This window comes from Hypanus sabinus, chromosome 29, assembly GCF_030144855.1.
Source record: "Hypanus sabinus isolate sHypSab1 chromosome 29, sHypSab1.hap1, whole genome shotgun sequence".
Classification (NCBI taxonomy): Eukaryota; Metazoa; Chordata; class Chondrichthyes; order Myliobatiformes; family Dasyatidae; genus Hypanus; species Hypanus sabinus.
This window is the reverse complement of record NC_082734.1, coordinates 34,536,911-34,788,211: the sequence shown is the minus strand read 5'-3', so window position 1 is coordinate 34,788,211 and position 251,301 is coordinate 34,536,911. Positions and strand designations below refer to the sequence as shown.

The following is a 251,301-nucleotide window of genomic DNA, read 5'->3' as shown; positions in this document are numbered from 1 at the left end:
ATGATTTGGACTTGGGATTCATGGATTTGCGGCTAAATTTACCGATAATACAAAGATAGGTGGAGGAGCATGTAGTGTTGAGGAAACAGAGAACCTGAAGAGAGACTTGGATAGTTTAGAGGAATGGGTAAATAAGTGGCAAATGAAATACAATGTTGGAAAATGCATGGTCATGTACTTTGGTGGAAGAAATAAATGGGCAGACTATTATTTAGATGGGGAGAGAATTCAAAATGCAGAGAAGCAAAGTCTTGGGAGTCCTTGTGCAGGATACCCTAAAGGTTAACCTCCAAGTTGAGTCGGTTGTGAAGAAGGCAAATGCAATGTTGGCATTCATTTCTAGAGGTATAGAATATAAGAGTAGGGATGAGCGAGACCCGACACAGATTGGGGACCACTTCGTCGAGCACCTCCGCTCCGTCTGCAACAACAGAGAGGATCTCCCGGTTGCCACTCACTTCAACTCTGCTTCACATTCCCATTCAGATATGTCCATACATGGCCTCCTCTACTGCCATGATGAGGCCAAACTCAGGCTGGAGGAGCAACACCTCATATACCGTCTGGGTAGTCTCCAGCCCCTTGGTATGAACATCGAATTCTCCAGCTTCTGATAATTCCCTCCCTCTCTCTTCCACCATCCCACTTTCACTCTGTCTCCTTTTCTAGCTGCCTATCACCTCTCTCATGATTCTGCCTTCTTCTACTACCCATAATGCTTTCCCCTTAGATTCCTTCTTCACCTCTCCTGCCTATCCCCTCCCCCACCCCTTGATCTTTCCTCTGATTGGTTTTCCACCCTCCCCCCACCTTCTTTATACGGCCCCTGCCCCCTCCTTCTTCAGTCCTGACGAAGGGTTTCGGCCCAAAATGTTGACTGCATATTTCAATGGATGCTGCCCGACCTGCTAAGTTCATCCAGCTCTTGTACGTGTTGATTTGACCATAGCATCTGCAGTGTACTTTGTGTTAAGAGCAGGGAGGCTTCATAAGGCACTCGTGAGACTACACAGAGTATTATGTGCCAATTTGGGCTCCTTATTTTAGAAAGGATCTTCTGACAATTAAGGAGGTTCAGAGAAGATTCACGAAAATGATTCCAGGAATGAAAGGGTTACCATATGAGGAACGTCTGGCAGCTCTTGGGTTGTATTCCCTGGGGTTTAGGAGAATGAGGGGGGGGGGAATCTAACATTCCAAATGTTAAAAGGCCTGAACAAGTTGGATATGACAAAGTTATTTCCCATGGTAGGGGAGTCCAGAACAAGAGGGCATGACTTCAGGAGAAATTAATTTAGTCAGAGGGTGCTAAGTCTCCACCAATATAATTACAAGTCAGGACAGTACACATCTTGGTCCTGCCAGTGGTGGTGCTCCCATTTACCTCTTGTCCAGCTAGCTGGTAGTGGCATCAGCGCCAGACTTCAGAGCAAAGAGTTTGAATCCAGCCGGCTCCCTTGCACGCTTTCCATCCGTGCTGGGTTGAGCGTCGAGCTAGCAACTCAGCCTTGTAAAAATAAGAAAGTCTGCTAAAACAAAAAACACCGTAACGACGGCGCCCCGAAGACTCCACTTGGAGTTAAGGGCTTTCTCCTTCTTCAGATTCAGTTTATTGTCATTTAGGAACCACAAATGCAAGGCAGTTAAAAAATAAGACTACGTTCCTCCAGAACGTTATCACAAAAACACATTACAAAACAGACTACACCAGAAAATCTACATAACGTTTGGCAATCCCCAATCCAGAGTCCGGAGAGGCTGCTGCATATTAATATTGCGCTACCATCTTAGCGTGTCCCCCAGAAAGGAGCTCCAATCCCACCAGACAAACAAGACCAAAAACTAAAGCTACAAGACCGCTCAAAACCACATTGTTACAACAGTGCAAACAATAGCATAGTTGATAAAAATAACAGACCATGGGCACAGTAAAAATAGTCCAAAGATGTTAAAAGACTATAAGTTCAAAAGAAACCACCACACAGTTTTCAGAAGTCCTCAGGGTCCCAATAGACTTGTCATCTCACGCCAGTGGCAGAAGGGAATACCCCCGCTATGGACTTCCATGGTGCCGCCCAACTCAGCCTCGCAGACGCAGCACACAATGAAAGCTCCGTCAAACTCAGCCTTGCAGATGCAGCACACACTGAAAGCAACCTGACTGCAGCAGACTCTGAGTCCGTCGAACCTCCGAGCCTCTGACCGTCCCCTCCAGCACAGCTTCTCTGAGCACCATCCTCTGCCGAGCATATTAAGACGGCCCCGCCAACGGCCATCAGCAACGTGACCCCGAGGACTGGGGGCCTGTTCTTCCCAGCAGAGACCTGGACCTCACAGCAGCAGCAGCAATGAAGAAGGCCTTCCTGGAGATTTCCCGATGTTCCTCCGTGCTCCCGTGTCCGTTTTTCATTCGATTATGATTGCGCATGGCACCCCGCTTCACAAATAACCGATAATCAGGTCGGGAGTGGCCGCTGCAAGCTGCGTCGCGCCGCCATCTTGTCCTTCTTGGTGTTAGAGATTGCAGGTTTAGAAGGAGCTCTGGGAAGCAGCCTGGCTGAACAACTGCAGTATGTAACTGCATTTTGCAAGTGGTACACACTGTAGTCATTGTACACCAGTAGAGAAGGAAATGAGAGACTGTTGAAGCTAGGAGTGTTTTTGGAACGGAGAAGGTTATGAGGGAATCTAGAAGACAACTTTAAAGAACATTAAGGAATTGACAGAGTAGATGGAGAGGAACTGTTCCCATTAATGGAGGGATCAAGAACATAAAATGAAGGCACTTGTTGAAAACAAGAAGAGATAAATGGTGTTGCTAAATTTAACTGTGGCATATTAAAAGGTGCTCAGTATGACAGGAAAGAATTGGTGGGGCTTTTTGGTGAAAACAAGGGAGTGTGACTACATGGAGCAGGTTCAGAGTCAGTGGGTGAAGTCCCGCCTTCTATTGTTTCTGTTCTGTGACTCTCATCCTGTTGGGCAGGGAGATCCAGGATTTAGAACAAGTGCTGAATGAAGGGCCATTGTTAAAATTCTAAGTTGGGGCATTGGGACACTTTAAGGAAACCTGCAGATGGTCTTTCCAGGTGATCAAAGGAAAACACAGTAGCATAGTGGTTAGAGCAAAGTTTTACAGCATGTCAGCTGAAAGATCAGAGTTTTTACAATGTAAGGGATTTGTACATTCTTCCAGTGACCATGTGGGTTCCATCTGGGTACTCCTGTTTCCCCCCATTCAAAGATGCAAGGGTTAAAGTTAGTGAGTTGTGGGAATGCAATGTTGGCGCTGGAAGGCTCCCTAAAGGGCTGCCTAGCACAATCCTTTGATGTGATTTTATGCAAATGACACATTTCACATGTTTTGAGATACATATGATAAATAAATCTAAAGCTAATCCTAAAATCTTGAGACCTTGCGGTCAAGATGGCCCAAGCGAACAACGGTTCTCAGGTGACATCTTCCAGATAGCAAATCTCTTAAATTATTTCTTTTTTTCTATGCCTTCTGCTTGTACTTTTTTTGTCTTGTTTGTGTTACAGAAACTGTGGGAGCCTGTGACATGCAGTTTGGCATTCAATTGAATGATCTAGTGCTCTAGTGTGCCCAGAGAACTGCCTCATAGAGATCAGAGACATGGACCCGAAAAGGACCGAGAACACGAGCTGAGTGGTGGAAAAGATCAGAGGTATTACATGGGGTCATGAACGACTCCATCTTGAAGCAGCAAGGAAGATTGAAGCATCAAGGTGAATCGGGAGGGGTCAGCAATTGTTCCCAATGGAGGCCACTGAAGTGAATGCAGAGAACGTCAGCAATTGCTCCCAACAGAAGTTTTCGAACCGGGCGCAAGTTCTGAGTCACGGAAGGGCTGTTTGATGTTCTCGAATTTATGTGATTGGACCGTATTTTGTATTAGTTTCCTTCAGTTTTTCGGTGTTTTCTTTCCTGTGGCCAATTGGTGGGTGAGTGATCTGATAGGTGTAGGTATGTGTGTGCCTACTGTTACTGTTCATTTTTGCGAATGAGGGGGTCAGAGCTTGTTACTGTCGCTCATTTTTCTGTGCAGATGTGGGGGTGGAGATTTGTTGCTATCTTCGCTGTTTTGTTTCTGTGGGGTGGGAGAGTTTGGGGTTTGCAAGTTGTTTTTTTTTCTTTTTCGTGCGGGGTGGGTCAACTGGCCTGGGTTGTCCTGTTGACACATCACACAGTAGTGAGATGCCACTGTCACCAAGAGCAATGTTCACCCATTTCAATTGTGTCTGTCGAACTGCATGCTCAGGTCCGAGGCCTGGTCTGCCACCAGCTGAGCATAGTCCACACCTGAATGGACAGCACCAGTGAAGGACTGGGAAAGGCAGTCAGCCACAAGGTTATGCTTCCCTGCACCATGCAGGATATCTGTGGTGAGCTCTGAAATAAAAGGAAGATGGTGCTGCTGTCAAGCAGACCAAAATTTAGAGACCTTAGCCATGGTGAATGTTAAGGACTTTCGATCCACAAAAGCCGTAAATAGATGGCTTCTAGGAGAAAGCAAAATGTACCAAGTCCAAGTCAAGTCACTTTTATTGTCATTTCGACCATAACCGCTGGTACAGTACATAGTAAAAATGAGACGACGTTTTTCAGGACCATGGTGTTACATGACACAGTACAAAAACTAGACTGAACTACGTAAAAAAAAAACACAGAGAAAGCTACACTAGACTACAGACCTATACAGGACTGTGTAAAGTGCACAAAAACAGTGCAGGCATTACAGTAAATAATAAACAGGACAATAGGGCCAGCCGAGAAGCTTACAGTTGAACATGTTGTATTTGCACTTGCTGGTGGTTAAAAAAGGCCATCGGCTGCCAAACACCATTGACCAACAATGCACCACAATCCAACGCGTCTATGGTAAGAGTGATCAGTACATCTGGGAACACCTTGGACCTGTCCTCCGTCCAGTCCATGGATGCTTTGCTCTTAGGGGCCTTGTAGAAGGGTGGCATGAGCTGAGCCGCTCTGATGACGAAACAGTGATAATAGTTCACCATGCCCAAAACTCCTGCTGGGCTTTAACAGTGACTGGCCTAGGGAAATGCTTAATGGCTTCAACTTTGGTCAGCAGAGGAACTGCTGAGGATCACAGATAGTCAAAACTGGCACTTTGCCAGGCTGTCAATAAGCCCGTGCTGACTAAGGCATTCGAGAAGGATTCTCCAGTGTAGGAGATGTTCATCCCTAGAAGAGCTGGCTACCAAAATGTCGTCTAGGTAAACAAATAGGAATGGCAAATCCCTGAGAACACGTCAATGAGGTGCTGACAGGTCTGGGCCAAATGGCATTTGGAACACAAACTAAACAGTGTAATAACAGCTGTTTTAGGAAGGTCACTTGGGTGGACAAGGACCTGATGATAACCATGAATGAGGTCCAGCTTTGAGAAAATAATTTTCCCTGTGAGGTGGGCAGAGAAATCCTGGATGTGAAGGTTAGAGTTTCGGTCAGGAGCCATGACGTTGTTGAGGCGGCGGTAATCACCACATGGATGCCCCCTGCACAATGTGGAGAGGGGAAGCCCATGGACTTCTAGACCACTTGACGGTGCCCAGGTACTCCATGATATCAAACTCAGCCTTGGCGATGGCTAACTTCTCCACCCCGTTTTTAGAGGTAGAGAAGGTAGGCTTGTCAGTGGTGGAAAGGGCAAAGGACAACTTTGAAGTGCCAGTGGCGCTGAGTGTGCCAGATTGCGAGTAGAAAATCTCTGCGTTGACGAGGCACCGGTTCTGGACATTAACGAGAAGGCTGTTGACACAGAGGAAGTCGGCCCCTGAAAGGAGTATAGTCAGTGCTACCAACACAAAATTCCAGCAGAACTTCTGCCCACTAAAGCACAGCGCCACCTCACACTTAGAGTCCAGATGGCACTGCTGTTCGCAACTTCAAGAGACTGTCCATATTTCCCACTTCATATGTCCAATTAGATGTGGGCAGGATGGTCAGCTGAGTGCACGTGTCACAGAAGAAACAATGCCCAGTAACAGTCTGCAATGGACAACAAACTGCCTGACCTGCCGACCCCCATAGCAGCGAACGAGTGCCAACCGTTCTGTTTCCCAACTCCTTGAACCTTCAGTTGGGCAACACTTGTTAGCTCTTGGCCCAAACCTCGCATGGTAGAAGCACAGGGTAGGAGACCGTTGTTGAATTGCAGCGAGTGTCTCATGTTCAGGTGGCAGCAAAGTCGTCCAGCTGCATGGCTACTCAGGCCCTTGGTGATGGAAAACACCTCGTCAGCCTCTCTCCCCTCAAAGACCTCTGGGCTCTAGCGAGAATCAGCCAGAGCTGACTGCACCTTGCCTGGTAGTTGTTGCAGGAAAAGCTCTCTGAAGATGAAACACAGTTGATATCTGCCAAGGAGGGCCAACATGTGGTCCATCAACTCCAATGGTTTGAAGTCATCTAAGCCGGACAGTGAGAGGAGCTGACAGCCGCGCTCAGACTTGGAAAGTTCTAGGAGGAGTTGCTTAAGAGTCTCATGCCTGCTGACTTCCATGGGGTGCTGTAAGACGCTCGTCGCCCCGCTGACATAGAGCTGTCTAATGCTGCAACGACGTAATATTTTGTGTCATCTTGCAAGATTCCCCACACTGAACTGGGCCTCTGCCTGAGTGAATCAAGTGGCAGCATGTTCCTGCCAGAATTCAGTGAGCTTGAGAGCAACGGTATTTGCAGTCACGATTGTAAGATGAGCAAAATCACTCCGGAATCATCTGGAGGAGCGTCGAAGTCACTAATGTAGGATTGTTGACAAAAATTGACACGAGTGTAATTACTTCTAACGTACATTTTATTCTACCAGCAAACACATGGTGATATCGTAAATATGTAAGAAAAATAGCCCCCCCCCCCCAATGTAATAACATATGACGTAACATGCAACGTACACTGCGAGCTTAACCTTTAACAATTGGGGTGAATTCTGCCTAGTGAAATTGAGTCCCTACATACATTTGGGTGTAGAATTGAATATTTTATTTGTGAAGTTATAAAATTGTAATTGTAAGGCATGATGGAAAGGCTTAAAGAAGGAATTGTACAGCTAACATGTAAACCAGACACAATGGTGTTTCTGTTGACGTTTTGGGCCGAGACCCTTCGTCAGGACTAAGGAGGGTCCTGACGAAGGGTCTCGGCCCGAAACGTCGACAGTGCTTCTCCTTATAGATGCTGCCTGGCCTGCTGTGTTCCATCAGCATTTTGTGTGTGTTGTTTGAATTTCCAGCATCTGTTGGAGCTAACAGGTTACCTTTGATCTGCAATGACAAGGACAATATGCTGGAGAAACTCAGCATCCATGGAAAGGAATAAAGAGTCAACATTTCAATCAAAGACCCTTCATCAGGACTAGAAAGAGGAAAGAAACTAGAATAAGATGGTAGGGGAGGGAGAAGGTGTATATGTGAGAAGGTGATAGGTGAAGCCACGAGGGGGAAAGTAGGTGGGTAGGGAGGAGGGTGAAGTGAGAAGCTGGAGAAGTTAGGTAGAAAGGTAAAGGGCTGAAAAAGGAGGAATCTGATAAGAGAGTAGACAGTGGGAGAAAGGGAAGGTGATCAACACACAGGCTGAAGGACCACAATGAGAAACAGCACAAATAAAAGATGCAGTGTCAGCCAAGACCAAAGTCCAAGACCTGTGAGTTAATTGTCTCTGTAGTTAAACTCTGACCTTTATAGAAAAATCACTGGTTGTGGCTCACTTTGGCTTCACTGTTGTGCTTAACTTGTGTATAATTTATGTTCTGTGTTTTCAGAATCTACGTGATGATGCTGCAATGTTTTTTTAATTGTCCTTGTACTCACCGTACTTGTGTACATGACAATAAACTTGACTTCAAGCTTGACCAGGAATCATTCCAATCTTTGTAGTAATTACCTTACCTACTGGGTGGGTTTTGTGAATCTGGGGAGTTGAATCACAAGTCACTGCTTCCACTGAACGTCCAATGTTGAATAACTGCCAGGCCTTTTCAGCTACTCCGAGCTGAAATCTCCCACAGTCAGGCCCGGACAGGGCTCTAAGCTATCTTCTGGAATGGCCACTTCGAGGAAAATCAGGGTTGGCCTTTCAGTCCTGCTCACACATAGTGATCGAGTTACCAGGCATTAGCCATGGGTAAATTCATTAACCTTTGAAACAAAGGGTTGTGAGTTCAGATCCCACCCTGGAGACTTGAGCATTGAGCCCACAATTTTATGCCAACCTTTTAACCCTTCCTTCCCTCATAACCCTCGATTTTTCTATCATCCATGTGCCTATCTTTTAAGTTTTTTTTAATTAAAAAATGATTTTTATCTGCTTCTAACACCCTCCACTGGCAGGGCATTATTCACACACACTATTCTGTGTAAAGAGCTTACCTGACACCATATCCACTATAGTTTCCTCCAATCACTGTAAAATTATCCCACGTCATTAGCCATTTCCACCCTGGGGGGGGGGGGGGGGGGAGTCTCTGACTGTCCACTTGATCTATGCCTCTTATCATCTTGCCACTCATCATCCTCTTCCTTTCCAAAGGGAAAGCCCTAGCTTGCTCAACCTATCCTCCGAATACATGCTCTCTAGTCCAGGCAGCGTCCTGGTAAATCTCTTCTGCACTTTCTTGAAAGCTTCCACATCCTTCCTATAATGTGACCAGAACTGAACCAAGTGTGATCTAACCAGGGTTTGTCAAGCTGCCCAAGTACCTCACAATTAATGGGATTCTGTGCATTAAATAAAATAATAAGTCTATCTAGCTCTTTCTGGTTAAACCCAACCCTGCAAATATCAATAAATTCCAGTCAATTACCTTATCATTAAATGACTTGTGCTCTGTACTCATGGCAAAGCTGTATTTATGCAAACACTGGTATGCCCTAACACTCATGACTTTCGTCACCAACAATCCACACCCAGACAGCTGTATTTAATCTTCTCCCAGAACACAGATAAGCTTTCCTCACTCATCAACACCTCATCATGTGGCCAACATGATGAGAATGTGGATAAGTAAGGAGAGCTTGATTTTAATTTGACATGCACTTACAGTCAATCCACTCATAGTAAACATTTCCAACACACAAAATTCTAGTTTGAATTTAATTAGTCTGTTCCTTAAACTGCTGGTACCCAAACTCAGGAAATCCGTCCATAAACTTTTTCCCTTCTCTTTCCCCTCCTCCCTCTCCCCCTTTTTCCCCAAAAAAACAGAACCCCCTCAATTTTTTTTATATCACAGCCCTAACCTTTCCTCATGCAGTTCAGCATCATGTTTTATTCAATGACACCTTTTCAAAGATGCTGAACAAGTGTAAATTGTCGGGCCAAACATATTAATATAAAATAGGCACATTAATTTAGCTTGTCATAATCAGACATGGGTTAATATCCAGGGGAGAAGAATGAGACAGAACACAAATGATTTCAGGCAATTGGCATTTTACTTCTGAGTGTCCCCTTACAGATTGCATTGATAACTGCATTACATTTATAAACAAAAACAAACATTAAAAGTGAATTTTTAAAAAGGTAAATAAACACAGTTTAACAAAGACAATATGATTGTAATGAGACTGAAAACAGGCACCAAAAGTAGAGAGACATCCCATTCTCATCAATCACAATGAGCAGTATCAGTAATTTTGTGTGGCTGTTACAAGTCTTGTGCTACTGCAGCTCAGGAAAGACTGGCCATGTGCTCATGGTGTGCTGCTGTAGATCTTGCACTCTCTACAACGTTATGCTTTAACTATATCTGGAATTACAGATCCCATGCCATTCAACTCCTATATGGGAAGCGGCCAGTCAGTAAGTTGACCAGTGAAGGAGTGGAGATTTGAGGCTTTGACTCGAGAGTCAAAGATTTGACTCAAGTGAGGCAAGGCCGGGTAAGTTCCTTTCAAAGGAGAAAGTTTCAAAAGTTGAGGCAAGTATTGGATAGGTCATGGCAGCTGAAATCGGCCCCGTGGTTTGTTCATCCTGCAGCATGTGGGAAACCAGGGATACCTCCAGTGTCCCTAACGACTATGTGTGCAGGAAGTGTGTCCAACTGCAGCTTCTGGCAGACCGCAATGAGCGTCTGGAGTTGCGATTGGATTCATACTGGAGCATCCAAAATGCTGAGAAAGTCATGAATAGCACATTCAGTGAGTTGGCCACACCGAAGGTAAAGGCTACACAGGCAGAAAGGGAAGGGGTGGCCACTAGACAGCGTAACAGTAGGCAGGTAGTGCAGGAGTCCCCTGAGGTCATCTCCCTCCTAAACAGATATACTGTTTCGGATACTGTAGGAGGAGATGTCTCATCAGGGGGAAGGCAGCAGCAGCCGAGTTCATTGCACCATGGGTGGCTCTGTGGCACAGGAGGGAAGGAAAAGGAGTGGGAGGGCTACAGAGATAGGGGATTCGATTCGATAGGCGTTTCTGCTGCCACAAACAAGACTCCAGGATGGTATGTTGCCTCCCTGGTGCAAGGGTCAAGGATGCCTCTGAGCAGCTGCAGGACATTCTGGAATGGGAGGGTGAACAGCCAGTGGTTGTGGTGCACATAGGTACCAACGATATAGGTAAAAAATGGGATGAGGTCCTACAAGGTGAATTTAGGGAGTTAAGGAGATAAACTAAAAAGTAGGACCACAAAGGTAATCTCTGGATTACTACCAGTGTCACGTGCTAGTCAGAGTAGAAATAGGAGGATATTTCAGATGAATACATGGCTTGAAAAATGGTGCAAAGGGGAGGGATTCAAATTTCTGGGGCATTGGAACCAGTTCTGGGGGAGGTGGGACCGGTATAAACAGGACGGTCTGCACCTGGGCTGGACTGGAACCAATGTCCTAGGGGGAGCGTTTGCTACTGCTGTTCAGAGGCTTTAAACTAATGTGGCAGGGGGATGGGAACAAGTGCAGAGAGACAGAGGAATGTAAAATGAGGGTAGAAGCAAAAAGTAGTAAGGTGAAAAGTAAAAGTGGCAGGCAGGCAAATCCAAGGCAAAAAGCAAAAAGAGCCACTTTTCAACATAATTGTATAAGGGCTAAGAGTGTTGTAAAAACAAGCCTGAAGGCTTTGTGTGTTAATGTGAGGAGCATTCGTAACAAGGTGGATGAATTGAATGTGCAGATAGTTATTAATGAATATGATATAGTTGGGATCACAGAGACATGGCTCCAGGGTGACCAAGGATGGGAGCTCAACATCCAGGGATATTCAATATTCAGGAGGAACAGACAGAAAAGAAAAGGAGGTGGGGTAGCATTGCTGGTTAGAGAGGAGATTAACGCAATAGAAAGGAAGGACATTAGCCTGGAGGATGTGGAATCGATATGGGTAGAGTGTGTACAGGCCACCTAACAGTAGTAGTGAGGTTGGGGATGGCATTAAACAGGAAATTAAAAATGCGTGCAATAAAGGAATAGTAGTTATAATGGGTGACTTCAATCTACATATAGATTGGGTGAACCAAATTGGTAAGGGTGCTGAGGAAGAGGATTTCTTGGAATGTATGCGGGATGGTTTTCTGAACCAACATGTCGAGGAACCAACTAGACAGCAGGCCATTCTAGATTGGGTATTGAGCAATGAGGAGGGGTTAGTTAGCAATCTTGTCGGGCGAAGCCCCTTGGGTAAGAGTGACCATAATATGGTGGAATTCTTCATTAGGATGGACAGTGACATAGTTAATTCAGAAACAAAGGTTCTGAACTTAAAGAAGGGTAACTTTGAAGGTATGAGAAGTAAATTAGCTAAGATAGACTGGCAAATGTTACGGTAGATATGCAATGGCAAGCATTTAAAGATCACATGGATGAACTACAACAATTGTTCATCCCAGTTTGGCAAAAGAATAAACCAGGGAAGGTAGTGCACCTGTGGCTGACAAGGGAAATTAGGGATAGTATCAAGTCCAAAGAAGAAACATATAAATTAGCAAAAAAAAAGCAGCACACCTGAGGACTGGGAGAAATTCAGAGACCAGCAGAGGAGGACAAAGGGCTTAATTAGGAAAGGGAAAAGGGATTATGAGAGAAAGCTGGCAGGGAACATAAAAACTGACTGTAAAAGCTTTTATAGATACGTGAAAAGAAAAAGATTGGTCAAGACAAATGTAGGTCCTTTACAGTCAGAAACAGGTGAATTGATCATAGGGAACAAAGACATGGCAGACCAGTTGAATAACTACTTTGGTTCTATCTTCACTAAGAAGGACATAAATAATCTTCCGGGAATAGTAAGGGACCGAGGGTCTAGTGAGATAGAGGAACTGAGGGAAATACATGTTAGTAGGGAAGTGGTGTGAGGTAAATTGAAGGGATTAAAGGCAGATAAATCCCCAGGGCCAGATGGTCTGCATCCCAGAGTGCTTAAGGAAGTAGCCCAAGAAATAGTGGATGCATTAGTGATAATTTTTCAAAACTCCTTAGATTCTGGATTAGTTCCTGAGGATTGGAGGGTGGCTAATGTAACCCCACTTTTTAAAAAAGGAGAGAGAGAGAGAAACCGGGGAATTATAGACCGGTTAGTCTGACATCGGTGGCGGGAAAAATGCTAGAGTCGATTATCAAAGATGTGATAACAGCACATTTGGAAAGAGGTGAGATCATCGGACAAAGTCAGCATGGATTTGTGAAAGGAAAATTATGTCTGACGAATCTTATAGAATTTTTTGAAGATGTAACTAGTAAAGTGGATAGGGGAGAGCCAGTGGATGTGGTATATTTAGATTTTCAAAAGGCTTTTGACAAGGTCCCACACAGGAGGTTAGTGTGCAAACTTAAAGCACACGGTATTAGGGGTATGGTATTGATGTGGATAGAGAATTGGTTGGCAGACAGGAAGCAAAGAGTGGGAGTAAACGGGACCTTTTCAGAATGGCAGGCAGTGACTAGTGGGGTACCACAAGGCTCAGTGCTGGGACCCCAGTTGTTTACAATATATATTAATGATTTAGATGAGGGAATTAAATGCAGCATCTCCAAGTTTGCAGATGACACGAAGCTGGGCGGCGGTGTTAGCTGTGTGGAGGATGCTAAGAGGATGCAGGGTGACTTGGATAGGTTAGGTGAGTGGGCAAATTCATGACAGATGCAATTTAATGTGGATAAATGTGAGGTTATCCACTTTGGTTGCAAGAACAGGAAAACAGATTATTATCTGAACGGTGGCCGATTAGGAAAAGGGGAGATTCATCGAGACCTGGGTGTCATTGTACACCAGTCATTGAAGGTGGGCATGCAGATACAGCAGGTGGTGAAAAAGGCAAATGGTATGTTGGCATTCATAGCAAAAGGATTTGAGTACAGGAGCAGGGAGGTTCTACTGCAGTTGTACAAGGCCTTGGTGAGACCGCACCTAGAGTATTGTGTGAAGTTTTGGATCCCTAATCTGAGGAAAGACATTCTTGCCATAGAGGGAGTACAAAGAAGGTTCACCAGATTGATTCCTGGGATGGCAGGACTTTCATTTGAAGAAAGACTGGATCGACTAGGCTTATACTCACTGGAGTTTAGAAGATTGAGGGGGGATCTTATTGAAACGTATACAATTCTAAAGGGATTGGACAGGCTAGATGCAGGAACCGATGCTGGAGAAGTCCAGAACGAGGGGTCACAGTTTAAGGATAAAGAGGAAGCCTTTTAGGACCGAGATGAGGAAAAACTTCTTCACACAGAGAGTGGTGAATCTGTGGAATTCTCTGCCACAGGAAGCAGTTGAGGCCAGTTCATTGGCTATATTTAAGAGGAAGTTAGATATGGCCCTTGTGGCTAAAGGGATCGGGGGTATGGAGAGAAAGCAGGTACAGGGTTCTGAGTTGGATGATCAGCCATTATACTGAATGGCAGTGTAGGCTCGAAGGGCCGAATGGCCTGCTCCTGCACCTATTTTCTAAGTTTCTATAACATTTGGGAATTCAAATCACAACCGTGACGAGAAACACCCACCCTTGCAGAGGAGCTTGTCAAACCATAAGGACAAAGTTCAGAAAGTTTTAAATCTAATTCATCGGTAATTTATGCATTTCAGATTGTACACAAACTCCCTATTTTTATCTCCTTGTGCTGCAATACACAAGTGCCCAGCTATAGGGACTGGAACTTCCAAACTTTGGAGGAAGTGGTCCCGATCTTCCAAGCAGGCCATTGCCTTTGCCAGAGCTGGGGAGCAGCCAATACCCGCCAAAAGAACACCTGCAGGTATCCTGGCCTCTGAAAGGGACTGGCAGCTGTTGGTGGACCTCGAACGGCAGCTGAAGTTCCCCAACCATCTCGCAGCCATCACCCTGTGACCAGATGTCCTTGTGTCTGAGTCTACCAAGCAAGTGGTGCTGCTGGAGCGGACAGTCCCATGGGAAGATCGCTTGGAAGAGGCCTTCGAAAGGAAGCTCTCCAATTACGCAGGACTGGTCAGCAACTGTCAGCAGGCTGAATGGAGAGCGAGGTGTCTCCCAGTGGACGTTGGATGTAAGGGATTTGCAGCCCATTCTTTAGTCAGAGCCTTCAGCAATTTGGGCATCGAGGGAGAGAGGAAGAGGAGAGCCATCCGCAGTACCAGTGATGCAGCAGACAGGGCCTCAAGGTGGCTGTGGCTCAAAAGAGGGGAGCCATGGAGTCATAAGTAGCTAGCCATATAGGTCCCCTGGAGGAGGGTGTATGATGTTGAAGGACCCGAAACACCCGATGATTCCAGGAACATCACTGAAGATGCGTCCAGAGGCATTAGTAGATGTATATACACAACAGTTTAACTTGCACTAGGTTTTACCCAAAAAAATGTGAGAAGTTGCAAAGGTTTAAAGACAAAGATGATTAAAAACTGAAAGGTAAAAATACCCGTAGTGGACAGTCAGAGTCAAGGGCTTGAAGTACGTCAAAGGTTCAAACCAACAATGATGCTCTGCAATGCTATTTGGAAATGAGTCAAAATCGTTTGTAATTTGTTAAAGCTGTTTCTTACCAGCTCCTGATGCCAGCTATTTAAATTAAGCTCCAGGCAGACCAAACTCTGCCTGGAGCTTAATTTAAATAGTTTTGTTGCAATCAAAAATAAACTGATGGAATTACAATGACACTATATTTGCTTCACCATTGTAGTTGGAACTAATTCTTGTTCATATTTCACCAAATCTTGTGCAATGTACAGTAATGTAGAGAAACGCCTCGACTCTAACTATTCTTTGGTTCCCAACTCAAAGAAATTACAGACAAGTTGGTTCGATAACTTAACTTGAAAAATGAACCCACTGTCCCAGACAATCATTGGTCATGTCAGGATATTGATCAACAGTTAATAGGACTGAAAAATGCCACAACTTACAATAGCTTCCCTCTCACATCCACTAAAGACCTCTGCAATTTGTAATAAGTCAAGGCTCTTCTTAGTGCTGAAACCCCAACTATCTACAGCAGCTGGGTAGTTTGCAGTGAGCAAACTGCCTTTAGTTTCGTCAGCCTACTGAAGTACAAACCAGATGTATGGTGGAAAATTCCTTAACTGCCCAGAGCTTCAATAATTAGGAAGCTCACACGCTAGCCAGAGCAAAGTGGTGATTAACAACATCCTGTTCTCAACTGCAATCACTTACTCCAACACTAGCACATGCTGACTACTGTAAAAAATCAATCCAGGGACTATCCATGGCATCTTAGTCAGCGGCTCCAAAAATAATCAATTATGGTAACAGGCACAGGAAACACGTCTAACCTCCCCTTCAATCTCTCTAAGTCATGATTCTGGAATTAGATTGGCATTCCTTCATATCATTGTGGCAAAACCCTGCAACCTGTGACTGAACAGTACCTTCACCAGCAGTTCAAGGAGATGGCTCACAACTACCTAGAGGGCAATTAAGGTTGGACAAGAAAAGATGGCCTTGGCAATTACCCCTCATCCAACTGAGACAAATAAAAGTTCTATGTTTTCCTTCCACAGCCACGTGATCTCAGTTTACACTGATGCCAAAACCCACAATGATAAATGCCTCTTTACACATGTCATATCAATACTAGAAGGGACTGGCTAAACTTTTCCTCAGTTATTAGTGGTGTGGGTTAAAACAACTGCAGCACCAATGGAACATTGAGCAGCTCCATTGTGTAAACACTGCCTGAGCAGTGCTGAACTGAGGAAGGTGCATTGGGGGCGGGGGGGGGGGGGGGAAGTGAAAGTCAGGGGCTACATTCAGTTTAATGTGTAACGAAGCCAAGTAATAATCTCACACCCTCAACTGTCACAGAAAGAAATTACACAATATGAAATCATTGCACAGGGTGTGGTACATCTTCCTAAAGGTAAAGGAAAATGGATTGAGAAAATAACCATTGCCAAAATAAATCTCCCACATACTTCTTTTTCTCTAGTGAGTACCACAGGGAGATTCCGTTCCAATCCTACTAAGAAACAGGATCTCAACTCTGGTTTTGGTCAACAATAAAGGAGGTTTCTTTGCAAATATTACAATAAATTATAAATGTGATTGTCATTTACTTATAACAAGAATCATCATTTAATTCCACATATATTGAGCTATTTTGCTTATCTAAGGCCTCATGTATTTCTTCTATTTGGTGTCGCTCTCCTGCCAGATAGGCTTAACCTCTCACAGGAATTCCCCATACAGAATTACCAATGTAGTGGAATATATTCAGAAACAGTACAAACTGCATGGTGTTAGAGCCAGCCTCAGACTCCTGGTTAGCCAGTCATTCACTGTCTTTGGTTTCAGCCCAGGACAGAGTAGATCCATGAGAGCAGCAAAGAGTGGTTGCAAAACAAGGCTGGGATTTTAGCATTATTATACAAATGGGTGGTGGAGTAAAGAAAGCTTTTTTTTCCCCAAAAGATGCCATTACAATTTAGATAAAATTAAAGGAAATCTTCCCAAACATATTCAGGACATTAGCTGCATTATGGGTAGAGTTGTGCAATGGACAGGTCATTTCTAGAACTCCACACCATCCAAACTACCGATTTGACTCGATGGTTATTTCCTATTCAATCCAGAACTCCCCAACCCACCCAGATCACAGCTCTGAAAACCGTTTCAACTGGATTCAATCTGTACCAGGTTATTGCAATTAAATGTCCCACAGAAAATATGGGAAGCAAAGACTATCCACATGGAGAAAAGGAATGCTGGCTAACCAGAGGTCCAGTTTAACGCGAACAGGTCAGTTCTAGTTTTAATCATCTGCATTTAAGGCACCAGCTTCATCAGACAGGGCTTGAAATCAACAGCTTATAAAAATCAGACTTTGTGAAAATAATGGCACTACATATTTTATCAATGATAGTAAGAATACAGAAAATTCAAAATACAAATTGAGCTTTATATTTAATGCGTGGGTAAACCACAGAAGTTCTCCTACACTGAAAAAACACCTCAGGAAGGTTCCTCTTCAATTCCCCTTGGGATTATTGCACCTTTCTAATTCTTCTCAGCGTAGTTATCTGCCAAACCATTAAGCTGCTGACCTGCTGTGCACCTTTGGCTAGTAAATAAATTCTCCACCTAAAACTGGACCCCTTACTTAATCCAGATTTTCAGAAGAGAACTCTCACGTTTTTTTTAAAATAGTGATAGCACAGATTGACTGCGCTGAACAAATGTTAGGCATGCTTGCATTCATTGGCCAGGACATTGAGTGTCAACGTCAGGAACTCATGATGCAGGTGTGTAAAACTTTGGTTAGACTGCATTTGGAGTTGTGTGTTCAGTTCTGTTTGCAAAACTACAGGAAGAACATGGTGGCTTTGGAGATGGCACAGAAGAGATTCCTTGGATTCAGGACGTTCCTTGGATTGTTGAGTATTAGCTAGAAGGAGAGGTTAGATAAACTTGGTTTTCTTTGGAGGCTGATCAAAGTATATAAAATTGTGAAGGGCATAGGTAGGGCAGATAGAACCTTTTTCTCAGGGTGGAAACATCAACTACTTGAAGGCATAGTTTTAAGGTGAGGGGAAAAGCTTAAAGAAGATTGGTGAGGCAAACTTATTTTTTGAGTGGTAGGTGGCTGTAACATGCTACCAAAGAAGGTATTAGAAGTAGATACAATGGTAACATCTAAAAGGCATATAGAGAGACATGTGAATATTGTGCCTTGAAAAAGTATTCAGTGCCCAAAACTATTTTCACATTTTACTGTCTCGTTTTCTAAGTTTAAAATATATTGAAGTAAGACTTTTGAACTATTCTACAAAACATTGTGCATCAAAATAAAAATTCCAAGACCTGCCAATGATTTACTAAAAATTATAAACTAAAATTGTGAAGCCATATAAGTATTCATCCCCTTTGTAATTACTATGCTAACTTTCCTCAGGTGCAATACTCTATATTACCTCACCAACTCACACAATTTGTTGATGTAGAAAATTGGAGGATCACCTGAATAAAAATCTTTCTCTGTAAGGACCAACAGCATGGTAGGTTTTTAACAGACCAAACCAAAAAGAGCATTCAAGGAAATGATAATGGACAAGCACAGATCTGGGGAAAGGTACAAGATCATCTTAAAGGCACTGAACATACCTCAGAGTTCAGTGCAGTGTATCATGAAAATGTGGAAAGAATATGAAACTACAGCCACACTGCCTAGGTCAGTGCTCTAAACTTTGTCGCCAGAGAATAATGGCTCTTGTAAGAGAGCCGACTGAGTCACTGAGTGAGCTGCAGAAGTTAATGGCTGCTACTGGAGATGAAATTCATGGCTCCACAATCTCCAAGGCCTTTCACAAAAACAGTATTTATGGTGGAACGGCAAGGAAGAAGTCCTGACCTTAACCCTTTTGAACTTCTCTGGCAAGACCTCTGAGATTACTGTCCACCACTGCTCCCCAGCTAGCCTGGCACAGCTTGAACAAATCTTACTCCATTACATCATGCAAAGCTGATGGACTACTGGCTGTAATAGCTGCAAAAGGTGGTTCAACAAAGTACTGTGCAGTGGGAGATGACTACTTATAAACTGCTGACATTTCAGTTTTTGAATGTTTTGCAATTTACATGCTTTACAATTTTCTCTGTTTTTTGGGCTCTACTGTAAAAAAACATGTGATTCACAAATAAAACTTACATTAAATTGATCCAAACCCTGGTTGTATGACTCATTTCTATGAACAAAAGGTTGCGGCAGAATACTTTTACAAGGCACTATATAGGCAAGGAATGGAGACATACAGACCAAGTTGCAGGCAGATGGAATTAGAATCATGGCCAGCACAGACACGGTGGGTTGAAGTGCCTGTCTCTCTGCTGTACTATATGAATATCTATGAGCAGTTATTTCAAAGTAACAACAGGGATTGAACTTCTCAGTGGTACACAAGTTTTTATTTCAAAGCTGCTACTCTTTTTAAAATTAAGCTACAGTGGATTATACATACCCTCAGCTACAGCCAGGGGGTTAGGAAGCTTGGTACCCCATACATTAAAAAATCTGATCAACTAGATACAAAGTTGGAACAGTAATCCTATCTCTCCATCAAATGAAATACTACTTCCTCAATAATGATCTAAGAAGGGCAAGATGTTCCCAAACCACAAAAAATCTGCAGCAAGTTTTCGTGTTAAAACTCTTCACAGCCAGCCCCACTCACACCTATGCAACATGAACCCTGCAGTAAAGCTCCACTGTTGCAAAATTATTTGCCATTCAACCCTGGGTTCAGTGAATCTTACTCAACTGATTGTTCCCTGATACTGACCCTTTCAATCCCAAGGATAAATGAGGGAAAACTCTCTGCAGTGTTACTGTGTTTCCCGAGTTTAAAGACAGAGGGGTGTGCAGGCTAATTAACACAAAGTCTGCATGTTAACACAAAATAAGTAGAAGGATAACAATAAGCCTGTTTTTTTAAAGTGGGAAAAAAAAGAACTTAACTTTAAGTTCAAACCCAGTCTCTTACACACACCGGAATTCCAACATAAGTCCCTTTCATTTGCATTGTTGTTGCGTTTTGTTCTTTTAATTTAAAAATTAGCCCCATGACACAAACAAATAAATAAAGTTGACACAAAAAACAGTGCATACGCATGCCAGGTCCTTCAGAAGATGGACACTCAAACAATTCGAGATGTGCAAGATCCTCATTGTTTTGTTTTTCTCCCTTTTGCTGTGTCAGGTAGATTTAGGGCTTCTACATTCAGGGCTTTTTCCCATCCAAATTGAAGAGTGCCATGATGTCCAACATTGCTTGGAAGATGTTTCTGCCAAAACGATGAGCATCCTTTCAGAAAGTAAAAGGAGGAAAGAATTAATCAGTATAGTTTTTTAAATCAGATAAACAGCTTATCATTTTTTTTATGTGCATTCATCTTTCCTCTCACAGTCAATATGATTTTCCAGCACCCAAGTCTAATTTACAAAAGATTATGCATTAATGTTCTGTTTGTTTGGATTTACTGACATGTCAGATTGAAATTCATACTTCTTGTTCTTCAAGCTCATCAACTTGGCCTGTGGGCTCCAAAAGAAAATGTTGGAAACACTCAGTGGTAGCAACATAGAAAGAGAACTTGTCAGTATATCACCCTTATCCTCTGGTACATGTAGATGAAGGGTCTGTTTCTGTGCTGTTGTGCTCTATGACTTTCTGATACAGTGGGAGGACCTGCAATCTGTCAAGTCAATAGCATCTCTATATATTGATCAAGCTAGTCCCAACCTTTTGCCAATAGGCTTAATGATACATACCCAGCTCTCAATTGAAAGGATCAATTAAATCTGTCCTCACTTCCTTCCTAACAGATCCTCATCATTTTCCTGGGGGGGGGGGGGAATAATCCTTAAACTTTATCAAAACTCTCTTCAACTTAGTTGGCAGACTTTGGAAGTCCTGATAGCGTTTCATAACCCTAAACTGATGCCTTCAGCTCTTGATCTCCCCAGCACTAAAATCTTCAGATAAATACTATCTCCCTCCGACCACAGGGTAGCATAACTGGTGGAAATGTACATAATTCACAACCACTGATATTTAGTTCGGGTTTCACTTTAAGAGGCTGGACTGACATGCTGACATAATCACAAAAAGGGGTTTTAGTGTGATTTGAGTTCAGTTTTTGGTGTTCAATGAGTTGCTATAGCTTTTCTGAAACATAAAATGCCTCCGCTATTTTATTTGTGAAAACCTACCTTGGTGACCCCAATGCTCTAGGATGACTCCACAGTTGTTGAACACATCAGCCAATGCAGTCGCTTTGAAACTGCCAGAGTTTTGGGAGCAAAATGCTTTTGCTTGGTTCATATAAATAAAGGCTTAATTCACACTTGGAGAAATCTCTGCTGATGACACCAAATATTTCTAAGTAGTAGTGTTGCTCAACAACTCCATGGCTGCGAGTGTATTGGTTTACTAGAATACCCACCTGAACGTGATAAATACTGATGGCTGAAAACTCATTTTTTACAGACCATTGGACTATTGGAGTCTGAGTGTGTCAAACAGTTGCTCTCCTTGCTCAGCCTTGGTGATGGTAAGCCTTCAAAGCTAATGGGACACATGCTCTCTCTCCTGGGATATCACCATCCTTGTTTATTTTTAAAGAACTCTTCATGCAGCAAATGCTTCATCAAATTTGTATAACCCTCTCTAATGCATTTGTGATGGACTATAGGGAGCTTGCTAAAGTAGATGATAGTCTACACTCAGCCAGGTAGCGATGCATCACTCCTCTTCCTTTCTCTACCTCAATTAATCCTGTCAGCAAGGCCCCCTACATAAGGACACCTGCAGTTGCAAAACAGACGATGCTGGGCTTCTGCTTTTAACATGCTCGCTTTGGTAGGAACACGAGGAAGTGTCAACCACCTTGCAGCTTTGACAGTACCAGCACATGGGACATCAGACGTCTGTGAACACCATGGATTTCAACTGCCAGGTCGTCTACTGTTCATTACGGACACCTTTTCAGGGCGACGTTTTTGTGTGACACGGGTGCTCAAGTGAGTTTGCTGCCAGCATCGCCAATTGATGAGAAGGCAAACAGCAGTGAAATGTCACTGGAGACTGCCAATGGCAGCAAATGCAGACTTATGGGACACGATGGGTTAGGTTCTGCTTCAGTGGGTGACATTACACATGGGACTTTGTACTGCCCAAAGTGGCTAGACCTCTGCTCGACTTCCCATGAGCCCAAAGACTTGGACGATCTTAAGAACTGCTGGCTCGTGGATGTCAAGGACTTTGGGTTGTTACCCTGCTCCCCCGTAAGTTCCCCACAAAGATTCTGTCAAGTGCATGCACCACCACATTTTTGTCTACCTGGATGACATACTTGTCCAAATCTGAAAATGTATCCTATCTCTGCACTCTTTTTGAGCACTTAAGCCATAATGGGTTGATTATTAGCCCTGCTAAATGCCATTTTGGGTTGTCATCCATTGATCTTCTTAGCCATCATATCTCTGCAGACGGTGCGAAACCCTTCCCATCAAAAGTAGTCACTATTATGGATTTCCCACTGCCCTTCACTACTGAAAAAACTACAGGAGTTTTTAGGCATGGTGAATTACAATCACCGCTTCATTCCACGAACTGTTGTACTTATGCTCCCCAGTATAATGCGCTTTAAAGGCAATATCCCTAATCAAGTGCCTGACTGGTCAGTGGACATGACCAGGGCATTTGATGATACAAAACAATCTCTTTCTAACGCAACCCTACAGGCACACCTGTTCCCCAACATACCCATAACCATTACTACTGAGGCTTAAGACTATGCTCTGGGAGCTGTGCATGAACAGTTGGTTTGTGGCAGCCACGCCTTCTTCAGCCACCAGCTCTGTCCCCCCAAAAGGAAGTACAGCATGTTTGACCATGAGTGTCTCAGTCTCTATCTGGCTTTCTGCTGTTTTCATTTTCTTCTAGAGGGTTGCCATTTCACAGCATTCGTTGACCATAAACCCCTCATGCACATGATGGCCCAAAATATCAGACCCTTTGGTCTGCCATCTAGCCTACATATCAGAGTTCACAAATGATACACAACATATCAAGGGGAAAAAAATGCCATGGCTGATTGCCTCTCACGGTCAGCCATTGAGGCTGTACACATAGGGGCTGACTACGCCAGCATCACAGCCCACCAAGCTACTGAGACCTACAGGCTTACAGAACAGCAGACTCAGGCCTGCAGTTGGCTGGCATTAAGTTCGGAAAGCTAAGGTTTCTCTCCTGTGTGATATCTCAACTGGTTACCCTCGTCCAATCATGCCCACAAACTGGAGGTGGACTGTTTTTGACTCCATATATGGTTTCTCGCTTCAGGGCCGGAAGCTGCGCTTAAGTTTGTGTGGTATGGCTTTGAAAGGACATGTGTGATTGGACTGTAGTCCATGTGGAGTGCAGGCGGGCAAAAATTAAGTCATGTTCAGGTGCCTCTGGCATCTTTTGAGGTCCATGAGTGATAGTTTAACCACGTCAATGTAGACCTTGTTGATTCTCTTCCCCCACCTCCTTACTATGGTGAACTGTACTACAAGGTTGCCAGAGGTCATCGCCTTAGCATCGATGATGTCCGTAGATGTGGCTCGGGAATTCATCAGCACCTGAGTGGCTGGGTTTACAACCCCATCTGATATTTCCTCTGACCGCGGTCCCCAATTCATACAAAACCTCAGCGTTAGGCTACATCACACCATGGCATACCACCCACAGTCCAATGGACTATGCGAATGGTTTCACCGCTCCTTAAAGGCTGCTCTGAGGGCTTCCTTGACCAATGATTGTTGGCATGGTCGTCTCCCGTGGGTCCTGCTGGGGCTCAGAACAGCTCCACAAGCGGACCTGCAGTTGTCCATGGCTGAGTTGGTATACAGACAACCATTAAGAGGGCCAAGTGATTTAATTCCTGATGCCACGACTGCCTGTTCAGACTCTCAGCAGCATTTTACTCATAGTAAATTCAATTCCTTTCACCTATTCCTACTGGTGCCAAGCTGTATGGGTCCTAATGCCCTTCCCTTGGACAACATTGGTGGCATGGAGAGGGGAGACTTGCAGCTTGGGCAACTGCCAGTCTTCCATTAAAAAAAAGCTTGCCCAGGCTTGCGCCCTGGAAACTTTCCAAGGTGCAAATCCATGGTCTATCGAGACTAACGGAGGCCTACACCAACACCTCCCATCATGGCGTGCAGCACTCTTGGGTTCCTGTTGATTTACATTCTGCCTCATTTGTTTTCGTCCGCCATGAAGCACAGCAACATTCCCTTAGGCCCCCTTACAAAGGGGACAGAGAGAAAAGACTTTTATCATAGATAAAGCGGTAAAACCTGAACTTACTTTGGTAGATCACCTTAAGCTGGCCTCACCAAGATTTGGAGGTTTCTGTTACATGCCCCTGCTATCACAACATGACCACGAGTGTATCAACATACCTCTGAGTGAGCCAGAGGCACCTGCTGTTCTTTCACTCTTGGATCATAGGAGCTGAGCCGGGCAGCTTGTCCCAACTCTAGACAGGCTCACAATGCCAGTTACAGTGCATTCTGGGGTGAGGGGTGTGTAAGGTAACATAATTGATGGAAATGTATGTAATTCACAACCACTGACATCGAGTTGGGCTTTCAATTTAAGTGGTTGCTCTGACATGATGATGTAAAAATGTAAAGTGTTTTTAGTGCACTTTGAGTTCAATTTTTTTGGTGTTCAACAAATGAGTTGCTCCAGCTTTTCTGAAACACAAAACACCTCTATCATTCTATTTGTGAAAACCCACACAGCTCATTCCTTGTCTTTTATGAACAATCTTTATCTAGAGTTAGGATTCATTCCTTCATCTTTTTTTTAAACTACGGAAGCTGGATCATTGGGGTTGTGCTCTTTAGGAAGGAGGGACAGAAGCCTCACCACACTAGGTCAGAAACAACTATTTACCTATAACCATCAGGAAGGTGCATAACCAACCTGCACAACCCTAATCTTACCTCAACAATGGTACAGTACAGATCCAATCTTGCACTATCATTCATTTCTCAATTTTTTAAAACATCATTGTCATGCTTTGCACAGTCTTTCTTCACTGTATTGCATAATTTATGTTCTATGTGTTGTGATACTGCTGCAAATAAGTTTTTCATTGTAAATGTACCTCACACTACTTGCACATATGAGAATAAACCCAACTTGAAATCTGAAATAAAAACAGAAAATGCTGTGATACTCAGCAAGTCAGCCTGTGTCTGTGGAGAGAGAAATATTTAATGCTTCAGGGCATTGGCTCTTCATATGAGTATCACTGAAAGCAAATAACTACATACATCTCAGGAGAAGAACAGTCATTTACACAATGCTGGATAGTTTGGATATAACTGTGGTCACGGATGGAGCTGAAAAGTTATGATGGGATTTTAATTGGAATTCACATTTAATGAATTGGGGTTACAGATAAGAATGGGTAGAGCTAACAAGGATTCATTAAATTTAGTGATAAATGTATTGGAATTTTGTTTGAGGTAGCAACTAGTACATAGGTAAGGGGCAACTAAATGTAGTTTACTACAGGCCTCTAACAAGGTGCTACACAAGAAATTAGTAAACAAAATTTGTACACAATATTGAGGGTTATATAATGGCATAGATTTAGGATTGGTTAAAGGACAAACAACAGAGGGAAGGGTCAAGTTTTCATGTAGGAAGCTGAGACCAGCATTATGCCCTTGGTTTGGTGCTGGCGCCAGTTCTTCACAATCCATGCCAATAATTTGGATGACAGGATTGTCTAGTTTATCAATGTTTGCTCATGATACAAACAGATGGCAGATTCAAACAAATATAACACACACATTAAAGACATTTTCAAAAAAGGAGGCAGAAATGAGCTATTCAAGCCCATCATGTCTCCTCTGCCATTCGATTGTGACTGATTTAATAGGGAACCAGACCAGACAGCCTGACACAAATTGTGGGGATAATGCTAGACTCCACTATTAATTAGGTGGTGACAGGAATAGAACCTGGCAGATTCAATATAGATTTATGAAATGGAAAAGAGAATTTTTGAGTTTGTAACTGGAAGAATCGAAAGAGCAATCTAGGTAGATACAAGATACTGTGGATGCTAGAATCTGGAGCAAAAAAAAAATCAGTCCAGATGAAGGGTCTTGACATGAAAGGTCGACCATCCATCTGCCTCCAGAGATGCTGCTTGATCTGTTGAGTTCAATCAGTATTCCTGCTGCTAGTTACTAGGTCACTGGGTTTACAGAACAGTGTTTTTAAAGTGCCACACAAGGGGATATAAAAACAAGAGCATGTAGGATTTGGCATAACATGCTGGCAAAGATGGAGGATAAGGAAACAGAGAAAATCAAGATACTTTTGGATTTCTATTTATAAATCACTCAGTGATTGAATGATACTGAGGCACAAGTTTTGCGAAAAGCAGAAGAAATTCTTAAAGTAGAGGAAATAACCGTTTAACTCTTCCTTGCCGTATACTAGGCTGCAATTAGATTAGAACTCTGAAATCTTACAGTCAGGAATGGCTTTTTCCCCTGCTGCTATCAGACTTCTGAACCAATCACCTTTTTCACATCACACATTCCAGCAATGCCCAAGATATGCTGACACCCAGGATTTGAAACTGCTGACCCTTTCCACTTCTGATCCCTTGGTAAGGACTGGTAGGTGTTCCCTCAACTTCCCTTACTGAAGTCTATCAATGGACTTACTAACATTCAGTGCAAGGTCTCTTAAATCCAATTGTCTCAGTTATTCCATTATCAATACTCTAGCATTTCTTTTGGTACTACTTTACATTGAACTTTGCACCATTGCTATTTTGCACTCATTGCTGTATTCATTATTATCGTGTTTACTCTGCCCCAATGAATGTAATTGCATCCTGGTGTACATGACAATAAACTAATCTAATTGTTCAGAAACCCTGACCATTCAGCACCTAACCTCATTGTTTCTGAGTGTGAGCCAGGGGTCCAGAGTGCAGTCAGGGTCAGAGCCAGCCCAGTGGGTTGGAGTCATGAACTCCAGGGATAGTTAACATGAGTGGGCTTGTGGCCAGAGCCAGGATCTGGAATGCTTGAATATTTCCAGTTCCTCTTAAAATTTGCCAACAACACAACTATTGCTGGCAGAATTTCAAGTGGTGACAAGGAAGCATACAGGAGTGAGATAGATCAGATGCTTGTGTGGGATGACAGCAACAACCTTGCACTCAATCTCAGTAAGATCAAGGAACTGATCATGAGCTTCAGGGAGGGGGATGTTGAGGGAACACACACACACACACCCCCCCACCCTGTTTGTAATTTCCTCAAAAAATTGCAGTAGGTTAGTCAGGCAGGATTTTCCTTTCAGGAAACCATGCTGGCTTTGCCCTATCTTGTCATGTGCCTCTAGGTACTCCATAATCTCATCCCTAACAATCGATTCCAACAACTTCCCAACCACTGACGTCAGACTAACAGATCTATAGTTTCCTTTCTGCTGCCTCCCACCCTTCTTAAATAGTGGAGTAACATTTGTGATTTTCCAGTCATCCAGTACAATGCCCGAATCTATCAATTCTTAAAAGATCATTGTTAATGCCTCCACAATCTCACTAGCTATTTCCTTCAGAACCCGAGAATGCATTACATCAGGTCCAAGAGATTTATCCACCCTCGGACTATTAAGTTTCCTCAGCACCTACTCAGTCGTAATTTTCACAATGCATACTTCACTTCCAACACTCTTGAATGTCAGGTATACTGCAGATGTCTTCCACTATAAAGACTGATGCAAAATACACATTCAGTTCCTCTGCCATCTCTACATCTCTCATCACAGTATCTCCAGCATATTTTCTATTGGTCCTATATCTGCCCTCAACTCTCTTTTACCCTTTATATACTTAAAAATGCTTCTAGTATCTACCCTAAGGATTCCTTAAGCTCTCTTATCAACTCCAGATCATTGCACAACACCCAATCCAGAACAGCCAATCCCCTAGTGGGCTCAACAACAATCTGTTCTAAAAAGCCATCCCTTAGACATTCCACAAATTTTCTCTCGAGGTTCAGTACTGGCCTGGTTTTCCCAATCCACTTTCATGTTCAAATCCCCAATGATTATCATGACATTGCCCTTCTGACACACTTTTTCTATCTCCTGCTGTAATTTGTAATCCACATCCCGGCTGCTGTTTGGAGGCCTGTATACAACTGCCACTAGGGTCCTTTCACCCTTGTCATTTCTTAACTCAACCCATCGAGATTCTACACTTTCCGATCCTACATCATTCTTTTCTAATGATTTAATATTATTTCTTATACACAGAGCCACATCAACCCCTCTGCCTACTAGCCTATCTTTCTGATACACTATATATCCTTGGACTTTCAGTTCTCAATGGTAGCCATCCCTTAGCCAAGTTTCTGAGATGGGCACAACTTCATACTTGCCAACCTGTAGCTAAATTTCAAGATTGTCCATTTTATTTCTTATACTGCGTGCATTCAAATATAACACTTTCAGTCTAGTATTTGTTGCTTTTTGTTTTAAATGCACCACACCTCTATTGCCCTGTAACTCATCCCACTGGCTGTGATCATACCTCATCTCCTGCCTGTCCTTTCTATCATCACTGTTGCATGTTATCTTTGATTTATTTCTGTTTTCCCCTTCCTCATCTCTATCACTCTGGTTCCTATCCCCCTGCCAAATTAGTTTAAACCCTCCTGAACAGCTCTATTAAATCTGCCTGCTAGGATATTGGACCGCTTTGGGTTCAGGTGTAACCCGTCTTTTTGTACAAGTCGTACCTCCCCCTATAGAGGCCCCAATAATCCAGGAATCCGAAGCCCTGCCCCCTAGTCACCTGATACACTCATAAATTTCTACAAACGTATCATGGAGAGGATTCTGACTGGTTGCATTCTGTCTGGTAAAGAGGTTTTGTAAAGAGCTGCAGAAAGTTATAAGCTCAGCCAGTTCCATCATGGGCACCGACCTCTCCAGCGTCCAGGACACCTTTAAAAGGTGATACCTCAAAAAGGCAGTAGCTATCATTATGGACCCCATTACCACCATCAATGAGGTGGTACAGGAGCCTGAAGACACACACCCTACATTTCAGGAACAGCTTTTTCCCTTCCACCATCAGATTTCTGAATGGATAATGAACCAACTAACACTAACTCTGTATACTTTTTATATAAACACATAGTGCAAAAGTCTTAGGCACCCTAATTTTTTTAATTTTTATATATAGATAGGTAGACATAGATTTTGTTTTAGTTGTTCATTTTTTGTCTTCTGCATTAACATATCAGTCGAAAAAAGCAAATTTTATATTGCTAAACACTGAATTTCAAAAAAAATGTTACAGAGAAATTTATGTATTTTGTTAAAGAAAGCAACATATTAAGTAATAGACCACTTTACAACTGAAAAAGAAACAGGTGTAGAAGAAATCAAACTGGGCAAAGAATAACCAAACTCAAATGTGAGGGTGTGGCAGAGGTGACAGTGAATCTTCAAATGATCAGTTCTTACACCATGGGAAAAGTAAGCATAGCAACAGGACATAAGGTACCAGCAAGATCTCTCCCAAGCCAAAATTTTGCAGCAGACAGGATTGTCAGAATGTGCCATCCAAGCTCTTCTGAAGAAATACAAAGAAATGGGCAAGGTTGGGGACCAAAAACATAGTGGGCAGCCACAGAAACTGAGTGCAGCAGAGGAGATATAAATTAAACTGACGTCCCTTCAAAATTGGAACAAGTCCAACACTGCTATCAACTCTGGACTCACAGAAATCACTGGAACCCAAGTACACCCCTCTACAGCCTGGAAAAGTTTTATCAGAAGTGGCCTTCATGGAAGAATTACTGCCAAAAAGCCATTCCTCCGAAGTGGAAATAAAGGGACTCACCTATGCACAAAAACACAAGGGTGCTGAAAAATGGCAGCAAAATGGCAGAAAAATTTGAAAATTTTGGATCAAACAGCAGGCAGTCTGTCCGGAGAAGAGCAGGGGAAAGTGCAATATGGATGAGTGCCTGCAGCCAACAGTGAAGCATGGTGGAGGCTCCCTACAGACTTGGGGCTGCGTTTTTGCAAATGGAGTAGGTGATCTGGTCACAATTAATGGAATCCTCAATGCTGAGAAGCACAAGCAGATACTCATCCATCACGGAATACCATCAGAAAGGCTCCTGATAGGTCGCAACTTCATTTTGCAGCAGGAGAATGGCCGCAAACACACGACCAAGGTCCTAAATAACTATCGTCTCTGAAAAGAACAAGAAATTCTGCAATCAACGGTAAGGCCTCCACAGAGCACTAATCTCAACATCATCAAGGCTGTCTGGATTACCTGGAGAGACAGAAGCAGGCAAGACAGCCAAAATCTGCAGAAGAACTGCAACCCACCAGCTGATTTTCTTAAATAGCTGCATGAGAGTCTACCTAAGAGAATGCAGTTTTAAAGGCAAAGGGTGGTCACAGCAAATACTGATTTGATTTAGGTTTTCATCATTTACTACATTTATAGCAAGTTTTTATATATTTAGAAACTCTTCATTTTATTATCTTTAAAAGCATCTTCGCGTTACAGAATTATTTTACCAGTGCCTAAGACTTTTGCACAGTACAGTGTGTGTATGTATTTCTTGTATTTATAGTTTTTATTATGTATTGGAATGTACTGAGGCACAAAGCAAATTTTACAATATATGCCAGTGAAAATAAACTTGATTCTGATTCTTACTGAAAAAAATTATTATACTACTGTGTAACATATACAAACCCCATTTCCAGAAAAGTTGCGATATTTTCCAAAATGCAACAAAAATCTGTGATATGTTAATTCACCCGAACCTTTATTTAACTGACAAAAGTACAAAGAAAAGATTTTCAATAGTTTTACTGACCAACTTAATTGTATTTTGTAAATATACACAAATTTAGAATTTGATGGCTGCAACACACTCAACAAAAGTTGGGACAGAGGCATGTTTACCATTGTGTTACATCACCTTTCCTTTTGATAACACATTAATCGTTTTGGAATTGAGGATACTAATTGTAGTAGATTTGCAATTGGAAATTTGGTCCATTCTTGCTTGATATAAGACTTCAGCTGCTCAACAATCCGTGGTCTCCATTGTCTGATTCTCCTCCATACATTTTCAATAGGAGATAGATCTGGACTGGCAGCAGGCCAGTCAAGCACACACACTCAGTGTCTACAAAGCCACACTGTTGTAGTCCTTGCAGAATGTGGTCTGGCATTGTCCTGCTGAAATAAGCATGGATGTCCCGGGAAGAGACGTCGCCTTGTTGGCAACATAGGTCTCTCTAAAATCTTAATATACGCCTCAGAGTCAATGTTACCTTCACATACATGCAACTCACCCATGCTGTAGGCACTGATGCACCCCCATACCATCACAGATCCTGGCTTTTGCACCTTTCGCTGATAACAATCAGGATGGTCATTTTCATCTTTGGCACGCTCGTTTTTTCCGAAAGCTAGCTGAAATGTGGACTCATCTGACCACAGCACACGAGCACAGGTGGCTATAATTGTCACAGTAGCATGACAATTTCTTAGGCAGTGCCACCTGAGGGCTCGAAGATCACGCACATTCAACAGTGGTTTCCGACCTTGCCCTTTACGCACTGAGATATCTCTGAATTCTCTGAATCTTTTCACAATATTATGTACTGTAGATGTTGAAAGACCTAAATTCTGTGCAATCTTGCGTTGGGAAATGTTCCTTTTGAACTGACTAACAATTCTCTCACGAATTTTGGCACAAAGGGGTGAGCCACGACCCATCCTTGCTTGCAAAGACTGAGCCTTTGATGGACGCTACTTTTATACCCAGTCACGATACCTCACCTGCTACCAATTAGCCTGCTTAATGTGGAGTCTTCCAAGCCAGTGTTATTTGAGTATTCTGTGCACTTTTCAATCTTATTTTAATTCTGTCCCAACTTTTGTTGAGTGTGTTGCAGCCATCAAATTCTAAATTTGTGCATATTTACAAAAGTTGGTCAGTAAAACTATTGAAAATCTTTTCTTTGTACTTTTGTCAGTTAAATAAGGGTTCACGTGAATTAACATATCACAGGTTTTTGTTTTTATTGCATTTTGGAAAATATCCCAACTTTTCTGGAAATGGTGTTTGTAAAAATAGCATGCTGTAGTCCCAGCACTAGCATACCAGACTACTGGAGTTTGACTGCAATTTGGAGACTATCTTCCTGATCTGTTGGGCAGAGGATGATACAGTGAAAATGAATGAACCAGAAGAGGGATAAAACAAAAATGAATAAAACACATACAAGTTGTACAATGAATACAACCCTTTAGCCTTTTGTAATGTTAAATAGGCAGAGCAGAAGCAAAAAAAATAATGAAAGCATTATCCTTCTTTCTGCACCAGTAAGTCCAGAGAAAGCAAGGACCGAGTGCTGCAACTTTACCGTCAAGGGGCTAGAGACTTTGCAGGAGATGTGAAAGTTGATGAGGTGGTCTCCAACGATTATGTAAGAAACACCATAACCATCATCTGCAACCTGAAAAGAGAGATAAGGGATTCAGTTTCAAGGTTATTAATCTATATGCACATTATGATAGGCTTATGTTAAATATTTCACCGAGGCAAAAGGGAGAGCGTCACCTCTCCATCTCCTTAATTTACCTTCACAGCTGTTGTACAGTGACTGCCATGGAGTAAGGTTCTTTAAATGCCAACTTACTTCTAAAAATCAGTGCTACAATGACTTGGCAGCCGTAACAACTTTCTGTACTCTAAATTGCACTTGCCATCCCACTCTCCACCTTATTTTCCTCTTTCCTCCCACTCTGATTGAAAGCTAGCAGCATCACAGGACTTGTTTGGAATAAGTTATTCAGGACTCTGTCTCAGTTGCATTATTAGGTATATCTGTACAACTGCTCACTAATGTAAATACCTAATCAGCGGATCATATGGCAGCAATTCAATACAGAAAAGCATACTACATGATCAAGTTGTTCAGACCAAACATCAGAATATGGACGAAATGTGATCTAAGTGACTTTAACAGTGGAATGATTGTTGGTACCAGTCAGTGGTTTGAGTATTGCAGAAACTGCTGATTTCCTATGATAGTCACACACAACAGACTCTAGAGTTTACAGAGAATGGTGTGAAAAACAAAGAGCATCCAGTGGGTGGTAGTTCTGTGGGCAGAAATGCCTTGTTAATCAGAAAGACTGATTCAAGCTGACAAGAAGGTTTTTTAACTCAAGTAATCATGAGTTACAACAGTGATGTTCATAAGAGCATCTCTAAATGCACAACCCATCGAACCTTGAAGCAGATGGTTTACAGAAGATATCTGAAAAAGTGGCCACTGAGTGGCCATATGAAGGATGACCTCAGGTAAGCTAACAGAGATCCTATTGTGGAAATATATTCCAACCTTTGAGATTTTTGTGTATTTAATCTTGTAATGTGACAAAATAGAACCTGTATAATCCCAGAGTGCTTTGCTATAAGCTAAGTATGTATGTGTCAAGAAGCATGTAATGTCCTGATCATTGTTCACTGTGTAACTAATGGGAAATTGATATACTGCTGGCCTTGAGTACTGCAGCTGTACTGCAGTGGAGGAGCTGAATCCAGAACAGACAACAACCAAAGAATAGCCTGAGAATTTGTATAAAAACAAACATTGTAAGCTGTAAATCAGAAGCAGCCTGCCTTCAACTAGGAGTGGAGGGGTTTCTCCTTGCAAGCAATAACCATGTCTTTGAAACAGATCCACTCTATTTTTTGGTTCTTTGTCACAAGACCTATCAAAAGGTACACAACATAATGGAGACATTCTAATAAATAGCTAATGGGAGGGTAGGATTTGATGTGGATAATAAAAAACACAATTTTAACTCTGCATCTCTCTTCAGAGATAGTGACCTACAGAGTATTTCAGCATTCTGATTTTACTTTAGATTTACAGTGTCTGCAGTACATTTTGCTTCTCAATATCTTCATGGCCCCTTTACAAATTCCCTCTGTGCACGGTTTAAAGCATTAGTTTCTTTCAGGTAATACTCCAGAGATTATTCATTTCAATTTGGTGCCCAGCTCCTCGTACTGAATATGAAGAAAATCTTTGTATTTTTTCATTGAAGAAATACATTAATATCTTGTGTTGGAGCAAATAGACCCAAAATACACATTAACAATGTTATTGAAACTAAAATTGTTTAATTTCAACAGGTACAGGAATAACCAAAATACATAATTCTTTACATCTACAAGCCTGGCAACTAAATGGATGAACTGCAATAGAACTGAGAAATAGGTATCTAAGTAACATATTGGGAAATGGGTGTTAGGCAAGTAGGAAAAGAAAATGGGACGAAAAAATTAAATGCGAATATATATCAAAACACTCACTGGGCCAAAACCACCTCCAATGGAGACATATTCCGGATGATTCACAAGGTCGAATAGTTCAATCTGCTGGATGGGTGTTTGACTCGTTGAAAGACACCATGGTTCGGAAAGCACCTAAAAAATGATACAGTTCTAATTTCATATAGGACAACCTACTGGAGTTCATCTTGTAGACATGAAATCATCTATGATATTCCATGATTAAAAGACATATTGCATTCTCATCACATTTGAATCAAGGCACTTCCTACATTTACTATGCTTTCCAATAATCTCAATATGACGTCTTCCCCTCCCGTTTCAATACCAATGACCAAACTTAAACTTAACGAAACTTAACCAAGTTTCTCAATTTATCTTAAGAGTACTTTAATCAATTCAATACATTTTGTTCTATACTCCTGGTCCACCCCTTTAATATTTCAATAACTATATGATGCCTGACACTTTATGAATGAGTTGCATCACATGGCTTTTACCATTGTAGCCTAAGACAGCCTTTTCATTTATTGCAAGTCCCATTATCACCTTCTTTGTCCTGCATCTTTAGTCCTTTTAACTTGATCTTGACCCGAAATGTTAATTCATTTTCACTTTCCAGATGTTTTCAGATTTGCTATTTTACATTGCTGAGATTCCAGATACCCTGCATCTGCAATGGCTTGGTTTTGAATTTTGTCATTTACTCTGTCATCCGCTAATTACAGGTGTCCCGTTTTTCAAACGTTTGCTTTACGACAACTCGCTGTTACAAAGACCTACATTAGTACCTGTTTTCGCTAACCAAAGAGGATTTTCACTTTTACGAAAAAAAGACGCCTGCTTTATATGTGTGTTTACCCTGAGAAAGACAACAATGACCGTGAAACCTTGTGCGGGTAGTTGTTTCCGCATGCATGTACATGCGTACGTATGCGTGTACGTGCTGATTTTTTTTTCTCCAAATCGACTTTGGCTCGTTGTCTTCCCAATTTTGATAAATGAAACAACACCTTACATACAATATTGTTTCTTTATATAGGGTGTATATTTATCATATCATTCCTGCTTTTACTATATGTTAGTGTTATTTTAGGTTTTATGTGTTATTTGGTAGGTTATTTTTTGGGTCTGGGAACACTCAAACTTTTTTCATATAAATTAATGGTAATTGCTTCTTCGCTTTACAACATTTCGGTTTACAAACGTTTTCATAGGAACGCTCTACCTTTGGATTGCAGGGGAAACTTGTATAGAATTTCTCTTGTTCTCACTGTGTCTCTTCCACTGCATCTTGAATACATCTTGAATGAATCTTGAAAACACTGATTCCGTCAGAGCCGAAACAGTTACTTATTTTTCGGACGGTGACATCACTAGCAAAGCTGATATTTATTGTACATCCCTTACTGTTTCAACAAGCTATAGTGAATTTTGTGAATTCTCTACCCCAGAATTTGTGGAGACTAACTCATTAGAAGTACTTAAACTTTCAAAAGATTGAGGAACTGAGAGTGAAGAACTTCTGGTACAGTAGAGAAATGAAGGCTAGTATAGATCAGCCACGAACACTTTAAATGGCATAGCTGTCTTGAGGGGCCAGGGGAACTACTCCTGCTCTTATTTCCTTTAGTTCGTGAATGGAATGGATGTTTTTTGTTTCTCTCTGAACAGAAACCATATTTGATCCTATGTCCCTATTAATTGGATGAGTGATGCGAAGTCAGAATGGCTTGTTTTCTGATTGCTGAATGCTGTCTCCTGCAAGTTCCATGAAGGTTAGGATGATAACTTACCCTGCTAGCAGCAAAATAGATACTAGTCTCAACTTAACTTCTCTTCCATTTTACTACCTAACGTCACAACTGACAAACTTTTACCTCTTGAAGGAAGGGCGAATTGACTCCCAGGTACTTGGACACCACATAGAGGCAGAAGAGATGCCGATCGACACCATATCCAGACATAGCAAGCCTACTGATGTGCTGGTGATTTTTGGCTGCAATACGGAATAGACTCAGGCACTCTTCCCTCTGCAGAGGGAAAGAAATTTAAATATAATGCAACCTTATCAAGACTTCTAAAGAAACAATAAATACTTTTATTAGAACATTATTCAAGAGGCAAAAGAAATTTCATCCCAATTTTCTCTATTCTTCGTGATCTCCTTAATTATCTATTATTGCATTATTCTGATATTGGTTTCACATACCAACTGACAAACATGTTAATAGAATACCAATCTATTTGGCCAGTCTGGGCATGAGCTTACACACCGAGACCCCTAGTGTACAGTAATCCTTCCTCACCGAAAGCTTTTTACTTTCCAGTGCTGTCACAAAATTGCAAGTCTCAACTGTACATGAACGCACAGTTTCAGTCCTCCCCTCACGATACAGCCGAGTCATTGAAGATTCATAGGTTAGACAGAATGAACCTTTGTCCTGCAACAAAGACAGCAAAAGAATCAAATATGGTTAATAAGCTGTCCCCTTACTTACCTAACAAATTCTTTCCAAAAGAAAACATAATAACTTACTGTTGTAAGGTACAAACCCCATTTCCAGAAAAGTTGGGATATTTTCCAAAATGCAATAAAAACAAAAATCTGTGATATGTTAATTCACGTGAACCCTTATTTAACTGACAAAAGAACAAATAAAAGATTTTCAATAGTTTTACTGACCAACTGAATTGTATTTTGTAAATATACATAAATTTAGAATTTGATGGCTGTAACACACTCAAAAAAAGTTGGGACAGAGTTAAAATAAGATTGAGAAGTGCATAGAATATTCAAGTAATGCCGGTTTGGAAGACTCCACATTAAGCAGGCTAATTGGTAGCAGGTGAGGTATCGTGACTGGGTATAAAAGTAGCATCCATCAAAGGCTCAGTCTTTGCAAGCAAGGATGGGTCGTGGCTCACCCCTTTGTGCCAAAATTCATGAGAGAATTGTTAGTCAGTTCAAAAGGAACATATCCCAATGCAAGATTGCACAGAATTTAGGTTTTTCAACATCTACAGTACATAATATTGTGAAAAGATTCAGAGAATTCAGAGATATCTCAGTGCGTAAAGGGCAAGGTCGGAAACCACTGTTGAATGTGCGTGATCTTCGAGCCCTCAGGTGGCACTGCCTAAGAAATCGTCATGCTACTGTGACAATTATAGCCACCTGGGCTCGGGAGTACTTCGGAAAACCATTGTCACTTAACACAGTCTGTCGCTGCATCCAGAATTGCAACTTGAAACTGTATTACGCAAGGAGGAAGCCATATATCAACTCTATACAGAAACGCCAGCGAGTTCTCTGGGCCCGAGCTCATCTCAGATGGACCGAAACACTGTGGAACTGTGTGCTGTGGTCAGATGAGTCCACATTTCAGCTCGCTTTCGGAAAAAACGAGCGTCGAGTTCTTCATGCCAAAGATGAAAATGACCATCCTGATTGTTATCAGCGAAAGGTGCAAAAGCCAGGATCTGTGTTGGTATGGGGGTGCATCAGTGCCCACGGCATGGGTGAGTTGCATGTATGTGAAGGTACCATTGACTCTGAGGCGTATATTAGGATTTTAGAGAGACATATGGTGCCATCAAGGTGACGTCTCTTCCCGGGACGTCCATGCTTATTTCAGCAGGACAATGCCAGACCACATTCTGCATGGGCTACAACAGCATGGCTTTGTAGACACTGAGTGTGTGTGCTTGACTGGCCTGCTGCCAGTCCAGATCTATCTCCTATTGAAAATGTATGGAGGAGAATCAGACAATGGAGACCACGGACTGATGAGCAGCTGAAGTCTTATATCAAGCAAGAATGGACCAAATTTCCAATTGCAAATCTACTACAATTAGTATCCTCAATTCCAAAACGATTAATGTGTTATCAAAAGGAAAGGTGATGTAACACAATGGTAAACATGCCTCTGTCCCAACTTTTGTTGAGTGTGTTGCATCCATCAAATTCTAAATTTGTGTATCTTTACAAAATACAATTAAGTTGGTCGATAAAACTACTGAAAATCTTTTCTTTGTACTTTTGTCAGTTAAATAAGGGTTCTCGTGAATTAACATATCACAGATTTTTGTTTTTATTGCATTTTGGAAAATATCCCAACTTTTCTGGAAATGGGGTTTGCATAATCCAGTACAAAAATCAGAAGAAAATGCAATTTTAAAATGTTAGTTGTGACAGAGAGAAAAGGATTTGGATGACTTACAGATTGAAGACAGTCACATTTAACATAGGCTGAAACCTAACTAAATATTGACACTGAACGACAGAATTAAGAAAGCCATCAAGGAGCTTGAATGGGATATATTTCAAAATCAAGACGGTAAGCTAACATTCATTAACATGGTCAAGAATAGTTCTAATCTTACATCTCTTAAAACACATTTGTCTGCTTTGACTCATACAGGCTTTATTTTACAATACCCCTGATTTAGATACAAAATAGATCATTGCAGACCGAGTGAAGTTGACCCTGAGTGGCACAAGGAATACAGGTATTCAATTACAGAATAATTCACTGTATTACAAGTAAATCAGAGTGCATTTCAGATGGAAGGCATAGTTCACGCTGCAATAGATTAAGCTACAATTGCTCCATTTAGGGGAAAGATTGCTTTTCTTCTTAAGAAAGGCTGTAATCATAATAGTCAGACACAAAACTTAAAAGGCATAGAGTGGTTAAAAAAAGTACATCAGGAGTCAATAATAGGTATCCAAAAGGGATTTGTTACAAATAATTTAAGGCAAAATACAAAGGGAGTCAAGGCAAAAAGGCTGTGAGAATGTAGAAATGGTATGAGAAGGGTCTTTAAAAAGTGAAGTAGAACAATACTGAATAAAGAAAGAAATGTACAAAAGAAAACAAACAGACAGGTAAAAGATGGCTGGGAGAGTGAAACACACAGAATTGTACCAGGCAAATACAGGTTAGGGAGGGAAAATGTATGTCACCAAAGACTCTCGCAGATTTCTAAAGATATACTGTGGAGGGCATGAACCATGGCTATATCACCGTCTGGTATGAAGGGGCCTCTGCACAGGATTGGAAAAAGCTGCAGGAAGTTGCAAACTCTGCCAGTTCCATCATGGGCACGAGCCTCCCCAGCATTGAGAACATCTTCAAAAGGCGATGCCTCAAAAAGCCAGCATCCATCATTAAGGATGCCCATCACCCAGAACATGCCTTCTTCTCACTGCTACTGTCAAGGAGGCGGTACAGGAGCCTGAAGACAACACCCAGTGTTTTAGGAACAACTTTCTTCCCCGCTGCCATCAGATTTCTGAATGGACAATGAATTCATGTAAATTATCTATTTTTTCCTCTTATTTTGCTCTTTTTGCACTATTTAATTTCATATATATTTCTTATTCTATTTTATAGTATTTTTATTATATATTACAATGTACTGCTGCTACAAAATAACGTATTTCATGATTTGAATACAAATTCTGACATTCTGAGACAACCTGAAGGAGAGGAGCACATCAACCAACAGAATACACAGGAGAATTGGGAGAGAAAAATCTGCTGGATAAACTGAAGGGATCAAAACAATATCTGTGGGAGTGAGAAGGGAGAAGCCCATGGCATAAAAAGGTAGGGAACTTGTGATGTAGAGGATAATGAGCATATGAAACAAGCTGCCTAAATAAATGGTTGAACCAGGTACAATAGTATCATTTAAGAAGCACTTGGATAGGTACATGGAGGGGCAGGGCTCAGAGAGACTTGGACTGAATGCAGGGAATTTGGGACAAGCTGTGTGAATGCTGATCAGTGTGGACTTGCTCAACCGAAGGGCCTGTATATGTGCTGTATTGCTCTGTGATTCTAACAGATTAAAATCAGAACAAAATGGGAGAAATTCTGCATAGCCTTGTATGGCTATAAAATAATAGATTTTAGGCTCCCTGCCAAAACTGTACTAGTAAATCACAAATAAGAGAAACTCTGCAGAAGCTGGAAATCCAAGCAACACACACAAAATGCTGGAGGAACTTAACATGCCAGGCAGCATCTATGAAAAACAGTACAGTTGACGTTTCAGGTCAAGATCCTTCATCAGGACTGGAGAAAAAAGATGAGACATCAGGGTTAGAAGGTGTGGGAGGGGAGGAAGGAACAAGGTGATAGGTGAAACTGGGGAGAAGGGTGTAGTAAAGAGCTAGTAAGTTGATTGGTGAAAGAGATACAGGGCTGGAGAAGGGGAATCTAATAAGAAAGGACAGAAGGCCATGGAAAAAAGAATGGGGGAGGAGAACCAAATGGAAATAATGGGCAGGTAAGGAGATAAGGTGAGAGGGGGAAATGGAAATGGTGGGGGGAGGGTGGGGAGAAAGAGTATTACTGGAAGTTTAGACCGAGTTAGGGAATTGGAGCTGTAGCTCAATGACCTTCGCCTGGTCAGGGAGAGTGAGGAGGTGATAGAGAGGAGTTACAGGCAGGTGGTCACTCCGGGGCCATGGGAGGCAGATACGTGGGCCACGATCAGGAAGGGGAAGAGGCAGGTACTAGAGAGTACCCCAGTGGCTGTACCCCTTGACAATAAGTACTCATGTTTGAGTACTGTTGGGGGGGACAGCCTATCTGGAGGAAGTGACAGTGGCCGGGCCTCCAGCACAGAGGACGGCCCTGTAGCTCAGAAGGGTAGGGATAGAAGAAAGAGGACCATAATAATAGGGGACTCGATAGTCAGGGGTTCAGACAGGCGGTTCTGTGGAGGTGATCGGGAGTCCCAGATGGTAGTTTGCCTCCCTGGTGCCAGGGTTCGGGACGTTTCTGATCGCGTCCAAGATATCCTGAAGTGGGAGGGTGAGGAGCCAGAGGTCGTGGTACATGTAGTTACCAATGACATAGGTAGGAAAGGGGAAGAGGTCCTGAAACGAGAGTATAGGGAGTTAGGAAGGCAGTTAAGAAAAAGGACCGCAAAGGTAGTAATCTTGGGATTACTGCCTGTGCCACGCAACAGTGAGAGTAGGAATGGAATTAGGTGGAGGATGAATGCGTGGCTGAGGGATTGGAGCAGGGGGCAGGGATTCAAGTTTCTGGATCATTGGGACCTCTTCTGGGGCAGGCGTGACCTGTTCAAGAAGGACGGGTTACACTTGAATCCTGGGGGGACCAATATCCTAGCGGGGAGGTTTGCTAGGGCTACAGGGCAGACTTTAAACTAGTAAGATGGGGGGGGGGGGCGGGAATCAATTTGAGGAAACTATGGGAGAGGAGGTTAGTTCAGCAGTACAGCAAGTAACTAGACAGTGTGAGAGGGAGGAAAGGCAGGTGATGGAGAAGGGATGCGCTCAGCCCAAAGGTGTAGGGGAGAAGAAAGAAAAGGATAATAAATTTGAATGCATTGTTAGGGATGAAAAGAGAGGAGGAGGTGGAGAGTATCTTAAATGTATCTATTTTAATGCTAGGAGCATTGTAAGAAAGGTGGATGAGCTTAAAGCGTGGATTGATACCTGGAATTATGATGTTGTAGCTATTAGTGAAACATGGTTGCAGGAAGGGTGTGACTGGCAACTAAATATTCCTGGATTTAGTTGCTTCAGGTGTGACAGAGTAGGAGGGGCCAGAGGAGGAGGTGTTGCATTGCTTGTCCGAGAAAATCTTATGGCGGTGCTTTGGAAGGATAGATTAGAGAGCTCCTCTAGGGAGGCTATTTGGGTGGAATTGAGGAATGGGAAAGGTGTAGTAACACTGATAGGAGTGTATTATAGGCCACCTAATGGGGAGCGTGAGTTGGAAGAGCAAATGTATAAGGAGATAGCAGATATTTGTAGTAAACGCAAGGTGGTGATTCTGGGAGATATTACTTTTCCACATGTAGATTGGGAAGCTCATTCTGTAAAAGGACTGGATGGTTTAGAGTTTGTGAAATGTGTGCAGGATAGTTTTTTGCAACAATACATAGGAGTACCGACCAGAGATGGGGCAGTGTTGGATCTCCTGTTAGGGAATGCGATAGGTCAGCTGACAGATGTATGCGTTGGGGAGCACTTCGGGTCCAGTGATCACAATAGCACTAGCTTCAATATAATTATGGAGAAGGACAGGACTGGACCTAGAGTTGAGATTTTTGATTGGAGAAAGGCTAACTTTGAGGAGATGCGAAGGGATTTAGAGAGAGTGGATTGGGTCAAGTTGTTTTATGGAAAGGATGTAATAGAGAAATGGAGGTCATTTAAGGGTGAAATTATGATGGTACAGAATCTTTACGTTCCTGTTAGGTTGAAAGGAAAGGTTAAAGGTTTGAAAGCACCATGGTTTTCAAGGGATATTAGAAACTTGGTTCGGCAAAAGAGGGATGTCTACAATAGATATAGGCAGCATGGAGTGAAGGAATTGCTCGAGGAATATAAAGAATGTAAAAGGAATCTTAAGAAAGAGATTAGAAAAGCTAAAAGAAGATACGAGGTTGGTTTGGCAAATAAGGTGGAAGTAAATCCGGAAGGTTTCTACAGTTATATTAAAAGCAAGAGGATAGTGAGGGATAAAATTGGTCCCTTAGAGAACCAGGATGGTCAGCTATGTGTGGAGCCGAGGGAGATGGGAGAGATTTTGAACGATTTCTTCTCTTCGGTATTCACTAAGGAGAAGGATATTGAATTGTGTAAGGTGTGGGAAATAAGTAAGGAAGTTATGGAACCTATGACAATTAAAGAGGTGGAAGTACTGGCGCTTTTAAGAAATTTAAAAGTGGATAAATCTCCGGGTCCTGACAGGATATTCCCCAGGACCTTGAGGGAAGTTTGTGTAGAGATAGCAGGAGCTCTGACGGAGATCTTTCAGATGTCATTAGAAACGGGGATTGTGCCGGAGGATTGGCGTATTGCTCATGTGGTTCCATTGTTTAAAAAGGGTTCTAGAAGGAAGCCTAGCAATTATAGACCTGTCAGTTTGACATCAGTGGTGGGTAAAATTAATGGAAGGTATTCTTAGAGATAGTATTTATAATTATCTGGATAGACAGGATCTGATTAGGAGTAGCCAGCATGGATTTGTGTGTGGAAGGTCATGTTTGACAAACCTTATTGAACTTTTTGAAGAAGTTACAAGGAATGTTGACGAGGGTAAGGCAGTGGATGTAGTCTATATGGACTTCAGCAAAGCCTTTGACAAAGTTCCACATGGAAGGTTAGTTAAGAAGGTTCAGTCCTTAGGTATTAATGCTGGAGTAATAAAATGGATTCAACAGTGGCTAGATGGGAGATGCCAGAGAGTAGTGGTGGATAATTGTTTATCGGGATGGAGGCCGGTGACTAGCGGGGTGCCTCAGGGATCTGTTTTGGGCCCAATGTTGTTTGTAATATACATAAATGATCTGGATGATGGGGTGGTAAATTGGATTAGTAAGTATGCCGATGATACTAAGGTAGGAGGTGTTGTGGATAATGAGGTGGGTTTTCAAAGCTTGCAGGGAGATTTATGCCGGTTAGAAGAATGGGCTGAACATTGGCAGATGGAGTTTAATGCCGAGAAGTGTGAGGTTCTACATTTTGGCAGGAATAATCCAAATAGAACATACAGGGTAAACGGTAGGGCATTGAGGAATGCAGTGGAACAGAGAGATCTAGGAATAACAGTGCATAGTTCCCTGAAGGTGGAGTCTCATGTAGATAGGGTGGTGAAGAAGGCTTTTGGAACGCTGGCCTTTATAAATCAGAGCATTGAGTACAGAAGTTGGGATGTAATGTTGAAATTGTACAAGGCATTGGTCAGGCCAAATTTAGAATATTGTGTACAGTTCTGGTCACCGAGTTATAGGAAAGATATCAATAAATTAGAGAGAGTGCAGAGACAATTTATTAGGATGTTACCTGGGTTTCAGCACTTAAGTTACTGAGAAAGGTTGAACAAATTAGGTCTCTATTCATTGGAGCATAGAAGGTTGAGGGGGGATTTGATCGAGGTATTTAAAATTTTGAGAGGGATAGATAGAGTTGACGTGAATAGGCTGTTTCCATTGAGAGTAGGGGAGATTCAAACGAGAGGACATGATTTGAGAGTTAGGGGGCAAAAGTTTAGGGGTAACATGAGGGGGAACTTCTTTACTCAGAGAGTGGTAGCTGTGTGGAACGGGCTTCCAGTAGAAGTGGTAGAGGCAGGTTCAATATTATCATTTTTTTTAAAAAATTGGATAGGTATATGGACAGGAAAGGAAAAGAGGCTGAGTGCAGGTCAGTGGGACTAGGTGAGAGTAAGCGTTCGGCACAGACTAGAAGGGCCCAGATGGCTTGTTTCCATGCTGTAATTGTTATATGGTATATATGGTTTGAGAAATCAATGTTTTCCTGACACTAGACCTAACCAGTTCCCCTTCATTACCACTCTTGCAGCTCGTTGACTTCATCAATCTTGCCTCCAACTTGCACCCTGCCCTTAAATTTACTTGGTCCATTTCTGACACCCTCTCCCCTTTCTCGATCTCTGTCTTTACCTTTGTTCACAGCTAATTTACTGATATCTATTATAAACCCACTGACTCTCACAGCTACCTGGACTACACCTCTTTCCACCATTACTTGTAACAATACCATTCTCTTCTCCCAACTCCTCTGTCTCCACTGCATCTACTCTCAGGATGAGGCTTTTCATTCCAGAACAAAGGAGATGTCCTCCTCCTTCAAAGAAAGGGGCTTCCCTTCCTCCAATATCAACACTGCCCTCAACCACACCTCTTCCATTTCATGCATGTCTTCCTTCACCCTATCCTCCCGCCATTCTACCAGGATGGGTTCCTCTTGTCCCACCAGCCTCCACTTCCAGTACATAATTTTCCATAACTTCCACCATCTCCAATGAGATCCCACCACCAAATACATTCCCTCCCCCCACTTTCTGCTTTCCACAGGGACTTTCTACATGACTCCCTTGCCCATTCATCCCTCCCCACTGTTCTCCCTCCTGGCACTTAACAGAAGCAGAACAAGAGCAACAAGCCCCTACACCATTGACACTACAATTCAGATCCCAAACAGTCCTTCCAGGTGAGGTGACGCTTCACCTAAGTCTGTTGGGGGTCATCTACTATACCCAGTGTTCCTGGTGTGGCCACCAGTATGTCAGTGAAATTCAACATTGATTGGGAGACAGCTTCACCGAGCACCTACGCTCCACTGGCCAGAAAAAGGATCTCCCAGTGGCCACCCATTTTAATTCAATTTCCCATTCCCATTCTGGTATGCCAGTCCATGGCCTCCTGTACTGTCACAATGAGGCCAATGGAAGAACAACACCTTATGCTCTATCTGGGTAGCCTCCAAATTGATAGCATGAACATTGATTTCTTGAACTTTTGGTAATGCCCCCCCCCCCCCCACCATTCCTATTTCCCTCTCTCACCTCATCTCCTTACCCATCCATCACGTCCCTCCGGTGCTCCTCCTCCTTTTCTTTCTTCCATGGCGTTCTGTCCTCTCCTATCAGATCCTTTCTTCTCCAGCCCTGTATTTCTTTTACCAATTAACTTCTAATTCAAATCAACAGTTCATTTTCCAAACCAGTGGAGTTTTCCCTTTGGGTCTCATTCTTTCAAGTGTATTTTAGATGACTTAAAAATCTTTCCTGAGTTGCAGCATTTGATAATCGATTCAAGAATAGAAATTTCCCGCAACTTCAGGAAGGCAATTTAAGCAGAAGAAAAAACTTTCCAGCTCTTTACCCTACCCATTCCCCTTCCTGGTTTCACCTATCATCTTATGTTTCTTCCTCACCTCTTCTCCACCACCCCCCCCCCCCACCCCCGCCAACCTTCTACCACTGATTCATCTTTTTTTCTTGATTAAGGCTCTTGGCCCAAAACATCAACTATACTCTTTTCCATAGATGCTGCCTGGCCTGCTGAGTTCCTCCAGCATTTAGTGTGTTGCTAGTAAATCACTACTTGGGTTGAATATTTTTCTGCTATTCTTAACTATCATCACAAACTCATCTCCACTGAGCAAATTGCTGATTCTGTTTTGTTCTTACCCTGTAGTTGGCAAGCTGCAGAGCAATTTGGATGAAGGCATCAGGACTGGTTCTGCATTTCTTAATCATACCTTTGCCAAACCGAGTGAATGGGAATGCATAGAAATCAACGTCGTCAGCTAGTTGCTGTGCCACCTTCAGTGAATGCATGATTACTCCTTGGCACTGAAAAAGGGATGGAAGGGAAAAGAAGCAAAATCAGTTATACTGACGACAACAATTTGCTTGTCACTGAATTTAATCAATCCACAAGGATGTAACATAGTTACCCAAGTAAGTCCAATATGTCTTCAAGTATGATATTAAAATTCAAAATCAAACTAAACTTATTACCAAAGTGTGTATATGTCATCCTGAGATTCATTTTCTTCCAGGCATTCATAGAACAAAGAAATACAATAAAATCAATGAAAACCACACACAAAGACTGACAAACAACCAATGTACAGAAGACGACAAAATGTGCAAATAAATAAATAAATAAACAAACGACGCTGACAACACGAGTTGTAGAGCCTTGAAAGCGAGTCAGTTCAGGTTGTGGAATCAGTTCAGTGTTGAGTTGAGTGAAGTTAACCATGCTGGTTAAAGAGCTAAATTCATTCACAAAATTGTTCTCACATTGGCAATGAAGGATACGACAGGCTTAAAGTACACGGGGAGAATCTGAACAACTAACATCTAAGCGAGCTGTCCACCCAAAAGATTTGCCAAGAGATCCAGTTCATTTTGACGTTAGGCCTCGGTTGACATGGGAATGACTGTCAAGGGTCTCGGGAGAGCCAGGGTACAGGCCATGTGGGTGTAAAGTAGACAAAGTAAGGATCGGTTGCATCTCAGTTTTGTTATGATGAGCTTGAGAAGATTTAATTTCCAGCATTAACATTCTCCATGATGGCAGACCTGTGCTGATGTGCCCAATTTTCCTGCTAAAGTTCCTACTTCCAGCACTAGGACAAGCCAAGGCACTCAGGCTGTGAGGCATGCCTGTAGAGCTGGCTCCAGGTTTAACATGGGAAGTCAAGCAGCATCCATGAAGAGAATATCCCTATGAAAATTAATGTCTGCTGGGACAAACTAGAACTACAGAATACTTTGTTCATGGACACGCTTTAAATTCACAGATGCTGCCTGACTTCCTAGCTATCTCTACTGGGTTGCTCTTTTCATTTCAAATCTTCAGCTTCCTCTGTTTATCATTTCATTTTAAAATGATTGTTCATTATCGTTAGGAAGGATGTCCTTTATTACCCAACAACAGCTGTGCTAGGTAGAGGTTGGACTTTTTTTTATTCCTGAACTACTCAGGTATAGGTAGTGAAGGCAGTCCACTCTGCTGCTTAGCACAGACCCACAATCTTCAATGATGCAAAACTTCTACGTGCCTAGGTCCTGACCAAGTGGGACATGGAATTGCGCTAACATTGTTGAAGCCATTAATTTGTTATCGATGTCTTACTGTGTTTGAGACAGAACTCCCCAAGACAAGATTGAAGAAGCAGAAATTAAAGGTCTCACCTCACTTGGAATGTCCCATTGCAATCTCTGTGGTGGCAACACATTTGGAGCTGGATCACCTTTACTGTTACCATCGTCTTTGTACCCAAGTTGGAAGGTGTCTGTGGCCAAGGCATACTGTGGAACAACAAAGAAGCAGAATATGGGAGCCACAAGAGGAAAAGTAAACTGAAATCAAAATTAAATGAAAAAATGCATGGGGTTGACACCATCAGCCAATCTAAATAACATATTAAATTCATAAAATTATAATTAATAATTAATCACATAGTATGATAGCTTTAATTCCCTATGCCTGATCTGAAACATACACTTTCAAGACTACACATAACTAATTAAGTGGTCCAGTAATTATCCTGCCTCATTTAAAATTGACAGATCCAACTAGGATGACCATCCACACTTGACAAAACCAAAGATCTAATGATGGCTTACTCGATAAATAGAACAGGGGATTATTATGGTCAGAAGGTGCCAGGGTTAGTTTCTGGTATGTGAAATTAGCTGCTTTTTATTATAGGCAGTAAAATGTTATAACTGAGCCATGGGGTGGGAGAAAGATTCAACAGGGTTACAGTTGAAAAATGTGGCAATGCTACTTAAGAACAGAATTGGATATCTGAATTTAATAGACTATCAAGCCTCATTAGGGTGAGTGGACATGAGACAAGACTGCCAGAGATTGTGGCTTTCATACCAAATTATGCTGTTTACCTCTTCCTCAACCATCATCCTGTCAATGCTCCTAACTCTGACTTCCTTATAAAATGTTCTAAGATCTCCGCTTCATTTGAGGCAATTTTGAAATCATTAATTATGCAACCCGTCATGGCAAATCTTTTTCCCCCACCCGAACCTTTGTTCTGCCAGATGCTACCTGAAATTTTCCAGAAATAGCAAAGTTTATTGATTTGTATCAAATGTGCAGTATACCATGACCAGAAAAAATTACTGAAAACTTAAACCAATCATCAGGAAAAGACGTACTTTTAAGTCAAATTTCAATACCAATAACAGGAATTCTATGCCAATGATCTATGTACCACTGGAACATTTACATACTTTATAAATATTATATATGTATGTTGTTTCCATCTTTTCCAATAGAAAAGCTCTTAATTCATTGCTATTCCAAAACAGTAAAAGCAAGCATGCAGCTTTACCAAAAATTTCTCAGTTCTAATTGAGGTTTACTCTAGCTTATAGCTGCAAAATTTAATTCCGCAAGTTACATGCTTGATAGCTCAGTGAATTCCTGATAGCTCAAACTCAAATGAAGGGTAAAGAACACAAAATGGTACCAGAGATATACAATGAAAGAAGTCATGCAGTACAGATATTCCAAAACATATACAGTAGAACTGTCAAAATCACGTAATGCACTAAAAAATACAAATGCAATATGAACAGAATGAATGAAAGACGACACAGAAAAATAAGTTATTATAAAGTTTTATTCAACAACTGATATGAAAATAGAACAAAAGTCATGTTTTTACACTGCAAGGATTTTTTCTGCATATCCACTCGAACATCCTCTCATGGCAAAATTCTTTGAAACCACAATGCTAAGGTTGGAAGTATCATCTGTAGAGAGAGGAGAATACCTTGTTTCATTCAAGCAACTAACAAGTACATGGCAGAAATGTTTAATGTTATAAGGCTGATGTAAAATTAATTGTTTAAGGATATTTGCTAATACAAAAATCCATCACGTTTCAAGGAACTATAATTGCTTTTCTAAAATGAAATATGACTGTCATTAGCAAGAGGGCTATCTATTCCCCATATCTAGTTGCAGTGTGCAGGCAGAAGAGAACTACAAGCAATACCCTAAGGTATTGAACCAATCGAGACAATGAATGGTTGTTTCTGCACCCAAAGCACAGTAAAATAATTTTTATCCCAAAAAGATTATTTTCCTATTTCTCCTAATACTGTCTTTTACTATTTATTTTTATTTAGAAATTACAGCACTGTAACAGGCCTTTCCAGCCATACAAGCTCACGCCACCCAATTATACCCACGTGACCAATTAACCTACTAACCAGTAGTTCTTTGAAATGTGGGAGGAAACTGGAGCACCCGAAAGAAATCCATGCAGTCATGGGAGATCACACAAGCACTTTACAGACAGCATCAGGAATTGAAACCGTCACCAGTACCATAATACTGTTAAGCTACTGCTGCGCTACTGTGTCTTTATGTTATATTATCTATTTGCTAGTTATTATTCCCATTTCCCCTAACTATTCCAATTCTGCTGACTACAAACACATGTTGCATATGAGTGGCAAGCAAGAAAATCTGCAGATGCTGGAAATCCAAGCAACACACACATAATGCTGGAGAAACTCAGCAGGCCAGGTAGCATTTATGGAAAAGAGTACAGTCAACATTTCAGACCAAGACCCTTCATGAATCCTGATGAAGGGTCTTAGCCCAAAACATTGAATGTACTGTTTTTCATAGATGCTTCCTGCCCTGCTAGGTTCCTCCAGCATTTTGTGTCTTGTATACAAGTGGATTTTTTTTATACCTAATTAGAACCACTGTGTCAAAAGAACTTCCAAAATGTTATCCCATAACCCTGAAATCTACAGACAGCTTTACAACAAGATCAGCTTCTGACATAAATTTTGTGTGAAGTATAAGAATCACCAATTTTAAACAAGTTACTAAATTCGCGAGGGAAAACGGATAATTACAACCGGATAAAATTGCTCAAAAGATGCCACACGAACTGATTATTTAGCACTGGGTAATATTGGAAGTATTAGAGGGGGATTCATAAAGAACTTACCAGAAAAATAAGGAGGCAGTTTTTTCCTCACTCAGAGCAGAATATTCTATCAAGCTTCGGTCTTTGATTTTTCATCTTGAATGCTTATTTTTTGTACTGAACTCAGTTAAGACACATCAGTTAGGTCACATCCTGAAAGTTTGGACCAATTTTGTGCAATTTTAGAAATATTGCTAGAATTTCTATGTTACTGGCCATTAATCAGAATTATTAAAATGCTGTTTACTTTGAGAGCTATGAAAATGAATGACTTCATTTTGTTGAATGTTTGCACAGTGGAACAAATATCACTTGCAATAAGTCAAAAGGTTCAATGCTGCTTTGAGCAATCACTTACACATATACAGATACTTGAACTGGCAGTTTCATTTTATTAGACAGAAAACATTTACAGCCACAATTATTTTTCATCTTGGATTTGCATATAATTAACAGCCCACTGTGGAAAGCTCGCCTAAACCATTCACAACTTTTACAATCCTACGTAATGGGCCTTAGCATAGACATTCTTTATGAAACTTTTTTTTTTAACTTTTTTTTATTAAGTTTTCAGATGATTACAGAAAGAAAAAAATAATACCCTTCCCCCCTCCCCTCTAACATCCTTATAGAAAAAAAAGAAAGAAAGAGTGCCTGGATATTGGAAGATCCCCACATGCTCCACTGAGTTCGTAATAACTTTAGTATATATATTTATTTCTTTCCCCAAGTAACCAATTATTTTATCTTCAGAGCACCTATATATTTAATCCTGTCTTTTGTAAATAAGGGCGCCAAATTTTCAAAAATGTTTCGTATTTATCTCTTAAATTGTAGGTAATTTTTTCAAGTGAAATACAGCTGGAAATTTCATTCTTCCAACAATCTATACTTAAATATGCATCCGATTTCCAAGTAACTGCAATAGCCTTTCTGGCTACTGCCAATGCAATTTTTATAAATTCTTTCTGATATTTATTCAATTTGGGTTTCGATTTTATCCCTTCAATTTTGCCTAATAAAAATAATATTGGATTATGTGGAAGTTGTGTTCCAATAATTCGTTCCAATAAAACTCTTAAATTTGTCCAAAAAGGTTGAATTTTAGAACAAGACCAAGTAGCACGTAAAAAAGTACCAATTTCTTGGTTACATCGGAAACACTGATCAGATAAATTTGGATTTAATTTATTTATTTTTTGTGCTGTAATATATAATTGATGTAAAAAATTATATTGCACTAATCTTAACCGGACATTTATTGTATTTGTCATACTATCAAGACATAGTCTTGACCAATTTGTTTCTTCAATTTCAATATTCAAGTCACTTTCCCATTTTTGTCTTGACTTATGGACTCCTTGTTTAGCTGTCTGATTTTTGAATCAAGCTATAGATACAAGAAATAAATTTTTTAGTTTTTCCTTTTTGAATTAAAGTTTCTATTTCACTAGATTTCGGCAATAACATTGTTTGACCTAATTTTTCTCTTAAATAAGCCCTTAATTGGAAGTAACAAAAAAGAGTGTTGTTTGATACTTTATATTTATTCTTTAATTGATCAAATGACATTAATATACCTCCTTCAAAACAATCTCCTATATATCTAATCCCTTTTTGAAACCATTTGTACAAAAGTTGGTTATCCATTGTAAAAGAAATAAGTTTATTTTGAAATAAAGATCTCTTTGCTAATAAAGATTTCTTTATCTCATCATCAATATTTATCTTATTCCATAAATCAATCAAATGTTTTAATATTGGAGATTTTTTCTTTTCCCGTATCCATTTAGATTCCCACTTATATATAAAATCTTCTGGTATATTTTCTCCTATTTTATCTAGTTATATTCTAATCCATGCTGGTTTATCTTCATCAAAAAAAGATGCAATAAATCTAAGTTGATTTGCTTTATAATAATTTTTAAAGTTTGGAAGTTGTAACCCTCCGAGGTCAAATTTCCATGTCAATTTTTCCAATTATCTTGACATTGATATTCTTGACATCTTACCTTTCCAAAGAAACTTCTTCACATATTTATTTAACTCTTGAAATAACTTCTGGGGTAATTGTATTGGTAGTGATTGAAATAAGTATTGTAGTCTAGGGAATATATTCATTTTTACGGTATTTACTCTACCTACTAATGTTAATGGTAATATCATCCATTTGTCAAGATCTTCTTGAATTTTTTTCAATAATGGTAAGTAATTCAATTTGTATAAGTTCTTTATATCATTATCGACTCTTATACCTAAATATTTTATACCATTTGCCGGCCATCTAAATTGAGTTATTAATCGACATTGACTATAATCTCCTTTAGTAAGAGGTAACATTTCACTTTTATCCCAATTTATTTTGTAACCTGATATTTTCCCATATTCTTCTAATCTATAGGATAATTTACACAAAGAGTGCAATGGGTTTGTTAAATAAAGCAGAACATCATCAGCAAATAAGTTAATCTTGTATTCTTCCTGATTAACTCTGAAACCCTTAATATCTGGGTCCATTCTAATTAACTCAGCTAATGGTTCTATCACCAACACAAATAAAGCAGGTGATAATGGACAACCTTGCCTAGTTGACCTTGTTAACTGAAATGATGTTGAAATTTGACTATTTGTCACTACTTTAGTTTCGGGATTAATATTTAAGGTTTTGATCCATTTTATAAAAGATACCCCTGATCCATATTTTTCCAATACCTTAAATAAAAAATCCCATTCCAATCTATCAAATGCTTTTTCTGCATCTAAAGCAACTACCGCACTCATTTCCTCCCTCTTTTGAGCCAAATGAATTATACTAAATAACCGAGTTACATTATCTGCCGATTGTCTATTTTTAATAAATCCCGTTTGATCCATATGTATCAATTTTGGTAAATATTTAGATAGTCTGTTAGATAAGATTTTTGCTATTATTTTATAGTCGGTATTCAACAAAGAAATAGGTCTATATGATGTTGGCTTTAAAAGATCTCTATCTTTTTTTGGCAATACTATTAAAATAGCTGTCGAAAAAGATTCTGGAAGTTTATGCATTCTTTCCACTTGATGTATTAACTCCATAAAAGGAGGAATTAATAAATCTTTAAACTTTTTTATAAAATTCAGGTGGAAAACCATCTTCTCCTGGAGATTTATTACTTTGAAATGATCCTAAAGCTTCTTCAACCTCTTTTAATGTAAAAGGCATATCTAATCTCTTCTGTTCTTCCGTATTTAATTTTGGAAGAGTTATTTGTGATAAAAACCTTTCTACCTTGACATTATCATTTTGTGATTCTGATTTATACAATTCAGAATAAAAATTCTTGAAAGTTTCATTAATTTCTAAAGGTTTATAAGTAATTTTATTTACTCTTGTTCGAATTGCATTTATCGTTTTAGAAGTCTGGTCTGTTTTTAACTGCCATGCAAGGACCTTATGTGATCTTTCACCTAGTTCATAATATCTCTTTTTAGTTCTCATAATTGCTTTTTCTGTTTGATATGTCTGAAGTATACTGTAACTTCTTATTAATAAGTTGTCTTTGTTTTTCTTCTGTCATATATCTTTGAGATTCTTTTTCTAATTTTGTAATCTCTTTTTCCAATTGATCTATTTCGATCATATATTCCTTCTTAATTTTAGAAGTATAACTTATTATCTGACCTCTCAAATATGCCTTCATTGCTTCCCACAATATAAATTTATCATCAACTGAATGTGAATTTGTATCTAAAAAAAACTGAATCTGCTTTTTCATAAAATCACAAAAATCTTAACGTTTTAGTAACATTGAATTAAATCTATTTATAAATTGATTCCTCTTTATCTATCATTATCATTGTCATTATCAAAGGAGAATGATCTGACAATATTCTCGCTTTATATTCCATGTTTTTCACTCTATCTTGCATGTTCGTTGATAATAAGAAAAAAATCTATCCTTGAATATATTTTATGTCTTTGAATAAAATGAATAATCTCTTTCTTTTGGGTTAATTCTTCTCCATATATCAATCAAATTTAAGTCTTTCATCAATGATAGAGTTAATTTTGCTACTTTTGATTTTGTGACAACCTTTGTTGATCTATCTAAAACAGGATCTAAACAAAAGTTAAAATCTCCACCTATTAATATTTTGTCATGTGCATTAGCCAAATTCAAAAAGATCTCTTGTATAAATTTTACATCATTTTCGTTTGGTGCATAAATATTCATAAGTCCATAATTCTGAAAAAATTTGACAATGTATAATTATATATCTCCCTACTGAATCAATTAATACGTTTTGTATTTTAATTGGTAAAATTTTATTAACCAAAACTGCAACTTTTCTCACCTTTGAATTAAATGAAGCTGCAATAACATTTCCAACCCAGTCTCTTTTTAATTTCTGATGTTCTATCTCCGTTAAGTGTGTTTCTTGTAAAAAAGCTATATCTATTTTCTTTTTTTTATGTATGTTAAAATTCTTTTTCTTTTCACCGGTCCATTAAGCCCATTAACATTAAAACTTTAAAAATTCAGTAACTTAGTCATTATTTTCAATTATGTTACTCCAATCTATAATAATAACTAATCTTTCAACTTTCGTGGTATCTTGGGAAATCTTTCTAAAATTCTCCATGTTGCTACGTGTGTCCCCACCAATCATCCAGGCAGAAAGATAGAAGAAAAATAGAGTGTAAAGAAAAAAACAAAATACCCCCTAATGTTGTGGAAAAAAAAACACAACATTACCCCCCCTCTATTGTACGGGTCATGGCGATCGTCATGATTACACACATGAATCCCGCAGTAATCGATCCAAAGCTCCCCAGCCCCCCCACAACATAAAAAGTATATATATAAAAGAAAAAAAATACTATTCTCAATTAGTATATCTGAAATTTTGCTTTTCTCCCCTATGTCATCTTTAAATGTCCATCACTCCCATTCACTGTCTCTATCGTCATCTTTAATCCATTACACTTGGAAACCTCTATGTGTAATTAGAGAGTATTTGGAAGTTTTTGTGCGAACTCCTCCGCTGCTCGATAATCGGTAAAAAATCTTTTTTTTCCCTCCTCCAAAAAAATTATCAGTGTTGCTGGGTGACACATTATAAATTTATAACCCTTTTCCCATAAAACTCTTTTCGCTGGGTTAAATTCCTTCTTTCTCTTCAAAAGGATATAACTTATATCAGGATAGAAAAGAACTGTCTTCCCTGCTATCATCAATGGCCCGTTTCTCTTTTTGGCACATTGGGCAGCTGCCTTCAGGATCTTTTCTTTATCTTGGTATCTTAAACATTTTATCAAAATTGATCGTGGATTTTGGTCAGCTTGAGGTCTTGACCTTAAGGCTCTATGAGCCCTTTCAATTTCAATTAGAGTTTCTCCTTCCATTTCCAATTTTTCAGGAATCCATTTTTGAAAAAAATTTATTGGATCTTCTCCTTCTATATCTTCTTTAAGTCCAACAATTTTAATATTATTTCGTCTACTATAATTTTCAAGCTTATCAACTTTTTCCAAAATTTGTTTTCTTTCTGATGTCCAGGCAGTAATATCATCTTCCATTTTATTCATTCTTTCAACCATGTCTTCCGTTGTAGTTTCCAAATTTATCATTCTCTTTTCCATTTTTTCCTGTCTTTTTGTCATTTTCTCAAACATAATCTCCACATTTATCATTTTTTTGATTACTTTTAATGTGCCTAATTTACGCATTATTTGCATCAAAGTCTTTTCTATATTTCCAGAAGAACTTTTACCTCCATCTTCATCTGATTTTTCCAGAGAATCTGACTCTCCCTCAGATTCACTTTCACTTTGGTTTCAGTCGTAACTGGGATTTGTAGTTCAGGTTGTTCTTGTTTGCGCATGCTCCTTCCTTCACGTTTGCGCAGTTCTTGTTGGTCTTTTTCTTTAGAAATGGTCGATGTTGCCGCAGTTTCCTGTTCTATATCGCTGGTGGTAGAATGTACCTGACCCCGCGGTTCTCTGGCAGAGGTGGGCCTTGATTCTGTTCCAACTTGCGTTGTCTTCACGGTAGTAGTTTTCTTCATCTTCTGTTTATAAGGCATAGCTTGAAACAATCTGGAGTAGTTTATAAGTAACTTTTAGAAAGTATTAACTAACTTTTCTTCACTTAAACATTAATTTACTGATTTTTTACGGGAGGGCTGGGTTCCAGCGTCTCGATCCTACGTCATCACGTGACGTCCCCCCCTCTTTATGAAACTTCTGTCCAGAAGTGCTGTGCCAAGTCACACGTCAATGATCAAGTGTAAAGAAAGAATCTTATTGATAAAATCATATGTCTAGAAAATGAACTCAGTTATGCTTTTTTAATTTACATATAATATCATGTAATATCATGGTTGTGTTTCTTTCCAGGTCAACTAGTAACTACAGTATTGGGAAATTAGTTTAGTCATTTCAATGCAGGATTCATCTTAACTGCTAATTGTTTAGAGTATGTTTTCTCCAAAGCTCACTGGAATTGGAATTTTGTGGAATATCTACAGCCTTCATTATTAACTTGCAAAAAGCCATGTGATGCACACAGCATTTGTTAAATTATTAACAAATGCCCTCCCACACACCAGTAACCACTGGCCTGTTAATTAAACCAGTCCACAGCAATTTGGAGCCACTTGCACATCAGTTATTGATCAGTTCAGTGAACTGTGTAGAGAGACGCTGAGAAACACTGGAGAATAGTATCTCCTGAATACCTCACATTTTCCCTCACTTCTATGTAGGCCTTTTCTCTTGCACCACTGTAGTTACGATGGGAAGAGTTCTTCATTACCTAGTTCTCAACACCAGAGTATACTGTCAAAGAATCATAAAAAAGTACAACACAGAAACAGGCCCTTTGGTCCATCTCGTCCATTTGAACTACTTAAACTGCTTACTCCCATTAACCAACACCCCTACCATCCATATACCTATCCAAACTTCACTTAAGCATTGAAATTGAGGTCACATGCACCACCTGCACTGGCAGCTCATTCCACACTCTCTCCAGAAGTTTCCCCTCATGTTCATCTTAAACTTTTCACCATTCACCCTTAACCCATGACCTTTAGTTGTAGTCCCACCCAAACTCAATGGAAAAAGCCTGCTTGCATTTACTCTATCTACACCCCTCATAATTTTGTATACCTCTATCAAATCTCCCCTCTACATTCTACATCTTCTACATTCTAAGGAATAAAGTCCTAACCTATTCAATCTTTCCTTCTGACTCAGGTCCTCTAGTTCCGAAAGCAACCCTGTAAATTTTCTCTGTACTCTTTTAACTTTATAGAAAACTTTAAAGAAATTCCATCAGGAGTAGCAAAACCCCACTGAATCTCAGGGAGCATCTTCCCAGGTATCCTTGGCTTACCATGGGGGAAGGAGTGTCAGTATTACTTGCAGCAAGCTTTCAGAACATCAAAGGAGGATTAAATCCAACTTCTAAGCAGCCCCAGCTTGTATTGGGAGCCTTTAGGGCACACTTTGCTTTGCTAGACTAGATGCAACGAAGGGAAAATCACCAACAAGGAATCACAGAATAAAGATACAAGACAAGTCATTTAGGACCAAGATATGAATTTTCTTCATCCAAAGAGTAGTCAACTTGTGCAATCCTCTGCTGCAGAATGATAGAGCACGCTTGAAAAATCAAATGGTCAATGACTGCTTTGAATTTCTGTTTCTTTTAAAATTATTTACTCTGTTAAAAATCCTTTGACTGTTTTACATTAAATAAACTGCAAGGAAAACAATCCCAGTTTGCATCATTTTTCAGATAATTCCAAACACAATGGTTAAATTAATCAATAATAAAATTAAATTCTACAGTTCCCATGCAACTGTTGCTTGAATAAAGATGCAGGCCAATGCATTATGGATAGCAGCACTGGTGATGTTGCCAGGACACTTGACTCAGTTTCATCTTATGAAGAAGTAAACAGTTTTTTTACCTCCCACAAGTGTCCTATAATTGGTGCATCAGCCCAGGAATGTTCTGCATTCAATCCCACTTTGCCGTTTGCAAACACAATGAAAGTGAATGACTTATCAAACCACCTAAAAAATAAAATAAAGGGGAATAATTTAATATTGTTAAAATATGTGCATTATAAGTGCTCACATTCTTTCAGTTTATGCTTACACTGTACATATTGCCATTTCTTAACTCAGTATATATCTATGACAATTCTTTTCCACGACAATTTGCCCGAGGGACCGTGGTGAGCCTGCCTTCAGTAATTTTCCAATTTCCCTCAGCTTTGTCCAATACAGACTAGTCATACTGATCATGTGGTTTATTCTGTGGCTGATCACAATTTCAATAGAATGGTATGGAAGAAAACCATTTCATCATTTATCTCAGTGCGAGCAAAGGGAAGCTATGTCATCTAATTCATCTTTTCAACTCTCACTTCATAGCCTTAAAGAGCACATCTGGGATTAAGTTCTCAGCTCTGCAACCTTTCAGAAAATGAGATGGAATTTTTCTCAAGGGATCATGAATGCCTGCTAACATATGCTAGCCAAATCACTGCATGTGTTTAAAGGCAAAAAAGGCAGATTTGTGAAATAGAGACTGGAGGGCAAAAAAAGTTCAAAGTTCACAACCAACCTGTTCTCCAAACCTGGCAACATCCATTTAAATTCCATCTGTGCCTTCACAGATGTTATCAAATTCTTTCATAATTGCACAGTCAGTACGTAAGGTCTTAGTTTAACCTGTCTGCTTTTATGCTATGATTAATAAAGTAAAATATCCCAAATGGCTGCTTAAGTATCTATCTAATGGCCTACTATCTTCTGAGTTGAAGGAATGGAACAAATTCTTCTGTCCCTCCACTTCAAGATTCTTATATTTATTGTATCCTGCTTTGTTTCTTCTTCCCACACTTACTACTTCATAATGCATCAGCATACTTCCAGTCAAGATAGCACCTGCGTACAACTCTCCTTTGGTTGACATCTTCTGGATAGATCATGGAAACTTCTTTTATGTCTTTTACATTTATTTCTTGTATTGAATGTGATTCTGGAACTGTCGTAGACTGTGTTTTGCTGTTTGGTCATCGTCTGTGTGCTTCAGTGTTCTGCAGTCTCCGAGATCCCGAGAGGCAGAGGCAGCATGAGCGTACCTCATAGCGAGAAGACTGTAAGACAGGGCACAAGCCAATGTTTGGCTTCATTTCGCCAATTACAAAGCTTTCACTGTTTGCTGACAAAAGCGACAAGGGTGAATGAAGCACCATAGCAAGTATGAAGGCTGAACACCAGCTGCCTGTCTTTTGGTTGCTCTGTACCAGAGAGCAAAAGGTCTGCCACTGGGCCCAGAGAGTGTTCCCCAGATTTTTCTGTGTTTTGGATATGGACTTGGACAATAAAATATTTTTTTCTGTCTTAGTTTTTGTATTCTGCTTTTTCGCCCAATCTTCTAATTTTTTTGTGTGGGTTGGGGATTTGGGAGTTGATGTGTCTGATCTATTTTGTTCTCTTTTTTTGTGCAGGAGAGATTTGGGGTCATGTACCTGATCCATTTTGCTTGGTTTTTCTGCAGGAAGAGGGATTTGTGGGTTGATGTGCCTGCTCCATTTTTTGTTTATTTTTTCTTATCTGGGATTTGGGGGTTGATGATCGTGCTGCCTTTCTTTTCTTTCTTGGTTTCATGGCTACACAGAGAATTGAATAATTTCAGAGTTGTATACTTAGATAATAAACTGAACCTTTGAACCTTGAACAACCTATTTGCCACTTTTCCATTCAGCCAACTGCAAACTTCTTAAGTGCTAAGAGCATGTCAATGCTTAAACCATTACTGAATGAAAGAAAAACAGGGACACAAAGCAGAATCTGTAGAAGCCTCAATGAAATGGCTATCCTCTCACAATAACTCCCACTTGCTTTCACCATATGCTTAAAGATTAGCTTTCTTTATCACATGTACATTGAAACATACACTGAAGTGCATTATTTGCATCAAATCAAACCACAACTCACTGACCCTAATTATAAGTCTTCTAAGTATATTGTAATTATAAGTATAATGTAGGAGGAAATAGGAGCATCCCGAAGAACCTCTCACTTCAGCAGGCTGAAGTACCCACCTGCTTCAAGCAGGCTTCAATTACACCTGCGCCTAAGTAAACACGATAACATGCCTCAAAGACTATCGTCCAGTAGCACTTACATCCAACATGATGAAGTACTATTTCACAGTCAAAGTCACTTAGATCACATTTCTTCCCTATTCTGATGCTTTAACTAAACAACTGAACCTCTTGACCTGCATGCTTTTATGCACTGAGATGCTGCCACAAAATTGGCTGATATGTGCATTAATGAGCAAGTGTACAGGTGTAGCTAATAAAGTGGCCACTGAGAGTACACACACACAAACAAATACAATCTTCGCCAAACCCTTACTATGTTTCCCTCTACCCATAACTACTGCCCTAATACTTTCTTTGCTTCAGACCTCCCCTGAAACCCTGCGACCCCTATCATATTTGCTTCTCTATATCTCTCTCCTACCTAAACTCCAGCTCATGCATATGGAAGTTCCAGAAGATATCATGGCCAAATATGGTGGTAACTCAACTTGGATAATTGTAATTTGGTTTGAGAAAGAAATGAGGCAAGAGCATTCCTTGACATTGTATGTTATAGAAATTAGCACACTATGCTTCAGTAATTATACTGCCAATGTTGTTAAGGTTTTATGTGCTGTGGATGCATAACTAAAAAAAGAGAAGTAGATAAAGCTGGGTGATGAATGAAAGCAGTAACTCAGACAGAAAGGAACAATGAACTAGAACACATCCCAGAAAAATCTAGGAGGGACAACCTAACTGCAATGGAAAAGTTTAGAGATCAAACTTTACAAGTATAATGTGCAAAATCTTGATATTCAGCTAATTACCTCCAAATCCTGACAATCAAGATCAGTGCATTGAGATCACTTAATGTTTACACTGGACAACAAACTTTTTCAAAACTATTGCTTCTTCAGAATTTTTTTTCTTGTTTATAAGACTGTTTGAAGCTGAACACAAATATAATTTCAGACTACTTGTGTCGCATAGGAATTTGGAAACACAAGAAATTAAATGTTACTGAATATAATGCATTGTATGCAAAACTTCAGTGATAATGTTGCACTTCATGGTTTTGAACGCCTGAAGCATGCAAAACCAGCTGCACATAGTTTGGTGGTCTACAGTTGCCAAGAAAATTTTCATAATCTTTAAATGCCTCCCACGCAGTTTTCTCTGATGCCACAACATTCTTTGACTTGCCTGTCAGTGAAGACCTGTTTGAGTTGTGGACCAACAAAATGGACTTCCTTATTCTTGGCATCAGTTATTCTGACATGAGTTATGAATTGAAATAACAAATATAGGCATTTTTAAAAAATGGAGCATGATAGGGAAATTCCATGGCAATTTTCATGATCAGCAGCCTCAAACCCATAAGATACATCCAAAAGTATCCAGGAAGCAATATCTTCATTGTCCAATGTTATTTGTTATGACTAATCTCTGTTCTTGAGAAATTTCTGACTGAATAGTGTGAAAAGCAGAAATGTAAAAAAGGATTGCTTTTCTAAAAGAGGGAGGCAACACTCCCAGAATAACTGCTCCCCAAAACAGTGGGAAAATTGTAGATATCATACAAGGTCAAGATGAAGTTCAGATGTCATGTTACCCATGCAATGAAAAGTCAGCTCCCTTGTTCAATCCCATTTAATCCAAAGCTTTCTATGAGACTATACATCAGGAGCAAATGCCAGTGGAAGAACTGACAAAAAAAGCACAGCTAATAGAACTGCTGCCTAGAGACCAAGGTTCAATCCTGATCTCCCATGCTGCTTGCAAGGCATTTTCATGTCTTCCCTGTGACCCTGAGAGTTTTCTCCAAGAGCTCCAATCTCCTCCCACATCTCAAAGGTGTGCAAATTTGTAGATTTATTGGTCATTATAAATTACCTAGTGTGTAGGTGAGTCATACAATCCAGGTGGAGATCATGACAAATTTTGTGAAGAACAGAAAATAGGACAATATTAATCTACGATTAGTGTAAGTAGATGGTTGATGGTCATGCTGATTCATTTAATTCAAAGGGCCACTGTGATTTATTTTTCTATAACTTATTTTCTAAGACAAATAAACATGATGACTGTAATTATTTTTGTTGTGTATTTATCTGACAGTTTTCTTTTCATATTGAACATAATGTAGAAGCTTTCATATTTTGCAATAAGTAGGAAAAACACTCGCCTGTCATAGCACTTGCCATGTAGCAGTGACTTGGCATACTCATCCAGTGACTTCACCTGGTTGTCCACAAATAGTTCTGGTTTAGTATCATCCAAAGTGACAAAGAATGCTGCTTTCTCCACACAGTCCAGCGAGTTCCTGTTCTTTCCAGTGCTGAAGTATGATTTCCGTGCCTTAGCCCAAGGAATTCTGCACAGCAACAGAACATATGTAAGTATCTTTCTACCTGTTCTTTCCCCATTCCCAAAGATCTTAAATTACTTCTGATACATAAGTGCAGGCAACTATTCAAACTTAATTTTCTTCTTCTTCCACCCACCCTGCTCAAAGACCATTTGCCCCACTCTCATCAGAAAGGAGGCTATGTAGCATCCACGGTAGGATGACTAGACCCAAAAACTTTACTTAATTACTTTACCCACACAGTAAGACTGATCAATGCCTCCACTACTATTTTATTATTTCCTGTCACTCACCTCATGCACAGCCTAGCATTAGTTTATGGACATACAATCAATGCATACAAGCTCTCTTATGTATTTATATTTATTATTTTTATTATTATTGAGTTCTTTATCTTACTGTGTTTTTTTGTGCTGCATCAGATCCTCAGTAACATTATTTTGTTCTCCTTTACACTTGTGTACAGGAAATGACATTAAACAATCTTAAATCTATGAACAATGTAATCATGGTATGTTATATTGCTGATTATAGACTTTGGCTCCATTCAAGTTCCATACACACTTTAAAACAGGTTTCTGAATTACAATCAGAACCTGGAACCCTAATCTGCTTTTCCCCATTCCCAACACAGAAACTGAAACTATTATTCTACACTAACTGACCAAGACCTTAAAATTCATCAAGCAATGCAAACTCAACATTTCTGATCAATTCATCTGTTATCTGCGTAAATTGTAATTTCCTGCTTTACTTCTCCAGCAATGACAAAAGTAGAGCACACAGTCACTCCATGGCTGAGGACAAAGTTTAAAAAAATAGACAGAACAATACTCAGAACAGATTAGTTTTTCATTCGAATCAGATGTCATGTTATCGTGCAATGAAAAGCCAGCTCCATTTGTTCAAACCCACTTAATGCAAAGCTTCCAATGGGATTTTACATCAGCAGGAACAAGTGCCAGTGGAAGCATGTGGACTGAGTTACATGGTCCTCTTCAATTGAAGATACTGTTCACACATTACACACAATACAGATTTGGAAATATGTTGGATCAATCCCTAGTCAACAATGAGAGAAATTTCACCAGACAAAAATGCAGCTCAGGATGAAAATTAATCTTCTTGGGCAATAAATGAAACCATTGTCAATGATGCACATATTCCAAACAAGAAATAAATAAAAACCTATATGTAGAATGATATACTAGATTGTCCTCAGCAATCAGGCAACCAGATAAAGAATCTCAAAGAAAAGAATCAGAAGCAAAGCTTTAAAGAGGCAAAGCACTTACCGGTTTCCTGCAGTCAGTGCAGCCAGGTACTTCTCACCTGGCTGAGGTGAAGAATCATCATCCAAGATGTACTGAAATTGTTTCTGTAGCTCGCAAGGATTCAGTAGGCGTCCACCCTGATACAACCCCACTTTAAAATAGCGGCCCTTGTGATAGACCGCGATGTGCTTGCTATCCAAGAGGTGCTGCAAATGGTCTGCAAATTCAACATGATTGGTGAATGAAACTAGTATGTTCTATTTTAAATGAAATGAAAGCTTTCAAAGGAGTATAAACTGACAACATACAACTTTCTGAATAAAATACTTCCCCAAAACCAAGTACCTCCTGACTAAAATAATAGACAATTAAGTTCAGGACACCTTCATGGACCACCAAACTAGCAATTTGCATTGTTGGGGTTGCATGTAACAGATCTGCAGAAAGCAGATACATCTTCTCATTAAGAAATAGAGAAGTATTTTGTATAGCAAATACATATCCAGACTGCCTCCAGCCAAGAGGTTACATGTGACATATCCCATAGCAGCTGGAAAAAGCATCAGCAAAGCTAAGAGATTATCAGCTGTACTGAGATAGTTCAAAGCCAATGCCATCACCAGTAACAGTGAGAAGCTCCTGGATCCAGGCATTCTCCAGCCTTTACTAGAGAATACTGCCAACAGGAATGAAAGGCCTCTAAACAGGCTATGACACCAATCCTTATGAAGGAGTCTCAGTCCTGTGGCTCACAAAGTAGTGCATTGGTCCATGGCTACGGACTAATGAATTGAAAGGCTTTCCAGCTTAACAACTCGATTTCAGAGCTCAGTGTAATCTTAGCATTAAGCACATCAGCTAAAATTCTCAGCTCCAGTAAAGAATTGACATCGTACCTGACTCTACACCTGGGATGCGGGATGTATTGAACATATTCTCATATTGATAAGAACACATGGGGACAACACCTCGAATCAATAGCTAAAGAGAGGCAGAAAAACAGGAAAGAATAACACATGGACATGCAAAAGAAACTATAAGCAACACCTATAATACAGCAGAGAAAGAAGGGGAGGAAATCCCACAGCAATTTAGTCTTCCACCTACACAAGCACAAAGGCAATGAAAACAATCACATCTTTGGTTAACTGTAGTTATGCTCAGGAGGCAGACCTGCAAAGAACAATTTGGAGGAACAAAAATTAAAATGGGAAACAAGGAGTATAAAAACAGAGAGGGAACACCCTTCCTCTGTTCTTTTTGTAGCTGTGTGTTAATTCCATGAACAAGTTCAATTTTGTTACCAGTAAAAAAAACTAAAATCTTACCCAAAATCGCTGAGTAAATGGGAGCTTTATATAAAGTGGAGTTGATTCAGGTTTAGACCATCAAGAGTGCAACACAGAATTCCTTCTGTCAATTATGCATCCTTACACTCACTCAGAATCCTTAGAAATCTTAGTTCAAATCACTAAAAAAGACTTATGCAAATTTGTTGAACTTTTCCTGAGTTTTGGGTAAGTTGGTTGGTACTACATATTCTCTAAATCCAAGCAAGAACACCTTTTCTAGTGAGTGAGGGTTAAATGGAGCTTAAATCCCCTTCTATAATTTCCATAATAATTCAAATTAAGATCTCAGAAACGAACCCTAGCATCTGCTGCCCTAGCATCTTCCTTCATAAATGTCAGGTGCCTTCCCTGGATTATGCCATCAATATTAGTGCTAAATGAGGGAGTTGTGTTTACTTATGCTTTCCCAAATGTGGCTAGTGCCAATAATACAACTTTACATAACCCATTTCTGTTCTAACCCAAAACTACCTGTGAGAATAAAGAAAAAAAAATTCAACCTTGGAGAAAACTCCAAGGGAAGTTTTCAAAAATACAAATATACTTTTTTGTTTGAGTGGTCTTGATTTTGCTGTCTTTTTATCTCTCTCTTCACTGCATGCAGGTTTTGTACTGTACCTGTAGCACCACTGTAGCTGTGCATGTGACAACAAACTTGACTTGGAAACAATTTTCAGACGCAAGAAATGTTAGTTGTGTACATACATCTTCAGTGATATTTCTGGAATCATCGGGTGTTTCAGGTCTTTTAACATCATACACCCTCCTCCAGGTGACCCAGCCAGGGCTGATCAGACCCCAGTTGTGTCCAGATGGCTAGCTACTTAGACTCCATGGCTCCCCTCTTTTGAGCCACAGCCATCTTGAGACCCTCTCTGCCGCATCAGTGGTACTGCAGATGGCTCTCCTCTTCCTCTCTCCCTCGTCAGTATAATTACATCAAAAACTATGTGTGGGCCTGGGGTCACATACACACCAGACTCAAGAAAGCAGACTTTTCTCCCTCTAATTAATCATATTTTTTTAAACGCAACTGTTATATGCTTAACTTTATTGATACTGTTTATAGGTACTAATATTTTACTTGAATTTAAATTCCACAACTGCCATAATGGGCTCAAACGTGTAGTTCTGAAATAATGGTCCACAGGATTGTCTGCTAGGCCAGGAACTATTCAGTTACTATCCTCTAAATGTAAACATGCACACAAAAATGACTTAAATTGAGTGGGGGTGTGGGCAAAAGCCGAGTAGCTACTGGCTTAGTAGCACACACAAAAAAAACCCTCAAATTATTCTGGTCAGTTTTCTTTATAAATCACGTTGAAAAGTGGCAGTTTGAGACTCATTGTCACTTCTTAACTGTCTCTAGTGACAATTAAAACGTTAATACCTCAAAAGCAAAGAATTGAGATGCTCTAAATTCGGTCATTAAGAGGAGAAATTCATTCATCCTATGGCGCTTACAACAAGCAAATTTTGGACTGAAAAATTTATATTTTCCAAGTCTGACCAGGTACAGATTTAGATAATTTGAGAATATCTATTGCCCTGATGGATAAATTATCATTTTAGTGGATAGGGAGGGAAAAGAAACACACCTTCATTTTACATGTAAAGCATTTTAAAGACATAACAGAAAATTTCATTAATAAAAGTTAATCAACAAAAATGAAATAAAAGCTGACAGAGAGAACTTTAGGGACAGATTCCACCAAGACAAACAGGGCTTCTAGAGCCATTGGAAATGCTGCTGTGAGAAGCATGAAGAGAGAGCATTAACCACCCAGCCATGACACACAATGCAGGAGTCCAACAGCCACTTCAAAACACTTACAACATATGTCCTAACAATTTTTAAGAGTCTTTCTGATTGGCATTGTAAGGAGTTCCCATCCTGTTAGCTTTCTACAATCTATTTTAATTTGATGTAGCTCCTCCTTCATTAGCTGCAAGTTTTAAGAACAACCAACAAAAGCTCCATCTGCAGCTGACACTAGGGCATAATCTATCATCTTTAAGGATCATCACCAGCAAGTTCAACAAAAGCGCACAAGGAAAGTTTTGATTTGCTTGCCTAACAGGAACATCATATTTACTTCTATCCACTGATTGCTAAAAGTTGCATTAAAAGGATTGGTACTAATTGACCCAAGATGTGCAAGCTCAACCCAACAAGACTAGATAAAATTCCTGCTGTCCAACAAGGAACAAAGAACAGGGTTTAAGATTAGTTGGAGCTAACCAGAATGCTTAATGGGGGGGGGGGGGCAGGAGGAGGAGACTACAGGGGTGCCTCCTTTTCTAATGTTCTTCAAATCTCATTATGAGAATTGTTTCTGTTCTAATCTTCTGCCACCAAATCAATCTTGTGACAATATAATTCCACTAAGCTCAGTCCTAGTTACCAACTATGGTCATAAGTTGCCTGAAACACACAGACTTTTGCTTTCATTCTATACAAAAAAGGCCTGCAAGGCCATAGATGTGCTGCTAGAAAGTGGGGTTAGAGGGGGAACATTGTCTTCAACAACTACAGACACCATGTGTCAACAACCTTAGTCTGTTTCATGATTTCCATAATATGCCAACAGAAATTTAAATAGCTCACAAGTCATTAAATATATGGATGTAATTGTCTTAATCTTTTTCAGCACAGGGCTGTCCACCATTCTGTATCAGATGACTATTCCACGGGCTGAAGAGTCTAAACTCACAATACTATTAAAGCCTAGATACACCCTGTTCCTTGACATAATTTCCCAGCCGATGTCATGCCAAGCCTCATCAGTGACATGAAGAAACATTCTTCTTTAGGATTGTGAAAAGACCCGCCTTAGACAATTTACAATTATCAGCCATTTTAATACTTTACATTTTAAAAATTCACAGCTGCTGTCTGATTTAGTTATTTTTATGATGGTAATAGCAAAGGGACATGTTACTCTGGCTGATGCTGAGCAAAAGATCAATGTAAACTGATGTTTATTCATCTCCAACAAATCGAGTTGTTGGGGTGGGGGGGGGGGAATCAGTTTTACTGATCTTGTTAAGGTCTTCCCTAACATGTACTTTCTTATTTCCACAGAGAGGCAAACTAAAGAGTGGACTGCTCTCTACCTCTGTTTAAATGAAGGGAAGGATCAGAGAGAATAATTAAAATGTACTTGAATTCTTGATGTCACCTACAAATCTTCAAACAACTCTTTTGGTCAGCTAAAGCATGATTCAATAGCCCTTCTTGCTCTGTAATCTTTTTCAAGAATGGAAAGGTGATGGCCACACTACTTTCACATACTATCTTGCAGAGAGCTGACAGTTAAGTGCTGATCTGTAAACAGCATTGCCCTTCCTTGGACATCAGCTACTGAATAATGCATGACCAGAGGCTGAAAGGAAGCAAGTTTCCCCCTTTGCAAAGGAAAAGCCTCCTGTCTGCCAGCATTAAAAATACCTTGTGTATCTACACTAATCCCACTTCCCACTATTTGGCCATAACTATCTATGCTGTAACAATTCAAATGCTCAGCATCCCCACAAGTCAGAGTATTCCAGATTTCAACTGGGTGAATAAAAATGTCCTCAAATCTTCTGAAACTCTTACCCCTGATGATGTTAAGCCTATGCCTTCTGGTTACAGACAACATAAAGGAACAGCTTTTTCACTTGCTGACCTACCTACAATCTTCATAATCTCAGTTAGGTCATCTGCCCTATTGATTCTAAAGCAAATCTAGCTTGCAAACAAGAGGAAATCTGCAGATGCTGGTAATTCAAGCAACACACACAAAATGCTGGTGAAACGCAGCAGGCCAGGCAGCATCTATGGGGAGAAGTGCTGTTGACATCAGGACGAAGGGTCTCGGCCCGAAACGTCGACAGCTCTTCTCCCTATAGATGCTGCCTGGCCTGCTGCATTCCACCAGCATTTTGTGCGCAAATCTAGCTTATTGAGCATCTCATGACTGGAATTCTCCATTTGAGGCAACATCCTGGTGAATCTCCCCAACGTGAGCAGCATCACAGACAGTCCTCCATCTGTGACCTTATCAACAACTTTTATACTGTAGTTGTACTATAACTTCACCTTGTGTTTCTCTCTCCCCTCCCCCAAGTCCTTTTTTTCCCAGTCCTGCTGAAGGGTCTCAGCCAGAATCATCGACTTTTTACTCTCTTCCACAGATGCTGCCTGGCCTGCTCAGTTCCTCCAGCATTTTGTGTGTGTTCTTGTACTATAGCTTCCCTGCCTTTGTAATCAATGCCTTAGCTAATGAAGGCAAGTATCTAATACATCTTACCTAGCTGAGATGCCTTCAGTGAAGCTTTAAAAAAAGTCTCCTGTGTTCCTCAGTTCTTCTTAAAAATTTAAGATTCACTGTATACAGTATATTCTAGCCTTATTATTCTCCCAAAATGGACTGTCTCACATTTTTCAGGAATAATTCTACCTACTTTTCTGTCTATTGTACTTGTAATGTCATCTACAACCAGCAACTAGCTCCCTCAGTGTTAGAAAAGCCGCTAATCTTGATATCATCTACAAACCTGTAAATCATACACTGCCATGTCTACATCTAGATCATAACTGTCTACAACTAGTAGCAAGGGCGCAGTTATGGTTTTAAACTTATTCCAGTCTGCTACTGTAATTCCACAATCAATTGCTGACATAAGAGAGGACAAGATGGATGAGGAGAGATTTTAGGACTGCCTTTCCGAAGAAATATTGCTTATGATTCAGTCATTGCTACTCCATAGTACAGTAATCCAAATGTCTAATTAATTATACCACTACACTCTCTCTAGCTTTTTCCTTTCTTAATTTTCTAACCAGGAATTCATTCATTAGTGTTGGTAAGTGAGCTGTTAAAGTCCTGAATAGTGTGACATGTGGGCAGCATTCCCCACAAGCAGTTACAAGCAGCCCTGAATCCACAGCCTTTCAATCTTACCTGTCTCCTCGCCCGGCAGTCGAGTCGAGTTGAACATTCTTTCCCACTGTGCTGAACACAGAGGTACAGGGAACCCTGGCAGAGTACTCTGCACTCAAACAGAGTGTTGGGCAGTAGTGGGGGTGGGGGACATGCATGACCCATGATATTAGGGTCAGATGTTAGGAGGTGAAAAAGTCATTTCACGTTGCCATAATAGGGCAGGGATTGGAGGGGAAAAAATGTAAAAAAAAAATTACAAATTAGTTTATCCTCTATACTGTGACATAATTTTTTAAATTCAGCATTTTTTACTATAACATGAGTAACTAGTAGTTAAATATGAGTGGATACCAGCTTAACCAATCACCACATTCACTAAAGTTTGAATCCGAAATATCTAGCTTGAAGTTCAGATGGGCAAATGCTGGGTGGAAATAATGAATTGCCCATAACTTTCAGAAGACTACACTTGTTACACCTGGAATCAAAATCTCTACCTGCATCTCAATTTGAAGAACAATTTTTTTCTAATATATTTGCAACATACTTAAAGTTCTAAACACAGTGACACCATCAGGTAGAGGGGGCAAACCAGAAGGTAGATAGCTCTGGCTTTGCTCCAATATGCCCACTATATATAGTAAGTGGAGACAGGAGGGTGATAATATGCAAAGAACCTAAAACAAAATGCAGTTAAAAATGCAAAACAAATAATTTTGAAAATAAGTGATCTTAACATAGATAACTGCAAAGTTTTCCTTATTGGAAAAATGGACAATTATGTGAGGCTATGTAGTGATACTCACTCAAATAATCCACAGATATCCATTTATCAAACAGAATATATAGCACAAAAACAGGTAACTTAATGCAAATTCTCTGTACCAATCTTTATGTTTCCAGTGAGTTTCCCCCATCCCATTCTCCCTTTCCACATCAGCAAAGTCTATCCAGAGCTTAGCCACCGGCTGTACCAAAGGCTTGTTGGTAGCAAAGGAAATGTGTTCATTTAGTGCTGGAGGAGATAAAGACTTGAACTTGAAACTGACAGAATTTTGTTAATCAAATGTGCAGCAACATGAGTGTGAAAATACAAAACAAGATCATTAGTCAGCCATCATCTCACTGAATGGCAGAAAACCTTAGAAGCTAAAAAGCCTCCTCCTCCTTTTCCCTCCTTTTAAATTCAAAGCACCATGCCTGAAAAAGAACAGGTGGGCTATCTGTTCTTAGGCATCCGCTTTATAACTAGTTTTTCAGAGGGATGTGTAAGAAAAAGGCACATTAACATTCTATAGACTTTCCCAACCCTGGATATGTGGCCTTCATTCTTCATTGTTAAGACTACATGCAAATGCTTATTTACTACAGTGAGCTACAGTTTCAAATTTCAGAGCTTTACTACAGTAACAGTTCGAGCAACTTGTGCTGAGTGAACTATCAATGCCTCAGGTAGAGGAAGCAAGTCAGTCTCAAACCTCATGAGATCCACCTACCCAGCAAAAGCTGATTGAGTCCTCCAATGTGTAATGTAAGCAAAAATACAAGACAATACAGTTTATTCACTGCACAGTAACTAAATTAAAAGACATCAAAACGTGAAATTAACATTCTCTGATGACTAAGTTGGTAAAGGGCAGGTCTAATGGAGCTGCAAGTATTAGCATGAAGCTGGCATGTGTCTTTGAACATCAGGCAGAGAGAAAATTGGGCTGGCTTCTGATGCCCTTGATGCTCAAACAGTTTGCTAATATGCTCTGACTAGATTCACAAATTAAGCATGCCCAGAAGTAAACTAGCATCAGTGAAAGCATTGTAAAATGGCAGCTGGCACCATTGCTAGGGAAGGTGGAAAGAGTTGATATGTTATCTTCAGGCCCAGAAGAGGCACCAACATGTACGATGTGCTTTTCAAAATTATTTGTACAATTTCTCATGAATATTGATATGTTGTGAGATAAGAATGTGGGATTTCATGAGCATTTCTGCAATAGGGAAAAATAGTGAAAAAATCCAGTGAAGATAGTTCTTCCTGAACCTTAGATACCCTTGTAACAGTGAAAACATGCACATCTGTCATTAACTGAAGTCTATTACAGAGGTCTGAGAACTTACCGGCTGCAACTCCTCACGAGTAAGTCTCCGTCTGTAAAGAAGCAAAGCGTGGACTAGGTTGCCGGCACGGGCAACCTGACTGGTGGTTGGAGTCACATACAAGAAATCCTGAAGTTGGGAAAAACAATTACTCCTGGTTAAAGAAAACACACAAAAAAATCCTCAAAACTCAACAGTTTAAGGATCAGCATGATCCTGAGCCATAGAACCACAGATAATCCCAGGTACAAAAGGTGGTTTCTGTCAAGTCATGGCAACATAATAAGCTTGTGTAAGAAGGAAAAAAACTCTAAATATTGCCTCTTCTAGCCACCACCCAATGTCACAGCTCAAAGATATGTTAATAGGTAGGAGCAGATAAGTCTCAATTTATCCATCCCCACGATCAATCTAACAACATCTAGCAAAGAATGGCAGTGAATCATACTGGACATGAAGCAATACTGAAATATACTTTGTGAATTAGTACTTACAAAGTAGCATGAGCAAAACACAAGATGATGAGAAACTGTCATTCTTATCATCATACATTATTTAGAACATTATCCACTTGGCTGGCATGTCAATGCTCTAGCCTACATTTTAAGTCACATGCAACCTTTTCCTTCTCCATTATACATATAGTGTTGCAGCCCCTCAGGTTACACATAGTGGATATTCTTCATATTTGTATGAAGTCCTTACCATAGCATAGTAGTTGCTGTTGACCATGATTGGCTCTCGCCCTTGTAGGTAAACATACTGCTCCCACCAGTCGCTCACCTGGAATGACACAATGAGAAAGCCAGCAAATAACACGAGTTATAATCTTTCTACATTTACTGGATCAATCCTCAGTTCAGAAAGTTTGCTTGCCAAAAATCAATTAAAATTTCAACTTCAACTGAGATTGTGCAGCTTAATAACACTGGGCATAATATACTGACCAGCTTATACAAGTACAGATCTTTATCTAATAACGTGACAGAATATTTTGCCATTAAAGGAATCCATTCATCCAGTCATACCTGTGCTGACTCCTAAAACTTTCTAATCAGTTCAAAGTTCAAAATAAACATTTTCAAAGTATGCATATATTACCATATACAACCTTGAAATTCATTTTCTTGCAGCATTTACATGGAAAGTATAATAGTATTTTATGAAAACCTAAAACAATTTTATGAATTAAGTTAATGGAGCCTAATGGTATTAGGACAATAACTTGTTCTGAACCTGGTGGTGTGAATCCAGCATTCCAAGTAAACACATCTCCAATCTTTAAGACCCAGGACTCGGCATTTTCTACTACAACTGGATCCTTGATTCCCTGATCAAAAAACTGCAATAAGGATAGGCAAATACACCACCTCCACGATTATCCTCAACAGGCTGTGTCTCAGTCCCTATTCTATTCCTTCTACATTCACAACTGTGTGGCCAGGTTCTGTTCTAACTCCATCTACCAGCTTGCAGGTAATACCACTGCATCTCAAATAATGACGACAGAGTAAAGCTGACAGCCTAGGGACATGGTCCCATTCCCTTCAGTGTCAGCAAAAGAAATTAACTGGTCATTGACTTCAGGAAAAGTGGGGGGGGGGGGGGCTGTTTACATCAGTGGTGCTGAAGTTGAGAGTACTGAGAGCTTCAAGTTCCTAGGATTGACGCCACAGCCAAGGAAGCTCTTCTTCCTTAGGAGGCTAAAGAAATTTTGTATATGTACCTCACCAATTTTTATTGAGGATCCAAAGGAAATATCATATCCAGAAGCATCAAAATCAATACATATTGGGGAACTGCTTCATTAAGCATCTTCACTCCATCCGTCACAAAAGCCAGGATCTCCCAGTGGCCACCCACTTCAATTCTACTTCCTATTCCCACTCCGACATACCTGTCCAAGGCCTCCTCTTCTGCCAGACGCAGGTTAGAGGAGCAACACCTCATATTTTGTCTTGGTAGTTTCCAAATTGACAACATTAACGTTGATTTCTCATATTTTCTATACCAACTCCGCTGTTTTCCTTGCTTACCCAGCCCACCCTGCACTCATAGGCTGGCCATCACCTCCATCCCTTTGTTGAATGGTCTACTGTCCTCTCCTTTCAGATTCCTTCTTCACTTATCACCTAATTTCTCACATCATTCTTTTTCACCCCTCATCTGGGCTCATCCATTTCCTGTCAGCTGGTGTTCCCCTACCTATCTTTATAGTCCGGTTCTTTTCTCAACTTTTCTAGTCCTGATGAAGATTTTCAGCCCAAAACATTAATTGTTCCGTCCACACATGCCTGATCTGCTGAGATCTTTCAACATTGTGTCTACTATCCAAATGCATCAAAGATTGGCATGGCAAGTCCTCTGCCCATGTCTGCAAGAAACTGCAGAGAATTGTGGGTGATGCATTGCAGTGAGGTGCATCTCAAAACACAAGTTAGAGTACAAGAAGAAGAGAGAGAGCTTAGTGGCATGATGTCATGACAACATGATAGCAGTCCTTCATACCTTTGCTGTCTTCACCACTGGTGCTGCAGTCCTCAGCCTCTGCCTGCAGGCCAAGAGTATAAGTACAGCTAAGTGATCAGACTTGCCAAAGTGTGGACGTGGGTTCGCATGCTAATGATATAACAGCAGTCAAGCATGTTAGCTCCTCTGGTTCCACAGGTAACGTGTTGGGAGTAATTTGTCGGAGACTTCAAGTTGCACAGCATTTTTTACTCATTGGCTTAGATCTGTGACCACAGCTAATTAACCTTACTATCAAATTTTCTTCATTTACTCTGTCAGAGGTTCACAATTTTGAACACCACAGTTTGATATACCGTCTTGAGAATAACAAGTTTCTCTAGTCTTTCCTACCAAATATACAGAATCAATTCTCTGCGCTACTCCAATTGAAAGAGCTCCCAGCCTAGTCAAGAGACAGCCAAGAAACATAGAAAACCTACAGCACAATACAGGCCCTTCAGCCCACAATGCTGTGCTGAACATGTACTTACTTCAGAAATTCCCTAGGGTTACCCATAGACCTCTATGTTTCTAAGCTCCATGTACCTATCTAGGAGGAGTCTCTTAAAGGCCTTATCGTATCTGCCTCCACCACCATTGCCGGCAGCCCATTCCACACACTCACCACTCTCTGAATAAAAAAAAAATTACCCCTGACATCCCTTCTGTACCTTCTTCCAAGCACCTTAAAACTGTGCCCTCTCGTGTTAGCCATTTCAGCCCTGGGAAAAAGCCTCTGATTATCCACACAATCAATGCCTCGTATCAAATCCATACTCACAATTATTTCCAAAGAACAGTACTATAATGTTATAATCTTTATTTGGTAATAATAAAGAAAAATACATTGGCAATTATATAAGAAGGCATTATTTGAGTATGATACATCACAACTTACATAGTTACTAGCCCACCACGATTTGAGTAAGAGATACCACTGGAGCCGAGGAGCCAGGTTCCTTTCAAAATCTTTAGCCAGTGCCTTTGTCCGTCTAAAGTCTTCTTCATTCATCAGTGGCCTCACAGACTCCAAAAACTTGAAAGAGAGGGAGAAAACAGAGGAGAACAGAATTTAAACACTTAAAGGGGATACAATAAATTTCACCATACCTCAGCATGTCAAGTGATGTTAGGTAAAGACTTCTTGTTGTGAACATTTGGGTTACATTCACAGAACAAAAAGAAACAACTGCAGAAGGTAATAAAACAGTTTAATAATCAATTTAAAATAATGCTGAAATAATTCTCTCTCTAATACATTTAATTATTGTGATCCCACATCTTCCTATGTTTGCACTGTGTAATGCATCAATGTGCTCCACAGCACAAATGCATGCTGCTTCCAAAACTACCAGCTAACAAAACAGAATGCAGCTACACTAATCATGTTGTTGAGTGGCTGCATGCCTCAGTGGTTAGCTCCAAATAGCAAAAAGCAGTTAATAGCAGTCATCACAATTGAACACGAGCCTTAAATAGGAAGTATATTGTGGGGTGCAGATTTCATTGAAACTGGCCTTTCAAAATTCTTATGTCCAATTCTTCACTAAGGTTCAGGTTGAAGAACTGAAGCCTAAACAGCCATAGCAGACGTGGCTCCCATTTACACTTTTCTCCTGCTTCAGGTCACCCTCCACCCCTTCTCTAAAGGGATAAGGCATTCCCAAGGAGAATCAAAAGATTTGTAAAGATCCCTTCCAGCATTCAGGAGATAAAGCTTCTAATTCCTATACACTCATACAACCATAAACAGAAATCAAAAAGTAACCTTAAAGTACTTAAAAATAATTGATTAACTGGGGCAGCATGGTAGCATAGCACGACACTTCATCGTACCAGTGACCCGGGTTGAATTCCCACCACTGTAAAGAGTTTGTATGTTTTCCCTGTGACTGCATAGGTTTCCTCCAGGTGCTCCGGTTTCCTCCCACCGTCCAAAGACATACTGGTTGGTAGGTTAACTAGTCATTGTAAATTGATTAGGCTAGGGTTAAAATCAGGGGATTACTGGGCGGTGCAGCTTGAAGGGCCACAAGGGCCAACACTGGTGAAAGCACTTTTTAGGGAAGGGGAGACACCGACACTGAACGTGCTTTTCTGCCCAGTCAGACATTTTAGAGAGGACATTAGTTAGAAATTGAATTTATAAAAAAAAAAATCAGTACCATCAAAAACGTATTACACACTGAGTGCCATCATGATCTGCTTATTTATTGTCCTTCACCAACATATCGTCAATACAGCTCACTCCTTTACACATTTTGAAGCTGAGGTCTCATCTAGTTCAGGCTTTAGACACCAACATCTGATACAAACTTAAATAGTTTACTTTGGCTCAGCTCCTGGCATTTGACTCAGCTCTATTTTGCTACTTAATTCCTTGGTGATTTTTCAACACCTACAAACAAATAATATCCTACTTACTCCCCAGGGGACAATGGTTAAAGGGTGTCAAGTTCATAATCCATAGGTTTCACAATTATACTCACTCATGCCTCTCCAACTCAGTCCTGGCTCTCACACACAGTGTTTAGCTACTGGCATATGTCTAGCTACACTTACAAAAAGTATTCACCCCCTTGGAAGATTTCATGTTTCATTGTTTTAGATTTAATTTGGCTTTTTCTTAAACCCTAATCAACAGAAAAAGACTTGCATCAAAGGGAAAACAGATCTCTACAAACCTATCTAAATTAATTACAAATTTAAAGCAAAAAATAACTGATTGCATAAGTATTCATCTTCTGTGTCTGTACAGATAAGTGTCTATCAGCTTTGCACATCAGGACACTACAATTCTTCTTTACAAAGCTGATCAAGCTCTGTCACACTGTATGGGGATCATGAGTTCAAGCCCAGCCACAAATTCTCAATTGGATTGAGGTCTGGACTCTGACTTCGCCACTCCATGACATTAACTTTGTTGTTTTTAAAACATTTCTGTGTAGCTGTGGCTTTATGCTTGGCGTCATTGTCTTGCTGAAAAACAAATCTTCTCCCAAGTTGCAGTTCTCTTACAGACTACATTAGGCTTTCCTTCAAGAATTCCCTGTATTTTGCTGCATTCATTACCTTCTACCTTCATAAGCCTTCCAGGGCCTGCTGTAGTGAAGCATCGCCACAGCATGTTGCAGCCACCACCATGCTTCACGGTAGGGATGGTGCATTTTTTGGTGATATGTTGTGTTTGGCTTAGGACAAACATAACACTTAGGCTGACAGCCAAACAGCTCAATTTTGGTTTTATCAGACCATAGAACCTTCATCCAGCTGACTTCAGACATTCACACATGACTTCCGGCAAACTCTTGCCAAGTTTTTTCCCCCAATAGTGGCTTTCCCTTTGCCACTCTTTCATAAATCTGTGACCGGTGAAGCAACCAAGCAACAGTTCTTTAATGTGCAGTCTCTCCCATCACAGCCACTGAAGCTTGCAACTCCTCCAGAGTTATCATAGGTCTCTTGGTGGCCTCCCTCATGAGTCCTCTTCTTGCACAGTCACTCAGTTTTTGAGGCTGGCCTGTTCTGGGCAGATATACAGCTGTGCCAAATTCTTTCAATTTCATGATGATTGACTTAACTGTACTCCAAGGGATATTCAGTGACTTGGAAATTTTCTTGTATCCATCTTCTGACTAGTGCTTTTCAATAAGCTTTTCATGGAGTTGCTCTTTTATCTTCATGGTGTAGTATTTGCCAGGATACTGACTCACCAGCAGTTGGACCTTCCAGATACAAGTGTATATTTACTACGATCAATTGAAACACCTTGACTGCACACAGGTCTCCAAAAACAGATCCCCATTTAACTAATTATGTGACTTCTAAAACTAATTAGCTGCATCAGTGAATTGGTGTGTTATATTAAAGGGGCTGAATACTTTTGCGATCAATTAGGAGTTCAGGAGAATGAGGGAGGATCTCATAGAAACATTCTGAATGTTAAAAAGCCCGATCAGATTAGATATGGCAAAGTTATCTCCCACGGTAGGGGAGTCTAAGACAAGAGGGCACAACTTCAGGGTTGAAGGACGTCCATTTAGAACACAGATGCAGGGAAATTACTTTAGTCATAAGGTGGTACATCTGTGGAATTTGTTGCCATGAGCAGCTGAGGAGGCCAAGTCACTGAGTGCATTTAAGGCAGAGATAGATAGGTTCTTGATTAGCCAGGACATCAAAGGGTATGGGGAGAAGGCAGGGAAGTGGGGATGACTGCAAGAATTGGATCAGCCAGTAACTGAATGGGGAAAGCATTCTCAATGGGCCAAATGGCCTACTTCCGCTCCTATACCTTGTGGTCTTATTAACTACTTTGTGTTTTATATTTGTAATTAATTTAGATCATTTTGTAGAGATATGTTTTCACTTTGACATGAATGAGTTTTTGCTGTTGATCAGTGTCAAAAAAACCAAATTAAATCTACTGCAAAACATGACAACTTCCAATTTTGAAAAGACGCTGTAAATTTTGCTTGACTTTTAAGAGTCACCTTACCCTTCGTAGAGTGTCTTTCACAGCTGGAACAGGCAAACGTGGGAGGGAGGTCTGGAAACTGTATAACATTGGTTTACGACCCGAGAAAATCTTCACTAGAGTCTGAAAAAGAAACTCAAATTAAAAATTGCTTGTCAATTTTGTCTCATACTTGAGCGAGGACTAATTCTTTGAGGTGCCTTTCCAATGCAAATGGATTAAACTGAACTGCAAGGTTATTCTCACATCCAAAATAAATTACATAGTGACAGCCAGGTATTCAACTAGCTCGGGGGTCGGCAACCCGCGGCTCCGGAGCCGCATGTGGCTCTTTTACGTCTGTGCTGCGGCTCCCTGTTGCTTTGGGAAATAATTGGTTGTGGCGACCCTTTTCCTGGCACATCCGAACCGACTCACAATTAGATAGCCTACGGGGGTTTGCGAGCACAGAGCTTTGGAGCCTCTGCGCCATGGGGGGCAGGTTGAGGGAGGCTTAAAAGTGAGGCTGAAGATTTCGAATAAAGTTTTTTCCTTCGACTGCAGTTACCGACTCCGTGTCGTAATTTTAGCGCTGCGTGTAGCACACCGCTACATGGTCAGTATTTAATTAAAATGTATTTTATGTTAGTTTGTTAGTTTTTGAAATGTAAATCTAAATTTGAAGATTATGGTGATCTTGTACAATCTAAATAAGACTTTGTGGCGACCCATTTCCTGACACATCCGAACCGGCTCACAATTAGCCAGCGTTCAGGCTAAGGGAGATAGCCTACGGGGGTTTGTGAGTACGTGTCTTTTGCAGCATCCGCGCCCATGGGGGGCGGGTTGAGGGAGGCTTAAAAGCAAGGCTGTTTAGTTCGAATAAAGCTATCTTTGACTGCAGTTTACTGACTGCGTGTAGCAACCGCTACAACGTGTTTTTATCGCTGGCTGTCCAGAGGGGAGGTGCTGAAACGCTTTGTCGCGTGTCTGGAAGAAGTGAAAACTTTCCTGGGCAGCAAAGAGCTCACCTTTCCTGAGCTGGAACAGCCAGAGTGGCTGGAAAAGCTACACTTCATGGTAGACATAACAGCGCACCTGAACACGCTGAACACAGCTCTTCAACGGGGTAAGGACGTACAGCCCTGCACATGTTGGAGGATGTTTTGGCATTCGAGCGCAAGTTGACGTTGCTTGCCAGAGATTTACAGAAAGGCACATTGTCTCACTTCCCCAATTTGAGAGAGTTCAAAAAAGGTCACGACATGATAAATTCGGAGTATTTACATTGGGCAATCATCGCAATGCAAACATCGTTTGGGAAACGCTTCTGCGAGTTCAGAGAGGAAAAAAACACATTATCCTTCCTGGTCACTCCCCTAAGCATCGATCCATCCCTACTGAATACGACTGCATTGTCAGGTGTGAGTCAACCTGAACAAGGATGATAAATATTTTAATTGCCTATTATTTTACGTATATTCATATGCTTTCATTGTTCAGTGAAATAGTCCTTTTATTTTTCAGGTTGACAGCTGGCTGACGTTATTTTTGGTTTGCTGCTGGCGGCAAATTTAAGTTTGGCGTTTTTCATAAATACAAGAAGGACTCAAATAGACGTTGAGTATTTTACTTAAAAGTAACCTTCAACCCAACGTCTTTTTTTCGGAGGTCAACATGTTTTTGTTGCATGCAGAAATGTAATTTCGTTTTCTCTGCAGGAGTTCATCAATTTCATAAATGCAACACATTATAGTTTGTTTATACATAGCATAAAGGCAAAACAAAACGTTGTATGCAGTGTTATTTCATTTTAAATGTCAAACGGGTTTTGCGGCTCCCAGTGTTTTCTTTTCTGTGGGAAACGGGTCCAAGTGGCTCTTTCAGTGGTAAAGGTTGCTGACCCCTGAACTAGCTTACTTGTCTTTGCATGTTAACATAGTAATTGGGAGCACCAACTCTGAAGTCGACATGACCGCCCACACCCCCCACCCCCCCACAGGTTCAGAGGCACTGATGTCACTGTCATACTACCAAATTCTAGCTGCTTGGTCAGACAGAGTCACAAATTGAATTTCCAAATTTCCTCTGGTTAATTCAAAAGCACCTGTTATGGTTATATTTGCCTTTTCTTCTCACTAGATTCTTCCATTTGAATTTGCTATATTTAGAAAATAGCACTTATTGTCTAAATGTAGCTGTGTAAAAATGTTCAGTAATTAAGATGTGCAATCCAAGAAGATCCCAAGTTCAAATGACAGTCCAGCTGATATAGCCACTTGCAGATGCATTTCAAGGGTATTTCAATCAGAATTTACATACTTGATCAGAAAAGAGACAAGTCAGTCTGATGTCTGTGAATCAGCTACTTCTTAGTATATACATCTGTAAGAGGCAAATGAGCACAGTATTGGTCCCAAAGTTGAGTACCTTTGTCAACTTGGGCTTAGGGATAAAATGGGGAGAGGCGATTGTTTTTTCTTGAACTGATTAACGAGAAATTATTTGAGGTGTCAGCACTTACAAACCAGACTTTGGTGGTTGTGGACACTTTGCCATGTTCTTCAAACATCCAGCCATGATAAGACAGAAGGGCTTTGAGGATCTGCCGCATCACAAATATCAGTGCAAGCCACAGCCCTGTTGCAAAGAGCAGAGCACTCACCAGGCTTTGACCATGATGTGACATATATCGCCTATAAAAGACAAACAAGCTCAAAGTACACTTATTAACAAAGTATATATACTACATACAACCTTGACTTTCATGTACTTACGGGCAACCGCAAAAACAAAGAAACCCAATAGAACCTGGTTCTATCACCAAATCGAATTTGGTGAGGGCGAATTGTGTACAGTTCTGGTCACCAAATTATAGGAAAGATGTCAACAAAATAGAGAGAGTACAGAGGAGATTTACTAGAATGTTACCTGGGTTTCAGCAACTAAGTTACAGAGAATGGTTGAACAAGTTAGGTCTTTATTCTTTGGAGCGTAGAAGGTTGAGGGGGGACTTGATAGAGGTATTTAAAATTATGAGGGGGATAAATAGAGTTGATGTGGATAGGCTTTTTCCACTGAGAGTAGGGGAGATTCAAACAAGAGGACATGAGTTGAGTGTTAAGGGGCATAAGTTTAGGGGTAACATGAGGGGGAACTTCTTTACTCAGAGAGTGGTAGCTGTGTGGAATGGGCTTCCAGTAGAAGTGGTAGAGGCAGGTTCAATATTGTCATTTTTTTAAAAAAATTGGATAGGTATATGGACAGGAAAGGAAAGGAGGCTGAGTGCAGGTCAGTGGGACTAGGTGAGAGTAAGCGTTCGGCACAGACTAGAAGGGCCCAGATGGCTTGTTTCCATGCTGTAATTGTTATATGGTTATATAACCTATTAAAGATAGACAGTCAAACACCCAATTTGTGTAAATCATGGAAACGTCAAAAAGTAAACAAATAACACAGAACTAAACTTCACAAAAGTGAGTCTACCGCCACAAAGACAATTCATTACTACAGCCGGTCCAGGAGTCCGTAAGTTCCAGACCATAGGCTCTTCAGCACAAGAGACAAGTAAACCTATTGGAGCAACAAGCTGAACACCATCTTGTCCCTTATCGCTGGTTCTATCACCCTGATTTTTTTCAATCTGGCCCTGCACTTATATCAGCCAAATGTTGGCTTATCCTTGCTCTCAGACCTGGGCCCTGCAGCTTCATTTCTGCCCCAAGTCTGCACCAGTAATGGCCAAATACCAGCTCTTTGAAGACCAATTAAAGAGCAATTTTTCAATTGCAGACACACTGTCGCACTTCACAGCCAAAGAAAAGTTTCATACTATAATTATAGATGGTTTGAAGGCAACAGCTAATTTAATTATGCAACTGACCATGAAGCAATACAGCGCCCCATTCAGTAGAGTTGCTGTCTCACTATTCTAGCGTTCTGGGTTCCATCCTGACCTCAGCTGTTGTGTGTAGAGTTTGCATATTCTCCCTGCAACAATGTAGATTTCCCCATGTTCTCAGCAGCCCCAAAGATGTGCAGTTTAATCTCCCACAGTAAATTGCCCTCAGCGCATAAGTGATAAATGGAAGGTGGGATGAGTTGAAGGGGGTGTGAGCAAGATTTTATGACAGAGTACCATCTTGAACGAATGACGAGAGCAAAAGTTGCATTTTCCACACAACATCTGAACTTTTTAGGGTCCATTAATATCATGGTAAAGTATTGGATGAGCGAATTCAGAGGACTGTACAAATGATCCAAAGAAAGTATGTTTAAGTATTGTTTAATAATCTGGACTGTTTACACAAAAATAAAACAATAATGACAAAAAGAGCCATGAAGTGTGTTCATAAATGGATTTTAGGAAAGGAAAGTTTATGTGGAGATTACAAAAAAAAACAGTGTAAAGTCACCAAATCACTCATAAGAGATGGGTTCAAAAGAACCACTTGGTGTTTATGTGTGTTTATTTTCAATCATTATCGTCTACAACTATTAGCCAATGAAGCATGTTCACCATTTGTGTCAAGATTTAATTAACAAAAAACTTATGCACTGAAAAAGCCCAGTGTTCCATGTCTGAAGACAACTCTCAATATTTACTGTCGTTGTCTTCTATATATTTGGATTTAGCAGATTTTAAAAAAGGAGATAAAATTACACAAGTATGAGCTTACCTTCTTAACAAATTCTACCATTCAGAACATAGAATAAAAGCAGGAGCATGCCTATCAAAACCCCATACTTACTCAATCATCCAATTAAATGTCAACCTTTTAACTCAGCACCACTACCCTCAAACCCTTTGAGTGAAGTCTTTCCTTGCCTCAGATACAAAAGGCTACCCCTCTTGTTTTGAATTTATGACCCTTGACTCTATACAAATCCCTGTCAAATATCATAAGAATTCCTATGTTTCAGTAAGATCACCTTTTATTCTTCTAAGCAGATAATCTAGCTCAGGCTGCTCAATCTCCCCTCACGGAACAATTCCTCCTTTATCCCATAAACCGATCAAATGAACCGGAGAAACCAGACTTAAAGAGAATACACGAGGAGCAGTCTTACTGGGGCTCTACATAATTGCAATAAATGTCCTTACTTTTGTACTTAAATCCTCCTGCAATTAGTCAACATAATGTTTACCATCCCAATTGTTTGGTGTACATGCACATCAATTAAAAAAAAAATCAGGTTTTCCATATTGTTTCTATCAGACTGGATAACCATTTTATAGTCCATGTGCTACATCTCACCTATCCATTTAGCCAGTACATATGTTCCTGAAGCATTTTAGAATCCTCTCCTCAATTCATACTCCTGCCCAGCTCCAAATCACCTGCAAACCTGGATATAACAATTTGTCCCTTTATCCAAATCACTGATTTGTGAAATGTTGAATGTTGAAACTCCAACACCAAACCTTAGGTGTTTATTAGTTATGACCTCCCATTCTTTCAACTAGTATCAATACATGCTAATATAGTATTCCAAATAGAATGTCCTCCATTTTTGCTTAATTATCCTTTGTATAGCACTTTATTGGTCCTTCTGAAAATCTAAACACATTGTATCAAGTATCTTTTCTGCAAGTTAGAATCTTAAAAAAATCTAACAACAGTCAAACATGTTGCCCCTTTATAAGACTGTGTTGACTCTACCCAGTTCTAATATTATTTTAGTGTCCTATCACCACTTCATTAATTATAGGTTCCAGGATTATCCCCACACTCATGTACCTTCTATCTCTCCTTTCTTAAATAGTATGGCTGTGGCGACCCATTTCCTGGCACATCCAAACCGGCTCACAATTAGCCAGCTTTCCGGCTAAGGGAGATAGCCTACGGGGGTTTGCGAGCACAGAGCTTTGGAGCCACTGCGCCACGGGGGGCAGGTTGAGGGAGGCTTAAAAGTGAGGCTGAGGATTTCGAATAAAGTTTTTCCTTCAACTGCAGTTACCGACTCCGTGTCGTAATTTTAGCGCTGCATGTAGCACACCGCTACATGGCTATATTTGCTAAAATTTACAGAAAATCGGTGCATCCATTTTCTTCAACATGATCTCCTTCAAATTTTTGGGTTGCAGATCTTTAGGTCATGGGGATTTATTGGCATTTTAATCCCAATAAGTTTTCTATTACATTCATTTTTCACTTAGACAGATTTCCTTCAGCTCCTCATTCACTCTAAACCCATTGTTCTCCACTACTGACAGCAAGTTTTTTTATATTCCTTTATGAAAACAAGGCACAAAATAATTATAATTTTTTTCCAATGTTATTACTTCTGACTCAAAGGGTGAAAGTTGAGTTTATTGGCATGTGCACAAAGATATCTATGCACAGGTGCAATATGAAAAACTTACTTGCAGAGGCATCATACAACATTCACAAGAAAAACCTAAATTAGACATAATTATATAAGCAATTGGTAATAGCTAAAAAATTAATACTACAAAATGTACTTCTTTAATTGAAATTTTTAGCCATGGATGTTTGATTTCCTTTAGGGTTTCTTTACATTTTAGTACGTATTTGTTGTCTGTTTACTGAGGTGGCATAGTAGTGTAGTGATTAGTGGAATGTTTTACAGCGCCTGTGACCTAGGTTCAATTCCCACTGCTGTCTTTAAGGAGTTTGCATGTTTTCCCTGTAACTGCATGTGTTGCCTCCATATGCTCTGGTTTCCTCCCATACAGGTTAGTAGGTTAATTGGTCATATGCATATAACTGGGTGGTGCAGACTTGTTGGTAAGGAAGGAAAGACCTGTATTTCTAAAATTTAAAAAAGTCTTTTAATGTTCATAACCAAATGTTTCACTTAAAAACTGAATGTGTATTAGCATTTAAAAATCAGGTAATACTAATTCCTCTTGTTAACTCTGAGTTACCATTGACTTCGCCAGTTATTGATAATCACTCACCTTAAAGGGAGGTGTTCTCGAAGCTTCGCTATCATCCCCATCGAGGGATCAATTCTTGTATACATTGTACCTACTACTGTCAGCACTACAAAAAGCCAGCTGGACGGGCTAGCTGGATAAACTCCAGTCATAAAATTGTTCTGCAAAGAGGCAAAGGAAACACAATGTTTAGAAAAGAAACATTCAATACAGGAAAGAACTATTTGTCAGGCAGTGTTACATTTTGCAGTGGAAAACAAAAGCACAATCTAAAATCTTCCAGCAAACTCAAACAGCCATCAAACAAAGTTATTTATTGTCATACATTAAGTTTCAAATAATAAATGTAAATTGACAATTACAAACATAAAGCTTCTTGCAACCCAATACATCAGGAAGTTTCGTAGTCAGTTTAAAATAATTTTCTATGTACATTTTCTCTTCTCTGGTTTCATCAAGAGACAGAGAAATCCACTTTTCACTGGCTACCAAGTTACGGTTTCTTAGAATGAGTTGTATTCTTTCTTGCTGTGAAACTATTTGTAGTTAGTGAAGGGATGGTTGGTGGGGTTGGCTATGGAGGGACATGGAATGGGCCAAAAACTCTTTTGGTTGTTTGTTTTTATTGGCATAGGAACTTCTTCAGTACGTTGATCATCAGTCAAGGCATAAATATATTTCGATCAACAGTAACCATTTTAGAATTAATTCTAAAAATGCACAATTCTCTGGATATATCTGATTTGAATGGAGTGTCCTCACCTTGATTCTGTTACATTTCTTCTTCCAGGCCCTGATACCTGAGAGGTAGATTTCTTTCAATGCATTATGACTGAGTTGGAGGTCGATGCCCTCTGAAGTGACAGTGAACTGAAATGCGACAGCCTGGTGAGCTTCTGCCATGTTCTCACGTTATGCAACAACCTTTAAAACATGAAGGGGAAACCATTATAAGCATTTCTTTTTCCTCCAATATTGGCCTGATATGAAGCAAATGTTTTCTCAAGAAACCATAAACTTTCCCCATATCCACAAATGCAAAATGTCAACAATATAAATAAGGACAATCTTTACTTACTGATAACCAATCTGATTCATGCCAGATTCTAGCAGTGCAATCCAATCCAATTCACTCTCTTCTTAAATACCCAGTAGCTCTGCAACTATCTCTCACACACCCATTGTTTCTTTTGATTCTTCTTTATTATTTACTTACAGTCACCAATTAACCTATCAGCACGACCTTAGAATGTGAGAGAAAGCATGAACATCCAGCAGAAACTCACTAGTCATGGAGAGAGCCTGAACTGCTGCTTTGCCACATTGCTTTAACCATAATCATAACTGGGATTTACAATCCATAAGCATTTCCTCTAAATACCCTATTTGTTTCTCCCTCAATTACTGCAAGTAGCCTTGATCACTTACAATATCTATCTTAGTTTGAAATAAAGACACAGACAACAGGAAAACTTAAGTTGAAACAACGAGGGCTGCACAATGATCTGGTAAGATCCTGAGACTGATAAAAGGGAGAAGTGAGTCTATGCATTTGGAAATGTATGCTTTAGCCTTATTAACACAGTTTCTTACATGTCTGGATTGGAGGACTTCAGTTGTGGGGAGAGGCTGGATAGACTGGGTTTGTTTTTCCCGAAGCAAATGAGGCTAAGGGATAAAACTTGTGTAAGGTAGATTGTTAAAATATTTTCCTTATACTACTGATCAAGGTGATTTACAGCATCACAGCAATATTTAGAGAGGGCTCATTCAGAGACAGACGTTACATGAGCCACATTTTAATAGGACAAAATGACAGGCCACTGAACAGTCTGTGGGAATTAGAGGGAGAAATTTGTAGAGAGATTGCAAAGAGCTACAAGAAACAAAAGGTCGTTATAGTAGGCTATTTTAACTTATTTCCTCATATTGACTGGGACTTCCATACTGTAAAATGACTAGATGGGATAGAGTTTGTCAAATGTATTTAGGAAAGTTTCCTTAATCAGTACGTACAAGTCTCAATGAGCAAGGGCACGATACTAGGCAATGAAACTGGGCAGGTGACAGAAGTTTGTGAAAGGGAACACTTTGTATCTAGTGATCACAATGCCACTGGTTTCAAAGTAAATATGCAAAAAAGATACCTCTGGTCAGCAGTCTGAGATTCTAAATTGCTCTTGAGAAGGTATGAGCTGCCCTTCTTGAACCACTGCAGTCTGAGGTGTAGGTACACCCACAGTGTTGTTAGGGAGGGAATTCCATGATTTTGACCCAGCAACAATGAAGGAATGGCAATATGTTTCCAAGATGGGATGGTGGGTGTCTTGGAAGGGTATTTCCAGGTGGTGGTGTTCCCAGGTATCTACTGATCTCATTCTTCTAGATGGTAGTGGCCGTGAGTCTGGAAGGTGCTGCTTTAGAGATTTGGTATGATGTTGCAGTGCATCTTGTAGATAGTACACACTGCTGTAACTGTTTTTCAATGGTGGAGGTATTGGATGCTCGTGGAAGGGGTACCAATCAAGTGGACTAGCTGGTACTGGATGGTGCCAAACTTCCTGAATGTTGATGGAGGTGAACTCATCCAGGCAAGTGGCATTTCTGACCTGAGCCTTGTAGATAGTGGACAGACTTTGCAGAGTCAGGAGGTGAATTGCACACCATAGGATTCCTAGCCTTTGGCCTGCTCTGGTAGCCAAGATATTTATATGTATAGACCAGTTCAGGTTCCAGTCAATGGTAACTCCCAGGATGCTGATAGTAGGGTGATGCCAATGATGGTGATGCCACTGAATGCCAAGGGACAATGGTTAGAGCCTCTCTTGTTGGAGATGATCATTGCCTGTCTCGAATGTGACTTGTTACTTTTCAGCCCAAGCCTGGAATATTGTCCAGGTCCTTTCTGCGGAGTCATGAATGGTGCAGAACATCGTACAGTCATCTGCAAGCATCCCCACTTCCGACCTTATGACAGAAGGAAGCTCTTTGATGAAGCAGTTGAAGATGATTAGTTCTAGGACACTTCCCTGAGGAACCTCTGCAGTGACATCCAAAGGATTAGATGATGAGACTTCCAATCACCACAATTATCTTCATTTGTGTCAGGTACATTTCCAACCAGCGAAGCATTTTCCTCCTAATTCCCATCAACTTCATTTTAGTTAGGGCACCTTGATGCCATACTCAGTCAAATGCTGTCTTGATGTCGAGGGCTATCACTCTCACCTCTGGTATTTAGCTCTTTGGTCCATGTGGTCAAGAGCTGAGTGGCCTTGATGGGACCTAAACTGGGCAACCGTAAGCAAGTTATTTCCGAGTAGGTGCTGCACGATGGCACTGTGGATGACCGCTTCCATTACTTTGCTGACTATTGAGAGTAGGCTGGTAGGGCAGTAATTGGCTAGGTTGGACTTATCCTGTTTCTTGTGTACAGAATACATCTGGACAATTTTCCACATTGCCGGATAGATGCCAGTGTTGAAGCTGTACTGGAATAGCTTGGCTAGTGACGTGGCAAGTTCTGGAGCATAAGTCTTCTGGATTATTGCCGGGATTTTGTCTGGGTCCATAGCATTCGCAGTATCCAGTGCTTTCAGCCATTTCTTGATACACGTGGAGTGAATCAAATTTGCTGCATACTGACATCTAGGATGCTGGGGACTTCTGGAGGAAGTCAAGCTGCCTCATTTACTCTGCACTTCTGATTGAAGATTGTTGCAAATCTCTCAGCCTTATCTTTTGCACGGGTCTGCTGGGCTCCTCTATCATCAACAATGGAGATATTTGTGGCACTTCCTTCTCCAGTGAGTTGTTATGATGGTATCAGAAATGATCAGGCAACTGTAGATTAGGACAGGCCATTTTCTAGCAAAGGTATACCTGGAAGGCCTTCAAAAGTGAAATTGTGAGAGTACAAAGCTTATAGGCACCTGTAAGAATAAAAGGTAAAGAAAAACAAGTGTAGGGAACCTTGGTTTTCAAGATATACTGAGGCTCCAGTTAAGAAAAAATAAAGAAGGTGCACAGCAGGCACAGGCAAGTAGGAACAAATGAGGTGCTTATGAAATATATGAAATGCAAAAGAACACTTAAGAAATCAGGAGAACTAAAAGAAGGCATGAAGTTGACTGCTAACAAAGCAAAGGAGATTCCTAAGGGATTCTACAGATATGCAAGGGACAAAACTGGTCCCCTGGAAGATCAGAATGGTAATCCATTTGTGGAACCAAAAGGGATGGGAGAGATCTTAAATAAATTTTTTGCATCTGTACTTTCACAGGAGACAAACTCAGAGTCAGACATAGAAGTGAGACAAAGTGGCATCAACTTTATGGACGCTATACAGATTACAGAGGAGGCCCAATTAACCAGAATCTACTGTATATTACAGGGGTGGCCAAACTTATGAGCCACATACGACTAACTTCAGATGTTTGAGAGCCACAAGACATGAACAAAACTTACACACACATTTTTATTGTTACATACACATTTTATTACAAAAATTTTGTATAGATGTTAAGAAATACATGTATGCAATATTTATTCATGCATGTAGCTTTTTAAACAGTTAATTTATATTAGTTTCAGTAATCATAATGTACATATATACCAAATGTTTTCAAAATCTTGACTGATGATTGTTTTAACTATATCGAGCATATTTAACACGGTAATGAACGACAGGAACATCTAAGAAAAATACGCGAATTTGCATTTCAGATTAGACTGCCAAACATAAAATAAAAGGGAAAAAAACTGAGATACTTTTAATGATATTTATTTGTCTAAGACTTAGATTCATCAAGAGCTAAGCTGAATACAAGGAGATTCTTTACATCATTTTGCATTTTGCCTGCAACATCAGCACTGATCTGGGAGATACACCTCTGTAGTGTGGCGTGAAGCTGGTCTATTTAATGATATTAGTCGCTGAAGCTTTATGTTATTTGGATCTAACGCTGCAACAACTTCAGCTATACTCTTCTCAACAAATTCGCAATCAGAATTTGGGCGTTTAGCACAAGCAATATTCTGTGACATAACAAAACTAGCTTCAGACGTTGTATCTGCTTCCTTACTGAACGTTGTCAAGTGTCTGCTGGCTATTTAGAGATGATTTTAACATAGTTAATTTATTTTTCCGTAATTCGGATTTACATGGATAATCAGCTGAAAGCTTTTGTGATTTGTTTCATAGTGGCGTTTCAAATTACTGGCTTTGTAACGACTGATAAGACACAAAGGTTTACCTCCTTTAACAGTTAATGCAAAATCTTCCTCCCACTGTGGCTTAAAATGTCTGTTTTCATCTTCATATTTTTGTTTCTTACAATCTGATGACGCCATCTTCCTTCACAAAATTTTCACAGACACTTGTAAACAAAACTTGTATCCACAGTATACCAACTAGGTCTGCACAATTCAGCGTCCTGTGTTACACTGCATTAATGTACATGACTTGAATGAGGTCGGGTCTAGATTCACTAACACTTTGAACACCAAACGATGTAGATCTACGTCTGCACTACTTTTGCCTTCAGCTCCCAACGACATAGATCTACGTCGTGTAATTTGAAACTCGCGCCTCTGTCTTCAAGCTATCTTCAGCGCCATGTAGCGATTCTCACCAACTCTTGAGCGATGGTATTAAGTCTCAAGGGATTTCCCATGGTTCTATTTATCGCCAAAATGCTTTTCCATTTATTTCTACACAATGGCAGCACATGGTAAAAAGGTCAACCAACATATTTCCATGAGCCGCACACTGAGTGCCAAAGAGTCGCATGTGGCTCGTGAGCCACGGTTTGGCCATCCCTTGGTATATTCCAAATATGAAGGTAATTCAAAGTTCAAAGTAAATTTATTATCAAAATACACATATGTCACCATATATAACCTTGAGACTCATTTTATTGTGGGCATACTCAATAAATCTATAATAGAATAATAACTATAATAAAATAAATGAAAGACCGCACCCAACAGGGTAGATAAACAACCAACGTGCAAAAGACAATAAACTGTGGAAATACAAAAGAGGGAAAAAAATGATAATAATAAATAAGCAATAAATATTGACAACATGAGATGAAGATTCCTGGAAAGTGAGTTAAGAGGTTGAGGAAAGTGAGTGAAGAGGTTGAGAACATTTCATTGATGGAGCAAGTGAAGTCTAGTTCAATAACCTGATGGTTGAGGGGTAATAACTGTTCCAAAGCCTTCTGTATCTTCTTCCTGATCACAGCAGTGACAAGAGAGCATGTCCTGGGTGGTGAGGGTCCCTGATGATGGATACTACTTTCCTGTAACAACACTTCGTGTAGATCTGCTCAATGGTGGGAAAGGCTTACCCCTTGATGGACTTGGCCATATCCACCACTTTTTTGTAAGATTTTCCAGCAAGGGCATTGGTATTTCTATACCAGGCTGTGATGCAAACAATCAATATACTCTCCACTACACATCTATAGAAGTTTGTCAAAGTTTTCAATGTCACGTCAAATCTTCGCCAACTCCTAAAGAAATAGAGGTGATGTAGTGTTTTCTTCATCATTGCACGAGCATACTGGGCCTAGGACAGGTCCTCAGAAATAATAACACTGAGGAATTTGAAGTTGCTGATGTTCTCCATCTCTGATACTCAAATGAAGATATGAATCTCTGGTTTCCTCCTCCTGAAATTAATATTCAGCTCCTTGTTGACATTGAATAAGAGGTTGTTGTTGTAGTACCACTCATCAAATTTTCAATCTCCCTTCGATCTAAAAATTTGCTAACGATACAGCTATTGTTGGCAGAACTTCAGATGATGAGAGGGAGTATAGGAACAAGATTTTGCAGATAATCGGGTAGTGTCTCAGCAACAACCTTGCACTCAATGCTAGTAAAGCTAAAGAACTGATTGTGGACTTCAGAAAGGGTAAGAGGAGGGAACACACACCAGTCTTCAGAGGGATCAGAAGTGGAAAGAGTGAGCAACTTCAAGTTCCTGGGTGTCAATATTACCAAGGACCTATCCTGGACCCAACATATCAATGCAGCTACAAAAAAAGACACAACAGCAGCTATGTTTCATTAACTTTGCCTCCAACTTTCACCCTGCCCTCAAATTTACCTGGTCCATTTCTGACAACTCCCTCCCCTTTCTTGATCTTTCTGTCTCCATCCCTGGAGACGGCCTATCTACTGATAACTACTATAAGCCTACAGACTCTCACAGCTACCTGGACTATTCCTCTTCCCCACCCTGTCTCTTGCAAAAAGTTTATCCCCTTCTCACAATTTCTCCCGTCTCCACCGCATCTGCTCTCAGGATGAGGCTTTTCATTCCAGGACGAAGGAGATGTCTTCCTTTTTTAAACAAAGGAGTTTCCCTTCATCCACCATCAACTCTGCTCTCAAACGCATCTCTCCCATTTCCCGCACATCTGCCCTCACCTCACATGGGATAGGGTTCCCCTTGTCCTTACCTACCACCCCACCAGCCTCCAGGTCCAACGTATAATTCTCCGTAACTTCCGCCACCTCCAACGGGATCCCACTACCAAACACATTCTTCCCTCCCCCTCTTTCTGCATTTCGCAGAGATCGCTCCCTACGCGACTCCCTTGTCCACTTGACCCCCCCCCCCCCCATCCCTTCCCACTGATCTCCCTCCTGGCACTTATCCTTGTAAACGGAACAAGTGCTACACCTGCCCTTATACTTCCTCCCACAGCACCATTCAGGGCCCCAGACAGTCCTTCCAGGTGAGGCGACACTTCACCTGTGAGTCAGCTAGTGTGGTATTCTGCGTCCAGTGCTCCCGTAGTGACCTTTTATATATTGGTGAGACCCAACACAGACTGGGAGACTGTTTCGCTGAACACCTATGCTCGGTCCACCAGAAAAAGCAGGATCTCCCAGTGGCCACACATTTTAATTCCACATCCCATTCCTATTCTGATATGTCTATCCATGGCCTCCTTTATTGTCAAAAAGAATCCAAACTCAGGTTGGAGGAACAACACCTTATATACCGGCTGGGTAGCCTCCAACCTGATGGCATGAACATTGACTTCTCTAACTTCCATTAATGCCCCTCCTCCCCTTCTTACCCCATCCCTGGCATATTTAGTTGTTTGCCTGTTCTCCATCTCCCCCTCTGGTGCTCCCCCCCCCTCCTTTCTTTCTCCTGAGGCCTCCCGTCCCATGATCCTTTCCCTTCTCCAGCTCTGTATCACTTTCGCCAATCACCTTTCCAGCTCTTAGCTTCATCTCACCCCCTCCAGTCTTCTCCTATCATTTCACATTTCCCCCTCCCCCCACTACTTTCAAATTTCTTACTATCTTTCCTTTCGGTTAGTCCTGACGAAGGGTCTTGGCCCGAAACGTCGACAGCGCTTCTCCCTATAGATGCTGCCTGGCCTGCTGTGTTCCACCAGCATTTTGTGTGTGTTGTTGTTAGCTATATTTCATTAGAAGTTTAAGGAGATTTGGTATGTCACCAAAGACACTTACAAATTTCTACAGATATACCATGGAGAGCATTCCAACTGGCTGCATCACCATCTGGTATGGTGAGGGGTGCTACTGCAAGGGATCAAAATCAGTTGCAGAGAGTTGAAAACTTAAAGAGCTCCATCATGGGCACTATCCTCCAAAATATCCAGGATATCTTCAAGAAGTGATGCCCCAAAAAGGTGGCATCCACATTAAGGACACCCATCACCCAGGTCATGCCTTGTTCTCATCACTACCATCTGGAAGGAGGTACAGAAGGCTGATGGCACACACTCAGTGACTCAGCTTCTTTCCCTTTGCAATCTGATCCCTGAAGGAACATTGAACCCATCAATACTACATACACACATATATTTTGGTTTCTACATTACTCATAAGATGTGATCTGATCTTCATCTGTCACTAATAGACAAACAAAACCTGCCTAAACTAATAACACACAAATAATTGTACTTCTTGTACAATTACTGAGTACACTGTTAAACCATCACAGTCTTGGTTCAAAGAAATATGCGAACCTCTGGAGTAATGCCTTCTACAAAAACTATGTGGAGTCAAGTGTTCCAATTAATGAGATAAGATTGGAGGAGTGGGTTGTACAGGTGCCCTGCCCTATAAAAAAAAGACACAGTCAGGTTACCGACAGAGCCTGCTCTTCTCAAGAAAGCTCTGTCTATGTGCACCATGCCGCGATCAAAACAACTTTCAGAGTACTTTAGAATTGTAGAGATGCGTGAACCTGGAAAAGGTTACAAAGCATTTCAAAAGGCCTAAGTGTTCATTAGTCCACCGTAAGAGAAACTGTCTACAAATAGTGGAAATTCAGTACTGTTGCTACTCTCACATCAAGATCTCCCTAGAGATCTGCAAATATCACACCGTGCACAATGTGCAATGCTGAAAGTGGCGGAAAAAGAACCCAAGGGTAACAACAAAAGACCTGCAGAAATCTCTAGAACTTGCTAAGGTCTCTGCTCATGTCTTCACTGTAAGAAAATCACTGAACAAGAGGGTGTTCATGGATGGACACCATGAAGGAAACCACAGCTCTCCAAAAAAAAGACATTGCTGCACGTCTTAAGTTTGCGAAAGACCACCTGGATGGTCCACAATGCTTCTGGGGCAATGTTCTGTTGACAGATGAGACAAAAGTTGAACTTTTTGGCAGAAATGCAGACCATTATGTTTGGAGGAAAAAGGCCACTTACACACCAGCACCAAAACCTCATCCCGACTGTGAAGTATGGTGGAAGGAGCATTATGGTTTGAGGCTGCTTTGCTGCCTCAAAATGACAGCTTGCAATCATTGTGGGAACAATTAATTCAAAACTGTATCAAGATATTTTACAAGAAAATGTCAGGGTAGTGGTCTGTCACCTGAAGCTTAATAGAAGTTGAATGATGCAACAAGACAATGATCCCAAAGACAAGAGTAAATCAACAACAGAATGGTTTAAAAAGAAGAAAATTAGTGTTTTGGAATGACCAGAGTCCAGACTTTCACCCAATTAAGATGCTGTGGCATGAGCTGAAGAGAGCTGTTCATGCAAGGTATCCCAGAAATAATGAACAGGAATGGTTTTATATGGAGGAATGGTCTAAAATTCCTCCATGCCGTTGTGCAAGTTTGATCAGCAGCCACAGGAAACATTTGGGCAAGGTTATTGCTGCTAAAGGAAGGTCTACCAGTTATTAAATAAAAGGCTTTACATAATTTTTCCAGCCTGGTCTATGAATGACTAAACAATGTGTTCAATAAAGACATGAATTGTTTGTGTGTTATTAGATTAGGTAGATTATTTTTGTCTATTATTACGAATTAGATGACGATCAGACCACATTTTATGATTAGTTAATGCAGAAAATTGCAAAGAATTCACAAACTTTTTCTTGCAACTGTACTTACTACACGTTTTTTCTATGTACTGCATTGTACTGCTGCTGCAAAGATAACAAATTTCACAACATATGCCAGTGTCACTAAACATGATTCTATATGCTGATTCATCACCACTATTAGGGAGTAGGCAGGGTCACTCAGAGATGTGGTTTTAGTGCCAAGAGCTAGGGAAATGCATTTAAAAAGGAGAAGGGCATGGAGGGTAGCAAGATAAGGGAGGGGTATGCTGTTATTCTATGGTATGCACTTTACGAGGTCAAACGTAATGAGAAAGTACACGGTAAATGGCAGGATTCCTAGCAGCACTGAAGTACAGATCAATCTTGGGGTGCAAATCCATAGCTTTATGAAAGTGATAAAACAAGTAGATAGGATGTTAAAGGTAGCATGTACATATCATACTTGCCTTTATACTCAACGGTCCAACCATATTGTCACACCAGCAGGCATAAAAGTAGGAGAGTTATGGTACGTTAAGCTCTGGTTCGGCCTCACTTGGAGCAGTACGTGCAGTGCTGGTCTCTGCTACAAGGAGGATGTGGAGGATTTCGGAAAGATGCAGAAAAGGTTCACCAAATTGCTGCCTAGATTAGTGTGTCAACAATAAGGGGTGGGGTTCAGCAAATTTGGGCTTGGAGTGTTAGAGGCTGGGGAGGGGGGCAACCTGATAGAAGTTATGGGAGGTATAGATGGGGCAGATAATAGATCACAAGGAGGTAGCTGGGATTAATTTGGATTGGCATCAAGCTGGGCACAGACAGTCTGGACTATAGGGTTTGCTGTCTCATTCTATGTTCTATGATAGTGGCATCAAAAATAAAAGAGAATATAGGCTTAAGGTGAAAGGAAAGAATTCTAAGGGATTCTGAACATTAAGTTTTTCCCCTGCAACGACTGCACTTGGGAGTTATCTAGAAAGACAACTGGATAGGCAAGGCAATGAAGGATACAGTATTAACCATGGGCAAAGCGAATTAGCACCAAGTGATAAATACAGAGGACATTAACATGGTGAGCTGATGGGCCTTTTTCTATGTTTGACTATGAGAGAAAAGGACCAATAGTTCTGACCTTTCATTGAGTTATTTTTACTGTCACCTTAATTAACAAAAAGTCTTTGGTAAATGTAACAGTCAGCATAGTAATAACTTAGTAGAAAATAAAGTATATTAAGGAGATAGCTCCAACAATTTTAAACTATTAATTACAGCCCATAATAAATAATGTCCAAACCATGCAGTTCTTGCCTGGCAGGACTTTTATTTTAAAAGATGGTCAAATCTTAGAGTAGACATGCACACATTAAATTTCCAAAGTATCAAATTACTGCCATAAACACACGTAGTTTTGGTAAATTGCAATGCCTACATTTAGATCTGAGAATATGATGTGCAGTTATACAATCATAACATATCAAAATTTTGACACTTCTGTATCAAAATTATTTTGGAACATCATTATATTTTTCCTATTACTTAATGAAACTGCTGAGTTGCTACACAGAAACCTCACACACCCTAAAACTGCTTTGCCCTTTGGCCAGTAATGACATAATTTAATCAACAAGAAGATATGAGCTAAGAAACTGTATGCAGTAGCTTTGAAGGAAGACACGGCCAGCCCCATTTATAATACTGAAGTTCAAAGTTCAATGTGAATTTATCAAAGGACATATATGTCACCATATACAACCCTCAAATATGCAGAAATACACTCAGTGGCCATTTTACTTGGTACCTCCTGCATCTAATAAAGTGGCCACCGTATGTATGTCCACAGATGTAAAGTGTGGTTATTTGAGTTACTGTCGCCTTGTCAACTTGAACCAGTCTGTCATTCTCCTCTAACCTCTCTCATTAACAAGGAATTCTCACCCTCAGAACTGCTGTTCTCTGGATTTTTTTTTGTCTTTTGTTCCATTCTCTAATCTCTAGAGACTGTTGTGTGCGACAGCAGTTTCAGAGATACTCAAACCACCCCGTCTGGCAGCAACAATCATTCCACGGTCAAAGTCACCTGAATCACATTTCTTCCCCCATTCTGATATTTGGTCTGAATAACTGATGTCTGCACACTTGTATGCATTGAGTACACAATTGGCTGATTAGATATTCGCATTAACAAACAGAATCTATAGGTGTACCTAATAAAGGTGCACTGAGTTTAAATGTCTTATACACAGCTATCCCATTCAAGAATAATCCAAGACTAAGACTGGAACATAGTTTATATGGCACAGCACACATAGCTGACTCAGAATCAGCCAAATTATCATTAATATAACAAATCTTGGTTGTACCTTTCCCTGTCTGTTTACAATAGTATTCTCAGTTTAATTTTGCTGTTCCATTTTGTCTTCAATATAAAACTTGAGGGGAATCATACACCCATCAAATCACGGAAGGAGTGAATGAGATGGTGGTAATCACAGAACTTCACATTAACAGGGCAAAAGAGTCACAAAAGTATTAAGACTGAAATATCAAGATTATCATCAGCTGAACAACTGTTTCAGTATTTTTCCCTGCTTCATTATAACACTTAATGCAAAATTTGATTGAGTTGTATTTACCACATGTGCTTGCCAACCTGCTGAACCCTTCCAGCAATTTTTCTAATCTTGTACAGAATTAACACTTGCTTTCTCTCCACAGATGCTACTCAAACTACTAAGCACAATGCATTTTCTGTTTTTATTCCAGATTTCCAGAATCCACAATATTTTGCTCAGTCCACAAGCTTAGTGGAGTAAAATAAATCATAAACTGCAACTTAGGACTACTGAAAGTCTCCATTTATAAAAATAGTTCAATTTCAACAAACACCACAGAGAACTATATTTAGATAATGGCTCCAATGTCAGACAAGGTTAAACTGACTGACTGACTGAAAACAAAACGAAGGCTAAGTTTTAAAAAACTGTAACCTAATTATGGATAAATTTAAAACAAGAGAAAATCTGCAGGTGCTGGAAATCTGAACAATACACATAGAATGGAGGCCAGGCACATCTAAGGGAAAAGGGCTTGGGAAATGGTGAAGTGGTGGGGGGGGGGGGGGCTGATGGTGGAAGGAACATTACCAGAAATTTGAGAAATCCATGTTATGATGAGGAACACCTTATATTCCATTTGGGTAGCCTCTAACCTGATGGCATGAACATAGATTTCTCAAACTTCAGGTAATACCCCTCTCCCTCCTCACCTTATCTCCTTTTTCTTTCTTCCATGGCCTCCTGTCTCTTTCACCAACTTCCCAGCTCTTTACTTCATCTCTCCCCATCCAGGTTTCACCTATAACCTGATGTTTCACTTTCCCCTCTCCCCACCTTTTAAACCTACTCCTCAGCTTTTTTCTCCAGTCCTGCCAAAGGGTTTGGGCCCAAAATTTTGACTAGTTTTTTTCATAGATGCTGTTTGGCCTGCTGAGCTCCTCCAGCATTTTGTGTTTGTTGTATGGATAAATTTCACTTTTTGTGCACAGGTATAGATTTTTGTTTTTATTTCACGGAGCATTCTGTCCATCAATAGATAAACAATTTTTCTAAACATGCCACTCATCTCAGTGTAATCGTTCTTGCAGATGCATCAAAAAATCTAGTTCAGGGTCACTGAGTACTTAATTGGTCTTAGAATCTTGAGAACCACTTTGGTCTTGAAGTGTTGCATTGCAAAGCAGTGGCACCTTTATGAGATATTACAAAGAAAACCTTGTTGTTTGATGCACAGAACCTCAAGAAACTATCTGAAGACTTGATGTCCTGACTATTGAATCTCTTTCAAAGATGAAGGTATTTTGTTATACATTTCTGTGTGTAAAGTAGCTACCACATCTCCATCCAAACCAACAAAATAGTTCAACACGGACTAGATTAGCCAAAGCGCCTGTTTCTGTGCTGTAATTTTTTTTAATGACTTTAAAAACTAAACATCAATAACTTGAGATAGGTTGAATAGCATCACAAACTTTTAACATTTAAATCCAATTTTCAAAATACCAACAAAGACACAAACTTCAATTTAGAACACTTTTTCTACATTTAGGTTGTGAGACATGTTTACTGATTTCTGTTATGTAATAACGAGGATACTATCCTGTAAAGTAATTTTGGAACATTATACAAAATGAGTCCCCCCCCCACCCAAAATCACAAAAGATACTTCTTACACTCTTTCATGACTTCAAGATATAGCAAAGCACTTTACCACTGACAGTGTACGTTTAAAGAAAACAGTTTCAGTGGGGAGAAAAGCAATAGCAGTGCCACATAATTTCCAGTATTTTATCCAGCAAATTACTTACAACGGCACTACTCAGGAAAGAAAGTATTATTTTTCTACTGCTTTACTACTTCTGACATGGTAAGTTCTTAATATTGACACAGGAAATTAATTACTAAACCAAGTAATTTGGATTGCTTGGTTTATCATGCTCTTTCAGGTATCTGAAATGTTACTTTTAAGATTAAATGTCATAGTACTTGAAAGTATGAGATAAAACACAATGAAGTCTTCATGGTTTCATTAAGGGGAGATCTTGACTAACAAATCTGTTAGAATTCTTTAAAGGTAACATGCAGGTTAAATAAAGGAGTATCAGTAGATGTTATCTGCTTGGATTTTCTGAAGGCCTTTGACAGGTGGCACATAAGGCTGCTAAATAAGACTAGAAACATGGTGTTAGAGGCAAAAAGCATTAAGTGGATAAACTGGAGTTCTAGTTCAAATTTCCCTTGGCTAGTGGAGTTCCATATGGTTCAGTGTTGGAAATGCAACTTTTCATTTTATACATTCATCATCTAGAATATTTGAAGGATTTGTTTTCAGATGTTCCAAAGATAGTTGGAGGGACATTAGGGCTGTTGAGGCAGGGAGTCTGCAGAATGACTTGGACAGTTGGGAGACTGAACAAAAATATGGCAGGTGGAATACAGTGTAGGAAGACTGTGGCTATGAACTTCATCAGGAAGAACAAAGGGGAGAGAATGCAGAAATCAGAAGGACAAAGCGACATGGGAGTCCTATTTCAAACTTCCCTTGAGGTTATCTTGCAGATTTTTCCCAAATCAATGTTGAGTTTATCGTCAAGTACTTGTATGCAATGAAAATCTTGTTTCCACAGCATCATAAGCACCTAGCATAAGCAGCATAAGAAACATTCATAACAAATGTTGAGTCAATAGTAAAGTAAATGAAATATTATCATTCATTTTGAGAGGACCAGAATATAAAATATAAAAGCAAGGCTTCTATTCAAACTATATTTGGAATATTGCAAGCAACTTTCAGTCCCATACATAAAACCGTGCTGGCCCTGGCAAGTGTTCAAGAGGTTCTCAAGAATAATTCCAGGAATGAAAGGCTTAGAAATGATGAGTGTTTGATGAAGTTTAGAGGTTGAGGAGGGAACTCATTGAAACCTACTGAATTTTGAGAGGTCTCTATAAAAAGGAAGTGGAGAGTCCAAGATCCAAAGGCACAGCCTCAGAATAAAGTGATGTCCTTTAAAAGTGAGATGAAGGACGAATTTCTTCAGCTAGAATGTGGTGAATCAGTGAACTTTTTGCCACAGAAGGCCATGAAGGCCAAGTTTTTGGGTGTGCTTAAAGTATTTTAGGTTGCTAATTAGTTAAGTTGAGGGAAGAAAGGGACAGAATAAAAAAAAATCACCTTTGACTGAAAGATGGAGTAGATTCAACTGACCAAATGGCTTAATTCAGCTCCCATAACATGTTTGTTTTGCATTGACTTATCTAATCCACGATTATTATTCTCCTTTCAACTGGTCTTCTTTTCCAGGGCAGTTACTAATTTATTAGGTGCCACTCCATAAGAGCAATGGCAGAGTAGTATGACAATGAACATTAGAAGGTTATTTAATGTCAGACTTTAACATTCAAACAAATCCAATGGATTATAAATTTTCAATCTTTCAAACAAGGTTCACTGAGGCCCCATTATATGTTTTATCTTTGCGGGCTCATTTGTCCAGATAGACACACCAATTCCTCTAGCTACCACGTCAAGATGTCACTCTGTGAAGCTCATGTGGTAACCGGTGTGCAACTGCTACTCCGTGTTTTTATAAACCACCATACAGATGACTTCCACTTCTCCACAATACAAAGCTCATGCCTTGAAATAATGATGGCATGGATGTTGTTTTACTATCATAGCTTAGGAATTCCGATGCATATACATTGACTTTGAGAGATTATATCTAGAAAATGGCCACTTAAAAAAGCAGAGGCGTTGAACGTTCCATACAACCTGCTGACAGAAATGCCACAATTGTGGCAGCCTTCAAGTTATTCAAGGAATAAGTCATTCTGTAGAAACTATAGAAGTCTCCATGATATCAGCTATGGAATAAGTCATCACCAGTCCTCAACAGCTTTGTTCCAGTGGCTGAATTGCTCCTTGAATCACAGTATGCATCCCATCCATGCATTCCATCGACACAGAGGGAAAATAATCTTTACCATGTGACAGCAATGAGGAGGAAAGAAATGGAAGGAACAGTACTAGCCATCATATTTGGCCTTTTTCCAACATAATCCCATCAGGAGGAACTGAGAAATACCATACCTCCATCCCCAAATCCAGGAAGCTAATCATCAGGTCCACAACAGAACCAATTTTAATGAAAATTAACATCAAACAAGCCTACCTGACTGCCCTAAAGTTTCTTGTGGGTGTGGCTAATCAAAATTAAAGAGAAGCTGTTCAATTTATAACTACAAGGCTATTCAAATGTTATCTATTCCACTTGTAATACGCACATGATAGCTGTGTGTGCACATATTAACAGAACTGAACTACTGGTTCTCTTAATCACGAGAAGATGAGATTTATATTCAACACCTGCAAGATACAGTTCCTCCACCAACTTGCCTGTAATGTGCCATACTACCTGCTAATAATGAAAATTCACAGCAAAACCTTAGTAGACATGGATATTTTCTATACCACTTACGCCAGAAATTCACCAATTCAACAGTAATTTGGTATTTCAAGATGAAGATAACATAAAACTAATGGACTACTACATAGCAGTCATACCTGTCTGATATGCCTGAGAGTCCTGGACAACCTACAGCAGGCACTTCAAGGCTCTGTAAAAACACATCCGATACTGCTTCTTCAAAATCCTCTAAATTCTGGTGCCTTACAGAACCTTTGTTTCACAGAATCCGGGTTAACCCCTTCCATACTGGACAATGCAATTCAAATTGACAGGTTTACTATACACCGTCAATGCTAAGACTGTCGAGTCTCTCAAAAGCAAAGGTGGAGGTGTACGCCTCATAATCAACTCCTCTTGGTGCACAAATATATCATGTTGTCCCAATTCTGCTCACTCAATCTGGAATATTTTCCAATTAAGTGCTGTCCATTTTACCTGCCACGGGTGATTTCTGTGATCATTTTGGTAATGGTGTACATTCCACCTCAGGCCAATGTCAAACAGGGTCCAGATAAAATAAGCAATAGAATCAACATGCACGAAAAGGCCTTCACCATCACTTTGGAGGATTTTAACCAGACCAGCCTGAAAAAAAAATTCACTAAATAATTACCATCAACAAATCACTTGTAGCACCAGAGGAAACAGAACACTGGGCCACTGTTACACCACCAACAAGAATGCTTACCGTGCTATTCGATGCCCTCACTTCGGACTGTCTGATCACCTGACTGTACTTCTACTCCCTGAGTATAGGTAGAGACTAAAGACTGCAACACCAGTATTGAGGACCAAGAAGCACTTACATGACCACTTACAGGATCAGTGAACAGGACTGTATTCAGGGACATCTTCAAATCTGGATGAATATGCTGTAGTTGTAACTGACTTCATTAAAACCTGTGTGGATTAATGTGTGCCTTTGAAAACTTGCTAAACATTCCCAAACCAAAAGCCGTGAGTGAACCAGGAGATATAGCGTCTGCTGAGGGCATCTGTGGCATTTAAGCCTGTTGACCCAGGTCAGTACAAGAAAACCAGGTGTGACTTGCAGAGGGCTATTTCAAGGGCGAAGAAACAATTCTGAGTGAGGTTGGAGGTTACATCAGATGCACAACAACTCTAGCAGGGTTGCAAGATATTACTTCCTACAAAGTGAAACCCAATAGCATGAATGGAAGTGATGCTTCATTACCAGATGGACTCAACATCTTCTTTGTCTGCTTTGAAAAGGAGAATACAATGACAACTGTGAAGATCCCTGCTGCACCCAGTGACCCTGTGATTTATCTTGGAGGCCAATGTTAGGCTTTAAGGCGAGTGAACCTTGCAAGGCAGCAGGCCCTATAGAGTATCTGATAAGGCTCTGAAAATGTGTGCCAACCAACTAGGAGTATTTAAGGACATTTTCAACCTCTCATGCCAGTCGGAAGTTCCCAACTGTTTTAAAAAGGCAATAATTATGCCAGTGCCTAAGAAGAGTAGTGTGAGCTGCCTTAATGACTATTGCCCAGTAGCACTCACATCTATGGTGATGACACGCTTTGACAGATTGATCGTGGCTAGAATGAACTCCTGTCTCAGCAAGGACCTGGACCCACTGCAATTTGCCTAACACTACAATAGGTCTATGGCAGATGCAATCTCAATGACTCTACACATGCCTTAGATCACCTGAACAATACAAACACCTATGTCAAGATGCCGTTTGTTGACTATAGCTCTGCATTTAACATTATCATTCCCACAACCCTGATCAATAAATTTCAGAACCTGGGCCTCTGTATCTCCCTCTTCCTAACTGGAAGACCATAATCTGTGCAGATTGGTGATTATTTCCACCTTGCTGATGATCAACATTGGTACACCTCAGAGGTGTGTCCTTAGCCCACTGCTCTACTCTCTCTCTATACCCATGACTATGTGGCTAGGTATTGCTCAAAAACCATCTATAAATGTGATGACAATACAACCATTGTTGGTAGAATCTCAGATGGAGATGAAGGCATACAGGTGCGAAATATACCAGGTAGTTGACTGCAGTCACAGCAACAACCTTGTCCACAAGGCGAAAGGGCTGAGCATGGATCAGGAAGGGTAAGACAAGGATACATGAACCACTCCTCATAGAGGGACCAAAAGTGGAGAGAGTGTGCATTTTCAAGTTCTTGGATGTCAAGTTCTCTGAGGATCTAACCTAGTCTTAACATATAAATGCATATAAAGAAGATAAGACAGCAGCTATATTTCATAAGGAGTTTGAAGAGATTTGGTTTGTCAACTAAAACACTCAATATCTTCTATAGATGTACCATGGAGAACACTGTGACAGGTTGCATCACTGTCTGATATGGGAAGGGGGAGGGCTACTGCACAGGACTGAAAGCTATAGAAAGTAATAAAATTAGCCAGCTCCATCTTAGGTACCTAGCCTCTATAGTCCCCAATACATCTTCAAGGAGCAGTGCCTCAGAAAGGTAATGTCCATTATTAAAGATCTCCATCACCCAGGGCATGCCCTCTTTTCATTGTTACCTTCAGGAAGGAGGTACAGAAACCTAAAGGAACACCCTCAGCAACTCAGGAACAGCTTCTTCCCCTCTGCCATACTATTCCTAAATGAACATTGATCCCATGAACACTACCTCACTTTTATTATTTGTTTTTGCACTATTTTTAATCTTTTCAGAATACATTATTATACTTTCTGTAACATTTACATATTCATTTTTTCTTTTTCTATTGTCAAGTATTGCATGGAACTGCTGCTGCTAATTAACAAATTTCATGACATGCCAGTGATAACAAAAGATGTCCAATATCAGACTTTATTCTGAACTCTATCATGGGAGCAGATTACTCGACAAACCAAGGAAATATTTAAAGTTGTGTTCACAAGTATTCTAAAAGAAATGCAATATTTGCATTGGCTTCTGGGAATCTCCAGCCCAAGTGCTCAAAGTGGAAATGGTCCGTTTGAGATAGTATATAGAATCTCGAGACCACGCATCAGGTTTACTCAGAAACCCTCACATTACCACCGACTGATGCATTGGACACTGCCTGCCTACCTGTGGAAGAGACTGCAAAGCCACAAAGACCTCATTAGCTACCTTAGGCATCCATAAAACTGAAGTGTAAGAAATCTATCCTTGATCTCAAAAGATTGCCTAAAAAGATTATTGAAACTCACTTTTATAACACAGTCAAGGAATAATTTACAACCTTCCAGCCCAACTAGCTGGCACTAACTACTCTACTGTCAAATGTAAAATCATATTTCAATAACTGGCTTTTTTTCTCTCAGTAAACTGAGTTACATTTTCTATCTATGGCAAGTATCTTTCATAAACAAACTGAATAACTCATTTACAATAGGTGGATCATATATAAATAACAGATTATGCAATTATTTACCATTGAGTCAAAAGGTTATATTAACATACATCCTAAAGACAGTAGATTCTGGTTAATTGGGACACATCAGGATTAATACGTTTTGGCCTAATTAAAAGTTTGCCCCAATTAGCCGAAATTTCATGGAAATAGCTAAATGGTATAAAAGACAAACCACCTTTTAACTGAGTAACAAATTATATATTTAAATGAAATACCAAATAATTTAGAACACTACCAAAATTGTATTAGCTCCCAATAGTTATCCAGAATTCATTTAGTATATGCTGTTGTGTTCTTTTGACTGACTGTAAATGAACAAGATCAGCGCAGACACCGAGTACAAATAATGGACTGCCTTCAAACAGTGCTTTTGACAAAAGCATCCTCTAAATCTTCATTTTCATTGTAACATTCAAGATGATTGTTGATACCTTCAAATTCATCATAGTTCCTAACTTGTTGAAGTAGTGAAATAGTTTCATTTTCACTCCCCACCATTTCTGGCATCTCCAAGCCTGAATGCTTGAAACTGCAGGGAGCAGAACAGTTCTGAATTGTCTTATTACTCACCAATTATCAGTGACAAAATTCACAGCTTTTTGAATACAAGCAAGTGATGCTTTTTAAGAAATGTTCACTCTAAACAGTGTTATGCCTAATGGTCATGCAAGTGCACATGACTGTCACTAGTTAGAAACTGTTCGACAACAGTCTCCTGCCCCAGTTAAGTGATGTAGTGTCCCAAATAAACAAATTGAATCCCATATTAATTGTTGATTTGTTTTTGTTATTTAGTGGTTGGCCCAAATAAGCACTACTCCAATTAACCGATGACCCAATTAACCCGAATCCACTGTATATTTATACTACCAATAAATTCTAAATGCTATACAATAACACTTCATTCCAAATACTGATCAGAAATATTCTAGGATGCTCTGTTAGGTCTGAGAAAATATTATACTATATCCAGGATGTATAAAATGTAAGCATAACCTTGTGTATTCACCACATATTAACACCTCTACGTTTACAAAACATTCAGTAATACAAGAAAGACCCTATTCCTGATCAGTCTAATGAGTCTGGTAAGTAAACACTAGTTACAACAAATTGTGATTTGTTTTTGACCTGCTTTTGACAGCCATAATCATCAAGCAATGAAGAACAAGTCTGTGCCATGTAACCCTAACAAGTGCCAATGCCTTCAAAAGGCAAGATCACTGGATTATATACTATTTTTAAAACATATAATTAAATTTCCATGGAACATCACAAATAACACCTCAGCCAATTGCTTGAGAATTAAGGCATGCAGGGAGATTAGTTAATAAGTGAAATCTTTACCGGTCAGTTTAGAATCATTTGTTAAAGCAATATCAAATCATCGCTGTTCTAAACAACTGATAGTTCATACAAAATGTTCGATACCCATGTAAAGAGCAGTCAATAAAATGTAATTAATTCTAATCACATCATTTCAATCGTACCCATTTTAAAATCGGTATATTTATTAGTAAAAGAAGAATGTTTGTACCTACAAACTTCAACTGCCATTTAGCATGCCGTCTAAGTTAAGCAGCCAATTTACACTACAAACCAAATCTAAAAGTTAGCCTCTACCTGAAATTTAGTCTTGTGCTGCCAGCTTGAACAGATCAAGCAAATGAGCAAATCCCGAGTCAATGCAGCTTGAGGAGGAAGTTGAGCTACACTGATAGGGCATGTGACTCAGAAAGTAGGTGAGAGGTTAAAGCAAGGAGAAAAGAATGCTCTTTATGGGAGGAGAAGTTTAAAATTAACCACAGAGATGTGGAATTATTACTAGGACACAACCATATAAACAAATAGGAAATGTTTAAAACTTGCCAGGAAATATATTAAAAACAAAAAATTGTTTGCAGGATATTACTGGTAAAATTACTACAGATTAAAACCCCAAGCTAAAAGAACTGATACAGTGCTTGCAAAGAGATCACCATAGGATGCAATGCAGACACGAGAAGCAACCATTTTGTGCACAGTACATTTAATTAATAATAGAAAAATGAATTATTTTGCATCTTGTTTTAAACAAAAATTCTGGAACAGAAGAACACTACTCTTTAAGATTAAAATATTTAATTTCACCAACTGAACTAAAGCAATGTTCTACAATTTGTTAAATTTCTCTTAGAATTTGGCAAATGCAAAACATCATGATAAGCAAACTGTCAAGATGTATATAGAAATAAAATAATAAATTCTTCACAACACACACACACACAAATAAAATGCTGGAGGAGCTCAGCAGGTCAGGTAGCATCTATGGAAATGAATAAACAGTTGTCATTTTGGACGAAGACCATTCATCAGGACCGGAAAGGAAGAGGGAAGATGCCAGAATAAAAGGTAGGGGGGAGAGGAAGGAGAGCAAGCTAGAAAGTGGGAAAGTAAAAGGTGAAGCCAGCTGGGTGGGGAAGGTAGAGGGCTGGAGAAGAAGGATTCTGACAGGAGAAGAGAGTGGACCATGGGAGAAGGGGAAGAAGGAGCTGCACCAGGGCAAGGAGAGGGTACAAGAGGCCAGAGTGGAGAATAGAAGAGGAAAGGAAGGGAAAAGAAAAAAATTAAAAATACCAGAGGGAGAAATCAATGTTCATGCCATCAGGCTGAAGGCTACCAAGATGCTGCTCCTCCAGTAGAGGAGGCCATAGACTGATATGTCAGAACAGGAATGGGGATGGGAATTAAAATGGTTGGCCACTGGGGGATTCTGCTTTTGGCAGATGGAGCGAAGGTACTTGACAAAGTGTTTCCCCAATTTACGTTGGATATGTGCTGGGGGAGATTAGTGGGGAGCAACAAATGGACAAGAGAATCACAGAGAAAGTGAACCCTACAGAATTTTTAAATTCTTAACAAACTTGGAAAACTGGTCAGCACTTTACTTGCTTAAAATGCAATTCCTTTACTAAGGAGAGTAAAAATTGAAATTTAAGAAAGACCCAAACTCTACTTAATTTCAATTTTCTTATTAAATTTAATATTAATAAATTGTGATCAATTTGTATCATAAACAAGATCTAACCTCTGTTAGATTTAGAAGAAAATGTTCATTCTTTATTAAGACTGCATTTTCAACTTGATGTATCAATACAATAATACATCAGAAAGAACACTGGCACTTTTCCAAAATCTGGTTGTTGCCAAAATCTCAGTGAAAAATAAAAATCAGCCCACTAAGTATGCAAACTCATTCATCCATGTAAGATTTGATGTATTAAAAATAACTGTGTAAATAATTAGAAGAAAAATATCACTTGCATCACTTTATATGTCACTGCAAGGGATAAAATTGTAAAAAAATTTGTAGCACAATGTCAAGAAAGTTCCAAATACATGAGTTAGCCTCCTTGATCCTGTATTCTGACCTTTTTCCAAGTCTGGACTGGAAAGTTCTGGAAGGCAATGCAGTCATGCGGTGCATCGTAGCCAAATGGTTATCCTTATCCAATTATTAACATCAATACTTTTTCTCGCAAAAATGATCATTCTGGGTGGTTATAACATTCCCACTGCTGGTTCGAACAGATTAGCTAACTTTGAACTAGTCAGGGTATGAAGCCAAGTTTACAGCCTCATTCATAATGGCTGTTCACTCTGTTTGTTCAGACCCAATGATGGAACTCTGTGGTATATTCCAATCAAAGTTCAAAGGTAAATTTGATTATCGAAGTACATTTATGTTACCATATATAACCCTGAGATTCATCTTCTTGTGAGCATATTCAACAAATCTATAAGATAGTAACATATAACAGGATCAATTAAAGACTGCCCAACTAGGATGCTTAACCAGAGTGCAGAAAACAACAAACTGCAAATGCAAATAAACAGCAATAAATAAAGAGAACATGAGATGTGCACTTGAAAATGAGTCCATTGGTTGTGGGAACAGTTCAATCATGGGGCAAGTGAAGTTGAGTGAAGCTATCATCTTTTGTTCAAGAGCTTGATTGTTGAGGGACAGTAACTTTTCTTCAATCTGGCTGTGAGAGTCCAGCGGCTCTTGCAGCTTTTACCTGATGATAGCCGCAGTAGAGAATAAGATCTGGATGGTGGGGATCCCTGGTGATGGATGTTGCTCTCCCACAACAGCTTTCCGTGTAGATGATGTCAATGGTTGGGAGGGCTTTTCCCATGTTGTACTGGACCAAATCCCCTGTCTATAGGATTTTCTGTTCAAAAATTGGTGTTTCCATACCTGCTGTGATGCAGCCAGTCAATATCTCCACTGCACATCAATATAAGTTGTAGATGTCATGCCAAATCTCCACAAACTCCCAAGGAAGTGGGGGGGGGGGGGGCTGCTGGTTTTTCCCCCAATTGCACTTACATACTGGGCCCAGGACAAGTTCCCTGAAATAGTAACACCTAGGAATTTAAAGTTGCTATCCTTCCCAACTCTGCTCTTCCGATGAGGACTGGCTCATAGCCCTCTGGCTTCCCTCTCCTGAAGTCTACAATCAGTTCCTTGGTTTTGCTGATATTGTAAGATTTTTGTCATGACACCACTCAGGCAGATTTTCAATCTTTCTCCTATATGCTGATTCATCACCTCCTGTGATTCAGCCCATGACAGTGGTGTTATAGGCAAACGAATATGGCATTGGAGCTGTGGTTAGCCACACAGCCATTGGTATAAGGTGTAGAACAGATGGCTAAGCACTTAGCCTTGTGGTGGACCTCTGCTATTTGAGATCATGGAGATGTTGCTGCAAGTTGAACTTGAAGCCAGGATCTTGGAACTTATTGATTCATTTTGAAGGGATGATGGCATTGAATGCTGAGCTGTGGTCGATAAAGAGTACCTGATATACACATCTTTGCTGTCCAGATATTCCACAATTAAGAGAAGAGCCAATGAAATAGCATCTGCTGTGGACCTATTGCTCCAGTAGGCAAACTGGAGCAGATCCAAGTCGCCTCTCCGGCAGGAGTTGCTGAGTTTCATCACCAACCTTTCAAAGTATTTCATCACTGTGGATGCAATTGCAACTGGACGAGGGTCATTGAGGCAAGTCAACACACTCTTCTTAGGCAGGCGGGTACCACGCTCTGACAAAGTGAGAGGTTAAAGATCTCAGTGAACACATCCACCAGTTGTTCAGCAGAGGTCTTAAGTATGTGGCCAGGTATCCCATTTGGTCTGGATACTTTTCGTGGGTTCACCCTCAAAGCTGCTCGCATGTCAGCCTCAAACTGAAATCACAGGATCATCAGGGGGTGTGAAAGTTCATTATAGTTCCTCCATATTCTGATGGTCAAATCAGACATAGAAGGTATTGAACCCATCTGGAAGTAAAGCCCTGCTGTCTCCCATGTTGTTTGATTTAACTTTCTAAGAGGTTATAGCATTCAGGCACTGCCACAGCAGTCAAACATCCCTTGCTGATTTAAGTTTGGTCCAGAATTTCCATTTCACCTATGAGATGGCTCTTCAGAGATCGTACCAGGAACCTCTTGTAACTTTCTTGGTCTCCAGACTTAAGTGCCTCTGATCTGGCCCTCAACAGAATAATTGGTCCATGCAGGGCTTCTGATTGGGGAAGACTCTGAATGACTTAGTGGGGACATACTCGTCTACAGTTATTACATTACAATTATGATGTATTCATTCAAATCTCTAGATTGAGTGCTTGAACACAGCCCAGTCCGCTGACTCAAAGTAATCCTATATCCGCTCCTCTGCCTCCCATGACGGTCTGTCTCTTTGTTGTCCCAATCTCTGGAGCTTTGCACTTTAGCCTCTGCATGTATACAGGTAGGTGATGAGCAGCCAACCAACTCAAATTAGCAAAAGGCAGCAAGGCAAAGAGCAGTAGGCATTTCTTATCTTAGTATAACAGTAGTCTAGTATGTTGGGACCTCTGGTGACACAGGTTATATGCTGGTGGTAATTGGCTAGGATTTTCTTTAAACAAGCCTGGTTGAAGTCTCTGACCATGATTTGAAAAGTGTTGAGATAACCTCTTTCTTGTTTGGAGATAACATTGTGCAGTGTTGCAAGCACTTGATTATAGTTGGCCATTGGTGGTATTTAAACTGGGGTCGGGATTGCTGAGGAGAACTCCTTTGGTAAATAGAGCAAACGGTATTTGATTGTTAGGTGTTCAAGGTTGGGAGAACACAAGTTTGGCAAAACTAGCTTGGAATTCCCCCTCCTGCCTTGCTCTTGGCCACGTTAATGAACTTTAAAGGTGTTGTGCCTGTCTGATCCGGGCTCTTCAGTCAAGATATGAAGGTCATTGAGTAGATTTAAAAGTCTATTTCCTGGAGGATAGTAACATGCTGCAGATTGCAGTTTAAGTTTAAGTCATTGAGTAGATTTAAAAGTCTATTTCCTGGAGGATAGTAACATGCTGCAGATTGCAGTTTAATTCAAAGAGATGGTGAAAAGCAATTTGACCAATCAGACAATGGAGTGCATTCACCACCAAAGTGGCTTGATAAAGTGGTATGCTGTAGAATAATAATGGTAAGTGATCAAAGGCAAATACATGATGGATTCATGGTAGTAAATCTCCTGATTGGTAAATTGGTTTATTATGTTCAGATATACTGAGGTATAGTGAGATGATCTGTATGGATTGCTCGTAAATGCTTTTCACTATACCTCAGTATATGTGAACATAATAAACCAATTTACCAATGAGGAGATTTACCAACGAGGTAGATTGTGATGTCAAGAGTCCATCTTATCATAGCAGGTGGACTATTCAATAGATTTCCCAGGGCAGGACAGAAGCTGTACTTGGACCTGATGGGATATACTTTCAGGCTTTTGTACTTTCTGCTCATCGGGAGGGGAGGTGGAGGAGAAGACAGAATGTCTGATAATTCTAATGATTGCAAGAAGCCTTTTAGGTTTGCACCAGCATAAAATAAAATCATGAATGGGAAAATGCCGTCCAAATTGCCTTAGACAGATAACTGACCAATAGCTAATAATATCAGAAAGTCATTACAAGTTGCGCATGTTTACCTCACCTGATACTGAACATTAGTATTTCATAATGGCCTTTTCATCAATCAGTAACTTTTTTTTAATAAAAATTTTTTTTGAATTTTCGAATGGTTACAGAAAGAAAAAAAATTATCAACCCTTCCCCCCTCCCCCTTAACATATTCCTGTAGAAAGAGAAAAAAAGAGGGACAAAAAAGAAAGAAAGAAAGAATGCCTGGATCTCAGAAGATCCCCACATGCACCATGGAGTTCGTAATAGCTTTAGTATATATATTTATTTATTTCCCCAAATAACCAATAAATTTATCTTCGGAGCACCTATATATTTAATCCTATCTTTTGTAAATAAGGGTGCCAAATTTTCAGAAATATTTCATATTTATCTCTTAAATTATAAGTAATTTTTTCAAGTGAAATGCAGCTGAAAGTTTCATTCTTCCAACGATCTATACTTAAGTATTAATCCGATTTCCAAGTAACTGCAATAGCCCTTTTGGCTACTGCCAATGCAATTTTTATGAATTCTTTCTGATATTTATTCAGTTTGGATTTCAGTTTTATCCCTTCAATATCGCCTAGTAAAAATAATATTGGATTATGTGGAAGTTGTGTTCCAATAACTTGTTCCAATAAAACTCTTAAATTTGTCCAAAAAGGTTGAATTTTAAAACAAGACCAAGTAGAGTGTAAAAAAGTACCAATTTCTTGATTACATCAGAAACATTGATCAGATAAGTTTGGGTTTAATTAATTTATTTTTTGTGGTGTAATATATAATTGATGTAAAAAATTATATTGCACTAATCTTAACCGGACATTTGTTGTATTTGTCATACCGTCTTGACCAACTTGTTTCTTCAACTCTAATATTCAAATCAGTTTCCCATTTTTGTCTTAACTTATGAATTCCTTGTTTTATTGCCTGTTTTTGAATCAAACTATACATACAAGAAATAAATTTTTTAATCTTTCCTTTTTGAATTAAATTTTCTATTTCATTAGGTTTCAGCAATAACATTGTTTGACCCAATTTATCTCTTAAATAAGCCCTTAATTGGAAATAACAAAAGATTGTTGTTTGATATTTTGAATTTATTCTTTAATTGATCAAAAGATATTAATATATCTCCTTCAAAACAATCTCCTATATATCTAATCCCTTTTTGAAACCATTTGTATAAAAGTTGGTTGTCCATTGTAAAAGGAATAAGTTTATTTTGAATTAAAGGTCTCTCTGCTGATAAAGATTTCTTTATCTCATCATCAACATTTATCTTATCCCATAAATCAATCAAATGTTTTAGTATAGGAGATTCTTTCTTTTCCCGTATCCATTTAGATTCCCACTTATATATAAAATCTTCCGGTATATTTTCTCCTATTTTATCTAATTCTATTCTAATCCATGCCGGTTTACCTTCATCAAAAAACGATGCAATAAAACTAAGTTGATTTGCTTTATAATAATTTTTAAAGTTTGGAAGTTGTAACCCTCCTAGGTCAAATTTCCATGTCAATTTTTCCAACGATATTCTTGACATCTTGCCTTTCCAAAGGAACTTCCTCACACATTTATCTAACTCTTGAAAAAACTTCTGCGGTAATTATATTGGTAGTGTTTGGAGTAAATATTGTAATCTAGGGAATATATTCATCTTTACAGCATTTACTCTGCCTACTAATGTTATTGGTAATGTAATCCATTTATCAAGATCTTCTTGAATTTTTTTCAATAATGGTAAATAATTTAATTTATATAAATTCTTTATATCATTATCAACTCTTATACATAAATATTTTATACCATTTATCCGCCATCTAAATTGAGTTATTAGTCGACATTGACTATAATCTCCTTTAGTAAGGAGTAGAATTTCACTTTTATCCCAATTTATTTTGTAGCCTGATATTTTCCCATATTCTTCCAATCTAGAAGATAATTTATGCAGTGAATACAATGGGTTTGTTAAATAAAGCAAAACATCGTCAACAAATAAATTAATCTTATATTCCTCCTGGTTAACTCTGAAACCCATATTATCTGGGTCCGTTCTAATTAATTCAGCTAATGGTTCTATCGCCAACAAAAATAAAGCAAGTGATAATGGACAACCTTGTTTAGTTGACCTAGTTAACTGAAATGTTGAAATTTGACCATTTGTCACTACTTTAGCTTTGGGATTCGTATTTAAAGTTTTAATCCATTTTATAAAAGATACTCCTAATCCATATTTTTCCAATACCTTAAATAAAAAATCCCATTCCAATCTATCAAATGCTTCTTCTGCATCTAAGGCAACTGCCACACTCATTTCCTCCCTCTTTTGTGCCAAATGAATTATGCTAAGTAACCGAGTTACATTATCTGCTGACTGTCTATTTTTGATAAATCCTGTTTGATCTATATGTATTAATTTTGGTAAGTATTTAGATAATCTATTAGATAAAATTTTTGCTATTATTTTATAGTCGGTATTCAACAAAGAAATAGGTCTATATGATGTTGGCTTTAAAAGATCTCTATCTTTTTTTGGCAATACTATTAAAATAGCTGTCGAAAAAGATTCTGGAAGTTTATGCGTTCTTTCCGCTTGGTATATTAACTCCATAAAAGGAGGAATTAGGAAATCTTTGAACATTTTTTATAAAATTCAAGCAGAAAACCATCTTCTCCTGGAGATTTATTACTCTGAAGTGATCTTCGAGCTTCTTCGACCTCTTTTAATATAAAAGGCACATCTAATCCCTTCTGTTCTTCCGAATTCAATTTTGGAAGTTATTTGTGATAAAAACCTTTCTACCTCGACATTATCATTTTGTGATTCTGAATGATACAGTTCAGAATAAAAATTCTTAAAAGTTTAATTAATTTCTAAAGGTTTATAAGTAATTTTATTTATACTTGTTCTAATTGCATTTATCGTTTTGGAAATCTAGTCTGTTTTTAACTGCCAAGCAGGAATCTTGTGTGATCTTTCACCTAGTTCGTAATATCTCTGTTTAGTTCTCATAATTGCTTTTTCTGTTTGGTATGTCTGAAGTGTATTATATCCTAACTTCTTATCAACAAGTTGTCTTCGTTTTTCTTCTGTTATATATCTTTGAGATTCTTTTTCTAATTTTGTAATCTCTTTTTCCAATTGATCTATTTCTACCATATATTCCTTCTTAATTTTAGAAGTATAACTTATTATCTGGCCTCTCAAATATGCCTTCATTGCTTCCCATACTATAAATTTATCATCAACTGAATATAAATCTGTATCTAAAAAAAACTGAATCTGCTTTTTCATGAAATCACAAAAATCTTGACGTTTTAATAATATTGAACTAAATCTCCATCTGTATATCAATTCCTCTTTATCCATCATTATCATTGTCAAGGGGGAATGATCTGACAATATTCTTGCTTTATATTCCATATTTTTCACTGTCTTGAATATCCGTTGATAATAGGAAAAAATCTATCCTTGAATAAGTTTTATGTCTATTTGAATAAAATGAGTAATCTCTTTCTTTTGGATTAATTCTTCTCCACCTATCAATCAAATTTAAATCTTTCATCAATGATAAAGTTAATTTTGCTACTTTTGATTTTGTAACAACCTTTGTTGACCTATCTAAAAATGGGTCTGAACAAAAATTAAAATCTTTACCTATTAATATTTTGTCAAGTGCATCAGCCAAATTCAAAAAGGCCTCTTGTATAAATTTTACATCATTTTCATTTGGTGCATAAATATTCATGAGTCTATAGTTCTGAAAAAATTTGACAATGCATAATTACATATCTCCCCGCAGAATCAATTAATACATTTTGTATTTTAATTGGTAAAGTTTTATTAACCAAAATTGCAACTCCCCTCGCCTTTGAATTAAATGAAGCTGCAATAACATTTCCGACCCAATCTCTCTTTAATTTCTGATGTTCTATCTCTGTTAAGTGTGTTTCTTGTTAAAAAAAAAGCTATATCTATTTTCATTTTCTTAATGTATGTTAAAATTCTTTTTCTTTTCACCGGTCCATTAAGCCCATTAACATTAAAACTTTAAAAATTCAGTAAATTAGTCATTATTTTTAACAGGGTTACTCCAGTCTATAGTAATACCTAACTTTTCAACTTTCGTAGTACATTGGGGAATCTTTTTAAAATTCTCCGTGTTGCTATGTGTCTCCCCCCCCCCCCCCGATTGTCCAGGCAAAGAAAGATTAAAGAAAAATAGATTATAAAGAAAAAAATAACAAAATACCTCTCTACTAATGTTGTGAATTAAAAAAAACACATTACCCCCCTCCGTTGTACAGATCATGGCAATCATCATGATTACACACCTGAATCCCGTAGCAATCCATCCGAAGTTCCCCCAGCTTCCCCATAACATAAAAAAAAGAGAAGAAAAAATAATATCACTACTCTCGATTAATATTTCTCAAATGTTTACCTTTCTCCCCCTGTATCATATAATTAAGAATATATTTAAATATTCTTCTGTCCTTAAACATCCATCAACTCCATTCACTGTCCCTGTCTTCATCTTTAATCCGTTTCACTTTTAAATCTTTGGCTGTGGTTAGCAAATATTTGGGAGTTCTTGTACAAATTCTTCCGCATCCCGATAATCAGTAAAACATCTTCTTTTTCCGTCATCCAAAAAAATTATCAGGGTTGCCAGGTGGAGCAATATAAATTTATAACCCTTTTCCCATAAAACTTTTTTCACTGGGTTAAATTCCTTCTTTTTCTTCAAAAAGTCATAACTTATATCAGGATAGAAAAGAACTGTTTTCCCTTCTATCATCAATGGCCCGTTTCTCTTTCTGGCACGTTGGGCAGCCGCCTTCAGGATCTTTTCTTTATCTTGATATCTTAAGCATTTTATCAAGATTGATCGTGGGTTTTGATCAATTTGAGGTCTTAAGGCTCTCTGAGCCCTTTCAATTTCAATTAACTGGGTTCCTTCTTCCACTTCCAAAATTTCTGGAATCCATTTTAGAAAAAAATTTATTGGATCCTCTCCCTCTATGCCTTCTTTAAGTCCACCAATCTTAATATTATTTCGTCTGCTAAAATTTTTAAGTACATCCACTTTTTCCAACAACCGTTTTCTTTCTGATGTCCAGGCAGAAATATTATCTTCCATTTTATTCACTCTATCAATGGTGTCTCCCGTTGTTTCTTCCAAGTTTTTAATTTTCTTGTCCATTTTGACCTGTCTTTTCATCATTTTATCAAACATAATCTTCATATTTTTAATATCTTTTTTTATTACTTTTAATGCTTTTAATTCATGCATTATTTGCACCAAAGATTTTTTTATGTCTCCAATATCACCTCCTGTTGCTCTTCTTTGTTTGTCTCTTCATTTTCATCTGATTTATCCAGAGAATCTGATTCCACCTCATATTCACTTTCAGTTCCGATCATAGCTAGGATTTGTAGTTTGGGTTGTTCATGTTTGCGCATGCCCCTTCCTTCACGCATGCACAATTCCTGTTGCTCTTATTTTCTGGAATGTTGCCACAGTTTCCTGTTCTGTATCGCCGGAGATAAAATGCACTTGAGCCTGAGGCTCTTTCATGGTGGCCGGCCTTGATTCTTTTCCAACTTGTGTTGTCTTCAAAGTAGTAGTTTTCTTCTGCTTCTGTTTAGGAGACATATCTTAAGACAATCCTGAGTAGTTTATAAGTAATTTTTAAAAAGTATTTACTAACTTTTCTTCACTTAAACATTATTTTACTGTTTTTTTTTTACAGGAGAGCTGGATTTCCACGTCTCGATCCTACGTCATCAAGTGACATCCCCCCCCCCAATCAGTAACTATTGAAAATTTTCTGATTCTATGTAATCTCTCATAGATGTATGTTCAGCAGAGGGCATTCACCAAAAGGACACCATAATACTAGTGCAATAACCAGCAAGCCATGACAAAGTCACTCCTTTTATTTACTTCTTCAAAACACAGCCTGTGTGATCATCCATAGCAGGGATTTTTTCTTGTTCCATCCATATTAGTCTACTTTATGAAATAACAATCTCACAAGCAACTGATAGATTCGGGAATTATTTAGGTGGAGGGAACATGAAGTACCATTTGTTCTACTGACATGCCTTCAATGCATTCCACAACAACTGAGATAATCACATGAGAAGTTTGGTGCAATTTTTAAAACACTTTCACCATGATGCAATGTCTATCAGAATTATCTCCCCCCCCCCCCCAAATTGGTGTTCATTTTACACACCAAATATTCTAAAGCAAATTCATCAGATGCCACTGACAAATTTACAAGTTCCTGACACAATACATTGATTCTATTTAAAGAACATCAGGGAGACTAATAAAGCCAGTATTTTTCACCTTTGAACTGAGTAGTTTCTGGGCCATTCAATGGACAGTTACAAGCCATCCACACTGCTGTAGATCTTGAGTCAAGTATAAGACAGGCTAAGTAACATTGGCAGATTTTTTTCCTTCAACCTTATTAGTGAACTGGTTTTTATAAATTAAAATCCAGTGATTTCTTGGTCACCACTAATAACACTAGCATTTTAAATGCAAAACTTACTTAATTAAAAGAATTTAAATTCACCATCTGCCAAGGTATGACTTAACTTCATATCTCTGGATACTTGTCCAGTACAATAACTTTGTTATTGTATCTCAAGTCTTGGAATGAGTTCCCAATTACTGGGATTGTGCAAATGGCAGCCAACAACTGTGAAAGCCAGAAGAATTACAACCAACTGATGCACTTCCTAATCAGAAAAATACTACCTACAAAAAGAAAATCAAAAATTTCAGAAATACATTTTTAAGAGTTACTTAAAAGGAGAGAATGAGCAAACTAGTTAAATTTCAAGATTGTATTTTTATATTTCTATTTTGGTCCATGCCCTTCATCATGTGGCACATTCCTCAAATACACTCATAGAAATCAACTTGGATGTAATGTTACCAGCTGTTTCATTTAATATGAACAAACTTCTCCCCAACACCACTTTCAGTTTCTTAACTAACTTAGTCACTAATTCATTCCCTATCCACCACCGAGATACTTTTTCATTCATATTTTAATTAACTTAAGATTCAATCCATGTGTACGTGTACAGCTAATGTTATATGGGGTACAGGTAGCTTGTTTCTGCAAACATGTTTAAGGCACAAATTAAAAGAGTGATGGGATATTCTTACTTTCTTAGTGGAATACAGCTCCAACACCTACCTGGCTCAGTATACACTGGGATGGTAACAAGGGGGAGGTGTTGCTAAAATCTGCTCAGATTTATCTTCTTGACTTCTCGGCTGGCCGAATGAAATAAACAACTTTGCTGGAAAAAAGGCCATATAAATTGCAGCATGTTTCAGTAGGGGAACAGCAACTGTAACATCACAAGGTTTAAAATAGGAAGAGGGTATAAAGCCCACCAAGATGAAAATAATCACTACATGAGATCAGAATTTCAATAATGTTTGCTGATACAAATTAAACTCCTTTAAGGAGATGTTTCATCTGGGGACTTTGCCATGATGGAGAAGAATAGAGAGTAAATGAGCTTCCCATGTGGCAAGAAAGATAAAGGGTTAAAAAAAACAGAAAAGAAGCACGTATGATAGAGAACACAAGTGGATGACTGTATATAGTTCTGAAGGGAAGTAAAACAAAACAAAGAAAGCAAAAGAAAAAAGTAGCAGCAAACATACAGTGTCTATAAAAAGTACTCATACCCCTTGGAAGTTTTCATGTTTTACAGCATTGAATCACAGTGGATTTAACTTTGCTTTTTTGACATTGATCATCAGAAAAAGACTCCTTTGTGTCAAAGTAAAAACAGATCTCTACAAAGTGATCTAAATTAATTACAAATATAAAACAAAGTAATTGATTGCATAAAGATTCACTCCCTCCTTTAATATGACACACCAAATCATCAATGGAGCAGCAAACTGGTTTGAGAAATCACATAATTACTTAAATTGAGATCTGTTTTTGGAGACCTGTGTCTAGTCAAGGTGTTTCATTGATTGTAATAAATGTACACCTGTATCTGGAAGGTCCAACAGCTGGTGAATCAGTACTCTGGCAAAAATACACCATGAAGACAAAAGAACACTCCAGACAACTCCCGAAAAGATTATTGAAAAGCACAAATAAGGAGATGGATACAAGAAAATTTCCAAGTCACCGAATATCTGTTGGAGTACAGTTAAGTCAATCATCAAAATATTGGAAAGAATATGGCAAAGCTGTAAATCTGCCTAGAGCAGGCCATCCACCAAAACTGAGTGACTATACTAGAAAGCGACTAGTGAGTGAGGTCACCAAAAGACCTAAGACAACTATGGTAGACATACAAGCATCAGTGATGGGAGAGACTGCACCTACAACTACTGCCGAAGGGTTTCCACCAGTCACAGCTTTATGAGAGAGTGGCAACGAGAAAGCCACTGCTGAAAAAACTCACACGAAATCTCGGCTGAAAATTGCCAGAAGGCATGTGGGAATCTCTGAAACCAGCTGGACGAAGGTTCTATGGTCTGATAAATCCAAAATTGAGCTTTTTGGCCATCAGACTGAACACTATATTTGGCATAAGCGAAATATCACACATCATCAAAAACCCACCATCCCTACGAAGCACGGTGGTAGCTGCATCATGCTGTGGGGATGCTTCACTGAAGCAGGCCCTGGAAGTCTTGTGAACGTAGAGGGTAAAACGAACATAGCAAAATACAGGGAAATCTTGGAGGAAAACCTGATGCAGTCTGCAAGAGAACTGCAACTTGAGAGAAGATCTGTTTTCCACTAATGCAATGATGCCAAGCATAAAGCCAAAACTACACAGGAATGGCCTAAAGACAACAGTTATTGCCTGGACTGGCCAAGTCAGAGTGCAGACCTCAATCCAATTGAGAATTTGTGGCTGGACTTGAAAAGGGCTGTTCACTCACGATCCCTGTGTAATCTGACAGAAATTGAACAGCAAAGAAGAATTGCAGTGTCCAGAAGTGCAAAGCTGATAGATACATTGCGATTCAATGTTGTAAAACAATAAACTTGAAAACATCTGGGGAGGTGGGGGGGGTTAATTCTTTTTATAGGCATTGTAAATTAATTCCAAACATATTCCACAGGCAAGTGAGCAGGAAAAAGGTTGCAAGAGTAGACATGGAACCAACTAGAGACCAAATGTGAAATCTACAACAGTTCTAGACACAATAATCAAGAATAAAATTAGAAGTCACTTGTTAACAGGCAAATTGCAAGCAAATTGTTGACTGACTGGATAAAGCTAATGTGCATTTTTTTAAGAGACAAATTGTATGTAACTGAATTTAATAGTGCTTTAATGGAATAATAGCCAATAGAGATGCAGTGAGGAGTCCTACATGCTTCTTGCTAAAGGTGTCCTATACAGTATCATACAATAAGATTGTTAGCAATACTGAAGGCCAAAACATAACAGTATGCAGTAGAAAACATTGAAAATGCAGGAGGATATAGGCAGTATAATCAATGGATCGGTATTATAAGACTTTTGCTTTTTTCAATATATATTAACCATTTGTCTATATAGGGTGTAGTATCAAAATCAGATAATGACACACAATGTGGAAGTATGAGAAAAGAAGTGATAGCTTTCATTTAAACAGGCAAGTGAAATGGGTATGAAATTTAATGTTGGAATATCTTAAGTATTAATCTTTGACAGGAAAAACAAGAAAATCCAGTAAGTAAAAGGGAGACATAAATGTAAAAGAGATACACAAAACAGTTAAGTATACATATGCAGTTTATTAAAATGTAGCAGAGCAGGTTGAGTAGAAAAAAATATACTTGCATTTCATAAACAAAATACACTAGGAAAGGAACTTACAATGAATCGTAAACAATGTTGGTTCAGCCACAGATGGAATACTTTCTCCAGTTCTGAGGACAAACAACAATAACCAATAACATTCTTATACAGAATAGATCATCCTCCCATTCCTCAACATCTCTGCACTTATTCCAAATTCTGTGAAGTGGAAGTCCCATTTCCCCAAACTCCTAACTGCCTATACTCTTGATGATCCTGACACAAACCTTCAATTATTCCTAGCCTCCCCTGATTAATACAATCCCACAAAGCCTTTAAGGCCCAAACTCCAAGCCACAGCTGTGACACTCCATTCTTGACCACTTGTCAATCCAGCTCACATACTATTCTGATCTTCACATCACCTCCAACAGCCATATGAACGGTAGTACAAATGGTACAAAATCATTGCCATCAGAATGCAACAAAATGGAATACTTACCTCATCCAAAAATGTGCACTAATACCTTACCCTCGCAGCTCTACAAACACTGACATGCCTAAATCAAAGTTCAATAACACAAAATTTAAATGTCAAAAATTAACAAACTCTGTAAATCTTTGTTTTGGACAGTACTCCTGTTTGGAATACCTTTTAAACCAAGACAAATATTTTCCACTTACTGACAACTAATGCATCCACTTCTCTCCTCGCTTCATTCAACATCCCAGTAAGTCAAAGTGACATGAAACAAGCCTCTGTACACGTTAGCAAATATGTCTGAATAACACCAAACTTCACTTAAATCTGAAATAAAAATCACCTGTCGCGCTTTGATTTGATCCATGCTTCAGAGTTCTACTTCCTCCTCATTGACTCTTGTATTTTGTATTGCATAAAAACTGAAATTAATCTCTGCATACTGGGGTCAGAATTATTGATATATATTAAAAATGTTCCCAATACTCTCTTCTGGGTTCCATTAGATTGAAAAACAATCAGTTAGTATAGGAAAAGGTTGTTAAAATGCATCTTGTGTAAATTTTACAGAAGATGGGATTTAGAGGATTTTGAATTTCTGAAGATTTATTTTTGGAATAAGTAAGTTACAGAAGGACCCAATAATAAGAATACAGATTCAACAGTAAATCTCAAAATAGAATTTCGGGGATATTTGAAATTTAGAGATATTGCCAAACTGTGTAGAAAGAGAAGAGCAACATTATTGAATAATTTTAAAAGAGCTTTCAGAAGTACAATAAAAACAAATGTCTTTCTTCTGTACAAAGGTAAAGAAATCTTGTGGAGATTTTATTGAGATTATGCTGCAGATGTTATGTAGCACTATTTTCATCCCCAGGAGATGGAAAATACACATCGCATCTGCAGTGCATCAGCAGTGGAATGGTTAATGTACCAGATGGTGCATCTGCAGATATTCTCTTGTTTGGGGTACCAATTAAGCAAGTTGCTTGCCCTACATGCTGTTGGGCTTCTTGAATGAATGTCTTCCTAACAATTTAAGTGTAGCATCTTCCGTCACTCTCCCCATTTGCTTTCTAGATTTGTTAAGTTTTTAGCATGTCAGTAAGTGAGTCATTCATTTCAGGACACCCAGCCTCTGGTCTGCTGATGTAGCCAGAATATGTGTCTTCTCTAGTTGAATCTCTGGTGAATGGCAATTTACCAGAATGTTGATGTTGGGAACTCAGCAGTGGTAATGTTACAAATATGTGATTAGACTGTCTTGTTGGAGATAGATAACAATGCATGAATTTGCATAAGTTCCATCAAAACAATGGAGAGGATGGGAGTTTGGTTATGACTTCTAGAATAGTAGTGCTCAGCAACAGCAAGGTTGGATTTTGCAGGTTTGCTGTATTTTTTCCCTAGGGTCTTCAAATGACTGTTGTAGATGAAACCTGACTACAGGAGGGAGGGGAACACCGTTGCGTGCTAGATCATGTACTTCGTGCAAAGGTTTGTACTAGTTCCCAGCACAACAGCCCAAACAGACTTCTTGCTTAAAGTGTAGCACCTGTGAGTTGCTGGACTAAAGAATAATGAGTATAATTGTAAATCAATGCTCTGGGTCAAATGAGGGAAAAAAGTATATATGCCAAAACTGATTTCTCTTTGCTAGAGAGCACAGAACTAAAGGCTGTTTCAGAATAAGGGACTGTCTATTCAGATGTGATGATAGTTCCTTAGAGAATGTATTTAAAGCCTTTGGAATTCTCTACTTCAAAGGACTCTGGATTCCCAGTTCTTCAATATATATATGGCAGAGATTAACAGGCATGGTAAATCATGTGAAGTTGTCAGCCACAGATGGCAAAGCAAGTTTGAGAGGCCATGTAGACTAACTGGCCTCCATTTTTTTTATGGGTACTTCAAGTTAAAATACATTTTTCATGATATTCAAAACCTGCCCTATTAATTCACTCAATACAAATCCTAGGCCAAAAGGGTCCATTTGAAGATCAAGATCTCATACTTTGCACAAAATATATGATCTATCATGCAGCAGTGTTCCCTCCCCTCCCTCCTATGGTCACATTTCATCTACAGCAGTCATCTGAAGATCCTAGGAAAAAAATATAGCCAATCTGCAAAATCCAACATTACTGTGGGAGAACCTTTCATTCAGAGAAAAAAGTAAAATCAAAATTCAACACTCTCAGATGCAATTCTTATGTTCAAGTATTAAATGGTGTTGGAACAGGATTGTTTTGCACAAATTGTTAAGAGCACCAAATTTCTTGGTGTTCACCTGGCAGAGAATCTCACCTGGTCCCTCAACACCAGCTCCATAGCAAAGAAAGCCCAGCCCTCTACTTTCTGTGAAGGCTGAGGAAAATCCATCTCCCAGCCCCCATCCTCACCATATTCTACAGGGGTTGTATTGAGAGCATCCTGAGCAGCTGCATCACTGTCTGGTTCGGAAATTGCACCATTTCGGATCACAAGACCCTACAGCGGATAGTGAGGACAGCTGAGAAGATCATCAGGGTCTCTCTTCCCGCCATCACGGACATTTACACTACACTCTGCATCCGCAAAGGAAACAGCATTATGAAGGACCCCATGCATCCCTCATACAATCTCTTCTCCCTCCTGCCGTCTGGGAAAAAGCACCGAAGCATTCTGGCTCTCACGACCAGACAATGTAACAGTTTCTTCCCCCAAGCTATCAGACTCCTCAATTCTCAGAGCCTGGACTGACACCTTGTCCTATTGTCCTGTTTATTATTCATTGTAATGCCTGCACTGTTTTGTGCACTTTATGCAGTCCTGGGTAGGTGTAATTCTGGTTTGAGTTAGAGGGTAGGTCTAGTGTAGTTGTGTGTTTTTTTTTCTGTGTTGTTTTTTTACGTAGTTCAGTCTAGTTTTTTGTCCTGTGTCATGTAACACCACGTTCCTGAAAACGTTGTCTCATTTTTACTGTGTACTGTACCAGCAGTTATAGTCGAAATGACAATAAAAGTGACGACTTGAAATGCAAAATAAAATTAATTCTGTAAAATCAATACATTACAGGGGTTGAAAATCTTAAATAAAAATAAACAGATCAGATAGCATCTAGAGAGAGAAAAGTTTAGATATTCAGTTCTGATGAACATCCATCAAATTGAACCATTATTTCATTCTACAATCCTCTCCCCACGTCCACAGGTGTTGCTTGACCCAAGTTCCTCCAAATGCCAGTATCTGCACTTCTTCCCTCGCCAATCTTTCGATGCCATTGCTAGTCTATTCCTACAATTACACCAAAGATCTACTTTGGCAAGTTACTTTGATCATCAGCTGCAAGAAGAAAGCAAGCTTAGGCACAAGGCAGTGGCACTACTGGGGGGGAGCTCCCTCTCTGCTAATGTTTACAGCACCCAACACAGCCATACATGGTTGACAGCATGCCTGCAGGCTCACACCCTAGCTATCCCATAGATTTTGCCCACACCCACCAACAGGCTAAATTACTTTTAACTTCTCTGAAGTCTGATAAAAATTTTATCATCCCAGTAGAAGACAGCATTTCAATTAAAGTTTTCACTCCAGTTCACAGCAAGTTGTCATCGGTTGGCATACTGGATGCACATATCCTATTTTCATGAAATTAAACTGGTAATTTGGAAGTTACTATGCCTAAAGAAAACTGGGAAAAAATAGATTTTAGGTACATTTAAAATAAATTCACTAAACAATTTTCTCGAGCTACAATCCATGATTAGAAAAATTGCAATCACATTCCCAGATATACTCTTCAAATCTAAATTTCTCCATTACAATAAGTCCAAGATGTTCCTCAGTGTAATGCCTCATACAATATAGAAACAGGGCTTGCTGCATGATTTACCCTCCACTCCCTCTAAACTAACCATACTTCCACAGCTTTCTTCACGTGTATTTATCCAACTTCCTCTTAGTGCATCTATATTGTTTGCCTATATCCTTAGGGAAATCCCTGATACTAGTTCCACATTTACAATAACCTGTAAGTAAATATGTTCCTTATGAATTCACCCAGAATACACACACAAACTTAGGAAACATACCTGTAAGTTTTGTCTTCTCTCTTCCTCATGAGGTATTTATCTGTCTGTTCTTTATTGCTCTAACTCTGTCTCCACTGTAACTTCCACCTCCCTCATGGATGGGACAGACTCCTCTCCCTCAGCTGGTGACATATAACCTCAGTCACCCCTCTGTCTGTGACTCACATCCTCACCTCTGTGACCAAATTTTGCAACACTCCTGAGCCAGTGATAAGCCTCCTGATTACTTCTTTCAGTAAATGTTATCTCTTACTGCTCTCAGTCTGCAATTTGTCCCACATCTCTCCAGCTTATGAAGCCCATGGTTAATAGCTCCCCTTTTGTTATCTTGGGCTCTCCATACTTTGCCACTTTTTCATTACTCTTAAAATACCCAAGTTTTCCTTCAGTTTTTCTGTCCCTGCAATGAATAACATAATTTTCCCAATTCATCCACAGACTCCAACCATGACTGACCACAACTTATCCCCGCGATAGAACTTTGTTATACTATACACTTTGACATCATTTGCTTTCTCTATGACACAACTCATTATGCCTTCCTATTGCTGTATCACTCTCCATCCTGTCATATAGCATGGACAAGGGCTTTCAGCTCAACTCATCCATGTTGCGTTGCCCATTGAACTGGTCCCATCTGCCCACATTTGGCCCAGTGCCATGTAAACCTTTACTGTCCATGTACCTATTTAAATAGATGGGTCTTAAAAGTTCCTAACATGCCTCCCTCAACCACTATTTCTGGCAGCTCATTCAGGTGATGAAGGTGCCCCTGATGTCCCTTTCAAATCAACTATGTTCCTGGGAATGAAGTCTTAATCCATGTAACCTCTCATTGTAACTCATCCCCAAATACAAAGCAACATCCCAGTGAACCTTATGTGATACCACCCGTTCTGTTAAATGGATGTGTACCCATTTCTTCCTGATTAACTCCCACTTTCTCAAAGCCTCTGACCACAATCGCTCAATTTTCGACGAACAGGATTGATAGCCCTCTTGCAGCCACTTGCCCCGCCCTTTAGCCGGCCCCCTATCGCATCACCATCCTTTACCATTACACCCTACATTCCACAGTCATTGTGCCGGCTTATCCGGTCCCCTTCCCCACGGTTTTGCCCCTGCCCACCGTCCACGTCGCCGCCCCGGGGAGACTCACCCGCAGCGAACGTCCACCCCGCCCCGCGTCCGGCTTCCTGCTCGAGCGCCGCAACTCGGCGCCGCTGACGTCGGCGGGAGGCGGGAGGCGGGAGGCGGGAGGCGGGAGGCGGGAGCGCGGCGGGCGGAGCGTACCCGCCCACGCAGGCGCTGACTCGGAGGGCATGTGGGCGGCTTGCTGAGGAGAAAGCGACGTGGGGAGTGCGAATGTCCCGAAGTGAAGCACAGACATCCTCACGGCGGCTCTACCGAACGAAGAGACGGCTGTAACGGCAGCCTTGGATTGCGATCGTTGCCCGCAGAGGTGTCGCCGGCCGGAGGCCATTTGCCTTTCCCGCCAACTATCAAGCACACGCCTAACATCCATAGTTTTTCTTTCTTGGAAAACTGATCCGTCTCACAGAGTAATCTATTAGTCTAACATTTGACACGATTCTAATTCTCCAAAGTCCTCTTAGATGGAGAATATCTGAATGAAGAAATTGCTCCTACTTCAGTTTAACATTACTTTTTGTTTTATATCTAGTTCATTAACGGGGGAATCATCCTGACCAAACAACCTATTCAAGGTTGAGGGTTTCAACCACCCAACAGATGCTGCCTGGGGCCCCTGAGTTCCTCCAGCATCTGCTGTCATTTATGCCTTCACCCCCCCCCCTCCAAGAATGTTGGATGTGTCAAAAGGCTGCTTGTCATTATTCCTAAGATCAGAGACATACAGCTGCACAACTCATGGACCAGCCAGTCAGTTGAATCCACTGCAGCCCCAGTAGGTTTAGCCAAGGAAACTAAAATTACATAAAGTTTGCAGGCGTAGTCTTGCCTGGCGGAGCTGTTCTCATGGACAGGAGAAGGGGCAAAGGCAGGCCACTAGCACCTTAAAACCAGTTGCTCCGGGCAGATAGGGCTCATTAACCACGGATGGTAGCTCATCTAGGAGAGGGAAACTCAGCTTACAAACCTCCACCGCCTTGTGGCTATACCTGCTCACGGGAAAGGCTTCAGGACTAAACCCCAAGGAAAAATCTAGAGTCAGAGTCCCAAAGGTGGCTGACTTCTGTACCCAGCACTGGCACAGCAACTCCTGCGATGCTGCTGACACCAAACTATCGACTTTCATCGTTCCTTTGGTCCTGTCATCAGCATGGGGCGGGGTCCACTGCATGGGCAACAGATGGATCTCCATACCAACTCTGCCCTGGCTTGTGCCCTGGAGAGGCCACACCAGCTTCGCTTTATAGCGCCAGACAAACATGGGAAGCGGCAGTTACTGGTTATAAGTTATAATGCTTGATTAGCATAGAGCATGGTGCCAGGGGTTGCTTACAACGGTGGGAGAGACCATCGTGTTTCACTGGACAGCTACCGCTTGCCTCAAGCTGGGCAGCCCCCAGCCAGTAAGGTGCAGTCCTGCCACAGTCAGTCTTTCTCATTGGCTGCATGGGGATAATGGATTATTCCACGAAGAGCTGACTGTAACTACTGCACCAGACAAGAAAGACTACTACCCTCAAGGTGGGATGTTGTAGTGTCTGCACAATGATGACTGAACTTGACCAAAACCTCAAGGTTATCGAAGATGCACGAACAACAGTGGTCATTAACGATGAGCTACTAAGGCTCAAGGTAGATATAGCTGCCTTACAAGAAATACGTTTGGCGAATTCAGGTACACTGAAGGAAAGGGGCTACACATTTTTCTGGCAGGGAAAGAACCAAGACAAATCCCATGAGCATGGAGTGGGTTTTGCCATTAGGAACTCCTTTTTGCAAATGGTGGAACCACCAGAAGATGGATCAGAACAACTTAAGACTCTCCGCCTACACACCAGTCATAGCCCAGTATCTCTCATCAGTGTGTCTGCCCCTACCTTGAACTCCCACCTCTGAAGCAAAAGACATGTTCTATGACAAATCAAAAGCTGTTGTCATGAATATTCCCAGTGATGAGCACCTCGTACTCCTTGGTGACTTCAACGCCAGAGTGGAAGCTGATAACGATTCCTGGCCCTCTTGTCTTGGCCATTTTGGAATTGGCAAAATAAATGACAATGGACAATGTTTCCTGGAGTTCTGTAACTAACTCCTACTTTCAGACGAAGTCACAGTACAAGGTCTCATGGCGACACCCATCGTCTAAACACTGGCACCAACTAGACATAATCATCACCAGGCGCTCTTTCATCAACTCTGTACTAATCATCCACTCATACCACAGTGCAGACTGCAATATGGATCGTGTTTTAGTATGCTGCAAGATCAAACTACGTCTGAAGAAAATCCACCACTCCAAACAAACTGGTAAACCTCACATCAACACAGAGATGAAACAGTCAGAAAAGGTTGCCCAGTTTGCCAAGTCAGTACAGGGTGCTTTGACTACCTCTTCACAAGGAGATACTGCAACAGAACAATGGTCATACCTTCGCGACACCATCCACGAATCAGCACCCCCTATCTTTGGAAGAAAGACCACAAAGAGCAGTGACAGGTTTGAGGCAAAGTCCAACATCATGACTCCTGTTACCGAAGCCAAGAGTGCAGCTCTCACAGACTACAAGCGCTCAGCATCCGACCAAATACTCCAGGCTCTTCAAGCTGCTAGAAGCAAAGTGCAACAGACTGCAAAGCAGTGATTAATGAGTACTGGCTCCAGCTCAGTGAGGATGCTCAGACAGCAGCTGTGACAGGCAACATCAGATTGATGTATGATGGTATCAAGAAGGCCCTTGGCCCATTGCAGAGCAAGACAGCACCCTTGAAGTCATAAATGCAAGCTGATGGAATGCTGGGTAGAACACTACTCTGAGCTCTACTCGAGGGAAAATGTTGTTGTTAGCTCAGCCATTGATGCCGTCGATTGTCTACCAGTCATGGATGAACTCGACTCCGAACCAACCATTGAGGACCTCAGCAAGGCAATTGACAGTCTGGCCCCAGGGAAAGCTCCTGGCAATGATGGGATTCCTCCAGACCTGATCAACACTGCAAGAACTCACTCCTCCAACAAGGTCCTCTGTTAGTGCTGGAAGGAAGGAGCTGTACCACAGGATATGCGCGGCTCCAAAATCGTCACTTTGTACAAGAACAAGGGTGATAGGAGTGACTGCAACAACTACAGGGGTATCTCCCTGCTGAGTATTGTCGACTGGTATGGTAGACTGGCAGAACGAGTCTACCCTGAGTCCCAATGTGGTTTTTGCGCAAGGAGGTCGACTGTTGACATGATTTTCTCACTTCGTCAACTCCAGGAGAAGTGCAGGGAACATCAGAAACCCCTCTATGTCGCATTCGACATTGTCGGCAGGGAAGAGCCCTTTCAGGTTCTCCTCAAGCTGTGCCCCAAAACTCCAAAGTATCATCAAGTCATTCCATGATGACATGAGGGCTACTGTTCAGTACAATAGCAGCTCGTCAGAACCCTTTGCTATTCGTAGTGGAGTCAAACAAAGATGCATGTTGGCCCCAACGTTATTTGGCATCTTCTCTATGCTATTAAAGCACATGTTTGGGACGTCGACAGAAGGCATCTACATGCACACCAGGTCTGATGGGCAGCTGTTCCACCCTGCGCGCCTGAGAGCAAGAACAAAGGTGCAAAAGATCTAAATACGTGACATGCTCTTTGCTGATGGCGCTGCTATAACCTTGCACACCAAACAGCAACTACAAACTCCCATGACCACTTCTCTAAGGAATGCAGGGACTTTGGGCTTACCATCAGCCTAAAGAAAACAAATGTCCTTGCCCAGAACGTAGTGGAGACACCAGTCATTACCATCAACAATTACGATCTAGAAGTGGTCCACAAGTTCACATACTTGGGGTCGACCATTAGCGACACTCTCTTCCTCGATGCTGAAATCAATAGGTGTATCGGCAAAGCAACATCGATCCTTGCTCGATTCTCCTTGCAGGTCTGGGAGAATCTGAAACTTGCTACAAAAACCAAGACTGCCTTGTACAATGCATGCATTATCAGCACCCTCCTGTATGGTAGCGAGACTTGGACCATCTACTCCAAGCAGGAGAGAAAACTCAATAGTTTTTGCCTGTGCAGCCTTTGCCACATCCTTGGCATTACCTGGAGAGACAAAGTCCCAAACTCAGGTCCTGTCCCACACTGGACTTCCCACAATGTTCACGTTTTCAAGACAACACAGATTGCACTGGCTAGGCCACATCGGTTGTATGAAGGATGGTAGACTGCCAAAGGACATCCCCTACAGACGACTAGCAACAGGCAAGAGGAACATTCGCTTCAAGGACCTCTGCAAGTGGGACATGAAAGCCTTAAAAATCAACACAGAGTGCAAGGAGGATACAGCAGATGACCGCAACAAATGGCTAGGTACTCCTCAGCAACACCTAGAGCAAGGCGAAAGAGTGATCTTGAGTCAGTTTGAGGAGCAGAGAGCTAAACGGAGAGCACAGCGGACAACAGTTCTACGATGCCCTACACATGCAACAACTGTAGCAGAGCCTACCGTTCTAGGATCAGCCTCTATAGCCACAGTCAATGCTGCTCGACAAACCAGTGACTACCAGAGGCGCAGTAGCCATGGTCGACCACGACCCACGGAGGCCACAAGTCTTACCACAGGGCCAACGTAATTATAGTAAGACTTCTTTATCCCTGTCCTGAGTAAAGGAATGAAAGCAGTAAATCCTTCAAGTAAATCCCAATTGTCTGTTGCACCTGAATGTTAGTTTTATGTGATTTACGGGACCTTACCAAAACCTTTTTGGAAATCCAAGTGCAACACATCCACTGGCACATCCTCGTCTATTAGATACAAACTTCAATAATTCCAACATGATTTCCCATTGAGTCCTTTAGATTGTTCTTTCAATAAGATCACTTTTCATCTCCCTTCAGCTCTATGAGTAAAGGACCAGTCTGCTCCACCTTTTCTCAAAAGCTGACTGAATAATTCCAGAAATCAACCTAGTGAAAGCAGGCCATGCCTGTAGAGAAATAAAACCTTCAGTGAAGACTAATCAATCTGAAGTATTAATGTTATTTTCTTCTCCATAGATACCACCTAACCTACTGAGTATTACTTTCACTTCCAGCAAAAATTTTGTTGTTGAATAACAGTTGACGCTGCTGAAGCAAATTTGGGCATGGTGCCTTGCTGTAAACAACTCGTAACATCACAAGGGACGACTACTGGAAAATATTAAGGGAAATGTGTGTCCTTTATTGATGTCGGCATCCTGTTTTCATTAGACAATGGGCATGCCATTATAATAATTATAACTCTTCAGGATGATCATCACATCCTTCCTGTTGTATGACAACACAATCAGTAAGCAGCATCCCAGCTTCTAACTACTAAATCAGTCACTATTTGAGACATATGCTGTTGGTCTGCCTGTGATCATGATCTGGGAGCCTGCAAATTGACAGTTCTACAGTTCAATAAGGAGAGCTTCCATAGATGCATGAAGTCTGATGGGTGGAAATGTAGAGTTTCTACAAACAGCCAAGCACATCTATAGATTGACAGAAATTTACTGCAAACAAGTATCTTCAGATCCAATACTGTAGACAGCAGTATTACTGTAGACAGCAGCTGAATATCCCATTGGTGAACAATTTGAGTTTCCAAAAAATAAGATTGTAGAGGTCCCTCACATGAGCAGGTTAAGCTAAGAGGCAGTAGTAATACAGAATGTAAGATCCTGTCTTCAAGAAATGGGAGCAGCTCAATGGAGTTGAGGGTAAAAAGAACCATGGCAAGAAATTTGGTCTTAAATATCAGCACTTTGGGATCCAGGTTATAAATTGTTCAGATCCTTGCCTACCGGCAGAGAGGGAAATACTTTTTACAGACAATGAGACAATAGTGGGAACAATACGGCTTTCCCAGTAAAACTGAAATCTTTAAAGCAACTTGTTGCTTTTAGAAGAAAATAATGAGATTCACATTATTTAGCTATTCAAGGTGAATTCTGTGCCTATATATTTACAATAAAATTCATCATTTTCTTTGTTGTTGAGCCATGGAGAGCAATTGAGTACTTTCAAAACTGATTGTTGCAGAGTAGAGCCTCTCATCACTTTTCTGGATGATAAAAGAAACGACAGACCCTGGGCTGGCTTCATCTGGAATACATTTGGAGCCTGTGATCATTACAAATGTCCACCAAGTAAGTGCTTGCTGCCCATCCGTACCCATAGAGAAGCAGCCTAACATTTAATTCTGAGGTGATAGCTATCGCTTGTACACCAGTTTATAATTGGTTTTATAGAGTAGGATTCCCAGATTTAAACCTGCAAACACAGGGAAATCTGCAGATGCTGGAAATTCAAACAACACACACAAAATGCTGGTGGAACACAGCAGGCCAGGCGCATCTATAAGGGGAAGCACTACCGATGTTTCGGGCCGAGACCCTTTGTCCTGACAAAGGGTCTCAGCCCGAAACGTCGACAGTGCTTCTCTTTATGGATGCTGCCTGGCCTGCTGTGTTCCACCAGCATTTTGTGTGTGTTGTTTATACCTGCAATGTTGGTTGTCTTATTAAGCAAAATTGGGCTGGAAAGGCTTGAACTTGCAGGAGTTTCGAATAGTGATGGGAACTTGATTGGAACAAATAAGATCCCAAAGGCTCTTGCTGAAGGGGAGCTAGCAATCAATGTTCAAGATTAAGATAGAAATAGGGCATTTTTTTATGGCCCTCAGGTTAGTGGAAGCAGTCTTTAAATATTTTTTGGACAGAGTTTGGTAGATCTAATTTGATAAACATGGGGTTAACAAGTTTTCAGAGAATATGCAGGAATGTGAACTTGTGGGTATAGTCAGATCTGCCATGATCAAGCCTAAGGGGCCAAGAGTCCCATTCCTTCGTTTTTCTGTTCATAGAATGTAGAAAAGTACAGCACTGGACAAATTATGCAGCTCTGACATTGTGCTGATCTTGATGGCTCTTAAACTCCACCAAACTGTGTTTCCACTACTTCCACTGGTAACACATTCCAGATACCCACCAGTCCCTGCATAATAAAAGCTGCCCCACACATCCCCTTTGAACTTCACCCCAAACTTGACATATGACATTTCTACTCCACAGACGAGATTCTGACTGTCTACCTGACCTATGTCAAATAATTTTAAAAAAATCTGGTTTCCCTCCGTCATCCACTATCTATCTCCCTGAAATTATTCTGTCCCAACCCTGTTTGCATTATGTAAGTTTTACAAAATGCATTGCAATTACTTACTCAGGATACTTCAACAGAAAGGGTTAGGAATCTAACTTATGGCAACAATGGACAACTTTGAGAGAGGAGGCAGTGAGTACAGGTCTGAGGCAGTTGTATTTGAATGTTAGGGTTAGGGTAACAAGGGAAGTAACAATATGTAACAAGGGAAAGAAGTTTACTGCACAGATGGAAATTGTCTTGTATAACATGGACATCATAAAAATGTGGCTGAAAGAGGATGAGGGCTAGGAGTTAAATATGCATCCTATCAAAAAAATAGGCAAGTGGGCAGGGATGGTCTTGTTGGTAAAAGATGAAATTAAGTCAATAGCAAGGTCAAAATAGGATCAGAAGATACAGAACCTTTCTCAGTAAAGCAAAGGTAATAGCTCCCTAATGGGAGTTATTTGCAGGCCAGTCAAGCTGTGGGTACAAAATACACCAAGAAATAGCAAAGAAGTGCAAGGAAGACAATGTTACAGAGATCTTAGGGGACTTCAAAATCCAGTAGACTGGAAAGTATTGTTAGCAGTTGGCACAAAGTGAGGAACTTATGGAACTTTACGAGATTACTTTTATAGCAGCTTGTGGTAGAGCCCACTGAGGAACAGGCACATCTCACAGGAAGTGAATACCACTCACCAGCTGCCAGTTGAGACCTTCAATAAACCAGCAGACTCTGGAAAAAGGAACGGCCTTACCTTGCTGTACTTTAATGCTGCCCATCATCTGGTTTTCTGGTTTTAGATGGCATTGTTGAGGGCAAGTGACCAAACAAGATAATACAACTAAATATTTGATTAATAACACATTTTCTGTGAAACATAAGGTAACCAATCACCACAAGCAACGAAAAGGCGATCAAAGCAAGGCTGAGTAAATGGTTGAAGCATGCAGATGCAAAGCAAAGTCATGGCATATTCAAGGAGAAGTTGAGGCAAAGTCAAGACAAGTAGAGCAGAGAAAAGTCAGGTTCAGGACTCTTTCACCTAAACCGAGAGCGAGGTTTGATCAATCTAAGTGCCGGATCAATTTGGAAAGGTCGGGTACAGTCCAAAACATGGCAGCGGCACCCGGGCCCAGAGCGTGTTGATACAACAGGGCCCAGGTCCCAGAGTGAGGAACAATACGATGTCTAGACAACTTAAATGTGGGGCCAGATGGATTGAAAAGGCAGGGTGCTTGGACCAGAGGTGAGGGTCAGGCTGTTCTGCTCATTGTTCTGCCTCCACCACCGTCACCCCATTCCACGCACTCACCACTTACCCCTGACATCTCCTCTGTACCTACTCTCCAGCACCTTAAACCTGTGTCCTCTTGTGGCAACCATTTCAGCCCTGGGAAAAAGCCTCAGACTATCCACACAATCAATGCCTCTCATCATCTTGTACACCTCTATCAGGTCACCTCTCTTTCTTTTTCAAAATTTTTATTGATTTCTTACAAAAAGAGTATACAGGAGGATATATATCATATATCAATTACAATATATCTAAATCACTCATTGTCGCATTACCCCATATTCATGTAAATTAAATTGAATCATAATATTGAAAAGTAATAATTTTATTATACAAAAAAATCTAAACCCACTACCAAGGAAAGCTGTTTGGTAAAGAAAGAAAAATGGAAAAAATTCCTTATCATATCATAAAACATATCATTAGCCAACATCTGTACTTGATAACACATCAATGATTTTGAAAATAATTCAAAAAAGGTCCCCACAATTTTAAAAAGACTTGTCTTGTTTCAGAAATTGAACAACGGATCTTCTCTAAATTTAAGTATGACATAACATCGCTTAGCCATTGAGCATGAGTAGGCGGAGCAACATACTTCAACAATGCCCTCCTAGCTATAAGAGAAATAAAAGCCAAAATGTGCAAATCAGGTGTCTCCAAGATAATATATTTTCCTCTCACAATACCAAATAAGGCAGTCAAAGGGTTTGGTTTAAAATTTACTTTAAAAAGTACAGAAAAAGTTTGAAATTCTTCCTTCCAGTATTTTTCAAGACTTGGACAAGTCCAGAACACATGAATTAATGAAGCCTCTCCATTGTTACATCTGTCACAATAGGGAGATATATCCGAATAAAAACGAGACAGCTTATCTTTAGTCATGTGGGCCCTATGGCCCACTTTAAATTGTAGGAGGGAGTGACGGCCACACAACGATGAGGTATTAACCAATTTAAAAATCTCATTCCAAGTTTCCGCAAAAATTGAAGTCTATAACTCTTATTTTCAGAGATTTTTAATTTTGTCTAAAGGAATGTTTCTCATTCCCAACAATATACCATAAATATTAGATATTGATCCATTATGAAAAGGTTTCAAGTTAAAAATTACATCTGATAAATTCTTATCAGGGCTTTCAGGGAATGAATGCAATTGAGATCATAGGAAGTCTCATTTGTAAATATCAAAATAAGTGGGTTTATGGTAAGCTATACTTAGCTTACAGCTGCTCAAAAAAGAGACTTCCTCCAACAAATAAATCCTGGAAGCATTTAATACCCAGTTTATCCCAACCTTTAAAAATTACATCAGTCATGGAGGTTTAAAAAATAGTTAGAAAAAATGGAACTTGAAAGCGAAAATCTCAATAAACCATAATATTTTCTAAATTGTACCCAAATCCTCAAAGTACATTTAACTACAAAACTATCAGTTAGTTTACTTAAAAATAAAGGAATTGAGGATCCGAGAAGAGAGATGACAGAAAATTTATTAACAGAGTTAGCTTCTAAAGAAATCCAAACTGGACAGTCCTCTTGATTAATATATAATATATCCAAAATGTGAGATTCTGTATATTGACTGTCCAGTAATAAAACCTAAAATTTGGTAAAGCTAAATCTCCATTCTTTTTAGCTTTTTGAAGATGAACTTTATTTAGTCGAGAGTGTTTATTTTTCCATATACATGAAGATATGATAGAATCAAGAGAATCAAAAAGGATTTAGGGATAAAAACAGGTAAGGCCTGAAAAAGATATAAAAATTTAGGCAAAATATTCAGTATAATAGAATTAATTCGGCCAATCAACGGTAATGAAAGGGGTGACCATTTTGATGAGCCCTTTTTACATAATTCAGGGTAAAAAAATTTTCTTTAAATAAGTATTTATAATTCTTAGTAATTGTTACACACAAATAAGTAAGTTGATTTCTTACAATTTTAAAAGGAAGGTTAGTACAAACAGACAGACATACTTTATTGATCCCGAGGGAAATTTGGTTTCATTACAGTCGCACCAACCAAGAATAGTGTAGAAATATAGCAATATAAAATCATAAATAATTATAAGTAAATTATGCCAAGTGGAAATAAGTCCAGGACCAGCCTATTGGCTCAGAGTGTCTGACACTCTGAGGGAGGAGTTGTAAAGTTTGATGGCCACAGGCAGGAATGACTTCCTATGACGCTCAGTGTTGCATCTCGGTGGAATGAGTCTCTGGCTGAATGTACTCCTGTGCCTAACCAGTACATTGTGGAGTGGATGGAAGACATTGTCCAAGATGGCATGCAACTTGGACAGCATCCTCTTTTCAGACACCACCATCAGAGAGTCCAGTTCCACCCCCACAACATCACTGGCCTTGTGAATGAGTTTGTTGATTCTGTTGGTGTCTGCTACCCTCAGCCTGCTGCCCCAGCACACAACAGCAAACATGATAGCACTGGCCACCACAGACTCGTAGAACATCCTCAGCATCGTCTGGCTGATGTTAAAGGACCTCAGTCTCCTCAGGAAATAGAGACGGCTCTGACCCTTCTTGTAGACAGCCTCAGTGTTCTTTGACCAATCCAGCTTATTGTCAATTTGTATCCCCATGTAACACTTACCCAACAGGCTGGTATATTCTAGGGGAAAAGGAGATCCAACCACTCACCAACCCCACCTCCCATACACGCAGGGGCTGTGGGAATCAAGGTTATGCCGCGCGTACACACATAATATCAAACTCACACCAGATACCGTTACGGAATACACTTTAAAGAGTTTACTAAAACTAAAAGAGTACTAAACAATACAATATATATGAAAGAAAAGAAAAAGCAAAAGGCGCCAAACTTATCAAAGTCCAAACCACCTCGTGCACAACCGTTGGAGCTCAATTATTGAAGTCTTCTGGCCACCATTCGACCCCCTCTGAGCTCCTCGACTTGCAGCTCAGGACCATCCGAAGTGGTCAACCAAACACATCTATCTTTATCTCCTCTCCTCGGGGTACCTCCTAGCCTCGGACCCCCGCTTGAGGTCCGTTCCTCACCCAGTTTACAGTCTCATGTCCTCTCTCTCTCACCCCCTCGCGCCGATCTCCCATGAGCCCACCAACAATAGTTTACAGACTCAGAAGAAAGAACAACATTAATCCCAATTGGTTAACAAAAGAATACAATTCTCCTTATTAGTAAATTTTAACCCAAACAAGCTTCCAGCACTCTCTCGCAACAAGAAAACATACCTACTTTTAACAAAACAAAGAAGCCATTCTGGTTAACATATACAGTAACAATGAAAAAGAAGATACCCCCTTTACACCCAGGAATTTGTAATCCTCTACCATGTCCACACTGACCCCTTGGATGGAAACGGGTCACCAGTGCCTTAATTGATATCAAATTATTCAAAGGAAAAAGTTCACTCTTATGAAAATTTAGTTTATATCCTGAAAACTGACTAAAACAGGGGAAGAACAGAAGGTAATGAAGTCTCAACATTAGAAATATAAAGCAAAAGGTCATCAGCATAAAGTGAAACTTTGTGAGTAATACCTCTCCTTAAAATACCAGTGATATCATTAGATTCTCGGAAAGCAATAGCTAAGGGTTAAGGGATCAGATCACCTCTCATCCTCCTTTGCTCCAAGGAGAAAAGGATGAGTTCACTCAACCTATTCTCATAAGACATGCTCCCCAATCCAGACAACATCCCTGTAAATCTCCTCTGCACCCTTTCTATGGCTTCCACATCCTTCCTGTAGTGAAGCGACCAGAACTGAGCACAGAACTGAGTACGCCAAGAGGGGTCTGACCAGGGTCCTGTATAGCTGCAACATTACCTCTCGGCTCCTAAATTCAATTCCACGATTGATGAAGGCCAGTGCTCCATATGCCTTCTTAACCACAGAGTCAATCTGCGTAGCTGCTTTGTGCGTCCTATGGACTCGGACCCCAAGATCCCTCTGATCCTCCACACTGTCAAGAGTCTTACCATTAATACTATATTCTACCATCATATTTGACCCACCAAAATGAACCACTTCACACTTATCTGGGTCGAACTCCATCTGCCATTTCTCAGCCCAGTTTTGCATCCTATCAATGTCCTGCTGTAACCTCTGACAGCCCTCCACACTATCCACAACACCTCCAACTTTTGTGTCATCAGCAAACTTACTAACCCATCCCTCCACTTCCTCATCCAGGTCATTTATAAAAATCACAAAGAATAAGGGTCCCAGAACAGATCCCCGTGTCATGGTCCCGTCTGGCAATTCCCCATTACCTTTTTAACTGAGCCCTAACCCCTTGCCTGATTGCCCATCGTTCCCAATTCAACAAATTACACACACCTGCTTCTCATCAGTAACTGCAGGATAAAAACCCTGGAAACACAACAAGGAACTGCCAGCTCGTTGGTCAACTCTTGTATGAGTAACCTCACTTCATAGTTATATAGGACTGTCAGTTCTAAGTTCTGCATTGTCTCCTGGATTCTCCATGTGAACCTTGTCTCTGCATGAAGATTCCCCGAGATACCAGCTCTCTGTTCGCAGTGGTGCTAATGCCCAACAACTCTGCCTCAGTATCTGTGTCCTGCACCTGGGTTCATCCCCAACCACGTCCCTGTGACACCCTGAGACACTCCACAGGTGACCAACTTCCATGCAGAATATGGCCAAACTACAACCACTGTTTGCCTTCTGTGGGCAAGCTAGCTCTGGATCCACAAAGCAATGTCCCCTTGGATCCCATGCCTCTTTATTTTCTCAATAAACCTTGCATGAGGTACCCTATCAAATGCCTTGCTGAAATCCATATACACTCCATCTACTGCTCTTCCTTCATCAATGTGTTTAGCCACATCCTCAAAATTTCCAATCAGGCTCGTAAGGCAGGACCTGTCCTTGACAAAGCCATGCTGACTATTCCTAATCATTATACCTCCCCAAGTGTTCATAAATCCTGCCTCTCGGGATCTTCTCCATCAACTTGCCAACCACTGAACTAAGACTCACTGGTCTATAATTTCCTGGGCTATCTCTACTCCCTTTCTTGAATAAGGGAACAACATCCGCAACCCTCCAGTCCTCCAGAACCTCTCCCATCCCCATTGATGATGCAAAGATCATCGCCAGAGGCTCAGTCTCCTCCATCACCTCCCACAGTAGCCTGGGGTACATCTCATCTGGTCCCAACAACTTATCCAACTTGATGCTTTACTCTGTTCTTCTCAGCACTGAGGTTCTGGTCTTCTGCAGGCTTTGTGTCTGAGGATTCACTCCGTTTGAAATTCCATTTCCTTTCTTTTTTTCTCTTTCTCTGCTCATTGGGTGTTTGCTGTTCATTTTTTAATGGGTTCTTTTGGGTTTCTTGTTTTGTGGCTGCTTGTAAGGAAACAAATTTCAAGGTTGTATACATACTTCGATAATATACTTGGAACTTTGATAATGTATCATTTGTTTTTGGAATATCTCATCATTATTATATTGTTGGACTTGGCTGTACATTGACTGGCATGCTTTGTATTTCTTATGTTAGAGCAGTGACAGTTCTTCCAATTTATTTAACTCTGTATCAACATTTTGGGATACTCTAAGGGTGGGAAACGTGCTGAAGCAATGCCTGCAGATTTTATTATCATGCCTAAGGCACTGTTTGAGGAAGAACTCAAGTGTTCTTGCACATATTTATACCATAAATTACATCAGTAAAGTGGGTATGGAATCATTTTTATATTCCTACTGTGGCCTATTACTGTACGTGCACGATCTTCTGCTGTGACCATTCCGCCACTTTATTTGGCTGTGAATTTCATTGGACCACCCTAACAAGAAATGCTTCAGTGAAAAGCAATCCTTAATGATTAGTATAAAAATGTCAAAATACTATCCTCAAGAATCTTACATTAGGAGGAATTAGCATGGTTATCAGATGGGTGGTCATGTCTCACAAATCTGAATTTTGAGGAAGTAACTGAGAAGTTATTTAAAGCAGCAAGATAATTGTGTTTTTGTGGATTTTAGTAAGGAGTTTAAGGCACAGGGGAATTGAGATATGTTGATAACCTGGATCCAAAATTATCTTGTGCACAAGAAGCAAGTAATTAGTGGTAGATGAGTGGTGTTCTGACCAGCACTCTGTAACAACTGGTGTACTGCAAGGACATTCGATGTTTGCATTTCTATAAATGGCTTGAAGAAATAGTAAGTGGTTTGTTTGGTACATCTGTAAATGACCTAAGACTTGGTGGACCCATTGATAGTGACTGTTTTATTACGTGCAGTTAATTCGTCACATTAAAGCTAGGAAATTTGTTTTGTTTATCAACTCTGATCCCTATCATCATGAATTGTTTGTTCTTTGATTGGTGGAGCTCCTCTGCCCCCTCCCCCCAGTGTCAATGATGGGAACTGCAGGTGGTTGTATATTTCTGAACCCTATACTGCCTCTCATGCAGGACATAAATCTTCTGAAAATTTGAACGAAAAAGTGACAGATGGAATTTAATTCATTCAAGTGTGAGGTCATGAACTACGGAAATCAAGTTCTGGTACAGCATATAGAATAATCACAGGGACTTTGAGAATATTGATGTACAGAGATACCTTTTGAGTGTATATCCATAGATCCCTGTAAACACACACACAGTGGATAGAGTGGTGAACAAAGCCTGGTATTCCTGCCTTCAGTGGTAAAAAGAATGAGAATAGGAGTTGGGATATCATCTTAAAGCTCATCAAAATGTTGCTTAGGCCACACTTGGAATATTATCAGTAGTTCTAGTCAGCACACTACAGAAAGGATGTGGTCGCAGTAGATAGAGTGCAGAAGACTGCCTGGAATGGTGGGGAGATTGGATTGGTTGAATTAAATCTCACTAGGAATTAGGAACTTTAGGAATAATATTATGGAGTTTTAGAAAATGATCAATATCATAGATAGGATAGACCGTCAGCCTTTTTCCCAGGGCAGTGATTTCAAGAACTGGGGGGGGGGGGGCGGTGGTGAGGTGAGATGTGAGGTGAGAAAGTACCATCTTAAAGGAGAGCTAAGCAGAAAGCCTTTCACACAAAGTGCAGTGGTTATCGGGATGGAGCTGCCAGAGATGATAGAAGCAGATACATTTAAAAGGTTCTTAGATAGGAATGTTGTCGACGGGCAAGGGCCTAATGCAGGTAAAAGGTCCCATTTCATTACTATACTATTCTATGATCCTATTCTGTGAAATAGAGAGAAAAGAAATTGAAGGTTGATTTACTCATCAGATCTTTAATAATCAGATTGTATTTTGTCATATCTGTAGAAGAATAAGCGCTCTAGAATTAATAAAGTTTATCTCCAAAAATCTTAAAAAAAGGGTGGCATGGCTTTACCTAACTTTCGTTTATATTATTGGGCAGCCAATATATGTTGAGCTACCTTTTGGTCTTTTTTCCATGGCCAACCCGAGTGCCCTAATTGGATGGCAATGGAGTTGAGCTCCGCTAAAGATTTATCTATCTCTGCACTTCTTGGCTCTGTACTCCCTAGTAGTTTGTCCAGATTAATAGTTAATCCTCTTGTTAGACACACTTTGCGTTATATGGGCTCAGTTTAGGATATTTTATGGTTTCCATGGTTTTTCCTTTTCTAGCCCTATCTTACATAATCACCTTTTTTTACCTACTACGTATGATTCAGCATTCCATGACTGGTATAGGAAGGGCATTAGACATTTTGAAGATCTTTTTATTGATAATCGCTTCACTTCTTTTCAACAGCTCTCTGCTAAGTTCAATTTGCCCAATGCTCATTTTTTTAGATATCTCCAAATTAGACACTTTATTAATCCTTTAATTCCTAACTTCCCTGAAATGCCTGAGAAAAATGTTACGGATTTCTTTCTTTCCATTAATCCACTTGGTAAAGGTTTAATATCATTTATTCATGATAAATTAGCAGCCTTACGACGTGCCCCTGTGGATAAAATTAAAATGGCATGGGAGCATGATTTAAATACCTCCTTGTCTGATGAAACTTGGGACTCGATTCTCAAATCGGTTAACTCAACCTCCCTTTGTGCTCGCCATTGCCTTTTACAGTTTAAGATTGTTCATAGAGCCCATATGTCTAAATCTAAATTATCTCGATTTTACCCTAACATTAGTCCGCTCTGTGATAAATGCAAGAGGGGCGAGGCCTCTCTCATTCATATGTACTGGTTTTGTCCTAGCTTGGAGAAATTTTGGAAAGATGTCTTCATAACATTATCATATATTCTGAATCACCACCTAGAACCTAACCCTTTAATTGCTTTGTTCGGTTTCTGGGGTGAGACAGATTTACGTCTGAGTTCGACTAAGTGCCGAATATTATCTTTTGCTTCTCTCCTGGCTAGATGTTTAATCCTCCTTAGATGGAGAGATGTTGCCCCGCTCACGCATGCTCAATAGCTTAACGATATTAGGCCTGCTTAGACCTTGAAAAAATTCATTATTCAGTTCTTAATTCAGATATAAAGTTCCATAAGGTCTGGGGACCTTTTATTGAGTACTTTCATAACCTTCCTCTTAACTAAGGTTTTTTTTCCTGGTCCCTTGCTTTCAGCTCCTTTTTTTGGTAGTAGGCATTAATATCTTCTGTTGCTAAGTGTATTTACAGTTTTGGGGGTTTGATTGTCCTGATTTATACTCTCTATATTGTATTGTGGTTGGTCTGGAGTTTTTTTTTGTTGTGGGGCTTGGGGAGGATACTAATTTTACATGCCTTCAATTTGGGTGCTTTCTCAATTATCTTTTTTTGTACCATATTATTATTGTATGTTTATTTTTGCACTGTATCGATGTTCTTCATTTTGATTTGGGTTTTTTTATCTGTAGCGATGTAGAAAATGTATAAAAAAATGAATAATAATCAGATTGTGAAATCATTGTATGTAACATTTTCTTTTCTATCATACTACTTGGAATCAAGGCCTATCCACAGTACTTCTATGCTGAGCAAGAATATGCTATTTGACCAGTAGATTCAGTGCCCTGCTCTGCCATTTGAGCAGTAAATTTGGCTATTGGCTGGATGTGATGGAAGCCGTGGAGGAATGAGGCAGAGAGGTTGGGCATAAGCTAGAAAGAACTTGACTGTGCTGGGCCTGAGATGGTGTAGCACGGCCTGGTGGCAACACATGCTCACTCAACTCCCCCGCCAACAGCCATGGTACGCAAAGAATTATTCCAAAGTCTTTCTGGTGAGAGATAGTTTGCTTTTCTCAGGAGTGCGGAAGAAAGTTAGGGAGGACCCCTGAAAGTATTGAACATCCTAGGTCACCTTATTTCTGCTACAGATATAGGTTCTGGATCAGAAGCTTGCAACCTCCAAGCACTAAAGTAATAAACTGTAAAAATGAAGCAGCTAGGAGAGCAGCAGAAAGAATGGCACAGAACAGGCAACTTGTTCGGCAATTTATTTGCTTCCAATTACGTTTTTAGAAGATGCTACAACATTTACTGTGGAGGGAGTGTTCTGTTAAATTTCCACCCTGTCTCCCCACTCCTCGCCATCAAAAAAGGGAAGTGTTACCTGTTTAAGTAATGTGATGTATTTCAAGATTGACTGTCATTGCTGGGGAGTTTTCCAGCCTTGGCTTGGTTCCCAACAATGGCACATCTACTTTTACTGGCTTCCAGATGCCCATTTCCAATATCCAACACCAGTCAGAGGGGTGTTCCTCAATCTCTCGTTGTTCTAAGCTAAATTCATTCCCCAGTTCACTACTGTGTGGTGCAGTTCTGAAATCACAACAGTCAATGCAATTAACCAAGGATGTTCCACCCATCATAAAAGGGCTCTCTCTTGTGATTACACCTTCAGGTTAGTTACCCAGCCTTCAAGCTCTGGAACTCCTCCCTGTATCTCTCCACCATTCTCACTAATAACTGCCATAAAACCAATAGATTTTGCTTCTGATATATCTGGCTATGGACAATGTTAAATTGAAAATCAGGGCATGCAAAGCTGATGATAGGCCAGAGAATTCAGAATGCTTTTATAAGCAAAAAAAACTCAAAAGATCAGAAGAAGGAAGCAAACTGATTCTGAGAGAAAAGGTGCCTGTGATAACAAAACAAGCAGTAAAAGTTTTTCTGAATATATTACCACCATTGATGTTGCTTTCACCCGCATCTTCTCCATTTCTCAAACATCCATGCTCACCCCACCTTCCTGCCATCTAAACAGTGATAGAGTTCCTTTTGTCCTTACCTACCACCCCATGAGCCTTCACATCCATTGCATCATTCCATGCAACTTCTGTCTTCTCCGAAGAGATCCTACCACTAAACACATTTTTATCTCCCCCCTTTCTTCACTTTCTGTGGGGATCACTCCTTCTGTGATACCCTTGACCATTTATCCCTCCATGTTAATATCCCTGCTGGCATTTGTTCCTGCAGGTGGCCAAAGTACTACACCTGTCCTTTTACCTCCTCCCTCACCTCCATATAGGGCCTCAAACATTTCTTCTAGGTGAGGCAGCATTTTCCCCTCAGAATCTGCTGGGGTCACCTATGGTGTTCAGTGCCCCTTCAGTGAGACTCGTAAACTGTGGGACTGCTTCATCCATTACCTCTGCTCCACCCGACAAAAGCAGAAATTCTTTTGATGAAGCCACCCTCAGGGTGGAGAAGCAACACCTTATATACCATCTGAGCAGCCTTCCACATGATGGCATAAATATCAATTTCTCCTTTCTGTTAAAAAAAAATCCCTCACCCTCCCCTCTTCTTCTATTCCCCACTCTGGTCTATTATTTCTTCTCACTTGCCTATCATCTTGTCCTCTCCTCCTTCCTTTTAAAATTGGCTGTTTATTTATTTCCATAGAGGTTGCCTGACCTGCTGAGTTCCTCCAGCATTTTCTGTGTGTTGCTTTGAATTTACAGGCTCTGCAGAATTTCTCATGTTTCTGAATATATAACTAGGAAGGAGGCAGCTAAGGTAATGCTCAACCTCTAAAAAAAAATGTGGCTGATGAATTAGTAACAAAGAAATGGCAGAGATATTAAATTTTATTTTGGCATTTGACTTCACTATGATCAGATATCCCAAAGACAACATAAAGTGACCACTTTATTAGGTATATCAACAAATCATGTGGCAACAACTCAATGCGTAAAAGCATACAGACACAGTCAAGAGGTTCAATTGTTGTTCAGACCAAACATCAGAATGTGGAAGAAATGTGATCAAGTGACTTTGATCGTGGGATGACTATTGGTGCCAGAAGGGGTGGTTGAGTATCTCAGAAACTGGTGACTCCTGGGATTTTCACACTCAACAGTCTCTGGAGCAGCCTTTCGCAACCTTTTTGTCCTGGAGGAAACTTTGAAATAATTTTCAAATCTCAGGGAACCCCTGCATTATTATATCCACAGCACACAGTATGTAATGTGACAGTAAGTTGTAGTTATTATAATCAAAATTAAATCAATGCTCTTTAGAGAGAGAATGAAATTTTAACCAACCTTTCTTTAAAAATAAACAGGTAGTTAACCTCTTTCCCTTTCATACATTTTAAAAACTCGTAAGGCAAACCTAGTAAATATCTGTTAAATAACTGGCGTAAGCCAAAATGAAATTTAAGAAGTTGAAAACTGCAGCAAAATGTTTATTGTTTTCCCATGAATTGCAAGATACTCTTATTTCACAGAAATCCAGAACTTATCTGGGGCAGGTCAGTAAATCTCGAGTTCACGATCAGAAGGTTATTCCTCTTCTCTCAAAGTCAAGTTCTCATGCTGAGCAGAAGATTCAGAGAAAGGGTCCCTCACCCAGTCATACACCTGTGTTGAAAGGGAGGAAAGTACTGTTCAATTTTGTTCTGCAGTTTTTCCAGATGGTTTTCAAAAAGACTGGAGACTTTCTGATATCCTTCCTCACTCTCAAGCCCCAGCAGCAGTGGAAACGTTTCAACATTTCCTTTCGTAAAGTGATTTTTCCAAAGATTTAGTTTCCTTTTAAATCCAAGAATCTTGCCACTTGAAGTCAAAATATTTTTTTCCAGGGCCTTGTTCAACTGGTTCATATGATGAAAAATGTCTGCTAAGTAAGCTAGTTTCTGCAGCCATTCTTCATCTTCAAAGCACTCAGCAAAATCTGGCCTTCTATTTTCTTGAAAGTACTCCCGCAATTCACCTTTCAGTTCAAACACCCTGTTGAAAACTTTTCCTCTGTATAGCAGGAGATAGGTGAGCTCTTTGTTCAGGTTCTCACAGTTTTTTTAAAAACATTCTCAACTGAACTGGTCTTTGTTTAATAAAGTTAAGCACTTTTATAGCATCATCCAGAACTTTTTTCATTTCATCTGCATGAGCTTTTAACATCAACACCTCTCTCTGCAGAAAGCAGCTGAGTCGCGTAAAAAAATCCCTCCTTTGCAATGAAAATTTCCCTCCAATTTTTTACTACACCTGTAGAACTTGTTCACTCCTATAAGTCACTTGGCAATGTGTAAGGGGAAGTTGGGGGCAGTAATTTGAGAGGGGGAGGCTGATGTCACAGCCCAAGTTGAGTAAGTCCATTCAATGCTTGGAAAATGCACTTCAAGCTCCTCATCCTCCCCTCCGTGCAGTAAAGCTCTCAATATAGCGGCCTCCCTATCTTGTATTAAAAACTGAGAATAAACATGGTCCTACCACGCACTGCCATACTGGGCTGAGACCTCTAACAAGATTGCTAATGGGACTCCTCGGTCACTACTCACCACTGCGAGCACTAGCATCACGCAGAGTGTGAAGTTCAAAAAAACAATGTTTATTTGCTTAAATCATGATCTCTCATGGAGCCCAAGGGTTCTGCAGAACCCCAGTTGAGAAACCCTGCTCTAGAGGTTACAAGTAATGGTGTGAAAAACACCAAAAGCAGCAACTCTATGGGTGAAAACGGCTTGTTGATGAGAGAGGTCAGAGAACAGCCAGACTAATTCAAGCTAACAGGAAGGCAACAGTAACTCAAATAGCCACATGTTACAACAGTGGCGTGCAGAAGAGCATCTCTGAACACATAACACATCCAACCGTGAAGTGCATGGTCTACAGCAATGGAAGACCACAAACATGCGCTCATTCAAAATGCCGGTGGAACACAGCAGGCCAGGCAGCATCTATAGGAAGAAGCACTGTCGACGTTTTGGGCTGAAATGTCGACAGTGCTTCTCCTTATAGATGCTGCCTGGCCTGCTGTGTTCCACCAGCATTTTGTGTGTGTTGTTTGAATTTCCAGCATCTACAGATTTCCTCGAACATGCACTCATTGGCTACCTTATTAGCTTTAATCCCCCTTTAATCCCTCCACCTCTATCATGTCTAATACAATGGAATCCTGAACTCTGAGATGGCTGTTCTGCCATTCCTGCTACCATGTTTCACTAATGGCTGAAATATCATAATTTCACGTGCTGATTCATGCACTAAGCTCACCTGCCTTACCTACATTGAAATAGATGCAACTCAGAATATTCATCCGATCATGCTCAGCTCTTGTCTTTGTACGTGGGCTAGCATCTACTTTCTCCACAAGCACTCCACTAGCTGCCCTGCACTTTATTCCCATCCCCAGTTAGTGTTGAATCTCCCTGTCTGAAGGAGCTGTCGTTTCTTAGATTAGCTCTACCTGTCCCTATGCAGAACTCTATTTGTGTTCCTGTTGGAATATCACCTGTCAAGACTTTATGAATTCCACGTATTATCAGTCTGAGATCCAAATCTCCGTTCCTTAGGGTCCTAATTGCCAATTTGATCCCACATAGTCGTTGCATAGTCATAGTTTCAAAACCTATTGTAATTGAGAACAATAAGTTTACTTGAGTACATGAAGTTAAAACATCATGATATTTAAGCCATAGTTATCACTGAATTACTTACTTGACCAAATCACTGGCAGCAACGATGGGAACTTAGCAGGTTCAACATCTCCAAATGTATCTCAGCCAAGCAGATTTGGGAATTGTTTCTTTCCAGTGACAGCCAAGTGAGGTTCAGCTCCAGTCTGCACCGATCCCTCTCAATGGAATTCAATTCCTCTCTAATTCTTATTAGGAACTAGAATTTTAACTCAACTACAGACATACTTTCCAACATAAATACATAATTGGTAAACCATATTCCTGCAAGAAAAGACAATTTATTCTGTTGATGTTTGTTAATAATTTCAGTCTTTTTGGGAAAAGCCTGATGCCTCCCTGTCTGTGAACGTGTTTCCTTATCTGTGATCTGATCTGTTTTCACACTCAGCTTCTTGCTGTTGGCCTTTTTACCCAGCATTCCTCTGAGCTGTCTCCGTGGACACAGGATTTCACCTTATTCCTGTGAACTGCATGGTCGTGGTGTGTCTATTGTCAATGGGAGATCTACTTGTCCTCTCCAGTTACTTACCTGTCCTAATTCTCTGACATCATGAGCTGCATCAATGCATCACAGAGAATTGCACTGATTATTAGACTGAGCTCATCTGCCAGTTCAAGTTCTAGAATGGTTCCTCCTATAGTCAGACTATCTACATGCTATGTCAAGAAACCCAACCAGATGTACTTAAATTTTGCTCCACCTAAGCATTTGGTGCAGTGGAAAGCTTGGTCAGTATTGGGAAATTGCTGCACTACAACCACCCTGTTGGGTAAACTTACATATGTCTGAATTTAGAAGAGTGAAGAGCTATAAGACTTGGCCAAGATAAGCTCTTGGAGATCTCAAACCTGCTGAATGTCTCTGTCAATTTTGCTTTCTTTCTGTCATTGTATTTAATGATATGGACAAATGTGTCATTCAGAGGAGATAACAATGGCTTTAGTACAACTGGCCTATTCAGTTTGGATACTCAGTAGATAAGATTGGACCACACCTTTTCAACACTGTCCCTCACCCTCTCCCTCCCATCTTTCTACCAACACCCCTCTCCTCCTCCTCTTCCTAACTCCCTTCCTCCACCCTCAGTCACGGGCTTCCTACACTCTCTAAGGCCAACATGCAAGCAGCCTTCAGGAGGGTGAACCAATGGAAAGCACCTGGGCCACGTGGTTCTGGAAACAGTTGCCAATAATTTCAAACTTAGAGAGAGCAACATGATGTCCCAATTGGTGCCTCCTGTCTGTGAAAATGATTCCTTCTCGATGAGTTGTCAAGAATCTGGTCTGTCCACAGACTGGGGTTCAACATATGAGCATTTCACATTCAGCTTCTTCCTGTTGGCCTTTTTACTCAGCGTTCTTCTGAGTTGTCTCCATTTCATGCGTACAGTATTTCACCTTATTCTCATGGTCAGTTGCTTACTGTTGTGTTGTCACTAGTGGGCCTTATGGTCATCTCCAGTTTAGTTATGCTATTTCTCCATGGGAACTCCCTCTGTACATCTGAGTCACAGAACACTACAGCACAGAAACAGACCCTTCGGCCCATCTAGTCTGTGCTGAACCAGTAACCTGTCTGGTCCCATTGAACTGGACCTGGACCATAGTCCTCCACACCACTTCCTTCCATGTACCTGTCCAAATTTCTCTTAAATGTTGAAATCAAAATCGCATCCACCGCTTGCACTGTCACCTAGTTCTCACCACCTTTTGAGTGAAGAAGTTCCCCTCACGTTCTGCTTAAACATTTCACCTTTCACCCTTAACCCATAAACTCTAGTTATAGTCTCACCCAACCTCAGGAGAAAAAGCCTGCTTGCATTTACCCTATGTATATTCCTCATAATTTTGCATACCTCTATCAAATCTCTCCTCAATCTTCTGTGTTCTAGGAAATAAAGTGCTGACCTATTCAAGCTTTCCCTATAACTCAGGTCCTCAAGTCTCAGCAATATTCTGGTAAATTTTCTCTGCACTCCCAATCTTACTTACTTCTTTCCTGTAGGAAATAGCATAACTGCAAACAATACTCCAAATCAGTCCTCACAATTTTATTTCCTCACAGACTTATACAATTCCAACATAATATTCCATCTCCTGTACTCAATACATTCCTACAGTCTTACCTACCTGGTAGGGACATGTTCAGCACAACTTTGTGGGCCAAAGGGCCTGTATTGTGCTGTAGGTTTTCTATGGTTCTATGTATTCCCAGATCTCACTGTTCAGTGCACCCCTTATGCCCTGCCGCTCACTGCGTAAGACCTACCCTGGTTGGTCTCCCCAGTCTGCAACACCTCACAGTTGTCAGCATTAAGTTCCATCTGCCATCTTTCAGCCCATGTTTTCCAGCTGGTCCTGATCTCACTGGAAGTTTTGATAGCCTTCCTTGATGTCCAATACACCCCCAATCTTGGCGTCATCTGTAAATTTGCTGGTCCAATTTGCCACTGAACCTTCAAGAATGCAAATGCTTTCCCATTAATAACTTGGCCCTACAGATTCAACAGGAATTTTTGCCTTTTCCTTTATCTCAAGATGATTTTGTATACCTAGGAATACACGTTACTCGCTCTTTTACATCTCTGTTTGAAGCGAACTACAGGCCTCAGGTTAGCCAAATGAAGGCTGATTTTGAGAGATGGTGCAGTTTACCCCTTACTATACCTGGGAGAATTCAAACAGTGAAAATGACTATACTTCCCAGATTTCTTTATTTGTTCCAGTGCTTGCCAGTTTTCTTAACTAAGCCATTTGTCTGGTCAATCAACCAAGCTATAACCAAGCTATATTTAGGAAAATAAGGTCCCAAGGGTTAATAAGCACATTCTCCAAAGACGTTGTGACATAGGTGGAATGGGCCTTCCTAGCTTCATTCATTATTACTGGGCATCGAACATTCAAAAGGTATTATTTTGGCTTCACCGGCCAGATATAAACTGGTGCCTGCTTGAGACACGATCTTGCCACGCCTCGTCTCTCCCAGCTTTAGTGTATTCTTCCTTGCCATTGAAATCCTCTCAATTAACATCTAAACTGGTCGTACTCTCCACCCTGAAAATTTTTATTCAATTTCGCTGCCACTATAAGTTCACATTAGCTTCAATTTTGGGTCCCATTCATAGAAACCATCTATTTCTCCCCTCTACACTCAATTCAGTTTTTAGACAATGGGGTTTGAAGGGTCTTATGAGCATTAAGGATTTGTACACTGTTAATACATTTGATAGTTTTAATGGCCTGTGCAGTAAATATGGCCTTCCACATAATCATTTTTTAAAATACCTGCAGACTCGCCACTTTGTCAAGGAAAAATTTCCCTCTTTTCCTGATCTACCACCTGCTATGTTGTGGGAAAGACTCACTCTTAGCTTTAATAATAAAGGGCTGATCTCTGTTCTATACTCTCAGTTGATAACTTTGGGAGTTCAAGATCTAAACAAAACTAAGACGAGGTAGGAGGATGACCTTGGTATGGAGCTGGCTGAGGAATACTGGGCAAAAGCATTGAATAGGGTTCATTCCTTGTCATCATGTGCTAGACTGGGGCTTATACAATTTAAAGTTTTACACAGGGTACATTTAAGTAAAGCCAGGCTTGCTGACATATATCCTGGGACAGACGCTGGCTGTGACAGGTGTTCCTTCTCTCCTGCTGGTTTAGAGAATTTGTCAGAATTCCTTGTGCTGTTCCATGCCCTAAACTCACCTATCTTTCCTACAATATACTTGTATTCAAATATTTTTGAAACATTTTGATTTCAGACTTTGTACATGGGCTTAACAACATTGTTCTCCACAACCACTCCACTATCTGTTCTGGCGTTCTGGTCCCCACCTTCCCATCTAGTTTAATTATACGCCACACCCCCTCCCCATGCAGCACGAGCAAACCTTCCTGCTACAATATTAGTCCCCCTCCAGTTCAGGTGCAAACAGTCCCTTTTGTACAGGTCCTGTCTTCCCTGGAAAAGGACACAAAGATCCAAAAACCTGAAGTCTTCCCTCCTACACCATCTCATTAGCTTTGTGTTAAACTGTATGATCTTCCAATTTTTGGCCTCACTAGCACATGGCATGGGTAGCAATCCTGAGGTCACTACCCTGGAGGTCCTGTCTTTCAACTTAGCACCTAACGCCCTGAATTCACTTTGCAGGACATTATCACCTCTCCTACCCATGTCATTAGTTCCAACGTAGACCACAGCTTCTGGATGCTTACCCTCCCACTTAAAGATGCTGAGGACTCGATCAGAGATGTCCTTGGCCCTGGCATCTGGGAGGCAACATACCCCATCCGGGAATCTTGTTCTCACCCACAGAACCTCATTCCTGTTCCCCTAGCCAATGTATCATCTAACACTACAGCTTATCTCTTCTCCCCCCTTCCCTTCTGGTCCACAGTGCCAGATTCAGTGCCAGGGACCTGACAACTGTGGCTTTCTTCTGCTAGGTCATTCCCCCAACAGTATCCAAAGTGGTATTCCTCTTGTTGAGGGGGATGGCCACAGGGGTAATCTGTACTGGATGCTAATTCCCTTCCCCCCTCCTGATGGTTACCCAGTTATCTGTGTCCTGCATCTTGGGTGTAACTACCTCCCTGTACCTATCTGTAGGAACCATATCTGTTCATACCAAGGAACCTTAAAGTCCATATATAAACTTTATATCACATATAGTTTAGAGGTTGTATCTTGCCCCTAAACAAAACTCCCCTCACCCACCCTTGGCAGCTAATGTATTTACAATACAACCCTTCACAAATACAAGTATGGACATTTCACCGCCATACCCCCACGTTCCTTCAAGATGAAGGCCCATGCACATCCACAACACGTCAGATGATCCAGAATACACTCATATTACAATTGATCAACCACCCTGTGAGGTAAACCATATGCATGTTATAACCTTGTTATTTAGAGAAACCATAGTTGTCAATCTGTAGAAGTTTCTCTGTTTGTCATTAGGAGTTTGGACTCTCTCACCACACCAGCTGTACTGGTCCATTTGCCAGAAAGTCAACCATCAAATCTAAATATTAGAGCTCTGCCTCCGTCACCTCTCTGTCCCTGAGTATTCCACTTGTGGGTGTTACCCTTGTGGGTTTTCCCACTGTCTGTCTATTCACCAATTTAAAATCCTCTCTGTCCAGTGGGAGCTGTCTTCCCAGTAAGCAGTAGCTACATTTCCCATCTGCTGGGAATGCTCCTTCTTGCTGCCCCATATGTGAGAGGTGTGTCCCAGTCTCCATTTCCCATTGTGTTTGAAATATGAGCTGTGTAAACTGGTAGACCATGTCTCAGGAGACTCTCAACTGAACTATATTCGACAAATCTAAGTAATCTGGAGCCTGAGTAATCAATTTGAAGCAAACAACTTGGATACTGTATTTTACATTGATGTTATTTGGAAATTCTCAACTGATTTCTTACCAACTTAAACTTCACTTGCTTTGGAGTGTGTATTAACTTCTGTTGTTATACAGAGAGGGAAAGATGTGATATTTCTGCAGCCATCTTTATGGCTCTCCTGATTGCAACTGCTGCCAGCTGTTGATAAACAGCACCACAGCAACCCAATAAATCACAGAACTCAACCTACCACACTAAACGGCGTTTGATGACATGCTAGGTCCTGGACATTGAGCTAGGGCATCACTGCCTGCGTGATGCTTGCACGTCAGTGGAGATAGCACATTAATATTTGCACAGCCCTGAGGAAGGATTTTGTAGTTCAAAGTACTTTTATTGTATTGGCAAATATGCAAAACAAAATCGTGCAAACAATAAAAAGAACAACACGCAGAGCGTGAATCGTAGAGTTCCCAAAAGCGAGTTCACAATCACAGGCCCAGTTCAGTGTGGAAGTGTCTGAAGCCGGTGCAGAAGCCATCTCCATGGCTCTCCTTCTGATTGCCGGTGCAGAAGCCCGTTAGCTTCAGCCCATAGCCAAAGAGGTTGTACAGCACTACAGCGAGTAAACCTCGCGGAGTAGAGAGCTGAACACCAATTCAGTCGTGCAAATAGTAGACAAAAGTTAACACAAACACAAGGAACATGAACAGCAGAGTCTCTGAAAGTGAGTCCTCAACTGCAGAGTGTGAGGTGAGTGAAGCCTGTCCAGGAGCTCAATGGTTGCAAGCCAATAACTGTTCCTGAACCTGGTGGTGAGGGACCCAAGACTCCTGCCGGATGGTAGCAGTGAGAAGAGACGGGAGAACGGTCAAACTCAGGAAGATGGCGCTAAACACCATTCGTTTTCCACTCTCGTCTGCAAGGGTTTTAATAATTCTCCACGTTTTCATTGGCATGGAGTAATAGAGCCGAACCACGGGATTGCCTTCTGTCATCTGTCCTCGAAGCAGCGTACACTCCGAGCAATGGTTGCCCCAGCTGTGCAGGGGTGAGTTTGGTTGTGACCTGACAGCAGATTGTATCATTTCTTACCCCAAAGATGAGTATTCCAGGTGTAACCCCACCAACTGTAACAAAAGCTCCCCCTTCTTCAACTCTGAAAGATGGTGTGCTGGATCCTTTGTTTTCTGTCATATATATTAATGATTTGGAAGAGAATGTAGAGGCTTGATCAGTGAGATTGCAGATAACACTAGGATTGGTCATATTATGGACAGTGGAGGAAGTTGCCTAAAGCTACAGCAGGATATAGATCAACTGGGAGTGGGCAGGTCTTTCTCTCTCGCTCTTTGTTGGGAGTCTCCTGCAATGTAACAGAACCTTCCCATTTCTAGTAACCGGTGGGATCTTCTAAAGATGTTGTTGGAGCCAAATAAATAAATTATCAAGCAAATTGTGTGTTCTGTGTAATTCTGCCTGTTCTAGTCCTACCCATTTCACAATGTTATTTATTAACTGTTTTCCTAGTACTTGGATGTTAGCTGTGGGGAATGGAGCTGAGATAACCTGGGATTATCAACTAGACGAATCAGAGTCAGATTTATTATCACTGACTTGTGTGACATGAAATTTGTTGTTTTGCAGTATACAAGGTACATAGACCATTACAGCACATAAAGGCCCTTTGGCCCACAATGTTGTGCAGACCTTTTAATTTACTCTAAAATTAATCTAACTGTTCCATCCTGCATGGCTCTCCATTTCCTATCATCCATGTGCTTATCTTTGAGTTTCTTATATGCCCCTAATGTATTTATCTCTAACACCAGCCCAGGCAGGGCGTTCCATGCACTCTGCGTAAAAATCTTACCTCTGCCTTTCCCTCTCCCCCACTATACTTTCTTCTAATCACCTTAGAATATGTCCCCTGGCATAATCCATCTCCTGCCTGGGAGAGAGTCTCTGGCTATCTACACAATCTATACCTCATCATCTTGTACACCTCTATCAAGTCGTCTATTGTCCTCCGCTCCAGAGAGAAAAGCCCTAGCTCGCTCAACCTATCTACATAAGACATGTTCTCTAATCTTGATAATTCCTCTCTGCAGCCTCCCTAAATCTTCCACGTCCTTCCTATAATGAGGTGACCAGAACTGGACACAATACTCCAAGTGTGCTCTGACCAGGGTGTTATAGAGCTGCAACATTACCTCACAGCTCTTGAGTTTAATTCCCCAACTAATGAAGGTCAATACACCATACTCCTTCTTAACAACCCTGTCAACTCATGTGGTAATTTTGAGGGATCTAAGGAAGCAAGCTCCCTCTGTTCCTCCACACTGTGAAGAATCCTGCCATTAATCCTGTAACCCACCTTCAAATTCAACCTTCCAAACAGAAGCATATAATAGAGCAAAAGTTAGTGTGAAGTTAGAGGATTTGGAAGCTTTCAAATACCAACAGAAGGCAACTAATAAAGTCATTAAGAAGGTAAAGATGGAATGTGAAAGTAAGCCAGTCAATAACATTAAAGAGCATGTAAAAGTTTCTTCAGATATATGAAGTGTAAAAGGGAGACAAGAGTGGATATCGGACTGCTGGAAAACGGTCCTGGAGAAGTAGTAATCGAGACAACAAAATGGTGGACAAACTGGATAAGTATTTTGCATCAGTCTTCTTTGTGGAAGACACTAGCAGTATGGTGGAAGTTCCAGGTGTCAGGGGTCATGACCTGAGTGGAGTTAGAAAGAAGTTTCTTGGAAAACTGAAAGGCCTGAAGGTAGATAATTCACCTGGTGTATACCTCAGGGTTCTGAAAGAAGTGGCTGAAGAGACTATGAAGGCATTAGTAATGATCTTTCAAGAATCACTAGATTCTGAAATGGTTCTGGAACCTGGAAAATTGCTAATGTCGCTCCATTCTTCGAGAAGGGTGAGAGGCTGAAGGAAGGAACTTGTAGGCCAGAAAGTCTGACCTTAGTGGTTGAAGTAAGGATAAGGCTTTGTGGGACATTGAGGCACATGATAAAGTAGGCCATAGTCAGCATAGTTTCCTCAAGGGAAAATATGACCTGACAAATCTGTTGGAATTTATTGAAGATATTACAAGCAAGATAGAAAGAGGAGAATGTGTATTTGGATTTTTAGAAAGTCTTTGACAAGGTGCCACACATATGGTTGCTTAACAAGCTACAAGCCCATGACATTACAGGGAAGATCCTATCATGGATGAAGCAGTGGCTGACTGGCAGGAGGCAAAGAGTGGGAGTATAGGAGCCTTTGCAAATTGAGTGTCAGTGACTAGTGGTGTTCCACAGGGGTTTGTATTGGGACTGATTCTTTTTACATTATCGGTTAATGATTTGGATGATGGAATTAATGGCTTTTTTGCAAAGTTTGCAGATGATACAAAGATAGGTGGAGGGTTAGGTAGTTTTGAGGAAGTAGAGAGGCTACATAAGTATTTAAATAGATTAGGAGAATGGGCAAAGAAGTGGTAGATGGAATACTGTGTCGGGAAATGTATGGTCATGCACTTTGGTAGAAGAAATGATAGGGTTGACTATTTTCTAAATGGAGAGAAAATACCAAAAAGCTGAGGTGCAAAGGGACTTGGGAGTCCTTGTGCAGGATTCCCTAAAGGTTAATTTGTAGGTTGAGTCTGTGGTGAGGAAGGCAAATGTGATGTTAGCATTCATTTCAAGCAGACTAGAATATAGAAGCAAGGATGTAATGTTGGAACTTTATAAAGCATTGCTGAGGGCTCACTTGGAGTATTGTGAGCAGTTTTGGGCCCCTTTTCTTAGAAAGGATGTGCTGAAGCTGATGTGCTGGATAGCCTGGTTTTTAAACATTTCCCACAGGTCAGATGTGGTCCCATCCTAGAAATGCTACTCCAAATGCCCTCTCCTCATGCCCAGTTTATGTCTTTATCCCAAATGTCTAGTCTTATCCTTAGCCATAACTATCTGAAAACCTACTGGCATGGACATAATGGGGTGAAAGGGCCCAATTCTGTGTTGTGCATTTCTAATACTCCATTCTATGATCTAGATGGAAAATTCGTCTCGCTGGATCCTCCACATTTCTCGTGGAGAAAGAGGCTGGTTGGTGAGGACCCCACTGCTTCTGGTGCAGAGAGACAGCACAGGGTGGAGGAATACATCATTTCCTACAATTCTCACTATTGGCACCCGGGGAGGGGGCAGGCAGAGTTGCTCCACACACCCAAGAACCAATCAAATTCCTGCCTTAAACAGGCGACTGGAACTCAGACCAACAAGCAAAATCTGTAATATTGGTGAAATACTTAAATATTGGAAGATACCAAGCTGATAAAAGATTTCCATTTGGAGACAAGGGCTGTATGAGGTGTCCCTACACTTAGCAAGCAACTGCAAATTAACCAGCAGGTCCAGGGCCCTGCTCTGCCGCATGAGCAGCAGCTTTGCATAGCGGATGGGTGTGATCAAACATGGAGGAGGAATGAGGCAGAGAAGCTGAACACAAACTAGAAAGAGTTTCTGCCGTAGCAGTTTGTGTCATGTGATGTATTTTTGTGGAACATACTGCTGAGGGCCCGGTACTTGCTGATAAAATGGATGGGACTCATATCTCACACTGGCTCTTGTGTGCTTCGTGCCCAAGCTCAATATCCTTGATCTCCAGTTTCCCATCTCTGTTGCACTGTTGTTCTGTCTTTGACCCCTACCCTTTTCCCTTAGCCTACATTTGTCCTGCTACTTTATCCTGCCCCTTTTGGCATTCATCATCCCCTTGCTTCCGGCACCTCCCCCACCCACTCGCTCCTACTCTGGCATTGCTGCAGCAGTGATGCATATAGTGGCCAAGGTATTCTGCTTGTTACAATTATCAACGCCTCTTAAAACAGATTATTGTTCTTCCAAAATGGAGATGTGGATAAGTTCATGGCAAGAGGAGGAGCTGGTAAGGCCATGTGTGTGGGAGACAGTCCATGCCCCTTTTCAGAGACATATAGTCTTAAGCGCCAGTACACCTTAGCAGACGCATTGAGTAATCTCACAGAGATTTTATTGCACAAAACAAAACCTCTGTTCACCAGCTCACACTGGGTAGCTGGCTTGCGTTTCTCTGGTATGTGACTGGTTAGGTCTTGTTTCTGGTGTTCAGTGTCAGTCACTAAGATGCTTCAAAGAACTGACAGTTCCCCTGGCAGGTCACTGCAATGATGGTGAATGATTTCAAAAAAACATAGGGAGGTCTGCTTCCAATGCTCAATGGAGCTTTCCTTTCTGTTCCAGCGAGATCACCCTGGGCTGGACTTTTATTCAGTGGGACGGAGGACAGAAACTGATGTCTGACCATTACCTCAGTGCAGCCAAGCTATAAAACTTCATATTGGGACAGTTTTTGCCTGCGGCAGTGTTCCTGAGCTGTCAGCAGTTCAACTCAGCCATCCATATGATTCCTATTCAAACTGCAGCAGGAAGTGACTGCAATTCTGCACCTTTTGCATTTCCCGTTAAGAAAATCCAGATCAAGTTCAAGCTTATGGTCATTTAACTGATTGTATGTATGTAGCCAAATGAAACAATGTTACTCTGGATCAAGGTGCGCAACACAGTACATGACACTAACATACAACACTAAAGTAATATTACCACAAACAATTTAACATAATAAAATATATTCCATAGGATTAACGTTTGGTGTAAGGTACATTGTACGACACAAGTTAAAATGTAAACAGTAAAACGCCACTGCATTTCGTAAGTGATGGCAAGGAGTTCAGGTGTCTCACAGACCAGGGGAGAAAGCTGTTTCCTATCCTGACAATCCTTGTCCTAATGCTACAGTACCTCCTGCCTGATGGTAGGGGATCAAAGAGACTGTGGGATGGATGGGAGGGATCCTTGTCAAAGCTAAGAGCCCTGCTCCTGATAACTATGGAAGAGAGACCCCAATGATCCTCTCAGCAGTCCTCGCGATCCTCTGTAGGGTCTTGTGGTCAGATGGCTTGCAATTCCCCTACCAGACAGAGATGAAGCTGGTCAGGACACTCTCGATGGTACTCCTGTAAAAAATGGTTAGAAAGGGGAAGGTGGGGCTTGGGGGAGGAGAGCCTCATGCATGTTGATCTCCTCAGGAGGGAAAGACACTGCTGTGCTTTACTACCATATAACAATTACAGCACGGAAACAGGCCATCTCGGCCCTTCTAGTCCGTGCCGACGCTTGCACAGTGACCCAGTGAGACAGCCCATTATGTGCACTCCAGGAAACTTGGTGCTTCTAATTCTCCATGTAAGAGCTACTTATGTGCAGTGAGGAGTGGTCAGTTTGCACTTTCCTGAGGTCCACAATCATTTCTCTAATCCTGTCCATGTTGACACTCCAGTTGTTGTGCTGGCACTATCCAACAAGTTGCTCTACCTCCTCCCTCTATGCTGTCTCATCGCTATTGTTGATAAGGCCAACCACTGTTGTCATCAGCGAATGTGATTCGGATTGAGCTGGATTTTGCAATACAGACATGTAGCATCAGCTTGAACAGCAACAGACTGTTGTGATGCACCATCAATAACTCTCTCTGAGACGTAAAGGCGAGATATCGGCTTTTATTGACTGGAAGAAGGAACAAGCAGTGGTTGACCACCATACTACATCCTGGAGACTGAGAGGCCGGGCTCAGGCCTCAATCACCTTTACACAGGGGTCTGTGGGAGGAGCCACAGGAGCAGTCAGCAGGGGGCGTGTCCAGACAGGTATATGTAGTTCACCACAGTATGCAGCCCTGGTGGGCTCCGGTGCTCAGCGTGATGGAGCTAGGGAGGGACTGACTGAGGCCTTTCTGTCAAGAAGTCCAGGATCCAGTTACAGAGAGGAGTGTTCAGATCCAACAAGGACAGTTTACCCACCAGCTTCTGAGAGATGATCATATTAAACACTGAGCTGAAGTCAATAAACAGCAAGCTAGTGTATGAGGCACATTTTCTAGGTGGGACAGGGTGGAGTGGAGTGCAGAGGCTATGACATCAGTGGATTGATTTGCAAGTTAAGGAAACAGAAAGGGTCCGATGTAGCAGGAAGATGGGATTGAATTCAGTCCATTACCATTCACTCAAAGCACTTCATTTTGTTGCGGTCAGTCCCACTGGATAGTAGGCACGGGCCTCACCCTCTTGGGCATTAGATGACAATGGCAGTGGCCTGTTCCAGAGAGAGGTTGAAGATGTCTCTGTAATCTGGGCTGCACGGTCTCTCAGCACCTGAACAGATATGTTATCAGGTCTCACAGCTTTACGAGGGTTGACCCTGGCTATGGCCTTCCTCACAACAGCTGTGGCCGTACCGAGTGCCTGTTCTTCGGCGGGGGGGGGGGGGGGGGGGAGGAGAGCTTCCTCACCAGCACATTTCTCCAAGCAACAAGCTGAGCGTAAAAGACAGTCAGTCTATCAGGAAGAGGGACACCACTATTGTGGTGCAGAATGGATGTAGTGCATTGTGTTTTAAATGCCTTGGCACATGAGCCTTGTGTCACAGAAATGGTTGTAAATTCTCCGGGAATAATTCTGTTTGTCTTCCGGATGGCACAGGAAAGCACGGATCTTGCTGACCTAAGGACTGTCTTATTCCACAAACTGAAATCCCGATCTCTCAGCAGTGCCTGGGCCTCTGCTGCCTGCCATGGCTTGTGATGAGCCCTCCAGAAGTTGTCTCCTTTGGTTCAAGAGCCTGATGGTTGAGCAGTAGTAATTGTTCCTGAACTTGTGGTGTGAGTCCTGAGGCTCCTGTACCTTCTGCCTTATTGCAACGACAATGACCAGGATGGTGGGGCTCCTGACAATGAATGCTGCTTTCCTACAACAACGCTTAGTGTAGATGTGCTCAAAGGAGAGGAGAGTTCTACCCGTGACGTATCCACTACTTTTTGTAGGATTAGCCCTCTCTTTTTTTTACACACTTCTCTAAATCTAGAGATTGGGAGCTGCCAGATTCTGACATCCTTGTGTATATGCACCAGCTGGAAAAAGATGACCAACTTGAGGATGTGAAATCTTGTATCACCCATTCATGAAGAGAGATGTCAGTGTTGAAAGCACTGGGCAATGGCTGGGGTACAGAGTAACAATCTGATCCCCATATCACAGGGACCTTATGACTTTCTGAAGAGTGATGTTGTGTATTAAATGGCATTGCCAATGTTCTGATGGGGACCCGTGTGTACAATTCCATAGGGGTGGCTCGTTCCTCAGGTGATCAGAAACTCTTCTCAGGTGGAGGTTGATGGGGGGGCGAAGAGGGAGGGAAGGAAAAAAAGAAGAATGAAGAATTGAGAGCACATATGGGATTGGAAGCAAGGAAGGGGGCAGATGAGGTTTTGATGGAATAGGGCAGTGTGAAGGCTGGGATAAGGCAGACAGAGAAGGGGAAATGGGTTGTTGGGAAGGGATGGAGAGGAAACAGCTTTAGAGGATGTTCTGAAGAGCTGGTGGAACCAGGGGGGATTTTGGTTTTACATAGCAAGCTGCCCTGATCTGAGGTGTGTGGTTTTTTTTGTATGGGCAGTGAGAGAAGTTTCCCCTTGAAGGGGAACTTTCAAAAGTTAAAAGGGTAATAACTACAGGGAGCTGGGGACTGCAACCTGTAATTGTTCTCTAAAATGACTTATAGATAATTTATTAAACTGAAACCTGCCACAAGGAGATATCAGGTGAATATTCCTTTGCTCTTAAGGTAATTATTAGTGAGCAGGGTGAAGAGATACAAGGATGGAGCTTTAGAACATGAGGCCTCTGTTGTTAATTGGTAAGTATATTCACAAGGCCAGCACTGCCATGGAGGACATGCTTTTTATCGACCAGCTCAGTATTTCATATGATCATCCCTCAGAAGCTGATGGGTAAACTGTCCTTGTTGGATCTCAACACTTCCAATTTAACTGGAGATGACAAGTAGTTCTCACAGACAGGGAGGCACCAATCGAGACATTGTGTTGCTCTCACTAAGACTGAAATTATTCACAAATGTCTTCAGAACAAAGTTGACCTGTCTCATTATATATTTTTTTTTCAGGATTGACACCAGCAGTAACTCTGACTGTCTGTAACAAACTTGCCCATCGAACTGTCCACCTGGAGGAACTCTGCATTTTTATCTGTAAGACATCTGCGGAACTCTACCTGTCCTTTTGTAACATCTCTGCCCATCTCTCAACAGGATCTTCTACCCAAGGGATTCTACTTTTCAGTTTGTAGGTCCTGTCACCTGTAGGAACCCAACTTCTCCATCTATTGATGTTGAATCTCTCTGTCTGCAGGATCTGTCATTTGTTACATTAGATCCACCTGTCCATAGGTAGCAACTCTACTTGTGTTTCTGTTGGAACATCACCCGTCAGACTTTCTGAGCTCTATGTGTTATCCAGATCTCCATTCCTTGAGCCCCTATTTGTCATGTTGACCCTATGTAGGGGCAAATGTTCAGCTGGCACCAATGACACCTACTGACAGCACTGCGATTGAGAACAATAACTTTACTTGGCTGCACAAAGTTAATGCTCCATGGCATTAATGCTAAAGTTATCATCACTGAATTAGATATTGGGCCACATCACTAAATACAATGGCAAGTTTGACTTCTCCAACTGTATACTGGCCAAGTTGAGCTGGTACTTGTCTCTTTCCAGTTACAGGAGTGCAAGGTTCAGCTCCAACCGGTACAGAACCTTCTCAATGGAATCAGAATCAGGTTTATTATCATTGATATATATCAGGAAATTTTATTGTTTTGCAGCAGCAACATTACTGAAGTTATAAATTGGGTTAGAGCTCAAGGGTTCGTGGACCATCCAGAAATCTGATGGCAGAGTGGAAGATGCTGTTAAAATGATGAATGTGGGTGACTCTTCCTTCCTGATGGTCGTAATGTGAAGAGAGAATGTCCCAGATGCTGAGAGTCCTTAATGATAGATGCGCCTTCCTGAGGCACCGCGTTTTGAAGATGCCTCAATCACCCTCGATCACCGTAGGGTTTGCCTGTGATGGAGCTGGTAGTCTACAACCCTCTGCAGCCTCTTGTGGGGTTACAACATATCAGAATGTTCTCCACCGTACATCTATAGAACTTACAAGAGTCTTTAGGAACAAACTAAATCTTCTAAAACTCCCAGTGAAGTGGCGTGCCTTTTTCGTGTTAGGCTCAGGATAGATCCTCCGAGATGCTGGTGCCCAGGAATTTGAAGCTGCTCACCCATACGGCCACAGAAGCCTCAATGAGGATTGGTGTGTGTGCTCCTGACTTTCCCTTACGGAAGTCTGCAACCAATTCCTTGGTCTTGCTGGCCTTGAGTGAAACCACTCAACCAGCTGATCTATCTCACTCCTATATGCCTTCTCATCACCGTCTGAGATTCTGCCTGGTGCAGTTTGAGCTGCAGCTAGCGAGTCGAGAGTGTAGAGAGCAAGGGTCCTCAGTTCCTCCCAATTCCCAAACACCTGTAAGGAAGTTAGAATTATAATCCAACTGTAGATAACGATTTCATCCTGAAACAAGTGATAAGTGAGAGATTTTTCGATGAAACAAGACAATTTCTTTTGAGCAAAATGCTGGAGGAACTCAGCAGGTCAGGCAGCATTCATGGAAATGAACAAACAGTTGATGTTGCGGGCTGAGAACGTCTTGTGTTTACAATTTGCTCTGATGAGTTTGCCAATAGTGGAAGTAGTGGGAATTACACAGTGTACTTATCAGTGCCTCCCTGTCTGTGCAAACGTTTCCTTAACTGAGAGTTATCAAGGGTCTGATCTGTCCACAGCCTGGGGTTCAAGCTTCGAGCATTTCATACTCAGCTTCATGCTTTTGGCCTTTATACCCAGCATTCCTCTGAGCTTTCTCCATGGATACAGAATTTCACCTTATTGGTGTGATGCACCATCAATAAGTCTCTGAGATGTGAGGAGAGATATAGGCTTTTATTGGCTGGAAGAAAGAACAAGCAGCAATTGACCACCACACTGCATCCTGGAGACCGAGCAAGGGTCTGTGTCTCCAATCGCCTTTATACCGGGGTCTGTGGGAGGAGCCCCAGGAGCAGTCAGCGGGGGGCGGGGGGGGGGGCGTGTCCAGACAGGTATATGTAGTTCACCATATTGTGTGATCTGTAGGGTCATGACGTGTCAGTTGTCAGTGAGGGACATACTTGTCATCTCCACTTAGTCCACTTGTCCACCTTCTAACAATCCTAGTTCTTTCACACCGTGAGTTCTACCAACATATCATCGAAAATTGCACTGATCAGAACTTGCCTCATAAATCTCTTTTAAACTTCACCCCCTTACACCAAAACTACCCAGTCTACTCTTTGACAGTTACAGCTGGGATAAAGTTTTACTGACTACCTGCTCTATCTGTACCACTGATAATTTTAAAAATCTTCAGCCTCCAATACTGCAGAATGAATAGCTTAGGAGTTTAGCACTCCTGCCGAAGGGTTTTGGCCCAAAACGTCGACTCTGCTTTTTTCTGTAGATGCTGCCTGGCCTGTTGAGTTCCTCCAGCATTTTAGACAATAGACAATAGACAATAGGTGCAGGAGTAGGCCATTCGGCCCTTTGAGCCAGCACCGCCATTCAATCTGATCATGGCTGATCATCCACAATCAGTACCCTGTTCCTGCCTTCTCCCCATATCCCTTGACTCCGCTATCTTTAAGAGCTCTATCTAACTCTTTCTTGAAAGCATCCAGAGAATTGGCCTCCACTGCCTTCTGAGGCAGAGAATTCCATAGATCCACAACTCTCTGAGTGAAAAAGTTTTTCCTCAACTCTGTTCTAAATGGCCTACCCCTGTGGCCTCTGGTTCTGGACTCCCCCAACATCGGGAACATTTTTCCTGCCTCTAGCGTGTCCAATCCCTTAATAATCTTATATGTTTCAATCAGATCCCCTCTCATCCTTCTAAATTCCAGTCACTCCAATCTTTCAACATATGACAGTCCCGCCATCCCAGGAATTAACCTTGTGAACCTACGCTGCACTCCCTCAATAGCAAGAATGTCCTTCCTCGAATTTGGAGACCAAAACTGAACACAATACTCCAGGTGTGGTCTCACCAGGGCCCTGTACAACTGCAGAAGGACATCTTTGCTCCTATACTCAACTCCCCTTGTTATGAAGGCCAAAATGCCATTAGCTTTCTTCACTGCCTGCTGTACCTGCATGCTTACTTTCAGTGACTGATGAACAAGGACACCTAGATCTCATTGTACTTCCCCTTTTCCTAACTTTACACCATTCAGATAGTAATCTGCCTTCCCGTTCTTGCCACCAAAGTGGATAACCTCACTTTTATCCACATTAAACTGCATCTACCATGTATCTACCCACTCACCCAACCTGTTCAAGTCACCTTGCATTCTCCTAACATCCTCCTCATATTTCACACTACTACCCAGCTTTGTGTCATTTGCAAATTTGCTAATGTTACTTTTAATCCCTTCATCTAAATCATTAATGTATATTGTAAATAGCTGCGGTCCCAGCACCGAGCCTTGCAGTACCCCACTAGTCACTGCCTGCCATTCTGAAAAGGACCCGTTAATCCCTACTCTTTGTTTCCTGTCTGCCAACCAATCTTCTATCCATGTGAGTACCCTACTCCCAATGCAATATGCTTTAATTTTGCCCAATAGTCTCCTATGTGGGAACTTATCAAAGGCTTTCTGAAAGTCCAGGTACACTACATCCACCAGCTCTCCCTTATCCATTTTAATAGTTACAACCTCAAAAAACTCCAGAAGATTAGTCAAGCATGATTTCCCCTTCATAAATCCATGCTGACTTGGACCGATCCTGTTACTGCGTGCATTGTGTGTTTTACTAGGATTTTTCAACATCTGCTTATAGCAAATACTCAGTAATCCAGGCAACATTCTGGTGAGCCTTTATTTCAAACTCTCCAAAGCCTCTGTATTCTTCAGTCAGAATTACATTCAATATCCAAACGTGGTCTATCCAAAGGAGTACAAAACCTCAACACAGCTTCCGCACTTTTACACTCAACATCCCATCTGATGAAGTCAAATATGCTGTACATTTCCTTGTCACATTCAGGGTGTGCCCAAGGTCCTGCCATTCACCGAGGGTCATTACCTTGTCACACTGAAGAAGCTTGTGAGTTCTGAAGATCCTGAGAGCGATGCTGTGGTGGAGTCACCCGTGGAGGTAAGGTGCTCCTGGGTCTGGCGAAATCCGCCATCTGTGGGTCTTGGAAACGGGTGGCGGGAGGATCTTCCCGGGCAGACTGCCTGGCAATGTTTAGGGGGTATGTTTGTGCCCGGGTAACTATTGAAAAAGAACACGCGCAGTCCACAGCGGCCTCGGAGGAGTTTCGAGACCGTTGGGCTCCGCGGGGTGTAAATGCCATCGTAGATAGAGATGGCAAAATTCTGGTGTAATGTCTATTGTCTATTTGTAGTGCAGTAATTGTGTTTGCCACTGTTTTGTATATATTGTATAGCACCGATATTTGTAATAAAGGATTTTGTAATTAAAAAAAAGTGGCGGTAAGGTCAAGGGGAAGGTGCCAAACGAAGAGTGATCTAGACTTCAACGGTGGAGCTGGCAGAAGGTGATGATACATCACAGTGGCAGTGAAGGTGCGGCAAGGCTACAGCAACAAAGGATCCCCAGTTGTCTTGTACCGCAGGCCGCTGGACTCGGACCCCCATCTGTCAAGCACCGTGTGGTGGCTTCGGTGCATCAGCCTCCCACATGAAACAAGGTGATGCACAGTGTTCTCCATTAAGGGAATAACCCCTTGGGAGATGATCATAATCAACTTGAATGATTACGTTACTACCTCTACTTCCTGGGTCGTTTTGTAACTTCAAAACAATCAACTAATTCAAAGGAAAACGCAGGAATCCAAAACTAACTTCATAATTACTGTAAGTGAGGTGTGCATGTATCACATGGTAGCGTGATGATGTATGTAATTCATGTATTCATACACACAACCCATAATGAATTTGTTAAACAATTAGGAATGCTTAATCATATATATGTGGGGTGATTGATAAGTTCATGGCCTAAGCTAGAAGGAGTCAATTTTAGAAAACCTAGCACATTTATTTTTCCTACATTTACACACTTGGTCCAGCAGTTGTGGAGCACACGGATCCCTTCTTTGTAAAAGTCGGTGTCTTGGCCTTCCAGAAGTGGTCCACAGCATGGGATGATTGATAAGTTTGCCGCCTAAGGTAGAAGGAGATGAGTTATTAACTTCAAACTTTCTGCATTTTCACTCACAAAGTTGAACTGCCCTTGCTTGTAACGAGAGCTGTATAACTCATCTACTACCCTGGTGATGCACCATCAATAACTCACACTGAGACGTAAGGCGAGATATCGGCTTTTATTGACTGGAAGAAGGAACCAGGAGTGAGTGTCTATCATACTATGTCCTGGAGACTGAGGCCGAACGTCAGGCCTCAGATCTCCTTTATACAGGGGCCTGTGGGAGGAGCCACAGGAGCAGTCAGCAGGGGGCGTGTCCCGACAGGCACATAGTTCACCACATTCACCCCCCCTTCGTTTGAAAGAGTCCTCATGTGGCGAAGTTTCTTACAAGTCAAGTCTATCAGGTGGTCGAATCTGTCGCTGCGATCTACGTAGCACCGGCTGTGACCGCATAGATGCCGGCAACATTGGTGATTGCACAGGGGACGGAGGTTGCGCTTGTTCTTGCCCACTAGGCGCCGGTGATCCCTCATGCATGTGCGAGGCGCCTGGTATAAATGCGTACGAAACGCCCGGTATACAAGTGTCGTGAGGAGTCTGTGTAGGGCCTGGTGAGCACGGTGTCACCTCTGGTGCAGGGTTCATAGTTACTGGAGAGCCTTCAGGGTAGTGGTCTGCTGCACCTGCGGGTGCCAGGTCGCGGATGGAGACCGTGTCCTCCCACCCATCAGGTAAGACCATGTTTATTCACCCGGACACAGTGCAACGCTGCGGACTCGCAACGCGGCCGGTCAGTCGGAGGTTCCATTTGGCTTCTGGGTCGCAGTCCACAGACATCCGGGCGGGTTGTGTAGCGACATTGGTGGTGCAAGGCACAGAATATCGGGACTTTGAGCTGCTGGTCATGCCTAATCTGTGAGCACCTGGCACCCGCAGCGCTGCACTCCGCTCGAGGTTGAGACTTACAGACCTTGGCGAAGTGGCCCCGCTTTCCGCAGCTGGAGCAGGTCACTTCTCGTGCTGGACAGCATTGTCGAGGATGTTTTTTATGGCCACAGAAATAACACACGGGCTTCTGACGGGCCACCGCCGTGGTCAGGGTCGGGGAGCTCGTGGAATCGCGACTGGTGGCGGCGTTGGCGAATTCGCTCCCGGGAGCCGGTGGTGGCGGGGTCTGAGGAGTCCACGGAACCGGCGGGGAATCGCGCAACTGGACAGCGTCGGCGTTATGCAGCGCAGCTTCCAGAGCGTTGGCCGAGCTTAAGGTAAGGTCTGAGTTTTCCAGCAGTCGCTGGCGCATGTACACTGACCTCAGTCCTGTCACAAAGGCGTCTCGCACCAGCAGCTCCGCATGCTGTTCTGCCGTGAGCGTCTTGCAGTCACAAGCTCGGACGAGTGTCTGTAGTGCTCGGAGAAACTCAGCGCACGATTCGCCAGGCCGCTGTTGCCGGGTAGCTAAACGATGTCTTGCGTAGACAGTGTTCACCGGCTGCAGGTACTGTCTTTTGAGGGCGTCCAGTGCCCCATCGTAGGTCGGCAGGTCCCGGATAATGGAGTAAACTTTGGGGGTGACCCTCGAGAGTAGGATTTTGTGCATAACGGCGGGTTCAGTCGCACGAAGCTCCGCCAAGTACGATTGGAAGCATGCAAGCCAAAGTTCAAAAGCGAGAGCTGTGTCAGGGTCTTGAGGGTCCAAATCCAACCGAGTTCCATGTTTTAAAACTTCCAGTCAATAAAATTGATGCACCATCAATAACTCACACTGAGATGTAAGGCGAGATATCGGCTTTTATTGACTGGAAGAAGGAACCAGGAGTGAGTGTCTATCATACAATGTCCTGGAGACTGAGGCCGAGCGTCAGGCCTCAGATCTCCTTTATACAGGGGCCTGTGGGAGGAGCCACAGGAGCAGTCAGCAGGGGGCGTGTCCCGACAGGCACATAGTTCACCACACCTGGGCCACAAACTTATCAATCACCCCTCTTGTGGACCACCTGGAGGTCCAAGACGCTTTCGGTACATGCATGTGCAGTTCAATGATAACACTATTTGTTGGGCCAAGCTGGTTTCTGTTTAGACACAACTTCATTCACATTGACTTTCATTCCTGACTGTAATTCAATCTGCCTGCACTTTCCATTGAAACAGTAATTTCAATTGCTCTTTTGAATGTAAGATTTGCTTCAAGTTAGGATCTGATTTTGAATACTTTCTTTTTCAACTCCACGAATTAAACAATCTCTCAATGCATCATTAAGCCCATTACTGAATTGACAATGCTCCGTCAATCTCTTCAATATCAATCAGCATACAATTCCACGTATGCCAAAATAGGCTTCCATTCTTTTTGGTCCACTTATGAAACCTAAAATATTCTAAAATCAACAATGGCTTCCCTGCCATTATTAGTATCAGCAAATCTCATTTCTGCTGGCTTGGTTGGATCAGTTAAAGTTCAAAGCAAGGTGTATGCCTTTAAACCCAAAGTGTATGTTTATATATATATATATATATATATATATATATATATATATACACACACGCACACACACTCTCTCTCTCTCAAACATTATTTAATTAGTAAGACCATAAGATATAGGAGCAAAATAAGACCATGACTGATCCAATTTTCCTCTCCGCCCCAATCTCCAGCCTTCTCCCCATACATTCATGCCCTGACCAATCAAGAATCTATCAATCTCTGCCTTAAATATACATAAATTTTTGGCCTCCACAGCTGCCTGTGGCAAAGCATTCCACAGATTTACCACTCTCTGGCTAAAGATATTCCTCCTCATCTCCATTCTAAAATGACCCCCCCCCTCTACTCTGAGGCTATGTCCTCTGGTCCTACACTGAGGTAACAGCTTTGGTGGTTATCCACTCCTCTGGGACTTCCCCTATGGATAAAGATCTTCATCAACATGCCAACAATCTCCTCTCTGCCTTTCTCAGTAATCTGGGATCAGACCCAATGGACTTCCCCAGTTTAATGTTCTCCTAGAATTGCAAAACATCCTCCTTCTGGATGCCAACGTGCCCTGTAAGAACAGCAAAGTCCTCACTGATCCTACGTCTCGCTCCTCAGTGAATATATACTTCCTCACTCTCTGCCTCCTGGTATACATTCCCCTCCTTTGTTCCTCAGTGGTCCTACCCTCTCTTAAGTTACAATTTGATTTGATTTTATATATAAAATGTCTTAGATTAATTGTATTCCCATTCATCAGGAAATTCCCCTTGAAACCTCCTGTTTCTCCTGTTTTACTTCAGCTTCCCAAACCTTAGATTCACTTCCATTTTTTTTAAATTACGATATTTCTCATCATCCATGGTTCCCAAAATTTTCCATTGTGCTTCTGCTTCCTCACTGGGAGACATTGATCGTGAATTCTGATCATCTACTACATCTTAGCTGTGGATCCATGCTACAACAATTGCTCCCCGTCTCTTGCCTAATACTATGGCAATCACTCTTTCCCAATTTAGCACTTTTCCCAAAAGGTCATTTTCTCCTTATCCATAACTGATAACTTTTTGAATAATGATCACTATTTGTATTATGCTCCCCCTAAAACGTAATCCACTAACCAAGCTCATTTCCAAATATACCGTAAAGTCTGGATGGCCTCTTCTATAGTCAGACTATCTACCTGCAGGTCAAGGAAACTGATTAAGTGCATCTAACAAATTCTGTCCACTTAACCCTTCAGTACAATGGAAATCCCAGTCAGTATCGGGGATACCATAAGTCTTGAGGCCCTCTGTTAGACGAGGTTGATCATGGATATTGTGCCCTGGATATTTATGTATATGCAAGCCAGAACAGTAGAATATGGAGAGCAAATTGTTGCCCCTGCAGCAGGCTCCCGCCTTCCGTGTAACCGATGAGTCCTCAGCAGACCGATAGAGTGTCGCACCAACAGAGTTGCAGGAGTTTCATAGCATGCTGAACTTAACATAAGACTTCCTTAGGGACTCCGGACTTTTGCTTGGGGCTTCACTCCCGAAGCCTTCCCCATGGGTGGGTACGGCCGCAAGGCAGCAGAGGTTTACGATCAGAGTTTTCCTTCTCCTGAATGAGCTGCCAACTGCGGCTGACGAGCCCCATCTGCAGAAGTAACTGGCTTTACTGTGCCAGTAATTTGCTCTTGCCCCTTCTGCTGTCAGTAGAAACTGTTCCTCCAGGCTTAGTAGCTGAGCCACACGTGAAGTCTAGGAGCTGGACTTGGTTGTCAGAGGTTATTTGAGATGCATGCCATTGGGGGCACTTAATAGATAATGGGAGCTTATCCTCATTACAACCCCCACCCCACCTGCTATGACAACTTTAAGGAATCATAAGACATAGGAACAGATTAGGCCATTGAGTCTGCCTAGCCATCCCATCATGGTTAATTTATTATCCCTTCCATCCCCATTCTCCTGCCTTCTCCCCAGAACCTCAGCTGTCCTTATGAATCAAGAGCTTATCAATCTCTACTTAAATGTACCAATGACTTGGCTTCTGTTCTGAGGCTGTGCATCCAAGACTCCCCCATTATAGAAACATCCTCTCCACTCCCACTCTAGCCAGGCCTCTCAATATGTAATGGGTTTCAGTGAGATCCCCCCTCATTCTTCAGAACTCCAGCGAGTACAGGGCCAGAGCCACCAAATGATCCTCACACCTTAACCCTTTCAATCCTGGGTTCATTTTCATGAACTTCATCTGGACCCTCTCCAATGCCTGCACCTCCTTTCTTAGATAAGGTATCCAGAACTGCACACAGCACTTCAAGTACGGTCTGACAAATTCTGTTGGGTCCACTTGTGTAGCTGTTTGAGTTTCGAGGTGTGAGAGGAGATACACCGGATCTAACCTCACTGAATCTGACTACTGAAATGTTTTCTTATGTCTGTGGGGAGATCATGTCTGATTTGGTTTCTTTGAGAAAGTAACAAATAAAGATGATAAAGACGGTGAGGTAAATGTGCTTCATGTGGATATTGGTGATAGCGAAGTTTGTGATTATCTCACTTTCAGACTCAGAATCAGAATCAGGTTTAATCTCACCGGCATATGTCATGAATTTTTTTTTATTATGTGGGAGCCATACATAGCAATATGTTGTAATAAAAACTATAAATTACAATAAGAAGTATAATGTATATAAATTAAATTACATAAGTTGCTCAGAGAGAGAGAAACAATACTAAGGTAGTTGGAAGCAGTTCAGAAGATGTGTAGCTCAGGTTGGTGACAGTTTTGTTGGTTTGTTCTCGGATCTTGGCAATTTACTTGCAAGCTTTTTGTCACCATGAGAGGCGGCATCATCAGTGCCCTGGTGATTAGGAATGTCCTCCAATGCTTGGCCTTTATATACTTTCCAATCAGCTGATTTAATGTCATTCCGGAAACTCAGTTGTGATGTGGGGAGGAAATCTCGTCTCTGATTGGCTGTGTGGAAAAGTTCGAGCATTGATCTCATTGGCTGATAAATAAGATGGCGGTCTGCCTACATGTTTACCAACCTTCTCGCGGAGGACCGTACTTTTAGGAATTCTCTTGCATGCGGCATATTCGCTTGCGCTGTGAATTTCAGCCATGTCTGGTCGAGTTGGTGCCCCTCTCGATCTTCTTGGGTAGAGACCAGGAAAGGTTGGTCATTCTGCTTGACGGACAGTTGATGCTCACAGATCCCTGTGGACAGAATTCACCCAGATTGGCCAAATGATATTTGCTGCAGTCCCAGCACTATATGTCCCCACGAAGAACAGTGTAGGCATCTATGCATGGAGCCGAAAGAGATGGAGAGATCTTAAATAATTTGATGATTTATGGTAAAACAATAGTGAGGATGAGGTGTTTGCTGTCTTGAGGCATATTAGAGTGGGTAAATCATCAAACTCCAACAAGCTTCGGAACTTGTGAGAAGTTAGTGGATAAGTTGCAGGAACCCTAACAGAAGTATTCAAAATGACCTCAGCCGTAGGTGAGTTGCTGGAAGACTTGAGGTGACCTAATGCTGTTCCATTGTTCACAAAAGGCTCTAACAATAAGCTGAGAAGTTATGAACCTGACAGTAGTGAGTAAATTATTGGAAAGTATTCTGAGGGGCCAGATATATAAATATAGACAAGGCCTGATTAGGGATAGTCAATATGGATTTCTGCAAAGCAGGTCATTAAAACAAATCTTATAGAGCTTTTTGAGGAGGTTGCCAGGAAAGTCGATGAAGTAGATGTTGTCTACATAGACTTCAGCAAGGCCTTTGACAAAGTCCGGCATGTAAGGCTGGTCCAGAACGTTCAGTCTCCTGGTATTCATGTTTACTAAGAGATTAGATAGGACATGGGCTTCACTCTCCATAGACTGACACTCAGACAGAAGGATGGTCACTCTCCATGGACTGACCCTCACAAAGAGGGCTGGTCACTCTCCATGGACTGGCCCTCACAAAGAGGGACAGTAACTCTCCATGGACTGGCCCTCAGACAGGGATGGTAACTCTCCATGGACTGGCCCTCAGACAGAGGGGTGGTCACTCTCCATGGACTGACCCTCACAAAGAGAGACAGTCACTCTCCATGGACTGGCCCTCAGACAGAGGGATGGTCACTCTCCATGGACTGACCCTCATAAAGAGGGATGGTCACACTCCATGGACGGGCCCTCAGACAGAGAGACAGTCACTCTCCATGGACTGACCCTCAGAAAGAGGGATGGTCACTCTCCATGGACTGACCCTCAGAAAGAGGGATGGTCACACTCCATGGACGGGCCTTCAGACAGAGAGACAGTCACTCTCCATGGACTGACCCTCAGAAAGAGGGATGGTCACTCTCCATGGACTGACCCTCACAAAGCGAGACAGTCACTCTCCATTGACTGGCCCTCAGACACAGGGATGGTCACTCTCCATGGACTGGCCCTCAGACAGAGGGATGGTCACTCTCCATGGACTGACCCTCACAAAGATGGATAGTCACACTCCATGGACTGGCCCTCAGACAGAGGGATAGTCACTCTCCATGGACTGACCCTCAGAAAGAGGGATGGTCACTCTCCATGGACTGGCCCTCAGACAGAGGGATAGTCACTCTCCATGGACTGACCCTCAGAAAGAGGGATGGTCGCTCTCCATGGACTGACCCACACAAAGAGAGACAGTCACTCTCCATGGACTGGCACTCAGACAGAGGGATGGTCACTCTCCATGGACTGACCCTCATAAAGAGGGATGGTCACACTCCATGGACGGGCCCTCAGACAGAGAGACAGTCAATCTCCATGGACTGACCCTCAGAAAGAGGGATGGTCACTCACCATGGACTGACCCTCAGAAAGAGGGATGGTCACTCACCATGGACTGACCCTCAGAAAGAGGGATGGTCACACTCCATGGACGGGCCCTCAGACAGAGAGACAGTCACTCTCCATGGACTGACCCTCAGAAAGAGGGATGGTCACTCTCCATGGACTGACCCTCACAAAGCGAGACAGTCACTCTCCATTGACTGGCCCTCAGACACAGGGATGGTCACTCTCCATGGACTGACCCTCACAAAGATGGATAGTCACACTCCATGGACTGGCCCTCAGACAGAGGGATAGTCACTCTCCATGGACTGACCCTCAGAAAGAGGGATGGTCACTCTCCATGGACTGGCCCTCAGACAGAGGGATAGTCACTCTCCATGGACTGACCCTCAGAAAGAGGGATGGTCGCTCTCCATGGACTGACCCTTACAAAGAGAGACAGTCACTCTCCATGGACTGACCCTCAGACAGAAGGTTGGTCACTCTCCATGGACTGACCCTCAGACAGAGGGATGGGCACTCTCCATGGACTGACCCTCACAAAGAGGGATAGTCACTCTCCATGGACTGGCCCTCAGACAGTCACTCTCCATGGACAGACCCTCAGAAGGAGGAATAGTCACTCTCCATGGACTGACCCTCACAAAGAGAGACAGTCACTCTCCATGGACTGGCTCTCAGACAGAGGGATGGTCACTCTCCATGGACTGGCCTTCAGACAGAAGGTTGGTCACTCTCCATGGACTGACCCGCAGAAAGAGGGATGATCACTCTCCATGGAATGACCCTCAGACAGAGGGATGGTGACTCTCCATGGACTGACCCTCACAAAGAGGGATGGTCACTCTCCATGGACTGAAACTCAGACAGAGGGATGGTCACTCTCCATGGATTGGCCCTCAGAAAGAAGGATAGTCACTCCATGGACTGACCCTCAGACAGACGATCACTCTCAATGGACTGACCCGCACAGAGGGATAGTCATTCTCCATGGACTGGCCCTCAGACAGAGGGATGGTCACTCTCCATGGACTGACCCTCAGAAAGAGGGATGGTCACACTCCATGGACGGGCCCTCAGACAGAGGGACAGTCACTCTCCATGGACTGACCCTCAGAAAGAGGGATGGTCACTCTCCATGGACTGACCCTCAGAAAGAGGGATGGTCACTCTCCATGGACTGACCCTCACAAAGCGAGACAGTCACTCTCCATGGACTGGCCCTCAGACAGAGGGATGGTCACTCTCCATGGACTGACCCTCACAAAGAGGGATAGTCACACTCCATGGACTGGCCCTCAGACAGAGGGATAGTCACTTTCCATGGACTGACCCTCAGAAAGAGGGATGGTCACTCTCCATGGACTGACCCTCAGAAAGAGGGATGGTCACTTTCCATGGACTGACCCTCAGAAAGAGGGATGGTCGCTCTGCATGGACTGACCCTCACAAAGAGAGACAGTCACTCTCCATGGACTGACCCTCAGACAGAAGGTTGGTCACTCTCCATGGACTGACCCTCAGACAGAGGGATGGGCACTCTCCATGGACTGGCCCTCAGACAGAGAGACAGTCACTCTCCATGGACTGACCCTCAGAAGGAGGAATAGTCACTCTCCATGGACTGACCCTCACAAAGAGAGACAGTCACTCTCCATGGACTGGCTCTCAGACAGAGGGATGGTCACTCTCCATGGACTGGCCCTCAGACAGAGGGATGGTCACTCTCCATGGACTGACCCTCACAAAGAGGGTCTGTCTCTCTCCATGGACTGACCCTCACAAAGAGGGACTGTCTCTCTCCATGGACTGACACTCAGACTGAGGGATGGTCACTCTCCATGGACTGACCCTCAGACAGAGGGATGGTCACTCTCCATGGACTGACCCTCACAAAGAGGGATGGTCACTCTCCATGGACTGACCCTCAGACAGAGGGATGGTCACTCTCTATGGACTGACCCTCAGACAGAAGGATGGTCACTCTCCATGGACTGACCCTCAGATAGAGGGATGGTCACTCTCCATGGACTGACCATCACCAAGAGGGACGGTCACTCTCCATGGACTGACCCTCAGAAAGAGGGACGGTCACTCTCCATGCACTGGCCCTCAGACAGAGGGATGGTCACTCTCCTTGGACTGGCCCTCAGACTGTTGGACGGTCACTCTCCATGGACTGACCCTCAGAAAGAGGGACGGTCACTCTCCATGCACTGGCCCTCAGACAGAGGGATGGTCACTCTCCATGGACTGGCCCTCAGTCAGAGGGACTGTCACTCTCCATGGACTGGCCCTCAGACACAGGGATGGTCATGGACTGACTCTCAGACTGATGGACGGTCACTCTCCATGGACTGACCCACAGAAAGAGGGACAGTCACTCTCCATGCACTGGCTCTCAGACACAGGGATAGTCACTCTCCATGGACTGGCCCTCAGACAGAGGGATGGTCACTCTCCATGGACTGACCCTCAGATAGAGGGATGGTCACTCTCCATGGACTGACCATCACCAAGAGGGACGGTCACTCTCCATGGACTGACCCTCAGAAAGAGGGACGGTCACTCTCCATGCACTGGCCCTCAGACAGAGGGATGGTCACTCTCCTTGGACTGGCCCTCAGACTGATGGACGGTCACTCTCCATGGACTGACCCTCAGAAAGAGGGACGGTCACTCTCCATGCACTGGCCCTCAGACAGAGGGATGGTCACTCTCCATGGACTGGCCCTCAGACAGAGGGACTGTCACTCTCCATGGACTGGCCCTCAGACAGAAGGATGGTAACTCTCCATGGACTGACACTCAGTCAGAGGGACGGTCACTCTCCATGAACTGACCCCCAGAAAGAGGGCTGGTCACTCTCCATGGACTGACCCTCACAAAGAGGGATGTTCACTCTCGATGGACTGACTCTCACAAAGAGCGATGGGCACTCTCCATGGACTGACCCTCACAAAGAGGGATGGTCAGTCTCCATTGACTGAACCTCCGACAGAGTGATAGTCACTCTCCATGGACTGACACTCAGACAGAGGGATGGTCACTCTCCATGGACTGGCCCTCAGACAGAGGGATGGTCACTCTCCATGGATTGGCCCTCAGAAAGAAGGATAGTCACTCCATCGACTGACCCTCAGACAGACGATCACTCTCCATGGACTGACCATCACCAAGAGGGACGGTCACTCTCCATGGACTGACCCTCAGAAAGAGGGACGGTCACTCTCCATGCACTGGCCCTCAGACAGAGGGATGGTCACTCTCCTTGGACTGGCCCTCAGACTGATGGACGGTCACTCTCCATGGACTGACCCTCAGAAAGAGGGACGGTCACTCTCCATGCACTGGCCCTCAGACAGAGGGATGGTCACTCTCCATGGACTGGCCCTCAGACAGAGGGACTGTCACTCTCCATGGACTGGCCCTCAGACACAGGGATGGTCATGGACTGACTCTCAGACTGATGGACGGTCACTCTCCATGGACTGACCCACAGAAAGAGGGACAGTCACTCTCCATGCACTGGCTCTCAGACACAGGGATAGTCACTCTCCATGGACTGGCCCTCAGACAGAGGGATGGTCACTCTCCATGGACTGACCCTCAGATAGAGGGATGGTCACTCTCCATGGACTGACCATCACCAAGAGGGACGGTCACTCTCCATGGACTGACCCTCAGAAAGAGGGACGGTCACTCTCCATGCACTGGCCCTCAGACAGAGGGATGGTCACTCTCCTTGGACTGGCCCTCAGACTGATGGACGGTCACTCTCCATGGACTGACACTCAGAAAGAGGGATGGTCACTCTCCATGGACTGACTCTCAGACTGATGGACGGTCACTCTCCATGGACTGACCCCCAGAAAGAGGGCTGGTCACTCTCCATGGACTGACCCTCACAAAGAGGGATGTTCACTCTCGATGGACTGACTCTCACAAAGAGCGATGGGCACTCTCCATGGACTGACCCTCACAAAGAGGGATGGTCAGTCTCCATTGACTGAACCTCCGACAGAGTTATAGTCACTCTCCATGGACTGACACTCAGACAGAGGGATGGTCACTCTCCATGGACTGGCCCTCAGACAGAGGGATGGTCACTCTCCATGGATTGGCCCTCAGAAAGAAGGATAGTCACTCCATCGACTGACCCTCAGACAGACGATCACTCTCAATGGACTGACCCGCACAGAGGGATAGTCATTCTCCATGGACTGGCCCTCAGACAGAGGGATGGTCACTCTCCATGGACTGACCCTCAGAAAGAGGGATGGTCACACTCCATGGACGGGCCCTCAGACAGAGGGACAGTCACTCTCCATGGACTGTCCCTCAGACAGAGGGATGGTCACTCTCCATGGACTGGCCCTCAGACAGAGGGATGGTCACTCTCCATGGATTGGCCCTCAGAAAGAAGGATAGTCACTCCATCGACTGACCCTCAGACAGACGATCACTCTCAATGGACTGACCCGCACAGAGGGATAGTCATTCTCCATGGACTGGCCCTCAGAAAGAAGGATGGTCACTCTCCATGGACTGGCCCTCAGACAGAGGGATAGTCACTCTCCATGGACTGGCCCTCAGAAAGAGGGATGGTCACTCTCCATGGACTGACCCTCAGAAAGAGGGATGGTCACTCTCTATGGACTGACCCTCAGAAAGAGGGATGGTCATTCTTCATGGACTGACCCTCACAAAGAGAGACAGTCACTCTCCATGGACTGGCCCTCAGACAGAGGGATGTTCACTCTCCATGGACTGGCCCTCAGACAGAGGGATGGTAACTCTCCATGGACTGACCCTCACAAAGAGAGACAGTCACTCTCCATTGACTGGCCCTCAGACAGAGGGATGGTCACTCTCCATGGACAGGCCCTCAGACAGAGGGATGGTCACTCCCCATGGACTGACCCTCAAACAGAAGGTTGGTCACTCTCCATGGACGGACCCTCAGACAGAGGGATGGGCACTCTCCATGGACTGACCCTCACAAAGAGGGATAGTCACTCTCCATGGACTGGCCCTCAGACAGAGGGACAGTCACTCTCCATGGACTGACCCTCAGAAAGAGGAATAGTCACTCTCCATGGACTGACCCTCACAAAGAGAGATAGTCAATCTCCATGGACTGGCCCTCAGACGGAGGGATGATCACTTTCCATGGACTGACCCTCAGACAGAGGGATAGTCGCTCTCCATGGACTGGCCCTCAGACAGAAGGATAGTCACTCTCCATGGACTGACCCTCAGACAGAGGGACGGTCACTCTCCATGGACTGACCCTCACAAAGGGGGATGGTCACTCTCCATGGACTGACCTTCAGACAGAGGGATGGTCACTCTCTATGGACTGACCCTCAGAGAAGGATGGTCACTCTCCATGGACTGACCCTCAGACTGATGGACGGTCACTCTCCATGGACTGACCCTCAGAAAGAGGGACGGTCACTCTCCATGCACTGGCCCTCAGACAGAGGGATGGTCACTCTCCATGGACTAACCATCACCAAGAGGGATGGTCACTCTCCATTGACTGACCCTCAGACAGAGGGATCGTCACTCTCAATGGACTGACCCTCAGACTGAGGGACGGTCACTCTCCATGGACTGACCCTCAGAAAGAGGAACGGTCACTCTCCATGCACTGGCCCTCAGACAGAGGGATGGTCACTCTACATGGACTGGCCCTCAGACAGAGGGATGGTCTCTCTCCATGGACTGACCCTCAGACAGAGGGATGGTCTCTCTCCATGGACTGACCCTCAGACAGAGGGACGGTCACTCTCCATGGACTAACCCTCAGACAGAGGGATAGTCACTCTCCCTGGACTGACCCTCAGAGAGAGGGATGGTCACTCTCCATGAACTGACCCTCACAAAGAGGGATAGTCACTTTCCATGGACTGGCGCTCAGACAGAGGGACAGTCACTCTCCATGGACTGGCCCTCAGACAGAGGGATGGTCACTTTCCATGGACTGACCCGCAGACAGACAGATTGTCACTCTCCATGGACTGACCCTCACAAAGAGGGATGGTCACTTTCCATGGACTGATCCTCAGAAAGAGGGACGGTCACTCTCCATTGACTGACCCTCAGACAGAGGGATGGTCACTCTCCATGGACTGACCCTCAGACTGATGGACGGTCACTCTCCATGGACTGACCCTCAGAAAGAGGGACGGTCACTCTCCATGCACTGGCCCTCAGACAGAGGGATGGTCACTCTCCATGGACTGGCCCTCAGACAGAGGGACTGTCACTCTCCATGGACTGACCCTCAGACTGATGGACGGTCACTCTCCATGGACTGACCCTCAGAAAGAGGGACGGTCACTCTCCATGCACTGGCCCTCAGACAGAGGGATGGTCACTCTCCTTAGACTGGCCCTCAGACAGAGGTACTGTCACTCTCCATGGACTGGGCTCAGACAGAGGGATGGTCACTCTCCATGGACTGGCCCTCAGACAGAGGGATGGTCACTTTCCATGGACTGACCCGCAGACAGACGGATTGTCACTCTCCATGGACTGACCCTCACAAAGAGGGACGGTCACTCTCCATGGACTAACCCTCAGACAGAGGGATAGTCACTCTCCCTGGACTGACCCTCAGAGAGAGGGATGGTCACTCTCCATGAACTGACCCTCACAAAGAGGGATAGTCACTTTCCATGGACTGGCGCTCAGACAGAGGGACAGTCACTCTCCATGGACTGGCCCTCAGACAGAGGGATGGTCACTTTCCATGGACTGACCCGCAGACAGACGGATTGTCACTCTCCATGGACTGACCCTCACAAAGAGGGATGGTCACTTTCCATGGACTGATCCTCAGAAAGAGGGACGGTCACTCTCCATTGACTGACCCTCAGACAGAGGGATGGTCACTCTCCATGGACTGACCCTCAGACTGATGGACGGTCACTCTCCATGGACTGACCCTCAGAAAGAGGGACGGTCACTCTCCATGCACTGGCCCTCAGACAGAGGGATGGTCACTCTCCATGGACTGGCCCTCAGACAGAGGGACTGTCACTCTCCATGGACTGACCCTCAGACAGAGGGATGGTCACTCTCCATGGACTGACCCTCAGACTGATGGACGGTCACTCTCCATGGACTGACCCTCAGAAAGAGGGACGGTCACTCTCCATGCACTGGCCCTCAGACAGAGGGATGGTCACTCTCCTTAGACTGGCCCTCAGACAGAGGTACTGTCACTCTCCATGGACTGGGCTCAGACAGAGGGATGGTCACTCTCCATGGACTGGCCCTCAGACAGAGGGACTGTCACTCTCAATGGACTGACTCTCAGACTGATGGACGGTCACTCTCCATGGACTGACCCTCAGAAAGAGGGACGGTCACTCTCCATGCACTGGGCCTCAGACAGAGGGATGGTCACTCTCCATGGACTGGCCTTCAGACAGAGGGATGGTCACTCTCCATGGACTGGCCCTCAGACAGAGGGATGGTCAGTCTACATGGACTGACCCTCACAAAGAGTGATAGTCGCTCACCATGGACTGGCCCTCAGACAGAGTGACAGTCACTCTCCATGGACTGGCTTTCAGACAGAGGGATGGTCACTGTCCATGGACTGACCCTCACAAAGAGGGACTGTCTCTCTCCATACACTGACACTCAGACTGAGGGACAGTCAATCTCCATGGACTGACCCTCGGACAGAGGGATGTTCACACTCTATGGACTGACCCTCACAAAGAGGGACTGTCTCTCTCCATACACTGACACTCAGACTGAGGGATGGTCACTCTCCATGGACTGACCCTCAGACAGAGGGATGGTCACTCTCCATGGACTGACCCTCAGACAGAGGGATGGTCACTCTCCATGGACTGGCCCTCAGACAGAGGGACTGTCACTCTCCATGGACTGACCCTCAGACTGATGGACGGTCACTCTCCATGGACTGACCCTCAGAAAGAGGGACGGTCACTCTCCATGCACTGGCCCTCAGACAGAGGGATGGTCACTCTCCTTAGACTGGCCCTCAGACAGAGGTACTGTCACTCTCCATGGACTGGGCTCAGACAGAGGGATGGTCACTCTCCATGGACTGGCCCTCAGACAGAGGGACTGACACTCTCCATGGACTGGCCCTCAGACACAGGGATGGTCACTCTCCATGGACTGACCCTCAGACTGATGGACGGTCACTCTCCATGGACTGACCCTCAGAAAGAGGGACGGTCACTCTCCATGCACTGGCCCTCAGACAGAGGGATGGTCACTCTCCATGGACTGGCCCTCAGACAGAGGGATGGTCACTCTCCATGGACTGGCCCTCAGACAGAGGGATGGTCAGTCTCCATGGACTGACCCTCACAAAGAGTGATAGTCGCTCACCATGGACTGGCCCTCAGACAGAGTGACAGTCACTCTCCATGGACTGGCTTTCAGACAGAGGGATGGTCACTGTCCATGGACTGACCCTCACAAAGAGGGACTGTCTCTCTCCATACACTGACACTCAGACTGAGGGACAGTCAATCTCCATGGACTGACCCTCACAAAGAGGGATAGTCACACTCCATGGACTGGCCCTCAGACAGAGGGATAGTCACTTTCCATGGACTGACCCTCAGAAAGAGGGATGGTCACTCTCCATGGACTGACCCTCAGAAAGAGGGATGGTCACTTTCCATGGACTGACCCTCAGAAAGAGGGATGGTCGCTCTCCATGGACTGACCCTCACAAAGAGAGACAGTCACTCTCCATGGACTGACCCTCAGACAGAAGGTTGGTCACTCTCCATGGACTGACCCTCAGACAGAGGGATGGGCACTCTCCATGGACTGACCCTCACAAAGAGGGATAGTCACTCTCCATGGACTGGCCCTCAGACAGAGGGACTGTCACTCTCCATGGACTGGCCTTCAGACAGAGAGACAGTCACTCTCCATGGACTGACACTCAGAAGGAGGAATAGTCACTCTCCATGGACTGACCCTCACAAAGAGAGACAGTCACTCTCCATGGACTGGCTCTCAGACAGAGGGATGGTCACTCTCCATGGACTGGCCCTCAGACAGAGGGATGGTCACTCTCCATGGACTGACCCTCACAAAGAGGGTCTGTCTCTCTCCATGGACTGACCCTCACAAAGAGGGACTGTCTCTCTCCATGGACTGACACTCAGACTGAGGGATGGTCACTCTCCATGGACTGACCCTCAGACAGAGGGATGGTCACTCTCCATGGACTGACCCTCACAAAGAGGGATGGTCACTCTCCATGGACTGACCCTCAGACAGAGGGATGGTCACTCTCTATGGACCGACCCTCAGACAGAAGGATGGTCACTCTCCATGGACTGACCCTCAGATAGAGGGATGGTCACTCTCCATGGACTGACCATCACCAAGAGGGATGGTCACACTCCATGGACGGGCCCTCAGACAGAGAGACAGTCACTCTCCATGGACTGACCCTCAGAAAGAGGGATGGTCACTCTCCATGGACTGACCCTCACAAAGCGAGACAGTCACTCTCCATTGACTGGCCCTCAGACACAGGGATGGTCACTCTCCATGGACTGGCCCTCAGGCAGAGGGACAGTCACTCTCCATGCACTGGCCCTCAGACAGAGGGATGGTCACTCTCCATGGACTGGCCCTCAGACAGAGGGATGGTCAGTCTCCATGGACTGACCCTCACAAAGAGTGATAGTCGCTCACCATGGACTGGCCCTCAGACAGAGTGACAGTCACTCTCCATGGACTGGCTTTCAGACAGAGGGATGGTCACTGTCCATGGACTGACCCTCACAAAGAGGGACTGTCTCTCTCCATACACTGACACTCAGACTGAGGGACAGTCAATCTCCATGCACTGGCCCTCAGACAGAGGGATGGTCACTCTCCATGGACTGGCCCTCAGACAGAGGGATGGTCTCTCTCCATGGACTGACCCTCAGACAGAGGGATGGTCTCTCTCCATGGACTGACCCTCAGACAGAGGGACGGTCACTCTCCATGGACTAACCCTCAGACAGAGGGATAGTCACTCTCCCTGGACTGACCCTCAGAGAGAGGGATGGTCACTCTCCATGAACTGACCCTCAGACAGAGGGATGGTCACTCTCCATGGACTGGCCCTCAGACAGAGGGATGGTCACTCTCCATGGACTGGCCCTCAGACAGAGGGATGGTCAGTCTACATGGACTGACCCTCACAAAGAGTGATAGTCGCTCACCATGGACTGGCCCTCAGACAGAGTGACAGTCACTCTCCATGGACTGGCTTTCAGACAGAGGGATGGTCACTGTCCATGGACTGACCCTCACAAAGAGGGACTGTCTCTCTCCATACACTGACACTCAGACTGAGGGATGGTCACTCTCCATGGACTGACCCTCAGACAGAGGGATGGTCACTCTCCATGGACTGACCCTCAGACAGAGGGATGGTCACTCACCATGGACTGGCCCTCAGACAGAGGGACTGTCACTCTCCATGGACTGACCCTCAGACTGATGGACGGTCACTCTCCATGGACTGACCCTCAGAAAGAGGGACGGTCACTCTCCATGCACTGGCCCTCAGACAGAGGGATGGTCACTCTCGTTAGACTGGCCCTCAGACAGAGGTACTGTCACTCTCCATGGACTGGGCTCAGACAGAGGGATGGTCACTCTCCATGGACTGGCCCTCAGACAGAGGGACTGTCACTCTCCATGGACTGGCCCTCAGACACAGGGATGGTCACTCTCCATAGACTGACCCTCAGACTGATGGACGGTCACTCTCCATGGACTGACCCTCAGAAAGAGGGACGGTCACTCTCAATGCACTGGCCCTCAGACAGAGGGATGGTCACTCTCCATGGACTGGCCCTCAGACAGAGGGATGGTCACTCTCCATGGACTGGCCCTCAGACAGAGGGATGGTCAGTCTCCATGGACTGACCCTCACAAAGAGTGATAGTCGCTCACCATGGACTGGCCCTCAGACAGAGTGACAGTCACTCTCCATGGACTGGCTTTCAGACAGAGGGATGGTCACTGTCCATGGACTGACCCTCACAAAGAGGGACTGTCTCTCTCCATACACTGACACTCAGACTGAGGGACAGTCAATCTCCATGGACTGACCCTCGGAGAGAGGGATGTTCACACTCCATGGACTGACCCTCACAAAGAGGGTCTGTCTCTCTCCATGGACTGACACTCAGACTGAGGGATGGTCACTCTCCATGGACTGACCCTCAGACAGAGGGATGGTCACTCTCTATGGACTGACCCTCAGACGGAAGGATGGTCACTCTCCATGGACTGACCCTCAGATAGAGGGATGGTCAATCTCCATGGTCTGACCATCACCAAGAGGGACGGTCACTCTCCATTGACTGACCCTCAGAAAGAGGGACGGTCACTCTCTATGGACTGACCCTCAGAAAGAGTGATGGTCATTCTTCTTGGAATGACCCTCACAAAGAGAGACAGTCACTCTCCATGGACTGGCCCTCAGACAGAGGGATGGTCACTCTCCATGGACTGGCTCTCAGACAGAGGGATGGTCACTCTCCATGGACTGACCCTCACAAAGAGAGACAGTCACTCTCCATTGACTGGCCCTCAGACAGAGGGATGGTCACTCTCCATGGACAGGCCCTCAGACAGAGGGATGGTCACTCCCCATGGACTGACCCTCAAACAGAAGGTTGGTCACTCTCCATGGACGGACCCTCAGACTGAGGGATGGGCACTCTCCATGGACTGACCCTCACAAAGAGGGATAGTCACTCTCCATGGACTGGCCCTCAGACAGAGGGACAGTCACTCTCCATGGACTGACCCTCACAAAGAGGGATAGTCACTCTCCATGGACTGGCCCTCAGACAGAGGGACAGTCACTCTCCATGGACTGACCCTCACAAAGAGGAATAGTCACTCTCCATGGACTGACCCTCACAAAGAGAGACAGACAATCTCCATGGACTGGCCCTCAGACGGAGGGATGATCACTTTCCATGGACTGACCCTCAGACAGAGGGATAGTCGCTCTCCATGGACTGGCCCTCAGACAGAAGGATAGTCACTCTCCATGGACTGACCCTCAGACAGAGGGACGGTCACTCTCCATGGACTGACCCTCACAAAGGGGGATGGTCACTCTCTATGGACTGACCTTCAGACAGAGGGATGGTCACTCTCTATGGACTGATCCTCAGAGAAGGATGGTCACTCTCCATGGACTGACCCTCAGACTGATGGACGGTCACTCTCCATGGACTGACCCTCAGAAAGAGGGACGGTCACTCTCCATGCACTGGCCCTCAGACAGAGGGATGGTCACTCTCCATGGACTAACCATCACCAAGAGGGATGGTCACTCTCCATTGACTGACCCTCAGACAGAGGGATCGTCACTCTCAATGGACTGACCCTCAGACTGAGGGACGGTCACTCTCCATGGACTGACCCTCAGAAAGAGGAACGGTCACTCTCCATGCACTGGCCCTCAGACAGAGGGATGGTCACTCTCCATGGACTGGCCCTCAGACAGAGGGATGGTCTCTCTCCATGGACTGACCCTCAGACAGAGGGATGGTCTCTCTCCATGGACTGACCCTCAGACAGAGGGACGGTCACTCTCCATGGACTAACCCTCAGACAGAGGGATAGTCACTCTCCCTGGACTGACCCTCAGAGAGAGGGATGGTCACTCTCCATGAACTGACCCTCACAAAGAGGGATAGTCACTTTCCATGGACTGGCGCTCAGACAGAGGGACAGTCACTCTCCATGGACTGGCCCTCAGACAGAGGGATGGTCACTTTCCATGGACTGACCCGCAGACAGACGGATTGTCACTCTCCATGGACTGACCCTCACAAAGAGGGATGGTCACTTTCCATGGACTGATCCTCAGAAAGAGGGACGGTCACTCTCCATTGACTGACCCTCAGACAGAGGGATGGTCACTCTCCATGGACTGACCCTCAGACTGATGGACGGTCACTCTCCATGGACTGACCCTCAGAAAGAGGGACGGTCACTCTCCATGCACTGGCCCTCAGACAGAGGGATGGTCACTCTCCATGGACTGGCCCTCAGACAGAGGGACTGTCACTCTCCATGGACTGACCCTCAGACTGATGGACGGTCACTCTCCATGGACTGACCCTCAGAAAGAGGGACGGTCACTCCATGCACTGGCCCTCAGACAGAGGGATGGTCACTCTCCTTAGACTGGCCCTCAGACAGAGGTACTGTCACTCTCCATGGACTGGGCTCAGACAGAGGGATGGTCACTCTCCATGGACTGGCCCTCAGACAGAGGGACTGTCACTCTCAATGGACTGACCCTCAGACTGATGGACGGTCACTCTCCATGGACTGACCCTCAGAAAGAGGGACGGTCACTCTCCATGCACTGGCCCTCAGACAGAGGGATGGTCACTCTCCATGGACTGGCCCTCAGACAGAGGGATGGTCACTCTCCATGGACTGGCCCTCAGACAGAGGGATGGTCAGTCTCCATGGACTGACCCTCACAAAGAGTGATAGTCGCTCACCATGGACTGGCCCTCAGACAGAGTGACAGTCACTCTCCATGGACTGGCTTTCAGACAGAGGGATGGTCACTGTCCATGGACTGACCCTCACAAAGAGGGACTGTCTCTCTCCATACACTGACACTCAGACTGAGGGACAGTCAATCTCCATGGACTGACCCTCGGACAGAGGGATGTTCACACTCTATGGACTGACCCTCACAAAGAGGGACTGTCTCTCTCCATACACTGACACTCAGACTGAGGGATGGTCACTCTCCATGGACTGACCCTCAGACAGAGGGATGGTCACTCTCCATGGACTGACCCTCAGACAGAGGGATGGTCACTCTCCATGGACTGGCCCTCAGACAGAGGGACTGTCACTCTCCATGGACTGACCCTCAGACTGATGGACGGTCACTCTCCATGGACTGACCCTCAGAAAGAGGGACGGTCACTCTCCATGCACTGGCCCTCAGACAGAGGGATGGTCACTCTCCTTAGACTGGCCCTCAGACAGAGGTACTGTCACTCTCCATGGACTGGGCTCAGACAGAGGGATGGTCACTCTCCATGGACTGGCCCTCAGACAGAGGGACTGTCACTCTCCATGGACTGGCCCTCAGACACAGGGATGGTCACTCTCCATGGACTGACCCTCAGACTGATGGACGGTCACTCTCCATGGACTGACCCTCAGAAAGAGGGACGGTCACTCTCCATGCACTGGCCCTCAGACAGAGGGATGGTCACTCTCCATGGACTGGCCCTCAGACAGAGGGATGGTCACTCTCCATGGACTGGCCCTCAGACAGAGGGATGGTCAGTCTCCATGGACTGACCCTCACAAAGAGTGATAGTCGCTCACCATGGACTGGCCCTCAGACAGAGTGACAGTCACTCTCCATGGACTGGCTTTCAGACAGAGGGATGGTCACTGTCCATGGACTGACCCTCACAAAGAGGGACTGTCTCTCTCCATACACTGACACTCAGACTGAGGGACAGTCAATCTCCATGGACTGACCCTCACAAAGAGGGATAGTCACACTCCATGGACTGGCCCTCAGACAGAGGGATAGTCACTTTCCATGGACTGACCCTCAGAAAGAGGGATGGTCACTCTCCATGGACTGACCCTCAGAAAGAGGGATGGTCACTTTCCATGGACTGACCCTCAGAAAGAGGGATGGTCGCTCTCCATGGACTGACCCTCACAAAGAGAGACAGTCACTCTCCATGGACTGACCCTCAGACAGAAGGTTGGTCACTCTCCATGGACTGACCCTCAGACAGAGGGATGGGCACTCTCCATGGACTGACCCTCACAAAGAGGGATAGTCACTCTCCATGGACTGGCCCTCAGACAGAGGGACAGTCACTCTCCATGGACTGGCCTTCAGACAGAGAGACAGTCACTCTCCATGGACTGACCCTCAGAAGGAGGAATAGTCACTCTCTATGGACTGACCCTCACAAAGAGAGACAGTCACTCTCCATGGACTGGCTCTCAGACAGAGGGATGGTCTCTCTCCATGGACTGACCCTCACAAAGAGGGACTGTCTCTCTCCATGGACTGACACTCAGACTGAGGGATGGTCACTCTCCATGGACTGACCCTCAGACAGAGGGATGGTCACTCTCCATGGACTGACCCTCACAAAGAGGGATGGTCACTCTCCATGGACTGACCCTCAGACAGAGGGATGGTCACTCTCTATGGACCGACCCTCAGACAGAAGGATGGTCACTCTCCATGGACTGACCCTCAGATAGAGGGATGGTCACTCTCCATGGACTGACCATCAGCAAGAGGGATGGTCACACTCCATGGACGGGCCCTCAGACAGAGAGACAGTCACTCTCCATGGACTGACCCTCAGAAAGAGGGATGGTCACTCTCCATGGACTGACCCTCACAAAGCGAGACAGTCACTCTCCATTGACTGGCCCTCAGACACAGGGATGGTCACTCTCCATGGACTGGCCCTCAGGCAGAGGGATGGTCACTCTCCATGGACTGGCCCTCACAAAGAGTGATAGTCGCTCACCATGGACTGGCCCTCAGACAGAGTGACAGTCACTCTCCATGGACTGGCTTTTGGACAGAGGGATGGTCACTGTCCATGGACTGACCCTCACAACGAGGGACTGTCTCTCTCCATACACTGACACTCAGACTGAGGGACAGTCAATCTCCATGCACTGGCCCTCAGACAGAGGGATGGTCACTCTCCATGGACTGGCCCTCAGACAGAGGGATGGTCTCTCTCCATGGACTGACCCTCAGACAGAGGAATGGTCTCTCTCCATGGACTGACCCTCAGACAGAGGGACGGTCACTCTCCATGGACTAACCCTCAGACAGAGGGATAGTCACTCTCCCTGGACTGACCCTCAGAGAGAGGGATGGTCACTCTCCATGAACTGACCCTCACAAAGAGGGATAGTCACTTTCCATGGACTGGCGCTCAGACAGAGGGACAGTCACTCTCCATGGACTGGCCCTCAGACAGAGGGATGGTCACTTTCCATGGACTGACCCGCAGACAGACGGATTGTCACTCTCCATGGACTGACCCTCACAAAGAGGGATGGTCACTTTCCATGGACTGATCCTCAGAAAGAGGGACGGTCACTCTCCATTGACTGACCCTCAGACAGAGGGATGGTCACTCTCCATGGACTGACCCTCAGACTGATGGACGGTCACTCTCCATGGACTGACCCTCAGAAAGAGGGACGGTCACTCTCCATTGACTGGGCTCAGAGAGAGGGATGGTCACTCTCCATGGACTGGCCCTCAGACAGAGGGACTGTCACTCTCCATGGACTGGCCCTCAGACACAGGGATGGTCACTCTCCATGGACTGACCCTCAGACTGATGGACGGTCACTCTCCATGGACTGACCCTCAGAAAGAGGGACGGTCACTCTCCATGCACTGGCCCTCAGACAGAGGGATGGTCACTCTCCATGGACTGGCCCTCAGACAGAGGGATGGTCACTCTCAATGGACTGGCCCTCAGACAGAGGGATGGTCAGTCTCCATGGACTGACCCTCACAAAGAGTGATAGTCGCTCACCATGGACTGGCCCTCAGACAGAGTGACAGTCACTCTCCATGGACTGGCTTTCAGACAGAGGGATGGTCACTGTCCATGGACTGACCCTCACAAAGAGGGACTGTCTCTCTCCATACACTGACACTCAGACTGAGGGACAGTCAATCTCCATGGACTGACCCTCGGACAGAGGGATGTTCACACTCTATGGACTCACCCTCACAAAGAGGGACTGTCTCTCTCCATACACTGACACTCAGACTGAGGGATGGTCACTCTCCATGGACTGACCCTCAGACAGAGGGATGGTCACTCTCCATGGACTGACCCTCAGACAGAGGGATGGTCACTCTCCATGGACTGGCCCTCAGACAGAGGGACTGTCACTCTCCATGGACTGACCCTCAGACTGATGGACGGTCACTCTCCATGGACTGACCCTCAGAAAGAGGGACGGTCACGCTCCATGCACTGGCCCTCAGACAGAGGGATGGTCACTCTCCTTAGACTGGCCCTCAGACAGAGGTACTGTCACTCTCCATGGACTGGGCTCAGACAGAGGGATGGTCACTCTCCATGGACTGGCCCTCAGACAGAGGGACTGTCACTCTCCATGGACTGGCCCTCAGACACAGGGATGGTCACTCTCCATAGACTGACCCTCAGACTGATGGACGGTCACTCTCCATGGACTGACCCTCAGAAAGAGTGACGGTCACTCTCCATGCACTGGCCCTCAGACAGAGGGATGGTCACTCTCCATGGACTGGCCCTCAGACAGAGGGATGGTCACTCTCCATGGACTGGCCCTCAGACAGAGGGATGGTCAGTCTCCATGGACTGACCCTCACAAAGAGTGATAGTCGCTCACCATGGACTGGCCCTCAGACAGAGTGACTGTCACTCTCCTTGGACTGGCTTTCAGACAGAGGGATGGTCACTGTCCATGGACTGACCCTCACAAAGAGGGACTGTCTCTCTCCATACACTGACACTCAGACTGAGGGACAGTCAATCTCCATGGACTGACCCTCGGAGAGAGGGATGTTCACACTCCATGGACTGACCCTCACAAAGAGGGTCTGTCTCTCTCCATGGACTGACACTCAGACTGAGGGATGGTCACTCTCCATGGACTGACCCTCAGACAGAGGGATGGTCACTCTCTATGGACTGACCCTCAGACGGAAGGATGGTCACTCTCCATGGACTGACCCTCAGATAGAGGGATGGTCAATCTCCATGGTCTGACCATCACCAAGAGGGACGGTCACTCTCCATTGACTGACCCTCAGAAAGAGGGACGGTCACTCTCCATGCACTGGCCCTCAGACAGAGGGATGGTCACTCTCCATCGACTGACCCTCAGATAGAGGGATGGTCAGTCTCCATGGACTGGCCCTCACAAAGAGGGACGGTCACTCTCCAGGGACTGACCCTCACAAAGAGGGTCAGTCACTCCATTGGCTAACCCTCAGACAGAGGGACAGTCACTCTCCATGGACTGACCCTCAGAAAGAGGAATAGTACTCTCCATGGACTGACCCTCACAAAGAGAGACAGTCAATCTCCATGGACTGGTCCTCAGACGGAGGGATGATCACTTTCCATGGACTGACCCTCAGACAGAGGGATAGTCGCTCTCCATGGACTGGCCCTCAGACAGAAGGACTGTCACTCTCCATGGACTGACCCTCAGACAGAGGGATGGTCACTCTACATGGACTGACCCTCACAAAGAGGAACGGTCACTCTCCATGGACTGGCCCTCAGACAGAGGGATGGTCACTCTCTATGGACAGACCCTCAGACAGAAGGATGGTCACTCTCCATGGACTGACCCTCACAAAGAGGGCTGGTCACTCTCCATGGACTGGCCTTCAGACAGAAGGTTGGTCACTCTCCATGGACTGACCCTCAGACAGAAGGATGGTCACTCTCCATGGACTGACCCTCACAAAGAGGGCTGGTCACTCTCCATGGACTGACCTTCAGACAGAGGGATGGTCACTCTCCATGGACTGACCCTCAGACAGAAGGATGGTCACTATCCATGGACTGACCCTCAGACAGAGGGATGGTGACTCTCCATGGACTGACCCTCACAAAGAGGGATGGTCACTCTCCATTGACTGAACCTCCGACAGAGGGATGGTCACTCTCCATGGACTGACACTCAGACAGAGGGATGGTCACTCTCCATGGACTGACACTCAGACAGAGGGATGGTCACTCTCCATGGACTGACCCTCAGACAGACGTTCACTCTCCATGGACTGACCCTCACAAGGAGGGATCGTCATTCTCCATGGACCGGCCCTCAGACAGAGTGACAGTCACTCTCCATGGACTGGCCCTCAGACAGAGGAATGGTCACTCTCCATGCACTGGCCCTCAGTCAGAGGAATGGTCACTCTCCATGGACTGACCCCCAGAGAGAGGGCTGGTCACTCTCCATGGACTGACCCTCACAAAGAGGGTCAGTCACTCCTTTGGCTAACCCTCAGAAAGAGGGACAGTCACTCTCCATGGACTGACCCTCAGAAAGAGGAATAGTACTCTCCATGGACTGACCCTCACAAAGAGAGACAGTCAATCTCCATGGACTGGCCCTCAGACGGAGGGATGATCACTTTCCATGGACTGACCCTCAGACAGAGGGATAGTCGCTCTCCATGGACTGGCCCTCAGACAGAAGGACTGTCACTCTCCATGGACTGACCCTCAGACAGAGGGATGGTCACTCTACATGGACTGACCCTCACAAAGAGGGCTGGTCACTCTCCATGGACTGACCTTCAGACAGAGGGATGGTCACTCTCTATGGACTGACCCTCAGACAGAAGGATGGTCACTCTCCATGGACTGACCCTCAGACAGAAGGATGGTCACTCTCCATGGACTGACCCTCACAAAGAGGGCTGGTCACTCTCCATGGACTGACCTTCAGACAGAGGAATAGTCACTCTCCATGGACTGACCTTCAGACAGAGGGATGGTCACTCTCTATGGACTGACCCTCAGACAGAAGGATGGTCACTCTCCATGGACTGACCTTCAGACAGAGGAACGGTCACTCTCCATGGACTGGCCTTCAGACAGAAGGATGGTCACTCTCCATGGACTGACCCTCACAAAGAGGGCTGGTCACTCTCCATGGACTGACCTTCAGACAGAGGGATGGTCACTCTCCATGGACTGGCCCTCAGACAGAGGGACTGTCACTCTCCATGGACTGGCCCTCAGACACAGGGATGGTCACTCTCCATGGACTGACCCTCAGACTGATGGACGGTCACTCTCCATGGACTGACCCTCAGAAAGAGGGACGGTCACTCTCCATGCACTGGCCCTCAGACAGAGGGATGGTCACTCTCCATGGACTGGCCCTCAGACAGAGGGATGGTCACTCTCCATGGACTGGCCCTCAGACAGAGGGATGGTCAGTCTCCATGGACTGACCCTCACAAAGAGTGATAGTCGCTCACCATGGACTGGCCCTCAGACAGAGTGACTGTCACTCTCCTTGGACTGGCTTTCAGACAGAGGGATGGTCACTGTCCATGGACTGACCCTCACAAAGAGGGACTGTCTCTCTCCATACACTGACACTCAGTCTGAGGGACAGTCAATCTCCATGGACTGACCCTCGGAGAGAGGGATGTTCACACTCCATGGACTGACCCTCACAAAGAGGGTCTGTCTCTCTCCATGGACTGACACTCAGACTGAGGGATGGTCACTCTCCATGGACTGACCCTCAGACAGAGGGATGGTCACTCTCTATGGACTGACCCTCAGACGGAAGGATGGTCACTCTCCATGGACTGACCCTCAGATAGAGGGATGGTCAATCTCCATGGTCTGACCATCACCAAGAGGGACGGTCACTCTCCATTGACTGACCCTCAGAAAGAGGGACGGTCACTCTCCATGCACTGGCCCTCAGACAGAGGGATGGTCACTCTCCATCGACTGACCCTCAGATAGAGGGATGGTCAGTCTCCATGGACTGGCCCTCACAAAGAGGGACGGTCACTCTCCAGGGACTGACCCTCACAAAGAGGGTCAGTCACTCCATTGGCTAACCCTCAGACAGAGGGACAGTCACTCTCCATGGACTGACCCTCAGAAAGAGGAATAGTACTCTCCATGGACTGACCCTCACAAAGAGAGACAGTCAATCTCCATGGACTGGTCCTCAGACGGAGGGATGATCACTTTCCATGGACTGACCCTCAGACAGAGGGATAGTCGCTCTCCATGGACTGGCCCTCAGACAGAAGGACTGTCACTCTCCATGGACTGACCCTCAGACAGAGGGATGGTCACTCTACATGGACTGACCCTCACAAAGAGGAACGGTCACTCTCCATGGACTGGCCCTCAGACAGAGGGATGGTCACTCTCTATGGACTGACCCTCAGACAGAAGGATGGTCACTCTCCATGGACTGACCCTCACAAAGAGGGCTGGTCACTCTCCATGGACTGGCCTTCAGACAGAAGGTTGGTCACTCTCCATGGACTGACCCTCAGACAGAAGGATGGTCACTCTCCATGGACTGACCCTCACAAAGAGGGCTGGTCACTCTCCATGGACTGACCTTCAGACAGAGGGATGGTCACTCTCCATGGACTGACCCTCAGACAGAAGGATGGTCACTATCCATGGACTGACCCTCAGACAGAGGGATGGTGACTCTCCATGGACTGACCCTCACAAAGAGGGATGGTCACTCTCCATTGACTGAACCTCCGACAGAGGGATGGTCACTCTCCATGGACTGACCCTCACAAGGAGGGATCGTCATTCTCCATGGACCGGCCCTCAGACGGAGTGACAGTCACTCTCCATGGACTGGCCCTCAGACAGAGGAATGGTCACTCTCCATGCACTGGCCCTCAGTCAGAGGAATGGTCACTCTCCATGGACTGACCCCCAGAGAGAGGGCTGGTCACTCTCCATGGACTGACCCTCACAAAGAGGGTCAGTCACTCCTTTGGCTAACCCTCAGAAAGAGGGACAGTCACTCTCCATGGACTGACCCTCAGAAAGAGGAATAGTACTCTCCATGGACTGACCCTCACAAAGAGAGACAGTCAATCTCCATGGACTGGCCCTCAGACGGAGGGATGATCACTTTCCATGGACTGACCCTCAGACAGAGGGATAGTCGCTCTCCATGGACTGGCCCTCAGACAGAAGGACTGTCACTCTCCATGGACTGACCCTCAGACAGAGGGATGGTCACTCTACATGGACTGACCCTCACAAAGAGGGCTGGTCACTCTCCATGGACTGACCTTCAGACAGAGGGATGGTCACTCTCTATGGACTGACCCTCAGACAGAAGGATGGTCACTCTCCATGGACTGACCCTCAGACAGAAGGATGGTCACTCTCCATGGACTGACCCTCACAAAGAGGGCTGGTCACTCTCCATGGACTGACCTTCAGACAGAGGAATAGTCACTCTCCATGGACTGACCTTCAGACAGAGGGATGGTCACTCTCTATGGACTGACCCTCAGACAGAAGGATGGTCACTCTCCATGGACTGACCTTCAGACAGAGGAACGGTCACTCTCCATGGACTGGCCTTCAGACAGAAGGATGGTCACTCTCCATGGACTGACCCTCACAAAGAGGGCTGGTCACTCTCCATGGACTGACCTTCAGACAGAGGGATGGTCACTCTCCATGGACTGACCCTCAGACAGAAGGATGGTCACTATCCATGGACTGACCTTCACAAAGAGGGATGGTCACTCTCCATTGACTGAACCTCCGACAGAGGGATGGTCACTCTCCATGGACTGACACTCAGACAGAGGGATGGTCACTCTCCATGGACTGACCCTCAGAAAGAAGGATACTCACTCTCCATGGACTGACCCTCCGACAGACGTTCACTCTCCATGGACTGACCCTCACAAGGAGGGATAGTCATTCTCCATGGACCGGCCCTCAGACAGAGTGACAGTCACTCTCCATGGACTGGCCCTCAGACAGAGGAATGGTCACTCTCCATGGACTGGCCCTCAGACAGAGGAATGGTCACTCTCCATGGACTGACCCTAAGACAGAAGGATGGTAACTCTCCATGGACTGACACTCAGTCAGAGGGACGGTCACTCTCCATGGACTGACCCCCAGAGAGAGGGCTGGTCACTCTCCATGGACTGACCCTCACAAAGAGGGATGTTCACTCTCGATGGACTGACCCTCACAAAGAGCGATGGGCACTCTCCATGGACTGACCCTCACAGAGGGACGGTCACTCTCCATGGACTGACCCTCAGAAAGACGTTCACTCTCCATGGACTGATCCTCACAAAGAGGGATAGTCATTCTCCATGGACCGGCCCTCAGACAGAGGGATGGTCACTCTCCATGGACTGGCCCTCAGACAGATGGTCACTCTCCATGGACTAACCATCAGACAGAAGGATGGACACTCTCCATGGACTGACCCTCAGAAAGAGGGATGGTCACTCACCATGGACTGACACTCAGACAGAGGGACGGTCACTCTACATGGACTGGCCCTCAGAAAGAAGGATGGTCACTCTCCATGGACTGGCCCTCAGACAGAGGGATGGTCACTCTCCATGGACTGACCCTCAGAAAGAGGGATGGTCACTCTCCATGGACTGACCCTCAGAAAGAGGGATGGTCACTCTTCATGGACTGACCCTCAGACAGAGAGACAGTCACTCTCCATGGACTGGCCCTCAGACAGAGGGATGGTCACTCTCCATGGACTGCCCCTCAGAGAGAGGGATGGTCACTCTCCATGGACTGACCCTCAGACAGAAGGATAGTCACTCTCCATGGACTGGCCCGCAGACAGAGGGATGGTCACTCTCCATGGACTGACCCTCACAAAGGGGGATGGTCACTCTCCATGGACTGACCTTCAGACAGAGGGATGGTCACTCTCCATGGACTGACCCTCAGAAAGAGGGATGGTCACTCTCCATGGACTGACCCTCAGAAAGAGGGATGGTCACTCTTCATGGACTGAACCTCAGACAGAGAGACAGTCACTCTCCATGGACTGGCCCTCAGACAGAGGGATGGTCACTCTCCATGGACTGACCCTCAGACAGAAGGATAGTCACTCTCCATGGACTGGCCCGCAGACAGAGGGATGGTCACTCTCCATGGACTGACCCTCACAAAGGGGGATGGTCACTCTCCATGGACTGACCTTCAGACAGAGGGATGGTCACTCTCCATGGACTGACCCTCAGACAGAAGGATGGTCACTCTCCATGGACTGACCCTCCGACAGAGGGATGGTCACTCTCCATGGACTGACCATCACCAAGCGGGATGGTCACTCTCCATTTACTGACCCTCAGACAGAGGGATGGTCACTCTCAATGGACTGACCCTCAGACTGAGGGACGGTCACTCTCCATGGACTGACCCTCAGAAAGAGGAACGGTCACTCTCCATGCACTGGCCCTCAGACAGAGGGATGGTCACTCTCCATGAACTGACCCTCACAAAGAGGGATAGTCACTTTCCATGGACTGGCGCTCAGACAGAGGGACAGTCACTCTCCATGGACTGGCCCTCCGACAGAGGGATGGTCACTCTCCCTGGTCTGACCCTCAGACAGAGGGATGGTCACTTTCCATGGACTGACCCGCAGACAGACGGATGGTCACTCTCCATGGACTGACCCTCACAAAGAGGGATGGTCACTTTCCATGGACTGACCCTCAGAAAGAGGGACGGTCACTCTCCATTGACTGACCCTCAGACAGAGGGATGGTCACTCTCCATGGACTGACCCTCAGACTGATGGACGGTCACTCTCCATGGACTGACCCTCAGAAAGAGGGACGGTCACTCTCCATGCACTGGCCCTCAGACAGAGGGATGGTCACTCTCTATGGACTGGCCCTCAGACAGAGGGACTGTCACTCTCCATGGACTGACCCTCAGACTGATGGACGGTCACTCTCCATGGACTGACCCTCAGAAAGAGGGACGGTCACTCTCCATGCACTGGCCCTCAGACAGAGGGATGGTCACTCCTCATGGACTGGCCCTCAGACAGAGGGATGGTCACTCTCCATGGACTGGCCCTCAGACAGAGGGACGGTCACTCTCCATTGACTGACCCTCAGACAGAGGGATGGTCACTCTCCATGGACTGACCCTCAGACTGATGGACGGTCACTCTCCATGGACTGACCCTCAGAAAGAGGGACGGTCACTCTCCATGCACTGGCCCTCAGACAGAGGGACTGTCACTCTCCATGGACTGGCCCTCAGACACAGGGATGGTCACTCTCCATGGACTGACCCTCAGACTGATGGACGGTCACTCTCCATGGACTGACCCTCAGACAGAGGGACGGTCACTCTCCATGAACTAACCCTCAGACAGAGGGATAGTCACTCTCCCTGGACTGACCCTCAGAGGGAGGGATAGTCACTTTCTATGTACTGGCGCTCAGACAGAGGGACAGTCACTCTCCATGTACTGGCCTTCAGACAGAGGGATGGTCACGCTCCCTGGTCTGACCCTCAGACAGAGGGATGGTCACTTTCCATGGACTGACCCTCAGACTGATGGATGGTCACTCTCCATGGACTGACCCTCAGAAAGAGCGACAGTCACTCTCCATGCACTGGCCCTCAGACAGAGGGACTGTCACTCTCCATGGACTGGCCCTCAGACAGAGGGACGGTCACTCTCCATGGACTGACCCTCTCAGAGAGGGACAGTCACTCTCCATGAACTGACCCTCACAAAGAGAGACAGTCACTCTCCATGGACTGGCCCTCAGAAAGAGGGACGGTCACTCTCCATTGACTGACCCTCAGACAGAGGGATGGTCACTCTCCATGGACTGACCCTCAGACTGATGGACGGTCACTCTCCATGGACTGACCCTCAGAAAGAGGGACTGTCTCTCTCCATGCACTGGCCCTCAGAAAGAGGGATGGTCACTCTCTATGGACTGGCCCTCAGACAGAGGGACTGTCACTCTCCATGGACTGACCCTCAGACTGATGGACGGTCACTCTCCATGGACTGACCCTCAGAAAGAGGGACGGTCACTCTCCATGCACTGGCCCTCAGACAGAGGGATGGTCACTCTCCATGGACTGGGCTCAGACAGAGGGATGGTCACTCTCCATGGACTGGCCCTCAGACAGAAGACTGTCACTCTCCATGGACTGGCCCTCAGACACAGGGATGGTCACTCTCCATGGACTGACCCTCAGACTGATGGACGGTCACTCTCCATGGACTGACCCTCAGAAAGAGTGACGGTCACTCTCCATGGACTTCCGCTCAGACAGAGGGACAGTCACTCTCCATGGACTGGCCCTCAGACAGAGGGATGGTCACTCTCCCTGGACTGACCCTCAGACAGAGGGATGATCACTTTCCATGGACTGACCCTCAGAAAGAGGGACGGTCACTCTCCATGGACTGGGCTCAGACAGAGGGATGGTCACTCTCCATGGACTGGCCCTCAGACAGAGGTACTGTCACTCTCCATGGACTGGGCTCAGACAGAGGGATGGTCACTCTCCATGGACTGGCCCTCAGACAGAGGGACTGTCACTCTCCATGGACTGGCCCTCAAACACAGGGATGGTCACTCTCCCTGGTCTGACCCTCAGACAGAGGGATGGTCACTCTCCATGAACTGACCCTCACAAAGAGGGATAGTCACTTTCCATGGACTTCCGCTCAGACAGAGGGACAGTCACTCTCCATGGACTGGCCCTCAGACAGAGTGATAGTCACTCTCCCTGGACTGACCCTCAGACAGAGGGATGGTCACTTTCCATGGACTGACGCTCAGACTGATGGATGGTCACTCTCCATGGACTGACCCTAAGAAAGAGGGACAGTCACTCTCCATGCACTGGCCCTCAGACAGAGGGACTGTCACTCTCCATGGACTGGCCCTCAGACAGAGGGACGGTCACTCTCCATGCACTGGCCCTCTCAGAGAGGGACAGTCACTCTCCATGAACTGACCCTCACAAAGAGAGACAGTCACTCTCCATGGACTGGCCCTCAGAAAGAGGGACGGTCACTCTCCATTGACTGACCCTCAGACAGAGGGATGGTCACTCTCCATGGACTGACCCTCAGAAAGAGGGACGGTCACTCTCCATGCACTGGCCCTCAGAAAGAGGGACGGTCACTCTCCATTGATTGACCCTCAGACAGAGGGATGGTCACTCTCCATGGACTGACCCTCAGACTGATGGACGGTCACTCTCCATGGACTGACCCTCAGAAAGAGGGACGGTCACTCTCCATGCACTGGCCCTCAGACAGAGGGATGGTCACTCTCTATGGACTGGCCCTCAGACAGAGGGACTGTCACTCTCCATGGACTGACCCTCAGACTGATGGACGGTCACTCTCCATGGACTGACCCTCAGAAAGAGGGACGGTCACTCTCCATGCACTGGCCCTCAGACAGAGGGATGGTCACTCTCCATGGACTGGCCCTCAGACAGAGGGACTGTCACTCTCCATGGACTGGCCCTCAGACAGAGGGATGGTCACTCTCCATGGACTGGCCCTCAGACAGAGGGACTGTCACTCTCCATGGACTAACCCTCAGACAGAGTGATAGTCACTCTCCCTGGACTGACCCTGAGAGGGAGGGATGGTCACTCTCCATGAACTGACCCTCACAAAGACGGATAGTCACTTTCCATGGACTGGCGCTCAGACAGAGGGATAGTCACTCTCCATGGACAGGCCCTCAGACAGAGGGATGGTCACTCTCCCTGGTCTGACCCTCAGACAGAGGGATGGTCACTTTCCATGGACTGACCCGCAGACAGACGGATGGTCACTTTCCATGGACTGACCCTCACAAAGAGGGATGGTCACTTTCCATGGACTGACCCTCAGACAGAGGGACGGTCACTCTCCATTGACTGACCCTCAGATAGAGGGATGGTCACTCTCCATGGACTGACCCTCAGACTGATGGACGGTCACTCTCCATGGACTGACCCTCAGAAAGAGGGACGGTCACTCTCCATGCACTGTCCCTCAGACAGAGGGATGGTCACTTTCCATGGACTGACCCTCAGACTGATGGACGGTCACTCTCCATGGACTGACCCTCAGAAAGAGGGACGGTCACTCTCCATGCACTGGCCCTCAGACAGAGGGATGGTCACTCTCCATGGACTGGCCCTCAGACAGAGGGACTGTCACTCTCCATGGACTGGCCCTCAGACAGAGGGATGGTCACTCTCAATGGACTGGCCCTCAGACAGAGGGACTGTCACTCTCCATGGACTAACCCTCAGACAGAGTGATAGTCACTCTCCCTGGACTGACCCTCAGAGGGAGGGATGGTCACTCTCCATGAACTGACCCTCACAAAGACGGATAGTCACTTTCCATGGACTGGCGCTCAGACAGAGGGATAGTCACTCTCCATGGACAGGCCCTCAGACAGAGGGATGGTCACTCTCCCTGGTCTGACCCTCAGACAGAGGGATGGTCACTTTCCATGGACTGACCCGCAGACAGACGGATGGTCACTTTCCATGGACTGACCCTCACAAAGAGGGATGGTCACTTTCCATGGACTGACCCTCAGACAGAGGGACGGTCACTCTCCATTGACTGACCCTCAGATAGAGGGATGGTCACTCTCCATGGACTGACCCTCAGACTGATGGACGGTCACTCTCCATGGACTGACCCTCAGAAAGAGGGACGGTCACTCTCCATGCACTGTCCCTCAGACAGAGGGATGGTCACTTTCCATGGTCTGACCCTCAGAAAGAGGGACGGTCACTCTCCATGCACTGGCCCTCAGACAGAGGGATGGTCACTCTCTATGGACTGGCCCTCAGACAGAGGGACTGTCACTCTCCATGGACTGACCCTCAGACTGATGGACGGTCACTCTCCATGGACTGACCCTCAGAAAGAGGGACGGTCACTCTCCATGCACTGGCCCTCAGACAGAGGGATGGTCACTCTCCATGGACTGGCCCTCAGACAGAGGGACTGTCACTCTCCATGGACTGGCCCTCAGACAGAGGGATGGTCACTCTCCATGGACTGGCCCTCAGACAGAGGGACTGTCACTCTCCATGGACTAACCCTCAGACAGAGTGATAGTCACTCTCCCTGGACTGACCCTCAGAGGGAGGGATGGTCACTCTCCATGAACTGACCCTCACAAAGACGGATAGTCACTTTCCATGGACTGGCGCTCAGACAGAGGGATAGTCACTCTCCATGGACAGGCCCTCAGACAGAGGGATGGTCACTCTCCCTGGTCTGAACCTCAGACAGAGGGATGGTCACTTTCCATGGACTGACCCGCAGACAGACGGATGGTCACTTTCCATGGACTGACCCTCACAAAGAGGGATGGTCACTTTCCATGGACTGACCCTCAGACAGAGGGACGGTCACTCTCCATTGACTGACCCTCAGATAGAGAGATGGTCACTCTCCATGGACTGACCCTCAGACTGATGGACGGTCACTCTCCATGGACTGACCATCAGAAAGAGGGACGGTCACTCTCCATGCACTGTCCCTCAGACAGAGGGATGGTCACTTTCCATGGACTGACCCTCAGACTGATGGACGGTCACTCTCCATGGACTGACCCTCAGAAAGAGGGACGGTCACTCTCCATGCACTGGCCCTCAGACAGAGGGATGGTCACTCTCCATGGACTGGCCCTCAGACAGAGGGACTGTCACTCTCCATGGACTGGCCCTCAGACAGAGGGATGGTCACTCTCCATGGACTGGCCCTCAGACAGAGGGACTGTCACTCTCCATGGACTAACCCTCAGACAGAGTGATAGTCACTCTCCCTGGACTGACCCTCAGACTGATGGACGGTCACTCTCCATGGACTGACCCTCAGAAAGAGGGACGGTCACTCTCCATGCACTGGCCCTCAGACAGAGGGATGGTCACTCCTCATGGACTGGCCCTCAGACAGAGGGATGGTCACTCTCCATGGACTGGCCCTCAGACAGAGGGACGGTCACTCTCCATTGACTGACCCTCAGACAGAGGGATGGTCACTCTCCATGGACTGACCCTCAGACTGATGGACGGTCACTCTCCATGGACTGACCCTCAGAAAGAGGGACGGTCACTCTCCATGCACTGGCCCTCAGACAGAGGGATGGTCACTCTCTATGGACTGGCCCTCAGACAGAGGGACTGTCACTCTCCATGGACTGACCCTCAGACTGATGGACGGTCACTCTCCATGGACTGACCCTCAGAAAGAGGGACGGTCACTCTCCATGCACTGGCCCTCAGACAGAGGGATGGTCACTCTCCATGGACTGGCCCTCAGACAGAGGTACTGTCACTCTCCATGGACTGGGCTCAGACAGAGGGATGGTCACTCTCCATGGACTGGCCCTCAGACAGAGGGACTGTCACTCTCCATGGACTGGCCCTCAGACACAGGGATGGTCACTCTCCATGGACTGACCCTCAGACTGATGGACAGTCACTCTCCATGGACTGACCCTCAGACAGAGGGACGGTCACTCTCCATGGACTAACCCTCAGACAGAGGGATAGTCACTCTCCCTGGACTGACCCTCAGAGGGAGGGATGGTCACTCTCCATGAACTGACCCTCACAAAGACGGATAGTCACTTTCCATGGACTGGCGCTCAGACAGAGGGACAGTCACTCTCCATGGACTGGCCCTCAGATAGAGGGATGGTCACTCTCCCTGGTCTGACCCTCAGACAGAGGGATGGTCACTTTCCATAGACTGACCCGCAGACAGACGGATGGTCACTTTCCATGGACTGACCCTCACAAAGAGGGATGGTCACTTTCCATGGACTGACCCTCAGACAGAGGGACGGTCACTCTCCATTGACTGACCCTCAATAGAGGGATGGTCACTCTCCATGGACTGACCCTCAGACTGATGGACGGTCACTCTCCATGGACTGACCCTCAGAAAGAGGGACGGTCACTCTCCATGCACTGTCCCTCAGACAGAGGGATGGTCACTTTCCATGGACTGACCCGCAGACTGATGGACGGTCACTCTCCATGGACTGACCCTCAGAAAGAGGGACGGTCACTCTCCATGCACTGGCCCTCAGACAGAGGGATGGTCACTCTCCATGTACTGGCCCTCAGACAGAGGTACTGTCACTCTCCATGGACTGGCCCTCAGACAGAGGGATGCTCACTCTCCATGGACTGGCCCTCAGACAGAGGGATTGTCACTCTCCATGCACTGGCCCTCAGACAGAGGGATGCTCACTCTCCATGGACTGGCCCTCTGACAGAGGTACTGTCACTCTCCATGGACTGGCCCTCAGACACAGGGATGGTCACTCTCCATGGACTGACCCTCAGACTGATGGACGGTCACTCTCCATGGACTGACCCTCAGAAAGAGGGACAGTCACTCTCCATGCACTGGCCCTCAGACAGAGGGATGGTCACTCCACATGGACTGGCCCTCAGACAGAGGGATGGTCACTCTCCATGGACTGGCACTCAGACACAGTCAATCTCCATGGACTGACCGTCGGACAGAGGGATGTTCACACTCCATGGACTGACCCTCACAAAGAGGGTCTGTCTCTCTCCATGGACTGACCCTCACAAAGAGGGTCTGTCACTCTCCATGGACTGACCCTCAGACAGAGGGATGGTCACTCTCCATGGACTGACCCTCAGACAGAAGGATGGTCACTCTCTATGGACTGACCCTCAGACAGAAGGATGGTCACTCTCCATGGACTGACCCTCAGACAGAGGGACGGTCACTCTCCATGGACTAACCCTCAGACAGAGGGATAGTCACTCTCCCTGGACTGACCCTCAGACTGAGGGACGGTCACTCTCCATGGACTGACCCTCAGAAAGAGGAACAGTCAATCTCCATGCACTGGCCCTCAGACAGAGGGATGGTCACTCTCCATGGACTGGCCCTCAGACAGAGGGATGGTCTCTCTCCATGGACTGACCCTCAGACAGAGGGATGGTCTCTCTCCATGGACTGACCCTCAGACAGAGGGACGGTCACTCTCCATGGACTAACCCTCAGACAGAGGGATAGTCACTCTCCCTGGACTGACCCTCACAAAGAGGGATTGTCACTTTCCATGGACTGGCGCTCAGACAGAGGGACGGTCACTCTCCATGGACTGGCCCTCAGACAGAGGGATGGTCACTCTCCATGGACTGACCCGCAGACAGACGGATGGTCACTCTCCATGGACTGACCCTCACAAAGAGGGATGGTCACTTTCCATGGACTGACCCTCAGAAAGAGGGACGGTCACTCTCCATTGACTGACCCTCGGACAGAGGGATGGTCACTCTCCATGGACTGACCCTCAGACTGATGGAAGGTCACTCTCCATGGACTGACCCTCAGACAGAGGGATGGTCACTTTCCATGGACCGACCCTCAGAAAGAGGGACGATCACTCTCCATTGACTGACCCTCAGACAGAGGGATGGTCTCTCTCCATGGACTGGCCCTCAGACAGAGGGATGGTCACTCTCCATGAACAGGCCCTCAGACAGAGGGACTGTCACTCTCCATGGACTGGCCCTCAGACACAGGGATGGTCACTCTCCATGGACTGACTCTCAGACTGATGGACGGTCACTCTCCATGGACTGACCCTCAGAAAGAGGGACAGTCACTCTCCATGCACTGGCTCTCAGACACAGGGATGGTCACTCTCCATGGACTGGCCCTCAGACAGAGGGACTGTCACTCTCCATGGACTGGCCCTCAGACAGAGGGATGGTCACTCTCCATGGACTGGCCCTCAGACAGAGGGATGGTCACTCTCCATGGACTGACCCTCACAAAGAGTGATAGTCACTCTCCATGGACTGGCCCTCAGACAGAGTGACAGTCACTCTCCATGGACTGACCCTCACAAAGAGGGACTGTCTCTCTCCATACACTGACACTCAGACTGAGGGACAGTCACTCTTCATGGACTGACCCTCGGACAGAGGGATGTTCACACTCCATGGACTGACCCTCACAAAGAGGGTCTGTCTCTCTCCATGGACTGACCCTCACAAAGAGGGTCTGTCTCTCTCCATGGACTGACACTCAGACTGAGAGATGGTCACTCTCCATGGACTGACCCTCAGACAGAGGGATGGTCACTCTCCATGGACTGACCCTCAGACAGAGGGATGGTCACTTTCCATGGACTGACCCTCGGACAGAGGGATGGTCACTCTCCATGGACTGGCCCTCAGACAGAGGGATGGTCACTCTCCATGGACTGACCCTCACAAAGGGGGATGGTCACTCTCCATGCACTGACCATCAGACAGAGGGATGGTCACTCTCTATGTACTGACCCCCAGACAGAGTGATGTTCCCTCTCCATGGACTGACCCTCAGACAGAGGGATGGTCACTCTCCATGGACTGACCCTCAGACAGAGGGATGGTCACTCTCCATGGACTGACCCTCACAAAGGGGGATGGTCACTCTCCATTGACTGACCATCAGACAGAGGGATGGTCACTCTCTATGTACTGACCCCCAGACAGAGTGATGGTCACTCTCCATGGACTGACCCTCAGACAGAAGTATGGTCACTCTCCATGGACTGACCGTCAGACAGAGGGATGGTTCCTCTCCATGGACTGACCATCACCAAGAGGGATGGTCACTCTCCATGGACTGACCCTCAGACAGAAGTATGGTCACTCTCCATGGACTGACCCTCAGACAGAGGGATGGTTCCTCTCCATGGACTGACCATCACCAAGAGGGATGGTCACTCTCCATTGACTGACCCTCAGACAGAGGGATGGTCACTCTCCATGGACTGGCACTCAGACAGAGGGATGGTCACACTCCATGGACTGACCCTCACAAAGAGGGACAGTCACTCTCCATGCACTGGCCCTCAGACTGAGGGACTGTCACTCTCCATGGACTGGCCCTCAGACAGAGGGATGGTCACACTCCATGGACTGGCCCTCAGACAGAGGGATGGTCACTCTCTATGGACTGGCCCTCAGACAGAGGGACTGTCACTCTCCATGGACTGACCCTCAGACTGATGGACGGTCAGTCTCCATGGACTGACCCTCAGAAAGAGGGACGGTCACTCTCCATGCACTGGCCCTCAGACAGAGGGATGGTCACTCCTCATGGACTGGCCCTCAGACAGAGGGACGGTCACTCTCCATTGACTGACCCTCAGACAGAGGGATGGTCACTCTCCATGGACTGACCCTCAGACTGATGGACGGTCACTCTCCATGGACTGACCCTCAGAAAGAGGGACGGTCACTCTCCATGCACTGGCCCTCAGACAGAGGGACTGTCACTCTCCATGGACTGGCCCTCAGACACAGGGATGGTCACTCTCCATGGACTGACCCTCAGACTGATGGACGGTCACTCTCCATGGACTGACCCTCAGACAGAGGGACGGTCACTCTCCATGGACTAACCCTCAGACAGAGGGATAGTCACTCTCCCTGGACTGACCCTCAGAGGGAGGGATAGTCACTTTCCATGGACTGGCGCTCAGACAGAGGGACAGTCACTCTCCATGTACTGGCCTTCAGACAGAGGGATGGTCACGCTCCCTGGTCTGACCCTCAGACAGAGGGATGGTCACTTTCCATGGACTGACCCTCAGACTGATGGATGGTCACTCTCCATGGACTGACCCTCAGAAAGAGCGACAGTCACTCTCCATGCACTGGCCCTCAGACAGAGGGACTGTCACTCTCCATGGACTGGCCCTCAGACAGAGGGACGGTCACTCTCCATGGACTGACCCTCTCAGAGAGGGACAGTCACTCTCCATGAACTGACCCTCACAAAGAGAGACAGTCACTCTCCATGGACTGGCCCTCAGAAAGAGGGACGGTCACTCTCCATTGACTGACCCTCAGACAGAGGGATGGTCACTCTCCATGGACTGACCCTCAGACTGATGGACGGTCACTCTCCATGGACTGACCCTCAGAAAGAGGGACTGTCACTCTCCATGCACTGGCCCTCAGAAAGAGGGATGGTCACTCTCTATGGACTGGCCCTCAGACAGAGGGACTGTCACTCTCCATGGACTGACCCTCAGACTGATGGACGGTCACTCTCCATGGACTGACCCTCAGAAAGAGGGACGGTCACTCTCCATGCACTGGCCCTCAGACAGAGGGATGGTCACTCTCCATGGACTGGGCTCAGACAGAGGGATGGTCACTCTCCATGGACTGGCCCTCAGACAGAAGACTGTCACTCTCCATGGACTGGCCCTCAGACACAGGGATGGTCACTCTCCATGGACTGACCCTCAGACTGATGGACGGTCACTCTCCATGGACTGACCCTCAGAAAGAGTGACGGTCACTCTCCATGGACTTCCGCTCAGACAGAGGGACAGTCACTCTCCATGGACTGGCCCTCAGACAGAGGGATGGTCACTCTCCCTGGACTGACCCTCAGACAGAGGGATGATCACTTTCCATGGACTGACCCTCAGAAAGAGGGACGGTCACTCTCCATGGACTGGGCTCAGACAGAGGGATGGTCACTCTCCATGGACTGGCCCTCAGACAGAGGTACTGTCACTCTCCATGGACTGGGCTCAGACAGAGGGATGGTCACTCTCCATGGACTGGCCCTCAGACAGAGGGACTGTCACTCTCCATGGACTGGCCCTCAAACACAGGGATGGTCACTCTCCCTGGTCTGACCCTCAGACAGAGGGATGGTCACTCTCCATGAACTGACCCTCACAAAGAGGGATAGTCACTTTCCATGGACTTCCGCTCAGACAGAGGGACAGTCACTCTCCATGGACTGGCCCTCAGACAGAGTGATAGTCACTCTCCCTGGACTGACCCTCAGACAGAGGGATGGTCACTTTCCATGGACTGACCCTCAGACTGATGGATGGTCACTCTCCATGGACTGACCCTAAGAAAGAGGGACAGTCACTCTCCATGCACTGGCCCTCAGACAGAGGGACTGTCACTCTCCATGGACTGGCCCTCAGACAGAGGGACGGTCACTCTCCATGGACTGGCCCTCAGACAGAGGGATGGTCACACTCCATGGACTGGCCCTCAGACAGAGGGATGGTCACTCTCTATGGACTGGCCCTCAGACAGAGGGACTGTCACTCTCCATGGACTGACCCTCAGACTGATGGACGGTCAGTCTCCATGGACTGACCCTCAGAAAGAGGGACGGTCACTCTCCATGCACTGGCCCTCAGACAGAGGGATGGTCACTCCTCATGGACTGGCCCTCAGACAGAGGGACGGTCACTCTCCATTGACTGACCCTCAGACAGAGGGATGGTCACTCTCCATGGACTGACCCTCAGACTGATGGACGGTCACTCTCCATGGACTGACCCTCAGAAAGAGGGACGGTCACTCTCCATGCACTGGCCCTCAGACAGAGGGACTGTCACTCTCCATGGACTGGCCCTCAGACACAGGGATGGTCACTCTCCATGGACTGACCCTCAGACTGATGGACGGTCACTCTCCATGGACTGACCCTCAGACAGAGGGACGGTCACTCTCCATGGACTAACCCTCAGACAGAGGGATAGTCACTCTCCCTGGACTGACCCTCAGAGGGAGGGATAGTCACTTTCCATGGACTGGCGCTCAGACAGAGGGACAGTCACTCTCCATGTACAGGCCTTCAGACAGAGGGATGGTCACGCGCCCTGGTCTGACCCTCAGACAGAGGGATGGTCACTTTCCATGGACTGACCCTCAGACTGATGGATGGTCACTCTCCATGGACTGACCCTCAGAAAGAGGGACGGTCACTCTCCATGCACTGGCCCTCAGAAAGAGGGACGGTCACTCTCCATTGATTGACCCTCAGACAGAGGGATGGTCACTCTCCATGGACTGACCCTCAGACTGATGGACGGTCACTCTCCATGGACTGACCCTCAGAAAGAGGGACGGTCACTCTCCATGCACTGGCCCTCAGACAGAGGGATGGTCACTCTCTATGGACTGGCCCTCAGACAGAGGGACTGTCACTCTCCATGGACTAACCCTCAGACAGAGTGATAGTCACTCTCCCTGGACTGACCCTCAGAGGGAGCGATGGTCACTCTCCATGAACTGACCCTCACAAAGACGGATAGTCACTTTCCATGGACTGGCGCTCAGACAGAGGGATAGTCACTCTCCATGGACAGGCCCTCAGACAGAGGGATGGTCACTCTCCCTGGTCTGACCCTCAGACAGAGGGATGGTCACTTTCCATGGACTGACCCGCAGACAGACGGATGGTCACTTTCCATGGACTGACCCTCACAAAGAGGGATGGTCACTTTCCATGGACTGACCCTCAGACAGAGGGACGGTCACTCTCCATTGACTGACCCTCAGATAGAGGGATGGTCACTCTCCATGGACTGACCCTCAGACTGATGGACGGTCACTCTCCATGGACTGACCCTCAGAAAGAGGGACGGTCACTCTCCATGCACTGTCCCTCAGACAGAGGGATGGTCACTTTCCATGGACTGACCCTCAGACTGATGGACGGTCACTCTCCATGGACTGACCCTCAGAAAGAGGGACGGTCACTCTCCATGGACTGGCCCTCAGACAGAGGGACTGTCACTCTCCATGGACTGGCCCTCAGACAGAGGGATGGTCACTCTCCATGGACTGGCCCTCAGACAGAGGGACTGTCACTCTCCATGGACTAACCCTCAGACAGAGTGATAGTCACTCTCCCTGGACTGACCCTCAGAGGGAGGGATGGTCACTCTCCATGAACTGACCCTCACAAAGAGGGATAGTCACTTTCCATGGACTGGCGCTCAGACAGAGGGATAGTCACTCTCCATGGACAGGCCCTCAGACAGAGGGATGGTCACTCTCCCTGGTCTGACCCTCAGACAGAGGGATGGTCACTTTCCATGGACTGACCCGCAGACAGACGGATGGTCACTTTCCATGGACTGACCCTCACAAAGAGGGATGGTCACTTTCCATGGACTGACCCTCAGACAGAGGGACGGTCACTCTCCATTGACTGACCCTCAGATAGAGGGATGGTCACTCTCCATGGACTGACCCTCAGACTGATGGACGGTCACTCTCCATGGACTGACCCTCAGAAAGAGGGACGGTCACTCTCCATGCACTGTCCCTCAGACAGAGGGATGGTCACTTTCCATGGACTGACCCTCAGAAAGAGGGACGGTCACTCTCCATGCACTGGCCCTCAGACAGAGGGATGGTCACTCTCTATGGACTGGCCCTCAGACAGAGGGACTGTCACTCTCCATGGACTGACCCTCAGACTGATGGACGGTCACTCTCCATGGACTGACCCTCAGAAAGAGGGACGGTCACTCTCCATGCACTGGCCCTCAGACAGAGGGATGGTCACTCTCCATGGACTGGCCCTCAGACAGAGGGACTGTCACTCTCCATGGACTGGCCCTCAGACAGAGGGATGGTCACTCTCCATGGACTGGCCCTCAGACAGAGGGACTGTCACTCTCCATGGACTAACCCTCAGACAGAGTGATAGTCACTCTCCCTGGACTGACCCTCAGAGGGAGGGATGGTCACTCTCCATGAACTGACCCTCACAAAGACGGATAGTCACTTTCCATGGACTGGCGCTCAGACAGAGGGATAGTCACTCTCCATGGACAGGCCCTCAGACAGAGGGATGGTCACTCTCTCTGGTCTGAACCTCAGACAGAGGGATGGTCACTTTCCATGGACTGACCCGCAGACAGACGGATGGTCACTTTCCATGGACTGACCCTCACAAAGAGGGATGGTCACTTTCCATGGACTGACCCTCAGACAGAGGGACGGTCACTCTCCATTGACTGACCCTCAGATAGAGGGATGGTCACTCTCCATGGACTGACCCTCAGACTGATGGACGGTCACTCTCCATGGACTGACCATCAGAATGAGGGACGGTCACTCTCCATGCACTGTCCCTCAGACAGAGGGATGGTCACTTTCCATGGACTGACCCTCAGACTGATGGACGGTCACTCTCCATGGACTGACCCTCAGAAAGAGGGACGGTCACTCTCCATGCACTGGCCCTCAGACAGAGGGATGGTCACTCTCCATGGACTGGCCCTCAGACAGAGGGACTGTCACTCTCCATGGACTGGCCCTCAGACAGAGGGATGGTCACTCTCCATGGACTGGCCCTCAGACAGAGGGACTGTCACTCTCCATGGACTAACCCTCAGACAGAGTGATAGTCACTCTCCCTGGACTGACCCTCAGACTGATGGACGGTCACTCTCCATGGACTGACCCTCAGAAAGAGGGACGGTCACTCTCCATGCACTGGCCCTCAGACAGAGGGATGGTCACTCCTCATGGACTGGCCCTCAGACAGAGGGATGGTCACTCTCCATGGTCTGGCCCTCAGACAGAGGGACGGTCACTCTCCATTGACTGACCCTCAGACAGAGGGATGGTCACTCTCCATGGACTGACCCTCAGACTGATGGACGGTCACTCTCCATGGACTGACCCTCAGAAAGAGGGACGGTCACTCTCCATGCACTGGCCCTCAGACAGAGGGATGGTCACTCTCCATGGACTGGCCCTCAGACAGAGGTACTGTCACTCTCCATGGACTGGGCTCAGACAGAGGGATGGTCACTCTCCATGGACTGGCCCTCAGACAGAGGGACTGTCACTCTCCATGGACTGGCCCTCAGACACAGGGATGGTCACTCTCCATGGACTGACCCTCAGACTGATGGACAGTCACTCTCCATGGACTGACCCTCAGACAGAGGGACGGTCACTCTCCATGGACTAACCCTCAGACAGAGGGATAGTCACTCTCCCTGGACTGACCCTCAGAGGGAGGGATGGTCACTCTCCATGAACTGACCCTCACAAAGACGGATAGTCACTTTCCATGGACTGGCGCTCAGACAGAGGGACAGTCACTCTCCATGGACTGGCCCTCAGACAGAGGGATGGTCACTCTCCCTGGTCTGACCCTCAGACAGAGGGATGGTCACTTTCCATAGACTGACCCGCAGACAGACGGATGGTCACTTTCCATGGACTGACCCTCACAAAGAGGGATGGTCACTTTCCATGGACTGACCCTCAGACAGAGGGACGGTCACTCTCCATTGACTGACCCTCAGATAGAGGGATGGTCACTCTCCATGGACTGACCCTCAGACTGATGGACGGTCACTCTCCATGGACTGACCCTCAGAAAGAGGGACGGTCACTCTCCATGCACTGTCCCTCAGACAGAGGGATGGTCACTTTCCATGGACTGACCCGCAGACTGATGGACGGTCACTCTCCATGGACTGACCCTCAGAAAGAGGGACGGTCACTCTCCATGCACTGGCCCTCAGACAGAGGGATGGTCACTCTCCATGTACTGGCCCTCAGACAGAGGTACTGTCACTCTCCATGGACTGGCCCTCAGACAGAGGGATGCTCACTCTCCATGGACTGGCCCTCAGACAGAGGGACTGTCACTCTCCATGCACTGGCCCTCAGACAGAGGGATGCTCACTCTCCATGGACTGGCCCTCTGACAGAGGTACTGTCACTCTCCATGGACTGGCCCTCAGACACAGGGATGGTCACTCTTCATGGACTGACCCTCAGACTGATGGACGGTCACTCTCCATGGACTGACCCTCAGAAAGAGGGACGGTCACTCTCCATGCACTGGCCCTCAGACAGAGGGATGGTCACTCCTCATGGACTGGCCCTCAGACAGAGGGATGGTCACTCTCCATGGACTGGCCCTCAGACAGAGGGATGGTCAGTCTCCATGGACTGGCCCTCAGACAGAGGGATGGTCACTGTCCATGGACTGACCCTCACAAAGAGGGACTGTCTCTCTCCAAACACTGACACTCAGACTGAGGGACAGTCAATCTCCATGGACTGACCCTCGGACAGAGGGATGTTCACACTCCATGGACTGACCCTCACAAAGAGGGTCTGTCACTCTCCATGGACTGACCCTCAGACAGAGGGATGGTTACTCTCCATGGACTGACCCTCAGACAGAGGGATGGTCACTCTCTATGGACTGACCCTCAGACAGAAGGATGGTCACTCTCCATGGACTGACCCTCAGACAGAGGGACGGTCACTCTCCATGGACTAACCCTCAGACAGAGGGATAGTCACTCTCCCTGGACTGACCCTCAGACTGAGGGACGGTCACTCTCCATGGACTGACCCTCAGAAAGAGGAACGGTCAATCTCCATGCACTGGCCCTCAGACAGAGGGATGGTCACTCTCCATGGACTGGCCCTCAGACAGAGGGATGGTCTCTCTCCATGGACTGACCCTCAGACAGAGGGATGGTCTCTCTCCATGGACTGACCCTCAGACAGAGGGACGGTCACTCTCCATGGACTAACCCTCAGACAGAGGGATAGTCACTCTCCCTGGACTGACCCTCACAAAGAGGGATTGTCACTTTCCATGGACTGGCGCTCAGACAGAGGGACAGTCACTCTCCATGGACTGGCCCTCAGACAGAGTGATGGTCACTCTCCATGGACTGACCCGCAGACAGACGGATGGTCACTCTCCATGGACTGACCCTCACAAAGAGGGATGGTCACTTTCCATGGACTGACCCTCAGAAAGAGGGACGGTCACTCTCCATTGACTGACCCTCGGACAGAGTGATGGTCACTCTCCATGGACTGACCCTCAGACTGATGGAAGGTCACTCTCCATGGACTGACCCTCAGACAGAGGGATGGTCACTTTCCATGGACCGACCCTCAGAAAGAGGGACGATCACTCTCCATTGACTGACCCTCAGACAGAGGGATGGTCTCTCTCCATGGACTGGCCCTCAGACAGAGGGATGGTCACTCTCCATGAACAGGCCCTCAGACAGAGGGACTGTCACTCTCCATGGACTGGCCCTCAGACACAGGGATGGTCACTCTCCATGGACTGACTCTCAGACTGATGGACGGTCACTCTCCATGGACTGACCCTCAGAAAGAGGGACAGTCACTCTCCATGCACTGGCTCTCAGACACAGGGATGGTCACTCTCCATGGACTGGCCCTCAGACAGAGGGACTGTCACTCTCCATGGACTGGCCCTCAGACAGAGGGATGGTCACTCTCCATGGACTGGCCCTCAGACAGAGGGATGGTCACTCTCCATGGACTGACCCTCACAAAGAGTGAAAGTCACTCTCCATGGACTGGCCCTCAGACAGAGTGACAGTCACTCTCCATGGACTGACCCTCACAAAGAGGGACTGTCTCTCTCCATACACTGACACTCAGACTGAGGGACAGTCACTCTTCATGGACTGACCCTCGGACAGAGGGATGTTCACACTCCATGGACTGACCCTCACAAAGAGGGTCTGTCTCTCTCCATGGACTGACCCTCACAAAGAGGGTCTGTCTCTCTCCATGGACTGACACTCAGACTGAGAGATGGTCACTCTCCATGGACTGACCCTCAGACAGAGGGATGGTCACTCTCCATGGACTGACCCTCAGACAGAGGGATGGTCACTTTCCATGGACTGACCCTCGGACAGAGGGATGGTCACTCTCCATGGACTGGCCCTCAGACAGAGGGATGGTCACTCTCCATGGACTGACCCTCACAAAGGGGGATGGTCACTCTCCATGCACTGACCATCAGACAGAGGGATGGTCACTCTCTATGTACTGACCCCCAGACAGAGTGATGTTCCCTCTCCATGGACTGACCCTCAGACAGAAGTATGGTCACTCTCCATGGACTGACCCTCAGACAGAGGGATGGTCACTCTCCATGGACTGACCCTCACAAAGTGGGATGGTCACTCTCCATTGACTGACCATCAGACAGAGGGATGGTCACTCTCTATGTACTGACCCCCAGACAGAGTCATGGTCACTCTCCATGGACTGACCCTCAGACAGAAGTATGGTCACTCTCCATGGACTGACCGTCAGACAGAGGGATGGTTCCTCTCCATGGACTGACCATCACCAAGAGGGATGGTCACTCTCCATGGACTGACCCTCAGACAGAAGTATGGTCACTCTCCTTGGACTGACCCTCAGACAGAGGGATGGTTCCTCTCCATGGACTGACCATCACCAAGAGGGATGGTCACTCTCCATTGACTGACCCTCAGACAGACGGATGGTCACTCTCCATGGACTGGCACTCAGACAGAGGGATGGTCACACTCCATGGACTGACCCTCACAAAGAGGGACAGTCACTCTCCATGCACTGGCCCTCAGACTGAGGGACTGTCACTCTCCATGGACTGGCCCTCAGACAGAGGGATGGTCACACTCCATGGACTGACCCTCACAAAGAGGGACAGTCACTCTCCATGCACTGGCCCTCAGACTGAGGGACTGTCACTCTCCATGGACTGGCCCTCAGACAGAGGGACAGTCACTCTCCATGGACTGACCCTCAGACTGAGGGACGGTCACTCTCCATGGACTGACCCTCAGAAAGAGGAACGGTCAATCTCCATGCACTGGCCCTCAGACAGAGGGATGGTCACTCTCCATGGACTGGCCCTCAGACAGAGGGATGGTCTCTCTCCATGGACTGACCCTCAGACAGAGGGATGGTCTCTCTCCATGGACTGACCCTCAGACAGAGGGACGGTCACTCTCCATGGACTAACCCTCAGACAGAGGGATAGTCACTCTCCCTGGACTGACCCTCACAAAGAGGGATTGTCACTTTCCATGGACTGGCGCTCAGACAGAGGGACAGTCACTCTCCATGGACTGGCCCTCAGACAGAGTGATGGTCACTCTCCATGGACTGACCCGCAGACAGACGGATGGTCACTCTCCATGGACTGACCCTCACAAAGAGGGATGGTCACTTTCCATGGACTGACCCTCAGAAAGAGGGACGGTCACTCTCCATTGACTGACCCTCGGACAGAGTGATGGTCACTCTCCATGGACTGACCCTCAGACTGATGGAAGGTCACTCTCCATGGACTGACCCTCAGACAGAGGGATGGTCACTTTCCTTGGACCGACCCTCAGAAAGAGGGACGATCACTCTCCATTGACTGACCCTCAGACAGAGGGATGGTCTCTCTCCATGGACTGGCCCTCAGACAGAGGGATGGTCACTCTCCATGAACAGGCCCTCAGACAGAGGGACTGTCACTCTCCATGGACTGGCCCTCAGACACAGGGATGGTCACTCTCCATGGACTGACTCTCAGACTGATGGACGGTCACTCTCCATGGACTGACCCTCAGAAAGAGGGACAGTCACTCTCCATGCACTGGCTCTCAGACACAGGGATGGTCACTCTCCATGGACTGGCCCTCAGACAGAGGGACTGTCACTCTCCATGGACTGGCCCTCAGACAGAGGGATGGTCACTCTCCATGGACTGACCCTCACAAAGAGTGAAAGTCACTCTCCATGGACTGGCCCTCAGACAGAGTGACAGTCACTCTCCATGGACTGACCCTCACAAAGGGGGATGGTCACTCTCCATGCACTGACCATCAGACAGAGGGATGGTCACTCTCTATGTACTGACCCCCAGACAGAGTGATGTTCCCTCTCCATGGACTGACCCTCAGACAGAAGTATGGTCACTCTCCATGGACTGACCCTCAGACAGAGGGACTGTCACTCTCCATGGACTGGCCCTCAGACACAGGGATGGTCACTCTCCATGGACTGACTCTCAGACTGATGGACGGTCACTCTCCATGGACTGACCCTCAGAAAGAGGGACAGTCACTCTCCATGCACTGGCTCTCAGACACAGGGATGGTCACTCTCCATGGACTGGCCCTCAGACAGAGGGACTGTCACTCTCCATGGACTGGCCCTCAGACAGAGGGATGGTCACTCTCCATGGACTGACCCTCACAAAGAGTGAAAGTCACTCTCCATGGACTGGCCCTCAGACAGAGTGACAGTCACTCTCCATGGACTGACCCTCACAAAGGGGGATGGTCACTCTCCATGCACTGACCATCAGACAGAGGGATGGTCACTCTCTATGTACTGACCCCCAGACAGAGTGATGTTCCCTCTCCATGGACTGACCCTCAGACAGAAGTATGGTCACTCTCCATGGACTGACCCTCAGACAGAGGGATGGTCACTCTCCATGGACTGACCCTCACAAAGTGGGATGGTCACTCTCCATTGACTGACCATCAGACAGAGGGATGGTCACTCTCTATGTACTGACCCCCAGACAGAGTCATGGTCACTCTCCATGGACTGACCCTCAGACAGAAGTATGGTCACTCTCCATGGACTGACCGTCAGACAGAGGGATGGTTCCTCTCCATGGACTGACCATCACCAAGAGGGATGGTCACTCTCCATGGACTGACCCTCAGACAGAAGTATGGTCACTCTCCTTGGACTGACCCTCAGACAGAGGGATGGTTCCTCTCCATGGACTGACCATCACCAAGAGGGATGGTCACTCTCCATTGACTGACCCTCAGACAGACGGATGGTCACTCTCCATGGACTGGCACTCAGACAGAGGGATGGTCACACTCCATGGACTGACCCTCACAAAGAGGGACAGTCACTCTCCATGCACTGGCCCTCAGACTGAGGGACTGTCACTCTCCATGGACTGGCCCTCAGACAGAGGGATGGTCACACTCCATGGACTGACCCTCACAAAGAGGGACAGTCACTCTCCATGCACTGGCCCTCAGACTGAGGGACTGTCACTCTCCATGGACTGGCCCTCAGACAGAGGGACAGTCACTCTCCATGGACTGACCCTCAGACTGAGGGACGGTCACTCTCCATGGACTGACCCTCAGAAAGAGGAACGGTCAATCTCCATGCACTGGCCCTCAGACAGAGGGATGGTCACTCTCCATGGACTGGCCCTCAGACAGAGGGATGGTCTCTCTCCATGGACTGACCCTCAGACAGAGGGATGGTCTCTCTCCATGGACTGACCCTCAGACAGAGGGACGGTCACTCTCCATGGACTAACCCTCAGACAGAGGGATAGTCACTCTCCCTGGACTGACCCTCACAAAGAGGGATTGTCACTTTCCATGGACTGGCGCTCAGACAGAGGGACAGTCACTCTCCATGGACTGGCCCTCAGACAGAGTGATGGTCACTCTCCATGGACTGACCCGCAGACAGACGGATGGTCACTCTCCATGGACTGACCCTCACAAAGAGGGATGGTCACTTTCCATGGACTGACCCTCAGAAAGAGGGACGGTCACTCTCCATTGACTGACCCTCGGACAGAGTGATGGTCACTCTCCATGGACTGACCCTCAGACTGATGGAAGGTCACTCTCCATGGACTGACCCTCAGACAGAGGGATGGTCACTTTCCTTGGACCGACCCTCAGAAAGAGGGACGATCACTCTCCATTGACTGACCCTCAGACAGAGGGATGGTCTCTCTCCATGGACTGGCCCTCAGACAGAGGGATGGTCACTCTCCATGAACAGGCCCTCAGACAGAGGGACTGTCACTCTCCATGGACTGGCCCTCAGACACAGGGATGGTCACTCTCCATGGACTGACTCTCAGACTGATGGACGGTCACTCTCCATGGACTGACCCTCAGAAAGAGGGACAGTCACTCTCCATGCACTGGCTCTCAGACACAGGGATGGTCACTCTCCATGGACTGGCCCTCAGACAGAGGGACTGTCACTCTCCATGGACTGGCCCTCAGACAGAGGGATGGTCACTCTCCATGGACTGGCCCTCAGACAGAGGGATGGTCACTCTCCATGGACTGACCCTCACAAAGAGTGAAAGTCACTCTCCATGGACTGGCCCTCAGACAGAGTGACAGTCACTCTCCATGGACTGACCCTCACAAAGAGGGACTGTCTCTCTCCATACACTGACACTCAGACTGAGGGACAGTCACTCTTCATGGACTGACCCTCGGACAGAGGGATGTTCACACTCCATGGACTGACCCTCACAAAGAGGGTCTGTCTCTCTCCATGGACTGACCCTCACAAAGAGGGTCTGTCTCTCTCCATGGACTGACACTCAGACTGAGAGATGGTCACTCTCCATGGACTGACCCTCAGACAGAGGGATGGTCACTCTCCATGGACTGACCCTCAGACAGAGGGATGGTCACTTTCCATGGACTGACCCTCGGACAGAGGGATGGTCACTCTCCATGGACTGGCCCTCAGACAGAGGGATGGTCACTCTCCATGGACTGACCCTCACAAAGGGGGATGGTCACTCTCCATGCACTGACCATCAGACAGAGGGATGGTCACTCTCTATGTACTGACCCCCAGACAGAGTGATGTTCCCTCTCCATGGACTGACCCTCAGACAGAAGTATGGTCACTCTCCATGGACTGACCCTCAGACAGAGGGATGGTCACTCTCCATGGACTGACCCTCACAAAGTGGGATGGTCACTCTCCATTGACTGACCATCAGACAGAGGGATGGTCACTCTCTATGTACTGACCCCCAGACAGAGTCATGGTCACTCTCCATGGACTGACCCTCAGACAGAAGTATGGTCACTCTCCATGGACTGACCGTCAGACAGAGGGATGGTTCCTCTCCATGGACTGACCATCACCAAGAGGGATGGTCACTCTCCATGGACTGACCCTCAGACAGAAGTATGGTCACTCTCCTTGGACTGACCCTCAGACAGAGGGATGGTTCCTCTCCATGGACTGACCATCACCAAGAGGGATGGTCACTCTCCATTGACTGACCCTCAGACAGACGGATGGTCACTCTCCATGGACTGGCACTCAGACAGAGGGATGGTCACACTCCATGGACTGACCCTCACAAAGAGGGACAGTCACTCTCCATGCACTGGCCCTCAGACTGAGGGACTGTCACTCTCCATGGACTGGCCCTCAGACAGAGGGATGGTCACACTCCATGGACTGACCCTCACAAAGAGGGACAGTCACTCTCCATGCACTGGCCCTCAGACTGAGGGACTGTCACTCTCCATGGACTGGCCCTCAGACAGAGGGACAGTCACTCTCCATGGACTGACCCTCAGACTGAGGGACGGTCACTCTCCATGGACTGACCCTCAGAAAGAGGAACGGTCAATCTCCATGCACTGGCCCTCAGACAGAGGGATGGTCACTCTCCATGGACTGGCCCTCAGACAGAGGGATGGTCTCTCTCCATGGACTGACCCTCAGACAGAGGGATGGTCTCTCTCCATGGACTGACCCTCAGACAGAGGGACGGTCACTCTCCATGGACTAACCCTCAGACAGAGGGATAGTCACTCTCCCTGGACTGACCCTCACAAAGAGGGATTGTCACTTTCCATGGACTGGCGCTCAGACAGAGGGACAGTCACTCTCCATGGACTGGCCCTCAGACAGAGTGATGGTCACTCTCCATGGACTGACCCGCAGACAGACGGATGGTCACTCTCCATGGACTGACCCTCACAAAGAGGGATGGTCACTTTCCATGGACTGACCCTCAGAAAGAGGGACGGTCACTCTCCATTGACTGACCCTCGGACAGAGTGATGGTCACTCTCCATGGACTGACCCTCAGACTGATGGAAGGTCACTCTCCATGGACTGACCCTCAGACAGAGGGATGGTCACTTTCCTTGGACCGACCCTCAGAAAGAGGGACGATCACTCTCCATTGACTGACCCTCAGACAGAGGGATGGTCTCTCTCCATGGACTGGCCCTCAGACAGAGGGATGGTCACTCTCCATGAACAGGCCCTCAGACAGAGGGACTGTCACTCTCCATGGACTGGCCCTCAGACACAGGGATGGTCACTCTCCATGGACTGACTCTCAGACTGATGGACGGTCACTCTCCATGGACTGACCCTCAGAAAGAGGGACAGTCACTCTCCATGCACTGGCTCTCAGACACAGGGATGGTCACTCTCCATGGACTGGCCCTCAGACAGAGGGACTGTCACTCTCCATGGACTGGCCCTCAGACAGAGGGATGGTCACTCTCCATGGACTGACCCTCACAAAGAGTGAAAGTCACTCTCCATGGACTGGCCCTCAGACAGAGTGACAGTCACTCTCCATGGACTGACCCTCACAAAGAGGGACTGTCTCTCTCCATACACTGACACTCAGACTGAGGGACAGTCACTCTTCATGGACTGACCCTCGGACAGAGGGATGTTCACACTCCATGGACTGACCCTCACAAAGAGGGTCTGTCTCTCTCCATGGACTGACCCTCACAAAGAGGGTCTGTCTCTCTCCATGGACTGACACTCAGACTGAGAGATGGTCACTCTCCATGGACTGACCCTCAGACAGAGGGATGGTCACTCTCCATGGACTGACCCTCAGACAGAGGGATGGTCACTTTCCATGGACTGACCCTCGGACAGAGGGATGGTCACTCTCCATGGACTGGCCCTCAGACAGAGGGATGGTCACTCTCCATGGACTGACCCTCACAAAGGGGGATGGTCACTCTCCATGCACTGACCATCAGACAGAGGGATGGTCACTCTCTATGTACTGACCCCCAGACAGAGTGATGTTCCCTCTCCATGGACTGACCCTCAGACAGAAGTATGGTCACTCTCCATGGACTGACCCTCAGACAGAGGGATGGTCACTCTCCATGGACTGACCCTCACAAAGGGGGATGGTCACTCTCCATTGACTGACCATCAGACAGAGGGATGGTCACTCTCTATGTACTGACCCCCAGACAGAGTCATGGTCACTCTCCATGGACTGACCCTCAGACAGAAGTATGGTCACTCTCCATGGACTGACCGTCAGACAGAGGGATGGTTCCTCTCCATGGACTGACCATCACCAAGAGGGATGGTCACTCTCCATGGACTGACCCTCAGACAGAAGTATGGTCACTCTCCTTGGACTGACCCTCAGACAGAGGGATGGTTCCTCTCCATGGACTGACCATCACCAAGAGGGATGGTCACTCTCCATTGACTGACCCTCAGACAGAGGGATGGTCACTCTCCATGGACTGGCACTCAGACAGAGGGATGGTCACACTCCATGGACTGACCCTCACAAAGAGGGACAGTCACTCTCCATGCACTGGCCCTCAGACTGAGGGACTGTCACTCTCCATGGACTGGCCCTCAGACAGAGGGATGGTCACACTCCATGGACTGACCCTCACAAAGAGGGACAGTCACTCTCCATGCACTGGCCCTCAGACTGAGGGACTGTCACTCTCCATGGACTGGCCCTCAGACAGAGGGACAGTCACTCTCCATGGACTGACCCTCAGAAAGAGGGACAGTCACTCTCCATGGACTGACCCTCACAAAGAGAGACAGTCACTCTCCTTGGACTGGCCCTCAGACTGATGGACGGTCACTCTCCATGGACTGGCCCTCAGACAGAGGGATGGTCACTCTCCATGGACTGACCCTCAGACAGAGGGATGGTCACACTCCATGGACTGACTCTCACAAAGAGGGACAGTCACTCTCCATGCACTGGCCCTCAGACTGAGGGACTGTCACTCTCCATGGACTGGCCCTCAGACAGAGGGACAGTCACTCTCCATGGACTGACCCTCAGAAAGAGGGACAGTCACTCTCCATGGACTGACCCTCACAAAGAGAGACAGTCACTCTCCTTGGACTGGCCCTCAGACTGATGGACGGTCACTCTCCATGGACTGACCCTCAGAAAGAGGGACGGTCACTCTCCATGCACTGGCCCTCAGACAGAGGGATGGTCACTCTCCATGGACTGGCCCTCAGATAGAGGGACTGTCACTCTCCATGGACTGGCCCTCAGACACAGGGATGGTCACTCTCCATGGACTGGCTCTCAGACACAGGGATGGTCACTCTCCATGGACTGGCCCTCAGACAGAGGGACTGTCACTCTCCATGGACTGGCCCTCAGACAGAGGGATGGTCACTCTCCATGGACTGACCCTCACAAAGAGTGATAGTCACTCTCCATGGACTGGCCCTCAGACAGAGTGACAGTCACTCTCCATGGACTGACCCTCACAAAGAGGGACTGTCTCTCTCCATACACTGACACTCAGACTGAGGGACAGTCACTCTTCATGGACTGACCCTCGGACAGAGGGATGTTCACACTCCATGGACTGACCCTCACAAAGAGGGTCTGTCTCTCTCCATGGACTGACCCTCACAAAGAGGGTCTGTCTCTCTCCATGGACTGACCCTCAGACAGAGGGATGGTCACTCTCCATGGACTGACCCTCAGACAGAGGGATGGTCACTCTCTATGGACTGACCCTCAGACAGAAGGATGGTCACTCTCCATGGACTGACCCTCAGAAGAGGGATGGTTCCTCTCCATGGACTGACCATCACCAAGAGGGATGGTCACTCTCCATTGACTGACCCTCAGACAGAGGGATGGTCACTCTCCATGGACTGGCACTCAGACAGAGGGATGGTCACACTCCATGGACTGACCCTCACAAAGAGGGACAGTCACTCTCCATGCACTGGCCCTCAGACTGAGGGACTGTCACTCTCCATGGACTGGCCCTCAGACAGAGGGATGGTCACACTCCATGGACTGACCCTCACAAAGAGGGACAGTCACTCTCCATGCACTGGCCCTCAGACTGAGGGACTGTCACTCTCCATGGACTGGCCCTCAGACAGAGGGACAGTCACTCTCCATGGACTGACCCTCAGAAAGAGGGACAGTCACTCTCCATGGACTGACCCTCACAAAGAGAGACAGTCACTCTCCCTGGTCTGACCCTCAGACAGAGGGATGGTCACTTTCCATAGACTGACCCGCAGACAGACGGATGGTCACTTTCCATGGACTGACCCTCACAAAGAGGGATGGTCACTTTCCATGGACTGACCCTCAGACAGAGGGACGGTCACTCTCCATTGACTGACCCTCAGATAGAGGGATGGTCACTCTCCATGGACTGACCCTCAGACTGATGGACGGTCACTCTCCATGGACTGACCCTCAGAAAGAGGGACGGTCACTCTCCATGCACTGTCCCTCAGACAGAGGGATGGTCACTTTCCATGGACTGACCCGCAGACTGATGGACGGTCACTCTCCATGGACTGACCCTCAGAAAGAGGGACGGTCACTCTCCATGCACTGGCCCTCAGACAGAGGGATGGTCACTCTCCATGTACTGGCCCTCAGACAGAGGTACTGTCACTCTCCATGGACTGGCCCTCAGACAGAGGGATGCTCACTCTCCATGGACTGGCCCTCAGACAGAGGGACTGTCACTCTCCATGCACTGGCCCTCAGACAGAGGGATGCTCACTCTCCATGGACTGGCCCTCTGACAGAGGTACTGTCACTCTCCATGGACTGGCCCTCAGACACAGGGATGGTCACTCTTCATGGACTGACCCTCAGACTGATGGACGGTCACTCTCCATGGACTGACCCTCAGAAAGAGGGACGGTCACTCTCCATGCACTGGCCCTCAGACAGAGGGATGGTCACTCCTCATGGACTGGCCCTCAGACAGAGGGATGGTCACTCTCCATGGACTGGCCCTCAGACAGAGGGATGGTCAGTCTCCATGGACTGGCCCTCAGACAGAGGGATGGTCACTGTCCATGGACTGACCCTCACAAAGAGGGACTGTCTCTCTCCAAACACTGACACTCAGACTGAGGGACAGTCAATCTCCATGGACTGACCCTCGGACAGAGGGATGTTCACACTCCATGGACTGACCCTCACAAAGAGGGTCTGTCTCTCTCCATGGACTGACCCTCACAAAGAGGGTCTGTCACTCTCCATGGACTGACCCTCAGACAGAGGGATGGTCACTCTCCATGGAATGACCCTCAGACAGAGGGATGGTCACTCTCTATGGACTGACCCTCAGACAGAAGGATGGTCACTCTCCATGGACTGACCCTCAGAAGAGGGATGGTTCCTCTCCATGGACTGACCATCACCAAGAGGGATGGTCACTCTCCATTGACTGACCCTCAGACAGAGGGATGGTCACTCTCCATGGACTGGCACTCAGACAGAGGGATGGTCACACTCCATGGACTGACCCTCACAAAGAGGGACAGTCACTCTCCATGCACTGGCCCTCAGACTGAGGGACTGTCACTCTCCATGGACTGGCCCTCAGACAGAGGGATGGTCACACTCCATGGACTGACCCTCACAAAGAGGGACAGTCACTCTCCATGCACTGGCCCTCAGACTGAGGGACTGTCACTCTCCATGGACTGGCCCTCAGACAGAGGGACAGTCACTCTCCATGGACTGACCCTCAGAAAGAGGGACAGTCACTCTCCATGGACTGACCCTCACAAAGAGAGACAGTCACTCTCCCTGGTCTGACCCTCAGACAGAGGGATGGTCACTTTCCATAGACTGACCCGCAGACAGACGGATGGTCACTTTCCATGGACTGACCCTCACAAAGAGGGATGGTCACTTTCCATGGACTGACCCTCAGACAGAGGGACTGTCACTCTCCATGGACTGGCCCTCAGACACAGGGATGGTCACTCTCCATGGACTGACTCTCAGACTGATGGACGGTCACTCTCCATGGACTGACCCTCAGAAAGAGGGACAGTCACTCTCCATGCACTGGCTCTCAGACACAGGGATGGTCACTCTCCATGGACTGGCCCTCAGACAGAGGGACTGTCACTCTCCATGGACTGGCCCTCAGACAGAGGGATGGTCACTCTCCATGGACTGACCCTCACAAAGAGTGAAAGTCACTCTCCATGGACTGGCCCTCAGACAGAGTGACAGTCACTCTCCATGGACTGACCCTCACAAAGAGGGACTGTCTCTCTCCATACACTGACACTCAGACTGAGGGACAGTCACTCTTCATGGACTGACCCTCGGACAGAGGGATGTTCACACTCCATGGACTGACCCTCACAAAGAGGGTCTGTCTCTCTCCATGGACTGACCCTCACAAAGAGGGTCTGTCTCTCTCCATGGACTGACACTCAGACTGAGAGATGGTCACTCTCCATGGACTGACCCTCAGACAGAGGGATGGTCACTCTCCATGGACTGACCCTCAGACAGAGGGATGGTCACTTTCCATGGACTGACCCTCGGACAGAGGGATGGTCACTCTCCATGGACTGGCCCTCAGACAGAGGGATGGTCACTCTCCATGGACTGACCCTCACAAAGGGGGATGGTCACTCTCCATGCACTGACCATCAGACAGAGGGATGGTCACTCTCTATGTACTGACCCCCAGACAGAGTGATGTTCCCTCTCCATGGACTGACCCTCAGACAGAAGTATGGTCACTCTCCATGGACTGACCCTCAGACAGAGGGATGGTCACTCTCCATGGACTGACCCTCACAAAGGGGGATGGTCACTCTCCATTGACTGACCATCAGACAGAGGGATGGTCACTCTCTATGTACTGACCCCCAGACAGAGTCATGGTCACTCTCCATGGACTGACCCTCAGACAGAAGTATGGTCACTCTCCATGGACTGACCGTCAGACAGAGGGATGGTTCCTCTCCATGGACTGACCATCACCAAGAGGGATGGTCACTCTCCATGGACTGACCCTCAGACAGAAGTATGGTCACTCTCCTTGGACTGACCCTCAGACAGAGGGATGGTTCCTCTCCATGGACTGACCATCACCAAGAGGGATGGTCACTCTCCATTGACTGACCCTCAGACAGAGGGATGGTCACTCTCCATGGACTGGCACTCAGACAGAGGGATGGTCACACTCCATGGACTGACCCTCACAAAGAGGGACAGTCACTCTCCATGCACTGGCCCTCAGACTGAGGGACTGTCACTCTCCATGGACTGGCCCTCAGACAGAGGGATGGTCACACTCCATGGACTGACCCTCACAAAGAGGGACAGTCACTCTCCATGCACTGGCCCTCAGACTGAGGGACTGTCACTCTCCATGGACTGGCCCTCAGACAGAGGGACAGTCACTCTCCATGGACTGACCCTCAGAAAGAGGGACAGTCACTCTCCATGGACTGACCCTCACAAAGAGAGACAGTCACTCTCCTTGGACTGGCCCTCAGACTGATGGACGGTCACTCTCCATGGACTGGCCCTCAGACAGAGGGATGGTCACTCTCCATGGACTGACCCTCAGACAGAGGGATGGTCACACTCCATGGACTGACTCTCACAAAGAGGGACAGTCACTCTCCATGCACTGGCCCTCAGACTGAGGGACTGTCACTCTCCATGGACTGGCCCTCAGACAGAGGGACAGTCACTCTCCATGGACTGACCCTCAGAAAGAGGGACAGTCACTCTCCATGGACTGACCCTCACAAAGAGAGACAGTCACTCTCCTTGGACTGGCCCTCAGACTGATGGACGGTCACTCTCCATGGACTGACCCTCAGAAAGAGGGACGGTCACTCTCCATGCACTGGCCCTCAGACAGAGGGATGGTCACTCTCCATGGACTGGCCCTCAGATAGAGGGACTGTCACTCTCCATGGACTGGCCCTCAGACACAGGGATGGTCACTCTCCATGGACTGGCTCTCAGACACAGGGATGGTCACTCTCCATGGACTGGCCCTCAGACAGAGGGACTGTCACTCTCCATGGACTGGCCCTCAGACAGAGGGATGGTCACTCTCCATGGACTGACCCTCACAAAGAGTGATAGTCACTCTCCATGGACTGGCCCTCAGACAGAGTGACAGTCACTCTCCATGGACTGACCCTCACAAAGAGGGACTGTCTCTCTCCATACACTGACACTCAGACTGAGGGACAGTCACTCTTCATGGACTGACCCTCGGACAGAGGGATGTTCACACTCCATGGACTGACCCTCACAAAGAGGGTCTGTCTCTCTCCATGGACTGACCCTCACAAAGAGGGTCTGTCTCTCTCCATGGACTGACCCTCAGACAGAGGGATGGTCACTCTCCATGGACTGACCCTCAGACAGAGGGATGGTCACTCTCTATGGACTGACCCTCAGACAGAAGGATGGTCACTCTCCATGGACTGACCCTCAGAAGAGGGATGGTTCCTCTCCATGGACTGACCATCACCAAGAGGGATGGTCACTCTCCATTGACTGACCCTCAGACAGAGGGATGGTCACTCTCCATGGACTGGCACTCAGACAGAGGGATGGTCACACTCCATGGACTGACCCTCACAAAGAGGGACAGTCACTCTCCATGCACTGGCCCTCAGACTGAGGGACTGTCACTCTCCATGGACTGGCCCTCAGACAGAGGGATGGTCACACTCCATGGACTGACCCTCACAAAGAGGGACAGTCACTCTCCATGCACTGGCCCTCAGACTGAGGGACTGTCACTCTCCATGGACTGGCCCTCAGACAGAGGGACAGTCACTCTCCATGGACTGACCCTCAGAAAGAGGGACAGTCACTCTCCATGGACTGACCCTCACAAAGAGAGACAGTCACTCTCCCTGGTCTGACCCTCAGACAGAGGGATGGTCACTTTCCATAGACTGACCCGCAGACAGACGGATGGTCACTTTCCATGGACTGACCCTCACAAAGAGGGATGGTCACTTTCCATGGACTGACCCTCAGACAGAGGGACGGTCACTCTCCATTGACTGACCCTCAGATAGAGGGATGGTCACTCTCCATGGACTGACCCTCAGACTGATGGACGGTCACTCTCCATGGACTGACCCTCAGAAAGAGGGACGGTCACTCTCCATGCACTGTCCCTCAGACAGAGGGATGGTCACTTTCCATGGACTGACCCGCAGACTGATGGACGGTCACTCTCCATGGACTGACCCTCAGAAAGAGGGACGGTCACTCTCCATGCACTGGCCTTCAGACAGAGGGATGGTCACTCTCCATGTACTGGCCCTCAGACAGAGGTACTGTCACTCTCCATGGACTGGCCCTCAGACAGAGGGATGCTCACTCTCCATGGACTGGCCCTCAGACAGAGGGACTGTCACTCTCCATGCACTGGCCCTCAGACAGAGGGATGCTCACTCTCCATGGACTGGCCCTCTGACAGAGGTACTGTCACTCTCCATGGACTGGCCCTCAGACACAGGGATGGTCACTCTTCATGGACTGACCCTCAGACTGATGGACGGTCACTCTCCATGGACTGACCCTCAGAAAGAGGGACGGTCACTCTCCATGCACTGGCCCTCAGACAGAGGGATGGTCACTCCTCATGGACTGGCCCTCAGACAGAGGGATGGTCACTCTCCATGGACTGGCCCTCAGACAGAGGGATGGTCAGTCTCCATGGACTGGCCCTCAGACAGAGGGATGGTCACTGTCCATGGACTGACCCTCACAAAGAGGGACTGTCTCTCTCCAAACACTGACACTCAGACTGAGGGACAGTCAATCTCCATGGACTGACCCTCGGACAGAGGGATGTTCACACTCCATGGACTGACCCTCACAAAGAGGGTCTGTCTCTCTCCATGGACTGACCCTCACAAAGAGGGTCTGTCACTCTCCATGGACTGACCCTCAGACAGAGGGATGGTCACTCTCCATGGAATGACCCTCAGACAGAGGGATGGTCACTCTCTATGGACTGACCCTCAGACAGAAGGATGGTCACTCTCCATGGACTGACCCTCAGAAGAGGGATGGTTCCTCTCCATGGACTGACCATCACCAAGAGGGATGGTCACTCTCCATTGACTGACCCTCAGACAGAGGGATGGTCACTCTCCATGGACTGGCACTCAGACAGAGGGATGGTCACACTCCATGGACTGACCCTCACAAAGAGGGACAGTCACTCTCCATGCACTGGCCCTCAGACTGAGGGACTGTCACTCTCCATGGACTGGCCCTCAGACAGAGGGATGGTCACACTCCATGGACTGACCCTCACAAAGAGGGACAGTCACTCTCCATGCACTGGCCCTCAGACTGAGGGACTGTCACTCTCCATGGACTGGCCCTCAGACAGAGGGACAGTCACTCTCCATGGACTGACCCTCAGAAAGAGGGACAGTCACTCTCCATGGACTGACCCTCACAAAGAGAGACAGTCACTCTCCCTGGTCTGACCCTCAGACAGAGGGATGGTCACTTTCCATAGACTGACCCGCAGACAGACGGATGGTCACTTTCCATGGACTGACCCTCACAAAGAGGGATGGTCACTTTCCATGGACTGACCCTCAGACAGAGGGACGGTCACTCTCCATTGACTGACCCTCAGATAGAGGGATGGTCACTCTCCATGGACTGACCCTCAGACTGATGGACGGTCACTCTCCATGGACTGACCCTCAGAAAGAGGGACGGTCACTCTCCATGCACTGTCCCTCAGACAGAGGGATGGTCACTTTCCATGGACTGACCCGCAGACTGATGGACGGTCACTCTCCATGGACTGACCCTCAGAAAGAGGGACGGTCACTCTCCATGCACTGGCCCTCAGACAGAGGGATGGTCACTCTCCATGTACTGGCCCTCAGACAGAGGTACTGTCACTCTCCATGGACTGGCCCTCAGACAGAGGGATGCTCACTCTCCATGGACTGGCCCTCAGACAGAGGGACTGTCACTCTCCATGCACTGGCCCTCAGACAGAGGGATGCTCACTCTCCATGGACTGGCCCTCTGACAGAGGTACTGTCACTCTCCATGGACTGGCCCTCAGACACAGGGATGGTCACTCTTCATGGACTGACCCTCAGACTGATGGACGGTCACTCTCCATGGACTGACCCTCAGAAAGAGGGACGGTCACTCTCCATGCACTGGCCCTCAGACAGAGGGATGGTCACTCCTCATGGACTGGCCCTCAGACAGAGGGATGGTCACTCTCCATGGACTGGCCCTCAGACAGAGGGATGGTCAGTCTCCATGGACTGGCCCTCAGACAGAGGGATGGTCACTGTCCATGGACTGACCCTCACAAAGAGGGACTGTCTCTCTCCAAACACTGACACTCAGACTGAGGGACAGTCAATCTCCATGGACTGACCCTCGGACAGAGGGATGTTCACACTCCATGGACTGACCCTCACAAAGAGGGTCTGTCTCTCTCCATGGACTGACCCTCACAAAGAGGGTCTGTCACTCTCCATGGACTGACCCTCAGACAGAGGGATGGTCACTCTCCATGGAATGACCCTCAGACAGAGGGATGGTCACTCTCTATGGACTGACCCTCAGACAGAAGGATGGTCACTCTCCATGGACTGACCCTCAGACAGAGGGACGGTCACTCTCCATGGACTAACCCTCAGACAGAGGGATAGTCACTCTCCCTGGACTGACCCTCAGACTGAGGGACGGTCACTCTCCATGGACTGACCCTCAGAAAGAGGAACGGTCAATCTCCATGCACTGGCCCTCAGACAGAGGGATGGTCACTCTCCATGGACTGGCCCTCAGACAGAGGGATGGTCTCTCTCCATGGACTGACCCTCAGACAGAGGGATGGTCTCTCTCCATGGACTGACCCTCAGACAGAGGGACGGTCACTCTCCATGGACTAACCCTCAGACAGAGGGATAGTCACTCTCCCTGGACTGACCCTCACAAAGAGGGATTGTCACTTTCCATGGACTGGCGCTCAGACAGAGGGACAGTCACTCTCCATGGACTGGCCCTCAGACAGAGTGATGGTCACTCTCCATGGACTGACCCGCAGACAGACGGATGGTCACTCTCCATGGACTGACCCTCACAAAGAGGGATGGTCACTTTCCATGGACTGACCCTCAGAAAGAGGGACGGTCACTCTCCATTGACTGACCCTCGGACAGAGTGATGGTCACTCTCCATGGACTGACCCTCAGACTGATGGAAGGTCACTCTCCATGGACTGACCCTCAGACAGAGGGATGGTCACTTTCCATGGACCGACCCTCAGAAAGAGGGACGATCACTCTCCATTGACTGACCCTCAGACAGAGGGATGGTCTCTCTCCATGGACTGGCCCTCAGACAGAGGGATGGTCACTCTCCATGAACAGGCCCTCAGACAGAGGGACTGTCACTCTCCATGGACTGGCCCTCAGACACAGGGATGGTCACTCTCCATGGACTGACTCTCAGACTGATGGACGGTCACTCTCCATGGACTGACCCTCAGAAAGAGGGACAGTCACTCTCCATGCACTGGCTCTCAGACACAGGGATGGTCACTCTCCATGGACTGGCCCTCAGACAGAGGGACTGTCACTCTCCATGGACTGGCCCTCAGACAGAGGGATGGTCACTCTCCATGGACTGGCCCTCAGACAGAGGGATGGTCACTCTCCATGGACTGACCCTCACAAAGAGTGAAAGTCACTCTCCATGGACTGGCCCTCAGACAGAGTGACAGTCACTCTCCATGGACTGACCCTCACAAAGAGGGACTGTCTCTCTCCATACACTGACACTCAGACTGAGGGACAGTCACTCTTCATGGACTGACCCTCGGACAGAGGGATGTTCACACTCCATGGACTGACCCTCACAAAGAGGGTCTGTCTCTCTCCATGGACTGACCCTCACAAAGAGGGTCTGTCTCTCTCCATGGACTGACACTCAGACTGAGAGATGGTCACTCTCCATGGACTGACCCTCAGACAGAGGGATGGTCACTCTCCATGGACTGACCCTCAGACAGAGGGATGGTCACTTTCCATGGACTGACCCTCGGACAGAGGGATGGTCACTCTCCATGGACTGGCCCTCAGACAGAGGGATGGTCACTCTCCATGGACTGACCCTCACAAAGGGGGATGGTCACTCTCCATGCACTGACCATCAGACAGAGGGATGGTCACTCTCTATGTACTGACCCCCAGACAGAGTGATGTTCCCTCTCCATGGACTGACCCTCAGACAGAAGTATGGTCACTCTCCATGGACTGACCCTCAGACAGAGGGATGGTCACTCTCCATGGACTGACCCTCACAAAGGGGGATGGTCACTCTCCATTGACTGACCATCAGACAGAGGGATGGTCACTCTCTATGTACTGACCCCCAGACAGAGTCATGGTCACTCTCCATGGACTGACCCTCAGACAGAAGTATGGTCACTCTCCATGGACTGACCGTCAGACAGAGGGATGGTTCCTCTCCATGGACTGACCATCACCAAGAGGGATGGTCACTCTCCATGGACTGACCCTCAGACAGAAGTATGGTCACTCTCCATGGACTGACCCTCAGACAGAGGGATGGTTCCTCTCCATGGACTGACCATCACCAAGAGGGATGGTCACTCTCCATTGACTGACCCTCAGACAGAGGGATGGTCACTCTCCATGGACTGGCACTCAGACAGAGGGATGGTCACACTCCATGGACTGACCCTCACAAAGAGGGACAGTCACTCTCCATGCACTGGCCCTCAGACTGAGGGACTGTCACTCTCCATGGACTGGCCCTCAGACAGAGGGATGGTCACACTCCATGGACTGACCCTCACAAAGAGGGACAGTCACTCTCCATGCACTGGCCCTCAGACTGAGGGACTGTCACTCTCCATGGACTGGCCCTCAGACAGAGGGACAGTCACTCTCCATGGACTGACCCTCAGAAAGAGGGACAGTCACTCTCCATGGACTGACCCTCACAAAGAGAGACAGTCACTCTCCTTGGACTGGCCCTCAGACTGATGGACGGTCACTCTCCATGGACTGGCCCTCAGACAGAGGGATGGTCACTCTCCATGGACTGACCCTCAGACAGAGGGATGGTCACACTCCATGGACTGACTCTCACAAAGAGGGACAGTCACTCTCCATGCACTGGCCCTCAGACTGAGGGACTGTCACTCTCCATGGACTGGCCCTCAGACAGAGGGACAGTCACTCTCCATGGACTGACCCTCAGAAAGAGGGACAGTCACTCTCCATGGACTGACCCTCACAAAGAGAGACAGTCACTCTCCTTGGACTGGCCCTCAGACTGATGGACGGTCACTCTCCATGGACTGACCCTCAGAAAGAGGGACGGTCACTCTCCATGCACTGGCCCTCAGACAGAGGGATGGTCACTCTCCATGGACTGGCCCTCAGATAGAGGGACTGTCACTCTCCATGGACTGGCCCTCAGACACAGGGATGGTCACTCTCCATGGACTGGCTCTCAGACACAGGGATGGTCACTCTCCATGGACTGGCCCTCAGACAGAGGGACTGTCACTCTCCATGGACTGGCCCTCAGACAGAGGGATGGTCACTCTCCATGGACTGACCCTCACAAAGAGTGATAGTCACTCTCCATGGACTGGCCCTCAGACAGAGTGACAGTCACTCTCCATGGACTGACCCTCACAAAGAGGGACTGTCTCTCTCCATACACTGACACTCAGACTGAGGGACAGTCACTCTTCATGGACTGACCCTCGGACAGAGGGATGTTCACACTCCATGGACTGACCCTCACAAAGAGGGTCTGTCTCTCTCCATGGACTGACCCTCACAAAGAGGGTCTGTCTCTCTCCATGGACTGACCCTCAGACAGAGGGATGGTCACTCTCCATGGACTGACCCTCAGACAGAGGGATGGTCACTCTCTATGGACTGACCCTCAGACAGAAGGATGGTCACTCTCCATGGACTGACCCTCAGAAGAGGGATGGTTCCTCTCCATGGACTGACCATCACCAAGAGGGATGGTCACTCTCCATTGACTGACCCTCAGACAGAGGGATGGTCACTCTCCATGGACTGGCACTCAGACAGAGGGATGGTCACACTCCATGGACTGACCCTCACAAAGAGGGACAGTCACTCTCCATGCACTGGCCCTCAGACTGAGGGACTGTCACTCTCCATGGACTGGCCCTCAGACAGAGGGATGGTCACACTCCATGGACTGACCCTCACAAAGAGGGACAGTCACTCTCCATGCACTGGCCCTCAGACTGAGGGACTGTCACTCTCCATGGACTGGCCCTCAGACAGAGGGACAGTCACTCTCCATGGACTGACCCTCAGAAAGAGGGACAGTCACTCTCCATGGACTGACCCTCACAAAGAGAGACAGTCACTCTCCATGGACTGGCCCTCAGACAGAGGGATGGTCACTCTCCATGGACTGGCCCTCAGACAGAGGGATGGTCACTCTCCATGGACTGACCCTCACAAAGAGGGTCTGTCTCTCTCCATGGACTGACCCTCACAAAGAGGGACTGTCTCTCTCCATGGACTGACACTCAGACTGAGGGATGGTCACTCTCCACGGACTGACCCTCAGACTGAGGGATGGTCACTCTCCATGGACTGACCCTCAGACAGAGGGATGGTCACTCTCCATGGACTGACCCTCAGACAGAGGGATGGTCACTCTCCATGGACTGAAACTCAGACAGAGGGATGGTCTGTCTCTATGGACTGACCCTCAGACAGAAGGATGGTCACTCTCCATGGACTGACCCTCAGATAGATGGATGGTCACTCTCCATGGACTGACCATCACCAAGAGGGACGGTCACTCTCCATGGACTGACCCTCAGAAAGAGGGACGGTCACTCTCCATGCACTGGCCCTCAGACAGAGGGATGGTCTCTCTCCATCGACTGACCCTCAGAAAGAGGGATGGTTACTCTCCATGGACTGGCCCTCACAAAGAGGGACGGTCACTCTCCATGGACTGACCCTCACATAGAGGGACGGTCACTCCATGGACTAACCCTCAGACAGAGGGATAGTCACTCTCCCTGGACTGACCCTCAGAGAGAGAGATGGTCACTCTCCATGAACTGACCCTCACAAAGAGGGATAGTCACTCTCCATGGACTGGCCCTCAGACAGAGGGACAGTCACTCTCCATGGACTGGCCCTCAGACAGAGGGATGGTCACTCTCCATGGACTTACCCTCACAAAGTGGGATGGTCACTCTCCATGGACTGGCCCTCAGACAGAGGGATGGTCACTTTCCATGGACTGACCCTCAGACAGAAGGTTGGTCACTCTCCATGGACTGACCCTCAGACAGAGGGATGGTCACTTTCCATGGACTGACCCTCGGACAGAGGGATCGTCACTCTCCATGGACTGGCCCTCAGACAGAGGGATGGTCACTCTCCAAGGACAGACCCTCACAAAGGGGGATTGTCACTCTCCATGCACTGACCATCAGACAGAGGGATGGTCACTCTCTATGTACTGACCCCCAGACAGAGTGATGGTCACTCTCCATGGACTGACCCTCAGACAGAAGTATGGTCACTCTCCATGGACTGACCCTCAGACAGAGGGATGGTCACTCTCCATGGACTGACCATCACCAAGAGGGATGGTCACTCTCCATTGACTGACCCTCAGACAGAGGGATGGTCACTCTCCATGGACTGGCACTCAGACAGAGGGATGGTCTCTCTCCATGGACTGACCCTCAGACAGTGGGATGGTCATTCTCCATGGACTGGCCCTCACAAAGAGGGACAGTCACACTCCATGGACTGACCCTCACAAAGAGGGACAGTCACTCTCCATGGTCTAACCCTCAGACAGAGGGATGGTCACTCTCCATGGACTGACCCTCGGACAGAGGGATCGTCACTCTCCGTGGACTGGCCCTCAGACAGAGGGATGGTCACTCTCCATGGACTGACCCTCACAAAGGGGGATGGTCGCTCTCCATGCACTGACCATCAGACAGAGAGATGGTCACTCTCTATGTACTGACCCCCAGACAGAGGGATGGTCACTCTCCATGGACTGACCCTCAGACAGAAGTATGGTCACTCTCCATGGACTGACCCTCAGACAGAGGGATGGTCACTCTCCATGGACTGGCACTCAGACAGAGGGATGGTCTCTCTCCATGGACTGACCCTCAGACAGAGGGATGGTCATTCTCCATGGACTGGCCCTCACAAAGAGGGACAGTCACACTCCGTGGACTGACCCTCACAAAGAGGGACAGTCACTCTCCATGGACTAATCCTCAGACAGAGGGATAGTCACTCTCCATGAACTGACCCTCACAAAGAGGGATAGTCACTTTCCATGGACTTCCGCTCAGACAGAGGGACAGTCACTCTCCATGGACTGGCCCTCAGACAGAGGGATGGTCACTCTCCCTGGTCTGACCCTCAGACAGAGGGATGGTCACTCTCCATGAACTGACCCTCACAAAGAGGGATAGTCACTTTCCATGGACTTCCGCTCAGACAGAGGGACAGTCACTCTCCATGGACTGGCCCTCAGACAGAGGGATGGTCACTCTCCCTGGTCTGACCCTCAGACAGAGGGATGATCACTTTCCATGGACTGACCCTCAGAAAGAGGGACGGTCACTCCATTGACTGTCCCTCAGACAGAGGGATGGTCACTCTCCATGGACTGACCCTCAGACTGATGGACGGTCACTCTCCATGGACTGACCCTCAGAAAGAGGGACGGTCACTCTCCATGCACTGGCCCTCAGACAGAGGGATGGTCACTCTCCATGGACTGGCCCTCAGACAGAGGGACTGTCACTCTCCATGGACTGGCCCTCAGACATAGGGATGGTCACTCTCCATGGACTGGCCCTCAGACAGAGGGATGGTCACTCTCCATGGACTGACCCTCACAAAGAGTGATAGTCACTCTCCATGGACTGGCCCTCAGACAGAGGGATGGTCACTGTCCATGGACTGACCCTCACAAAGAGGGACTGTCTCTCTCCATACACTGACACTCAGACTGAGGGACAGTCACTCTCCATGGACTGGCCCTCAGACAGAGGGATGGTCACTCTACAAGGATTGACCCTCAGACAGAAGGATGGTCACTCTCCATGGACTGACCCTCAGAAAGAGGGACAGTCACTCTCCATGGACTGACACTCACAAAGAGGGATGTTCACTCTCCATGGACTGACCCTCAGACAGAGGGATGGACACTCTCCATGGACTGATCCTCAGACAGAGGGATGGTCACTCTCCATTGACTGACCCTCAGACAGAGGGATGGACACTCTCCATGGACTGATCCTCAGACAGAGGGATGGTCACTCTCCATTGACTGACCCTCAGACAGAGGGATAGTCACTCTCCATGGATTGGCCCTCAGACAGAGGGATGTTCACTCTCCATGGATTGACACTCAGACAGAGGGATGGTCACTCTCCATGGACTGGCCCTCAGACAGAGGGATGGTCACTCTCCCTGGTCTGACCCTCAGACAGAGGGATGATCACTTTCCATGGACTGACCCTCAGAAAGAGGGACAGTCACTCTCCATTGACTGTCCCTCAGACAGAGGGATGGTCACTTTCCATGGACTGACCCTCAGACTGATGGACGGTCACTCTCCATGGACTGACCCTCAGAAAGAGGGACGGTCACTCTCCATGCACTGGCCCTCAGACAGAGGGATGGTCACTCTCCATGGACTGGCCCTCAGACAGAGGGACTGTCACTCTCCATGGACTGGCCCTCAGACATAGGGATGGTCACTCTCCATGGACTGGCCCTCAGACAGAGGGATGGTCACTCTCCATGGACTGACCCTCACAAAGAGTGATAGTCACTCTCCATGGACTGGCCCTCAGACAGAGGGATGGTCACTGTCCATGGACTGACCCTCACAAAGAGGGACTGTCTCTCTCCATACACTGACACTCAGACTGAGGGACAGTCACTCTCCATGGACTTGCCCTCAGACAGAGGGATGGTCACTCTACAAGGATTGACCCTCAGACAGAAGGATGGTCACTCTCCATGGACTGACCCTCAGAAAGAGGGACAGTCACTCTCCATGGACTGACACTCACAAAGAGGGATGTTCACTCTCCATGGACTGACCCTCAGACAGAGGGATGGACACTCTCCATGGACTGATCCTCAGACAGAGGGATGGACACTCTCCATGGACTGATCCTCAGACAGAGGGATGGTCACTCTCCATTGACTGACCCTCAGACAGAGGGATGGACACTCTCCATGGACTGATCCTCAGACAGAGGGATGGTCACTCTCCATTGACTGACCCTCAGACAGAGGGATAGTCACTCTCCATGGATTGGCCCTCAGACAGAGGGATGGTCACTCTCCATGGATTGACACTCAGACAGAGGGATGGTCACTCTCCATGGACTGACCCTCAGACAGAGGGATGGTCACTCTCCATGGACTGACACTCAGACAGAGGGATGGTCACTCTCCATTGACTGACCCTCACAAAGAGGGACGGTCACTCTCCATGGACTGAACCTCACAAAGAGGGACGGTCACTCTCCATTGACTGGCCCTCAGACAGAGGGATGGTCACTCTCCATTGACTGACCCTCACAAAGAGGGACGGTCACTCTCCATTGTCTGGCCCTCAGACAGGGGGACTGTCACTCTCCATGGACTGACCCTCACAATGAGGGCTAGTCACTCTCCATGTACTGACACTCTGAAGAAAGGATGGTCACCCTCCATGGACTGACCCTCACAAAAAGGATGACTATCCCTAATCCCTTCTCCAGATGTTCATAAATTTAGTCTCTAGAGATCCTCTCCAATAGTTTGCCTGCCACAGATGTGGGTCATTTAGTCATTCGTACATTCCTAATATTGGCTATTGTTGTACATAAACCAACTTCTGCAGCGACCACTCCGCCACCTCATTTGACTGAATTTCTTTGGGCTGCCTGCAATGGAAGTGGAAGATACCATTGCAATAGAGCTTCCGCTTTTAAATATAAACAAGACATCCAAGTTCTTGACAAAAAGGTACAACAGACACACAACTACCTGTAAATCCTCCATCCAGTAAATGTCCTTCTGCGATGAATGAACAAGGGAAATGAAAGAACTAGCATGTCAAGCTACAGTAGACAGTCAGAAAGCAAAAGAAAAATAAGGAGTTATATAGCTACAAGAGGGAAATAGCCACATCCTTGTAGAGAGGAGTGAAAAAGACTGAATATTTGTTTTAATCTGAAGGACTATTTGGGTCCCAAGATGGCAGGAGGGGAAAGGAGAGGCGTTTCACCTCTTGTGAGGAAGGGAGATGGGAAAGGGAGTGATGGTTGGAGACAGATTTGCATCCATCCGTAAGAAAAGGGTCTGTATAATGGACCACCGGAAATTAGTAAGAAACACAAAATGTTTGCAGAACTCAGCAGGCCATACAGCATCTATGGGAGGAGGTAGTGACGACGTTTTGGGCTGAAACCCTTCATCAGGAGTGACGTAACATGGGATGGTCGAGGGGGGGATAAGAAGTGGGGGGAGGAGGAATAAAGTAGAGAGATAGAAAGTGATAGGCTGGAGGGAAATGGGCTAGGGGGAAGGTGGAGAATTATCAGAAATAAAAGAGAAAGAAAAGAGAAATAAAGGGAAATTATTGGGGCCCATAATTCTCCACCTACCCCCAGCCCATTTCCCTCCAGCCTATCACTTCCCACCTCTCTACTTCATCCCCCCCCCCCACTTCTTATCCCCCCTCGACCATCCCATGTTACTTCACTCCTGATGAAGGGTTTTGGCCCGAAACGTCGTCACTACCTCCTCCCATAGCCTGCTGAGTTCTGCCAGCAGTTTGTGTTTTTTATTCATTTCCAGACTCTGCCGATTCACTCGTGCTGCACCAGAAATTAGTGTTGTCCAGTAGGAGGTATCATTGCAGCAGAGTGCCACCAGGCAGCAGCATTGCCTGCAAACGAGGAGAGCTTGTTATCACTGCTGAACTCCAGTAAAATTGGGTGTCGTTCATCACTCAGATGAAGGCGTTGTATTATGAATCAGGGTGGATTGGGTAGCAAACAGTGTGGGTATGCATACTTTCACAGGCTGAGGCATTGAGCAAAGAAGTTGGGACGCTATGTTACAGGTCTGCAGAGCATTGGTTAGACCATCTGGGGTACTGGCAGCAGTTCTGCTCACCCTAATACTTGGAAGATATTGTGGCAATAGTGAGAGTGTTGCAGAGATTCCCCAGGAGTGGAGACTGCAGTTATACAGGGAGAATGCATAAACTGCTTGAATCCCACTGGTAAGTAGGAGGCTCAGGGACTAACTTATAGAAATTTATAAATTATCAAGAGGATAAATGTGATAGATGTGGGGGGGGGGGCACATTTAAAGCAAATTTGAGGAGTAGGGCTTTCACACAAGTGATGTGGCGATCTGGAATAAGCTGCCAGAGGACATGATAGAACTGGAAACACAAAAGGTTCTGAAGATGCTGGAAATCCGGAGTAACACACACAAAATGCTGGAGGAGCTCAGCAGGTCAGGCAGCTTCTATGGAAAAGAGTAAAGCCGCTGATGTTTCCAGTCAAAAACCTTCATTGGATCTGGAAAGGAAGGGAGAAAATGCCCGAATTAAAAGGTCAGAGGAGGGGAAGGAGGACAAGCTAGAAAGTGATAGGTGCAGTCAGGTGCGTCTGGGAGTAGATGATGTAAGAAGCTGGGAGGTGATTGGTGGGAAAGGCAACAGCTGGAGAAGAAGAAATCTGGTAGGAGAGGAAAGTGGGAGAAAGGAAAGGCATTTAATATTTCAGTAATATTTGAATAATACTGTAAATATATTAAAACCATAAGACCATAAGATATAGGAGCAGAATTAGGCCATTTGGCCCATTGAGTCTGCTCTGCTATTTCATCATGGTGGATCCAATTTCCCTCTTAGCTCCAATCTCCTGCCTTCTTTCCCATATCCCTTCATGCCCTGACTAATCAAGAATCTATCAACCTCTGCCTTAAATATATATAAAGACTTGGCCTCCACAGCCGCCTGTGGCAAAGAATTCCACAGATTCTCTTCTCTCTGGCTAAAGGAATTCCTCCTCATCTCCATCCTAAAAGGACGCCCCTCTGTTCTGAGCCTGTACCATCTGGTTTTAGACTCCCCCACCATAAGAAACATCCTCTCCACATCCACTCTATCAAGGCCTTTCACCATTCAATAGGTTTCAATTAGATCAGAATCAGAATCAGACTTTAATCGCCAAGTACCTGTGCACATACAAGGAATTTACTTCCGGCAGATGTTGTCTCTCTGCTTATAACAATAATAATGATAAATATAAATGAAAATATAGGTTATACATACAGGTAGTGCAATCCAAGTAATAGTTAGCCGACAGTTAACCGGCAGTTAACTGTTCAGCAAAGCGACCGCAGTAGGGAAAAAACTTCTCCAGTGCCTATTAGTCTTAGTCTGGAGGGATCTGAAGCGCCTACCAGACGGAAGCAGTTCAAACAGTCCATGCGCAGGATGGGAGGAGTCCTTCTTACGTTCCCCACCCTCTTCTTCAACCTGGAAGAGTATAGGTCCACAATAGAGGGCAGGGAGGCTCCTCACTGTGCGCTGTAGTCTGGTTCTATCCTGCTTGGTGGCGGCTCCAAACCACACAGTGATGGAGGTGCACAGGATAGACTCAATGACTGCAGTGTAGAACTGCAGCAGCAATTCCTGAGGCAGACCATATTTCCTCAAGAGCCGCAGGAAGTACATCTGATGCTGGGCCTTCTTCAGGATGGAGCTGATGTTCTGCTCCCACTTCTTCGTTCTTCTGAATTTCAGTGAATACAGTCCAGAGCCATCAAATGCTCTTCATATGTCCTGGAACCATTTTCATGAACTTCATCTGAACCCTCTCCAACTTCAGCACTTCCTTTCCAAGATAAGAAGCCAAACCTACTCAATAGTCCAAGTGAGGCCTCACCAGTGCTTTATAAAGTCAACATTACATCCTTACTTTTATATTCTAGTCCTCTTGAATTGAATGCTAACATCACATTTGCCTTCCTAACCACAGACTCTAGCTGCAAATTAATCTCTAGGGAATCCTGCATAAGGTCTCCCAAACACCTTCGTGCCTGAGATTTTTATATATTCTCTCCATTTAAAAAGTAGTCAACCATTTCAATTCTTTTATAATTTATTTTTTTTATTGAAGTACATCATCAAACAAACATTTCCATAAGATGTATTTCAGACATTGTACATATCTACAGGCCACTATGCATACCTGGATATGGCCTCTGGACTTAATAATGCCTATTCCAAGCCCTCATCAACGACGTCCTGCACGACCACTTTCTCTTCGTCTACCTTGACAATAGTCTGGTGTTCTCCATGTTCATCTTGTTCGACCAGTCCTCCAGTGCCTCCTCAAGAGCCACCTTTATGTGAATTCCATGCATCTGAATTCTCCTTCTTAGGGTCCATCTCCAAGGATAGCAGAGTCAGATGGATTCCAGGAAGACCAAAGCAATCAGGGTCCGGCCAGAACTCTCTACTGTCAATGCTTCCTTGATTTTGCCTAATGATTGACTTTTACTAATGATTCATCTGTAACTTCATCTCTCTAGCTGCCCCTCTCACTGCCCTGACCAAGAAGTCCACCACCCAGTTCATTTGGATCTCTGAAGCAGGACTCAAGAAATGTTTCACTGCCACTACGCGGTTTGCTGGGAATAGACATGGTCATCCAGCTGAGATCCAGATCCAGATCCAGGTAATGGCTGACCTTTTGTTCCAGCTGCATTCTGATCCCATGTGTTGCAACTGGGGCAATGCTCTCGCCTCAGGGTCCTCCCGGACACTGGACTTCCTCAAGAGACGTTTTTGGGTGGCCCAGCGTGGAGGCAGACATTTATACTTTTGTTGCTGTCTGCTCCACTTGTGTTCAGAGTAAGAACTCCTAACAATGTAACCCACTACGCATCTCCAAATGACCCTGGTCCCTCATATCCATGGACCTCATTACAGGACTGCCATCCACACAAGGTAATCTTGTGATTGTTGATCGATTTTCCTAAAGCTTCTTGTTTCATTCCCCTGCCCTAACTACCCTCGGCCCATGAAATTGTGGAACTGATCTGTCAACATATTCTTCGCATTTTCCACAGGACAGTGTTTCAGACTGTGGACCATAGTTCACTTCTGTTGTGGTGGGAATTCTGCCAACTGATTGGGTCATCAGTCAGCCTTTCCTCTGGCTTTCATCCCACATCCAACGGCCAGATGGAGAGGATGAAACAAGATCTCGAGCAACTCTGCAGTGCCTCGCTTCCACCAATCCCACCTCCTGGAGCAGTTCCGTCCTGCGGGCAGAGTATGCTCACAGCTCCCTGCATTGCTCCTCCACAGGAACGAGTGCCAGTTTGTGTACCTGCCTCCACCGTCCCAGGACCAGGAAATTAAATGGGCGTGCCGTCTGCACAGAAGTTCATTCCGTGTGCCGGCAGGCTTCAAAGAAGGCCATCTTATCGCACTGGGCAAAAGGTTTGGCTATCTGGGATCTTCCTCTGCAAGTGGAATCTGGCAAGCTGGCTCCCTGGTTTATCGGTCTCGAGGCGTTGAGGAAGGAAAATCCTGAGTCCTATCACCTTCTGCTCCCCCAGTCGATGTGGATACCCACCTCTTTCGGTGCTTTAGCTGGAGCAAGTGGGGGAGGAGAAGTGGATGGTTGATGTTTTTGCTGGTGTTTGTGCGAAGGAGAGGGCCTTCAGCATCCGAACCTTTCTGACATTTATTTTTTGGGATTTTTCCTGTTTCCTCTTCATGCAAAGACTAAGAATTTCAGGTTCTGTACTGTTTACATTCTCTGATATTAAATTGAACC

At 44.9% G+C, this 251,301-nt stretch overlaps 1 protein-coding gene across 11 annotated transcripts; it reads right to left on the bottom strand.

The window, feature by feature from the left end:
• Positions 1-9,458: 9,458 nt before the first annotated feature.
• LOC132383234 (carnitine O-palmitoyltransferase 1, liver isoform-like) lies at positions 9,459-130,084 on the bottom strand. Of its 11 annotated transcripts, none has more exons than XR_009508577.1 (22): positions 124,773-124,813; positions 124,349-124,401; positions 121,696-121,801; positions 87,454-87,615; positions 86,713-86,852; positions 82,312-82,483; positions 79,830-79,931; positions 76,230-76,367; positions 73,526-73,603; positions 72,842-72,949; positions 70,745-70,832; positions 64,462-64,657; positions 62,984-63,172; positions 58,663-58,768; positions 47,918-48,034; positions 46,400-46,564; positions 36,719-36,853; positions 36,290-36,442; positions 34,431-34,544; positions 32,467-32,559; positions 29,906-30,265; positions 9,459-20,256 (listed from the first exon to the last, which is right to left on the bottom strand). XR_009508577.1 is itself a non-coding variant. In XM_059954146.1 (22 exons), the coding sequence occupies exons 5-22, from the start codon at positions 87,592-87,594 to the stop codon at positions 20,173-20,175; spliced, it is 2,319 nt and encodes a 772-aa protein (XP_059810129.1). In that variant the 5' UTR covers positions 87,595-87,615; positions 118,804-118,839; positions 121,696-121,801; positions 124,349-124,401; positions 124,773-124,812; the 3' UTR covers positions 9,459-20,172. The 11 variants fall into 11 exon arrangements, 10 of the variants coding, with proteins under 10 accessions (XP_059810129.1, XP_059810128.1, XP_059810130.1 ...); XM_059954146.1 differs by lacking the exon at positions 29,906-30,265 and adding an exon at positions 118,804-118,839 and having other exon boundaries at positions 124,773-124,812; XM_059954145.1 differs by lacking the exons at positions 29,906-30,265; positions 124,773-124,813 and adding an exon at positions 129,987-130,048.
• Between the last annotated feature and the right edge of the window lie 121,217 nt (positions 130,085-251,301).

Excerpts from the sequence above, each read along its gene's own strand:
- LOC132383234 (XM_059954144.1), bottom strand. The coding sequence starts at position 87,594 with ATGGCAGAAGCTCACCAGGCTGTCGCATTTCAGTTCACTGTCACTTCA. Across the intron at positions 76,368-79,829 it reads TGAAAGACACTCTACGAAGG|TTTTTGGAGTCTGTGAGGCC; the intron begins GTAAGGTGACTC and ends CTCTCTTTCAAG. Across the intron at positions 64,658-70,744 it reads ACTGCCGGGCGAGGAGACAG|ACCATTTGCAGCACCTCTTG; the intron begins GTAAGATTGAAA and ends TTGAATTTGCAG.